Here is a 265,665-nt window from a genome sequence, read left to right as displayed (position 1 = left end):
AGTGCTGAGGTTCTTGGAGAGGTTGAAAGAAGAAGAGTGCTGAATTTCCATGGGCACACAGAGTACCAGCATCTGGACAGAGTTATAACAAGCAGAAACTATATGTAGTGTTTATGGTTATAAAGAATCTCAATTTCTTGACCATATGAGGCATTCACAAATTCTATAAGAGAAAAAAAGGCTAAGCTTTTCATAAAAAGTGACTGATAGAAGAATAAAGAAAGAGCAACAGCTGGAAACATATAATCAATGTTAACATTAGCTCTGCTGGCTGGAGTGAAGCTTGCCACCTCAGGCATGTGCACACRTGTCAAGATCAGTGTATGCCATCTCAGATTTCATCTGCTCTAGAAATCGTAGAAAAACTGAATTGTTTTGGTGGCAGGACAGAAATAAATTCACAGAATCTAAAAGGATGAAGCTTGTGTGTGGATCTGTGGGTATTACCTTTCCTTTTCAGCTCAGTGTATAAGAAAATCCTGGAGGTTTGAGAGTCTAGGTAATTTTTCTTGTTGAGACCTCTGAAACTTCTCTTGCAAATCTGGATTTAAATTACAACTGGAGGTGCTATTACCAGCAGTTAATAAAAAAGGCATTTTTGTTTTCCAAAGCAAAGGCCCAGTTGCACCTAAGGAAAGCTATATGGCTAACCTTCACCRTCTCTCAGCACCTCTGCTAATGGGCAAGTCCCTGCTCTTCTTACCAACCTTGGTGTTGCTGCCCCCTTTCTGGCAGCTTTGAGCCCTATCAGATTGTCTGTGGTGAGAACCACTGTCATAAGTCAAGCAGCATTGCCTCATATGTGACTATGCGTGAGAGCACTTCTTGAAGGGGCTGCTGCAGGTCATTGACTTTCCAGCATATATTATGAATCTTTCTGAGCTGCAGGCTCTCAGGCTTGCTCAAAACTGGCTACTCAGATAAAGGCTTCATCATGGGGGTGAAAAGCAACCAGACCACCTGCAGAATGTTTTTGCTAGGCTGTCAAATTACAAAGATACGTTAGAGCCTGGTTGGACTCTGTCTTCCCAATGGCACTGTTGTTCTCAGTGTACCTCTTTGCTAAGTGGCTCCTGAGTGCCTRAGTTGGATGTAGGTCCAAGATATCTGTGTAGCTTTGGCTGGGGTGATCTCTGTGGGTACAGATACGTCTTGTACAGATATGTACAGTTATGTCTTGGCCAATCACCCCCYTGTTTTGCACTTCTGCATTACTTCAGAATGAGTCACACTGGCCCAGCTGGCAAAAAACTTGACCAGTTCAACCTCTGTTATTTTTAGCTTCTTCTTGCTGCATGCACTAGAAGCAAGATGCCGCTGGTGTTTTAGCAATGGTGTATTTTCTTTTTTATCTCATTTAAGGCATGATGTTCTGGTTTTACCTGCAGAAACAAGACTATCCTGTTCCTTTCACTCTTGGAAGTGGTCCACTTGCCTATTTTTTCAGRTTATCCTCTGATTTTTTTTGTCACGTTGCTTAGCTGAGTGGCTGAAATGTTGAATATTATCCTGTTTTCAGTAAATATAGATCTGTCTTCTACTCTAGAAACATCCAGATGGAACTTTACTTATTAAAAATGACCTCTTAGGAACTGAGCATGGACACCAAACAACAGTGTCTGTCCTAATCAGTTGCACGTTCCAGAGCACAGACACCACATCTAAAGCGAATATAGAAAGAAAGGCAAAAAAATCCCTGACAAGAAGACTACACGTCCATAAGCCAGAGGACTTCTTGTTTTAAAGAGTCTTGTTTTGTCCTCATTCCAGAGGACTGTKAACTGATGCCACWWWGTGGCATCAGTTCAGACAAAGAAATTTCAGACGAAGAAAAGAGGTGCTCATGTTGAGTGTACAGTCTGCAGAGTAAACTGGRGTGAGGCCCTGTGTACAGGATGCATGTTATCTCTATAAGTGTTTAAAAAAAGAAAAGGTTGTCACTTTTGATGGTGTCAGGCTGACAAATGGCCTCAACTTTAGCAGCATATGAAACCTAGGAGGGTCCTTGCTGCACTAGGGAGGTTTGGCTTGGCTCTCAGCCTGCCTGAGCAGCTCCTTTTCCAGCAGGACCAGGATGCTCTGATGGCCTGGCAGTTCCTCAGTGCTGGTGTCACCCMAGAATGAGCAGGGTGTCCCTGCTCTCTGGGATGCCCAGAGCATCACAAGCCAAATGGGAGGTAGCTGTCAGTGAGGTGGAGGCCATAGCCAGCTCTCTGCAGACTTGTGGAGAAATTGGATCTGAGCCTACTAATTTCAAGGTGTGTATTCTTAATAAAACATATTTAAAATCCTCTATAATAAATAGGAGAAGATGGAAAGCGTTACCCCATGTATTTTATGCAGTGAAAAGTGGGAACTTGAAGAGTATACAAAAAATCTTAAGTGTTTCCATTACTCATTCTTTTAGTTTTATGTAGTCATTTTTCTTGCCTAAATGGAGCAGTCTTTTACTTAACTTTGTATGATGAACCTAATTTCTTTCTGTGGCCTGCTGACTTTGGAAGCAAGATCACAGCCTGCTGATCTAGAAAGCCCTGATTTTTCTTTTCCCTGCCCCCGATCATACAAAATAATTCTCAAACATACCTACGTCATGACCTCAATTTAGATAATCAGTTTGATTAAAGAAATAGTTTTCGCAGAGGAAAACATGCAGCTACAGGGTGATTTTGCCCCTTTCAGCCCCATTTAGTGCAGTAACAGACCAAACCACAATGTGCAAAGCATTGCAGGCAATCAGAAGTGTGGCGTGAAGCCATCTAAAACAAGCAGCTGATCAAATGCAAAAAATCTAATCATGGAATAATTGCACAATATAAGTAAAAATGTTCATTAGTAGAAAATACCTTGCTCTGGAAAGCAGCAGAAGGATCGGCTACCTGTCAAGGGGGTTCTGAAATTGAAACAAGTTGTTTTGTTGTATGGAGRTGGTCTCTGAACTCCTGCATTCAATATTCAAATATTGTGGGTCTAATTCTGTTTTCATTTTGTACAAAAAAGCTTGTTAAAAGAATAGAGACCAAACAGTTATGTGTAGGAGGCCAAAGCATTGCTTTGTGTAAATCTGCAGGGCTCAACTGAAATCAACAGTTTTATGTCAATACATCTGTGGCAAAATGTTTTCTATGTTTCTTTGCCTCATTAACATATATTTCTTACGTRTTATGCTGCTCTCTTGTTTAGTTTATCCTGCTATAAGGGCCACTTTAAATAGCATTAGGACTGAAAATGTTATTAAGGATTTATATTTCAAAGCTCATAGCAGCCCTTATCCAGCTTACTTAAAAGAGCAATGAGGTCTTGCTGAAGAGTTGCCTTGTGGCAATTCTCATGAGGGTGTTGTTGTGCACAGTCACATGAGACYGGAATATTTCCTGTTGCTGTATCAGTAAAGGCTGCAGTCCAGCCTCTCTCCTCTGATTTAGTGAGTGGAGTGTAGAAAAAGACCCAGTCCAAGTCCCCCCATCACTCTTCCAGGTCTTCCTCTTCCCCTGTTGAATTGGGATGCTCTGCCACTTGGTCTTTTGTGTTGAGTAGTGCTTTTCTCTGCTGAGTTGGCTCTTCTGCCTTCCCTGAGGACTTTGTGCTGTTTGTGCCGATGATGATGTCAGCATCCATCCCAGGCTTTGCTACTGCCTTGGAGAGGACTGTGTACCTGAGAAATCCTACTTCTGCCTCTTTGCTAAACTTTGGATACGATGTGAGGTCTGAAATTTGGCATTTCTTGCTCGAGCAGCTAGTGAAGACTTCTTCCAACTGTGGAGCTGGCTCTGACCATGAAGTCCTAGCCTTGGCCCCTTTGGAGACTGCTGATATGAGTTTACCCTGGGAAGATCATCTCAAAACTTTCTTTGGGGCATTCATCTTTGGAGGGTGTTGTAAAGCTAGTATTTCCAGGACTCGCTGTGGAATCTCATCCAGCTGTTTGGGCTATTCTTTTCATGCAAAGAGGTCCTCTTTGGTGCTTGTCTGTTTGTTCAAACCTAAAGCAAAGTGCTGGAAGGTGGCACTTTCTGTTTTGGTTAGCACTGAGTTGCTATGTGATAACTTGGGGTATGATGGAGCCAGCTCCACCACCATCTTCCAGCACCATCTCAGCACTGAAGAGCTCTCTCAGTTTACACTGGCAGGTTAGAGTGGGATGTTTGCCTTCTCCTGTCTCTGCTACTGGCTACAAAGAAGCTGCTCAGTGGGACAATGAAAGCTGGAAATGAAGTGTGTTACTACCTCTGCATTTTTTCTCTCCTTTTTGGTGCTTGACATTGGTGAAGATTCCAGAGGCTCCAGATTTCTCATTCCAGAGGCTGCCCACCTATATCAGTTCTCACAGATGTGGTTTTCTTGTACTGGCCAAGGAGACACAAATATCTGCTTACTACAAAAGGAGCATCTTCCATGTCTCTCTTCGGATCCAGAGGGGATGAAATCCTCTTCTCTTTAAGTCAGGACAGGTTGCATACACTTAACATCTCCTGTAATGCCACAGAGTGATCTGCTCTTATCCTTCCTCTCCTTTGTTTGACTCTATGGCTGTTTCATGGAGATCTTTTGGCTCTCTTTCATGGCAGCAGTACTGTGGGTCAATTGCAAATTTGTATCTTCCCTGGTGACACTGGGGTGCAGCTCGTGCAGTGGCTCTGGAAGGAGAGACTGTTTTGTGTTCCTGAGTCTGCAGGATCTGCTTCCATGCAGCCCCCTGACATGCTCATCAKTGTCATCACTGACTGTTGACCATCTAAGTGTTTGTGTTCCTGCCTGGGTTGCCTGTGGGCTCATGGGTATCCTGGAGATCATAGCAATAGGTTATATCTTCAGTATAAAATGATCTTGCTGCTTCCTTACTTTTATGACTGGTGAATGGCAGGAGCATATAATACTGAGGGGTTATGAGCATCTGGGCAATGGTCGCTGTCTCTAATGATCTTGGCTTCTTATCAGAGCTGAGGGGCTATCTTCTGCTCCTGCGAATTTGGCAGAGATCATGTGAGCAAACATTGATTCCTGAAAAAGGATGGCTCTCGCTCTCAGAAAAGCTTTGTAGAAACAAATTTTTCAGAGGTGCAAAAATCCTGCAGTTCGTATTAGAGCTTACTTGATGTAAAAGGAACACAGTGAGAAATTTCCAGGGCAAGTTCCCTGAAACCTGTAGCAGTTACGTGAAAACATCATGCGAATATAAATGCATCCATTCTCATGAGACATGGAAATGAGAAAGAAATATAAAATATACAGTCACAATTTTCATGGGTATARGTTGACATGGAAATCTTGTTAAGTGACTGACTTAATAGTTTCTTATTCCCATAAGGCTTCTATACAAGCTTTGGGAGATGTATTGCTGACATGAAGGGAGGCTTTCTATTTAGTCTCAAGGAGGCTAAAATCAGTTTATGCCCTTTCTTTTACCCAATCAGTTTGTTCTTCAGCAAATTTTATTCTTTCTTTGACAGTAAAATTCACCTTGCATGTTGCATCCTTGAAAAACTTTGAGTGAGTAGGCTGAAGAATAAGACACTTCTTTCTTCTGAAAATTTCTTCAAAGATAGAAATCAMTTTATTTACACTCCTTTGCAATTCTCCTAGAAACTTTCCTCAGGAGGTAAGAGGACATGCAGTTTGGGTCAATAAACTRATTTTTTGATGCTTTCAGAAGGTATATTGTGATGAGGACTTTCTGCTGCAACTTCTATCCATGGAGATCTGGACGGAAACCCACAATCCAGCCCACATGAAAGATGGCTTGGGACAGAGTTTATTCAGTTTTGAGACAGGCATCAGGGCAGACTTTTACAGCTCCACATTGTTCTTCTCCCCCAGTAACGTGTGCCAGTGCTTTCCAGGGATAGCAATGGTATGGCCCCTAGAGGGGACAGCCACTGCAAAAAACACTGTCTTTCCTTCTCTCTAAGACAAATGCAAAGATCTGGTGAAAGACTGTTGTGGTTGAACAAACACTGTGCTATGCATTTGACTGTTTTTCTTTTTGTGTTTTTTTGTCTTTTCTTTTTCCTTTTTCTTTTGTTTTTTAGGCCAGCAATGTAAACTATCTCCAGGAGCTACATGGGGACAAGTTTAGCACCCAGCATCATCAGGTGGGCAGGAGCATCCACCCATCCATTCACACAGGCAGGATGTGTGGTTATTTAGTGCTCATAGACAGTGGTCCAGGAATTTCTGGGGTGTTGGATCACGAAAATATGGAGAGGCTTTTCTTTTCTTTTCTTTTCTTTTCTTTTCTTTTCTTTTCTTTTCTTTTCTTTTCTTTTCTTTTCTTTTTTCTTTTTAAACAGAATAACAGTACTGGAAGCAGCAGAAGGCAAGAGAAGTAACAAGTAGCGGGAGATGTAAGACCAGTAAATGCACACTGATTCACCTTTAGACATCTTGGAAACACCTTCCTTTGTAACCTTCAAACCCTTTGTAGCCTGATGATGTCTCAAAAAAGTAGTAAAATATAAAAGCCCTTTGGATCTTGTTTACACAATGTCTCTTCATGCTAGCTGTGAAATGTCTGAAACAGGTCAAACCTTAGAGCCTGTAAATGACAAATAGAAGGCTTTTAAAAATTATTTTAAAATATGAATTAAATTACATTTTAAAATTAAAAAGTTGTTTATTTATTAATTTTGTAAATTTTAGGCAGTATTAGTCTGTACTGCCTGTATGAATTTTCTATACTTTGAGTTTTTATATATATATATATATAACTTTGCTCTCCTCTCTCTAAATTATTGTATAGTGATGTTTGCTACAGGAAGCTGTGCTTATAATTGAATGAAAATTCACTTATCACCAACATAAGCATCAGAGCGTTATTTGGAATAAGTAATCAAAGCATCCTGGGGAGGTCCTATCCACAGGCTGAAGAACGATCAGATCCTGCTGCAGCTCTGGACCCTTCTTCTGTAATGTGGAAAGGTCACTCTGAAGCCAGTTGGAGCAGATAGTCAAGCTCTGCCTTGTAAATGTTAGTTGTAACAAGTCATGTTAATGTTGTGAGCTTACGATCCCATAAGTGTAGTCAAACCTCAACCTGAACATATCAAAACAGTTGGGCACTCTGAAGACCAYGGCTTAGAGAAGTGACGGTTGGGCCTGAAAATTGGACCATGGCTTTGACTGATTTTCCAAAGGCTCTGCTTTAATTTTTTTCCCAGCCATCACCTGTCATAGTGAGACACACCCATTTCCAGATGCCTSCCTGCCTCCATCCTGGCATCGACCTACCAGTGCAGTCCCGGTGCCAAATTCCTAGGGAAACCGGTGGTCTCCAGGCAGCAGGCTCCCATCACACTGCAGTGCAAGAGGGAAGTGCAGGATTTGGGTCCACCAAGTGTGCAGGCAGGCCCGAAGTCCCTGACTTGCAGTATTAAACCTGCAACTAGTCCTTGTCCAAGGTAACAGAGCCACACAAACCATCCTCAATTATGGCAACAGTAGAAGGAGGTGATAGAAAGAAATGTTTAGCAGCTTCTTGCCATTTGCCAGATTTTAACACAATCCATATGTTCATACATGAAAAAGCAACAATATCTTATGGAAACCAGCTGTCCTTCAATGGGGAACAGTCTTGGCACTTTTACATTATTATAYTTTTTTTAACTGGGGTGTAAGGTTAATTAAGAAATCCTTGTAACAGCTCTTTGAAGTACAAACAGCCAGCTGAATCCTTCCTTTTCCTCCAGCTGTACAAGCGCCTGAGGCAAGACAGGTGGGACTGGAGGCAGGATTTTATGACTGGGGAAAGAGGATGCCACAAAATGAATGGGAGCCCCACCAAGAGGAMCTGGGTTTCTTAAGCTGGAGCATGTGGCTGGCGACTGTCCTGATGGAGGAGTTAGCTGAGTCCTTGCTGAAAATGCTGGTGATGTCAGGAAGTCCTGGGACCTCAAACATTTTGAGTTGAGCTAGACTTGAATAGGTACTCCTGTGTTGCKTTTGCTTTTGCTTGGCTCTTTGCACAAAATGTCTTCCATTAAAGACAAAGCAGTGGCTAATAAATAAAAAAGTACCAGAATTTCGGTTTCCATTTGCTGAACTTCAGTATATTCCCACGCGTATTTTCAAAAAAGCACAATAATGGAACAGTTAAACCCATATACTCTACAACAAATGCTTTGCTGTCCAATATTGGATACTAGAATATATCCACTTCAGCCTTCTAGCTATAAAATACAGGCTTAATCTCCCTGGGTTGATATTGTCTGTTATTTTAGTCCTAGAGGGTTTATAGCTTTCTGAGGAATTGAGACCAAACTACTTCTGATATAAAATAGAAGGCATCCTACACCAGTACACCATTTGCATTTTAGCTCACTAACTAGGGTATAATCTGTCTTGCTGYCTCTGTGAAAAGGATAATGAAATTATTTCTTTATCATTGCAGATTTTAGGAGCACCAGGCTTGTTCCTTCATTCTTTAAGTAATGTTTGAAAGATGACTGGAGATGYTTGTCATGAAGGTGTCCTGTTCCTGATTTCCACTTCCAGGCTTGGAAAGACCACACTGTGTCCAGGGAACCAGGAGCCCTAGGGAGCCCCATGGGCTGATGTTATATTCGTGGTGTGGCACCAGCCTGGTTGCCACAAGTCATGTAACACCCTACTTGAAAGTTTCATCTCTATTTCCCTGTGGAGCTGATTAAAAGACTCCTCTGCCTCTTGCAAAATCAGGCACTTATAAATCTCTCTGCTGTTGGATCCATATTGAGGTAGTGGTRAGTAGTATCACCGGCAGTCCACAGCATTGCTTCAAGGAAACACAGTGGCTTTTTCTCCAAAGGAGCTGTGATTTCAGACTGTTAGAAGAGTTGCTGAGCAGGTGGATGTTCAGTCAAGGACCAGCCAGACTCCTAGTTTAGTACGTGGTTGTATCTGTTCACATACWCATCTATACATACATACTTTYCTATTCAAGGGGTAGTTCTGTATGTTAAGAAAAGCCTAAAATTGAATTAGATCAATGAAGTAACTTCATCACTGAGTACTGCAGCATCCTTGAGCCTTGACCTTCCAGGCCAAATAAACATTCTCTCTTGTGAGCGTGTGTTACCACCTGTTTGAACAGGAGGGTGACTGACCACTATACTGAGCAGCATCAGAGAGTGTGTGAAGGCAGGAAATGCAATGACAGTTGGAAACTTCACCTACCTGTTATGCATCTTGTGGATGTCGTGCTGGGAACTTGTGCAGAGACTTAATGTTTAGAGGTTACCAGCTGCTTCTTCCTGGAATAAGGAGCCAAAGGGAGGAGAAGTAATGCTTGCCCAAGTGACATACAGACTTCACAAAGTGTCAACATCAGCTAGAACAGGTAGCTCAGGGCTTTGCCTAGTTGAGCCCAGAAATCCCAGAACGGAGATTTCCCCACCTCCCTGGTGACCTGTCCCAGGGCAGCTCTCCCTCCTGGGGAAAAAGTGTTTCCTCATGTTTGACCTGAAACTGCTGGGCTGCAATCTGTGACCATGGCCCCTCATTATATTGCCTGTCACTGCAGAGAAGGGTTTGGTCCTGTCCATTGCCTCTGTACCTGCAGCTGGATGATGGTTTCAGATACTCCCAGTCTCCGTGTGTCCGGACCCAACAAGCCCAGTTCTCTCCCATCTCCTCAGGGGTTAGGTGACTGTGTGACCTGAAGGAACTTGGTGGTGACCTTACTGCAGAGCCAGATGGAGCCTGGCACATGTGGTGATGATTTTTTTTAACGTTTCCAGAGACCACTGGGAAGTTACCAGTCTGACAACCTGAAGCCTGCATCAGGGAAATGAGTGCAAACTGACACAAATGCAAAAATTAGAGGCAATAAATTGTACCTAAGAGAAAGGATAAGCCTGTCTCCTAAATTGTGGGGTTTTTGGACAGGCTCGGTGGGCATGCAGGTGAAAGTAAACTGGCTAATACAGTCTACCTGGGTTTCTAAAGAGATTTTGATATGATCCTTCACTGAAAACAGTAAAGGAAATTAAATGAGGAGTGTTGAAGGCCAGGGCATATGAGGAGAGGCTGCGGGAGTTGGGTGAGAAAGTGAATCGGGATCCAACTGCATCTTTCTCTGCCCAAAGGTGTTTCAGAGGTAATGGAACCAGACTTTGCTCAGAATGGCACAGTGAAAGCACCAGAGCACAAGCTGCAACAGGAGAAATGCAAGCCTCAGGAAACAAGCCTTTCCCATGTAAGCAGAGCCAACTGACACTGGTCCCCAAGCAATGAGGGATCTCCATCTTTGGGGACTGCTCAGACTTGCCTGGATGCAGCCCTGAGCAACCTGCTGTAGCTGTGATGTTGGCCCTGCTGTGAACTAGGTCAAACCAGAGACCTCCAGCTGGGGTTCCACCAGCCTGAGCCTGACTGTGATTGTATGGAGGGAAGTCTGGAATGGCTTCTGTAGGAAGAGTGACTGCATAGGGCAGGACTCTTTGGTTCTGTGTGATCTCTTCTGATACAAAAATTAGAGTGTATCAGGTGAAGCTAATATTACCTGAAGGCAAGTTCAGAACAGACAAGATGATGAGGTTCCTCACAGGACACGTAATTCACCGGCAGGGCTCCTTGATACACAGTGCTGGGCATTTGGCAAGTTTTCATGGGTTTAAGGGGTGACAGAACTTGTTCATGGCAGAGAAAATTTTCAAAGGTTGCTAAACACTTCCCAAACGACCTAACTCAGAAAATCCCTGACCAACAATTTACCAAAAGCCATTTCACTATTCAGGTGAAATTTCCCTGTGTATTTTTCTTAGGCCCTTCACTAGGTTTCTGGCCACAGTTCAAGATAGGATCCTGGGCTTAGATCATTTGAGCCAATACAGCCATTTTCAGGTTCTTCTGACACAGGAAATCAAAGAGACATTCCCTTGTGAAGACAGCTGTAATAAACAAGGCATTGTGCATGAGTGATTTCTGCTTTATATCCTGGTTCAAGTTAAGTATGTAATGACGAAGCCCAGAGTTTAGAAATTGATGGATGGAAAAAAAATATTTGTGTGAAGGTGTAAAAATGCATTCTGTTTCAGAAAACTTGTGTTATTGTCTCTGAGTTATTATCTAGAACTACTAGATATCTAAGGCGCAATCATTCATCACTGAACCAGTAAGCAATATTGACAAGATAAAAGCTGCTCGTATCAAAATGCTGAATAAGCAAAGAAATGCATTCAATTTACCATGTGTTTGCAGCTTATTTGCCAAAAGAAAAGGATCTTAGTTTTCTGAGTGATTCATTTACTGCAACTTGGCTCAACTTCAGGGTGAGGGTTTCATAATTACTCACAACCCCATACAAATGACTCGGAAGTCATATAACGCTATTGAAGTATGTTGCAGACTTGCCCCCTTTGAACCCACAGAGGCACTGTGCAGATGACTTAGAAATTAGACCTTGCCATTCTTTTTTTTCAAACTTGATTAAACTTTCATACAAGTTTTGTGCTAGTCCTTATTTTAGACACAGTGATTTGCTCATTGCTAGTACTAATAAAGTCTCAGGAAAACAATCTCTGAACTTCACTCTAAAGAGACAAATGGGCTTTAATTATTGATGATATAGTTCTATTTGTCATTATCTAGGCATCACAGAAAGCCACTAAAAATTTTCCATAATATTAAAGCTTCCCTTTTTAAATCCAGCTCATAAAAGGAGTGAGGAGGCTTTGGTGGGGAGTGTTTGGGGCCCAGGGTATAGGCTGGAGGAAAGGGGACACAGTAAGGAAGAAATGGAACAAAATTGTTTTCTCCAGAGCAATATTGCCCAAACTTCTAAAAAATATGACCCTCTTTTGACTTGTCTGTCTCTATGGATGCTTCTCATTCCCTGCTGCTAGTTTCTTCCCAAAGGAAGAGAGGTGGAAATTGAGGACATGAATTTATTGCTGGGAGGTGGGTGCTGAGCTGCTGCCAACAATCAAAGTAAATTTTCGGTTCTCTCAACAGCTACGACTAGAAACTTCAGCCACTTTTTATAACCTTGCTGCAGAGGAATTCAGTTGCTGGTGACTAACTCGGGTATAAATCTGAGAGTATTAGAAACATCTCTCTACAAGAGAGATGTTCAGCTCTGCATTTTGCCAGGGCTAGGAAATCTTGAATCAGAGCGCTGAGACCAGCTCTCTTATGCCTGAGGAGCCAAGTCACAGCACTGCAACCTCATGGATATGATATGGTTCCAGTGGGGCAAACTAGTGGAAAATTATTAAGTTTATATTGCTCTAACTACAAACACTTTCCCCACCCCCTTCAGTGTGTTTTTAGTTTGTCTTTTCTTTATGCACTCATCTAGCTATGACTTTTATGGTCTTGGGATACCTATAGCCATTCTAATTGAATATTAGCTTTCTGTGATATTGAACAATTTCAGTACAAGCTGAGCATTTACTGTTAGAGTTGCACTTGTGCATAAGCACAGTGCCTCTGCTAAAACTAGAATTTGCCATGGGAGAAAAAAAATAAAATAAAAAAATAAAACTTCTTCCTCTGTATATCTAAAACACTTGTAATAGGAAAGTTTGGAAGCTACACAAAATTGTTTGTTGTTATGCCAAATATGATTATTTTTACAGTCCTTAAATGCATTCTTCTTCCAAAGGATGTCTCTGATCTAGCCTCATTCTTGCAGGCCTGGGAGCTGTAGTGGAAGATACACAGGGGATTTAGTTCAATGCAGATGAGTTTGCAACGTGACTATGGCTATGGAGTCACTCGAGGCTTCCCTGACAAGCCAAATCCTACTTCTGGGAGGTGCAGGCTGAGCCCCAAGGTGTGTCACAGAAAAGCACTGGCCTGGTGCTTCTCTCCTGCAGCACTGGCCTGGTGCTTCTCTCCTGCAGCAGGGAGGTGGGATGGCAGCTCACGTAGGTATGTCCCTGTGAGCTTTCCTCCAATTGACTCAGGCATAAACAGAGATAAAAAGGCAACAAAAGGTTGAACATCTCCATGGCAGGCCCTAGCTGTGTCCGTGGGTTGTATCTTTCACTGCTCCTGCCACTCAACTTCGGCTCAGGCTGGAAAAGGTAGCTAGATCCCTAAAAACAGACTTCCTGACTGCAGCATTGCCTTACCCTCGGCTGGTTTGGAGGATGCTTCAGGGGAGAGAAGATTGTCCACTTCCCTGTCAGTGAAGCAGCCAGAGACTGCTCTTCAGTTGAAGACAGGGAGGAGCAACAGGATGCTGGACAGTGCTTCTTCCTGCACTCCAGTAGCTTTGGAAGTGGGGAGATATCCTGGCTTGCTTTCCTGCCATGTATCTTCCTGTTGTCTTCTCTGTGCTACTGTAGTGCCCCAGTTTCCAGGCCACAGTGTGGATGTTACAGCTGCTCTTCATATGGTCCTTATGGATGGAGCCTCCTAGTCATCTGGCCACAATTCTCCAAGCTGAACCAAGGTGGTGTGAGGCTTGTCTTCACTGGAGGTTGCTCTTTATTAACATTGGAGCTATCTCTTTGTGGGTGAGTGAGGCGGAAGAGAGGCTCTTCCAAGGAACTGTTGGTTTTTTCAAGGCCGCTGGCTGTGTCCCATATAGGACCACTGGGAGCTGCCTCTTCTGTCCATGTGCTCTCTACTAGGAGAGGCTCAGCGGTAATTTTTCTCTAGTTTTCAAGTATATGGTCTCTTTCATTTGCTCTGTGGAGCCTCCTTGGCCAAACAAATATTCTTATTAATACAAACAGATACTGAGTTTTATGTACAGTCTCAGTTCTGATTATTTGACCTTTAGTTTCTATCGACAACAGCAAAGTAAACAATTTCTGTAGCAACTCAATGCTAATTTCAGCCAGGAATAAACAAGAACATGATATCCACACAGCAAGCTATAAGCTATTAAACCGGAGGCCCAAAGCCATCAAAACTGGCAGCTGTAGTAAAAATATTGATACCAATAGAGCAATGATTCTCTCTTGCAAAATGCTAGTCTCTGCTCATTTGCAGTCAGAGAAGAGTTTGATTAGTGTGAATCTGCCCAGTGTTTATAGATCTGAGCTATTTAAAAAAATAGCTGAAGGAAACTTGAAACAGTCTTCTTAACTCCTGACCCTCTTTCAGGTCGGGTTTTCAGATCAGCAACTCCTTTTAGGAGCATAAATAGGTAGTGAAATTTCTGGGAAGAATGTAGGTACCTTGTGGGTCGTTACACAGCTGGGCATCCAGATCTGAGAACATGGACAGTCCCCAGCAGCTCTTAGTGGTTCTGAGGTTGTTGCCCACGAGTTCTTAAAGCAGTCTGGATTAAGGTAATACTGATAACTGCATACAATCAAATTGGTTATGGACCAGAGTTAGCACTGTGGGCATGCCAGGACAGACTTTGCCACCAGGGTTTCCCTGGTATGTCCTGAGATGCATTGGTGATGCAGGCCAAACCCTGAGAAGACATCCTAGGTAATGACCAGAGGGACTCTCTAACACTGCAAGACGGAAAGTGCAAAGCAATTTTCCAAAAACCTTCGTTTTGGAGAATACTAGTTGTTTTTTCAGTGCCTTTTATGCCATTTGAATTTCATCCAGGAGCAGCTTCTTGGCCTCCTGTCTGAATCTGCTGTATTTGGTGTGGATTTCTGCAACCTATCAAATTTCCTCATCAAGCCCGACTTGGAGTGTCTCCATTTTGGTCATATTAGTCAAATGACAGTTGTGATGCTGATCTGTGCAACAATATTGTCCGTATAAAAGGATTTCCTTGCCAGATCAAAGTGAATCTACGAAGACCAAATTAGATAGTATTCACTGTAATTGAAGGCTAACTCTTGACTCACCAAGTAAATATTTTAAATTTAAATCTTAAAAACAAAACAGAAAAGCCCAAGATCTGGATTCTGAAGGGATTTACCTGTCTTCTATATTTCAAAACTTACTTAAGCTGCATATGTAGGTAACTGCAAACTCACAGCCTGAATCATCATGGTATGTGAGTGACAAACATATCTACAAGACAAAGAAAGCACCTTCTGCAAAACCTGCAAACTCAGATTTCCTCTTACATGATAAATCTCCAGGCTTCTTGTCCTTCTCAAAAATTGACTTGGATTCTTACAGACTGATGAAAAGAGGTGATCATGAAAGAGAGGTCATTGGACTTAACTACTAAATACCTGAGGTTGAATGATGGTAACTTGCCTTTGAGAGGCCTAATACAAACTCTAATGGAAATTAGTACTGGGGACACGGATACGAAAAGCCATTATCTCATTGAGAAAAATGATCTGTGGTTGAGTTAAAACACAATGAGAAAAAGCATGAAAGCCTTTGTTATAGATACAATAAAGCAACTTGCAATTTATTTATGTTTCTACATCACCATTTTGAATGCTCTTCTTCAGGAACAGACGTTGTCTGTCCCTGATCTATCTTCGGAATTAGCTCTGCTTTGGGCAATAGGCCCTCCAGAGGACTTTTAGGATTAAGTGATCTGAGCTTTATGATTATTTGACAAGACTTTCGGGATGATGTATGTCTTTTGCGTACCGCATTGTGTTAGCCCACAGACCCAGCATCTGCTCTCCGCCACTCTGTGCAGTCACACATTAGAATCTAGGGAATTTGAGGCTCAAGCTATTGCCACTTTTGTAAGTGCTTTTTGTGAAGTGCCGCATGCCTGCTGGACAATTTATGAGAGAGAGAGCTGTCTCTGGAGGTTTTACTGAAGAAATCCTGGTGTTAAGCTCAGATCTTTCAGTAGATGAATGTAAAGTGCCTGTTAAAATACCAACCAAGCAACAATCATTGTGTAGGCTGCTTGTGGTCAACAGCTTCTTTTTGATCTAATGTGGCACTTCCCAATTGATAGTTTGATTCTGTGCGGTGGGACTTGTTTAACTTTCTACCATCCTAAGTCTGCAATGTTTGCAATACTTTACAGTTTTGCTATATTAAACAGATGCTTCTGGAATAAGAAGAAAGGCTTGCAGGAGGTGAAGTTGGGAAGCCCAGAGCTTATCTATCAGCATCACCCATGGAGAACTGGTTTGTGTGAACCCTTATTATTTAAACTAACTAGACCTAAGAGGCACTATGCTGGTCAGAGATTGAAGAAGGATGAACAAGAATTCAGTTAGTTCCATGCTCCAGACTCAGAATGAGCTCTCCATATCCAAATGGCATTACCCAGACAGACCTAGTAGGGAGATGTTTAGTGCACAATGGCACAAGCTTCTCCTGACGTTGTCCTCCTATGGGGTTCACCCCTTCCTTGACAGAAACAAATGGTTCTCTAACGTCTGCTACACCTGCTCGCTTAGGCCTTGAGACTCAATAACTATGCTCCAAACTGGGACAGAGAAATCCTGTGATCTTTGTGAGCTGTCTAAAAAAATATTCCCTCAGTTTAGTTGAGTCAAAGTGATGGATTTCCACTTAAGGCATCAGAATGAAAGACGCCCTCTGCTCATATTCTTTTCAGGATTAAATAATTAATATTGACTCTGAAAGAGGCACCATAAGACCTGAGCTAATTTGTTGTCCAACTGAACATGTACCACTTTCTGAGTTAATGTCCTGATTAATTTATTCCATATTTTTTCATCTTCCTTTTCAATTTGTGAGAGACTATTTCTGACAGGCAAGACAGCATACTGGTCCAATAAAAGCTTTAGTTTAAACTGAAAGTAGTCACCGAAGTGTCATTGGTAGTGAGAAAGAAAAACTCCAAACAACAAAGTGGAAGCATCCAACAAAAAAAAAAAAAAAAAAAAAAAAAAAAAAAAAAAGAAAGAAAGAAAAAGAAAAAGAAAGAAAAAAGAAAAAAAATGCACACTAAATCACATCCAGAGCTAGTTCACAGCATGGGGTGCAGATTACAGGACCAGGGTTGGATTCTCTGGCTTGCTTTTCTCACTTTGGGTCAAGCAGAGGCAGTGTTAGTATAGTTTGGTTTCAGGCTGTTATTTAGGGCTGATCAGGAATTTTCCAGTGGAAGCCTTTTCCATGAAAAAAAAATCAATTTTCTGAAATTGAAACAATTTCTGGAAAGGAGAAGGTGTCTACAGATCTTCTGTTGGAGTGGCAAGTGACTTCACAGCCAGCCTGGGAGGTAGGTTTCCAGCAGAATCCTCCTAAAATCTCTCACCACCCTTAGGAGTCCCAGCAGGAGAGAGGGACCCCAAAGGCTGTGGGTACCCCACTCAGCTGTGATCTATGGCAGGGTAGTGCTACGCCATCCAGATTTCACCCAGGGTCCTAATGGGAGGTGCTCTGGCAGCCTGTCTGGCTCAGTCATGCCAATGTGCCATGTGCACTGAAACCTGGGGGTTGAGGGGACCCCAGCTTCCCAGCATCAGAGGCAGGTGGTGGTGCACATGGCCCAACTTGCAAAGCTGAATGAATTGGTGGTCCAAAAGGCAGGGGAACCAGCTGGCATGGCATCTGGAAAATGAGGTCTCAGCTGCTCTATGGCGAGCAGCCTGGCAAGAGTCCCATCCTTTGCAGACAGCAGCTCTGAAGATCCTGCGTATTTCACACTGTGCCTCTGGATTTCAGAAAGGAAATATTGCAAGATATCTGCTTGAGGTAGGGGAGAACGGGAAAGCTGAAGAATTTTTTTTAAAAAGAGAAAGAAAATCAGCAGTTCTGACTTTTTGCTTGTTTCAGGACTGCTCCCTTTTCAGGAGAAAAAGTGTTTTCTCATGTTCAGCCTGAACCACATGGGCAGTGATCTGTGGCTGTTGTCCCTTGTTATCTTGCCCACTGCTATTGAGAAAGGTTTGGCCCTGTCCATCCCCTCTGTCCCCGCCTATCCTGCAGTCAAAGACTGCTTGTTTCCTCCCCATGACCAGACCCGACAAGCCCAGCTCCCTCCCGTCTCCTCATGGGTCAGGTACTCCAGTCTCTGTGGGACCTCACCAGGGTCTCCATGTCTCTCCTGAGCTAGAGGCTACATCTGGATGGAGTAGCTTCCCTAGTCATGAGTAGAGGGGAAACCACCCTCTCACTCTGCTGGCCATAATCCCTCTATTGCAGCCCAGGATGAAACTTTCCTTCCTCTTGATGACTTTGTTAACATATAGTATCATGGAGTTTGTGCAACCTGTATGATGTGCAAGCTCAGATACTGCTGCCATGTTAAAGGTGTCTGATAAGAAATATCCAAGTGTGATTTATGGACATCCAAGTCTTTCAAGATTGTTAAGATGTGAAGGCCAGTTTTTTATCATGGAAGCCTTAAAATCAGTTAGTATCTTCTCAGCTCTGTGTACTGATTTTTCTGGCTTTATGCATGCCAAAAGACTATATTTCTCTCAGGTTTTAGTCAACTTTGGGCTCAAGATTTTGTGTGCCAAATCAGAGCAAGAAGGTCCTGAATAACAGAACTGCTGTGGGTTGTGTGTGTAGTACTGTTGGTGGGTATTTAACAATGCCTGAACAGAATTAATTTCATTTTACTGATTTTGTTTGAACCACTTTTTTCCTCTGGACCCTGGACTCAAATCCAAGCTTGTTGCCCAAAAGTCAGCAGTCAGTGCCTTTCCAAGAAGGGCAACTGCTTCTGTGAACATCACTGCACCTGCCTCTCCAAGAGCCTGTGGTACAGTAACGTCAAGCACCTTTTAGTTAAGACCAAAGAACCATGGCCAGGCGAATCTGAACTTCAGTCCAGACCCTCATGTGAAGTTGGTAGCCAGTCCCATTTCCTTGTGAGCCCAAACCAAGAGGAGCAGTCCTTCTTGTGGTGGCTGACTCAAAACTAGGAAGGGCAGTGGCAAAGCTTGCTCAGTGATCTATAGTTCAGGTTTGCCTTGCATTTCAGGAAATTGCTTGGGTTGGTTTTATTTGGTTCTTAACTTATTTGGATAATGCTACATCTTTCTTTTGATTTCTTCCATGCAGCTTCTGTTCCCACTCCCATCTAATTTGTCTCATGCCTTTCCTTAAATACAGCTCGGTGATTACATGCAGAGCAGGGAAGTAAAACCCCATTGGTTTATAATCAAATAGGATAATGTTAATGATTTACAACTAATCCAAAAGAAACCTCAAACCCCAAAGAACTCATAACTAAAGCAAATGACTGTGAAGCCTGTACAAAAAGCCCTGGTTTTGGTATAATGATTGCTATTAGCAAAGAATATTATGTATGTCTCAGCTTAATGGTCTTATCTAAGCTGGAGATGACTGATCATCAAACAGTTCAATGCCCGATATAGTCCAAGAGTTACGGTAGCTGTCTGTGCTGATTGACCTTTCGGAAGTTGCAAACTAGCTGGCTCTCCCATCCCTCTCCCACAGGCTGGGACAACTGTAAACATCTCTGTAATAGTGAGACAATGACAATATTCTACTTATTTTCCATTAAGAATGATCCCAGTGCAGACTTAGGTGGCCTGAGGGGGCTGGACAAAGAAAGTCCAACTACTCTATTCTACCATGACCCTGTTACTGCTCACCCTTGCACAAATTAAACCACCAGATCCTACTGTATGTGGAAGAAATTGTCACAAACTAAAATTCACAGCTTGGTGGCATCCTGTGGGTCTCTGGTTCAACCCCAGTTCACAGCAGGGCCAAAATCACAGCTGCAGCAGGTTGTTTAGGGCTCTGTCCAAGCAAGTCTGCACAATCTCCGAGGATGGAGACTCCAGGTAGGCACTACATGTGCAAAGAAGGACTGTTTCCTTAGTTTCAAGTGGGATTTCCCATGTTCCAGCTTGTTCTGGGGCCTCTGATGCTTTCGCTGTGTCCCTCAGAGCAGAGACTGTCCCCATAGTCTGTGTAATCCCTTTAGCTAGAGGAAAATAACAATTATATTCCCTCTTAGCCTCTCACCAGCTCTTCCCATCCCTGATTTTTCCCCTGGGTGCAGGAGCGAATGGTAGGGAGGAGGACAGGAAGTCGCTGACGCGTGTGGCTAGATTTCAGTTTGAACGCAGCCCAACAAGAAGCACCAAATATTAGTAAACAGTTAAGGAAACATTTCCGTGTTTGGTGATAACTCCACTTCTCCATGGCAGCAAGCTTTAGTGGTTTTTCCACTAGAGAAAAAGACCCGCTAGGTCTCTTTGCTTCAACTAGAGCTTCTCAGGGAGGCTCAGCATCTCACCCCAGATGCCTGGGTTCTCCTGGTCTCCACAAGCTGACGTCAGCCTGGGATTCATGCCTGGGTTTCAATGCCTACACATGCGGTTTGACACTGCAGCTGGGCTAACCTCATCTAATCTGCTGCCAAAGGGATGGACCTACTCTTTTACAGATGATCCTACATGACCATTTGTTGTAGAGCTTGTTTTAGCTCCTGGGCTCAGATGGCACAAAGGCCATGCACAAGGATGCATGGCTGGGACTGAGGGAAAGGAGCAGGGCCAGGACTCTGGGCCAAAAACTCAAGATTAGCTTGACTGAACTCGAACATTAAGCAAGTGTCCATTCACAAGAGGAGCAAGTTAGTTTTGATTTTTAAAAGATGTGCACATTGGTCCTTCCCAGCTCCTAGCACAGTCTCCTCTTGCCTGCTTTTCCTAGTCTAGTGAAATACGTCATATTTTTTTGACTGCGAACGTGGAGCCAAATGGTGACATGCTACAACTCCCAGCATTTTTTGTGGAGCTGAGTCCTACAAAGAAGTGTGTGCATGCTTTTCTGCAAGCATAGTGGTTTACAGGACTCTGCTGTAGGTACAGCACCATTGTAATTATCCAGGATGAAAAGGAAAGATTCAAAATAGTTGGCCTATTTTGATCATCAAAAGAATATTATGAAATGATTTCATTACCATCTGTCAAAGAAGAAGTTGTTCTATGCCAATGGACTCTTCAAAGCAATAGAAAAGGATGTATCAAGTCACATTGGTTCAAGTTGAAGTCAGATAGCCGCACTAGAAAAAAGGCCCAGGGATTAATCAAATATTAAATAAGCAGCCAAATAATTTCATCATTTCTTGACATCCTCAGGTCAACCCTGAATGCCCTTTTGCTAGGAACACAAGCCACTTATCTTGCTGTAACTGGGGGAAATACAATGCTCAGTGATTTTGGAGGATCAAACTGATGATTCTCTCTAGCACAGTGAAATTATCATATATCTGCTTTCTTCATTGACCTTCATTCAGTGTGGTCAAATTTCAGTCCTTGGATGAGAACTGGAGCATCTTGCGCTCTTTCTGGCTTTTTCCTCAAAGAAAATCTCTTCCTTTTTTTGTGTACAACACTTCCCACAGCAGTTGATGGATGCTGATGTGACTGGAGGTGCTGCCAACATCAAGAAGAGCAATTGAAAGTGCAGTGGTCAAAATGCTCTGACTGAGGCTTATGAGGTGAAAATGATTTCTGGGACAATCCTGATACAGAACAAAACATAAAGATTGCCCTGTTTATCCCATGCAGTGACTCTAAACAGTGACTCTAAATGTGAAGAAGGAGGAGAAAGAACGAGAATTTGTCTATTTTCAACTTAAAGGTAGTGAGATGACATGAGAAACTCTATGATCGAAAGGTCTTGCTGGCCTTGAAAACTCTCATCTGTAGGCTAAACCCAGCTAACTCCATTTCAACACACTCCCAGACTAACTGGTTTGTATAGCACCTGATATAATGATAACAATTGGCTTTGATCAGAGAACTGCCATTCAAAACAAAATTCATGTTTAGGTAAACTCTGAGAGATGGACCAATGTTGGTATTCAAGCTGATGTGGCTACATCTTCTCTGTGTGCACATCAGATCATTATTAGGTAAATAAATGAAAAAAAGCAAAATATGTTGGTGAAAATGCATCAGAAAAGCTCAGGAACAACTTGAGATTTTTTTTTTTTTTACTTTGGTTTCCTCTACTTCCAGCTTTTTAACAGGTGGGAGAAGAGAATCTGACTTCAGAACGAGATCCTATTGGAGCACAAGGGGGAGAGGCTCTGTACAGTTGTTGCATCTCTGCGAGCATCATAGAATCATGTAAGGTTGGAAGGGACCTCTCAAGATCATCTAGTCCAACCTCCCTGCTCAGCACGGTCACCTAGAGCATGTTAGACGGAGTTGCATCCAGGTGGGCCTTGAATGTCTCCAGAGAAGGAGACTGCACAACCTCTCTGGGCAACCCGTTCCAGTGCTCCGTCAGTCTCACAGTGAAGAAATTGCCCCTCACATTCAGGCAGAAGTTCTGTGGATCAATTTCTGCCCATCGCCTCTTGTCCTGTCACATGGGTCAACTGAAAAGAGTTTGTCTCCGCCCCTTGACACCCTCACTTCAGATGCTAATACACATTGGTAAGATCCCCCTTCAGTCTTCTCTTCCCCAGGCTGAAGAGGCCCAGCTCTCGCAGATGTTCTTCATAGGACAGATGCTCCAGTCCTCTGATCATCTTTGTAGCCCTACACTGGACACTCTCTAGTAGCTCCATGTCTCTGTTGGACTAGGGAGCCCAGAACGGGACACAATACTTGAGATGAGGACTCACGAGGGCTGAGTAGAGGGGCAGGATCACCTCCCCCAACCTGCTGGCAACGCTCTTCCTAATGCAGCCCATGAGACCATTGCCCTTCTTGGCTACAAGGGCACATTGCTGCCTCATAGTCAACTTGTCATCCAGAAGCATTCCCAGGTCCTTCTCCACAGAGCTGCTCTCCAGAAGGTCAGCCCCCAGCTTGTACTGGTGCCTAGGGTTATTTTTCCCTAGSTGCAGGACTCTGCACTTGCCCTTGTTGAACCTCATGAGGTTCCTCTCCTCCGAGCTCTCCAGCCTGTCCAGGTCTCTCATCCTGCTCATTGTGTGGTTGCTCCCCATGCCTCATGACTGGCTCCTATAGCCTTCAGTCACTGAGCTCTGAATACTGGAGTCCATTCTGGAGCCCCCATGACTGTGCAGCCGATAACAGCATTTTCAGTTTCTAACGGATACGAGCTCCTACAGTATCCTTCTACTTTCTTAGTATCTTCTGCTTTCAAAGCTCTGCCTATACATGAATGAAGAAAATGAGAATGAAGGCAAAATAGCATGCACACTGGTGAAGCTGGGAGAGCTTATGTGGGTCTAGCACTCTTAGTCTTCTCCTAAAAGTACTATTTTGCATCAGGGTTAGGGTTAGGGCAAGCAATAGCTTCACAGTATCACAGATAGATTTAGTCTGGAAGGGATCTTTGGAGGTCTCTGCTCAAAGCAAAGCTAGCTTCAAAGTTAGATCAAGATGCTTGGTTTCCCTTCTTTTTTAAATATTTATTTTTGTTTTTCAAAGTGAATGTCTTACTTCCATCTGTGACCTTAAAAAGCAACAAGAGGTGATGTGCCCACTTTTCATTTCCTGTGGCTTTCCCAGTCTCATCAGGATTTCTGTCTACACCAGAGAAAAGCTGAGGAAAATGGAAAATGTTCAAATATTTCTGGGCTAAATGAGCAATGCAAGTCAGCAAGGACAAGGTGGTAAATAACACCATCTTTAAGGAATATGGTTTACTGAAATAAATACCTTAACTTGTCCAAAACACAAGCAAAAGCTGTGGACCTTTGAGTGACTGGAGGAGATGAATGGAACTTCTGAGCACTACTTGGCATCGAAGGAGATACTGGCTCTTCTTGAAGAACTACCCCAAGACAACTGAAGTTTATGGGAAGCTTCTTGTTATTTCAGAAACTGTTCTTACTCATGCAGGGAACATTGCACCAAGTCTTACGTGAAGATTTGACCTTCTTTTTGGTTATAAATGCACATAGCAGTGAAGCGATAGTGGAAAACCTGGAAGTTAAGCCCAAAAACAGATCCCACTGAGAAGCAACCGTGCTGCTTCATAGGAAGAACCTTTGCAATATGGGTAAACCTGGTTCTTAACATGGATTAGAGAACACTACTCACAGGAATATGGACCAGCAGCAGTCTTGTTCAGCAGGTTGGGGGAAGTTTCAGCCCTTCTTGTTTCTCCCTGGTGGGCTTAGACAAGAAAAGTTATTGAGGAGGGGTTCACCTCATCTCATGTGAACTTGCCTAGGAGGATGTTACGGGAGACAGTGTCAAAAGCCTTCCTGAAGTCAAGGTAGGCAACATCCCCTGCTCTCTCCTCATCTGCCCAGGCAGACGTTCCATCATAGAAGGCTACCGGGTTGGTTAAGCAGGATTGGTGAATCCATGTGGACTACTCTTGATCATCTTCTTTTCCATTATGTGCTTGGAAATGGCAACCAGGACAAGCTATTCCATCACCTTTCCAGGGATCAAGGTGAGAATGAGTGGTCTGTAGTTCCCCAGGTCATCCTTCTTGCCCTTTTTGAAGACTGGAGTGACATCAGCCTTCTTCCAGTCCTCAGGCACCTCTCCTGTTCTCCATATTCTTTCCAAGATAATTGAGAGTGGCCTAGCAATGACTTCTGCCATCTCCCTCAGCACTTGTGGGTGCATCCCATCAGGTCCATGAACTTGTGAATGTCAAGTTTTCCTAAATGATCTCTAACCCAATCATCCTCAACCAAGAGAAAGTCTTATTTTCTCTAGATTTTTTCCCAGACAAATATCACCTTTTTTCAGTGACTGTAAAGGGTGGACAAGTAAAGTTCCCTCTGAAAACCTGTCAGAGGACTTTTGGAGACTGTGGATCATCCATCTCTTGAGTCAACCACACTAGCTCACTGGCCATGATGCTATTATTAATAGTAATTACTCCACTGCTATTATTCCTAGTGATAATAGTAATAGTAATAATAGTGTGCTTTTAATAACAGCAGCTTTGTGGTTGTTGTACATATGTTCCATGACAGCCCTCTGGGCTGGAGAGCAGGGTTCAGTTTCAGCAACTTCAGTGATGGATAATAAAAAGAATTTAATGCACCACCTTCCAAAGGGAAAGACTCTGCTCTGCACATGCCAGCACCCAAAATATGTAGAAGTACTTTAGTCTGAGACTAATAGATTTGAAGGATTTCTTCTGTACAGTCTTCCCTCCATCCCTACATGCACTGTCAGTACCTATTGCCCTGTAGAAGCACACAAGTGGGATTTGTTTCTTCGAAGACAATTACTTTTCTCTCCATCTGGCATGTGCATTGGTGTGTTATTAGGCTGTCTTACCCCAAGATTGCTGGACAGGCTGGTATATACAGAGGTGAAAGGAGCTAATAAATAAAGGAGCTAAATAAAACAAGCCAAAAAGTGGTACGTGAAATGGGGTGAGGGTAAGGTGCACAAGCCATGCAGTCCATGCACTCTTACAGTGACACAGCATCTGTGATGTGGCACTTTCTGGCTTTGTCACCAAATATGTGCTTTTAGCTGATGATGTCATCAAAGTTGCCTAAAATAGCTATCAAACCACATGTCCATTTTGGAGCTAGGATCTCTCGTAAGATGCCATCACAAAAATCAGCTTTGGCTTTTGCATTTGAAATCCCCTTCCCATATCCCAGTCCTTTCTTTTGGAGCTTTACTGATTTATAAAATTCTGGAGATTGAACACAGAGAAACTGATAGAAATCCAACTTTACCCTCAAAAGAAAGCTCCTTTCTATGGCTTTGGAGTTTGGTTCCTATCCCAAAGGACTCCTTTACAAAGCACTGGACTGCCAAAATGCCTGTAGCCCGTCTATCACGCGCTGAGGTTAGACCAATGCATACAGTTGCCATTTGTGTCTTTTCTTGGGCGTTAATGTCTTTTGATTTTCTAACCACCAACAAAGGGAGGAAATGCAGCATCTGAAGTCTCAGCAGTGCCCAAGAGGTGAGACTGCTCCTGCAGTTTTATTTCAGCAGCTTGCACAGCCATCTGTCAATGTGACTGTTACTGAGGAGGGATTAGATGAACTGCTATAATAAAAGGAATAAAGGGGGAGAGGCCCCCTCCTCTTCCTCCTTCACCTCGGGGTCTGGGCTTGTGACCCAGTGTGTTGCTGTGGGTGCTCCAAGGTTGTCTGTGCTTCACCGGCTCCCTGGCCAGCACAGAGCAGGGCAGGACCCCTTCGCTGGATCAGGGTGCTGCTAAACAGCACCCATGCCAGCTGTGCAAACCACAGTGGAGTGCAGCAGATGCCTCCTAGAGTAGTGGATGTAAATACCAGTGCAGCACCTCAGCAGTTTGTATGGGTGGGTATGGTGCAAGCAGCATCGCTCCCATTCTGGAAATACTGGCTGGAGTCAGGCCAAGGTCCTCCAGCAACATGCTTGATTAACTCTACAAAAGGCCAGTCCTTCAATGACCTGGAGTTTCAAAGGGGTGAAACTGCATGCTAGGGTGAATTTATACTGTATTAAAACTGCAAAATCAGTTGTGAGCAAGAATAGACAGAATTTATTTCCGTGACAGTTATATCCTTATGGAGAGTGATGCGTGCATGGTGGGAGGTATTTTCCTTGCACTGGTCCCCCACAAAGGGTTTCTTCCTGTGATCCTGTGCCTAACAGCGAGATTAGGAAGAATTCACATGCGGAGCAGGATCAGACCCCAGATTTCCCTTCTGTGATGCTTTATGATGCAAAGAAATGACTACAGGCTCTCCTAGCCCTATGTGTGCTCTGATACAGATGCTCCTTGTTAGCTGCATTCAACTTCCAGTTGGTGTTTGGAGACATTGCTACTAGGAGCTAGGAAATGAAAATATCCCCTTACATCCTGGGCAGTGTTCATCCCCAGAAAGATGGGCTCTTGTAGCGTGCAAATCTGGTGTCCTGAGGGAAGTCTGCAGGATTGGTTTTATCACAAATCACTTATAAACAACTCAGAGCGTGTGTGACTCTGTAGGGAAGAGAAAAATGACCCTGGCAGCAAAACAGCACTATCCTAGTCTCCCGTCAGACTCACGAGCCACCGCTCTGCTCCAGCAAAGTTCAAGCAGGGATTCTGAAGGAAGCCAGAAAATGCAGTGCCCGTGAGGGAACAAGCCCAGAAAGGAAAACTTGTTCCCCAAAGACAGAGCACTAGCACTGATTTCTGGCAATTGGCTCCCAGCCCTTCTTGTGAATTTAGAGCTGAGGTAGAAACACAAACCAAAAGTAGCCTGAGGCAATTCCTTGTGCAGCTTCTCCACACATCTGCAGCCGCGACTGCAGTTAACGCACAGATTTAAGGGGCTTTGCTGATAATGGACTGCAGATTAGTCGAACATTCACTTTTTGCAGAGCTCATCTCCAGTGAAAGTAATAGGTTTCCTGGTGCTTTTTGATGATGTTTATAAATAGTTTCTATCCATCCATTCTGCCTGTCAGGCTAAAATATAGCTAATAAAAACATGCAAAGGCATGGATGAAGCCTGAATCTTCTGCTAGTAATGGTCAGCTGGGAATAAGAGTTACTTCTCTATAGCAGATGTGTAGCTCAAAGTTCACCATAAGTGCATTCRCATCAAGAGCACAGCGTGTATTGTTCTGCAAGAAGACTAAACTCAGCCTTCAAGAGACTATGGAACAACTAATTTCATTATTCAAGGAAAAAAGTAAGTGAGCAAGAGAGAGCTAAAATTAACCCTCTGATTGCTTTCCTAGCAGAGATTTTTTAAACACCCTTGAGTTTTAGATGTACATTTTGCTCATCTCTGCTTGCAGGCACAGGCAGAAAATCTGTGCGCACCACACAGTATTATGTCTTTGTTTTTCTCACTAGTGTATGATTTAAATATCATATTGCTTCAAAAATTACTAGTTGCTCCAGGGTGGAGTGGCCCAACATGATGCCCTCAGTGTTTGCATTGCATCATTGAATATGGCTTGGCATTTTCATCCATGGAAAATGACCTCCAGGGAAAATCAGCTGCAAAAAGAATAATTTTTTTTTAAATTAGCCATAAAGAAACTAATCATTGTCTTCTGACCAAGTTACATTCCTGTGGCTGTCAGTGAAATCTGCTTTAAATGGTGGCTATTTACCTGTACTATTTATTTGCTCAACCACAGAAACATTTCTGTAAGACCAAAATCAGATGAACACATTTGCATTTAAAAGCAGAACTCAACGACTCTTGAAAATGTTTTACTCACTTTTCCAGCAGTGTTGCACATCAGATAAACCTGTTGCCAAGCCATGTAACTCCTTGTCCTACCTTCCTGCAGCACACCAAACCTGTGTGAGCTGCTTGCTGAACCATGCCACAATGCCATATGAATGCAATCTCCTCTTTGCAACACTGATTTTAGTGGGGCCAGATTTTCAACCTTTTGACTTCTGTTCTCTCTCTTACACCTATCCATTGGCAAGTCTTTAAGGGAGGGTCTGAACAGTGTGCAGTAAGGATCTTAAAACTTTTAAAATAAAGAGTAAGCCTTGCCCCCACAATTAAATTGATGCTTTTAAGAGCCACTGCATGGGAAAGTTACATTGAAGGGTCCATGGACGTGAAAGAATAGTGATTTCCTTTCCTGAGGCCAATGCTTGGCTCAGCAGAGGATGTAGATCTTCATGTAAGTGATAATTGTCTGGGATTGGATCATGAGCAGTGGGGGTTCTCCATCCTCTGGAATTGCACAGACTCACACGGACACGGCCCTGACCAACCTGCTGCAGCTGCGATATTGGCCCCGCTGTGAGCTGGGGTTGGACCAAACACCTTCACCCAGGGTTCCTCCAGCCTGAGACTGACTGTGATTCCCTCTAATTCTGTATAACCAAATTCTGCCCAAGAAGTGAGTCTGGTCCACTGGGGCCTGTGTGCAATGAGCCCCAATAAGGAACCCTGCAGTTCTACTTTTCCCCCCACCGTGCTCCAGCAACCCACTGATGTCTGGGAGAGAGAAGTTCAACTCCTCTCCAGTATGGGCTCTGCAGGAAAAGGCCCGTCTGGTTTCCTGTTGCAGCCTACCCTTGTAGCCACGGCTGTTACAGCAATGCATTATCCACAACAACAAGGGCAAATTGTGTCCCCTTCTGTTCATGATTGCACATCTCAGTTACTTGGCTGGAGCACGGATTATTCCTGAAATCCTCCCTGCCTGATCAAACATCTTCATCTGGAACTCAGGTACTCACTCAGTGTGATTCCTACCTGTGAATTTAGCATCAATGGAAAATTTTGGGAGAAATTCACATCTAAAGAGACACTTACCCCAGCTCAGAATGTTAGAAATAAGAAGTTTGTCAAGACTGTCTGTAGTGTGCATTCCCTGGGTCCACAAGGGTGCATTTGCATGGAGGGGTCAAGTGGAAGTCTGCTGCTTAGTCTGAACTTCTCAGGGGTTAGGCCAGGGGATATGTCATCTGCTAGAGGTTTCAAAGTAGGAAATTTCAAAGTAGGATTCTCAGTAGGAAAATCTGGAAATTCTGAAAAATCTGGAAAAAGGAATAACTCCCAAGGAAACATCTTCCGCCTCTCAGCTGAAATCATCCTGAATGGCTAAGAAACTGTGATGAGCACAGTCCTGGARATGCACCACTGTCACAGGGAATGACTGTTTCCTTATGGCCGGTAAGGATTTCTCATACTGCAGTGTGTGCCAGGACTTCCAGTGCTTTCACTGTGCCTCTCTGTGAGCGGAGTCTGGCCCTGTGATTTCTGTAACCCCTTTGGGCAGTGGAAGATGTACCTGCCCTGACCTCTGGCCCAACCATTGCAGTGACCTTGGAAAGCTCCACTCTAGGTGGAAGAGGTCCTCTAAATTCATCTTATCCTAGATGCTTCCCCATGCTGAAATTATCTCAGACACAAAAAGGCCTTTTGCTTCTAAACTCTGTCCTTGCTAATTTGCCACAGGAGACATCAGTCCAGCTGCTTTTTCATGCTCACAGTTCATCAGAACATCTTCCAGCAGCTTCTATAGGTTGCTGGGATGCAAAATCCTTCTTGCAAGCAGAGACTGACTGGGAATACATGAGCCATTCCTGGTGACCAGATGGAAACCAACMCAGCCTTGCTTCCAGCAAGCCGGAGGTTAGTAGCCTTCATCTACTCAGCAGCACTAAGCAGACTGATTTCTATTTTCCTCATCAAAGAGGTCTGACAGCTTGTGACAAGGGCTCTTGTCTCCAGGAGAGTAGTTCAATGGTAGTATTGAGCTATAGCTCCACCTCTCTGCAGTCAGTACTGTGACTGCAGTGTAGTCATTCACAAATGCTGTGAGAACCAGAGCAGAGACCAGCTCATACTCCARTAGTTGTATCGCTTGTGCACCACTGCCAGGAGTAAAGAGTACCAAAGGGTTATTTGATTGCTGGAGTAAGCCAATATGTCCAAATGTACGCAAGGAGCAGCGTGGTGGAGGGAGGTGGTAATGCTTCTTCCATTGCCCCTTTCCAACGTAGAGCTCTACTCCATGGTGCTCTCTGACAATGCAACAGCACAGCCTGCTCTGGAGTGCATTTCTCCAGCTGCAGGTGGCTGATGTCATCTCTGCTCTCAGCCCCCTCCATTTTTACTATTCTTGTTGTTTTCATAATGTTTGCAAAGTTTTTCTGTTCCCCATTTTTCTTCACGAGCAGAGCAKGAAAGGTCCATGGATTTCTGGGCTCTTCGCAGTGCTTGTGACGGGCTTTATATGCAGTCTGTTTTTTTCTCTCTCTGCATTGGGTAGTGATGGGACCAAGCGCTTTTCTTCAAGGGCAGCAGGGGAAAACCCTTGCTCCAGAGAGAGCTGAATGGCCGCTTCATGAAAGAAAGACAACTGATGCATTCTGAGTCTGCCCAGTGCATCAAAGGCTCCTCCAGAGCACATTTGCACATGCTGATCACAGTCTACAGTGGGAAAATGATCCAACAGATCTGCAAATGTGTGATTAGACCTTATATCTGCTTGTTACTGGCTCTTTTCCCTGCTGAAGATCATTTATTTCATTAAATAAAACATGGTTATATCTATTGGATCTGTACATCCAAGGTAAACTAAGCAATATGCCTTTGACCCAGCAGAAATCTGCGCCCTGTGCGGAAGGACATGCTACAGGAGTGTAAACTAGGAGCAGTTCCCTTGTGTGCAGTGGGCTGTGAGAGGACACATCCAGCACATGGTTATGGTGACATCCCCACRTTGCTGTGGAGGGATGCCTCACTCAGCTGTGCTCCCCTTCACCCACCAGCCTTTGCTCAGGAGCAGCAGTCCTCCTTGGTTCCTTGCTATGTCTCCAGACCATGAGAAGGGACTCAGTAAGAGAGAGAAGGAACTGAGCGTGAGCTCATATGCTCCCAAGAAGGTGCTGGGGATGCCAGCAAAGACCTCAGATGCTGGCTGTGTCAGTTTGGCAGTGCCGAGGTGGTGTCAGGCTGGGTTTATTTCAGAATGGGACAGTGGACAGTTGGCACTCAAAAAGTGGGTCAATAAACGGCACACGTGCCTATTGATGTAGTAGGGAAATGCAAGGAGCAAAGTACAGGGTGAGAGTTGACCTATAATCAGCTGTACTCGCCTCACAAGCATCTGTCGCACACAAGGGGGTTAATTCCTCGTTATGAGTCTGCAGAGCTGTAAAGGAATAGGGACCAGATGGGTTGCTTTCATTTGCTGTTTCGTTTCCTACTTTCAGTGCACGGTCCTGGGAGTGCAAATGTAACAAGACATTTTATCTGGAAAACCAGCCAGAAACCATATTTAACCATGTGATGTTTGGGAAACTTGTTCRTCTTCCTAACTCTGGGTTAGTAGTAAAACTGGGTTAGCACACAGCAGAGGCTGCTTGTGTTCTGCAAATGCCAGGAGTTCAGCAAGCCTTTGTCACACCTGCAAGGGTCAGAACATTGGCTTAAATGCTGGGTTTTGATATACTAGAGGTGTTATTTTAAGTGCTCCAATTCTACTGTGTTTGCAGTTCACAAGCTATTCTCCACAACTGCCTTTTGAATAAATGAAAAGTAGGATTGCACAACCTGGGTGTGTAAAGAAAGAGAGCAAATCCAAAACAGAAAGAGGTGGTAGTCTATGTTTTGGACCAGAACTGCTCCACCATCTCCTTATAAAGTGTAGTAATTGTGCACAGCCAAGAAGTATTAATACAATACATTTGTGAGTAGCTGGAAACAAAAATCTACTGGAAGATATCAAGAGTGTTTCAGTGGCTCAGTTTAACTTGTGATGGGAAATGGCCACATGAACATTCACCATTCATTTGGTGGCTGATGCAAATATAGAAGCACCAATAAATGGGCCCCTGTGTTCTGCTTTGCTGCTCGCCTGCTGCATTTCACTAGGGTTTTGGGTGCTAAGCAGGAATCGGTATGCACTGTCTGGGGATGGTGAAGGACAGATGCTGAGCCTCGCCTCGCCTATTGGCTTGTTCCCCCTTCCTCTGCTCTGGGCAATAAAAGCAGCTGTCTGGGAAGAGGCTGTGACCTATATTCCCGTGCTGAGCAGTGCACTGCTGGTCAGCACTCTTTTTTTCCCCCCCTCAAGCTGGGCTGAAAAATGCAGCATATGGCYGGATCTGTGCATAGCTCTGTGTCCAGCATGAGCATGACTTCCATGCACTGAAACAAGAGCACAGGCACTTCACATGGTGGAGGCAGTCCTTCAGTGAAGGCTAACAGTGTGACACTGGAGAAGAAACATGAGCACAGCCAGCAAGTGGAGGGAAGGGATTACTCCCTTCTGCTTGGCGCTGGTGACGCCACATTTGGATACTGTAACCATTTGAGGCTCCCAGTACAAGACAGATATCCACAGACTGGAGCGAGTCCAGTGCAGGGCCACAGCAGTGGTGGGCCTGGAGGCCAGGGCATGACGAGAGGCTGGAGAAGCTGGGCTGGTTCACTCGGGAGACAAGAAGGCAAAGGASAATCCAGCTGCATCTTCCACTGCCCAAAGGGGTTACAGAGACAGAGGGGCCAGACTCTGCTCAGAAGGAAACACCTAAAGCACCAGAAATGCCAGCATGAGCTATAATGGGGTAAATCCTGTCTGGCCCTAAAGAAACACACCCCCTCTGCCGCACAAGTGGTGCTGCCTGGGATAGGTGCTGGAGGGGGGGGGGTCTCTATCTTCACGGATTGCTCCAGACTCAGCTGGACATGGCCCTGAGCAACCTGCTCTAGCTGTGATATTGGCCCTGCTGTGAGCTGGAGTCAGACCAGAGACACCCCGTGCAGAAGTGCCTCCAGCCTGAGCCTGGCTGTGATCGTGTGAATCTAACTGCTATGACAATTATTTTTTGGTTTGAAAGAGCCTTTGTGTTTGTATACTTTTAATTTTTTTAAAAAAATCAAACTCAAATTACATAGCTGATTTTTTTTTAACCCAAGGCTCTTCATACACCTTCTGTGTACCTCTGTTCCCACAGATCTGCACTGACTCAGGCCAGTGGGCCCATCATCTTGCAACACCTCAGTCCTTGCAGAAGGGTGTGTTTTGCTTTAAAGATTTTGAAGTGCGTGATCTCCACGGGGAGAGATCTGAGCAGGCGATAGTGCTGAGAAAGGAAGGATGTTTCAGCATGGGCACAGGTGAGGGAGGAGGTGCCATTCAGTTTGACAGGAACCGTGTGCTGAAAAGATAATTTCAAGCTGAGCTGTGGTTCACCGCAATGTTCTCGTGATCAGCTGAGCGGTCAGATGGCAGGGGTGACGGGGAATAGGCTCATTTTCCCACAGTAGAGGCGCGCACACACGCACACACATGCTCTGTGCCTGTACAAGAAGTTGCTTTTGCATTTCAKATCTTGGCTCGAACGAAGCTTCAGCTTTCTGCTCACCCTCGTGACTTCAGCTCTCAGAAGTGGGGCAGGAAAACGCTCGTGTGTTTAATTCCATGAGCAGAGACGCCTGGCCGCCCCCGGATTGCACTGGAAACATGCAAAACCCCATGTCCAGATTTTCAGAGCAATCAGACAGAAGGGCCGAAGCTACAGTGAAGCTCAGTGCAAAAAAAAGCTGGGGGTGCTTCCCATTCTGTGACAGTCCAGGTGAGACTGGATGTCTCAGATCTCCCAGCCCAGGTGGCACTGAAGTGTCTTTGATGCTGCATTTCTGTTGGCAAAGTCCCCAGCTGCCTGTATCCCTGACATGGGCAGAACATCCTGCTGGCTGGTACAGRATAGCTGGAGAGGGCCACATTGCCAGCCCCAGCAGGACTGCCATCAAGGCGTTTCCCTGGCTGCATCTCCCAAGCAGGGGGGCACCTGGGGAGCACAGCTCACCTGCACATGTGACAGACAGTGGGAGGAAACGGTGGCCTCTGCCTTCCGTCACAGGGCGGCAGTGAGAGCAGCAGATCTGCCTGTTTGCCCTAGCTGGAATCCAGCAGGGTGAGTCACCAGCATAAGCAGGGTTGAGACTCCTTCTGAGGCTGCTGGATGACCGTGAATGCATGTCTTCCTTGGAGCAGGAGATGGACTCCCAGCACTCCAGCATGATGCCTAAACCACCGGGTTATAACATTGCTTAACTGTGTTGTGCAGTGGGGCAGAACTGGAGGCTTTTTGAGGAACTTGAAGGGTTGCAGCACCACAATTTCTAAGACAGTAGCAACTGCTTTTACCAGCAATCTGTCCTGTACCCTCTTTTATGAATGCTAAATCTTCCCATTTCCAATCTATCAATAACTTCCTGGGGGTATTTCTCACTTCGTTCCATTTATTGGTTTCCAGATGAGAAATTTTGCTCAGATCATTCTGAAAATAAAGCTGAGATGGATAAACCAAACATTATCTCATCTTCAATTGCCCTCAGAGGTGCCTTATCTCTAGTCCTGCATGCTGTGCTCTCCTAGTCCATTTTCATAGAGGTCTCTCTCTTTCCTTTTTGGTATGGCCTGCTTCACTTGGTTGTAAAGCTGTTTCTCCCAGTGTGACTGCAAGCACTGGTCATATTTCAAAATACTACTGCTATATCATCACCAGCTGATCCTGAAGGTGCAACCTAAATGTGAGAATTAAGCAAAATCCCAACAAGGCTAATAGAGAGACTGTGCAGCAATACAGGCAGAACAGCAGCAGAAGGCTCTGGTATTTCAGGTTTCAGCTCTGCCACGCAAAGCAGCTTATGAACAGCACATCAGAGTCAGAGCCTGGATTAGAGACAAAACCGGCTCTCACCTCTCAGAAATCTCTGCACAGCAGCTCAAAGCGTTCACTCAACAGCTCAGAAAATGTCCTCGTCTCTCAGAGAGTGTTTGGACACTTAATCCCAGCTTCAGTCTCCTAATGGTCTACTACCAACTCCATGGCTCATTATTTGAGTTTAAAGCCATGTGAAGTTCATTACATTGAATTCTGGAACACAGAGCAATCAGGCAAACTCTCCATTTATTCATAGACTAAGAAATCTTGTGGATAGATGGAAGGTCTCTACTCTAACCACCCACTCAAGACAGGCTAACTCTGAGCTGAGGTTGTGAGCAGTGATCCAGACAAAACTGTATAATCTGGGCTGCATAAAGGCATGTTCTTCTTTGCACTTTTCAAACAGGAACTCGTCTGTCATTATTACATGTGGTTTTGGTGCCRCTGTTCAGTGATGTGTGTTTTCAATCAGGTACTGTACTGTACCAGTGCAATGTTTTTTCTTTGATCAAGAAGAAATCAATATCAAAAGGAAGACTAGGGTAGGGGAAATGTGGGCTTGCTGCTGAATGGGATAGGGCTTGGTGACAAAGGACACAGAAAAGGGTGAGGTACTGCATGCCTCTTTTGCCTCAGTCTTTAATGGTAAGACTGGCCCTTAGGAATCCCAGGACCCAGCGACTTGGGAAAAGTGTGGAGAAAGGAAGACTTTTCCTTGATGGAAGAGCGTCAGCGATGGGATGCACTCACAAGTGCTGAGGGAGATGACAGAAGTCATTGCTAGGCCACTCTCAATCATCTTGGAAAGAACATGGAGAACAGGAGAGGTGCCTGAGGACTGGAAGAAGGCTGATGTCACTCCAGTCTTCAAAAAGGGCAAGAAGGATGACCTGGGGAACTACAGGCCACTCAGTCTCACCTTGATCCCTGGAAAGGTGATGGAGTAGCTCATCCTAGATGCCATCTCTAAGCATGTGAAGGATAAGAAGATGATCAGGAGTAGTCAGCATGGATTCACCAAGGGGAAATCATGCTTAACCAACCCAGTAGCCTTCTACGATGGAATGTCTGCCTGGGCAGATGAGGGGAGAGCAGGGGACGTTGCCTACCTTGACTTCAGGAAGGCTTTTGACACTGTAAGTGCAGGATAGATGAGTGGACAGTGAGGTGGATTGAGAATTGGCTGACCGGCAGAGCTCAGAGGGTTGTGATGAGTGGTACAAAGTGTAGTCGGAGGCCCACAACCAGTGGTGTCCCCCAGGAGTCAACACTGGCTCCCAAACTGTTCAACYTGTTCATCAGTGCAGCCAGATGATGGGACAGAGTGCACCTGCAACAAGTATGCTGATGATGCAAAACKGGGAGGAATGACTGATACACCTGACGGCTGTGCTGCCATTCAGAGGGCCCTTGAGAGGCTGGAGAGATGGGMGGAGAGAAACCTTATGAAGTCCAACAAGGAGAATTTTRGTGTTGTGCACCTGGGGAGGAATAACACCATTCACCAAAGGAGGCTGAGGGCCTACCTTTTGGAAAGAACCCCTGCAGAGAAGGACCTGGGAGTCCTGGTGGACAACAAGTTGACCATGAGCCAGCGATGTGCCTTTGTGGCCAAGAAGGTCAATGATATTCAGGGCAGCATGAGGAAGAGCATTGCCAGCAGGTCAAGAGATGTGCTCCATCCCCTCTGCTCAGCCCTGGTGAGGCCACATCTGGAGTGCTCTCTCCAGTTCCAGGCTCCCAGTACAAGAGAGATGTTACTGGAGCAAGTCCAGTGGAGAACTACTAAGACGATTAAGGGAGTGGCATTTCTGTCATATGAGGAAAGGCTGAGAGAGAGTTGTTTAAAGAAGAGAAACTTAAAGAAGAGAAGGCTCAGAAAGATTTTATTGGTGTGTATAAATATCTGAGGGACAAGTGTAAAGAAATGGAGTTAAGCTCTTTTCAGTGGTGCCCAGCAACAGGATGAGCGGCAATGGGAACAAACTGAAACACAGGAAGCTCCCTCCTATTTGACTATAGAAGAAAAAAACTTATTTCCTGTGAGGGTGACTGTGCACCGGAACAGAGAGCTTGCGGAGTCTCCTTCCTTGGAGATACTGAAAGTTGTTAGTAGACACAGTCTTGGGCAGCCTGTTTTAGGTGACTACTTGAGCTGGGCGGTTGGAGTAGATGATCTCCAGAGGTCCCTTCCAACCTCAAACATTCTGTGGTTCAATGAAATGCATTCATGATGGAGAGTGGGAGTGAGGAGGAACTGGAAAGCTGAATTCATTTTAGAGTATATCTCATTCTGAGAAATAAAGAAGCTGATAGAGGCATTTCCTACACTTGTGTCTCCCTGTGATTAAACTACCATCATCTTGCAAGACAGGTCTTTGGGCCTGTCTATTCCCCTRTTCCTCTATTTCCCACGGAAGTGGTGCCCTGAGTGGTGGGGGATCTCTGTGCTTCRTGATTTTCTAGACTCACAGAATTGTAGAATGGTTGAGGTTGAAGGACTTCTGCAGATCATTCAGTCCCACTCCCCTGTTCATGTAGGGTCACCTAGAGCATGTTGCACCTGATTGTGTCCAGATGGCTTTTGAATGTCTCCAAGGAAGGAGATTCCACAACCTCTCTGGGCAACCTGTTCCTGTGCTCTGTTTCCCTCATCGGAAAGTTTTCCCTCATGTTCAGATGAAACTTTCCGGAGTTTCTGTTTGTGCCTGTTGCCTCTTGTCTTGGGCCCCATCCTCTTTATACCCTCCCTTTGGATATTTATGTGTGTTGATAAGATTCCCTCTCAGCCTTCTCTTCTCCAGGCTGAATAGTCCCAGCTCTCACAGCCTTTCCTCATATGACTCATCTGGACACAGCCATGAGCAACCTGCTCAGCCACGATGTTGGCCCTGCTGTAAGCTGGGATGGACTGGAGACCTCCAGAGTGCCTGCAGCCTGAGCCTGGCTTTGACTGTATACATACATCTAGATCTACATTATCTATATCTATCTATATCAGAATGTATAAACTGAGTTGCATCCAGCTGGCACCTGCGCACCACAGTCCGTACATGCCCTCCAGAAGATCCAAATGTCAAAATGGTGATGTTGGGATATCCCAAGAGCAGTAAATCGCGGTTTCTGTAAACCAGATCTTGTTCCTCTGGCTTTGGCTGCAGGAATGTTTTACAGCTCAGGGCTATGGAAATCTACTATCTGTTTTCAGGAGAGAAAGATCCTCCATCTTCAGTTACCCTTTAAAAATTAAATTCCACAAAACTCTGGTCCAGATCTTTACAGACATTATAGCCCTTGAATCAATGGAAGCTGAGAARCTGGGCACCAGTGGTCTCTTTGTAGCTCTTTTTAGAAGAGGGCTAAATTCCTAGGAATTGCATTAAACAGAGCATCATCTACAAGAGGCTTGCAGGTGAGTTATCCCAAGCAACAGCATGTCAACATGCTGAACATAACAAGATGTTCACTTTGCAGTTCAGCATAGGGGCAGATGCAGCCCTGGTGTGAAGGGTAGTTGGGAAGGGATTCCTCCCCATGGCAAATATGTCACTGGGACACGTTCACTGGACACAGTAGATAGTGAAGGAGCAGGAACAGGCCTTCAGCTGGGAAGAGGCATATAGGATTGGCCACAGTTTCTCACCATGTGCCATGACCTGGACTCTCGCTCTTCAAGGACCCTGCTAATGCACACAGATTGCAGCTTGGGGGTTCAGGCTGGATGTGAGCAAACACTCCTTCCCCTGGAGGGGGATCAGCTCTGTATCCAGGGAGGTGGGAGATCTCCATCCTGGGGAGTTTCAGGACTCAGCAGGGGCAAACCACAGCCACCCTGACCAGTGCTGATGATTCCTGCTATGAGCAGAAGTTGGAATAGGGACCACTTGAGGTCCTTCCAAGCAACACTGCTGTGACTGCATTATTTAAACATTCTTATGTTCTATTCCTTCAAATAAAGATGGGTTTGCATTAAAGCACACTAAAGTTTACATTTTCCTCTACCCCTCCCCATTCAGTCTTGAATGGAAGAGAGCCAAACCACTGAAAATACAAATAAAGACTAATTCAAAACTATGTGACAGGCAGAAAACAGAAAATAAGATATCTCTAGCTGCAGCTCTGCCTTATTCTTTTGACAACCTGATAAATAGGAGTGTTCCAAGCCAAAGAGTAATGATGCTTTCTTTAATTGTGGTAGAGATTTCTTTTATCAGAAGACTTGAATACCACAAATGATAGATAGTAAGTGGAGATGCCTCTGACCTATCCTTTCAGCAGTCTTACAGCTTTGGTTGTTTTTAGATCTCAAAATATCTGATAATGAAGAAATCACAGGTTCAGAGATTTTAAGGCCAGAATCCTGATCAAATTTGAATCACGATGACTCTCAAAGACTGATTTTTTCCCCACATTCCCAATTCCATGATAGTTCATCAGAATGTTCTTTCCTATAGTTTCTTTCCAGACTAAGGTGATTTAAACAAAATCTACTTGTTTTGTTAAGATAGAGTAGAAATACGGACAAAAATATTCATATTTCCTTTGTAGTGTTCGTTACTCATTGAGTAAGAGAATAATAATTACCTGCAGCTCACAAATGAAAAAAAATATTAACTAAAATTCAATAACTGAAAGTAACTGCAAATCTTGTCATAAGACTTTAGCAGGAGATTATGTTTTTGATTAGTTTTCAACGTCCTCCTTTTATCAGTTAAACTTACACTGATGGAAACCTGGCTGATGAAGATGTACTGGAAGGGGAGGACAGGTTGGGGTCATATCTTTACTAATCTTTACAAAGCCCCCTTTTCTCTGTTTCATCTCAGTATGGATCCCAGAGGACTTGAACTCTCCATATTTACGGACATGTGCCTCTTGGGGTGAACCCAGCAGGTTCCAGACACTGGGCAGTTTAGACTCTTTAGAGTGATACTGCATTTTCTAGATGAGAGCATGAGACAAAAATAYTGACTTCCCCACACAAGGTGGGAAACCAATGGTAATGTTTCAGAGGTCACTGTATCCAAAAAGCAGAAGAGACTTGTCCAGCTGATTTCCTGAGCTTTTGCCTGGATGGACATAATTTTTGATCAACTGGCAGACTGCTTACAACCTGTATCTCCTTGTTCTCAGACAGGGGTGATTGCTGTGTCTTATCTCCTATATGTTGTAAACTACAGCTAATGCCTAAAGACTTCAATTAAATTAGAACATTTCAGCTCTCAGGTAACTACTACTTAAGGAGATGGGGACAAACTCTTTTCAGTTGACCCATGTGACACGACAAGAGGCAAAGGACAGAAATTGAAGCACAGCAAGTTCTGCCTGAATGTGAGGGGGAATTTCTTCACTGTGAGAGTGATGGAGCACTGGAACAGGTTGCCCAGAGAGGTTGTGCAGTCTCCTTCTCTGGAGATCTTCAAGGCCTGCCTGGATGCAACCCTGCCTAACATGCTCGAGGTGACCGTGCTGAGCAGGGAGGTTGGACTAGATGATCTTGAGAGGTCCCTTCCAACCTTACTAATTCTATGATACAATATTGTCTTCCTTGTCACAAGCAAAGATCAGGCCATAAATGCTCAAAACCTTTCAATTCACAATTGTATTAACTTCTACTCATCAAATATCACTTTGTTTATTTCTGCAGGGCTGACACCTGGCATTCTGCTGTGTGTCTAGTGAAGTCACTGCTTTTTCATATTACGTTCAGTTACATTAAATGCATTTTGTTGATCTCTTATGGTTTAGCTCAGTTGGTTAGAGCATGGTGCTGCTAATGCCAAGGTCATGGGTTCAATCCCTGTACGGGGCTATGCTGAGGGTTGGATTAAATGATCTCCAGAGGTCCCTTCCAACCTTACCAGTCTATGATTCTTAACATTTAACTACCTTTAGACCTCTGTCTAGCAGCAATTCTTTCTTGTTAGTTACTGTTCCATTAAAGGCTTGCATCAGTGGTATATTCTACCAGGAAAGGTTTTACATGACTGGCCAAACAGCAGAATCATAGATGGGGGCAGGGGGGATGTCAGCTGTACCTTGACATCTCCTGCCAACAGAAACCTTTTGAGACCTGTGGTTAAGCCTGATGTGATTCGCCTAACATTTGCTCCATTAATACCATACAATGAAATTTTTGCATCACAAATGTCATATGGTCCTAAATCAAATGCATTTGAGAAAGCCAAGTTGCTGTACCATGCAGACTGCTGTTAGTTACATTTGCAGCCCATTCTTGCTTCTTTGAACTGCCATGTGCATCCACACACGGCTCTCCCAAGAAATAATCAACCACATGTGGTGCAGTGTCAGTGCCATTGCCTTCATGCCACCAGCACCAAGGCAGAGCCAACACAACCTTCTGACATCAGGGAGCCTCGGTGGTGCAAGTATTCTTGGTCAGAGCCACGGTCACTCTCAGATCGCTCTGGAAATGCTGTTTGGTGCTGAACAGCTGAGGAGATCTGTAAGTCTCTGACAGGGCCCTGTAGGCGAGGAACCAACCATGCCTGTTTTCTACCCATTTCCAGCATCTTGCCCCGATTGCAGATTACTGGGATGGTGTAAAAGTGCTGTGAAATGAATAAAGGATCATAGGCAGCATAGCCCTCAGGTGTATCAGCCACTCCTCCAGCTTGGTGTCATCAGCAAACTTCCCGGACCCTTAGTCCAGGTCACTGATGAATAAATTGAACAGCATGAGACCCAGTACTGAGCTCTGGCGAACTCCACTAGCCACAGGCCTCCAACTAGACTCCACGTCACTGATGACAACCCTAGGTTGCACAGAGATATGAACATCTCCACTGGAAGCCATCTACAGATGTCAGCCCCAAAGGCATAAAAAGCAGGGGAAGGGAAGGAAGCTTCCTCTAATGSCATTGTCATGTATACATCTCGTACAAGTATTTGCATGCCTGTGATTATACAGCAGGAGATAGGTCAGAGGCTTCCAGTCAACAAATTATTTCAATGTGGTGTCACTTTCATATATTTTGTAGATTACTGCAAATTCAAAAGCCACTGGATGTACACAGGAGGGTCTAAGGATAACACACTAGAATACGTTGCCCAGAGAGGTTGTGGAGTCTCCTTCTCTGGAGATATTCAAAACTCGCCCTAACACAATCCTGTCTAACATGCTCTAGGTGACCCTGCTAGAGCAGGGGGAGTTGGACTAGATGATCTCCAGAGGTTCCTTCCAATCTCAACCATTCTGTGATTCTGTGAAATATCACTAAACTGGTGGCTGTTGTGCTCTGCAGTAAAGTCCAGCTTTTAGGAAAGGCTACTGGTCTCATGTTTTTAAAAAGATATATTGAAGTTTATCAACTTCTCTTGCTAAAATACTCCTTCTCCCCAAGTATCTTATTAAGCCCTATTCTTTGAAATCAAAATGTGATGTTACAGCTATCTTCACCAAGGCATTGGGCTCTATATAACCTGCTGGCTATCTGCAGTTACAGGATTTTTTTCCTGAGCCTGTTGCTGTGATACTGCCAACCAGTCCTTAGGCACTGCCATCTTGGGATATTTTTGCTGCAAAGTCGCCTGGCTGCTGTTTAATTKCCAGGACAGCTTAATGTAGCAGCAACTGTCCTCTGTGTAAAATGTGAGCTCTCTTCCCTGATAAACTGCAGCACAGAGGCAGAGCAGCCTGGGGAAAAGAAGCTGTAGAGGTGAAGAGCAGCCAGTCTGGAGAAAATCCCCTAAAATCACAGCCTGCTTGTGCAGGGAAAGGACTGACTTCTTTCCCTTATCCTTCATCGTGCACCGAGAAAAACTCCAGGCAGAGTTTGGATGAAGGGAGATGGTTGGGATGGGTCCCCAGAAACCATCACCATGGGTCACGCAGATAACAGTAGCAGTGGCCAGTAAGCAGCAATGGCTGATCTGATTGTTATGGCAGCACCTTCTAGAGAAACTGATCATCCAGCAGGAAAYCCAGCCATGATACCCTTGCAGTACAACTCTCCCAGCTGGGCCCCTGACCATGGAAGCCTGTGGGACTTTATCGAGTGTTCACTGATCCAAGGAAATCCTCTTGTGTASCTCAGCATTACAGCAGAACTGTTACTTCTTTGAGAACCAGTTCCTCCAGGCTGTCTAGGCCATAGCAGTAGCTGAGGAGCAAATATAACAAAACGTGGCTTGGTTGCTTCTGTTTGCTATCTGCAGGAGGATAAGCCAGAAGGCAGTTCATTGATTAAGCTTTTCCAACACTGCAACATAGAACAGTATTGGCAAGCTTGGACTCTGCTTACTTTTGAGCTCACACTAAACCAAGCCAGTACTAAATTCCTCACCAGATTAGACTTATTCCCTAACCATGTGGCTTTTCTTGGTTACCTTGATCCTTGGAAGATACGTGCTCAGTTGTCTTTGTAAAAGATGTGTGCACATACATGCCCACCAATCTTTCCTGTTCCTAAACACCATGAAGTGAAGGAAACCATAGGATTTGGAGTGGATTATTATGGACAAATTGGTAACATTYAGTTTTAAACATGAATAATTTGAGGGAAAGAACAAAAAGTTAGTAAAAACAGATGGTAGCATGAAATATCTTTCAAAGACTGTTTTAAATCTTATTTAAGTTTTAAAGTTTTTAGTGTCACTTAAAATACTGTATAAGAAATGGTCATAAAAAGCAGTAAACTACACCATTCAGTTGCTGTGAATATTGGATGTCAGATTTTTGTGAAATCCAGGGGCTTAAGAGACTGAATTATACCTGTTTAATGGATACATAGATAAAATTTTGTCTGTTGAGAATAGTATTTTGTTATTTCCAGTGCTGTGGTACAGAGAGGTATCTAACTTGCTATACTTGCTACGAGTAATTAAAGAGGAAGGGCAAATTAAAGTCAAATTTAGAATCAATAAATGGTTTCTTGGTTAATTTCTAACCAATTTCAAAATGGACTTCACAGTTCAGAAGCTTATAAATACTCAAAGCTCTGACTAGTAGTATTTTAAAGACAATTACACTTGTTTCTTATTTTTTTTTAGGACTTCAAATCAAATTAGTTCACACACATGTGTATTTATATACTTCCCTGGACATATCACTGTACCTCTACAGCTGTACTGCCAAAATCAAGTATATAGTTATCTAGAAGTATATAGCTGTCTAGAACTCACCTCACGTTCAAAGCAACTGTTAACATTAAATGAGTTTCTAAGTCTGAAATTTCAGCACAGCTTTCTTATTAATACACTGCCATGTACTATGATAAGACATAGAAAAATTATTTTCTATACTTTTTCTTTGCATTTGCCAATCATTAAAGCACCTAAGTCATCTTCCGCATTTGCTGCTGCTATCCTGATTCTTCAGTCACCAGGATGCTTCTTGGTCAGGGGACCCTGGATCAAGAGAGACATGATGCACTAGAGACTTTCCTTTCCTGGCAAATACTGAGCTATTTTAAGGGCATTTATTTTCTTGGTCAACACACTTTACTATGTCAAACTCATGTTACAGCCCAGATGCAAAAGTCTATTCTAGAGACCACCTGAGGAGAGCAGCCCTATTGTTAAGAGAGTTCTAGAAACATGTACATGTTCTTCTTCAACTTTTTTCAATTCTTTCATGAGTGCAGCTGGGCTAATGTTGCTTGGACTGCACCCAAGACAGGTACCATGTTTCACTGCTACATCATTTTAACTTCTATCATGACGCTCTTGACATGAGCTCTTGGAGCATATTTTGCACTCAAAGCCTGTCTTACTTGATTAGCAGGAAATGTAGCATGGAAGAAATAAAGAGAAGGAAAAATTACCTACAGCACATTACAGAGCACTTTCATCATGCAAACAGCTGGACACCATCAGCAATCTGCAACCAACGTTCCAGGAAACTATAGGCTAAAATAGCTGGGTGGCAGAGAACTGCTAACCCTCACCTAAATGTTGCCCATGCATGGAGGCACAGCTAGACCTTAAGCAGGCCGTTTAACTTCAGAAACATAGAAAGGTGTGTCCCATGACTGATTCATCATAGTCACAACAATAAACATGACCACTTCTGATCTGCATTGGAAGAAATTACCATGTATATCTATGACAGCGCTGGGATCAATTACGTATGCTTCTTCCGTCACTTCCAGGATTTCAAATAATCAGTGAAAGATTAGCTTTCTATAGCTTCAAGGGCTTTTGTGCTGCCTCAAGTCAAGCTGTTCTCCTTGACATCATTTTCATAGTCTGTAAAAGCACTGGCAGATCCAGCAAGACTGCTGGAGCTCAGTGGTTCAGACAATTAAGGCACAGATGCAAGCGCCAAATGCTGGACCTAACCATTAGTATTTCTCATGCAGACTTAGACTTCCTTGCTGAAACTACTAGAATCAGAACTCCTGCTGATGTTAGTAAGAGCTTTGAGCAAAGACCAAGGACTGAACATTTACTGGTTCAAATGCAAACATTTGAAGAGGCAGCAAGGAAGCAAATGGTGTTTTTTTAAGAAGCATACAATATCCCTCAGAGCTTGTAACACTTGCTGAAGTTAGAGAGTGCCATGGGTAAGAAGAAAGCTTACAAAAAAGGTTCCTTTCTAACAAAGTAACCACTCAAATGACAAATCATGGAAAATTCAGTTCAATTCCATCCCAGTAATTGTTGCAACACTTCAACAGATCTTCCTTTATTTATTTTTGCAAAATAGATGCCAGTGATGTTAACACTGAACTAGAATGCAATCTAACATAGTAAAATTCATCATAAATCTAGACTATTTATAGCAATTTCAAAGTCATCTGCTATACATGAGACTTTATAGCCTCCACAAGGCTCACAGCAGAATCTATACAGCCATCAAAATTGGAATGAGTAAATCCATCACCCCCACAAATTAGGAGAGGTTGAGTATGAAGAATCATCTGTCCTGGACAATTGGGTACAGCCTTTGTAACCTGAAAAAGAAAAACATACAGGAAAAAGAAAAAAGTAAGTATTTATTGAATTCCATGCCAGAAAAAGCTGTATCACTGACAAACATGCCTTCATATGAAGCACCCTCTAACCCAAATCTTAGGTTCTAGCATTAATGATCAAAGTACCACAATCAATTACTTATCCTCCAAGTTTAAGTAACTAGAATGAAGCTTTTCTGTATCTGGAAACTTAAAAACTTTGTAGGCCACCCAGGTCTTACTCCCTGTCAGTTTCTGTAGAAATGAACATAGTCCATGGAAAGGTGAGGCTTACAGAACTCTAGGCCAGAGGTTTGAAGATACATGATCTCTGACTGACAAAGGTGGGCTTGCATAAACTTCAGATATTTAACTGTTCAATGAGATGCAGCATTGCATCAAGAGGGCAACGAAGAAAAAAGCCTCTAATGCAGTCAACACTTCAGGCTTCCAAAGATATTTGCAACAGCAGAAACACTGACTTGTGTTGCCCAGAAATACTGGGCAATATCACAGAAACTTTGCGCGCCCTGCAGATAGGTGCTCAGTTTCCATTACCTATAGTCTACAGTGAATAGCCTCGCCTCTCGAGTACCATGTCCTAAGTACACAAATGCTTTTTCTCTCACTCTTCCAGGTCTGAGGTCCTCCCCGGCAGGTGCAGTTCATATTTGCTGATGCAACTCAAGAGACATTGAATGAAAATGATTTCTTTGGTTTCACATTCCCCTCTCCATGAAATGTGCCAAAAAATTAGGAATTTCAAGTGATGAACTCCGTGAAATGGGACATGAAAATATATTAAATATCAACAAAGCTATTGCAGCAAAGGAATAATAGCACCTCTTTCAGTCTTCAATGGTTACCTCAGACTTACTAAGCCATTCATTCCACTCTTGATCAAGATCTTGACCCACAAACCTCATGACCTGAATTGTTGGTAGCACACACACGATCAATACTCTAAGTAAACAGAAATTCTGAGGCATTCAGCTACCCTATTTTCATAGGTGTTGGCTTTATCCGCTTTCTCTCAAGCTGAACTAAGTAAGGCCTTGTACATCTTCATCATCTGAGACTACAGCTGTGGGAAACTGTGTAAACATTTATAAAACACTTCAATAAATGATAGAACTGTAGAAGAAAGAAAAAGGTACTTAATCCAAACAAACCAAGTCTTCTGTCTCCGAACTCAAAAAAGTGGGCAGAGGAACCCTGCACCAGCACTACTGTGCTGGAAATCAGGCCAAGGGATGGATCATAAGCAGCTGGGCTAATTCTTGTGGTTCTATAAGAGTCACCACTGCAACAGAGAAAAGTCATTGGATTTTCAATTTAATCCTGGGTGCTCTCTTTTATTTATTTATGATCACTGTGACRCCATGACTTCTGTGTATGCTGACATTAGGGTCAGCAGGTCAGCACTACTGAATCCTAGAGGACCCAACAGAGCCTTGTATGTTCTGGCTCTGTATCCCTTTTTCTCCCGTACTCACCCTCTGTTGGCTTTTCTTAGAGCTAATGGATAGGATGGCACCAACAGAAGAAGGAAAGAGAAACTGTCATTTCCGATAGAGCCTGCAACATGATCAGTTTGATCAGGTGAATGGGGAAGTGAGGCAGACTTCAAGGGAATAACTGTCATGATGACTTGCCCATGCTCCTCACTGCTGTGCAATGCACACTCTTGATACAATCCATCCTGTCTCCAGCTCTACCACTCTGGCCTCCTTTTCTATTTGAATAGCAGAATAGTCTTTTAGACACTGCTAGAGATACAATCGACACTTTCTTTCTGTAAATAGCATGCGGACAAGGTCTGATTAAGGTTCCTTTGATAAATATTTGATTTCAATCTCAAAATATGCATGGTATTCATTTTAAAAATATTTTTCTTGGCTGCTGCCATGCCATTACTTGGCATTTTCAAGTACAGATCAGCTGCAAAACATCTACATTTATGTTACTGGCTATATTTTATGTTACCAGAATGTTAGCTTCTTCTTTAAAAGAGGCAATCATCTGAAATAAATCTGTAGCAAGTTGTAATACATTCTCTGTCATTTACTGAATGGAACAGCCTAGTGATTTACTGTAAAACCTGCCAGAGATCTTGTTTCTCTGACTCATTTTAGGTCAGCAGTTAATTTCTTCCTAAATTTTTCTAATAGATCAAGGTCACTAGGCATAAAAAATGAAGAAAGGTTAAGCAGAATAAGGCAACAATGTCCTTCATTCTTGAGTACCTTATGCTTATTCTATGTTCTCTTTACAAGAGTTTCTGATTTGTCATACTGATCACAATAGCAATACATTCACATCTGAGCCTACATTGCTCTACCTGCGTGGCGCTACTGTGTGTATAATATAGTAAAGGTCTTCACTCTACATACGGTGACTGGTAAAAGGCATTATCCTGTTCCTCCTACCTGTTCTTTTAAAGCTGTGATCCAAAATACAGTCCAAATTACCTTCAGCCATATGGCACAGCCTGTTGGATCTCCATCCCTGGAAGATTTCAGGACTCAGCTAGACAAAGGCATCACTTGAGCTCATCTAGTGTTGGCAATAGCTCTGCTTTGAGCAAGCAGTTGGTCTAGAGAGCTGAAGAAGTCCCTTTCCATCAATATTTCTATGATTCTGTGTTTTCCCAATCTCTCTTCCCCATATATAAATTGACTGTCAGACATGATAGGTTGGGAAGCTGCTACCTCTGAATGCTAATAGTGTCTTATCATAATTAAAGCAGAGGATACAGAACTGCAGCTGTGCTGCTAAGTAGTGTCAGTAGAAGTTTGGAAGTCCTAATCCCTCATCCGCCATGGATAATTGTAATGTCTGCATTTTAATCCCAGGATTGTGTTTGGCCATATGAAGGACATTGCAGCCGGATTTAATTAACAAGCAGGATAAATCCTGTCTAAAGGAGTCAGGGGAAAGATGCATCCATCTTATCAGTTCCCTTTGCTTCTGTGGCAACAGCTTATTGTAATTGAAAGTAAAGATGGCTTTAAGGGAAAGAGGGAGCTCTGTCCCAGATAATAATTTAGCTAGTGATTATTTTATAGGATGCCCACCTGGCAAAAGAGATTGCTTTATCGAGATAACTGATCTGACCTACACCAGTTTACTTGCAGCCTAAGACGTATCCACATTCATTCACTGAGTTAAAGACTGGTGATAATTTTGCCTGGGACACAGCCATAAAACACAAGCAGCTGCTGAAATCAGTTATTTTATTTAGCAGCAGCATGGTAGACAGCAGGCAACACAGAGAAGGGCTGTCCACTGAATGACAGGCGAAGGAAGTGGTAAGAGCTGTAAATTGTACAGTGGTTTTGTGTTCGAGAAAATAACAGAGTAGTAGTATTATGCATGAATGTAATTTTTCAATAGGGGAAAGAGGATAGATCTATAATGATCTAGAGAGATTACAAATTTTAAACAGTTATAGAAAATAAAATTCATTCCTATAGTCCCTGTTCCAACTATCTTTAAAAGATATAGACTATTGTAAGTCTACAATAAATCTTTTCTGGCCATCAAGAAAAATTGATTTTGCTAGAATTAAAAAAACGTAACTGTTTGGTAGACTGCAGTTGAGACTTTTTTATTCAGTAGTAAAAAATTAACTTCCTTTCTTGTCTTTTCCTTTATCCACGTTTTCATGGTGAAATAAACCAGAATAGGCCATGCTTACATGTCACTTTTATCACTATGCTAAAATTAAGATATTTCAGGGAAAGGACATATTAATGCTAGTAGCAATAAACAAAATAGCCGAATTTTATGACAGAGCTATGTAGTAGCAGCAGCATCAAGGGTGCATTAATTTTGTTAAAAAATATTTCTCACTTTGTTTTGGGAGCTGGTTAACCAAGTGTCTTCCTTTTGGGGACTGATCAAATTCTTCTGCTCTGTACAGCTTGCACCTCTCATGACCACTTGCAGTTTGAAGCAGAAAGGTAACAGACAATACAGAATAGAAGTCAGTATCATAAAAGGAAGAATTAATAGTGACAATTCTATACAGAGATATTATTACTGACAAAAAACACCAGAACTGATAGAGAGGAACATATAAAACATACCACCATTTTATTTTTGAGGTATCTAAAACATACGTCAAGATCATTTTTATATGACAACCAATTACAAATACTATGCACTGGAAAGTGATTTTCAAGCTACCAATATCTAATTCATGCTAAAATAAACTTTGTGCTAACAAGGCCAAGTTCTTAAATTGGATGCAGATCAGCAGTATGAGCAAACTTTACAACTAGCCATCCACAATAACTTTTCCAGACTTCAGAAAAGGAAAAATTTTAAGGGGACTGCTTTAAGTAAATATTTTGCATCAGCTTCCACATTCAATTTCACCAATGTAATTCAGCTTAAGAGGCTTTGGGTAAATATGTAGCTATACTCCAGTACTTTAGGAAATTGCCAACAATTTCCTTAGATTTTTAGGAGAAGTCTGTAAAATATACACATTTTGCTATTATTACCCTTAGGTAGTTTACTTTAAAATATTTTTCACGTAACATACTGTTAAATTGAACTTGGCCAAATCAAATAATAACAATTAGTACATCTGAACACAAGCACTCTGCTACTCTGTGGTAGGGTGGGAATTTTGCTAATAATATCACATACTTTCGGATGCAGAAGAGACAGATTGAGTCATATTTTTAAATACCAAAAAACATCCCACTGAAGTATGTGGGATTTACTTCCTTCCTGTACACTGCTGCTGTTCCTACTTATAAGGGCACTGCATAAYTTACCACTGAGCAAGGACCACTATATAAAAAGATTACTAGAAATGACCTTGCTGCAGCTGGCCAGGTTTGGATGCTGCTCATGGCTACATGGAGGAATATGTTACAGATACTGAACAACTATCTCCTTCCCTCTTTTTCTCTGAGGATGAAACCACTGGGTTGTCCTGTTTCTTGTTAGAGACTAAATCTGTAGCCTGGCATTATCCAGGCAGCATCTCTCAGCTGACTGATCCTATTATGGATTACCTGAGAGTATCTCCATTTCTGACATTTGATGCTGGTTGGTTTAGGCAGAGATGGCACAATGCTTTCCAGGTGATTGAGAATTAACTGCTGTACCTCGTCAGGCTCTGATTCCAGGTGATCATGTCCAAATGTCACACTTGTGTGAACTACAACTGATGGTCCAATTTCAGGAGACTCTAAAATAAAAAAAGAAATGTCTTCAAATGATTGTTAATTAATATTTGCCTTCCCTGGATGCTGACGTTTGTGCCTCTTTAGACTATAAGTCAGTAAGAAGAAAAGTGTAGATATCTGTAGCACTGCTGTTCTTCCAGGTGGAAATGACACAAATAACAACAACACAAGCTGTTTAGGAGAAGCACAGTGGAGAAATACAGGCTTTTTGCAAATTTTGTGATGGATTTCCTATTGCAATAACCCTATATTCACGTGTCTCCTACAGAACCCTCAAGGCCTTCTCATATCCCATAACTTGCAGCTGACAAAAACAGCAGTATAGGTTGTGAATATACTGATTGACTGCCTGTACGTGCAGACTAGTCAGCAGGCAATAAAGAGCATATGCATGTTGAGCTCACCCCATACTCTTCCTGTCAGACCCAGTTTCCACAAAATTAGTAGCAATCACATCAATCACAGCAAACTCCTTTCCTCAACAGGGTACACATAGGTAAGAAGGTTTAAAAGGCAGAGTGGCAATGAAGAGACAGAGGGACAGGAGGACAGACAGATGTCCTGACAGGGAGTATGACTGCCAACCCTTAGGAACACAATGACCGGCATATGCGGCAAGTTCTGCTCGTTCACAATGCTGGTAAGAGCTGAGCAGTGAAAAGCCATTTGGTTTTGTGGGGGATTTTGTTATTTCATACTCAGGGTTGCTCTGAGTTGGAAAATCCCCCTTTTCCCCTCAGATATTTGCACAGTCTCTACAAGAAGGAGGACAGGTCTGGGTTCCAAAGAGCCTATCCCAGAAACCCCAGATCACTGCCTCTAACGCAGCTCAACCAGGCGGCTGCCAGGGATTTGGGAGAACGAGCTCACAGGGAAGCTGGCCGATCCCTAGCACAAACCTGCTTGGCAAATGAAGTGCTACTGGACTCCTGCCCACATTCCACCCAAATGTCACTGTAACTCCACCATCTCTGCACAACATTGGGATTTTGGCAAACTGGCAAAACAGAACAACAGAAACAAATAAAATTGTTTTGTAGTCTTTTCTTTTTCTGGCCAGGTCTACATATAAAAATAATTAGTGCCCCTATAATCACAGGGAAGTCAGAGAGGCACAGACATAGTTGCCAAACCACAAGATCTTGCCTGGATTGCACTTGTGGATTTAAGGCTTTCCAAAGGCTACGAATGCATTCAGGAGACTTGTTATCTCTGGGAACAGTAAATGAGAACCTTTTTGTGAGTTGGGCTGAAACTCACCCAGCCATGAATTAAGTTTAAGGTATTGAATGAGGCATATTTTCTTTATTTCCTTATTTTTAAACCTGGTTTAAAATTACTGGAAAAGCAGCACTGTTCTGTTCTAAAAACACAATGGCGTGGCACAGCATCTTAGCACACAGATGAGAAAATGTGTGTGGTGTTAGCAGATCCTCCAAATGCTGCTGCTTCAGTGCCCTCTTTTTTGCTTCCCTTCCCATGAGCCAGCAGCAGTCACACAACTCATTTTTCACTGGGAGACTTCAAATTTGCCTACGATTAAGCGCTGCTATGGAGCCAACGTATAAACAATTCAAAATCAGTTGGTACAGTCCTGTTTCTTGTGTGTGACCCCACTAATGTTCACGAGGGCAGATCCTGACAAAATGCAAAGACAGCAGATTTACGGTTGCTTGTGGGGATTGATCACAAAGGGCTATGAGCTCTTGTTACAGTTATAGACATTTGAAGTCCTTCTGAACACAGCAGCAAATGCCAAATATAAAATAAACAAATAGCATTCACAGAGACCACAAGTCTGACACGCACAAGCTATCACAMCAATGATGACAAAACTCTGAAAGCGTGAGTAAACCACCGCCTCTTTCTGAACTGCAGGAGTGCAGGTATCATGGCTGTGCAAACTCAGCTGACCTGCTGCTGGGGTTTAGGGGAACTACAGCATTGCAGCTGATTTGCTTAACTACCTATTTAAGAATACAATTTATATTTATCCTCCCCTGTTCATTTAAAACACATGTTGAAAGCCTTACAGCTGTGATTTCCTCCCCACCTCTTTCACTTTCTTACAACATACCACTCTCATTCCTAGATACAGTGCTCCCTCCTTATGCTCTGTTGTTATGTGCTCTCCTCCGGCTCCATTTCTTCCTTCTGCCTTTCCTTCCCAGGCTCAGTCTGCAGCAGCCCACGGGAGTGGGGATCAGGGGACAACTGCAGTTAGCAAGTGAGGACAGTGATGTTGAAAGGTCATTAGGAAATGAGAGAAAGGGAAATGACTGGCTGTAGCTAGATGCTCTGGCTGCACAAAGGAACGTTGCTGTGGGACTGATTAGCACCCAGAGACCAAGATGTTACACTGGGTGCAAATAGCACCACCATGAGCTGCATGTGCTGCAGTGCCCAGCGGGAAGCATGGAACTCTTCTGCCACGCAACACAATCAAGGTGTTCACAGAAAGTTTCTCATACATATTCATCATAGATGTTTGTAGATTTAGGGACATGGAAGAAACAATCTTTCATGAACAACAGTGAAGCAAATGAAATACAGAGTCGTCGCGTTATCTCAGGCACCCTTAGCGGAACAATTTCTGTAATGCAGAAATATGAGAGACCTGAACATGAGATGACCATAAGATAAAAATTATCATTGCAGTAAAGGACAAAAAAAAGAAGAGTGTTACTTTACCGTGACAATCATGTGCTCACACCATAATTTTGATTGGCCACATATTTGCCACCCAACAGCATTTACATGCTTGAAATGCTAGAATAAAACCAATACTTCACTTTTATGGAGAGAAGGGAAGCAGAAGCAAAGGTAGGTTAGCTTGATAATTCAGTACTTCTTCTTGCACTGTGTAAGCAGGTTCAACTTTAGTTTTCCAGCTCTAGCAGCTTGCAGGAAATGAATGTATGTTTGTCTACAAACAAGTTTTGGGGAATATTAACCTTTTATGTAAATTGTGTCATGGGGCAAAATACATGCAAGTGAACACAAGTCAGAACAGAATTTGCCCCTTAAAAATAAATTAAGTTGCAGTACAAGAAGATGAACTGAAGGCATTTCACATATTGTAACCCCAGCTGACTTGGAAACAGTTCAGCTTCATGTTGGTTGTCACCCTTCAGCCTTTGTCTTTCTTACTACGGTCCCTTTATCTTCCCTTTCTGTGTATCTCCTTTACAAGTCCCAATAGCATACAGACAATCTCCAGCACTGTGGACAGAGGAGGAATGTGACAGTAGCCACGGCTACAGCTGGATGGAGCAGTGTGGCTTCCCTCAGTACAAGAAACTCTTTAACATTTAAAAAAACTGTGTGGATGAAGCCAGACTCTTCTCAGAGTGAAGGATAAGAGGCAATGGGCACAAGCTGCAACCCAGGAAATCCCTTCCCCATGCAAGTAGTGCATCCCTGGGACAGAGCACAAGCAATGAGAGATCTCCATCCTTGAGGATTGCCCAGACTTGCATAGACACAACCCTGAGGAACCTGCTGTAGCTRTGATGTTGACCCTGCTCTGAGCTGGGGTCGGACTGGAGACTCCGAGGGTGCCTCCAGCCTGAATTATTCTACAATTGTATAGTTATAGTCTCTATTGGAACAAAATTAAGATCTTTTAAATCTCTCCAGCAATAAAATAAAACAAAAATAAAACAAAGGCATGAGGACCAGGACAGCCAACAACCAGGGGTCACAAAATTTGCCTAGAATTTGGGATTTTCAGGTTCAATAATTTCCCTGTGCCAAGTCACTATGAGGATCCAGCACACGCTTGTGTGGGTCTTTCCTGTTGTGGATGTTCAACTTTGAAAGAGCAGGATGCATTTGCTGGAGCAAGGACATGACCTGGGTTCTGCTGTATTTCAGCTGAGTGCCAGGCCAGTAGTTGAATTAAATGATTCCCTTTTGTTCCATTAACTATAAATTCCCTCCTTTGGAAATGGAAAACCTTTTCTGACAAAACCATTGTTTGAACTAGCACATTCCTAGAAAAATATTTTAGTTCCAACAAATGAACTTTTTCTGACCAAAAAATCAAAAAACCCCAAAGAACTAGCTGAATCTTTTCTGAACAGTTCTGGCCATTACGTTACAAGCTTGATAGAAATCTTTCCCTCTATTGCATTGGTGAAGAAGTACAGGACTCCTCCAGTTGGACAACTCCATGAGAAGATGAATTTCAAATTCCAAAAGGCAATTAAATTTTTTTTCTCTGATAAGTTTTCTGTCCTAGACTGATCACTTCAGAGGCTCAACAGGAACAAATCTTCGCACTTGCAACAGGGATGAAAGTGATGGCTTTAATTTCAGTTGCAAGGATTCTTTCACTCCAGTCTCTTTCCTTGTTGGGCCAGTTCAGCCAACTCTTACTGTCAGGAACTGGGAAAATGTGGCAAAAAGGGTGGGGACATATTTCCTGACTGTGATCAGGAATGCATCGATAGTCAATGGCTGTCATGGTGCTGCCTTTTTTGAAAGTTCTTGTCTTCCCTCTGAGGCATTTCTAAGAGTAAAAGATCACTTACTTAGCTCCCTCAGAGGGGCTGGCAAGCTCTGTTTTCTAGCGGTATTAAGAGCTCTTTCCCTGGGGTATTTCCTAACGGGTCCAGAAGCTTTGAATTTCTTCCTACTACTGTTTGAAGTGCTGATGTTGCTCTCTGATGCCACCTGTATCTTGGGCCTGAAAGTAAGCCTCACCAGGGATGACAGGTCCAAGGTGTCCACCTGACATGTATTCGAGATGGGAGCAAGGACTACCCTTGTTTAGAAGCAGGGATTCAGCCAAAGAAGGCACCTTCTTCCCTGAGCTCTGATGAACAGGACACCTTGGATTGGGTCTGGGTCTCAAACAGACAGGGTTAGATTCACCATGTTAGGATTCCTCTCTACTAACCCCAAGCCTGATTTCATATGCTAGACATACTTGTTTTCAGTGCTAGAAAAACACTAGGAACACTATTCAGTCTCTGGTTCCCATTTCAGTGGGGAAAAAACGGTATTTCAAGTCTGACTTCTCTACGTAGAGATGGTCATGGATAGAAGGCTGAGTAGCGAAGCCCCTTAGGTACCTTGGGATTTACTATAGTGTACATGGCTTTTTGGCAATTTCTTGCACGTTTACTTGGTAAAAAGGCTCATTAAAAGATGTCTAAGCACTTTAATAAAATAAATATTCATTGCTTGCTGTGACTTGTTATAGCCAATGATTCTTGGACAGGGTCTGCTTCTTTCAAACCTCTCATCTCTTCCATAGCATGTACAAAACAAGTTTCAGGAAAACAGGCAGTTCGTTGAGTTTTTAATTCCTCCTTCAAACTACTCATAGCTTGGAGAGTTTCCAGAGGCCACTGAGTCACAGTCTTCCAGTACTGAAAAATGYGGACTGCAAGGATCAAGTTTAGCCTCAAGCCCTTTTCTTTCTTCTACAAAAATACTGACTAACAGAAGAGTTTAAAATAGTTTTTCCCCTGAAAGCAAAGGGGGAATCTCAGCCTTGATACCTTACAGCTTTTGCACTGGGTATGAATGACTGTTCTGTTGTCACAGGAGTAAAACTGGCTTTTTCTTTCCAATGCGTTTGTATCAGGCAGCAACAGGTCATTTAAAAAACAGGGCTACTGGCAGGGTTTCTTGTGAGATTTTAATTTTCTTTATTTGTGGCAAGTCTAAGGCTGTGCTAACAGATAACAATGTAGCAGGCCAGGGAACTCTCTGCAATCTGAGGGGTAATGATGTGAAGGCAAATGGAAGCAACATAAAAACTTTCATCTGCTCCCAGTTCTCCTCCTCCCTCTCATCCCAGCTGCATGGCAATTAATCTGATCAGTTGATGTGGTGGAAGGCATAGGATGCTGGGTAGATCAGAGCCAGAATGAGACTGCAGAGTTGGTTGTAGCTTATACCTACTTAATTAGTGAGCAGCCACTCTGCCAATGCTGGCAGAGTTCTTAGCATCTGCAGTTGCTGAGGGATCCTAAGAGCACCAAGCTTGTGCCTGGCTGTCTTTTATCCTTCCAGTGCATGCTATGCCACCACAGCAGCAAAGTCAGCTGAATGGAATGTGTGCCTACCCCTCATCTGCTCCAGTCTGGCTCTGTTAACTAATACTAGGAGGAAAGTAGATTTTTGCAGAGATTCTAGTAAGACAGCCATCAGGAAGGGAAGTGTAGGACCTAACAGCTTGCTGGTAACATCTCATGTCGCTGTGCCTGTTTGGTGGGCTCAATTTGCACCATAAATCCAGAGTCTCCTGTCCCCTATCGGTTATGGAAGATGGAATACTAAAACTACCAGTTTCTTTTGCTTTAGTGCTAGTTTTCTTTGTTTTAGTGTTAACTTCTTTTGCTTTATTGTATTGCACAAGACTGACACAGACAAATAATGGATGTAAATGGAAGAACATGAAGTTAAATACATTCTGTCCAAGATTCATTTTACTTCCATGTAAACAGAAAAGAACTGTGTCATCTTTAGAATATTACCTCATCCAGCCAAATGTCCAGTCTCCAGCAGTAAAGCTGGAGAATGGCAAGCAGCAGTAATTGCTTACCCAGCCCAGCCCAGCAGTAGCTGCTGGGGTTGTACACAGCCTGCGGATTCCGGAGCTGCTGGTTGGTAGTCACGGGAAAGAGGGCAGTATCAAGCTCTGGTGTAGAACTCAGATTTAACAAGGTCACCATTCTGGCAATGTCTTGGCCACCACCAAGTCTTGGCTACCACTGGTATCAATCTGAAGTGGTTCTGAGTAGCTTGCAGGGATGAGGAGAGCAGTGGAGATGATGAACAATTCTTAGATTTTGGCTCGCGGTAAAAATATAAAGATCWATCAATCCCCTACAGTTAAGTCTTGTCCACAAATACCTTATGGGAGACCCTGAAGCGCTTGTAAAAAAAGTCCAGCTGCACTATCAGTCTGATTAGGAGTGTGTATCCCTCTGAGCAAGTCCGAAACCACATCCATGGAAAATGAAAAGGAAGAAATTGAAAATAAAAGAGATTAAAAAAAAGTAAGAGGAGAATTGAAAAGTGAGGATTTAACTCCATCTTCCACCTACTAAAGAGAGAGTTTTAAATAGCACAGACCCAGATTGTTCTTAGAAATGCACAGAAAAAAGGACAAGAGTCAATGTGCACAATAACAACAAGATAAATCTCAACTGGACATATGGAAACAATCCTTCCTCATGAGCATGGCACACCCCTGGGTCAGTGCCCAGAGTGGTGAAGGAAATTCCAGACTCAGGGATTGCCCAGGCTTGCCTGGACACAAACCTAAGCAACACGTTGCGACTGTGACATTCAGCCTGCTGCGAGTTGGGATCTCCAGGGGTGCCACCAACCTGAGCCTAGCTGTGATTGTATGAGTCACTGAAGAGACAAGGAAGACCTCAACACTTAGCAGTGTGAGTACAAATTATTACAGGCAGAGGACACATCAGACTTCTGGAAGGAGTATTAAGGAGAGAAAGTCTGAAAGAAATTGGAAGGTCACCATACAGAACATTTTAGCCAGTTACAACAATGAGTTAATTAAGGACTAGCAAAGTCTCCCCATACTGAAATCCCTGGGGGAACTGGAGGTTCTCTCACAATTGATGACGATCCCCCACAACAGGATGACAGCTGGATGAGGGGAGGTGTTTGATTTTTGAGCAGGAAGGGAAGGCTATCAGCTTCTGAACATTTAAAGACTGTCTTGACAGTCATCAATAATTCACAGCTGGAGAAATTATACATGGTACGTAGAGAAAAAGAAGGGAAGACTGCTGACAGAAAGAATTTATACAGGATTAAGCTTGCTAAGAGGCTCTTCCAGAAAAAGAATGAGACTAATAAAAGATGCTTCAGAGAAGAGCAAAGCAGAAGGATGAGTCCAGTATCACCCCTCATACATATACACACACAGCATTGTAAACTAATGGTTTGTAGCTCAAGAACATCTGAAGTCAGAAAGGTCTCTTCTGTATTTGAGTAACATATTTAATGCAGAATAATCTCAAAGATGGAATAACGTGGTATCTTGGCTGAAGCTTCTCAGCAAAGCTGCTCGTGTGAAAAGCTTAGTTGTTACTATTACAACAGTACAAAAAGACTTGCAGGACTATCTCCCCATTCACTGTGTTCTGCAGAATGGTGACAAAATGAACTGTCTGTGGTGCCAAGTCCACTCACAGAGACATTGTTTTCCCCTAGGAAACTCTTATATGATATTGAGGATGTAAAGTCATCTCCTGTGGTGGCCATGCCCTCCTTACCATCAGTCTCAGGGAAGGAAGGGCACAGACAGGTCAGAATTTTTCTGGGGGAAAAAAATAATAATCACCTCAGTAAAACGAAACCATAGAAACTTTCAGAGAAAGACTATCTATCCACACGTATTTTCTCTCTTGCAAAATGCAAAGGCTACTTCTCTCTGGTAATTTTGGGCCAGGTTGAGGGTGTAATATCCCTAAATTCAAAAGAAGAGATTTTAGAGATTTAAATGGGCAGCTAGCTGTGATCCCTGGCCTTCTCAGACGACTGAAACTGCATGTTTCTTTAGTAGAGAGAACAACATCAGAGCCTGTAAATTGTAGGATTCATTTGGCAAATGGTCAGTATCTGTATCTATTGTGTCCTATGAATATAACATATTAATAAATAACTGTAGAAGGGAAGGAATCAGTGGGTAGCACAGATTTCAAGGCTTCAAAAAGAGGATGGATAACAGTACTTCTGTGGCTATTTTAATGGTGGAAGGTAACATGAGAAAGACCCTTTTAACCCTTCTGCACTGCCACTGATGCCAGCAGTGGTGTCTTGGTAAAGAAGGGGAGAAGCAGCTGTAACTTCTAGCATCTCCAGAAGAAAGCAGAAGCCATTTGGATTCATCCAAACAATAATATTCTCAGATAGAAAATTATGTTTGAAGGCCATCTGGGAGCATATCGTGCAGTTCCTAAGCTAAAAAGCTTTGAACTGAAACGCCCTATACCACAACTGACATAATTGCTCTCACTATGCACAGAGGCGCCAAAGACAGAGTATTCMGAAAGGGCCATTAGCTTCATGCTTAGAAGTGGCTGGGCTGGTTTAGGATTGAAGCACATTTGTGGAGACGTGTGAGGGAGCATGTGCTGTATTCTACATTTCCTGGATGTGTCCTATGGCTTACAGGCTCTGCAAAGCCTGTACTCCCACTGACTTGCAGGAGAACAAGATCTACTTTGATAAAGACATAAAAATAAGAGCCAAGACCCACAGATCAGCATGTAGGCTCAGTAGTTGCTTCCACATAAAAACCCACAAAGAGGACTGAAAATTTTGACTGGTTCAGCTGAGCTGACCTTAAAATATTCTGAACAGTGAACACAGACAAAGCGTAAGAAAATGCCTATTTTAGCCATCGGGGCTTGGTTGGACCCACTTTCCAGTTAATTTATTAGTATGTTAACCACTAGAATATTAATAACTACCAGAACATTGTCTGCCTCAGAATCATAGGTTTTAGATAGGGAGGGACCTCTGAAGGCCTCAGGTCTGACCTCCTGCTCAAAGCAGGGCTAACTTAAAATTGAGATCATATTGCTACTGTTTCAGGGTTCAGTGCTGGAACTCCTCCAGTGTTGGAATGAGTAACATGTTTCTCCTTCCTAAGGCATCTACAGACCTCAAATTACAAACCTGTCTACAGATGAAATCTGTATATTCATGAAAGACACATCTTCCATAAGARCGTTCTCTTCCTTGAACTGTGTCAAATTTTTTCTCATGTTCTTGCCCAGTGACGCAAAACCTGGAGTAAGATACCAATAAAAGAACAAGGTTTAGTTGCTTCCTGACCCTGAGGATTTTTATTCTCAATGGGGAAATGTGTTTTGCAAATCCATTCTGAATCCAGGTAATATGAGGGAAAGGGAAAGGACTTTGTCATTGCCATGTCAAATAAACCATAAAAGCTAGACTGCAAATAAAGTGCACTGAAATATTGTTGGATTGATGCAGACAGCAGTAAAGAAGCTTGACTCTTCCAGACATGCTGTATCCCTGCTCCTTGAAAAGGCTCAGCAGACTGATTCTCCCTGCTGGAAAAGAAGTCAACACACAGACTTAATAAAACTGTATCTAGAATGAAAAAAGAACAGTGCCTTCCTCATGCCTAGAAATGAACAAGAGAGATGGAGATCTGCTTTCAAAACGTCACACTGCTATTTTACAAAAGGATTAGAGAGCTTCCCGAGTTAGACTTAAAAGTTCTTGTGGTTTGTAAGGTCTCTTACTCTCCCTGGAATAAAAAGTGCTGTAATTTATCAGTCACTGTTTGGTAGTGTCCATATATGGAATAGTACTAAATCTTTTATATTCAGAAATTCAGCATTTCTTCAGCCTTATAAACAGTTTCTGAATAGTTTCATACAATGCAAGAAGAGTAGATGGGAGATTATGAAGAAACTGGCCATATATTGAGATGAAGACTTAAATAACCTTGTAACTCTTACATCTTTCTAAAAATTCTTATTTTGGTACTGAGAAGATAAAGGAATCTTTGTTTTAAAAATAAAAGGGATACTTAGGAATTACACTGATCCTGAAATCCTGTAAAATGAATCTTTCTTTTAAATTATATAACCTCACAATGCTTAAACAAGAGAAGGCAACTGGTTCCATTTTTATGTCATCTATCTTTAGTTCTCCAGAATGCAAAGAGATGCAAAGACTGCAGTATTACAAAAATGAGGTTTGGAATAATTTATGCTGAAGAATTCCCACTGTCCCTCCAACCAGTTATAAATATTGATGGAGTGTTTAAGGCAGCCAATCACAAAAATATTTAATATTCATATATACCACACAGGGAATTCAACGTACACTTCTTGTAGGTTCTTCTGTTATGTAACAGTCAAGTGCATTACCTCTGCTGATGGAGACAAATTTTAAAAACAGCAGCTGAGATCCTCAGCTGATRGAAAAAATTTTGCTTCTCTGAGGCCTTGTAAGGGCTTATCATGCTCCAGATTACCTTGGTAATGGCAGTATCAGAGAAATGGCTTTATTGTTGATTTTTCTACATAAATTGTGAAGAAATCAGATGTCATCTGTAGTCATCAGTAAAGAACTAGTCTGTGTCATTCTGAAGCCAACTAATGGTAGCATTCAAAACTGCAGCAATTTCTGAAACACAGACACAGTCTTGCCCTGCAAAGGCTATCCTATGCAATTTGCGTTGCCCTGAAGTCCTGCTAGGGAAGGCATGAGAAGGAATTTTCTGGATGCCAGTGCCCCATCCCTTTCCTGACACACTCAGCCTTGCATCAATTAGGCTCACTATCTCCTGTCCACTACAGTGACGGCTATTCCATGACAGAAGACTATATTCTTCTGGTAGTATTACCAGAACCCAAACTCAGAAAAGTGCCTGTGGCCACTGGTTATATGAGAAATCCAGATTCAAGTTATTCAGAGTGTGTTTATTTCTGTGGATGAAGTCATGTCTCACATACTCGGATAGCCAGAAAGGTGGCTGGGTCACAAGGCTTGTTCTCCACTAGATATGTCCAGAGGATATGCTGATGAGCGTTATGTTGAATGCAGAGATTCTGACTTACTTAATGAACAACATTACATTGTAAATGTCATGGGACTGCTCTGCCCCTTTTCTTTGTGTCTTGAGTCCCCTAACACTAACAAAAGTCAACATAACGGATTCTGGAGTCAACATAAAGRGCAATTATCTTTCACAGAAAGGGAGTGAGCTAGTCTGAAGGCCCCCTTCCCAGCCGCTCTCCTGTTCAAATTCCCTGCCAGGACTTTGCAAAGGCAGAACTATTTGAAAAAACAGGAAATACTTGGGCAGACTACATAAAGGAATGAAGGAGAAAACCACATGATAGAGTAAACTGCCGTATCTCCTAGAAAAAAAGAGGCATTATTAGTTTGCAAGTGCCACGCAATAAGCATGGACTCAGAGGCCTCATCACAACACTGCAAGGTAAGAGCTGTCCTTAGGGAAGCATACTGTTCCGCAAGCAGGCAAAGGCTTGTATTTCTGGATAATTACTGACCTTCCTGTCTGCCCAGCCATTTGCAACTCACTAGCTCTGACAACAAACTGATCCTGTGGCTAGTGGCTAGTGGAGTTCCCCAGGGCTCAGTACTGAGTCTCACCCTGTTCCACTTCTTCATCAATGACCTGGACGAAGGGACAGAGTGACTCCTCAGCAAGTTTGCTGATGATACCAAGCTGGGAGGAGTGGCTGATACACCTGAGGGCTGTGCTGCCATTCAGAGAGACCTAGACAGGCTGGAGAGTTGGGAGGAGAGGAACCTCATGAGGTTCAACAAGGCAAGTGCAGAGTCCTGCAGCTAGGGAAAAATAACCCCATGAACCAGTACAGGCTGGGGGCTGAGCTGCTGGAAAGCAGCTCTGCAGAGAAGGACCTGGGAGTGCTGGTGGACAACAAGCAATGTGCCCTTGTGGCCACAAAGGCCAATGGTCTCATGGGGTGCATTAGGAAGAATGTTGCCAACAGGTCGAGGGAGGTGATCCTGCCCCTCTACTCAGCCCTCGTGAGGTCACATCTCGAGTACTGCGTCCAGTTCTGGGCTCCCCAGTCCAAGAGAGACATGGAGCTACGGGAGAGAGTCCAGTGTAGGGCTAGAAAGATGATCAGAGGGCTGGAGCATCCGCCCTATGAGGAATGGCTGCAAGAGCTGGGCGTCTTTATCCTTGAGAAGAGAAGACTGAGGGTGGATCTTATCAATGTCTATAAGTGCTTGAAGGGAGGGTGTCAAGAGGATGGGGCTAAACTCTTTTCTGTTGTCCCACACGAAAGGACTAGAGGCAATGGGCAAAAACTGAAGCACAGGAAGTTCCGCCTGAATATGAGGAGGAATGTCTTCACTGTGAGAGTGACAGAGCACTGGAACAGGCTGCCCAGGGAGGTTGTGCAGTCTCCTTCTCTGGAGATATTCAAGGCCTGCCTGGATGTAATCCTGTCTAACCTGCTCTATGTAACCTGCTTGAACAGGGAGTTTGGACTAGACGATCTCCAGAGACCTGGACTCTGGATGGGTAAGGTTCCCTTCCAGCCTTACCAATTCTGTGATTCTGTGGTTCTGTGATCCTGTTGTGATTATAACAATGAGTCTGTTTCAGGTATTTCACTGATAAAATGTGAAACTGGCACAAAAGAAGTTTTCCATCTCTACCTTACTAAATGAGTCAAAGGAGAGATTACCAAGTCTCATAGAAACAAATAAACAAAAAAGTTTGGACTTTCATAATGAAGGCTAGACTCTAACAGTTAAAAATACCTTTGCCTTTAAGTAGATGTTATATAGATGTAGCTATTTTTTGTTTAACAGTGTTTAACAAAGAGCCTGTTAGCAGAAGGTTGAAGTTATTTTCAATGGATTAGTACAGTTCAGTGCTCTTTACTAAATGGTTACCATCTGAGATGGGAACTAGGGTTGGATAAACCTGTATTTACTGTGGACACATCAAAGAAAGGTGCAGAAACACCAGAAAAATCATATTTTTGTTTGCCTCCAATTTCTTAGTTGCTTTTGCTTTGCCTACAGAACTGCAACCACCCTCCACTATGCATTCGTGAAAAGCACTACAGCTATAGCTGATGGGCAGTAAAGCAATTTTTCCTCTTAAGATTAATGTAATGGAGGGAGGGGTGTATGCAGGCACTTAAATGAATAGACAGGGACAGTGTGTATGGCATACAGAAGGGAAGCAGAACCAGTCAGGCACCAGCTGGAAAAGGTGTCAGCTTTTTAAGAAGGAAAAGAAAATTCTGAAAGATCTCAGCTGCTTCACACATGAGACTGAATGCCCAATACAGATCTTAGTCTGAGCGTTCCTGTGGCCTCTTTCTGACCACTTACATTCTCTTTGCCATCATCATCTTCCTCAGATGAATCAAGATCAATAAAGGATGAAGAATGGAAAAACAAGGCAACGATGTGAGTGAGTGGATCATGGTGTTACAGGATCAGCAACAGTGAATAAGGGACAGTGGGGTGCTGTGCTGTACTTCTCATTGAAATGTTCCAGAGGTCGGTAAGAAGCATGCAGAGAGAAAAAATGCAAAGTGTTTTTATATATGTTAAAACAAATGTAAAGGAACTTTATAATCCAATGTTTTGGCTGCTGTAGTCTGTATGTGAGTAAATTTCACAGTAAGTCCCCCTTGCCCATGTTGTTCAGTGTGTGTATGTGTGTGTGTCTGTGTGTGCATGTGTGGTTCTACCTATTATTAGAAGCAATGTGTTTGTGTTTGAAGAAAAGAATATCACTAGGTGAGTTTCTTGCTTCTTCTTTAGCTTTTTATATCATTGTATTTCAGTATATTGTTACAAAACAGGATACAGGCATGCTTTCCAATCCTCCTGTGCTCAGCAGGGACACTCAAAGCCAGAAGTATTTCTCCTTGTTAACATGTACTTCTCTCTCAGCCTAGCACTACTTTTCCTGGAACAAAGTTCAAGCCTGCAAAATGCAAGCTCACCAGGAAAGACAGCACAGTCAAGATGGCTGGTTGGCTGCTTGTATTTCATGAAGCGGGCTTATGTGCGACAAATCATCTTCATTTGATGGCCCCCAGCTTGTTCTACCCTCTGAAGGTATGCAATTTGTTTTTCAAGAAAAAAAATCACACATAAAGAGATCACTCCTGTGATACGAGGGAAATTTCAGTCAGAAAAATATATGTCAACACTGATGTTTTGATAATCTCTAGGTATTGGTTAACAATAGGCCCAAAATAATATGCTTCCCGTTTGGTTAAATTGCCTTTGAAGACAACAAAGACATTGTATTTAGCTATCCGACAATATGTGGTCTATATAGAACTCGGAGTTAAGATGAAAAAATATTCAAAAATACAATCATTCTTTTGATATATTGTAGGTTGGATTTCACCAAATAATCTCTGGCAAAGTGATTGAGAAACTGAATGGAAATCCATCTTCTGAAGCATCTGCCTGGAGATATTCATTTCCCACAGGAGGGAGTTATAACAAGACATTCTTCGGTGTCAGTGCTGATCATGCACATGACTAACTTCCCTGTTCTCCCTGATCAGTCAGTCACATTCACTGCTCTCAAAGCTGGCACTCTGAACCCATACAAGCAGTCAAGGAGAGGATAGGTGAATTTCCCCCTTGGACTACGTCCTCTGCTTCTGCACAGCTAGATATCAGGTGGCTGTGATGGACAATACCAGTAGGTGCTATTAATCACCAAGTACTATTAAACACAATGATGGTGAGGTCATCCTAGATTCAGGAAAATCTCCAGCTGCGCATTGTCAGTAGCAGGGAAACAATGCCAGAGAAAAAATCACTCTGTATTTGGCTGTCCTTACACTTTTTTTTATATACTCACTATTGGCCCCTGTTGGAGGAGACACATCAGAATAGATGCATCTTTGTTTTGGCCACTCCAGCCATTCTCTTCTTTTATCTTCCCTCTTTTCAGATCACCAGGTTAAATTCTTACGATAAATGACAAAACTGGGCTTTAACAGTGGAAAGTTTATTAAATCTCTGCAGCTTTTGCTCCAAGCATAAATTGGTATTTCCAGAGGCACCTGAAGCACCATTGATATCCAGGTGGCTTTGGTGCAAAGAAAGGCATATATAGAGCTGATTTGAATTGCACTGTTACACCTTGACAGAGACACAGTGTGATCACCAAAGCAGCTATGGACTATGTGAGCAAATAGGGTGGATTCCCAGCAATCCACCTGTTTGCTCAGTGAATGGAAAGAAATCAGCACTTCCAGGTGGAATGCATTACACCCTGAAGAGTATCTTTGAATTTGCTTAGATGAATCATGTCATAAAGTGCTAGTTTCTCCCTACTGATTGTAGAAGGTGTCTTGTGTGTTGAGCTTGGATTGAGATGTCTACACTGGAGACACCTAAAGTGATGTGGAACCTTCTGCATCCAGTTGGTTTCTCTATCTGCACCTGGGCCCTGAAATAACTAATGCCATCCCCAGCTGGTAATGAGTCTGTACCAATTCCTATAGGGTTCTTTCCATGCCAGTTCTATTGTCTGTAAACAGAAAGCCTAGTACAATCAGCTACTGCTAACCTGGGCTGGAAATGAAGGACAGGGTATTTAAGCATGTGGCAAACAGCACATCTGCCTGGCACTTATTCCTTGTTCAACAGGGAATTCAGGACAAATTCTCATATGACTCCCTATGGGCTGACTCAGGATGGTCATTTTGTGTGGCCCAGCATTTCTTAGGAACAGAGCAGATAAAATACTCTTGTGAAAATTGTGAGACCAGGGTGATTTCCTGTTATCATCTGACCTATGACTGCACTGTAATAGCTCGAAACAGTAGAACTCAGGCCCCAGAGCTGTTTGAATGAAATATAAGACATTAGCTTTTCAATGGTAGCCACACTGAAGAGGGGCTCATTTGGCTGGATGGCTGGGCTCAAAGGGGAGTGATCAATGGTTCTAAGTCCACCTGGCAGTCAGTAATGAGTTGAATACTCAATGGATTGATAGTGGGAAAAATACTGTTCATCAATGGCCTGGAAGATGATACACTGTATACTCTCAGAGAATTTGAGAATGACACTAAACTAGAGGGAGTGCCTAACAAAATACAGTAGTGTTTCAGCCCAGAGGGACCACAAAAACCTTGATGACTGGGTCAACAGGAATCTCATGAGTTTCAGCAAGAAGGAATGTAAACTCCTGCAACTGAGACAGGATAACTCCATGCATCAGTTGAACAGCTGAGCAACAGATCTGTCTGAAAAGATCATTATGGTCGATGCCACCTTGAATATCAGCTAGTAGTACAAAGGTGGCAATCCACATCCTGAGCTACATCATGAGGAGTATATCCAGGAGATCTCCATTACTTATTATCCCCCTCMCCCCCCCACAACACTTGGCACTCACAGGGCTGCAACTGCAGTGCTGTATCCAATTTTGCCACCTATTCTCCAAGTTCAAGAAAGATGTGGAGAACTGGAGACAAGCAAGCGAAGAGCTAGCAGGCTTGTCAGGATCTGGAGAACACAAATAAAAGGAGAGGTGAAGGTAGCTGGGCTTGTTGGATCAGGCCAAGGGGAGGCTGATGGAACAAGGGATCTAAGAGCAGCTTGCAACTAAATTTTAAGGGCAATTATGAAGATGATGAAGTCAATCACCATGAAGTTCAACAAAGGAAAATATAAGGTCCTACACCTGAGAAGGGACAGCCCCATGCAAAAGTGTATGCTGAGGTCAACAGGATAGCAAGCAGCTCTGCAGGCAAGGGTCTGGAGATTGTGGGGGATGAGAAGTACACCATAAATGAGCAGTGTGCCCTTGCGGCAGTGATGCAAACTGACTGCATACTGGGTGGCACTAGCCAAAGCATCACCAGTATGTCCAGGGAAGTGATAACCTCAGTACTCCCTGTTCAGTACCTGTGAGTCTACAACTAGATGCTATATTCAGTTTGAGACTATCCAGTACAACACAGACATTGACACACTGTACAGAGAGGCCACTGAGATGACGGGAGCTGGAGCACAGGGCACACAGGGAGAAGCTGCAGGAGCTGGGCTCGTTCAGCTGGGAGAAAAGAAGGTGAAGGCGGATCCAATTGCATCTTCCACTGCCAAAAACGTTGCAGAGATGGTGGGGCTACACTCTTCTTGAATGTATACAAATAAAAGATGAGAGGCAACAGACAGAGTTTAAACAAGGGAAATTTTGATTAACTATTATGAACCTTTTTTTTTACAATGAAGTTGGTCAAACACTGGAAAAGGGAATCAGATTGGTTCTGGAATCTCAATCTTTGGAGATATTCAAACCAGAATAGCATAGGGCCATAAGCAATGTGATCAAACTTCATAGCTGGATCTAACTTCACATCTATCTCTACCTTGAATGGGGGGTTGGATCAGATCATGTCCCGTGCTCCCTTCCAATATAAATTATTTTATGATTCTAAACAGTAGAGTCAGACAACATAAAAAGAGGCAATGTCCACAAGCYGTGCCTTGGGAAGTCCAAATTAGAGATGAGGAAATATTTCACCTGGATAGGGCTGCAGCCTTGAGAAAAGTCTCCAGAGAGTTAGGCAATCTCCATTCTAGTTTTTTTAAACACTCAGCTTAGACAAACAACCATGGCCCTGACTTAGCAACAGTCCTGCTTTGAGTGAGAGTTGGAGTAGACACCTCCAGAGGTCCCATCTACTAGTACTGCTGTGATTCCATGACACTCCTTCATGGCAGCTTATAATATTAAATTGTGTATTCATGGTGTAAGAGCAGAAAGGCACATCTGATCTTATGGCTATTTTCTAGCATGATAATGGTGGTTAGATGTTAAGAGTGATGGATAAGTTTTGGAATGCATTGCCCAACAGGTACTAACATAACTTACTATTATTAACAACAGACAGGAAACAATCAATCTTGACTGAACAAGGAAGATTAGAAATAGAAGTATCCTAAACATCTGAACATGCTTCAGCAAAGTGAATGTGGTAATAAATCTGATTATGAAAACACTTCCTTATGCTGTAACAGTGAGTCATTGCGCTTTTTAGGTTGTTGCAAAAATGGGTAGATTATTACCACCATTTCACAGATGATGTTAACTAGATCACGATCGCAATGTGTGCTGGTAACAGAATTAGGAAGCCTTTTTAGTTTCTAACTAACTTGATTAAACCCAAATGCTAGTAGCAATTCTTGAGATATTCTATGCAAACATTCTTTTTGTATATGAAATACGTTTAATAAATGAAACATACATTTGTTTTACTGCCACCTGCCAGAAACAGATGAGAAGTGTCTGCCTTGTGGGATGCTCTCCAAACTTTGCAAAGCAGCCATACTATGTGCAGTCATTTCAAGGATTTTCCATGATTATAAAAGCACACTAGCTAAGTCTGAATTAGACTGAACAGTCTTAGTTATATAACTCATTACTACTTCCAAGAATACTTAGAGGAAAGAACAGCAGTTTTAAAGAAATGGATGATGGGAGATAAATTGGCATGTGTATGAATTAAAGTTTAAACAAAGGAACTCAAGCTCTTCCTTGGAATAGCAACATTTTGATGTTTCTAATCCCCCAACACTGGTTTCATAAATGCAATAACATAAACCATGTGCTGGGTGGTAATTTTCTGAGGGCCTTCCTGCTTTCATTGCGTATTTTATTACAAGCTAAATGTGACATTAAATGCTATCCACTGTGGCTTGGAGTTAAATACGTACTCTGTTCAGAATAGCAACACTCAATTAAACAGCATTTTTCATGATCTACACCCTCTATTGTCACTGTGTTTAAGGGAAATAATGGGAGCACTGACCTATATTGCGTTTCTTATTATCGATGGAGATGAAGCGTATGCAGGGATTATCGGTGATGTACTGCGCAGCCCAGGGGACATCAATCCGTGTACCAGCTTCATAAAAAAGTCCCAGAGCATAGCGAGAGGAATAGCTCACAGATTCCAGCTGCTGCTTTTGACTTTCATTAATTACTGTGGAAGAAAAAGAAGAAAAGAGGCAATGCTTTTTCTCTCAGAAAACTAAACATGTGCAGCCTGTGGTTAAGCTGATTAATCTTTCCTGAAAATGACCAGATGATTGCTCAAATTTTAAGATTTTAATAATAAGCCTAGTGCTTTCTTCTTTTTTTTCTGGGACATCTCTTCATGAAGTTTTATGGTGCATTTATGAAGAGTATGTCCTTCACACTTGCCCCCTGCCTATCTGTTAGTGGTTTATCTCCTTAGTCTCTGCTAGTTGCCAGTGATTCAAAACTTCCATGACAAGTGACTTTTTCTCAAATTCTTTTCTATACTGTGCTCCATCGGCAAAGAAGATTTTCTTGGTGGGATTAAGAGGTTTGAGTTTGCCTCTAACATATAAGGTAAATGATTTTATGACCCAACAAACAAACAAACAAATGACTTAAGTTATCAATGGATTGACTATAGAAACTCTTGAATCTCTGGGAAAAATACTCATACAGGCCTTGCAATTTTTGTGTTGCAATTCAAATGGATGAGAACAGGAGATAAAAAAAAAAAAAAAAAAAAAACTTATGGACCTAGTACTTTTATATTGTACTCTATTCTTGAGTGACAACGAAATACCCAGACTATTAGCAGGCTTGTGATCAAGAACAAGAGGAGAATTTAGGCTAAAGGGCTAAAAGCCTTTTTTTTTTAACACAATAGCAAGGAGGACAACTAGAGAAACCCTCAGAAATGAGGAGATCATACAAAAGGTTTACAGTGAAGCTCAGTTACTTTCGCTGCAGGTAATTTCAGCTAGTTTAGAAACTTTTAGAGTAACCCTGAATCCATTTCTTTCTGAGATTAACTCTTCTACCTCTAATTACAGTAAGATTTCTTTTTCTCTACTTTATAATCTTCATAAAAAGCTACCGAAAGTATTTTTAGTCCCATTGTGCACTTAAATACTAATTTATTTCATGCAAAATAAAAACAAATCAGTCTGACAATTCGTGGAGTTAGTTACTACATCTCTCCTTGTACCACCAAAGAGAGTAGACTCTTCAGTCCAGTGAAGAGTCACTAAGATGGTCCACTAAAGGTGATCTCCATCCTCACAGATTGGCCAGACTCACCTGGACATGGCCCTGAGCAACTTGTTGTGAGGCTGTGAGCAACTGCTGGGGTTGAACCGGAGACTCCCACCCAGGGGTGCCTCCAGCCTGAGCCTGGCTGTGATTGTGTGATTCCCTGTATCTTGTCTACATCACAGCCTCCTCCCTCTGACTGCAATTAAAATGCATTAAAGAAAAATGCTGACGTAACTGACCTTGCTGTCATGAACAACACTGGTCTTCAAAACTGACAACCAGAAAGACTTCATCACACACTACATTATTACACAGTCTCTCTCTGAGAACTGATAATTCCTGCTGTGCCAAGGTAAAATTCTAGGAACCATGGCCATAAATCGAACCTTCTGAATCTGGTGCCATAATGCAAGGACTCCTGATTCATACAGTGCCTGTCAGGGGCAGCAATCCAACAATGCAGGCAGAGAATTTTCCAATCCAATTCACACTTAAAAGCACATTCATACCAGGAAGCCTTTGTAACAACTGCCACTGAATTTGAAAAGCCCATGTACCACTGCTCTGCATAAGGGTACATTCCCATTATTTCTACTGCTAAACTACTCTTGTCAAACAGCATCAAGGCTGCATGGTGAGAAGTCCATTCAGCATTGTAGAAGGCTTGATGGGGCTCTGGCTGCTGTTTTAACATGCTGTGTCYATTCAGGTAAACAAAACATACCTGAGACTGTTCTCCAGCACTGGAGCCAGTGGCCCATGAGCAAACTCAAAGATGGCTACAACCCAGCTGCAAGTTTGCTGGCATGGACACTGTTGAGTAGTCCTGCACACCAGCTTGACCCACACAGAATACTCCCTGCTTCTTAACCTRGCAGAACTGTCATACTCAAGAGGCTCCACATGACTGGGATGGGATATCTTCTTYGGGGACTTGGTGGTGCAGAGGAGCAGGGGGCTTTACCCTCCACGAATGGCTCTGTGCATAGAAAAGCTTAGGCAGGACCACAAAAACATCAAAAAGCTACGAAGTTCTACACACAATGGACATTAAGTGGGTGACAGCACCTTCCTGAGCCCATCCTGATAGAGAGGAGGGCTGGTATAAGCCCTCTGCTAGCCTGTAGTTGACCATTTCAGACGGCCAAGCCTACAGGTGCTGAGGTCAAACTCCTCATCATGACTGGTCCGAGTTGGCAACAGTTCCATGTGGCCTCCCTAAATGTGCTGGGACACAATTTATGTCCCTGTTTGGTGTCATCTACAATGCTTAACAAATTATCCACAAGGCCTACCATATCTTGCAAGTTTTGGCAAACCACCAGAGAAGGTTCATCAAGGACATTGAGGCCACTCTTCATAGACAGACGGCTTTTAATGGGAGGATGTAGGGTACACAGTCACAATCTCTCACCTAAAAGCACACMGGGCTACTCATAGGCATCTGCCTCATCCCCCATTTTCAAAATGTGTTTTTTTCTGTCTTCCTCTGCWGTTCACACAGATGAGCAATTTCCCTTCTCCAGTCTATGTCCTAACTGAGAAGGTGTAAGGGAGCCCAGCTCTCACTGTTTGCCTCTGGACCGAGACTCTTCCAAGGAGGATCCATTCTTCCTTATGGATCTCCAGAACTGCTCTAAGTATCGAGCCAATGATCCCTTGCCTTCTGTTGTCACCTCCTCTTGGTAAAGATGCCTCCAGGGAAGTTATAGTATAGTATGGTTCCTGTTTTCATACTGCTAGTCTGTGATCAAGACCTAGGATATGGAGGTTGCTGTTGGTRTGCTACTGCCTAGTATGGATGCTGCACTAAGTATTCATACTCTCTGTGGAAAGATGATGACATACAACATGCTCCAGGGAAAAAAATTATAGTGGTTATTGCAAGAGCCRCTCACATCTTTCCACCTGACCCTGAGCATGTCCTATCTGAGGAACCAAGCAAGTCCATCTCACTTCAGAACGTCAGATGTGTTGTGGACTTCCCATCTGTGTGTGCTGTCCAACGTCTCCAAGACAATATCTAGCACTTGAGCATTCCCATGTCCTTTCCATTCCTCTTCCCTTCTTGCTCACCTCTGTAGAAACCAAATGCTGACTTGCCAGAGATGGGCTTATTCTTTTGAGGCAGATGGTAAGGATTGAAAGCCATAGTGTGGAGAAAGGCCCTTCCCAGGCATACTTTGCTCCTTCCTCCAGGGCTAAACTGCCTCCTTAAGACCTGGGAGCATGGTGTGTGGTGCAGAGGAGAGCATCTAGGTCCCTCATGGGTGAGTAGGGGCTCTGTGCTACTCCCTCACCACTTTGGTAAACCTCCAGCGCAGCCTGGCAGGGCAACCAGGCAGGGCTGTACCTGAGTGCTGACTTTGATCACAGCTTTTCAYGTTATGTAAAGATATTACATTTACCCTGGCTCTGGCAGGCTGTGTGCCTGCAACCCTTTCTGRCTGGGTGCTAGAATCCCCCAGCTTTGTGACAGTCTTCTACAGGCTGTGATCTCCTTCCTGCTCCATATTTCCCTGCTTCTACATTGCTCTTTCCAGCTTCTGCAGCCTCCAGGCATGGAATTTTTGCAGTGTAGTACCACTGTTTGGTACAGCCTGTGACAAGGAGGAGAAGGGAGGAGACTGGGCATGGCTATGGGCCTTGCTRGAGGACTGTCCTAGAGCAAAGAATACTGACATGAAAGGGCCTTGTATATCCTGCCCTACTGTGAATGTTCCCTGGCCTGTGCTAACTCCCCAGTCAAACTGCRAATTTAACAGTATAGCGACTTGTGTGCCAGCACCCGGGAACTATCTGGGCAGTGCTCTTCAGTGCCAAGTCCAGTGATCTTAGCAATTTCAGAAGCTGTTGTCCCAATTCCTCCTGGTGGATCACAAGGGCACTAGCAGGAACACAGCAGTTGCTAAACACATACCACAMAACAGAGGGGACAGATCTAGTACAGAAACCTCACCGATCTCACACTTCCCTCTCCCCACCAATACTGCATGATCTTCAGAAAACAAGCTGCCTGGAGCACCACCAATTTAGGGGAGGGATCATATGATACAGTGGCTGCAAGGGCAGGACTGAACTTGATGGCCTGACAGAGCCCTTCTTGTTTTTAGGCACAAAGCAGCTACAAAAGCAATTTAAACAAGAGAAGGGCCAGCAGCGATATCATCAAACTTTTCTATGGTTTTGAATGCATGCTTTCTTTTCAGTGTCTCTTTCAGCCTTTTACTGCTGGTCCCAACACACCTCAGCCTCACTGCATCTTCCCCTCTTCTCTACATCTTTCTTCCCTTCCTTTTTTYATTTGCTCTTTTCTCTTTCCTATTCTTTATCCTTCTCATTACTTAATACCCTCTCACAGGGAATAACTCACACAAATCTTGCTCCCCTGCTGGCTTAGCATTCAACCTTTCTGTTTGTCCAAGATGTACTTAGATGTCACCTCTTTCAGGTAAAAGCTCTATACAGCTGGGTTTTGAAAAGTCCATTGCCAACAGGTCCCTCTCATAAAGCTATGATAAATAATCACAATGYATTATGCATTCTTGCTGTGCTCTTACAGAATATAAAAGTACTATAAACAAGCTAATAAATATCAAGCTGCAATATCCCATCTAAAGCACTATTATTTGTCCAGGTTAGTTTGGCAACTTATTTCCCTCTGGGGGAAAAACAAATAAACAAAGCCTCTTTCATCCTGAGAAGCAAATTCCCCTGGCAAAGTTCAGTACATAGAAATCTTYACACTGCAGAGACACATTTAAGATAGAAATCAACTCCCTGTCTTGAGGACTGCACAGCCCTGTGGAAAATTGAACTGTATTTTGCATTCTGCCTCTGGTCTGCAGCACACGTTAGCTGCTGCAGTTGAACTGAACTGTGGGTATAAACTTGCCTAGGTGTGGTTTATTACTGGGAGCACTTCAGTAGATACAACCTTCACASTGTAAGCGTTGCCAAAGCTGAGCCATCCACTTGGCTCTAAGTACCTCGTTTAAGATTTGACATCACTTTATGGACCTGTCTTCACAAGCTATAAAGTTTCAAGAGGGGTTAGGGTTGTTGGGGATGCTGAACAGTGAACTGTAATCAAAGATAAGTAGCAATTCTATTGACTTCAAGTACATAAGTATATGCTGAGCTCAACAGGGAGATGCTGGAGAAAGAAGATGAAGGAAGGTAATCAAGCTAGCTGAGTAACCTCCCAGCAGAGAGGACATGAGAAAGGGCAGACATTTTCAAGAGTGTGGGCACCAACTTGAAGTCACAGAACTCTTGAGTTAACAGATTAAAGGGCTGCATACAGCTAGGGTGGCATGTTCACAGCAAAGAGCGAAGGACAGCTTTCAGAAGAACTCCCTTTTCATTGCGTTTGGGAGATGGAACAATTTACAGACTAAGGACAATAGATTATACTGCCAAGAATCTGCAGGTATTTTGGTCAGAGCGGTGTGTTGCTCACTAGTCCCAGAAAAAAGCGAAACACARGCACTGAGCAATTTCTCCAGACTCATTCCTGCTCTGTACTTGGGATTTCAGGATTGAACATGACAAGCAGTCTGACAYTGAACCAGGGAGCTTACTCCCAAATATAAACCATAGCTTGAAGAGAGTCTGTTCCAAGACAGGAGAGGGAMTCAAAGGGGGTAACCGCGTGATACTAACCATTCTCTTTCTACCCCACACATTAGAAATTGATACACCTTCTCAAGCAGGTGACATCTCACACTTCCACAAGTGAATTTCCCATTTCCATTCACAGGCATGCCCAGTATTATTTTGTATCCTATACATTCCGTGGAATTGTGTCTAAATGTGGATTAGAATTACCAGCCAGGCTCAGGCTGGAGGCACTCCAGATGGGGATCTCTGGTCCAAATCCAGCTTACAGCAGGGCCAACAGAGCAGCTACAGCAGGTTGCTCAGACATATGTAGGCAGTAGCTGACAATGGAGATCCTTCAGTGCTTGGGGACCTATCCCAGGGCAGTACTACTTGCATGGAGAAGGATGGTTTGCTTAGCGCCAGCCAAGGTTTTCTGTGTTGCAGTTTGTGATGGTGCCTCTGGTGCTTTCACTCGTCTCTGTAACCTCTTCGGGCAGTGGAGGATTCAGTTGGATTCCTCTTCACCTTCTCATCTCCAGGCTGAACCAGCCCAGCTCCTCCAGCCTCTTTTCAAATGCCCTGGTCTTCAGCCCCACCATTGCTGTGGCCCTGAACCAGACTTGATCCAGTTTGTCAACGTTTCTCTTACAGTGGGAATCCCAAATTGTACACAGGATGCAGACGTGGCCTCATCTGYGCTAAGCAGAGGGCATAACCCTTTCTCTAGGCTTGCTGGCTGTGCTCAGGCTACCCAGCCCCACAGGGTCTGGCCCTCCTTGCTACAAGGATGCATTGCTGACTCCTGGCCAACGTATAAATAGCATGAGGACCCCCCAGCACTTATCTGCAGAGCTGCTCCTCGTCAGTCCCAGCCTGTCCTGTACAGGAGGCTGCTCTGTCCCAGGGCAGAGCTTTGTCTCTGCTGAATGTTGTGAGGCTTTGTGCCCTCTTCTCCAGCATGCTGGAGTAACTCTGAATGTCAGCCCTGCCGGACCATGTATCAGCTGTCCTCCAAATGTGTGTAATTATTGTGAAAAAGGTTTTCATTGATTGTTTTACTTCCATTTCTTTATGACTTTTATCCCAAATGTTCAGGTTTATATCTCAAAAGTAAACAGCATATTAATTCAGGTACCAACACGTTTGCTACGCAATTTGCTTAATTATTGCTTAGGATTTTTAAAATAATGTCTGTGGTCCAATGGACTCTAAAATTGCTGTATATTTACAAGACATAGGAAGTCCTTATGTCTTCAGAAGATAGGCAATAAAGTTATGTCAGGTTTAGAAATCCAACAACAAAAACCTGAACCGTATGCAAAAACAATGCTATGGGTTCTAAGAGTGATCTTTTCCCCTTGTTCCATGTCTTACACATTTTTAGTGGGGAAAGAAGTTGATCTAAGGACAGGAACAGTGCCTTCATTTTGAATCTCCATACTTTTATCGGTTTAAATGAAAACCAGACTGTTGTTTTAATGTTGTGTACAAAACCACAAAATAACTATTAATTTTTCCTATTCCAATAAAAATGGTTAAGATGATTTTAATAACATTTTGGAAAAAATCAGCTTGCAGACCATGGAATTGTCCAGCATACAAGAAACAGCCATAGCATTTTAAAGCAATGCATAAACCCATGAAAATCTTATATATTTTCCATTGAAAAACTGAGCTGCAGCTGCACTGTGAACACCACTAATGTAAATGACCTCTGGAGATTTCATCACATCAAAGCATGCAGTATGTATACTTTATTTGCTGTTTCTCTAGACATTGACAGCAGAGTGGATTACTTATCTGTAACACTCAATAAATATAGTAAGAGCCTTTTATCTGTTCCAGTGATTTAATGTCACCTCACTGCCTCACTCATATGTTGTGGGAAGGAGAGGACCTAGAGATCCCATCAGGGCCAACATGAAAGAGGAGAGCCAAGGTTTCAGTTGGCAGGCTGGGAGCATGGGCACCAGGCCATCCCATCCAGGATGGAGCCCAGCCTACCATCTTAGAAGCCAGGGAAGCGAAAAATAAATCTAGCTGCTATGATGGCCAAGAGCTGACTAGGAAAACCAAGGTATAATTCTGGAAATTTAGTCATTTAAACAGCAGATATGGCTGGTGTCCTTATCTGCAGAAATGAATTGCAGAAGCTAGGTAACAACCGAATCAACCATTACCAGCTCACAGTAGAGCTCAGAGGCTCTGTCGGGGATTAGAGTTTGTAACTGCAATTTTGAGCAAGCAGAGACAGAGAAGAGAAACCATAGGTAGGTTAAGGATTCAGATCATTCCAGTAAGTGAAGCAGAGGTTACTCGTAACTTCACATAAATGTTCATGAGCACCACCAAAGGTCACAGCTGCTGGGTACGGGGAGAAACCATGTTCAGAACTGTAGGGAAAAAAAGGCTGCCAAAATGTGAGATACACTAAAGAAATTACTCTTTGGAAAGTTTTGCAAGTCTTAATTCTGTACTTCTAAAAGCCTGTGGATTCTTATCTCCCAATCAAGTCATCATATGATTGCAGAGTTCAGCTGGGATGCTTGTATCCAGTTCTTGCATGCACATAAGGATATGTGGGTAAACCTGGGTAAACAAATTGAGATCCTGCTTTGAAAGTCTTCCAGGGATGAGAGGGAAAATCACTCTATTTTTTTGACTGTCCAGTTTTGTTTGGTGACACAGAAGACGTTGCATCCTGACAACTATCAGCCTCAAAGAAGACAACAAACAGCCAGACATAATTTGTGTCACTGCAAGCAGCTATCACTAGATAGGTCCAAAACTGCTTCCTAGGTATTTTAAATCTAGACACATCTAGACATTGCCAACTACTGATACAGTAAGAAAAAAAAAACATACAGTACTGCTTTAAGGAATGATAGTGCTTTTAAAGTAGCAAAATAGGAGGATGCTGAGCTTTTAGTTCTTTTTAAGAAAAAATCACTGTTTCAAGTTACCACTTCTTTTACTGGAAACTCTATTTTTTTCAACAAGCCGACAGCTTTAGCTTTCATGGGAATACTATTAGACCCTAGCTTCAACCTCGTCAGAGTATTCTCCCAGTCCAGTGGAATTCCTGATTCATGTAGACCTGTTCTTAGCACTTTTAAAAGACATTCCTAGCAAGCAGCTCTGACACAGATGTGTTTGATGAAACTATTAATTTCTGCTCAGCATAGCAGTCCTGCTGGGGCTGTAGCAAATCAGTAAAAATGAAAATATCCCAAAGGACACTGTGATATGTATGAAGGGATGAAACTGCCCCTAATAATCATCCACAAGAATTACAGGAGGGAAAAGGTGTTTCTACAGCTATGTTTTATTCCACCCTGCTGGAGTTTTAGCAAGCATACCTCTCAGCTGAAGTTTTGCCAGCAACTGTGGCTTATGAAATGTCTTAGTGCTAATTCCCACTTCAAAGTATTTGCAGAGAAAATGTCACCCTCATCCCTTGGAAGGCTTGGTGGGAAACTGATCAGGAATGGATAGAAAGATGTATTTATGCCCTGGGAGGAACCTGGCTATCTTTTGTCACAGACTAGCCATCCCCCAATTTTGGGGACCTCAGCTTCCTCTTTTGGAAACAGAGTCAGCCCTGCCCAACTTGCAGTCCATACCCGCTGCAGGATGGCACAGAGAAAAATAAAATGTCCTGCCACTGTTAGCTGTTATTCTCTCTCTCTCTCCTTCTGGAAAATTTTGTCAGACATATGGATTTAGGAAAAGCTGCCCAATTTATACAGGCTCTTGGTAAGTGTCCCAAATTTTCCAGTAGATGGGTTAGCTAGGAAGAAAAACAAACCTTTAATGTGAACAAGGCCCTCTGGCATCCCCTAATACTCAATTTGGCCTTTGAATAGGTAGGTCTTTCCACCTTCTTCATATTTTCAATACTTTATTTCCACGACCATGTTCTATTCTTACAGCAATGCTCTCAATAACCCTACAACTAATGCTCTCCACTGAAAAGTTTTGTTATTTTCTCATGTTGCTTTGTTTAAGATTTTATTTGCAATATCTTGTTTTCTGATATGCTAGGAGCAAATCTAAACATGTCAATCAGATGCCACCAGCAACACAGTATTTTTATGCATCTAGCGATCATCACTATTTTAAAAGTTAAAAAGGAAACTCTGTGGTTAAACGGTAACAGAGATATTTTTATCCTAGGTATCACATTAACAGATTTTAATTAGATGCTTGCCCAGCAGAATATGTAGCTCAGCTAAGTACCTGGAGATACGGTTTATTGTCATGGCTGACAAAATSCTACTGTAGCTCTGTTTGGGACATGAATTATTCAGAATGGCACATTATTACACAGTGACTCCTACTTGGATGGCAAGTACTTCTTCCTCAGCAGGCTTGCGGAGACCTTTTTTATTCCTCTCTAAAACAAGAAGCTGCTACTCTGAGATCTCTAGTTCGGTGGTCACAAAGCACAGACTTTTCAGGCAATCCCCCACTGTACAGTCATTAGAGCTGACACCGCACCATGACACTGGCCCTCTGCCACTGTGCTGACCATTTCAAGATGCAGACTGTTCCTGCTTCGGCGTTTGCGTAGGAGGGAGCAGAGGTTATGAGAAAGACTTYGTTTTTAAGTTCAGCTTCCTTATCAAACAACTTTGGATTTTAAAAAAAGCAGTGGAGTAGTTAAATGCAGCTGTGCCTACATTTGTGCTGAAATAATCACTAAGTACAGTTCACRTAGCTGCAATATAGTTTTCATTTTCTTAATACACTCCCCTACTATTTGGATAATCTTGTTTGGACTACAGCACAACGCTTATTCCTGCACGCATGCAATGTCCAGACTCAGGATAACAATTTAATATTATTAGAAATCACTTTGGTCCAGACTGACTTACTAGAAAGSTTTTTTATCTAAAGTATGTGACACATAAAAGAAACACAGAGGGCATACTTAGGAATCCAAATATGATTAAGCAGAAAAAAAAATGCTGAAAAAAAATGACAGTGCCAGTAAGTTTTTGATCAAGTTTGGAATGATTTTGAGAAGAACTAAGATTGAATATATGTCCATCAATTCCTATTGACAAGATGAAGAGCAGTCCACAAAATTTTAAACTAAAATCTCCACTGATTTTCATAAGAAACATTGTATTAATTTCCTACATTACCATGTATTGAGTTGGAATCAACTTTTGCAATAACCAGTGAAACAAAATCTCCAGYTTTAGAACTCGAGACAAAGTGTGGTTGATGACCATCATCTCCTAGAAGACAGACAAGTACCAACAAAGGAGGAATGAGGAGAGGGCCTGTCAGGTTGGCACACTGGAAATCCTCTCGAGACTCCATGGGATCTTTGCCAAACACTGAACTGTGCTTCAAGTCCTCTCCTAAGATTCAYTTAGCAGTAACAGAAGGGCTCTGTCTCACGGAGCTGATCCCTCCCTGCCCCCTGACACCACYCCAAAGGCCAAGGCGAGCGTCCATACCCTCCTCCAGACCAAACTGGAGTAGATCCTAGATCTTGCTTTTTTGTTGTAGGTGACTAGRTACAGAAGCATACTTTAAAATTACCTTTGTTTCCTCTCCCTTTAAACTAATTCCTACTATATGTATGTTTAGGTCATACTTTTTCCAAAAAATTCCCAATTCAAAGCAATAYTCTTTTTTGTTATTTTTTAATATATATTTTGAATTTTGTATTTAACAAACTTCTATCCTCCTTTCCCCATTCAGTAGCTTATTCTTAACTTGTACACTGCATTATGCACACTTAAGAAGCTCCATACTGCTCTCTTCAGCCCATATGCAGAGTATCTAATTTGTGGGTGGATTTAATGTGTACATTGTCATTAGATTCACAATTTTTGCACTCTGGTTAATGAAGTCTTTTATTATTTTTTTAAACTCATTATTTGGATGACTGGGTTGAGAGTGAAAAAGGTGAAGCATAAGAAGCTGATTCTTAACCAATAATCTAGTCATTTCCATGGTGATGCTGTTGGAAGCAATGCAAAAACTTAAGTTGTGTACTAGGACTGCATATGCATATGCCAGTATAGTGAACCTATAGTTTGTGTTATGTCAATGCACAGCACACCAGTTTGTCCATCTTTGAATGAAAATGTCACTGTAGTTTAGTGTATCTGTGGGTTTTGATTCTTTATGAAAGCATAGTATTTTTCAAAATTAATGACAGCTTAATTTTAAAAATATGGACCTCTAGCTAAGCTTCCACACCGAGAAGAACAGGATATGACATTTATAAATAAGTAWAACTAAAGGAAGAGGCAATAACTGATTTTTCAGACTCCAAACTTCTGGTTTACATCACCACCCACCTGGGGGAGGAAAACCAGTCTTGTAATGGTTCAAAATGCCTGTGTTTTAGCTGGGGAATTTCTTCCAGATTTTTTGGGGAGGGACAACAGATAAACCCCTCAAGAGTGAGACTCACTCCTTCTAATAATGAACCAGGATCCACCGGGTTTTCTGGGAGATTTTGAACATAGTTATATGCTATAGACATTTACAAATAGTCCCAAGCAATTAACCAATAAAGGTCAAATAAAATTAGATACACACATATATTATATGAACATACATTACACACATGCACTCCAGCTTCCCCTTTGTAGCTATTTATAGGTAACGACACAGAATAAGTAAGACATGCTACCACATAATACTCACTGGCTTACCTGCAAAAACAATTTTCATGCTACAGGCAGAGGAATACTTAGTATATGATGTCYGGACCAAGTCCCCTAGTTTCTATGGTTGATATCAAAATTATCAGAAGCTAAAGACATCTTTGAGAAAATTTGTCTGACCCTATTGAGACCTACATATGGATTTAAGATCTTATCATTGGGCAAAGAGATTTGAGAAAGTTTAATAAAAAGGTAAATAAAGGTCATTTTCTTTCACAATCCCTCTGGATTAATTTACAAATTAATACAGATTCATCTTCATTGTGTTCCATGGCCTAACAGAGGACTTAGAAGAGCTCTCTTTCTACATTAAGTAACAAAGTACTGCACAGAGTTGTTCCACAGTTTGGTGCCAAAATGTAAAAACTCATTACTTGCATAATCTTAATCAAAAACATTTAGCAAATAATTTATGCACCTACTGTACACTCCGTTGAGTTGAATAACAAAGTGAGAGGATTTACTTTCTTGAAGTATGACACTAGTTGCTGAAATGGCATTAACAGCTTTTCAAGGCAACAGAGAAAGATGTTGTCTTACAGCTCTGTTTTGACTCGAACAGAAYAAACGCATAAATAAATTGAATTAGATCTGCCTGATGTTTTTGGTTTCTGGGCTGCAGCTCCCCACTGAATACAATGGAAGACCCCAACGGCATGCAAAGCTGAAGCACGGCAACTGGAGGCTCATCCACAAGATCTCAGTTCAGAGTGAGTCCTTTCAAAGCTTTCCTATTACTAAACTCAACTCAATACCTGAAACACATACCAAACAGTGGTAATGCAGGCTCACAGAATCAAAATGCAGCTTTACAATAATGGATAATATAGATATTTCCATTTAAATAAGTACTAGAGAAAATACTTTCATGCATTAATTATTGAGGAAGGAGTCAGCTAGCACTGAAAATCTCCATTTGAGACAAGAAAAAATAACTTTTTTTTTGTCTTTTTGAAGTAGGCATGCATGTCTAGTTTATTACCAGGAGGAAAAAAAGGAAAAGAATATAGAGTAGAGACGTAAACATCAAAAAGATGCAAGAATTGTGTTCAACTTTTAACAAGAATTTCCCTCTAATGGGGGATTTTTAAGGGATTTTTCCTCTATTCAGACCAGACTTGTTAGCAAGTTCCAGTACTACCTCTATTTGGAGCTCCCTTTCTTCTCATTTTCTGATTCAGTATGAACAATAGCTTTATTGGCTTAAGTTCTTGTATTGGAAGAGAGTTTTATGCTTTCAAAAACTGCTAATACTCTGTCACTGCTGTCTTTTCTAGGTTGATGAATCCCAGGCTATTTAGTCAACCTTTGCAGAGAAGCTGCTACACATCCCTGGTCATCCATCCTTGTTTGCATCTCTGAACATTTTTGACTGGCGAAAACACAACTGCACACAACATTCAAGTTGTAGGCACACCAAGAATATGTATGGTGGCATCATGATATCCCCCTCTTCTATTCTTAAACTATTTCTTAATTCATGTTTAATATCTGGTTTTCTTTCACAATTCTAGGAAGAAACGAGTTTACATTTTCATAGGATGTCCCAGAGCTCACTCAGGTCTGGTCATAGTCAGATCAGGTCTCTTCATTTGATGTAAGAAGTTAGGACTGATTTCTCTCATCACTTTACACATTTACAGCTCTGATCATCAAAATGAAAGGAGGAAAGAACAAAACACTGCCCTTTTTGAAAAGATATAGAACACATTGTAGGGAATAGCATTGAAACCGGTCATCTAAACCAGTATCTGAATGGAGCTGGTGCACTGCAGTAACAGATGGCATGTTAGAAGCATCTTGCTTACAAGAATTTCAGAAATGAGTGAGAATACATACAGAAGACTTCCCAATCAACTTGCATCATGCTTTTCTAGGCCTACTATGCAACTATGTCATTAAAATGGCAATTCTAGAGTAAGGGCATCTTCCCCTCCCCACCCCATCCCCTTCTTCTGTGATAATTCAGCTAGAGTTTCCAAGTGTATTTTACTGGTCAGGAAACAATGCGTTAAATGTTGGAGGATCTGTCTCCTGCTTTAATAATTTAAGAAAAAATGGCAACTGAGTAAGTAAATGACACTTCTGGAGGGTATTTCTGGACATCTATTCTACCGTTAGTTCTCAATATTAAGTTTTGTTTTCTCAATTCATCATAAACCACTTCCCTCCTTTAATATTATAATCATAAATTTCTATTTGCCACATAATTTAGCTTAAATGTTTCTGAGCTATTTCTCCTCAGTTTATTAGTCTGGCCTGAAGTTGCATATACATTTCATCACCCTCAGATAGGTCATCTAACAGTTCTGCTAGTTACTATTCTCTACTACTTCAATAAACCTGGATCTGTTTATGAGGATCACAGTGCGTGCTGGTACATCTCCTGGAAAGGAGAGCTTTATTGGACCCAGCAAAGAAAGGTGCTCTCCTAAAATTACTCTCTAGATGAATGGCTAGCCACACCTGAAATCACACTGCTTGTGCGAACTGCTTCACTAAAGAAACATAAACAATACAGTAGTTATTGATTTTGCAATACCCTGAAGTAGGTAGGAAACCTGATTTCTCTAAGAGATGTAAGCCATGATGGTACAGTCAGTCCAACGTGTACATGGACATGCATATGATTCAGTATGTTTTTTTTATCTGCAAATAATGATTTCCTCATGGAGCAGATAGGAACCAGTTCCCTATTTTGCTTATACTACAACAAAGCTGGGACTAAGATGAAAGCAAACAAGCCAGCAAAATTGCAGTTGATAACAAACCCCGAAGAGAAGGGGAGTTCTGAAGGGACCTTTAGTATGATTAGTCCTGTCAAACCAGCACAAACCATTCAAGAGAGGTGGAGCTGCTGCAACGAGATGGCTTTCCCCATTTGACAAAACTTTGTCCTCTCAGGTGTCTGGTAAGCTGAAAACTCACAGAATAGCAGTTCCTGCTGTTCATTTCAATACATGTGAAGGAACATGTCTAATAATGAAAAGACAATTCTGATAATCAGAAAACTACTGATGAAAAAGGAAGGAAAGGCACTGGCACAGACACTCTGATACCAAGGTGCTAGAAAATTCAYGGCAAATCACACACAAATATTTGCAGAAAAAAGGACTGACTAAATGATATTCAGAGGAAGTCTGTGATTTTCTACTGTTGGGAGAAATCTTCTCATCACGAGCTTAAACACTGAATACATTTAAATGTAATTTAAACTCCCAGTGAGGCTTTCAAGTCAGTGTTTTCAAAGGCATACAAATTATTGTAGGGGACTGTGCTCATATTCCACTAAGAACAAACTAAGAGAACTGTGCTTGAATTGTCAATATACACACAATGCAAATAGTGGAAAGATGCAACAGGTTTCAGGAAGAACACAGGAAGAGCTAAGGTAGAAAGGATGAATGATATTCAGAAAGATGACAGAACACACAAGGCAAGGACATTAGTTTTTCACCTATCTACCAGAAAAATAAAAGACAAATATAATCCAACATGAATCAGTATGTGTAAACACAGTGCCCGTACTACTTAGCACAATTATCAGCATTTGCTGATTATCAGCATTTTGCCTAATCATGTCTAAAACTTCCCAGGCTCCGAGGATTTTAATGAAGCCTTTAATTCACTCCAAATACTTTTTAAAAGCAGACAGTAAAGGTACAGTTCACCTGTCTGGTTTATTAGTGCTTTAAGGGGTTGTGGGGAAGGAAATGAAACCATAAAGTTTATCCATTCAAGAAGAGAATAAAAYGTTTGTGAAGAGCCAGTTTTATTATTTTACGACATACTATCTGATGGGAACATTTATTTTTAGAAGCTGTCTACACTATAATAATTTGTCCAAGAGAGTTCAGGACATGTAGTTTCAGGAATCCATCTCCTAACATAAAGCTACCTAATACCGGAGCATCGCAGGGATGATGCTTTTCGTAACCATACTACATACATTTACAGATCAAAAATTGGATATAATTTAAAGCTTAGTATCCATAACATTATGTAAAAAATGTAACCCCCCCTGCCCCAGTTCACCTATTTTCACTCCAGAAATCTCCAAGCAGACTTGAGATATCATGCAAATCCCCTTGCGGGCGAAGAAGAATCTCTTGGACAATGGGAAACATCAAGACTTCACAACTACCTCTCCGCAYAAGCATTTCCTGTAGGAAGAAGTTTCTCATCCTTCAAAACTCGCATTAGTCATATCTTCTCTAGAACTTCTCCAGATAAACCACTTTCTTTTAGTATCACACCAAGTTACGTTAACTTTAACATCATTTGCTAGAACTGTGAAATACACAGTGATCTCTTAATGTAAGTAAAAAAATCCAGGGTATAAAATGCCATTTAGAACTACACAGGCTACACTTATACTGTGCATGGGTAAAGCACACATGAGATTTGTATTTTTTTAATCAAATAAGTTGTGGCTGTATTCCTCTATGAGTTTTCTAYTTTTTCCTTCCCTGCAACTGAATTAGTTAGAGACTTCATGGCACTTTCCCCACAGGCATTCTAATAAAGCAAAGACTCAAAAGCGGAAACAAACATTTTATCCTTTTACTATTTTTAGAAACGTTTGAATTCTTATGTACATATCTCAGTAACTGAAAGGGTAGGGGAGAGGGGAAAACATCCCTTCCAATGAATTCTAGCATTGCAGACATAAGACTGGGGTTACAGGGATGAAAGGGGGTAAGAAGGAGAGAGAAGGGAAGAGAACAAGAAATGCACAGGAGAGAAGTAGAAAGACAAATGAGAATCGAAGTACAAGGCAGTATGTACAGAAGGAGGACAATCGGAAATACAAGGCAATAGGACAGGAGGAAAAGACCATGGAAAACATAGCAGCAGTAACAGTTCAGTAAAGTAAAAAGTTTAAAGAAAAATCAMTTTTCAAGGAGAAAGAGAAGGACAAACCAAGAGGAAAACACAGAACTGAAGTCAGACAGAGGTACATGGGAATGCAGGCTCACAACTATGATCAACAGGTACTTTTCTGCACTTCCATAGCAGACGGCCTGTCTCCCTACATTTAAAAGAGACAAGAGGATGATGAATCCTTCTACTGAGTTGACAGGATACTTTATTTTCAATGATGTGGTTTAAGAATTGAAGTTACCCTGGCTGATGCTTCATGTCTGAAAGCCTCAGCCATATTCTGGTATCTTCACTGTGGGTGCTGTGGTTTTTGCAGATACTGCTTATGGTAAAATTATTTTTTATTTTCTCCTTCCTCTTTCCAATGTTTTGTCTCAGAAGACAATTTGAGGGTCTGCTYGCTTTCTTCAGGTCTAGACTTTAGCCACATAAATAGGCAGGCTATTTAGTTTCTGGTGTTTTCACATGAAAATTTAAACAAATACTTGATGATAAAATACACAAAAGATGTGCCGGTGCAATAACTCTAGTTTGCTGGCTACTGTTCAGATTGTTACCGACAAGATTAGTTACTAGATATGGAAGCCATCAGAATGTAGACTTTTAAGTGAGGTTCTCAGATATTACTGCCTTCGTAAGAAAAAAGGGAGATGATTCTAATTTGTTTCTACAATTAACTAGGCTCAATATTTAATGCATAGTTGCCCAGAATTGCAGAAAACCAGACATCAACCTCAGCGGACCATGCTGCTACTGCTAACACAAGTGTATCCGGCGAACGTTGCTCTGCTTCCCAAGGTACGTTCCACAAGCAGCTCTTGCTTACATTGCWCCATGTCAGCTACATACTCAGAGCGCAAACAGGAAATAGGTTTATAGGGTTTATACTGGATCTCTATCACATCAAGCAGAGGGTTAGTAGACTAGCTGTCATCTTTATGGTTCAGGGTTACAACTGTTAATTGCCTTAACTTTGGTAAAGTGTTGATATCCACTGATTTCCAGTTTCCTATAAAGTTTATATTAGTGAGCAGAGATACTTTGTTAAGATTTTTATGAATTACTCTCTATATCCTAATATTTCTGAATATATAAAATAAAAATCAAACAGAGAAACATCCCCCATCCCCCAAACCAGATGAAACTCAGACTCTAGGAAACACTGGCAGAACTTAAAAAACTCCTTAATGATTTCCACTGGAACTGATGACAAGACTAATCTAGGGAATTACTTTTCTTCTCCTAATTCAAATGCTATATAAGTTGTGATTTCCTTTTCAGAGCTGCAGAATCATGCCAGAGGAGATCTTTCTATTATAAAGTACATTTAAAAAATTATTATGCTGCTTAAAYGAACAGGCAGTTCAAGAAGTTTTGAGTTCACTCTACCTTTGCACAAACCAAACCAAAAGGCTAATAAAATAAGAGTTAACCTGAATTCAGACCCACAAGCAGATGCAATGGTAAAATACACTAAAAATACAAGGAAGGCAAAATGTTCATTTGTATTACTGTCCAAATGGAGAACAAAAGAATGAGTGTTTGTATTATGTAAGGATGGATGACAAAGTATCTTGGAGTACATTACTGAGAAAGTGCTTACTATTTGTAAGGTTTGACTACGAGCACGTAGGGATAGTTTCCACTCAAAAGTGTTATAACAGCTGGCTCAGGCAATGTCCCTGTGGTCTGTTTCATGTAGATTTTTAATATATCTTAGTATATTGGACAAATCACAGAGATGTGGAAGAGCTTGAATATTGTGCCAATAAGACAAAGAAATGTCATTCAGGTAGGGGAAGAAAGGAARATTGGCCTGGCATTGGTCCTAAGCGTAGTGATACAAAAGCTGATACGGAGCACACTTAGTAAAGAAGACAGAGTTAATGACAATATGAGTCCAAAATAGGTCTTCTTGAACAAATCTCACTTCCTTTCAGAGATACTGTTGATCTGGTTAATAAAAGTAAGTACATGTAGGCAATATACAAATCTTTGCACAGTATATAACAGCCCTACATGATATAACACTTAGGAGAGAATATCACAAAATACTGATAGAGCACATATTAAATGGAACAGGAACTGGTTGGCTGACAGGTCTTGATAAGCAACCATGAGTGCATATTTCTATACATACAATTTAATTCCTGAAAACTTAATGGCAGTGAAATTTGCTGATGACACAAAGTCCATCTGAGTGGGTAATCATGTATGATCTGTATCACTATGCAGCAACCTAGAGTAGCAAGTAGGAGGAGAGATTAAAAAGATYTGGAAGAAAAAGATACCTGAAAGGTGAGATAAAGCTCAGCCCCCTCTCTAGACACAGAATTCCCATTACCAGGAGGATCTGCAGCTTTCCCCAGAAAGAGCTCCAACAACTAAAAAGAAAAGTTTTCAAAAACATAGACGGTTAGCTAATAGATGCTYCACCTTTGATGGTTTCTGCAAACTCGGAATGAATTTCTCTATTAGAGTGTTTCAGTGAAACATAAGTATGCTTTGGTGCTGTCCAGGTTACTAGTCTCAGKACAGAATATCACAGAACCACAGAATCGCAGAATGGCTGAGGTTGGAAGGGACTTCTGGAGATCATCTAGTTCAACCTCCCTGCTCAGGTAGGGTCACCTAAAGCCTGTTAGACAGGATTGCATCCAGTATATCTGGATGAAGGTGACCTGTGACATGGCAAGGATGAGACACTTGATCTACTTGATCCTTTGAAATTTTAAGCAATTTATGGGAGCTGTCGAACTCCAGCCTACTGATATCAATCCACAAATTTCAACCAGTTCTAAACCATTTAATGCTCACTCACCTAGCTATACCCTGCTGCTCATCTAAGGAGGAAATGAATTATGGAAGGGTAAGCATTCAAACTGTGGCATTCCTGCCAAAGGCTTGGTTGATTCATGCACTGGTAGCATATGGACTGTGTTCTTGTAAGCAAAAGCAGTTCAGGGCCAGAGGAACRCAGTGGAATTTGCTGCACTAGCTTTTAAAACTGCACCTTCAGACAAGAGCTCTGAGGACACGGATGATACTTCCTCTCTTCCTTACCTTACTCGATTAGTCATATGAGTTATGTAAGTCAAGATAAAAATATGACTTCCTCACATATAAGAAGTTATCTTGTATCTAAAGGTAACATACAGACAGAGCTAGTAGAATGATGCTGTATTGTATTCCAGTGATTCTGGGTGTTCATACAGCATGCAATTTGGCAGGTGAAATACAGTATTGAATTAATGATTAGATGCAAGGCCATACAAATGAAATATGTTATTATTTAACATAATAGCTGCTTATAACAGCTATCAAACAGCCTCCCACTTAAAGAGAGTAACTGTTTAGTTTTAGTGAATAATTCTTCTTAAGGAATGGGCAGGCCAAGGAAACTTCACATTTTGACAGTGGAGTCTTAATTAAAAAGAAATCTTAAGTTTTATACAAACTTCATAAGAAGGTGAAGAAAAAGAGGGGAGAAAATATTTTTAATTTTTAATTTCAGAAGAAAACATTCAAGGGTATGCCAAGCTGCCTAGCTGTTAGGAAAATGTGTCAGCAACAAGCTTTAGGCTGTGAAGAGGGAAGATGAACAGCAATTGGTCTCAACCTGTTGTGATTCTCTCAGTTACTTAAATATGACTCTCTGGAATTACTGCAACCATGTACCACAAGAAGCACATTTCCTTGCTCCTGAGAAGTGCTTCACACAACCCCTTTGCTGAATCGCTTTCAACTTGGACGACAGGCTAAAGGGAGTATGTGAGCCCACAAGCAATCATGCGTTTGCGTTCAAAAATCTGGATGTCCAGATCTGTTTGTACATCAGYGTAAAGACATACGGAAAGCACTGGTAGCACTGCCATCTGCTGCAAGAGAGATGAATATCTGCAGAACACATCGCCGAAGCACAAAGCAGTAGAAAGTACCTCAGATTTCTAGCATGAGCGATCAGACAGAAAGATATAAAGGCAACAGCCTTTGCTGCGTAAAGTTACCTCATGTTGGTAACAGCATCACTAAACTTAACCATCCCGAATTCTTGGGTCAGGCTTCGAAAACAAGTGTAGTGTTTGCTTTCTGAATTCCTGAGCCTCAGAGTTCATACGTTAAAATTTATCTCGCTAGTCATATGCAGTATAAAATGAATTTTCCAGACATCATCAAAGAAGCCAGGAATCTCRGGTGACTCTGTAACTTTGCATAAAAAAAAGAAACCCTAGTATACTTTGCAGAATAAAACTGATACCACTGTAACCACATGAAAAATACTATCATGGTCATGCAAAAACAGTATTTCTACCTGACATAATCAAAGCTCTTTGACAAAAATTGCCAAGGAAAACTCAAACAGAAAAATTCATGACAGGGAAAAAAAACATAAATAATAATGCTAGAATTACGTYAGCAAATTGAAATCTTCTGCAGGGTAGAATTACTATTTTTTWAAAAAAGGTCCAAGTTCTTGATCAAGCACTCCAAAACTGGGAGCAAATATCTTTGATTCACACAAAAATCCCATAAATGACCATGGGAAGTCTGTACCACACAACTGTTCAGTGGGAAAACTAAGTTGCAAAGTAACTGTTGCAAGAAGCATCACTTCATTGGAAAAGATGCTACTCTTAATTTCTTGGGTAACATTTATTATGTGTCCTATATTGTTAATTCATATCTAATAAGGCAAACAAATTTCAGGTTTTCAATTAATACACACTAAGCTGAACAAAACAGCCACTATATCCTAAAGTTACTGATTCGAAGATTCACTCTGAATCATTAGGATGGGAAGTGACTTATTTCAGTCAAACCCTTTCATTCTGCCGAATCCGGATTTGTCACAAAGGCAACCGAAACACTTTAAGTTAGTAGTCCAGGTTTTTCAGAGTATTATTTCTCTTCTCTGGATCAACTCATGTATGTTTAAATAAAATTCAGAATAAGCAGCTAAATGTTATGACATTAACAGTAAACAACAGTAATGCTTTTCAATTTAAATTGATAACTCAAAATAGCAAACTTCTTTTGGAAGAATAAAACCCAAAGAAAATCTGGTTATATTTTAGACTGTAGGAAAACCTACTCACACAGTTGTTCAAAACCTTCAAACAATTAATTGCTAAAAGGGAACTCGATTACAGCTCAGTCCCTTATACAGAAGTTAGGGTAAGTCCCAGGTAACTTTCAACTTCTACATCACATGCAGAATCACATGCAGTTCCTAAAACTAAATATTGCACAAATATACTCTACAGGTCAGATGTTCTCATACACTGAAGAGAATCCAATTTTCAGCAAAAACTGACTGAACAGAAGATATTCTCTCTTGAAGGTGGCTTTAAATAGTCTTCTTGACACTCCACTAGCAGTACATTTTCTCACCTGACAAACCAGAAGCCAGGAAAAAAAATCAAAACAAAATACAGAAAAGCTAGCCAGTTATCTGGGAGGAATTCTTTCCAAAAATTATGTTCTGGACCTTAACAGATGGTCTGCTCTGTTAGTTCATACATMATGCACCTGCCTCATTAAAACATGTTATTCTAAATTTCCTACTTAGGCCTTTGGCTAAAAACAAAATAGAGCAAGTGCATTGCAGCCATGTGTAGCAGAGCTCCAGTTTGCTGCCATACTCATCTGTTTGGCATAATACATGCCCACTCCTACCCTTGTTCTGTTGTGATTTATGGGAAAGGAATTAAAGGGCATGATTTTGCTTTTCTACAGTTGAAAACTGCCTAGCATACAATCATCATACAAACATTAATAAAGATATTTCAGTATTCAAATTATATGATGAGCATAATGGCTACTTCATAGTTAAAAAAAATATCCTAAGTAACAGGGTCAAGACTGGCTGGTTAAATCTGCTTGTTTATAAGACTGAAAAATTTTATTTTTATAAACAAAACTTTTAGCCCCATGAATCAAGAAAGGTTTCTTTGTAGCCATACAAAAAAATACATATATGAGCTTTTTAAGTTAAGAAAACACTTTCAGGTTGAAGCTTTCTTTGTCCAAATCTCAGCCTGCAGCAAATTTTGCAGTTGAGTAATAAACTGTTTAAAAATATGGTTTATTATGGAAATACTGTCAGAGACTTAATTAAAGTAGGCGCCACTACAGTAGAGCTGCTTACACAACAAATGGATTCTGCAGAGAACATCAGGCACTCACTGACCTCTGCATTAAGTGCTTTTATTTCAATCCACCATTTCAAATGGCATTGTCGATAAAGCCATTTGAATGAGATCACTTGTATACCCTGCTGCATAGCACATGGAGTGCTCAACAGAAATGAGAGAGATTAAACAGTAGCTAATGTCACCAGCAGTGGTTTGAAACCACAAATGCGCACGTATCGCCTACAACAGACCAAGGAATCATTGTTGTCTGTAAAACGAAAAAGGACCTTTAAACTAGACTTTCAGGTCTGAGATTTAATTCAAATTTGGCTCAAGTCTGCCATGTAGACAACAAAGAATTATGCTCCTATGTCAACAATATTTATGTCTTACTGAACTTTAATAAAGGGTGAAATCCTGGCCTCACTGAAGTCATAGGAAATTTTGCCAATGGCTTCAGTCGAGCCCCAATTTTGTCCAAAGTGAAATATAGAATCACCTGTTCTTYAGAATAACCACAGCTGCTGAAGCGATGCTTTATGGCAGGAATTTGTGATATGCTGATGAAATGAAACAAGATGGATAGAGGCTGATAAATATAAAAATAATCTCAATGTTTTTCTATCACAGAAATTCAGTGTGTGCGCATAAAATGCAGTTAGTCCAACCAGGATTGTGGGCTGAGTGCTTCAGCTTGCCTTCCCCAAGCAGGCATGTTCCCAGAGTACCTCCCATCTTACTATGGTCGTCTTCATTTCAGCATATGCACCATGTGTCTAGGTTTAATCCCACAGTTCCTTATCCGGAGGCAAACAGGATTCTTTCCCAGTCAATTATGCTAATTGCAAAAGAACTTGTCTGTCCCTAGGGAAACTGTGGGAAGATCATTGCATCACCACACCAGCGATTCTGGCCACATCCTCAACGCCACTGCTGAACTGCAAGGGGACACAGAGAAAAAAGGGGGCTTTTGCCTCCAGGTTTAACTCATGCTGTCAGCTGTGCAAGCAAACTGCTTTAAGGAGGAAAGAAGCAGGATGCTGAAAGTTATGGGAATGAATAGTGTCTCTGGACACAAACAATTCTGCAGTTTTTTTCTTCTTTTTTTTAAGGCTACAGTTTAGGCACAATTGCCCCTCAGTTCTTGTAATTGCTATTTGGGCATCTGCAAATATCCTGCTGCTATCTTCCTGCTGCATTTGGTTTTCTCACCACAAATGTTAAGAGTGTGCTGCACATCAGGTATTTTGTGAGGAGAAAAACAGTCACAAAAAGAATGCCTCGATGTTCTAGTTTATTCAGTGAAAAAAACACGTGCAGAGTTGGTTCATGCAATGAGCCCTACTTAGGACTATATGAGGACATAGGATTGAAAAACATGTCTCCTAATGAAAATCTCAAGGGCCGTGGTCTAGCCAGACCATCAAAAAGAAGGCCGAGGGATAATTTAATCCCATTATGATTCCATAAATATGGGGAACAAACATTTGATAGAGAGCTTTTCACTTTGGCAGACACAAGTCTAACAAGATCTAATTGCTAGCTAAATCTATACTCATTTAAAAGCATGGTATTTACAATAGTGACAGAAATAAATCATTTCTGTCATAAAGGAAAGGAAAGGAATACTTCTTGCTCCTCCCAAAAACTGAAAATCAAAAACCAGAACAAACCCCACTAACACACCTAGCAGCGTTTGGACCATTCATCACTGAAAATGTTTATGCCTAGATTGGATATTTCTTGCTAGATCTGTCCCAGTTAAGACAGTCTTCTGGCCTACAGGTGACAGTTTTATCTGGTCATAGTGGTCCCTTTGGGCTTTGTAATCTGCAATCTAATTTTCAATCACTAAACTGCATTGGTATGTAGTCTTCTTGGCTCTACGCTTGGAAGTATCATGTGGTGAAGGATGTGGTAAACAAAAACACATAGCACTTATTTTTAAGGCTGGCAGGGATGAAATAGGGAGGAAAGAGTATTTGTGGGTGGTTTAAATGTATGTACTATATTTGATTCCTGGCATTCATCAGATTAAACAGTAAGACACACATAACAAGGATCAAAAATTAAGATTTACTCAGAAAATGTAGCAAATCTGCTTGCTGAGTAAGTAAAGATGGCCTATCTCCTCATCTAGCCACTATATTTTTCCTTTTCCGTTAATCAGCTTCCTCTCAAAGGCTAGAAGTGAAATATGTATCTATTGTGTCGCGTTTAGTGATATCTTATTTAAGAACATACATAATTGAAAACAGAAGAAAAACAGAGTAAAATGGGAACAGAACTTAATAATAATGATGTCTAAGCATGGTCTCCACACTCAGCATTTAATTGAACCCCGTTTGCTTCTGATCGCTTTTAATTCTTTGTGCAGTTGCCAGAGTGGAGGTAGCCAAGTGGCTCTTCTAGCTGCCTGATATTGCTGTGTTGGTTGTGATTTCAATAACTTTCACAGTTGGCAGAACTGGCTGCATCTTCCAAAACATTTGGTAGATTTTTATAAAATGTGATAATAATAAATCTGATAGAAGAATGCATTTTTTTTTCAATAATGCCCTATTGGATAACACAGTCTTTCTCAGATCCTCTAGAAGATTAACAGACAAAAGATTCTTTCATATTTCTTTGAAAAGAATGCCTGCAATAAGAAAAAAATTTAAGTGATGATAAAAAAATTAGCTCAGTGGTAAACTGTAGATAAGGTGAAATAATCAAATTCCTTCATAAAAATAGATTTAAACTGATTATTTGTTCATGTTTTTCCATAGTGACTCTGGAAAAACAAAAAGTAAAAGAACATTTGAATACTACATTTAACAGTCTCAATAAAAACAGTATGGAAAAATTTAATTCCAAATCTTTGACACCTCATTTGTAAAGAGGTTCTCACTTTTCATTCTCTGTGCAGAAATGAAAATGCTCAGTACTGCTGTAAAATCAGCAGTATCCTGCTTTTTGTAAGATAAGCAGATCTCTGTTTATTAAATATCAAGCAGCCAATTTTCATTCCACGAGAGTTGTATGTATAATTACTTTAAGATTTTCTGGAAGGCAGCACTGCAGYGTTCTGGACAGACAGTCACTCTTTTAATCCGTTGATGTCTGTACTTTATGAGCTTATGAGTGGGAGCTCCTTTAAAATTAACATGAAAGAACTATACACACATAAAGAGCATATTCACAGCCAGCCAAACAATAAATAGCTCAATGAGGTCAGATTGTGATATTGCAGCAAAGACTTGTCTAGCCTTTGTGCATGTTATTTAAAAGTTCAAAAAGTCACATATATTTTTAACAAACCAAAAACACACATTATGTCTTTATTTCTCTTGAGTTTTTTAGAGCAACAGCTTAGCAGACTGGAATAATAAGTTGAAGTTTATGCTATCTAATGTCCTTTCCCATATGAAGGATTTAAATCTCATACAGCTCTGAAACCAGGCAACAATTCCATCTGGGATTCCTGTAACCTATAAAATTCCTTCACTATAACTAAGAAAAATCCCCCCCACCCCCCAAAAAGCAAATCACTCCCCAAAACATCAGTCTGTCTGTAAAATAATGAAAATAATTTATCCACTATAGTTTAAATTGTACATGATTATTTTCTCTCACTTCAGTTAGCACAACCGAAACAGAAAATACCTGACTGTTTCGTGGTTAAGTTGCAATGCATTTAGCAGTTTTCCAAGGTTCTTCCAAAAGAGTTAAAGCTCATGAGCTCTCTTTACATTAAATCACAAATTCCACCATTTCAAAGAGATTAATAACTCCTCAAAACAGAGAAGTGCAATTGTAGTAGTTTAACCACCTGAAAATCCTGTTTAAAATAAATTCAGTACGTTAAGTAAGGAAAGGAAGCAAAAATGTCAGCATCACCCATACCACATTTCCTCCACAATATTGTATGTGGGGAGCATGCCAACATGAAAATGAAGCAGCGCTGTCAGCCCACAGGGAGAACTGGTGCTATCTGTACCCCAGGGACTCAAGTCCCAGCTCAGCCAGTGACGGCCTCTCCCTATGCACAAGTGCAGGCTGTCCCCAATTTCTTGGAACCCTAATTTGAAAGGGAGTTTTTGTTGCTAGGTTCTAGCATTTGGGAAAGGCCCTAGAGGGGAACTCCACAGTAAGGACAAACAATGCTAAAATGGTGCACAATTTCCCAGGGGAAACTTGGCTGGTCGCTGGGTGGGAGCTCATTTTCTCTATTTCAAAGAATTTTTTATTTCAAGGATATTTAAGAAAAACCTCCACAACAAAACCCTTTTGTTATTCTCATCCCCCCTTGCACAGCTCTATCCCTTGTGTATCCTGGCTGATGCTGTAAAACCCTTTCCATAAGCAGAAGTTTGAGTTTTTCAGTGGGTGGAAGCTTAACGGGACTCTTTCCCCTTACATTCGCGAATGAAAAGACTATCAAAACACAGGACTGCAGGGCGTCACTGAAGAAGGAAGCAAGGCAAAGGGGAAGCTAATTTTGTTTTTTTCCAGTGCATGTCTTCATGCTGTCTCTGGGAGCACGCTCACAAGAGCTCTATGACTTGGGCACATATTCTGCTCAACTAGTAAGCGTCTTCCCTGGATGATTAGAAGTACTGGGATGGATGAAGTCTTTTAACAGTTGGTACCAACTTCAGAACATGGGGAACATACTCCTAACTGAACGAAGCCTATCTAATGAACAAGGCTACAAACACTGCTCACAAACCCCCAAAGTAAAGAAAAATAACAGCTAAATAAAATTATTCACAGACATATCCAACGTTATTTCTTTACAAGACACAAAATTACCTGCGGCAGCAGAGGAACCTCTAAAAAACTCTTTTGTTGAATCCTTCATTTTACTGGTTGAAATTACATGGATTATCGTTTCCAAGCGACAGTCCCCACTTACCATAATCTGTCAATAAACTTAAATGTTACTTCTCTTGTTGCTTACTATTTAACTTTTAGCTGGTGACTTCTCTTGGAGCAGTGCAGAACTAGCTATAAAGTTACCGTGTCTACCTAATCTGTTCTGGGGTTGTCCCTGCCCATACTAGCCTTTCACCACAGATGCTCGAGGATCTCTCCGTTCTCCACAACAGCCGTTTTAGTCTGATAGGCCTGCAAAGGTTTGTCAGAACAAGCCCCGGCCTTTAGCAAGCCCCAGGATGTTTGCCAGACACAGAAGTTGCCTATCAAGTCAAACCGCCATCTTGAGGCAACAACTTCACTGCTCGCTTCAAATATTGTGCATGTTTGCATTTTCTGTTTAATCGGTTTTAACATTTCTGCCAGTCAAGTACTTTCCCATGCCCCCTTATTTTCACTCAATGAGAACACCAACTTAGATCCCTTTTTTAGTTCGACAACTCTACAAACTGAAGATCTTTTATTTCTGTGTTGCTGTGAAACACAAAAGTTTTTGGGCACATTCAAAAGGCTGTTATTTACAGTAAAAATCTGGGGCTTTTTTATTAAAACTTGCACAGGGCTTAAATTTGAGAAAAAGTGTCAGTCTGCACTGACTGACTTTTTAAGCTGTCCTTTCACATAGAGGATATCAGGGACAAATCTCAAATATGTCATGCATTCATATTAGTTAGTAACACAAAGATGAATACTTACGAAAAATCCTCTTATTTTAATGAGGATGAATTTAAGATGCAGATTTCAAACTGACTGTGAGCAAGACTTCCAAAGCACAGAATCTGACCACAACTAGGAATGTAATTCAGGCTACTTGAAACACCATGGGTTTCCCCAAAAATCTTTTGCATGCAACTGACAGTATTACCATCAGCTGAAAATTAAGTTTGAGGCCTGCATTCACAGATACCATTGCTGCATCTCAACATTGGCACCATCAAACCAAGAGTGAAGCTGGGAATGTTTTATCTGGAAGATCATGCACATCACGAACAATTTTCAAGTTAATATGATGTTGCGTACATGATGGAGGGAACAATAAGGCAGTCCAAAGTTCTCATTACTTGTCCAAACAGGCCTGTATTTCAAGGCCGCATGAATAAATCTGATGCTGACCTATGTACCGTAGTTTGCTTCCTCTAAAAGGAAATCTGCATCCTGATGTGATCTGAGCATTATACTGTTTATCCAGTCATACTGGATTCATTCAAAAATTTCAGGCAGTCTGTTCAAAATTACCTAAGTTGAAGCTTGTTGTAATCACATTTGGTTTACACTGCAGCTGTGTTTTACCAACTTGTATAAAAGAATGAAAACACAGCTCCAATGCAAACTAAAGTCACTGGTAGATCTCACCTTCAAAATATTGTGCCAGATTCCCCTCATCTACTGCAGTGCTACCCAGCTAAAGTCACTTAGTGTTGCTTATTGTAAAAAGGGCAGATCTTATGGTGCGAGTTCATTTAAAATGGTCTGCAAGTGATAAGCAATAGTCAGTTAGTAGCTATTTAATCTGTTTCACAGAAAAACTCATTGTAACCAAAACAGATCATCTTATTTGAAGACAAAAGACAGACAAAGTCCTAGCTGAAAAAGTAAGTATTTTCAGATCCCATAGTAAGTTAGGAAAAATCACTTCTGGCATGCTCTGTTTTTGGCAATAGATAGAACCTAATTTATCAAAGAGCATACAGGATTTCCTTTTGCCATTCCCCATTAACTGAGAAAAACCTCTGTACAGATTAAATTAAAAAACAAAAACAAAAACAAAATAAAACCCTTTGTGTAAGAGATTTTGGTTCACTGGACAATCACTGAGTCCCTATTTACTTTAATTTGGCTGCCAAAGACCTCAAACTCTCCTTGTCATTTTCTACCTTATATCCTGCAAACATGTCCCACTGACATCTAAACAGAGTTCAATTACTTTTCATCTCCTTGGAATCAATGTAAAGAACACACTGAGATAAATAAGACATACTGGTTATGAGAAAAGAAAAAAGGGAGAAATGATGCTGCCTTAACATGATTAGTGAGGGACCTTCCAGAAACAATCGTCCTATGAGAAATGATTGACATTCCAAATGTTTCAGCCAAAATTGTAAGATTGTGTGGTAAAAAGGAATTTCTAAATATTACATGCACACTTAACCAGCACTAGGAAATTCACTGGGAAATGAACAGGTCAGTCTAACGCTTTGAAAGGATATCTTGCATACAAACACACACATATGCACGTGCCTATATGTATATACATACATACGTTCAATATATATATTCTTTTAAAGCTGTGCAAACCCAGAGCATCCCTGAAGCTACTGCAAATCCACCAGGCTTAACTGCTTTCTTCAGGTCTTTCCACAGTCGTCAGGACTCAGGCGCCAACAGAGTAACAGTTTACAGAAGGAGTCTGCTTAGCTGCATCAGATCACTTCATACAAAAGGCAGACTGGTAAGTGAAACACGGCTTTTCTCTGAAGCAGCCAGTGTGCTCCATTTTGCAAGAGTCATTCCTAGTGCTCTGCTAATGTGGTTTCCAACAGCCTAAACAGCAAACCTCACTGGTCAGCTTTCCATCTAGATTGGGGAAATGCAAAATTCTTACCAAGGTTCAAGGAATGTCTGAAGAGGTTGAGAGAGACCAGGGATGTCTGCATCCATGCTCACAAATAAAGAATGCTAGAGCATTACTCTGTTCCTGCACTATAAATGAACTGTCATATCAGCGATCTCTTCTGGACATTAAACCTCAATCTACTACTGCCTGGACACAAGTACATGTAGGTAAATGATCTATAAAACAAGAGTAAGTCAGAAAAAATTAACTTGAAATTTGTTTTTGCTCTAGTTTCCAAAATACGTAATCTCCTCTGCGGCCCGTGCATATGAAGAACATGCAACGTGTTCTTCATCATTCTGCAAATATTTAGAGGAAGTTGAAAATCATCAAGTGAACATCTTCAAATCTTGTGTAAGGTTTGTAATCCTAATAAAACTGATGACTCATGATTTGTAGCCTCAGTAAGTGAAACTGCTGACATCAAAATCATTGCCAGCGGTGAGCTGGCGTGATAATTATGTCCATTTATTGTTAGCTAGCCAACTGGTTCCCAAGAATAGAACCAGAGATACAAGTTCTAATTAGAAGGGTCTGAATTACCAGGGTTCCTATACTTAAAAAAAAGTTATTAATGAGAACTCTAATCTAATTCTAATAAAATAAGTAATTTTGTTATATGCAAAGAATTAAAACTCTAATCTAGTAATTGGCCCTATGTAAAACTTACATCAGTTTTGTTCTCTGTTCAGAATAGATGTACAGCTCATTCTTTAGCTTTCATGAAGAGGTGTTTCTAATTGCCACACAGCGAAAGCACATCTCACAAATAAGCACAACCATCGCACATTTATAGAGAAATAAATGCTATAAACTGTGTTCACAGTTTTTCAAGTACAATCCAGTGCAAACCTCAACAGGTAATGAACAATCAATTAGTGTGCATCTGTAAAAGCATTGAAATTTATAGCTAGTTAGATTACACAAAACCATTTATTATGAAAACATGTTTACCACACCTGTGCAATACTGTTTTATTTCTTATTTTGTTAGAAAGCATCCTGAGAAAGTATATACTTTTGTGTGAAATCAGATTCTACATCTGGATATACCTTGAAGATCAACACAATTCCAAACTAATTCCTTCAGCAAAGGTCTGTGTTCCTCTCTCTTCCAGACTGTTGCAAAGGAGTAGTGGGTTCCCTTATCACAAATCTGCACTGCTTGATTTTAAGAAGTATCTATGCTTTGCASCCTTCAGCATCAAAGATTCAGAATTTAATCTCTCTGACATTTTTTTTTACCTTCCCAGAGCTCCTATTTCCAAGAGTCTATCCCCCTTCTGTCATTGCCTTTCTGACTCTGGCAACAATTAACATCGACTCGCCACACCTGGCTGCAAGCTGTCCCCTTCTTTGTTTTTTGTAACTTCTTGTGTCTCTCTTCCTGTGCCTGGTCCCACTTTGTTAACTGTACTCTGCAAATGAAAGTAGTTTTCAGGATGCAGCCTGCAGAGTGAGAACACAGGAACAGCATAGGGCCTATGATGAATTCAAAAGGGATATTTGTCACAAGGAGAACAGACCAGCTTGGATGAGTGATGTTGCAACAGGATGAGTCAGAGGTTAGGACTTATCATCAAGGAGACTAGGTTTAACTTTGTCCTCTAGATGAGATACCCCATCACATCAGGACAAAGGCCATCTAACCTACCTTATTCAAAGTTTTGGATCCTCTTTTCCTGGACTGCCTTGGGTTCTCCGTGTCCTACCTCCACAATCTCACACTGCTCATGCTACCATGCTCCATATCTCATATTGCCATGAGGCCCAGTTCTCTAAACTTCTTCCACCTCCCTGCCAATTCTCTCATTGTATTTCCCATGAAGCAGAACTAACACTTAGGGAAAGGACTTTCAGACAGCTCCAGAAGCAATAAAAGCATTGCAGATCACAGATCGACAAGAAAGTTTGGAGAGTGCTTGGGCTGCAGAGCACAGACTAGCTTTGTATAGGCGAGTCAATGCACCCCTCTCACGTATCGGCACCATTTGTTTCTCTGCCACTCAAACATGTCGGACAACAAACCACCAATAGAGTAGCAACCTGGCAATCTTAAAACATACATCTTGAGAGTCTGTTAGTGTAGTAGGATCCAAACCATGCTCCGGAGTTGTTCTGAGGTGTTCCCCAGCCTTTTAGAAGTGAAACAACAGCCAAGTTGGATAAGAGTTAAAATGTAGGGTGCATTCTTCGAGCTGTATTTCTTTGTGACAGTTGGATGTACTACGAAACTCACATTCTCAAAGAGCCATTTGCTATTAATGATGATGTGTTACTAGCACATGGCAGTACATCCCCAGTAGTCTCCCAGGACTAACAGCACAGCTAAACTGTTTGTGTTGTGGGGATGGGGTTTCCGTTAACAKGAGCATAGGATTCTTTCTAATCATTACATTTCTCCTATGAAGGCTGATGAATTCGTTGGCCTAGATTACTATTGGCTTTTTTTACTGGAGTTTCCCTCCCATGCTTTTAAGTGCAAAAGGTGATGAGATTGTAATACTGTAATCACACTGGATAACATTTTGAAGTGAGAAAGGATCTCAGATTCAACTGGACAGTAATACTACAGTCATACCTTTTAATTTTACTGCAGAGTTGATGACACTGATGTAATACACAGAAAGACAAAATATAAACAGTGTTTCCTGCACCTGCCTGTATTTTCTTCTTCTAAATTTTGATAATGTTGATGCCTAGTGATCCATCACTGAATCATGTGATACTTAGATTTTGTTTTACCTATTGAGGGAAACAGAATCTTTTTGTATCAAAGATACAAAGGGTCTAAGGAAGTGGTCTGCAGGCTACGCAGTTATTTTCCCTGACACAATATAAAAATCATGAAGCTGAGAGCAGTAAGAGCTGTTAATTAGCATGACAGCCTTTGAGAGCACTGCTCCTTTCAGAAATACAGTTCCTAGCTAAGCAGGAACATCTGTTAAACCATCCAGGACTCATYCTGCAGACACCTGTACACACAGATTCATTTCATATACAGATAGTAGACAGAGTAAGGGAAGAGCAAAACCTTTCATTTCCTAAAGGTACTCGTTACAGTAGCCACTGCAAAACTTAGCCATGTTTTTCACACACTAACCCTCAGTGAGCCATTTGATTTACTACCCCCCTAAAGATCACTTTTTTCTGCAGTGTAAAATAATACCTTTGGAAGCTTTATATTATGATGCAACTTAGTCAAGCCATAGAAAGCAGTATTTCCATCAGCCTGAAATGAACATTTTTGCATATCAAAAGTAAGGGTTTTTGAATGCAACTGTTCCCATATAAAGGGAACACTCACTCTGATTTCCCCAAACAGAAAAAAAGCAAGGAACAACATTTTTAGATCATACAAAAAATACAAAGAACCAATACAATCAACAAGGAAGTGTGGCTTGTGTGTAATACTAAGAATCTAGCCTAACTGAACAATGTAGTGTTTTATTTTAGTCTTTCATCTTCCCTTTCTGTTTGCTGTTGAGGACAGATAAGTATTACAGACAGTATCTTGACCAAGGCATTTCACTCATCAGTAGATACTGTAATAGTAAAATCTTAGTCGCCCAACTTTGGAAGAATTTGGCTTAAGACTGATCTAACGAAAAATGCTCGATTACAGACTAATGTTTGAAAAATGACTATTTACAGAACAATAACAAAGGTTTTCTCCATAGAAAGTATCGATCTGGCCAAATGGCATATTTTAAATTTTTGACTAAATCCCGTTAGCTTCTGCTGAACATGTACCATGAGGGCAAATAATAACTGAGACAAAGAATATTGCTTCTGGAACCCACAGAGTGTTTTAAAATTAGAAATATGGCCGGTTAAATTAGGCACAAGAGGAATCAGACACAGACTCAAAAGCATGATGGCAAAGTTAAAATGGTGCTGGAGACTGCCTAATAACTAGAAATGGAAAGTAATTTTGATATAAGCTAGAATTGAGGAGAAACATATTCTGCACAGAGAGACATATGAACTACCACTTTTACACTGACCAACAATAGCAAAATTTAGCAAATTAGTAGCAAGTTAGTAGCAAAAGTTAATTAAAATTTATTTTCATGGAATTATTATTTTTCTTTTTCTCAGTGGTGGCGTAGAAGTTATCACAGGACACTAACGGAAATTTTTACCGAAAATAAGGCCATAGTTAATGACTTTCCGTGAGGCTGACCAAACTCTGAAAAAAGAAACAACCTGTGAAACACCTTGTGATTGCCAAGTTCAGGATCTCAGCAATACAAACTGATTCGATTTTTCTAAATAAAGTTTTACTAAGTGTTACAATAGATTGAACAGTTGTACAGGCCAATGCAAAATGTATTTAACTTCTGTATTTATGGAAATAATGTCTGCACTTCAACTTCAGTTCTCAGATTTGTATATTCAAAAAGGTAGGGATGAAAGGGCTAAAGTCCGTGCTTTGATTTTGCACTTTATTGGTACAAGATGCACAATTTAAGTCCAACAAAGATCTCCTTTGGGGTAATGCTACAAACTGCCAAGCAAGATTCAATCCCAAATGTCTTAAACATGCCTTGTTGCACAGAACTTGCACACCTGCATGGAGTGGTTGGTTTGAGTGTTATGGCTCAAGCGAGGAGCTCAGCTCTCTTCTTTCTGTGTAGGTTGGAGATGCAGCTGCCACTATGGGCAATTTTTTTCTGGGGACCAATTGGCTGGCGAGCAGTTCTCCGGGAAAGTCCCAGAGGGTCTTGGTGGCCATCAAGTTGAACAGGAGCCAGCACTGTGCACAGGCAGCAAAGAAGGCCAGCAGCATCCTGGGTTGTATTAACAGAAACACAGACAGAAGATTGAAGGAAGAGATTATTCTCCTCTAAGCAGTGTGACCTACTTGTGTGACCTACCGCAAATACTACATGCAATTTTGGCACCCTCAATACAGGAAAGACATCGGCTAACCACAGCAAATGGAGGACACTAAGATGGTCAGCAGGCCAGAGTAGCACCTGTCCTAGGAGGGGACACTGAGGGTGCTGGGCTTGTTCAGTCAGCCTAAGGAGAAAAAAAAAGCTTCAAGGACATCCCTTAGCAGCTTTCCACTATCTATGAGGAGGTCACCAGAAGACCAAGCACCCTTAACACTGATGTGCTAGAAGAGATATGATGCTGCTGCAGCAGACTCACTGTGATTCAGAGAGAGTGTCAGTAAAGACACTAGAAGACAGGATAGAACACGCAAGTCCAAATTACTCTGCTTTGCAGGAGACACTTCAGAGTGCATGGGAACGCCATCTGTTGTTGCCAACGTGATGGTGTCAGAGATGAAGAACAGCAGAACTAACAGCATGCCATGGTGGCAAGACCTGTCAGTGCTACTGTTCCAGCACTGGTAGGAGTGGAGGTAGAAAGTAGATGAAAGCCCCAGAGCAGCCTACAGCTGTAAAGTCAGCATGGCTCATCATTTACATCATTAAAACAACACTGGAAAGTACAGTGCATTGACAACAAAAGCCACTCTGAGGCAGACTCATCCTGAAGAAGATGTAGATGGCTCAACCTTGCAGGATTCTACTTTAGACTTGACCATATGGAGTAATACCTAAGAAAGCCCGACTGACTTCTGGATGAGTCTCCAGAGAAGCTAGGCCCCAAAGGTGGCTAACTATAGCACTCCAAAAAAGGAAAGAGGAAGATGGACATCTTGCAGGACATGTTTTAGTTGGTCTTCCTTGGAGCAAGGCTGCATGGGAGATCTTAGGAAAGACTAATGATGGAGACAAATGACCTGAATTGGCTGAGTATCACAGAAACTGCAGCTACAGGGCCTGAGGAAACCTTCAAATACTGAAAGAAACCTCAAAGTTTGAGCTATTGCTCACACCTCATTCAAAGCATGAAGAAGAGGACTGTGGTCTCTAACATGTGGCTATGTCCAAGAGAGGACAAATATCTGCTAATCAAAAGATGTGATAAAACCTTCATAGCTAGTAAAAGCTTTCCGAGAAAGCACTGGATGCCGATTAGGCATGGAAAAGGGACTATGCAGCAAGAAAAAGTGAATAGCAGAGCACCCTGAATCAACAGGTTGGTTAAAAAAAATGAAATGGCAATGGATGCACTCCCACATCATGCACTGAGCAGAAGATGGGAAAGGACTACAGCATACACTTCATAAACACTGTACAGAGAAATGTGAGAAGGTACCTGTGGACTGACAGAAACAACAAAACAACTGTTTTAGCAAAAACATCAGACAGCTCTGACTGCTCTTTAATCCAGAATTCTCTCAGCAGGCTGTCCTGTGACAGCCAACTGTGTCACTTTGCCATGAATCTRCATGACTTTTCAGAGTTTGCTTATATCCTGCTAACTTGAACATAGGGAGATGCACTGTGATTAGTAAGTAAATGGGAAGTTCCTCCTTCATCAATTTTTTTTTTTTTAAAAAAAATCTAACCTCCATCATCTCACACTTCAGGAATTTTCAAATAGAATCACATAGAGATGACTTTCTTGTCCTGGTAAATATTGAGCACCAGAGAAGGTACTGTCAGGCTCGCTAACCTTGCCTGCTTTATTCAAGTCTGAAATGGAAGCCATAATTGGCAAACTAAAAACTGATTGAGAGCACTTGCTCTGTCTGTAATTTGATTATGTTGATCAAGTAACATTTTGGGGAAAAAAAAAAAAGATGATGGTTGGTGGTAATTGTCTTTCTCTTGCRGAAGATCAGTGCATTTAGCATCTTCCTCTTTGCTAACACCCTTATACTGTACATGCATCAATTACCTTTTCTTTCAAATGGTTTGGCAGATACAGTCATGTATCTGTAAGCAGGAGGTTATGAAGATAACATTCAGGTATGTTTGTAATTTTACTCATGTGTTTTTTTTTTAACAAACACAACCAAATTCTTCAAGGCAGTCTGGGGATATCAAACATACTTTTCCATACTGGGCGGTGTATGAATCCTGTAAATTGCACTGGGAGCCTCAATCACATCTGCATGTAAGGACACAGCCTCTAGACTCTATGTTAGCAACTCTTTTCCTAGGAATATATACATTTTTTTCCTTCCCCATCTTCAGCTGGATTTACCCTTCTCATTCTCAAAAGCTTTGCAAAACTCATTTCCTTCAGAAAATACAGGTCTTCATGTTTGGCTTTCAAGTTGTCTTAGAAAAAGAAGAGGTAATTGTATCCTTCCACACTAAATATATTTGAAGAATGAAACTGAAGCAAAATTTAGCTGTGATAAAATAATCAATGGGAATTCAACTTCGAGCAGAAAAAGATCCAACATCCTCTTTCTTTTCTGGTGGTGAATGTTTGGCAGTACTATTTTAACAGTGAATTTAGGTTTGCTTTATAAATCTCCTTCAGGATCTTCTTATACCTTCTTTACAATGGTGCTGAGAAGGCACATATTACTGGATATTTGTGTAAACATTCAGCATTTACTTGTAAATCCCTCTGTTCTTTTCTCAGATGCTCAACATTTTCTGTTAATTTTAATAGCCAGAATTTCTTCTGCTGACCACCTCTCATTTCTTCCTTCTATTCAGAGATTCCATACGCATTTTCTCATTTTAATTTTCATTTTTTTTGGATAGTTCCTGAATTTTGTCTTTTTCTCAAGTAACAAATTTTCTCCCAAATAACTACCTAAACTCAGAAATTCATAGTTAGTCAATCAGTGCTTTCTCCCATCAACTTGATCTCAAGTATCCCATGCACAAGTAAGGCAACCTGGTTTAAAATTAATTTTGAGTGAAAAAAAAAAACATATACCAAAGCTAAATATGTTCCAAACCTTGCCGTGCACTTTTTCAATGAAGGATATGCTATAAAGTGTGCAGAAGCAATAAAAAAAATAAGGAAGAGGCTTACAATACCTTTTCCCAGGAACACGTACCTTACGGCATTCCAAAAGATCCTGTATCTTTTCGATTCAAAGCATTTCAAATATCTGAACCAATTYATACCATGGAGACTCAGCTCTAGTTCTTATTAAAAATTGCTAATAATAGTAATGGAGATAAAAATGTCAAGTGTAGATTTTTCTTAGAACTAAATATACAATATTAAAAAATCTGCAAGCAGTGATTGTAACAAAAGCTGTCAGAAGTTTCAAAAGGAAATCGATAAAGCCTTCAATACCCCCTTAAAATTTTCCATGGGAATAATTTACTATTTGCTGTACTTGCAATTTACCAAGTCATTAGATTGAGCATTTGAATGAAAAACTTAATCTGATGTTTTATTTCACTGTGGGCTTCCTTCCTCTCCCTCTCACCTTTCCAATGCTATTCAGCAGGTGCACTACCAGCAGCCGAAGTCTGGGCTCTGTAACTTTTAAAAAGTTGAACAGATTTCTTTGAAGAGCTTGAACAGGTCATCCTATCCCAGTGTTAGTTGCTGCAAGAGCAAGATGACCCCCCCAGTGTCCTTTCTTTTCCCTTTCTTTCACTTCCCTCACTTTTCATGACACCACAATTAAACACTTTTCTAAATCTACTGTAATTTTCATTGGCTTTACTGCTAGGCAGTATCACATTTTATTTTTATCATCATTGCAGAAGATTCAAATGGTATTGGCCCATGAAGGTTCCAGGCATATTATAACATACATGTTACACAGTCTTCTTCATAGATCATACCCTGTTATTACATTAATAGGCCACTGGCTGCAAGCCAGCATCTCTCAAATATGTTTTAACGAGTTGTCAGATGTATTTCAAAGCAATCAGAGAATTATGTACCTCAAAAATAACAATTTATTATTACTCATCACCTTAGCAGATAATATACTTTGGACTCACAAAAGCTATCACTGTTTTCCACTTCCCTCTTTCCAAAAACCAGTTTTATGTGAAGCAGGCAAAACTTGCAAACTGCTGACAGTCAGTAGTATTGCTGCAACCAAAAGGGAGAACTAGGATAACACAGCTCAGAGAAAATGCGTGCAGGGGTACGCATCCTAAATCATATTGCAACTCCAGCTTAAAGGAAAAAAGTTTTGACTTCAAAGTCAAAACTGGAACTGGGAACACAGTGTACAAACTTTGCTGTAGCTGTCTACTGCTCTGGAGTGTGACTCAGCAGAACAAAGACTTTTGTCTTCATTTAGAAATGGAGTTCATATTGCACAGGAAATGGCAAAATCTGCTGTCTGGAATGCGACCATCGTTCCATGTGTTTTCATAGGGACGTAACACAGGAAGTCCTCAGCTTTATATGGATGGCAAATCATGACCTTGTTCCACACAAGCTGATGAGGCCAGGATGAGATTCTAGTTTTCTTTTAAGCAGAGAGCTGCAGTCATTAGAAAAACAGAAACTTGTAGGGAAAACAATAAATAAATAAAAGGCATGAGCTGGTTACAGCTGAGAGCATTTGCTTTTCACTTGTATTTAATGACTCCATAAACATCTGTATTTATAGATTAAAATATAAAGAACACTCTGAGAAATACATAGGTACATTACTAAGTCTGTGCTACTCTCACAGATCTGCTGCGTAACAGTCACCATAAAAACTGCCAGCAAGTTTAGCACTAACATCAATACTTGAAATGTTTGTACTTCCCTTTTTAGACCATATCTACCACAGATGAAAATGTTAAAGAAATCTGAAAGGGGAACACAAACATCAAATAATTTTTTAAATAACTGATTAAAAAATAGATCTGTTTCAATAGTTCCAATAGATATTAATCACTTGGATACAATTAGGCCAAGAAACTGTAGTTTATTAACGTTTTTAAGCTAAATATCACACAGTAGAGAAGCTACTACTATAGAAAAAGCTACTATATTCCTTTATGGACAGATACTCTTTTTCATTCATGCACTGCAAGTATCTGTCTTTGGACTAGTTTCTATCACTCTCATCTTTGTCTCCAAGTATTCCATGTTGTCATTGAATTTTCTGATGGAAATATGGCATTATTCTACATATAAAAATCTCTTAGAAATTATCTGCTATTGTGTAAAGAAGCATACTTCCAGTTAAGTGTATTTTTTTTTTACTATCTAAAAAATAGTTTCCATTACTGTAGTGAACTAATGTTTATTCTCAATGTGATGAAGCAAAACTCCACCTTCTTCCATGTCTTTTTTTCTTAAAAATGTGAGTGCACACATTGAAGTTTTGCTTGCTTGCAGAGTGGGAGTGTATTACATAAGTGAGGCCTGTCTATGAATGTCACAGTTGTGAAATATGTTATAAATAAAACCATATGCTGTTAGAAGAAATTCTCCTCTCTTCCCTTTTGCTGTATGTTGAAGGAAGTGTTGGGGTAGACTTCAATGCAGAAATGAGTCTGCAAACACAAGGGCATTAAGTTTTGCAGAGAAACTGGTAAATAACAGAATGATGTTTCTAGTTGTACAGAGTGAGTGCACAGGACATCTCATGTTAACAAGAATTATATAATCTGATCTTCTCTTACATTTTCTCACTGAAATAGTTGGAGTTAGCTGGTTCCCTACAACATATCTATCTGATATTTTAGTGTCTGCAGTTTTCATATCACATATCTCATGATCATGAGGGAGAACCATCAATCCAATGTGCTAATAAAAACTGAATTAATAGCAAATTTAATCGAAGATGAATAACAAGAGTTCTGTAGTTTTACCTGTGAATTAGAATTTAACAGATAAAGTACAGCACTTGTTGGAAAAGCTATGAAACTGAACAGAATAGTTTTGTTAATACACCATAACGTTTTGCAAAATATGGCTCCAGCATGCAGCAGTAATCCTTGCTTTTACTGAAACCATGTTCTTCTTTTTTCTTCCTTATTCTCTTTAAAAATATACGCTTTGGTGACAAAGGAAGATTAAAACAAAGCATGGTGAAGAAAGATAAACTACCTAATTTCTCTCTTATATCATGACTTTTTTTAGTGATCTAAAACATACCAAAGGGGAAGTGCCAAAATTCTTCTCAGTGTTATAGGACTCTACATGATTTTCAGCTCTGAGTTACGCAATGATCTCTCCTGTGAACAGTTTTCCTTCCTTGATAGTGTGCTTAGATACAAAGCTGACTATGTGTTACCATTGAGTTATTTTTCTCTTACTCTTTTTATGTTTTGCATGCTATTACTATTGCCTTTGGCAAAAGAATTCTTTTTGTTTTGTGAAGAAAGCAACATACCCTAAACCATGCAGTTCTGCAATGATGGAAAAATTAATATTAGGAAAGCAAGTCAGCAGGCCCAAGAAATTAGAAAATTACTCAAATGTGTGGGAAGAACAGCAGAAAACACCACAGAGAGCCTTATAAATCCACAACATTATATAAGGGGAAGTGTTCCTGTAGATTTAATATTTTTAATAAGCTTTGTACATTTTACTAAATGTTATGCTATGCCTCAGTGCTTCTTAACTATCTAGAACTTGCTGGTTTGTGGAGCTAGAGTGAAAAAGTACCAGACAGACTTTCTTGCCTCAAAATCAAGTCCTAATCGAACCTTCCCATCTTAGCCTCCTTCTTTATCTGTGTGGTAACTATTAACCTCCATTTGTATAGTTTGAGACACTGATAAAAAGAAGTTAAGCTTTCCTCAAAGCTGAAAACAGTATTGGCATACAAACCACCTTCACACTAAGGAAGCTCTCAGGTCCATGTTCTGTCAAGTTAAGTTGCTTTTTCACTAACCATATTTTTAAGCAAACAAATTCTTTGCTTGATATTCAGATATATCTAAAATATGATCACTAACAGAAAACAGCCTGAAGGCTGAAAAAAATAAAGCTATGTAGACATACAATGCTTCACTCACCATCAGCGAGCTGTTTCATGTGGCTTCCACTCTATCCCATTTTAGACGTCTTACCTGTTTTAATTCTTTTGTTTTATCACATGTTCTTTCATTTTTTATATTGTCATTTCAGACCTTCCAAAGCATTTAGGCATGTACCAAATATGCATAGCACGTGTTGTGGAAGTATAGATAAATTAAGTAAATTGTATCTGATTGCAAATGGCCTCTCTGCCATAAGTTAACCAATTTTCATACATTACAGTGTGCATACCATGCACAAAATTTTAGACATACCATCAACTATAAAACTTTAAAATCTGCTATCCTGGTCTCCTTTTCTACTTATAAGAAAGTAAGACACTGCTGTAGAATATTAGTGCTGAAAATGTAACACAGAATGAAAAATAGAAAATTGGTTCCTTGAAAGCTATTGGCAGATCAGCAGCAACATACTACATGATGAAAATGTAGCAGATGGAATAGAAAAAAACAATTTATTGCTGTTAGTACATCATACCAAATGTACTCAAAAGCTAACCTCTCCCCTCCCTCTGCTACAAAAAGCTATTCCTTGTTAATTTGTATATGCATATTTCTACCATTGATGGTAACTGTTCACTATAGCAGTTAAATTTGACAAAGACAAAAATAGCAGAAATACCAATCTCATGAAATGGTGCTCAGAGACTGGTTTATCTGCTTTTCAAGTTCCATAAAGAAAACTGAAAATGCAGGTACTCACTGAAAATTTAATCTCAGAYCCCACAAACTCAGTTATAATACCTAGCATTTTGACACAATCACCTTACAATAAAAAGTAAGTACTGCCAAACTGACATTCAAAAAAGGTAGGAAAGTAACATTTATGAGTAAAGGAAACATGGCAGAAAGGAGAAAAAAATGAATTTAAAAGAAATCAGGTTAGTATGTCTCTCATCACCTGTAAGCACATGCATATCAGGAGCACATTTTCACTGTCAGAAGATTCCTGAGGGTGTAAAAAATACATACTTAAAATGGTATGGATATGGCCTTCAATTCAGGCTAGCAGGTCACCCTAAAATTGTCCCTAGAGTGTTTTTATAATCCCACACTGTAGCAACATTTTTGGGCACATACAAGATGTGAAAGCTAATCACAATCCCTAAAAAAACCTGGAACTGAAGCTGTTCAAAGGGAACTGTCAGACATTTTCCTATGGCATTACTACACCTCCTACACGTTAAAAAAAGAACTGATAGGCTGATGCTATGAACTGACACTAGTTTTCTCTTACAAAGACCTGATGCTGTTTCTACTTCTTCCATTGCATGAGAAGAGAAAGCTTGTCATTGTGTGGATGTGTTATCATCAGAGAGGAGAGAGCTAGAAAAAACACACACCATGTCTGAAGAATGAAGAGGCAAAATCTTTGAGCATTCAATATGCTGAACTTTAAAAAAATGCTGTGTCCTTTGCTTGCCAAAACTATGACCTTTCACAGTATTTTAAGCTATACACATATTAAGAGGAGAATGCCTTCTGGGAAGCACTTTGACAGCCCCAGAGGTATGTAATTCATTAGTCTACCTTTTCCCAATCTTACAGATGCGAGCCTTGCCAGGGTATTGTACAACATGATGCAAACAGACTTAACACTGACATCAATAAGTATCAGATATGGGATGTCTTGAGAAGTATTTGGGAAGAGCCAGGAACCTATAAAATGCTAACAATACTGCAGATGAAAAAATGTCAAACTATTCAATTTTTACAGATATACCAACAATTTCCCTTGTCTCTCAGCCTTGAGATTCTTTTAAAAGATTTATTTTAAGATTTCATGTCATACTATGAAGAGATGATAACCTACTGTAAATGCAAAGGAATATAACATACAAAATATTGTAAGTTATAGGATTTTTTTTTTAATTTGAACAAGTATTTACTCTGTAAATTATGTTAGCTCAAATGCAAACATGGGAAGGGACACTGAGACCCTAAGAATTTCCGTTGAGTCAGTATTTCATTTTTCCAATGATTCTTTGTAGATAAATTAAAGACAATCATTCAAAACTCATATTTGATGCAATTTTCCTTGTTTCAGGAAGATTACATGACATTTTCTTCAGAGTAGAAAATTAAGCTCTTGCTTAGGCAACTGTCTTATGGAAATGCCCAATCTTTTCAGTTCAGTCAGTCATAAATTCTAATAGTAGTTCAGCTGTTTAGAAACAATCAACCATTTTAAAGTCATTTTTTTCTTCCTGCTTTTAAGTTGTATTGCAGCGCAACATACCTTATAAAATGGAAATGTTGATTTCAAGCTTACATTTGTTACAACTATTCCTTAATTCAACACAGATGAAAAGGTTTTGATCACTTTTCCAAAACATGCTACCTTCTGTGCTTATGACAAAAGGATACAGCCAGAAAGTTCATTTTTTTATGCTTTACAAAAGTGTATGCAGCTTTCTTGTTCTGCAGTGCTATGCCAAGACACTCAAATCAGTTGTTGTCTGCGTATTTTTCATCTTAGAAAATTTGCTTTCCTACATTGCCATGGGTAGTTATTTTGTTCAGCCTCTAGCTCATGCACTGTATTCACAGCCATTTCCTCCTAAACACTATTTTTTGCAGTTACTTTCACAATACAGAAACAGAGACTTCATTGCCATATGTAAATTTACAAATACAATGTTCAGCTACAATTCAGTATTTGCTTATTCTGTACAAGGCAGGCACTGAATTTGAAACATACCCATTTTATGACTACAGTTATTGGAGTCATACAGTTAAACTAGTATCAGATGTTGAAGTCCACAAACATGTTTCATTTTGGGTCACTACTCAAAACGCCCCAAACCTCKCAAAATTAAATTTTTATGGGTTTTCTATCTTTCTCTAAAACAAAACAGTACCATCTCCTTAAAGTAAAACAAGTAATAAAAAGATCAGCCGATCCTTCTGTATGTACAGGTATACACTTATGTTTTTGCATCTGTCCTAAGGTAGAGAACCTATCAGTCACACTTCAGTCCAGCTGTATTTTTAAAGCATTATTTCTCAGAATAGACTCAGAGGCTACTGGTGCTTCAGGACTGACTCTGGAAACCCTCATTTGCATATCTCTTGTTCTTTTGAATAAATGAAGTGAAAGGATAGCTTTAATCCTATTAAATAAGGCAATGCACTCTTTACATTTTTAATAATTTATAGAAGCTGAGTCCATTGTTTCAACATAAGGTGTAACATCAATAAAGGTAACCAATCATATCTTTCTTTCTCAGCTAACATACTTCTTTTCTGTCTGCACTGTAAATTAAATAAACTCTGGGATTGTGAGACTGCTTGCTTCCCTGCTGGGCAGCATCAGGCTGGTAAAACAACTGTGTAAATGGTGCTTCCTGACCTACTCTTAAAATGCAACCACATTTAGGCTCCCCTGATAACCCCAATAGCAAATGTCAATTTGCTCTCTCTCTATCGATCCTAGTCAGCAAGATCCAAATGCTTACAGTTACCCACCTGACTGCTGCCGATATGCTAACAAGTGTTTTAAGTCTTCCTTCCATCAAGTTTTACATACACAAAGGCTTCTTATCTGGAGTGAGAAAATTCATAATATTAAAGATTGAAATTTCAGTAGATCTGTCAATAAAATCAGGTGCAAAAGCAAAACTCCAAAACCCCACGAGATGTTGGAAATTTACTGAATTGCTAGTATTCACTGGCTAGTTCCAGACATTACAAATGATATTTTTTTTAAAAAAAGAAGAGTGAAGTAATACTTAAAATTGTTCTGCAAATCACATATGAAATAAAGTTTTAAAACCCTCAAAATATCATTAGATAAAGAAGTATGGCAGATTCTAAAATAGCCACTAAGGAAAACAGAAACTATGATTAATGAACACAAGACCTGTAGAGGTTTGGGAAGTCTCACAACTGACTTTTATTATAAAGCTCAAACAATATTTATGCTTTTAAAACAAACTATTAAGGTACATGACAAATGCAAGACTTAACCTCTAGGCAAGCTATTTTACAAAGCCCCCTCATTTGCACAAACTTCAATGCCTGCTCCCTGTCATCTGACCTATGAAAAAGTCAGGTGACAACCGATGGTCATCTGCTTCTTTGGGGAAACCTCATGTGGGTCAGAACAGAAGATACGATCTTATGACTGAAAGTCCTGGATAAGAGTTCATTCTGACCACAAACACTGCCCAACTTTTAAAGACAACTCATGATGTAACAAAGTACTGGAAATACCAATAAACCTGAAGAATGTAGTATTACCAACAACTTCTGAAATACTGGATAGGCAATTAGATTCTGTCTTGAAATGAGGTAAGAACTACATCAGTCTGTGAACAAAATTTATCAGGGCTTCCTTTTTTTTTTTTTTTTTTTTTTTTTTTTTTTTTTTCTGGTAGAGAACAGATTCACAGGAGACCACACAGTAGTACTCTGAGTGTCTCTGGAAAAGTTTATTTGGCAGGAATTTCCCTTACTGGTTCTGAGAATTTAAATCCTGGAGAAGTAGAAGGCAGTCAACAGTAAATGCAGGCTTGTAAAGCAATGCAGGGAAACCTCACACAACACAGCTGAAATACTAATAGGATATTATAATATTCTGCATTGAAATTACAGAAGAAAAAAGCCATTTTTCTCTGTTCCTGTGCCAGCATAATCCACTGTCAGTGCTGTCTGGCCTTCTCCACTACTATACCCATSTATCCCTATTTCAGGTGGGTTGACACAGCTCTTTGTTGGTCATGCATTGAAGAGGATCAAGGAACATAAACTGGTAATGAACAGAGCACAGGCAGAAAGAAAACAGGGCAACAGAAAAATGTTTGTATCTTGTATCTTGAAGTTTCACAGTCAGCTTAAACTGATCTGATGGCATATTTCTAAATATAGAAGAGGATTCCAACCTTCCCTTTCAAGTTTGCTCAGCTCTAGAGCCTACACAGCTACGGAGTAAGTCAGATCAGCTTGCCAATCCAAATGCAGGTCTTTGCTGTAGGATTTTTCCTCTACTGTTAGTTTTCAGTCACATCAGTGAGTTGATCCAATTCATGCATTTAAGATTGACAATACACAGTGCAATACTTCTGCAAAATAGTAAATATCTCTACCTTTTATCCCATCTGATGGCACAGGAAAGAGGAAAGAATTTAGTTTCTGTAAAGAGTGTCTGAGTGCAAGTTATTCCTGAAGTTTAATAAAAAGCATACCATACATTCTCAGAAATTATGATGCTAAATGTGAAAAGCTGACTGCAATCCCAATGCAAATTTTACATTTGACTCAATGGAGTCAGAATATCATTAAGTTTATAATGAATATTATTCCTTTCTCTGCTCTAAACCTGTTATGGCCTTCAAATGAACTTAAAATTTGCAGATGTGTCATTATGAGGTAAAGATAATTTTTAAAAGGAATGGTCTCAATTACTGTGGTATGAGTGGCCAGCAACTATTAAAAAACACCTAGAAATCCATAAAAACCTACCCAGTCTAGAGGTATTGGCCAAGTTATAAGAACAAGCTAAAACATAGCATTAAAAAAAATAAGTATTTCAGGGAAGACGTCTGTCTGCTTATTTTTGATTGCAGCAGTAATTAAAAAGTAGTCCTAAAGTAAGCAATTAAATGTCAGGACTATATGGAAATCTCCACCAGTTTTAAAAGTTTTCAATTCTATAAAAGCAATAGTTCAAATTGTAGATTTCATATTTAAAGTAAGTCAATTAATTAAGTCCTCAAAATCAGTCAATGGTCATCTGTATGTATTTCAGTTGTCAGGATGCTGAGCAGGTGTGGCAATAGGAAAGGAGAGAGTACTTTTCCAAATATATTTCCACTGTGTTTTAACTCCCTCCCCCGCTCCCCTCTAACATAAAAACAAAATTAAACTTCAAGTCAAGTAGAGATTTTTATCAAAGGGAGAGGTGAGGTGTAAATTATCTCTGTTTCCCCAAATCTACCATTAAAAAATTTTACCTTCAGGGTCTAAAAATTCAAGTTTAATATAAATACCTAAACTAGGCTTACTGAACAATAAAGTTCTCAGTAGCACATCCAGGCCATCTTACAACACAGAAACCATCAGCTCATTAAATGCATGTCCCAAGAGAGAGAAATAAAGAAGTTTCAGGATTGTTCAGTTTGTTCACAGTTTTTGGCAGGGGACTTTTTTTTTTTTTTTCCCCCGTTTTCTTTTAAGCTAATGGCAAAGAGCAGCCTTGGAAAAGACTTCTCTATCTAAACATAATTACTGAACTGTACCAAAGACTGTCTGCTGTTAGAAAAAACTGAAAGGTATCTGTGTTTATTGTTCAGATAAACAAATTTTAGAGCATTTATTTGTTCTGTTCCAAGTATGAGCCATATTCAAATACCATCACCTTTATTATTTAGAAAAAAACTAATGTGCAAATATACACATGTACTCAAGTTTAGCTGATCTGATATCCTCGGGTTTTGAAATATATTGCTGGAATGGCATAAAGAAGCCAAATGAGCATTAAAAAAAAGTTCACAAGCTTACTTGTTTGAAAGTCCACTGGTGCAGAAGCACTCTGCCAACCAGCCCTTCACTTTTCAGCATACGCMGTAGGGAGAAAAGAGAAGCAGATCCAGGCTTCCATAATTAGAGATAGCCAGATCAGCCAAAATTACGTATGTCAACACACGAAGGCTTTAAACATCAAAAGTAATTTTTTAAAAAACCAGTTTAGTTAAATTGGTGCAATTTGTTGCCAGTTTGAGGTGCACGTGCTTTGAATCTCATCTGGGACTACACAGGAAACCTAAGCTAATTCAAACCATAGAATCATGAGCACTTCTTTGCTCATGAGGGTCAATCGCTTGCACAGATAGTGTGCTGCTCTCCTCCCCTTTTTGGAACTGCAGACTGTGCCAGTACAACTGTCTGTGGGCCACATGGAGACTGAAGATCATACAACTGATCCTGCTAAAAATAACTCCCCTACTTTACTTTTTATTTTTTTTTTGGGGGGGGGGGCAGTGGGGGAGGGTATTTTTAACCTGTGTGGTCCCACAGACAGTTGTACTGGTACAACTGACTTTCTGGAAGTAAGGTAGACGCCTAGAAGAAATGTTTCTATAATGTCAGCAGGCACTGAAAAGAAATGTTCTGAGATAGTGCAGCCCTCCTGCAGGATTTCTGTTAAGAGCTGTCATGCTGGTCAGGCCGAAGGAACTAGTGGGAAGTAGCTGCCCTTCTCCCTCCAAGTCTGAAATCCTATCACCACCAGATAGACAAAAGGCAGAATATTTTTCTCTTACAGCACCATATCTTGGTTTCTTCTGTTTTATTCTGATATCTGTCAAATCAAAGTTTAATATTTTTACCAGACAAGAGCAGRCGGTGTTAACTGACGAGAAAATCCCAAAGCAGCCTGGTATCTAGCATCTATCCTATTTTGTTCTCTCCTTTTCAGACCTCCTATGCTAACACAGATTTGGCTTGATCATTACACTTCTCAAATGAGGAAGGTCACTGGAATTGGTGTGGTAATTTATTTTTAATAGCTTTTCACTATGTTTGTTAACTATAGAAAAAACTCTGTAATAAGTACTCTAGATAAAGAAATACCTAAAAGTCAAACAGTCTTCAGGCCATACACAGCCTACTCTGATCTTCACTGATGTTCCTCCTTAGTCCCTCCTCTGCTCTGGTACATGTAGTCTCATTCTTTCTTTTCTGCCTGCTTTCTAGTGCTCATCACACCCTTCCATGAACTAACTTAACTCCTTGATCTAGCAAAACCTACCTACCTACATATATATATATGTGTATATATATATGTATAGATCTATATATTTGTGTGTGTGTGTGTGTATGTATAAATAATATAAGTTTGAGGGCAGATTGGTGAATCGGAACAACTCAGTGAAGGGTTCAAGAAGCTGTAGTGGAAGGTAAGCAGAGGCTGGCAGTGGGAGATTGGGACAAGATGCCATTCACTGAATGACAGGTGAATTTCACGGTCAAGAAACCAAATGGAGAACATCTAACCAAAAGGTGGGCTAACAAGAGCTCTATTACCTCCTGTTACATGGTGTAAACAGCTCTCTCATGGGCAAGGGTAGTGGGTTGCACTAAGGAGAGATATGTTCTGCATTCCTGCCAGAGTACTGATCATCTAAACAACGGTTGCCTCACACTTCTGTCAGCATATCACATAACTTTACCAACACTGATCCTACCACTTTCACAACCTAAGTCACTAGTAGGATGCTTCTATTTCAAATAAGTGACATGTTTTTTAAAACACCACATTAATATCAACAGCTACACTCACTCAAAACTAGTAACTACTTGTATTACCAGAATGGACAAATATTTGTACTGCTTGACCTCAACTCCTAGGGTCTGATAAGTCATTAACAATCTGGTGTACATGTTTACAATAGACATTTTAGATATTTTAGGTAATAAGAGTAGATTTTAAGTCCGGATAAGCCCTATTAAGTTTGTTTGGAAACAGACCTACAAAATTCAGAATTTATCATTCTATCAAAAAATAAATACATATACAGAAAGTGCTCAGCAGGAACTTGGGACTGGTGAAAACTCCAGGTTTCACTTTCCTTATTCACAGTTTAAAGCTGCCTTAAGGAAATATATTTCTCTTCTACTTGCATCTTCTAATCCGTCTGTATTATTTATAAAGCATGTGGGACATTTACACAGATGAAAAAAAAAATTAGATCAAGCCTGAAACAAAAGCCAAGGCATTCATTTTTATTAGCAGATTATTATACAAAACCGTAAATTTTAGTTCCAAGTAAAGCAACTTAATGAAAACATTCTGAACACACAGATAAAAAATACTAAAAATTGTTGCAACCTTTAATGGCTACATTACTGTCTTAACAAAACCAGAACTGATAAGTATATTTGCCAATCTCATTTGAAAATACAGAAAAAAGGATTACTTAGTGATCATATGCAAACCAGCATATACTTCTAGGATTATTCTAACAATGGCAGATAATATAGCAGCATCATGTCTGAAATATTCATTAGATGATAAATATTTGTAAAATCTAGTCCTTTAATTTTCAAAGACTCTGCTTTTCAGGCACTTTATCCCTTTTTGACAAGTTTACGTTACCAAACTCATATGCATGTTTATTCATTTTCTTTCTACCTTCCGCATAACCACAGTAATCACTACCAAAATATACACAGCCCAAATACAAACCAATGCACTAATTTTAATATAGTCCTTCAAATTTAGATATCTTAAAGATTATTTGATTGCTGCCATCTATTGTTGTTCTAAACACGTTGCAAGTAGCTAAACATTTTCCCCTTCTGCCTCAACACAATACTAGTACTAAACTTTAACTACCTAAAATACTTAAATGGTTACTAACTCTTCATATACTATGTGTTATATAAACAAGAGAATGTGAGGAAAAATAAATACATTGCAAAAATATTTTTTTGATAAATTTTTGATAAATTTTGATAAATGTTTGGTAATTCCACTGTAACTTCAAGTAAACACAGTACACATAAGTTTATTACCAGACATCAACCAAAAAGAAAAGTCAGTAAAGGGTAACTTCATCAGATACTAGTATCAAAGAGCCATACGAATGCCTATTTCACAGACTACCAATTCAACAAAAATTCCAGTTTAACAGATTTTGAACCTTATGACTTCCATCAGCATTACTATTTCATGTCTACTACTGCTGAATATCCAACTGGTAAGTCCATTTGGGCTTAACAGTTGCAGAAAAAATGAATATAACAGTTTCTGAAAAGATTGGCTATAGATAACTCACTGCCTTCCCTATCCTCTTTCAGGTAAAAGTCGATAAATACCGGCTCATTCCAAAGAATACAAATAAATAGAACGAAAGAATACAAGCAAAGTCTCATCTAAAACGTTAAAAACACAAAAAGTCTGAAACTAATAAATCAACCTGATAAACAGTTCAGTTTGCATACCTTCAAGTGTTAAGACAGAAAATTTGCCACCAAATAGAAAATTTAGGATGTACGGGAGGATATATCTCCCTCATTATTTCATAATTTTAATTCTCTGAGCATTCAAATAAATGAAAAAAAGAACTTGGGAGGGGAAAGGAGATCTCCCTCAAGTAGTCTGTGACCCCACCTTTTCCTAGTCTTCACTCTCAAAGCCAAAACAAAAACCCAAGAACTAGTAAGTCTGAAGGTAAAATTCTGGACAGTTTCAAATTCATAAATCAGATCTCAGGACATTTAACTTTAAATATCTCTAAATAAAGACAGAGGTAAACATGTACAAGTATCAGACCATAGGACACCTAAATTGTTGGCCAAGTCCTAGCCACTCACATAATCTAGTGCAGTCGCACACACCAGGTTTTGCAATGATGAGGAACTTGCAACGTGCACATGTGTAGGATGCTTCTGTTGAAGCACCTAACTACAAATTTAGGAGCCTAATTTTCAGGACACGTTTCTGAAAACATCGGCATAGGTGTCCAAGGCAGTCTGGTATTAAATAAGCATGCAGCATGTTTAGCAGCTTATGGTGATGATTTATGGGACCACTGCTTAAAAATACGCTATTTAGGCAGTTAAATACTCTCAAGCACAGGAGACGTACACACATGACAGAATAACCTCCAGACTAAGGCAACAAAAGGGTGAATCTTGAAAGGGGAGATTTGTTTATCACTTCTGATAAGTCATTTGAACACTCAACTCCAACCCAGGTCATTTCACACATTTATATCAAAGCCTAATTCTGATGCTTACTAACTGATCAAAGCCTCATCTACTCCACACAGCTGCTCCTATGCTGCATCACTTATTTTGCAGTCTTTATTTATACATTAACACTAACAATCCTCCATCAAAATCCATTTAAAATTTCATTTGGCTTTGAACTGATAGATTCAATTATACCTAGTGGCTAAAATGGGATCTGGCACAGGTCCTTTGTTCAGTCGTCTCCAGTGTGAAAAAAAAAAAAGAAGTGAAAAGACACCTATTTGAGAGTAACCTCACACAGGAAAAGAGCAGCAAAGGATATGGAAGGTCTTTAAACAGGCTGCTTCTAGTTAAGAAGTTGTCAAAATAGGGATGGTATACTGAGGCACAGAAGGGTGTATAGTGAAAGCTGTTTGCAGTCAAAAAGAAGGGCTTACAGCAGGGCTCACTGTTGGGGAAAGGGCCAATGCTCTTTGTGTTGACACAGCTCACCACTATTTCAGTAGTCATTAAGATAATATTATCACAAGGCCACACCTCTCATTTGGCTTCAGTGTTTTGTCTTCTATATAATAAAGGCCTTCAAGATCAACAATTAAGGTAGCTGCACTTCTAAATCCTCTCTTCACTTTAAGCCCCTTGCCTGCAGTCTCAGGACAGAGTTACACCTGATATTTGAGCTGACTTCACAGCATGCTGTTCCTAGGAGAACGTCCTCCCCTTCCTTTTATGCCATCGTTCACTTCAGCTGTAGTGTGAGCACAGCAGCACAGTAAAGTGATTTCTCCAATCCTGAGTGACAGCAAGGGGGAAGTATGCAACCAAGAGCAAGGATCTCCCTTTTTAGCACAGCAGCTGGAATTACCAATTTGTACATTAGAAATGTACAAATGTGTTTTCCAGTAGAAATCATCAAATTTTATCTCCTTGGTACATCAGAGCATACAGATAACTGACACGCTTTCAGCGCAAAAAAGCAGCCTTAGCAGACCTGGGGGCTAGCAATACCAGCCACTGGGTAGGCACTCAGCAAGTCAGATCAACTTGCAGAACCAAGGGAAAACCAACACATTCATTTACACTATCAGAGTCAGTTTTGAGTCAGCACAGGGAACTGATCTGAATCACAGTGTGGCTACCCACTTTACTAGTGCTGACAGAGGGGCAACAACAGGACATTGTCAGTGTAGAGGGGAAAAGGCTATCACTTTCAGGAGCTATCCACATTTAAACAGGCTTAACCTCATCATGATGCAGTATCTTAAATCTCAGAAGAGGCAGATCCAAGAAGTGCCCATTCTGTGTCATCAAAATTCAGTTCTTCAATATACAGCCAATACAAGGCTCAGAGAATTAGAGATACAGCGAGGTATCCAGGTAATTTATACGTCTAAAAGAATCTGAAATCTCTTCATTTAAGCTTTGAAAAATCTCCCTTACATTCTCTCCTTTCACCTCTTGGCCTAAAGAAACAGCAACATGGAAGAGAAGAGCTCCACTGCTAGGGAACTTCATGGTACAAGGAGTCAACCCTGTTGCTTGAGATGAAGAATAAGCAATGGTTTGACATTTGTATTAGGCAAACAAAACTAGTTTCCCACAGAATTAAGAAAGAGAGAAGGAAAGAGATGGGAGGAAGAAGATTCCCTCAGACAGAAATTAATCCTGCAGTTATAAAGAAGATTAAGAAAAAGATGGTGAGGAATGCATCCAATAGTTCCAGCACTTTAGGAGCAAGTGAAACAAACTGTTCAGTTTTAGCGTATCTTCTGAAAGGGACCTGCCCACATTTGTTCACGAAAGGGTTTAATTGTCACAAGAAAAACAATTTGTCATTATAACCCGTTTAAGAGGAGGCAGAAATGTGCAGCTGGCACACAATTAGAGGTCTTCTGCTTCCAAGGGTTTCTGGCATGTTTAGCGAAGTTTTTTTAAATTTATTTTTATTATATATACATCACTCCCCTCTTACTTTCTGAAGCTTGTGAAGTCATGCTTCAGTTAGCAACCAGTCAATTTTTTTAACATTGATTTATTGTATCTTTATACTGCAGAATAATGCACACGTGGCCACTGAAACCCAAATATTAGAGAAATATATAATTATAAAAATGATGTCTATACATTTACCCTGCTCACATGATTCACAGTATGAAGCAAAAGAGCATACTCATATACCCAAGAAAATTCAGTGGGGATACCATTACTTATTATGGTAGAAGAAAGGATAAATGATGGAGTATACAAAACAATAAATAGCAGAGAAGTCCTGTTCTTATGGGATAATTGTCACTTTAGACAATAATGCTTAAAATAAGAGACTGTAATGAAAATACTCTTCTTCCCTATCATGATCAGACATAAATTTTCCCTTTGCTACCCTAAGATGCTGTCCTGTAGCTCAAAGACCTGTTGCCATCTAGCTCTCTCCTTTTTTTCCTACTTTCTTCTCTTCTTTTCTCTCATACAGCTTCTGTTTACTGTGAAGCACTTTCAGATAGGCCCTGGAAACTTACTCTAACCACCCTCTCCTATTGCTCTCATGTCTTTTAACAGACAGACAGTACCCAAAGCAGACTCATATATTTAAATACATTAAAATCCAAGATATAGTAGAGATCAATAAGCCAAGTATTCCAGCCAGCTCTTCATCTTTAGAGTACTGATAGAGCTGCTTTAGCCCAGAGAGTGCAAAAAAAACACAAATATATTAAAGTGTCTACTTCAGGAGCTGCAGCGACTAGGTAATAAGCCCTGTCAGATCAAAACTGTTTCAAATAGAGCCATGTGGGTGCCCTTGCACTGCTGCCAGCATGATGAATTCAAAGAAAGATTACTAGCCAGATGTAGCATGTCCTTGTACAATGCTGTACCAGAGGTGATAAATCCAGAGTCCAGCATACCTCATACCTTTCTGCCAGAGTCAGCGCTGCCAGGTCTGGCTGGTTCTGCTGCCTTCTCCTCAGCATCAGCACCCAGAGTCCACCTCCTAAAGACCCGCATCAAGATAGCTGCCTTGTAAATCCTCACAGTCTCCCTTCTGCAAGGCTTCCTTAATTTAGATCAAGTCTCATGGCAAACATCAAATCTGCTCACAAGCATGGCTATATGTCAGCTAACAAGTTCTCACAACAACCACAATGCTAGGAGCACACTGCAGACAGACTGACTTTGCGTAGAGCTTACTTGAATGAGATCAGCTTCACATAACATGCAAATGTTCAGAGAAAAGCTGGCCATGGACGCAAAACCCAAGACGCTGTACCTAAGTCAGTAAACTTGTCCAGCCCTGAACTTGAGCTTCTTTTCTCAGCACAGAACTGCTCCTTCTAAGACTCCACAACACTGTTAACGCATTCACCCAGACAAATCACCAAAGGATAACTGAGATCTAATTGTGTTTGGGGAATATAATCTCTGTGGGGCAACCAGAAACAGTAAACAAGCTACTGCTTGCTGCAAAGCTGGAGGGTCTGAGCAGCTTTCATCTTATAAACTTCAGACCTAAAACTTCTGCTCTGGCTCTTTTCCTCCCCTCTGCTTCATATGATTTTAGTCTCACTGAAATGCTCTAGTTATTTTTTCCACACTAGAGATGTCATTCAAGTCTTACCTCCAGGTTATTCCTTTTGCAAATAAATTGAGGGTAACAACGAAAATCAGTAAGAGATCTCGAGAAAGGGATAGCAACAAGAAAACCACCACTTGGCAACTAGCTGAGGATCTCGATGGACTTAATAATGACCAAATTAACATAGTCATTTTCAAGTTACAGTAAAACTAGTTCCGTTCCTGAGGTACACAAAAAAGAACAGATGTAAAACTGTCTCATAGAGAAAAAACTCTTTAGAGATTTTTGCTATCAAGGTATTACTGCTCATGCACAACACATACAATCTTGAAAATGCCTGTCTCCTATTGTTTTCAATTTCTTTCTATTCTGAGGGAAAGTAACTGACAGCTCAGACTGTTGAGTGATTTTTTGCCATATTAGATGCTAAATTGCCAGCTTAGGTTAAATACCTGCAGTTTTGAGGTATGAACTTACTGTTTACAATGTCACCTTGTAGCTGAAGAATTTGCGGAACAGGCATTGTGAGAATAACAATATCAAACTGTTCCGGCGATCCCATTTTCCTGAAGACTTCCCATTTCCCGTCTCGAAGAGAGATTTGAGTTACATGATGTTCATAGAAGACATCCGCACCTGCTTCAAAAAAGGAAAAGTTAAACACGTAACAGTAAATTTGACAGAAAAAAACACACAGTATTTCCCTTAATAATTTGGAGACTGCACAAATGTAATGTTTCACAATTCAGTTGAATTCATTTAACAGCCAGCCTATGACATTAAAAGAACAGATCCTCATCAGCTGAAAAATTCTCATCCCTTCCTTATGCTAGGGCTAGTATTCATCTGACTCCTTGCTGACATGATTCAGCTCAATAAACTAGCAGAAGACTATGAACTACCTTCTTCGTCAGGTTAGTTATCTGCAAATTTAGCAAGCTGAACCAATGCAGAATGAAATCAGATGAGCACAGGAGTGGCAAAGGGTGAGTGATCAGAGCAGATATCCAAGAGTTAAAAAACGTTGTTAGAGAAGTTGTCCATGTTAGCATATCTCACACATCAGAAGAACACATATTATTTTTTGTATTAGGGTCTAAAAAATAACTAATCAAAAGAAAAAGGTTCAAAGCTTGACTGTCCATAAAGCTAACAACATCATTTTTCAAATCAGTGTTGAACTAGTTATTAAACACTAAAAACACCATGTTACAACAAACACAGAAATTACACAGTTTAAACTAGCATATGGTCTTCTTCTTAGTCTCCTCTAAAGAACTTCTAAAAAATTTCCAACACGGCAGGTTTAAATCCTCTATAAGCATTCATTTCTACTGAACACAGGATGTAGCTCATCAGTGATGTTCCCAGCTACTCAGTTAAACAGCAGTTAAATTAACTATATAGTTATGAGACAAATCAAAACACTCACTTTACTGAAGTTTTATGCAACTCAAATTTCTTTTTAACCCTCTAGGCAAAGACAGCATAGTCCCATTCCTGCTGAATTATGATTGTCCTAGTTGTGTTAGATCTGACTTTCGTACACTAATGCAAACAGTGTAAATACAAGCTTAGTCCTTGATCCTACAGACCTTAGACTTGTACCTACATTTTTACATGCCAGTAGTGCAGCTGAAGTCAGTGAAGTGTTTGCAGGACTTGGAAATTTACAGAGCTTACAGACATGTTACCTGTTTAGGTATGCTGCTTCAAGGCATACATAAGCAAAGAACCTGAACATCCTAATTGGAAATTTAAATTTGAAGAACAGTTCAAGAATACCATCAAAACCACAATTACAAACATGCATTTCATACAAGTGCATCTAAAAATTACCTGACTGTTTTAAGTAATACTTGACAACTGAGGAGATGCCCTGCGGTGCCATGTAATTGTGACAGCCTTCTTTCACTACCATCCCTTTAATGGGTGCAGTCAGTGGTTCCAAGATGCCATGAGACAAAAGTTCCTCATAGAAGCTTAAAAGGAGGAAACAACACAAATAAGAAAATACACTGCATAAAAACACACAGCAGCTGTCATCATTTTTTGTAACTGAAGCTAAAACTGGTGTAACGAAGAACAGCTTTTACTTGCCTCATACAACCTGTGTTCCAACTCAAACTATGCAAAAACACTAACCATTTTTAGGTTAAATACCTGCAGTTTTGAGGTAGGAACTGCTGTTTCGTGGGGGCTGCCTTTTCATAAGAAATCAACCTACCTACATCTCCTGCAATACAAATTTGTWAGAAAGCAGTTTGACTGAAAAGTTTCCCTTCAGCCAGAAATTTGAAAGAGTTAACTGTGGAAGGAGCATGAAGAAAGTTTCGAGTATTTGTACAAACTCACTTCCTGCTCCTTTACTGTGGAAGTACAGGAAAGTTCCTGGAGCTGGATGCGGCTGTCTGCAACACAACTTTCACGCAACCTGGTACTAGTACGAACGACCCTGCATCATCTACAACTTACCATCCCCTTCTTAAGTCTACTGTATATAGTCCCATGCAATGAACAAGTTCAAACAAGCCTCTGATCAGAACAAACATGATTTTCCTCCACCTCTGCAGTGAAGGGACAGCTCTTCTAAAGGTAGAGATTTCATAKTCCCACAAAGCAAGAAACTAAATTAAAAGAATTCTTGCTTTTTCTTTCATACCTAGCTTTCCTCTGTCATCTACAGCCTTTAACACAATGTTTAAGTGTCTTCAAGTTACATTGGTTCTTGAAAAGAAACATCTTCATTGATTCAAAAAGATGGGCATTTGGCTGCATCCCTCTGCATTTCTTACAGTGGATGGATTTGTCAAAGAGGATGTTCTCTAATATGCACGAAACGAATCAAATCGACAGCCAGATATTTTTGGGAAGATCATTTCACAACTGAACCTGTCTGACCAAAAATGATCTTGCCTACTGTCACCTGCTTTGTCCTTGACTTTCTCAACTGTGTTCCCGGCTGCCAAGGTCAGGGACAGAAAAAAGATTATGTTCAGCCAGAAGCTTGATGCGCAAACACAAAGGAATCTCAAAACCAAGAGCATGAACAGTGAACAAAAGCAAACTTGAGGGACAGCTCGGGGCAAAACTCACCCCATAATCAATCTGTGGCAGTCAGCCCCAGTAGGACAACAAGACTTTCCGCAGCACTTCACCCAGGCTGCGGATTCTGCACTGCTGCAGGCATCCCKCCCAGACCACACTAGGTTAAATAAGCGGAGTTCTCCACAGCCAGACACACATCTGGGAGAACAGGATAAAGCGAGTGACAAAAGCAGGGTGCACGCACTCACAGGCCAAGCGTCACCGTGGCAATGAACCTCTGGGCGCCTGCAGGCAAACACCCTCCAGGTTTCCCCAGACATGCACTCGCGCCAGACGGACAAGCTGCTAACTCCTGAGACCCGAAGGGTGGTTTTGTTTTACTCAAGAGCACGGTGTGGAATCTTTCGGGACGGCACTACTGCGATACGCCGGGGGTGACTGGCCTCGGCGACGGCGCAGCCGCGCCTCAGGGACGCCCCCGCAGCGGCGCGGCGCCCCGGCCACCCGCCACCCGCGCGCGCTCACCTGCGGCGCGGGCCCGCGCGCCCCGTCTCCAGTGTGAGGTACTGCGCGCCCAGGTCGGCAGTGCAGGCGCCGTCCGGCGCGCTCCGGCTCGTGCTCATGCGGCCCCCTGCGCGACAGCCAGTCAGACGGCGCCCCGTGACGTAACGTGACGTGACGGGAGGCGCCGCCAAGCAGCCGGCGCCCGCCCGCTCACCCGCGCGCTCCCCCCTCCCGCCCCCCCCGGTCCCTCCGGTGCCCGACGCGGCCCCACCTGCGCCGCGGGCCTTGTCCCACACCTCGAGGCGGCCCGGCGCCGCAGCCCGCAGCAGCGCCGCGCAGGCACTGCCCGTCAGCCCCGCGCCCACCACCAGCACCCGCGCCATGGCCCGACCGCCACACCCGGGGGCGGGCACCCCGGCGGGCCTGCCCGCCTCGGGACACCTCCCCCTCGACCCGCACCCGCCCTCCGCACACCCACACACGCTGTCTCCAGCTGTCAGGTTTGCTTGAAAGGTTTCCCGAGTGGGAGGAGAGCTCTTCAAGAGTGACGTGCAAATAAACAGCACTGAGGGCCCCTGTCAGGTTCAGCTTCTTCCTTTCAGAGTTTCCCAAAAGCAAGCCGTGACTATGTCTTCAGTCTGTGTGAGGAAACTTGTCTGGCTGGTGACCTGTAGGTTCAGAATGTGACTCTCTGGAAGCCAGTTCATCATGCAGCTGCCAGGAGTATAATTCTGCCGTTAATATAGCTCATTTCAGATGGAAGTCCTCCACAAGGTGGGGCCAGCAGATTGCAGACTCCACCAGTCCTGCTGCACAGAAGAGGAGGAAACCTGTGAGAACTGCCAAATGCCAGGCTGGCCTTCTTCAAAGGTACATAAAGTAGGTAACAGGTGAGGTAGTGCCATACATCTACACTTCGTCATGCCTCTCCAGTGGTAACCTGGCTTTATGATTGATTCCCAAATAGTTTATTTCAAGAAAGGTTCGGATGCTTGTGTGTTAAAAAGCAGATCATTCAATCAACAGAATATATGCAGAGACTTGATAGGTTTCTAATGATGTGGTGGGTTTTCTTGGTTAAAAACAAGTATTTAAAAGTGCCTAGGATAGTTCTGTAGTATAGGTATGGGTCCAGAAATAAATTTTTTAAATAATAAAAACTGAGTATAAAAGACACAGATAAAGTAATAGATGTAATACCTAATTATTGGACTGACAGATGCTGTGATGCCTAGAGAAAGACTTGAGGTAGAGAATACTTAACCAGAATCACAAAATCACAGCCAAGCTCAGGCTTGACAGCACTCTGGAGGTCTCCAGACCAGCTGCTACTCGCAGCAAGGCCAACTTTGCAGCCATARCAGGTTGCTCAGGGCCATGTCCAGGTGAGTGTGGGCAATCTCTGAGGATGGAAATCACCCAGCACTCATGTGGGGAAGGACTGTTCCCTTAGTGCCAGGCAGTATTTCCCTTCCTGCAAATTGTCCTCATGCCTCTAGTGCTTTCACTGAGCAGAATCTGGTTTCTTTGTCTTAGTAACACACCCTTCTGATAGTGAAAGTTGCAGATCCTTCCTACACTTCACCTTCTCCAGCCTAAACAGGCCTAGCTCTCTCAGCCTTGTACAACCTAGGCTCCAGCCCTCTGACTGTCTTATTGACCCTTTGTCGGGTTCTCTTCAGCCAGTCATGACTTCTGTCCTACTGGGATGGCCCAAGATTAGATCAAGTAGTTTAGATACAAATGCCAAGGAGAATAATCACTTTTCTTGAGTTTTTGGAAGTGATTAATTCTCTTAAAGTCTATACTTACATATGATTGAATTGATGATACAAAACTGAGAGGAGTAATACACCAGAAAGTTGTGCTGCCGTTCAGAGAGATCTTGACAGGCTGCACAGCAAGGTGCAGAAGAACCTCATGAAGATCAACAAAGGCAAATGCAGGGTCCTGCACCTAGGGAGAAATAATCCTATGTACCTGTACAGCCTAGAGGCTGACCTGCTGGAAAGCAGCTCTGTGGAGAAGGACCTGGGAGAGCTGGTGGACAGCAAGTTGACCATGAGCTAGCAATGTGCCCCTGTAGCCAAGAAGGCCAATGGTCTCCTGGGGTGCATTAGGAAGAATGTTGCCAGCAGATTGAGGGAGGCTCTACTCAGCCCTGGCTACACTTGGAGTTTTGTGTCCAGTTCTGGGCTCCCCAGTACAAGAGAGACATGGCACTGCTGGAGAGATTCCAGTGTAGGGCTACAAAGATGATCAGAGGGCTGGAGCATCTGCCCTATGAGGAACGGCTGCAAGAGCTGGTCCTATTTAGCCTGAGGAAGAGAAGACTGGGGGGGGGATCTTATCAATGTCTATAAATATCTGAAGGGTGAGTGTAAAGAAGACGGAGCCAGGTTCTTCTCAGTGGTGCCCAGTGACAGGACAAGAGGCAATGGGCACAAACTGAAACACACTCTGTTCCATCCTGTCTGACTATGTAGAGAAAAACTTTTTTCCTGTGAGAGTGACAGAGCACTGGAACAGGTTGCCCAGAGAAGTTGTGGAGTCTCCTTCCATGGAGATATTGAAAGCTGTCATCAGACGCAGTCCTGTGTAGGTGATCCTGCTTGAGGAGAGGGGGTTGAACTAGATGATCTCTAAAGGTTCCTTCCAACTACACTACTCTGTGATTCTGTATGAACAGGTCTATTAAAGTCACATCCAGCTGCTGCTTCTGACTTTACGATATGATGGCCTGCTGGATGGAGGTTCCAATACCTATTGACCTCTTCTTTTCAAGGATGTTTAGATTCCAAAGCTAAAGCTGGCAGAGATAAAGAAGTCTGTAAAAGGCCATGCTTCACCTGTCTGAGAAAAAAGGCAAAGTAGTCAAACAAGGAATTGCTGGGAGTTAAAAGGGCTGTTGAGGTGAGAGACAAGGCATTGTTAATTGTGAAAACTCAACCAATAATCCACAAGGATAATCAGCTATATAACAGGCAGTGGAACGCATGTACTTGAAGAACCAATGTCTTGCCAAAAGACCTCTACCCCAGTATGTCTCAATTGTTTTGTATCTGCCTGACAAGGCCAGAGATTTGAGTAACATAGGCATACATAGTGTTATCCAAAGATCAAGAGATATACTAGACTCAGAGCATGTAGTTTTTTACCTGCTGGAATCCTCTAACTTTCTGTGGGAACTGACTGCTCACTTATTTTGTTGTATGGCTATGGCTGTACTATAGATGCTATAACTGTTTAACGGTCATCTTTCAACTAATCATATGCCTCAGTAAACCTATATCCCTATCCTTTCTTGGAGTTTTGAGGCTTTGTGGCATTTTATCAAGTATGATATTTGAGCTAGGGAAGATAGCACACTGTGATTAGGAGTATACATGGAATGTGGTTGCTAGAACTCATCCACAGACCTTGACCTGCCAGGCCTTGAGTATCATGGGAAACTCCCAGAGTATTTAATGCAAAAAGTGGATCATGATGCTGAACAAGACTGTGAGAGCACAAAGTGTGAGATACATGATAAGTCATCACTGCTATTCGATGACTCATTCTCAGTGCCACTCAACCAGGAATGCTTTAGAACTGAGTCTGATCAACTCTGCTGATGGTCAGCTTCCAGCATAATTGAATGCAGCCCACTTAGCTGTGCTACCCAGCAAGAATTACTTGAGGATGTGACAGATAGCTTCCAGAAAGTGCCGATGGGCTAATTCTAGTGCCAAAAGGTTTTCCATAAGCATTCTAGGAACTAGCTTATATTTTACGAGAAGGAATGTCTTGATGTTCCTCTCCAGCATGCTTTCTCTTCATGCACTGTGATAGCCAGGCAGTAATTTAGAGCTGTGTATCCTTTGGGGGAATTAGTTGCTTAGGACATAGATGTGGCTAAGCTGAAGTCCTTTCTGTTCCTAGGGCTCAGAGCATTGCCAGACTTGGTATTTGCTCAAGGCCCCCAAAGATCCTGAATGGAGTTCCATTGAAAGTGTTATCTCCTAGAAGACCTGCTGAATTGCACAGCTGTACATTTGCCAGTGGGCTAGGCAAAGTTTTCTTGCTAGAAGTTACCTGTTTATTCATGAAAATGAGATTTTTCAAACCTCGTAAATATTTTTTATGATCTATATGTTATATTTGCTTGAAAATGGTGTATTTTACTGAAAGATTGGCTGTTTTCTCACTGCCAGTTTAATTTGTCTAAAAGTTCAGTAGAGTTTCTGTTAATAGTGCATTTCCTTTGGTAAAATTGCTACCCAGTAAAAGCAAATAAGAAGGTATTCCTAGGAGAAGAGTATTACAATAGTCCAAGAGCCGAGGCGAAAAGATAAAGATCAAGAATTGGGAGTGAGTCTTCATCAGTGATTTTATAAAAGATATGAGTATTAAACATAATGTGATGGGAAGATAAATCTGCTAAAGAAGAACACTACAGTGGAATGGAAAATAGTCTGTGTGCATGTGGTGAGCTTGCGATATAGACTGTTTGCAAGGAAAATAAGAATGCTACAAAAAAGAACTGCATGAGTTGCATCGAAACTCTTGGATGTACAACATATTTCTACGGCGGGGCTGAACAACCAGCTAAAGTATGTGCCAGTGGCAGGAAGCTCTGAATGAGGGCAGGGAATGATAGTGCACTGATTACRAACTGTGGAATAGCAGCCTTACTGAAAAGGACTTGGGAGTGAGAGTGGATGGCAAACTGAATGTGAGCCAACAATGTGCTCTCTTTGAAAAAAGGAGAATCCAGATTCTGGGCTACGAAAGTAGGAGCATGACCAGCTGTTTTTAATTAGCTATCACCCCCTTTATGCAGTGTGAGAGTAGATAGTGAACTGGACCTGGATAGAGGGTCCAGTATGGTCTCTGCAATGTAAGAGGAATGTGGAGACACTGGCGAGGCCCCATGGAGGCTGCCAACCAGCGATGTCTCTACAACAAGAAGCAGAGGGAGCTGAGCTTATTGGGTCTGGCCATGGGGAGGTGGAGAGGGATCTGACAGCAGCCTATGACTTCTCAGAGGACAAAAGGTGATTCAGCCAAACACTTCTCTTTGGTGGCAGCTGATACGACAAGGGACAACAATATTTCACCTTTGCATGTTCTTGCTGGACATGAGGAAATGCCTTTCACCAAAGAGATGTGGGATCTGTAGCTTGAGTGGTTAACTACTCAAAGGCAGAGACAAGCTAATCCAGTGCTGGSAAAAATCTTACTTCTAGTGGGACACTGAAGTAGAGAATGCTAGAGGTCATTTCCACTGACATATGGGAAATGTTGATCTTGTTTGATCCTCAGATTATGTAATGAAGCTCAAGGACCTCATCTTGACCCAATCAGCCATGATGCTGTAGCAAAAACTGCATATGACCTTTGAGAGAAATTACCAGATGAGTATGACCAAAGACCCTTGACCTTTCCTGGGATTACAGGCTTCAATTGTCCATTTCCTTAGAAACTGAAAGACAGTACAGGTTTTACCCATTAAAGTCTGGCTTCTGTGCCTTAAAAGCAAGGTGCTTTTTACTCCCAAGTCCCTAAAAAAAGAATCAAAGTTCTACTATGGATATGTGCAACCAGGAGCACTTCCCAACTGCCAGATCTAGATGTGGGCCTTGAAAACATTTCAGGTCCCCTTAAGGTTGACAGCTGGAACATATCTTGCACCATCATCTGTGCACTGAGATTTCCAGAGCAGTATAATCCAGGAACACAGAGCAGAAGACAGCCAAAGCCCTGCTGTTGATGGAAGGAAGGATAAGCCAGCAGCATGTGTGTGGGCTATGGTGCTTAATACTTTCTTGTGAGGATGTGAAGAACAAGGATGTTTTCACACCGTTGCCTGGGATTTAATCTTGAGTTCACATTTAACAGTTCTGTCCCTAGCATTGTAGAACAAACGGTTATAGGGCTCTGTCTGGTGCACTGTCATTTCTAAAACATAAGATCTGCCATTAGACTTCCTTTTTAATAAATTAATCATTTATTTTGTAATAATTACATCTTATGTAATTCCAGGGCAGTATTCCCAGGAACACAGGGCAGAAGACAGCCATAGCCCTTATAATAATTACATCTTATGTAATTATTACAAAAGAAATGATTAATTTATTAATCAAAATGTGCAAAATGCAAAATGTGAGGCTGGAAACTTTCTTCAAGGTTATCAGTTAAAAACACTTTATTGATAGAAATCAGCTTTAAACATCTGTGATTACTTCATACTGCTTAAACAGAATTTGATAGACTTGATAATCAAATTCTGGGCAGCAGAAGAGCTTTCTAAAATATATTATTGTCTAATGATCTTTTTGTTTAATATCTCAGTGTGTTTTCATTTAGTCTTCGTTCTTGCTATTGCATCCTTGCTTGCTTGCTTGCCACTCCAGTGGGCCCCAGGCACTGTGCCTGTAGGGAGAGCAGGGGAGCAACCCCTGTACTTGGCAGCCTGGTTGATGCTCTGGGGAGTGGCGGCCCTAGGAGGGAAGGAGTGAGGTGTGGGAGTGCCTCTGCTAAGCAGAGRTGCATCTTGTGGCCCTGATCTGCAGCAGTGAAAGGGCAAGAAATAGACACCACATGCAGCTTCTCTCCTTGCTTTCCATTTTCCACGAGATGGCCATGTATGACCTCCCGGCAATGGTAGACTTCATTCTGCAGAAGACCAGGCAGCAGAAACTGTGCTTGGATTCACAGGGCAGTTACTTGTAGGATTTCTGTCATCTCTTGTCATTTTTTTCGGGTTTCACAGCATTTTCGGCCGTGCCACAGCTGGCTGAGAAAATTAAAATGTTCTTTGTTGTGGGTCCTGGCTACACTTTCCATTCTGCTAAAGGTCTGATATTAAGTCTTTTCTATCTTCCTGATGCAATATTGAATGTATGTGTTGTGTTATGGTTTTCTCATCCTATTTAATTACACACTTAATAATTGATAGCATAAATCAGGAAATGCAGTTGCTTATGCTGCTACAGCAAAATTAGCCTGGAGCTTCTACTGCACAGCATTAGATCAGCATTGTAGGAATGTATGAGAAAAGGATGAGGTGTAAAATAACTTTTTCTTCCCCAGGATATGCCACTAGCTGTGCTCCATTCCCCCATTCTCACTTCTTAGAGACTGTGAAGGGGCACAGATGGACCATTGGAAGGAAGCTGAGGACCAGGGGAGATACAATATCAGAAAAAAAGAAAAAKAAAATCTCCTATCTCCATGCAGAGGGAGAATCACAGCATCGCGTGGTGGCTGAAGTTGAAAGGGACCTCTGGAGATCATYTAGTTCAACCCCCCTGGCTCAAGAAGGCTCACCTACAGCAAGTTGCAAAAGCTTTTGAATATCTCCAAGGAAGGAGACTCCACAACCTCAGTCCAGTTCCAGTGCTCAGTAACCCTCACGGGAAAGAAGTTTGTCCCTATGTTTAGGTGGAATTTCCTTTGTTTCAGTTTGTGCCTATTGCCYCTCAACCTATTGCTGGGCACACTTAAAAGAGTCTGGCCCCATCCTCTCTACACCCTCCCTTCAGATACACACTAATAAGATCCCCCCTCAGACTTCTCTGCTCTAGGCTGACCAGGCCCAGCTCACGCAGCYTTTCCTCATGACAGACATGTCAGTTCCTTAATCATCTTAGTAGCCAGCCACTGGACTCTCTTAAGTGGCTCCATGTCTCTCTCGTACTGAGGAGCCCAGAGCTGGACACAGCACTCCAGATGTCGCCTCATCAAGGTTCAGCAGAGGGGACGGATCACCTCCCTCATCCTGCTGGCAATGCTCTTCCTCATGCCACCCTGGATGCCATTGGCCTTCYTGGCCACAGGCACACATTGCTGGCTCATGGTCAACTTGCTATCCACCAGGACTCCCAGGTCCTTCTCTGCAGGGCAGCTTTCCAGAAGKCGGGCCCCCAGCCTGCACTGGTGCACAACGTTATTCCTCCTGAAGTGTAGGACCATGCATTTGACCATGTTGTTGCACTTCATGAGATTCCTCTCTGCCCATCTCTCCMGCCTCTCGAGGGCCCTCTGAATGACAGCACTCTGGTGTATGTCACTCCTCGCAGTTTTGTATCATCAGCACACTTGTTGAGGGTGCATGCACTCTGTCCTTTCATCCAGCTGCACTGCTGAATAGGTTGAACAATATGGGACCCAGTGTTCACCCCTGGGGTATACCACTGCTTGGTGACCTCCAAATAGACTTTGAGCCTCTCATAATAACACTCTGAGCTCTGCCATTCAGCCAGTTCTCAATCAACATCACTGTCCACTCATCCAGCCTGCATTTCCTGAGCTTGCATAGGAGGATGATAGGAGAGACAGTATTGAGAGCCTTCCTGAAGTCAAGGTAGACCACATCCCCTGTTCTTCCCTCATCTGCCCAGTTATCCCATCATAGAAGGCTGACAGGTTGGTTAAGCATGATTTCCCCTTAGTGAATCTATGCTGACTACTCCTGATCACATTCTTATCCTTCACATGCTTAGAAATGGCATCCAGGATGAGTGTTCCATCACCTTTCCAGTGAACCTTTCCACCTTCCTTTGAAAGGAAGAAAAGGACAGAGAACAATGAATATTTCAGGAAGACAACCTATGCTGTCTCAGGAACCCTAATCAGAAGGTCTTTTGGAAGAAAAGAAGAAGAGAAGGATGTAAACAAAAAAGTTGTGGGAGGAGTGTGCTTCTTGCCTTGCTCGTTTTCCAGACACTGGTCCAGGGAGGACCGCATGCCTTGATGTTGAGCTTTTCCTTCCCTGAACCTTTGGAAAAGCATAGCTCCTTCAGAGGACAGAGGGAAAAACACTGACCCCTCCAAAATGACTTTTCTCTCAGCACTGTAGTCTGCCATGGACAGGTGTCCTCTCTGGGCTGTATTGGTGCTGGCCCTATTGTGGGCAGGGACTGACTTGCAATGTCTGCGCCTTGTTGCAGGTGATATATGGTACAAAAGAGGGAGGTCTGCTGTGAAGAAAGCAGAGAGCTGTGCTCGCCAAGGCTTGCAGCTGTCAGCTACTCAACAAACTCTGTGCRGATGGACTTTTTCTCATTGGTGGATTTAACAAGAAGAACTTGAATGCGGTAGGCACATTACCCTTTGATTTGGGCTGACAAARTAATACATGTCATAATATGGGATAAATGTCCTAAGTGTCTGAGTTACTTAGCAATAATACTGTCATGGGGCAGAGGCACTGAGGATGAAAATGATGAGGAAGGAGATARAAAATGGTGTTTTCAGATCCCTATTATTTGTATTGACAGTTCAAACAAATTATAAGAGAAAATGTCTTAYCTGAAATGTTGTACAAACTAATTATGAAGAGTTAGTTTGCTCTCAAGTCATAATATTGAAAATCAAAGAACCATTCTCAAGGCTGTTTACTGCAATGCGTTACTTTAGCTTTGAAGAGCTACCTGGATGTATAACATAGGTCCRAGAGGCTTTTATGACAAACATTCACAGGGCTATCCATATGCTGCTAACTGAAAGATCAGCTCTCATCGGTGAAGCTCACACGCTTGTGAGAAGGAAACTAATTATCTCTATAAGTATGTGAGAGCGGTTTATTCATTTACATTTGCCTGAAGTGGGCATCAGTGGAAGACAATGATACTTAGATACCAGCAACAAAGGTCTGATGTGTCAAGATCGTTGTATTGCTATTGATGTCATCTTGACCTAAAAACAAAGGGGGAATTTTTACTTCCAATTACCCCAAGGTGCCCTAATGTATAAGCATCTGCAACTGAGAGGCCACAAGGCAATTGGGCAGCACAAAGCRTAGGGAGAATATTTATCTTGTTTTCTGGTGCTTTCCCCAAGGTAAAGTTCACATTTGGGGAGCCTAGAAAAAGCCAACAAATAACAGACTGAGTGATAATCGAGTGCTTTGGACTGTGGGAGTAAACAAGTGTTAATTCCTGCCTGAGTAAGATTTTTTTTTTCCTGGCACAGATGTGTATATATCACATTTCCCAGACTATACATCCACCAAAAATATGCTCCACTGGGGCCAGGTAGGAACTCTCCTTTTTGTCATACCTGATAACCCAGTGATAACTCTCACCTGTATTGACACTTGTGTATTTCCACCAACCCTATCAGTGCTCTGAGGAAGGAGATGGGAAGATTTCAGTGGCCCCTGCAAAAGGCTGAGGTATAAATAAGTGTGTGATCACCACTGCAAGAGCAAGTGCCAATCATGAAGTGAACTAGAGTGATGGAAAAARCCAATACTTTCAGAAGCATTTATCCAATGTCCATCTGCTTCCTCCTCCAAGACAAAGACACTTCAGTATAACCTGTTAGGGAAAGAACATGCCAGTGAGACCCTAGTTTGGAAATGAAGGTTACTGATAAGGAGGTAAGCCAGGAGGATGGTGCTAGACTGACAGAAGTAGATCAGGTCCACATCCTCCCTTCCTTCAGAAAGGATCATCCCTTCCTTCAGAAAATAAGATCATCAAATAATTATTATTCTAGTGTAGAATAAGAAGGGTCTGAATAGTCATTGTGACAGTCTTGAGAGTGGCAGAGTGGATGCACTTTGCATTTCCTGCTGATCAGAAAGAGCTCAACAAAGCTTCATCATATCTGCAGCCAGCAGGTCAACCTTTCCCAGACATGGTCATATGATGAACTGTGCAGAACTGGCCATTCAGAAAAGACCTAATGGGACTAATTTCCCAGTTAATGTTCAAGAGAAACTCCCCACTGCATCATCCAACCACATGTTTTTCATTCTGTCAGGCCATGCTAAACTGTTGAGGTTCTCCACAGCAATCCACAGGATAGGGCAGAAGTTTTTCTCCTTCCTGCCAAGGTAGAAATTAGAGGTGAGAAAGACATCCTGAGTGAGTACAGATGTCTCTGATCCACCTCTTGAATGCCCATGCTTAGCCATGCCATGGACTGAACACCCTCCCTCTCTTTTCCCAAACTCCCCAACTGGGCCAGCTGATTTGCTGCCCCACTGACCCACAGGGAGGCCCAGAGGATGGGCCCAGGGCTTGCAGAACTGGCAACAGCAGACAACAGCCCAAGACACCTAGGCCCTGTGGTTAGTCCTTTCTTTATGGTGGGGCTGATCMAGGCCATTACCCTTACAGCATTAATTCTTTGCCTCTGCCTTTCAGACTACCAAAACAGGGAAGTTCAAGCAGTTTGACTATGGGGAGAAGAACCAGGAGAAATACAACGAGGTGGGCTGGGGACTTGTGGTGGTGAATTAGGCAGCAAAAAGGGGAGAAGAGGGTGAAGCTGACTGAGACTGGGATGAAGGCACCCATTGCRTTATATACTGATGCAACTAGTACACTTGTTTGCCTCAGTGGCTGGGTCCTCCATCAGAGCACAGCTATTCTGCTCTCCTTTTTGGCCTGCTTGTCCAAACTGAATCTTTTGGGATTTTGTCTGCCCCTCTGGGAAGAGYCTGAAGGGGATCTTGCAGAACTCTTTTGTCTCATGTTGCTTTTTTTCAGGTTTCCTAAAGATATGTTCCAGGACTTGAATACTCTGGTGGCTTCCCCAGCTACTCTGAAAGAGACAGATTCTCAGCAACTCTGATGACTAATCCAGCTGATAACTTATTATTTTTACTGACCTTGAATAATTTRATCTTTTTTTCCCCAGTCCTCACCTTCCTTTTACAGGATAGAAGACATGACTGTGCCAACTGCCCTGTGGAGCGATGGACAAGACTGGGTTATCCCTACTTCAGAGACCAAACGCTTGCTCCCTTGCATTACTAACCTCATTCACCATGAGCACTTTCCTGACTGGACCCACTGGGATCACATCTGGGGTCTAGATGCCCCTCAGCGCATGTACAGGAAGATTGTTGATCTAATGGAGAAAAATYCATGAAACCTCCCTTTTTTGTCTCCTGTGATGGAGGAGCCACTCATTCCTATCCACTGGGGGCAACTGGCTTATGAGAGAGCTATCTCTCTGCTTTTTTCTTCCTGGAAACATTTATCAGTCAATTTACGCTAAGTTAGTGTGTTAAACACAGTCATTTAATTTTTGCCTGCTTCTGCTGTCTTATCTAYCCTTCTTCTTTCTGGTGTGCAGTGATATTTCTTTGCCATGGTTTTCTGGAATATTTAAATAATAAACTTCTACATTAAAGCCAAAGTCTAACTCTTWCCTTTGTGGATATCACTATGGTTGYACTTGCACCCCATTACTGCAGGCCMGGTGTTTAAARGCTTCTCCCAGCTTTTGATACTACAAGCACCTTTCCATATACTTATCTCATATCCAACCCTTTGAAACATTGGAGGTGGCAGACAAGGCACTTCCAAACTGCACTGAGCCTTTGTGCTGGCGCATGCAACTTTGCTCTTTCCTTTCCCAGTGCTATACCCTGCCCTAGAAACCCTGTCCATTCAGAGTCATGGCCACACTTGATGATGCCCTGCAGAGTGCCCTATCCAAGGCCAATGACTCACCAGCCAGTTGTGGCCATGTGCAGTCTTGTTTCCCTGCCAGTAAATCCATCACTATTGGCAGGGAAAGAATAGACAGAATGTGGACAGAGTATAATGCTCTTGAAATGAATCTGTACTTTCAGGGATAGCAGGCCACGAAAGCAACATCCCATAGGATACATGGACAGCTCAGCTACATGGACASCTCAACTCACATATCCTGACAATTTTGCTTTTGATCCTCCACCCTGGCCTGGATAATCAAGTGAAGACCAGTTAGACCACATGGGAAGTTACTTCAGGGAAAACATTTCTTCCCTAGGAAATAACTTGAATTGTGGCTATGGGATTTTTTACTTCCTTTTTTTTTTTCAATTTTTACACATGCTGTTTTCATCAGTCCATAGTATGTCTGCTCTTTAAACCCGTAATAAAGTTACTCTGAGTTTAGAGCAATGCTCTATAGGAGATGAGGTTAAGAAKAGCCCTGGGATGCCCTCACCATAACTAACTTGGGTCCTGTGGCCTTATTTTGGGAGGCTCAGGCAGAGGCTCCAAACTGCCAGACCATTGCACTGAGCCTGCACAGTTGTCCCTACCACTGCATGCCCTTCTCTCCTTGGGCTGGAGGCACAGYGTTCTGCTCACAGGGCTAAAGGATCCCAAGGAGATGTGACAGCGGAGCAGGGGGCCAGGGAAGGGCTGGCAACACACCTTGTATYCAGCCCCTGCAAAAACTGGTGTCCACTGTGGTGTTTGCTGCATCGTCAAAGCTGCTTTGTCCCCATGCTTAGGAAGGAAAGGGTGTGCACAGGTAGGTTCTGGATTATTTACCTACCACATGAGTTCAGTCCATGTCCTCACATCTCAGAAGGGTTCAGTGGCCCACATGCAACCTGAGCTTGCCTTGAAGTGATGCTCCTGGCCACAGCAGGATTCACACACACACASCTCCATGTGAGTCAGCCAGCCATAAAGCCTCCTGGTCATATCAGAACCCTTCCTAGCAGGCAAAGCGCGCTTTGCAGCTGCCCCTGGGCTGCAAGAAGGGAGTRGTAAAAGCAAGCAGCACATCATCAGAGCAGCAGGCTCTCTTCAATAACCRGACAGGGCCAGGAGATCACAGCTCAGGTCACATATCGTACCTGAAGGATGGCAGTCTGCAATTACAACAAATGCCACCCACCCTGTGGGAGTGTGTATGAGGAACAAGGCTGTAAGAACACTTCTAAGAGGCCTAAAAGCTGGTGCCATGCAGGATCTGGCAAGGAGAGGAAGGAAYGTTTTCTGGCCCATGACTGAGCAGCTTTCCTGTAGCTCATGTCCTGTCAAGACAAATCATCAGGTGAGGACTCAAAGGCATCCAAGGACCCCAGGGTTCAGATGGAAGGGACTGAGGGCTTCAGCATGCAACCAGAGGGGAACCAGAAGCCCCAAGATGCACATAGAGRGAGAGCTTGCCCCCTGTTCCTCATGGCCACATGGTGTACATTCTTGTGGAGGACAGACAGGAACATCTGCAACAGTCTCTGGGAGTTAGGTCAGGGATGGGGATCCCCTTGCATGTTATGATGTTTCCATATACTGCCCTGTCAAATCTTCAGGGACCCAAAACTGCCAGTTTGGAAATGTCTCATTGAAATCACCAGCCCTTTTGGATATCCCTTGCCCTGAACCCTGTGAAATGGAAAGTCCTTGCTTCTTAATTCATTTCCTCATGGCTCCACAGCAAAAGTTGAGGCAGCAGCAGTGCTCAGTAAGTGTAACATCAGCTAAAATCTCTGGGGAAACTGTGATGCCCAATTCCTCCCTGTGTAAAAAGAAATTCTCTCTTCAACCCCTGCCTATTCTTCCCACACAGCTTAAGCTTAGGTAGACCTCACAACTGAGTATTACACATTTTTTGGAGGCTGAGAGAGAAAGATTTTCAAACACACATGCTCAGTACAGAGCGTTATTCTTAGGTAAAGTTGTTGGCAGTTTTAATTTAACTTCTTTGAAAGTTTTGTTTTAAGATATACCCCAGGAGGAGATCAGGAACACAGTTCTGAGTCACTTATATTCCAAGAAAAACCTATCCAAACGCAGATGCTCCAAAGCTGCACTTTCACAACCTCTTAGACAAGTGGCATACACCTACCTTTCTGGTTTCCTTCCACTCAGATGAACTATTTCTCTTTTGAAGTCAATACTTATGCCTTCCAGTCATTCCAGGGCTWTAGACAAAGTTGCTTTCCACTCTTCCTTCAACTGAACTCACACCCCAAAGCGTATGCTAAATTTCTGGACTAAAATTTCAGTCCCAAATGTCTTCTTATCAAATCATGGTAACAACAATGGATTACAGCTGAAGAGAGACCGTAACTTTACAGTTGAAGATGCTTCCCAATTAGAAGAAGTGCTTATGAAGGAATCCAGAAAAGGAAGATGTTTCTGAGGGTAAAAAAGAGGAAAAAAGAGGTAACAAAATAAATAAATAAATAAAAGAGGTGAAAAATCAATGCAGATGTGTTCTTCACTTTTTTTTCTTGAAGCACAGTCATCAGGAGGGAGACATGCACTGTCATGGGAAGAGTTGTGCAGGAGTTGGCAGGAAGGCTCAGGGCAGTGGAAGAGCCCAGCCTGTAGTTTCCACTACATGAGAGGTTCAGAAACAAGATGGTCATTGTAATGCCCTGAGCTAGGAATAGGAAAAATTAACCACCCTCAGCCTAGGACTCTGGCACACCTCACCTCTTGCAATGGGTTACAAGTACAAGCATGGTGTCTACCAAGTGAAGAGTCAGAGTTAGGCTGTGATGCAGACGTTTATTGCAAACTATAGTCACAGAGAGTAGGTAGAAATTACATAATTACATTTAAGTATGGAACAGACTGATAAGAGATGTTTCAAGAAAGGAAAAAGCAGAGTGACAGTCCTCACAAAAAGCTAGTCTCCCCAAAGGTATGGGAACGAGTGGACCTTCCATATGGCAGGATGTGGAGATTTCACRGATTTTTCTCCATCAGACTGACAATCTTCCTGTACATCCGCTGAAGGGCATCCTGGCCCCAGTGGTGGTCAAAGTGATTCCAGTCRGGGAAATGCTCATGGTGAATGAGGTTAGTAATGCGAGGGAGCAAGCGTTCTGTCTCTGGAGGGGGATTCACCCAGTCCTGTCTGCCACTCCACAGGGCAGTTGGCACAGTCATGTTTTCTATCCTGTAAAAGGGAGGGGTGGACTGGAAAGGAAAAACATTGGGTTATTCAAGGGYTATAATACTAATAATTCCAGTGAACTGAAGGCGCTGTCTTTCAGTGGCCAGGAGGAAAGGTCAGCCACAGAGGGCTCCAGAAGCTCACTCTTGCGGAGGAGGCTTCGCTGTGCCTGCAGTAGTGGATTAGGATGAACAGAATGGCTGTCCTCTGATGGAGGACCCAGCCACTGAGGCAATAACAAGCGTACTAGGCCATGGGAGGGCCTTCATCCCAGTCTCAGTCAGCCTTACCTCTTCTCCCATTTTTGCTATCTATCTTGCCTCACAAGTCCCCAGCCCACCTCSTTGTATTTCTCCTGGTTCTTCTCCCCATAGTCAAACTGCTTGAACTTCCCTGTTTTGSYAGTCTGAAAGGCAGAGGCAAAGAATTAATGCTGTAAGGGTAATGGCCTTGATCAGCCCCACCATAAAGAAAGGACCAGCTGCAAGGCTGAGGCGAGCAGTCTCTGCCCCAGCACAGCCCTGATGTTGGGGCTGCTGCTTGCTGTTGCCAGTCCTGCAAGCCCTGAGCCTTTCCTTTGGGCTGCAATGTAGGTCCCCGGGGCAGGTTGGCAATGACTCCAGTCRGGAGGTCTGGGAAACAAGAGGAAGGATGCTTGGGCTGCAAAGTGGGTGAGGATGGACACTCAGGACACCAGAAAAGGTGGTGATCCACAGCTAGGACTGAAAATCTGGAGCTCTTGGGGTTCAAAGGCCTGGGAGACATGTGGCAGAGGATCAAGCCAAGAACTGGCTGGAGTTGAGAAAGAGTCCTGSAAACATCTGCCTGGGATCCTTACATGTGACAGAAGCAGGCATTTTGGTGGCTTTACCTTCATCAACCAGAGATAGCTGTGGCTTTTGAGACACCTTGTTGTAACATTTTTAGAATTACTTTTATTGGCCTTAGCTGCTTTTACTTTCTTATCTGTCTCCAGTGTGAATGATGCAGCATGATAAAATATGTTCACAGATTAAAAGAGAAAGTATTGGTTTCCAGGTAGTTATAAAATCAGAGTCTATACCTGTCCCCAGTGGAGAAGAGTTTTTACTGAAGTATCGTCKGGAAAATGTGCTAGGTATACATCCAGTCGGTTCTGCAGTAAAAAGAAAGTATTTTCTGAGTAATTTGAGAATGATGAAATTCTGTCTAGATAAAAAATCATTCTGTCTTTTAATTGCAACACAAATTTTTTAAATGCTCTAGCAATGTTTTTCCTGTTCAGAACTATGAGTAGATTTTAAAGTTGAACCAGCTAATCATCACTTTAGAATGGAAATACACCTGGTCCAGTCAAATTTTTTTCTCCATATATTTGTCACATAAAATGAGGCAGGAGCTCACATTCCTTTGCAGACACAACCAAAAGTGATTCTTTTCTGCTTAAGCATCCTTTAGCTATAACACTTGCGAGTAATTCAAACTCCAACATAGTGAACCTCACTGAAAGAAATCTCTGAACAATCACTGCCTTGAACAATGTCTTTATGGTTTATTTATTTGCTTTTTATTCTAATAAAAAGTCAAGGTACACAATGCCCACTGCTCTCCCCTCATCTGCCCAGCCAGTCATTCCATCAGAGAAGGCTATCAGATTGGTTAAGCAGGATTTCTCCTTGGTGAATTCGTGCTGACTACTCCTGATCACCAGTACAGAGTAAATGTAGCCCTGACTGTGGCAGCAATTTTTCTTCACACTAGAAAGTCACCCCAACATTAGCCTAGCACAAGCATGGCTGCCTTGCTTCTGCAGAGCTCTGCAAGAGGAAAGCGATCTCCTCTGAACTCCAATGTGCAGATACTAGTGCCTACACCTGGCTACCTACCTCTGGTTGGCAGATACATCTGCACAGCGCTATGCTTCAGATACAGCTGGAGCATCAGCAGTTCCTGACATCTTCATCTCAGATCTAGTATGTTTTGGACCCTCCAATTCAGCTATGTGTCCTCACAGCATTTGCATCCAGTACCCAGCCAAAGTACGTACCAGAGCACACCAATGAACTGAGAAGTGTCCAAGATTATATCAGTGGCTTTCTCAGATGAGACATGATAACACTTCTCAATATCTAGACCCTGAATTGCTATATGCAGCAGCAAACAGTTGCTCAGCTACAAGTCCCTGGGCACATGCAAGCAGGACAGAGGACAGCAAAGACAGTCACTGCCCCTCTCAGAGATGATTTTCTCCAAGCATTGGCTCTAGGCAATCCAACCAGGACAAAGCTATAGGTGTGAGGATGCCCTTGTCCCCTCCACATGGCCAAAGTAGAAGGAAGATCAGCAGAACCCTAGAGATGTCAAACCAAAGCCATTTGTAGCATCCCCTAACCTCACTGGGAAGCAGCAAAGCTCACTCACAAACACCAAAGAGTGCAGGTGCAGAACTGCAAGGCAGAATCTTCAGAGAAAATTTTAACTGTGATGGAGAACAAAATGCCTAAATTCACCATGCTTTTCTCTAGAAGCACCAAGTGAATGATCAGGACACTATTAAAGCCTCTTAAAACAGTCAGTAATCTCTCCTTCAGCAACAGACTGAGTTAGAAGGACRGTACGCATTACAAACCAGACCTGACGTTGCTCCAGGCCCATCCATGCAGTCAAGAAGGACAGCAAGAGTGAGTGAATGAGTCTTCTTGGCTTATAAAGAGAGGCCACAAAAAGGCTGAGACTTGTCCATCAAACATCTGACAGCCCAGTCTCTCTCCAGTCACGCTGTCTGCTCTTCCTGATCAGCCCTATAATTCAGATGTGGTGTCCTGAACCTCAGGGAGCAGAGCAGCAAATCACCACCATTTGTCTTTAAGCTAGATGGTATGCTATTGGGCAATGTTCCTGTCATCAGAAACATCCAGTCCTTGTGGCATATGTGGTACTGGGAGAGGTACAACATACCTCAGCACAGTGACTGGAGCCTCCCTCTTCTTTTGTAATACAAAGTGCAAGGTGCTCTGAGGCAGCCAAGCATGCTCAGACTGCTCACATTTGGCTTTTTTTGTTGTAGGTACCCACTGGCAACGCATGCCAGCAGACACAGGGTTGACCACATTTTTGTAAACCTTAATAGATAGAGAGGGTGACACAATTGTGTCTGAGTTAAAAGGGGAGAGGTAGAACTCACCCAGGAAATTAGGCAGAAACACTAGTTTCATAAAACACTGACAGTGTGACTTTTATTGGTGTGGAAATTCAATGAGTGCAATGCAAATCTCACGGGCAGATACGACAACCAGCCCTCAGCAATGGCTCTGCATCCACTGACCAACCAGCCCTCAGCAATGGCTCTTCACCCAGCCAGTCTTCCAGGAAAGAGTCACAGCCCTGCCAGCACTCCTTGAAGAGCAATGGTGGTGGGAAGGGACCTCCAGAGTCTGCAGTTCTGCCTCTAGTTTACAATAGGACTGTCACCAGTGTCAGGCCATGGCCACAATGGCTCTGAGACAGACCTTTCTGACTGCAGAGCTGCATCCAAGCAGAAAGCAGGAAAAAGAAAACAAGTTTAACCAATCTGGTATGGAAAAATCACCCCTGGGCCAGCAATGAATGCATTCTAATCTACACTGTTTTATAGTTCCCTTAGAGTATTCACTAGGAACAAAAATCTTAGGTCTCACTTGCGATATTTCTGCTAGGGCTATAGATGAGATATATGATCTGTTCCCTTTCTGCCAGCTTGAGAAGGAAGGACAAGAAATGTGGGAGCTGCACAGAGTCACAGTTTAGATCCTGCCTTCCTTGTACTGACTCCTGGATCTTTAAGAGCTTGCTGCATAGGCCTCTTGGAGCTCCTACTCTTGTATTAGGTGCTCTTGTTGACCCACAGCACCTGCTGCCGAACCAGTCTACAGTCTTGGGATAACAAGGGCCAAAGTTCATAGGCCCCAGTATATTGTCCTTAACCTTGATCCCTTCATGTATCCTTGTCTACTCCGCCTCCTCTTCCACCTTGGGGCAAGCTCCTTTCCTGGGATGGTCACCAGCCTTGTGCCCCCATCCTGTTGTGAGAGTGAGGGAGGTGTACTGCAGTGGGAACTGTGATTCCCTCTGCCCCTTGCTCTAGAGATGTATGTGCAGAGCAGGTCTGGGCATCCAAACATCCTATTCATACATCAATGCAGTTGCAGTGGGAAAGCTCTATCCACCCAAGTCCGCAGATGCCTGAATCAGGTTTCACAGCCCTGTGTGTCTGCTCAGGGCCTGAGACCTACTGGAAGCCGAGTGCCTTGTGTGACTTCTCCATAGATGGACAATCAGCTCAGCTTTCACTCCAAACTCCTACTCCTTGAAACATCCCAGTATGGAAATATACTCCTTGAAACATGATGTAGAAAGAGCTGCCCAGCAGGAATGTTTGTGCTCTCTGAGCTGGGCCTGGGGCTGCACTCTATTTGCTTGGTCAATTTCTATCACTTTGCTTTTAAACAAAACAGAGAGGACCCCAAGAACTGGACCAGCATATCTTCCAGTGGCAACTGCTTAGGCCAAAGCTAGTATATGACATGCCCATTTGGGCTAGCACAGTTCAGTCACTCACATTTCACAAACCACAGAATCACAAAATGGTTGAGGTTGGAAGGGACCTCTGGAGATCCTCTAACCCCCCTCCTCGAGAAAGTTCACCTAGAGTATGTTGCACACGGTTGTGTCCAGATGGCTTTTGAATATCTCCAAGGAAGGAGACTCCACAGCTACTCCACAAGTAGCATCCAGGAAAAAAACTGATCGCAGTGACTTGACATCTACAAAGGATCAGTTCATTCTCCAGTTAAGCCCTTGGAAGAAATGCTGGCAAGGCATAGCTGGTAACTCCACCTAAAGGGAGCAAGTAACTGTTGGCAATTTGGCCGTCATGACAAGAACAACCTCGGATGACCCTGGAGTTTTCCTGTAGAATAGAAGTTATGTTATCAAAAAACAGGTTAAATGTCACAAAATCACAAAGTCACAGTACAGAAGTTTTTCCTCATATTCAAGTGGAACTTCCCCTGTTTCAGTATGTGACCGTTGCTTCTTGTCCTGTCGCTTGGCACCACTGAAAAGTCTGGCCCCATCCCCTTGACACCCTCCCTTAAGGTGTTTATAGATACTGATAAGATCTCCTCTCAGTCTTCTCTTCTTCAGGCTAAACAGGCCCAGCTCTTGCAGCCTTTCCTTGTAAGAGAGAACCTCCAGTCCTTTGATCATCTTCACAGCCCTACACTGGACTCTTTCCAGTAGCTCCATGTCTGTCTTGTACTAGAGAGCCATGACCCAGCTTACTTCAGCTATCCCACAGCTCTTTGTCAATGGGTGTGCATGGCAAACCTCTGGTGCCCCTTCCTTTGCCCTAGGTCCACTGGAGGGGGTAAATACTTCTCAAAGGACAGCGCAGACTACTGTCAGTCTCCTTGGAGGCTTTTCTGGTCTTGTTTGCTGGGCACACTGTCAGGCCTGGAACAGTGCATCATTAGTGACTGCATTGCTCCCAGCAATGTCTTAACGCTTCAGGTCCTGCTTCATGTCCATCATCAGGGACAGCCACCACACAGCAGAAGTGACATCAGAATCTTCTCCCTCAGCTTTCCTCCACCACAGCTGATACTATATTAGTCTGATACTATATTAGTCTGATACTAATCCAACTATACCTCAAAGCCTTATGACCTCTTTAGGCTGCTCCCCAAAGCCTACTTCTCCCTAGCCCAGCCCTGCTTACATCTCTCAAGCTGCAGGCCTCTACAGACCATCCTCAGAGTTATCTGCTATCACTAGAACTGACTTAGAAAGAMGAGACTCTTAAAACCCTCTTGAAAGTGCCCTGAGATGCACAGAGCCTTAAGGCAGAGCTACAAAGAGGTCCTTACAAAGACCTTTCTGGAAAGCCTCCAGTTTTAGCAGAACTAACTTCCACCAAGGGGATTTGGAAGAGACAGTCCACCCCAAAAGCTGCAGATAAGAAAGAGTTAGACCCATTCCTGCTCATACTCAGTGATTCCTCACAGGCGAATTCTTGCTTCCAGGCTCACCTTCCGCTAACTCAGTGACATTGTGAGTTGTGGCAAARCCCACCTAGTCTTCCTTCGTTCTTTAGAAGTGTTTCCTTTTATGCCCTCTTCAGAAATACCTGCTCCTCTCAGTGTCTCTCTGTAAAAACTATGAGCCTGCASCTCTCCCTACACCTACCCCCCTGTTTCTCCAGTCTCTCTCCCACCTCCTTAACCTCTCTCCCTGGACAGGCTCAGTTGCTCCAGTGGAAGGATGATTCCTCACCTAGCCCTCCCATTCCCTTAAAATGAAAGGAAAGGCACACTGTGAGCAGACACTACACTCACAGAGAGCCCACAGCAAGGTTTACTCAGGGGTCCAGCAAGACAGAGAATGACAGTTGCTTCTTTAAGGTATTTTAACAGCACACAGCCTGACAGCCAAGGACAATTTGATTCATCTCTTCCATGCCACAGATGGTGGATCTGCAAAGGATACTGGGCAAGCTGGCCAGACCACATCCAGCAAGCCCTGGGAAGGGATTATTCCCTCTGCTAGACACTGGCAAGGCCAAAAGAGGACACTGTCCAGTTTTGGATTCCCTCATACAAGACAGACATCCACAAATGGGAATGAGTCCATCACTGGGCCACAGCAATGGTGAGGCTGGAGGTCAGGATATACGCGGAGAGGCTGCAGGAGCTGGACTTGCTCATCTGGGAGATGGAGAGGGATCCAACTGTATCCTCCACTGGCCAAAGGGGTTACAGAAGCAGTGGGACCAGACTTTGCTCAGAGGGGCACAGTGAAAGCATGAGCCTATGGCACAAACTGCAACATGGGAAATCCCAGCTGGCCTAAGGAATCAGCCCTTCTCCATGTGCATGATGCTGCCCTGGGGCAGAACCCCGAGGAGTGGGGGCTCTCTGTTTTTGAGGATTGTCTAGACTTGCCTGGATATGGCCTTGAGCAACCTGATGTAGCTGCAATGTTGGAGCTGCAATGTTGGAGCAGCGGTCAGACCAGAGGTTCCAGGCAAGGTGTGCACTTTCTCTTACCAAGTAGGAGTTGAGGGATATGGTGGGACCCAAGGTTGGAGTGTGGGAACATGAAGCACCAGAGCTGCACCTGCCCCTTGGCCAGTGCAGCACATCCATATGCCATACATCCTCCCATCTAAGCAGTAGCCTGATAAGAGAGTATTCTGCAGCTCGGTATTCAGCAGGCTATTAGCTGTCCTTGCACCTGTGAAGGACACTGTACTTCTGACATGCCATGGTTTGTAAATCTGCCTCAGAGGAATGGAAGGGTGTTAGTCATATCACTGATAAAATGATAACGCAACAATGGAGCTCAGTGCACATAGCACAAAACCTTGCTTCTGCCCTAGTGACAAAGGGTGAAAGCAAAGCAGAGACAGAGGCGTGCTCCATGGGTTGTCAGTAGTACTCATGCCCAGGACAAAACAGAAAAATCTGAGCTCAAGAATTTTATTAAATTAAACATAGCAGTGCAGACACACATGCAGGAAGAAACATCTCACTTGATCTACATGAAAAAGAAGAGCAATAAATTTCATAACCAGCTAGAAAACATAGAAGTACTTATTTTTCCCTCTTCAACCTCACCACAACCCCATGGCAAAGAAATGCAGTCAGCCATAGCATTACAGGATGGTGAAGACTGAAATTGAGGGCCATCTTCCAGCTCAAGCAGGGTCACCTAGAGCAGGCTGCCCAGGACCGTGTCTGATGACAGCTTTTGAATATCTCCAAAGATGGAGACTCCACAGTCTCCCTGAGCAACCCGTTCCACGGCTCAGTCACCCTCACAGTAAGGAAGATTTTTTCTTACATGGTTAGACAGGACAGAACTTCCTGTGTTTCAGTTTGTGCCCTTTGCCTCTCATCTTGTCACTGAGCACCACTGAAAAGATTCTGGCTGCATCTTCCTTACCACCTCTCTTCAGATATTTATATGCATTGATAAAATCTCTGCGAGTCTTCTCTTCTCCAGGCTAAACAATCCCAGCTTTCTTAGCCTTTTCTCACATGAGATGCTCCAGTCCCTTAATCACCTTTGTGGCCCTTCATTGGACTTGCTCCAGGAGGTCCATGTCTTTCCTGTACTGTGGAGCCCAGAATTTGACCCAGCACTACAGATCTGGCCTCACCAGTTCTGAGTAGAGAAGAAGTGTTGGTTGGCAGCAACTTCTGGAGGTCTCTTGTCTGTCCCCCTGCTCACTTACACATCAACTTCACAGCTACTGCAGGTTGCTAAAGACCCAGAGCATAAATGAAGACTTCATTGAGCTTACCAGCACACAATGCTTATATTTTGTGCTTCTGTAAGTGAAACAGAACTACTTATTTCTCTGCAGATGAAGACACTTCAAACTCATTTTTCCCCTTAGAACTAGAAGGTCTCTTGCAACAGAAGATCTTTTGGAACAGAAATCCTAGAACAAATTAAAGCTATTCTGGAGACTCCTTATCCCTGGAAATAAAAATCTTCTTTCTCACATCGGAAATATCTGCTGCACCTCTGCTGAGCTTAGCTTGCAAATGATACCTGAGCCCACTACATGGAGCCTGGAGAATGAGCCTGAACACTCATTCACATCCAGTGCTGGTTAATGGTGTTAAAATAATAGAATACTTTATCAGTGCAGTGAATACAAAGAAAACATATTTAGCCCAGAAGCTAAAAAAGCAGCTTAAGCAGCTTAAGCATGGTTGATGGAGTTACAGTTAATAATATGGATGGTGAAAAGGTTGAACCCAAGCAGAGCTGGCATCTCCCCATGCTTCCAGCAGAGAGGGCTCCATCACTGCAGTTCTTCTGCTCTGGGGTTCACCTCCCCTGCATAGGTAGGTGCAGTCAACCTCCCCAAAACATTCCCTTCCACTTCTCCTCTGGGTATCAGAAGGTTGGAGAGTGGGCTGTGGTCCTGTGGATTCCATGGATCATACCTAGCTCACAACCATTGTGCATATTGTGCTAGTGCCCCCCTGCCCTGGCATTTCAATCACAGCTGTGAATGGCAGACATGAGGGCACAAACTCCACTGGTGGTTTCTCATTCGGGTGAACATGTTCCTGGGCACTCTCCAAACATGGGCTGAGCTCCCTAGGACACCACAAAGACCAGGATGAGCCACAACCAAGAGTATCTAGTCTCCTCAGGAGTCTGAGCTGGTCTCCAAAGGTGCTACCTTGAGAGTTCAGGAGATTATTTTCCTCACAAATGCTTTCACAGCACCCTCTGCTGCCCAGACTTTCTCTTTTTCTTGCAAGGAAGTGCTGTTCCCCACACAACATTCCATCTCAGATGTCCATGGTTATATAATAAGAGAGTGGCTAGCTAAAGATCTAGTAACATAGAGCAATTTAGGAAAGAGTATCTGTAGTTAAAATCTGAGTCTGTTCCCTGCATTACCATAGTTGCTAGCCTTCTGGTTGTAGCTATGCCACAAGAAAATGGAAAGGGAAATTAGTTCGTGCCTCCCCATCAAATATCTTGTGCTCTCAGAAAACCTCCCAAGCAGACATGGAGTTGTAACTTCTTTTCATAGTATACCAGGATTTATGTTCTCACAGATGAACACTGTTCATGTCACAGACTCTTAGTGTCCTGCTGTCAACCCAGACTTTCTTCTTCATTTATCAAATGCTTGGGCTGATACTCTCATGTGAGGGTGAGACGCCTCTTCGCACAGCAGGGGAGATAATAGGAGACAAAGAGCCTATGGTGTTCCCCCACTGCAGCATGGAGGTGAGATGGCCCAGGTAAAACAGGTGGGGAGGAAGGAGTGCCTGGGATGCAAGTGCAGGGCACACCATCTCCCTTGCTCCTCTTGCGATCTACACCCACCTATATATGAAGGGAGCATCTTGTCAAGGGCCAGAGGAGTTCAGAGTGGATCCCCACTCTCATGTCCATCTTGGAGAAGCTGTAAATAGTGAGAAAGATGAGACAAACATTAAGGGAAACACTCTTGGCTTTTGACAGGCATCCTCTGAGGCAGACCCTCGGGTCCCTGTATGGTGCTATTGCTGCCTGAGGAGACCTGCAGAAAAGTGTGGGCAGGTGTTACTGGGTGCACAGCTGCTACAGTGCTATGTGCCACAGGAGCATGGTCCAAGGACATGCACCTACCCAAGGATGTTCCCAAAAGCATATCTTGAAAGCACAATGGGTGTGTTATAACTTGCAAGCTGGGTCTTACAAATTCATTTGCAGTGAGATTGCTTGGTTGCCTTCACTTGCCAAACTCCTGTGACTCCTACTGCTTTATGTTGTTGATGCTTTTGCAGGAAGCCCTATTGAGAGCAGAGGGCTTTGTTAAAGTTGCTCTTGTATTGATTATTTCTATAATGACAAGTACGACCAGAACAAAAAATAAGGTAAGATATTTTAGGAGAATGAAGAGAAAGGAAAAAAAACAAAATGTCAACAAGTGGGTAAAGTGAAGATTGTGAGAAGGATGTCTGGGTGAGTCCCTTCTTCCTAATACCAGTGCAGGGAACATTTTAGGATATACTCTCTCAGTCATAGCTCTTCTTGAAAGAGAAGGTTCACCCCAGAAGCATCTTTTTACTGAATCTTGCTTGTGTGAGAACAACAGTGGGACTGAATTTCAATGCTGCAATTTGAATCATTTTAATTTTGCTTCTGCATGGGGGGTAGGTTTTATGCAAGGCCAGGTCCTCTCCCCTGCTTCTCCTGGTCTGTGCAGATTGTCACCTACAACATTGTCACAAAGAGTGCAATATTCATTGACCATTCAAGATAGCAGAGTCTCAGCAACTCAGTTTGCCAGAGACATTGCCATACTGACAACACACACATTGTGAGGAAGGCTGGGCTCAACTGGCAGCCTAAAGTCTCTGCATGTTGCCTGTCAGTGGTCTTGGTAGATGGAGAGATTGCAAATCTGAGCTATAATCTGACAGCGATAATCATTCATCTGACATTAGAGAGCCAAGTCCTCTTGAAAAAGCAGCTGACCTTGTGCTGCTGCGTCAGGAGGCATCAGACAGTTAACACTACAGAAATGTCAATTTTCACCGTGGTGCTTCCCCGTTAACACCTGGAGTAGAGCAAAGGTCGTCATCGAAGATGCATAAATGTCTCTTCATAAAGCAAGTTAAAAATCATAGGACGTATTCTTCCCTGACAAAAATAGATCTTAAATGACTCATTCATTTCTGTCTGCTGGAAACTAAAGATCTTCATTTTTAAGTCTGGAAAGGTAGATTCTGTGCTATGGTACTGAGCCCAGCAATGCCTCTACACCAACTCCCTTGTTAGGTGATGTCTGATATGTGCTGAATGCCACAAATCCCCATTCACTGTCAGATGCTGGCCAAAGCTAGCAGTCCCCCAGTATAAAACTCTTCTACAACTCTCTGAGTGACTAGGGATACAAATGTAGCCCAGATATTCCATGAACTACAGGCTGCAGCATGTACAGGTCTCATTTCAGCTGATGGCAGATAAGCCTCCAAGACAGAAATGTTGATGCTTCAAGAGATCTGACTATGGTTGTTTATACTGGCTCATTCATGGCTTATTATTCTGTGCAATAGTTCACTGCGAATTGAGGTCATTCTGACGGCCTCCCAGTTTGATTTTATCAGTGCTTCAGGAGGGGCAGGGAATATCCAATATCCATGAGGCTGAAGTACTGGCAATGCAAACTGATCTGCTGCAGAGATAGGTTGAGAGGACAGTGGGAAATCGCTTAATCCTCATGGTTTGTGAAACCTCTGCAGATGTGTTGGAGTCTTTCTGTAAATTCTCCTTCTTTCAGCAAAAGCCCTCTCCAAGATGCACATGGAGGGTTGAAAGTCACTGGAGAAGAGCATACCTAATGCTCAGCTCCCACTCTGCACCTTTTTGTCAAGCTCAGCTCAGGGGAAGTACTATGTCCCCAGACTTGATCTAAAGAGACAAGGAGTGGTCACAGTTAGATGAGAAAGTAGCCAGTCTCTCTAAAAGGAAGACAAGTTATATTGGTGTCTGTATGTGCTGGCAAAAGGGGGCAGTGGTTTCTTGTCTTGCCATATTCAATCCTGTTTTTCCACCTTTCTTCTTCTGCCTCCAGGGGAAAAGTCAGACTCGGGTCTGAGTCACTGCTCATGAGAGGGTGAGCCAGGCTTGAGTCAGGACTTCAAATTGCCTCAACCTATTCTTTAGTAAAGGTTAATTCTTATAGTTTTGAATCAAGGAAGTCTTATTTCCAAAGAACACACTTTCAGAGACAGGACCTGGCTTTGCACATTTTAACTAACATTATTTGGCCAAATCTGGCAGGTATTGACATCTGGAAAGAAGATAGGAATCAGACCAAGGCATAAACTGTGCTGCTTCAGCAAAGGAAGCACTAGGTTGCTGGAACTTGCAATTGCGTAGGCATGTTGCAAAAAGCTGAGAGGAGGCTTGGAAGGTGACATTGCAGAAATACACCTACAGTCTGCACTTGCTGTTTGCCCATCTCTCAGCAGAGAGCTCCATAGTCACCGGAGAGCAGGTGGCAAGTGCTTCTTCAGAAACATTACTGACTGGAAAGTGATGAAGTCCAGGGGAGAACTATGGGACACGCTAAAATTGACTAATGAGGGCTGTGGCAACCACATACAGATATCTGGAGATAACTGACAAGATGGAGGTAATTGAAAGTTGATTGTGTACCTAGCAGAAAAGGTAACACGTGCTGTGGTCTAAATAGCCGTCCTTAGAGAACAGCCTCCCGCTGAAATGTCACCCTATGGCTCGTGAGAGTGAAACACAATTTTGTCCCCAGTTTCTTACATCCCCTGAGCATGGATTTATTATTTTTTCTTTTAAATAATTTTAAAGAAGGCTCCAACAGTCATTTTGGGGACTGCTAAAGGAGAGGTTTCCCTTCTTCAGACCACTGCTGGTTGCGCACCGGGAAGCCACAAGAAGAGCGGGAGAGAGACAGGTGGATTTCCCACACTAGCCTGTTGAAGTGAATCAGGCAGTCTATGTGACTACAACCCCACTCAGCACAGTGCCCCAGTGCACCAATGCCAGCTCCAAGACAGGCAGAGAGCAGTCCAGATGCAGCACATCCTTCAGTCTATGAAAGTTGTTTGTAATGTCAGCTCACACTTGGCTGCATCAGATAGAAATAAACATTTTTTTCTGACTTTCGTTTGTTCTGTAGCACCACAAAAATATTCACAAGTGAACCTAGGTAGGACAGGTGTCTCCTTTCAGAGCAGATTCCAGCCCTCAGGTAAATTATATGTTAGCAGGATAATGGATTAGAGGGAGCGGCAATCTGTGACGCTCCCAAATGCGTGGAGCAGAAGGAATAATAGCCTAATGCGTGGTAGGAGCGAGCGGCATGCTCTGGCAGTAGGGATTGCACTCTGCTCTCTCCTGCTTCACGGACGTTGGGGAGGAAGGCATCTGCATCCCTTCTGTTGCTGCAGCAGGACTGCAACTGGAAATTTCTTCTGCCTTTTTGTGTCAACACAGCATGTGAGTTGCCTTTGCACGGGCTGCCTGGAGATAGGCCATCCCCAGGGATACTAGGAGAAAGCTGTAAATGATTCGAAGAGTCCCACAGACAAGATGGTGAGACTTCTTCGGGGAATCTTCTGTCTGAAGGAAAGTTATTGCTGCTCTCGGGAGGGCTGGGAATGCTCAGGAATCAGGGAATGTGCTGTTATTTCAAGAAGTTTTAACCTGTTGCAATGCTCAAAAGATCGTTAGGAGCTTTAAATAAGCCAGTTTGCTGAGCTGAGTATCCTTTGCCTGGGACCTCACAAAAGGATTATTTTTCCAGGCTGGCTGTTGTGAGGAAAGAGTCATCTCAAGCAAAGATTGTCCCTTGATTTTGTGTATTATTCTCATGACATTACACCTCAAAAATGCTTTTTATCTCTTTCATCCTGCTTTGCTAAGACTCAAAGCCTAAGAAGAAGTGAGATCAAAGTCTTCTGGGACCCAGCAACTGCAGGTATGCTGCTCAGAAGAGCTGACTACCACATACAGCTGCTGTCCTGTTTTTTCTCCCATCTCTTCCAGAGTCCCTGAGACACTTATGTGCTCCTTAGGAGTATCACAAGAATGACCCTTCATCTATCTTTCTGTGGGAAAGGAGAACCACACTGTACTGCAAGGATCCTTTCTAGGTAGCGACAGATGATATAACAAGCAGAAATGGCCACAGACTGCTGTCCTGAGGGGTCAGGTTGAACGTAAGGAAACATTTTTCTCTCCCAAAGAGGTGAAGCTGTGGGACAGRTCACCAGGAAACTGGAGGGTCTCCATCCTGGAGGAGATTGAGACTTGACTGGGCCAAACCACGGCCACTCTGACCCCAGAGCTTGCGTCTCCTACTGTAATTGGGAGGTTGAGTAGGGACTCCCTGAGATATCTTTCACCAGTGCTGTGGTGACTGTATGACCCTGCATGCATTCATTCCAGGAACAGCAGAGGGAGTAGGTGGCCTTCTCCCTGGCTACAAAACCACCTCCTACAGCAAGAAAAGCTGATTTCTTAAGCAGAAGAGAGAGAGAGGAAAATTAGTTAGCTAGGAAACCACAGAAGCACACTTACTTACAGTCTCTCATTCACCAGGAATATAGTTTGCAAAGAGATAGTTGCAAGCCGCTGGCATCTGACTGTGGTCACTGCTTGACATGCACACCAACACAGACACATGGATCCAGCTGGAATTTGGCTCATGGTTGTGAGCCCTGTGCCTTCCCAGTTTGACTATGGCGTGGTCTAAGTTCCTTTCCAACTCTAGTCACACAGAAGTTAGGTTTATGTTGTAAAAGACACCCAAACCCAGGAGCATTGGGACCCCCATGCAGTCACCCTTGAAGGGCCTGGCTCAAGGCTCAATCCGCCTTCTTTGTCTTCTTTATTCCACTCACCTGATAAACTGGATAACAAGAAGTGTACTGTGTTTGTGGAGAATGGTTGTAGTTAAGCATGTCACATAAATGCTCTGACCATATGTTACAAATTTTTATTTCCAGAGTTATCTCTAACAACTAGAACGATAATAATGGGGGCTGTGGTAGGACCATGATAAAACAAATCCTTCTCAGGATGAGAGCAGGTCTTCCAGGACAGAATTTTACTTTGGTTTGCAAAAATAGCTCAGATGCATTCTGATGTCACTACTCTTCCTTTCAACTATAACGACAGCCCAAACAAAATGCATTATTTGATCTCATATTAAGAACAAAAACTCAAACATTCAGGTGATGAAATTGGGATAATCTACTTCTGACTCATATTTTTTAACCAAATAATCTATTTTTCTGACTATTCTACCTATCACTTTAAATAAATAGTCTGTAAGTGCCTCCTTGGAGATCAAATGTGCACAGGTTGGTATGGAGTAGGTGTATTGGTGTATGTATTGGTATGGATGTATATGTACACGTGCACATAAATTCTTTTTTGAATATGAGGATCTGATGCAGAATATGTTGTTAAAATGTAATGGAGTCTGGCATTTTACAAAATTAGCAATATGAACAAGTTAAAAAAAAGACTGTAGGATTTCAATTTTGAAATTATTTCACTGGTCATGTGATCAGGCTAACATTAATAAAAGCATGGTGCATGTCAAACGAAATACACGTAATCCCCAGCTTCTGTCCCAGTATAATGCTCATGCATGTTAACATGTTTTGCAGAGAACCATGATGTGGCTGCTTGTTACCATTGCTTATTTAATGTGCAGCACTGAAAAGTCAAAAGGACTGATTGGAATGACAGATGCAAGCCCTGAGACATTCATGGATGTTGTAAGTTGTGTTTTCTATTCATTCTTTTCATGTTATGTGATCTTCTCATCCACCCTAAAAAGCTCAAAGTTTGGGCATACAAGTTATTTATGCTGCTGTAATATATATCAGCATATCAACACCAGCTTTCTAGTCTGACCAAAACCCACAGTCTCCATACATATACGTTTACTAGGGTTTCGCTGAGGATTTATTGGAGCTTGTTTCTCCCTGTGCTTATGTATGGAGCAGAGAATTATGGCATAGTTCATCCAGGGACTGTTACGGCAAAATAGCTGTCTCAGGCTTGGAGGTTGCTGCCCAACTCTTTAGAAACCTTGGTCACAGAATACAAATCTATTATGTGCTTTTCTTTATGAATTATGCTAAGGGAATGAAGGAAATGATCTGCCAAGAATTTTAGCTAAGGTCACAACACCACAGCAGCACCGGTGAAAGTGATCTCAGGAGGCCCCCTACTCCATCTGCTGCTCCCAGCAGGAATCACCAGCACCTAATCAGGATGGCTACGGCTTGGTCCAGCTGAAAACTGGAAGGCCCTGGGATAGAGATCCCCCATCTGCCCCGTGACTTGTCCTAATCTTTCTTTTCCTTCCTACAGGGTGAAATTGTTCGCTACCATGGGTACCCCTATGAGGAACACGAAGTCGTGACGGATGATGGCTATTACCTCATCATGCAGAGAATTCCTCATGGCAAGGACAACCTGGGAAGTACAGGTTCCTCCCATGAGGCAGAGTCACAAGGCTCCAGCATGTTCTGCTCCAGTAAGTACCAGAAGAAAGTCTGCTTGGTCCCAGAGCTCTGAAAGCTTTGCTTGTCTAGAGTAGGCCACTGGCAGGGCTGCCTTGTCATGGGATTCAAAGATCCAAGTGAGGCTGGGTACTCAAGGAGGCATCCTTCTCTATTGGATTAGCCTCAGGAGAAAAGGAGAAAGATAAGGAGAACGTGAAATCTTGCCCCAAATTTTATACCCATTCAAAGACAACCAAATCCATGATCTATGGTCATGGGCCTATGCATATGTAAGGAATTCCTTGTCGAGAAGCTAAGAGCCATTTGACAGTAAAAATAAATCACCTCTTAAATCTAATGCCATCTTGCCATTTCTGCTGCTTATGCCTCTTGAATTGAACTACTATTTCAAAGTAGAGAGGGTGATGCATACTTGGCAGGACCTCACTCTCCCATGAAATAGGAGAGCTGGCCTTTAGACATGATAAATAAGTAATAATCCAGATGTCTCTTTAGGAAACTTCTTTGTCTTCAGCTCTCCATGGTGGAGAAGGAAGTCTTAAGCTGAGGGTCTAAGAAACAACAAAATAGAGAGAACAAAGGAAAAGTATAAAAAAAGGACTTTTAATCCAACCTTTTTATGCTGCAGCCTGGTTGCAGCTCCAATATGAATTTCAGATATCCCTAGGATGACCCTACTGTAACTGGGAATCTATATCTACTTTGAGTATGAGATTGGACTACAGACCTCTAGGGGTTCTTTCCAACCTAAATCTTGCTCCACTCTCACTTCCTGTCTACTAATCACTAAATTGCTTCCACTCTCCTCCTATGGCACATCAGGCTTTTTGGTCTTTAATTTTGTTCTGAGGTGCTAGAATCGGCCCATATGTCTTGAAGTGGGCAGAAGTGGGTGGAAGAGATGTTCTTGACTCCTCCAGGATCTRTATCTCTTTCAGTGGAGCAGGATGGTGTTTGTTGTGCCACGACAGAAAAACAAATGAAGGAGGCAAGCCTAGATTGTGCTGGCTTTTCAATATCTCTTGATCAGACCCAAGAGTAACCAGGTCAGAGAAGAGGCATTGTGAGGAAAGTGTATGCTATAGAGAAGGCACATTTGATGTCCAGACAGATATGGGGCACAATTGTTTTCCTACAAGCATGATTCACCATGCTCCATTCAGTGTGAAGCCCAACTTTATTTTTCAGCTCCAGCATATCATTTTTCTTTGTCATGGGATTACCAGTCTACTCACTCACTAAAAAGAAAACGTCTTCTCAAAAAAAGCTGAGTATATAGTGTAGGTGAACCCAAGTGGAGTGCTGCCAAGGTGATACTGGGAGTGTGAATGGTCAATTACATTAGTGGGGAGAGAAAATGATCCATTTCTTCTTTCTTCAGCTCCAAAGCCTGCGGTGCTCCTCCAGCATGGCCTAGTGTTGGAAGGAAGCAACTGGGTTACTAACCTGCCCAATAGCAGCCTTGGCTTCATCCTCGCAGATGCTGGCTATGATGTCTGGATAGGAAACAGCAGAGGGAACAGCTGGTCAAGAAAACACAAAGAATTTGCATTTTACCAGGAGGAATATTCAGCTTACAGGTATTTTCAAGGAAGCCAAAGAAATGCTGGTAGATCTGCCTGTTTTGTTTTATAAGGTAGTACATTCATAGATTAGAGCTCCACTGACAGAGCTGTGGGATCTACCAGCAGGCCTACACTTACATCACCATGACACGGTGTGGGTGCCCACATGTGCTAGAGCCCTAGCCAACTCCGTAAATATTCTTTCCCTAACGCAGCTATGAACTGCATAGACAAGAATTTTACCTTTTCCTGCAAACAGAATACAGATTCATGTACAAATAGTATTCATCGAGCCTCCAGATTTCCTCCAGGTGATAGGAGTAAATGGCACTTTCCCATGTAAACATGTAAATCTTCTAAGGGAAATTGATTGATTTTGCAATCCAGAGGGATGAAGCACAGATCACAGAAGCACAATATTCATGCTGGTGCGAATGCTCAGCAACACTATTTGTCATATAATGCCTGGTGCTCTCAGCATCCAAGGCCAGCAACAATAGTATTTTTTATGTGCTCATCTTCATTGCAGTTTTCATGAAATGGCCATGTATGACCTTCCAGCAACAATCAACTACATTCTGCAGAAAACTGGACAGGAGCAATTATACTATGTGGCTTACTCTCAAGGCACCACCACAGGTATTTATGAGGAAATCAGAGCACTGGTAGAATTATGTAGTTTGTGCTCCTCATGAATGGCACCATTTTCCCTGAGAATATAGAGGGGGAAGATAAACTAAAGCACATCATAACAATGAGAGGATAAGAGTAGGTAAAAATCCTGGTTTATATTAACAGAGTAGTTTTGACAGAGATAATTTAAAAATAATTATAGCAAAGGTTTCTGATATAACCCACTGCTGTCCTATACCTGTTTTCTGTCAGCTAAGAGGGCCTGTGGGAGCTGCAGCTGGAGTGAACTATCAAGCTGGAAGCTGAAATGAGCTGGCAAGGTCTGAATCCTTTCCACTCTTGCAGGTTTCATTGCATTTTCTTCCATTCCTGAGCTGGATCGCAAAATCAAGATGTTCTTTGCGTTGGCTCCTATTACTACAAGCTCAAATATGAGGTCTCCCTTGGTAAAGCTGTTTGATCTTCCTGAGGCACTGGTTAAGGTATGTCCTCCTCACACATTCACTGGCTCTGCTGCTCCTTTGGGCCTATAGTACAAGGTCAGACAGGAAACATCTGAGAGATCATCAGTGAAGGAGAAAAAAGAATAGCATTGGTCTTTATTGCCAGCAATCTCTTTTGGGCAGATGAAGGCAGAAGGGTCTGAAAGCTTGGACTAGTGGTCAGTTCTTGAGATAGCACTTCAGAAAGGTCTCAGCAAAAAAAAAGGGGGGGTTTGCAGAAACTGATGAAACAAATGGACTAAAGTGGGAATGTGAAGGTCTCAGCACCCGAGGTGTGCAGTATTCATATGCCACTTCCATTTATTTGCCCTCTGTATTCCCTCTGTTTTGAGTTCATTTGTTCTGAAAAGGTTAAATTTCCACCTATACTCTTGAGACTATGATGCTTTAAACCATGTGAAATCTCTTGCTGGCCAGCCCTAGCCAAAGAACTATTTCTAGACATTAACTACGGATCCTTCCTCCTAGGAGAAATCATCCTTTTCCAGTGCGATGATCATTTTTGAAAAGTCAGAAAAGACAGAATTATGAGGCATGACAAACCTATGGGAAGGCAGACAGCAGCTTTCAGGGATGAATAGAGAGCCAGGAAACACCTGGAAGATATGTAAGAGCATGAGTCCATTCCAAGGGTGGAGATGGGCCTGCCAATATTACCTCCAGGCCAACTTTCATGCTCATACAGAAGGTGTGGAAGTGTATGTACTGGGAAGTGCTCATGGCTGTCTCTGTTCTACACCTTGATGGCACAGTATATTATGCAGACCCCAATCAAAGGTAAATGCAGGGCAAGTTTAGTTGCTTTGAGATGTCCCTGTAGACAGAGCTGCAGCCACAGCTTTCCTGATCCACAAGGCTCGGAGTAAGTTCCAAAACACCCTGTGTCAGGGTCGGCCACATGGCACCAGGGCCTAGGTTCCTGTCTTGGGAAGAAGTCTCCAGAGGTTTGTCTTCTCTTTGTGAGCCCTCCTTTGAGTGCCATGAAAGAATTATAAGAACCACACTGATAATGCTTTTGAATTTCACAGCTCATTTTAGGACGCACAGTGGTCTTTGATAACGGTGAGCTATTGCAGCAAGTGACTTCCCGACTGTGCAGCTATTCGATCTTTAAAAGTCTTTGCTCCTTGGTACTTTACTTGCCTGGTGGGTTTACCAACAGCTTGAATGTGGTATGTACACTCTTGATTCCTTCTTAATCTTCTTAAGTGACCTAGTTTTGCATTGTTTGAGCCTAATGTGGACATGCAATTAACTTCAGAAAAAGAGTAGGTATCCTGTTAGCATTCACTTTTGAAAGTGGGAATGACTTCTGGGCTGGTCATACCACCAACTTTGTACTGCAGGCATCCCAGAAGAGAGAAGAGATGGGACGCTCTAGACCTAGCGGTTTGCGAGTCATGCGAAAGAATCAAAGACTTGAACCATGTAGTGCACCAAATGTAGCTAAAACAGTGCTGTAAATTAGCTGCGTTCTCCTGGCCTTGTATATCTTTCATTCTGACAAAAAATCTGGCCTCTGACATCTGTCCAGAAGACTGGATGCTTTTGCATTGACACCATAGTGGTGTGAAGAGAGAAGCCTGGAGCATTCATAATGTCATGGGTTCACCAAACTTACTGTCCTGCTGAAGTGGATGATGCAGGGGGGAAGGAAGCAGGAATTAATTCAGTATTCCTGGGATTTCTATGTTTTTTGGGTTTTTTTTTCCACTGAGAATGCTGTTAGTTCACAGATGTTTTAATAACAAAGTGGGTTATTATGAAATGAACACCTCTACAATCAACTGCTGAGAGAGAGGTAGGCCCTCACTTCAGACTACAATCCTTTAAAACATATTTAACCACAAATATAACCATTTCCTATGCTCCACTGCACTGAACACAGAGTCACAGAATAATTCAGGCTGGAGGTACTCCTGAGTGGAGGGCTCTGGTCCAACCTCAGCTCTAGTAGAGCCAACATCATAACTAGAGTAGGTTGCTCAAGGCTGTGTCCAAGTAAGTCTGGGCAATTCCTGAGGACAGAGATCCCCTTCCTCCCCTGTTTGGGGCCTGTCCTCGATGGCACCAGTTGCATGGGAAAGGACTGTTTCTTTAGGTCCARCCAGAATATCAAGTGCTAGATCCTCTCAGAGACTGCTTCTGTAAGTAAAACTGGTGACAGATCCATTGAGAGTACCAAACAATAACAACTTAGCCCAGGCTGGGCCCAGGCAGAGCTGAAGRACCTTTCTGAAGGAATACCATTATTTAGTTTTCTATGAATGGAATGTGTTAGAAACAATGTGTAAGCTGTTGTCATATTGTCTTTGCAAAAGGACCCTGAGCTCAAAACACAGAGTTCTGCTTTTGTTTGAAAAACACATCAATCCTATCACAACCCAGTATCTCATGAAAATTGCTGGGCTTACTGAAGGGAGCTCTATGGCACCCTTCATGCTGCTATCTGCAGTGTGTGTTTACATGGAGCGTGCCTTCACAGAGGTAGGGTAAAGCAGTTTGTGTGAATAAAAGATCTGGCTAGCTTGTATCTGTGAAAGATCCATTTTGTGGCTACTGAGCTGGATCAAATTCAGTTCAAATGGAATTCTACTCCATGCAGAGAATAAATCTCTCCAATGCATTCTTGCAGAGCCGCATAGATGTCTATCTGGCCCGCTACCCAGATTCAACATCCCTGAAAAACATGCTACATTGGCGCCAGGTAATATTTCCTGCTGCAGAGTAAGATAACGTGCAATCAGAGCTCATGTTTTCCTCTCTCAGCTACCAAGGTCTTTCTTTCAATTCTTAAGTATAATTCCTACATTGCTTTTCCTGTAGAATATATTAGACAGAAAAAGGAAATCTGGCATGGAATGGTGGTACAGATGCAGCTCTTCTGACCATGACTTTCAGTAAAACATGAGCTAGAATTTTTGGAGCTGGTAGGAGCTGGAGCTGGAAGGAAAAGGCTGAAAATAAACCAACACAAGAGATGTTAGAGTAAAGGCTAAGAGCTAAGGGTCAATAGAGTCATTATGAACAGCTACTAAGCATTGAAAATGTACATTGATTCATATTCTTCTGTTGTAGACATTGACCATGACAGTTAAAGGAAATTTGCCCAAAGGACTGAATTGCATTTTCTTTGAAGCTAAGTCTTGTTTGTACTCTAGATACCACCTCAGATGGTGGACAAACCTCAGCCTCCAGATATTTACACTCTGAGGCTCTCCAGTCACTCTGGAAAGGAGGAGGGTTGGAAGCAATAGGTTGCTGTAGGCAGGCTGTGTGCACACCGGGGAGATGTGACCCATGCCAGGCAAATTTGGAGGCCATGTTGAGGTCTTTCTGGGGGTCAAGCTGTCCTCCTGAACGGTGATATTATATGCGTGACAATTAGTGTCACCAAGGCATCTTGGCAGAATTGTTCCACAGGAGCAGCATGGTTCCCTGGCCATCTCCAACCATGAAGCTCCTACCTCAGACAGCTGGCAGCAAGCTCCTTGCTGGCCCTAGGTTCCAAGCTTCAGCTGCTCAGCCTCCACTGGACCATGAGGAGGAAAGGAGTTTTTTACACCACAGATACTAGGTCTCCTCTTACTACACCACAGTGTAGAGACCCACAAAGGACAAAAAGGACAAGCTGGTTGCTTGTAGTAGTGCAGTCTACCCAACGCTAGATGGAAATTTCATTCCTGTAGATATCATAAGTGAGTGTTGTTCTGATCAATTAAGTGAAAACAAATCATTATTTGATAGTGACATCATTTTTATGGACAAAATCCCTCCTCCTCAATACCAGAGGAATATGAAACTTGATCCTCTACATTTGAAATGATGCATCTGATGTTTCAAAAAAAATCCTAAAACATTTCTATCCAATTTATCTGTCAATTTATTACAACTTTTCAGAGAAATGCATGATTTCTAAGGTATCAGTTAGCACTCTAAATTTGTCCAGATTTTTTGCTTTTAATAAAATAAATTAAATAATCAGAAATTGTTTTTCATTCTGATCTTTCAAAATATGCAAGGGTAAACAAGTTGTTCACTSTTTCTCATCGGCTTTTATCATTCTTCATATATCATTATCATTCTTCTCTTCTCCTGTGATATACAGAAAATAAGCACATCTCTCCTGCTTTTCCAGCTCTATCTAACAGGGGAATTCAAATATTATGATTATGGTCAAGACAACATGCTCCATTACAACCAGGTAAGAGAAAACTGTTCTTACTTAACAGTTTTAAAAGAAAAAAGAAAAAATGACAGTGAAAATATTCCTGTGACTTGGACTGTGATAGGCTGGGATTTATGGAAACTACCTTGCATATTTATGCTTTTCTTACAAAGAAGAGTTCTATGATGTTTTTCAGTGTTGACTTTCTGACTCTCTGATGAAAACTGTGGGAGTCCAAGGCATAGTCAGGATCTCCAGTGATATTCTCTGTGTTACCTCTCTGGAGAGACAAGAAATTCCAAGTAGCAATCCAGTGATGCAAGAATTCATTGTGTTTTAGACTTGCACATGACTTTCTAGCCTTTTCCTTTTCAAGCTATCTTATTTGTCTTCCAGACCGTGCCTCCCTTCTATGAGCTGGAAAATATGAAAGCGCCCCTTGCTGCGTGGTATGGTGGCAAGGACTGGATTTCAGTCCCTGAAGATGTTAATATAACATTATCTCATATAACCAATGTGGCATACAAAAAGTATATTCCTGAATTCGTCCACTTTGATTTCCTTTGGGGTGTGAAAGCATACAAAGAAGTATACAGAGAAATTCTTGAACTGATGGAGAAGAAACTGTAGGGTTAGAACAGTGGCAATAATTGTTGAGTTCTCATTTACCTTCTGGGGCGTCTTTTTTTTTTTTTTTTTTTTTTTTTTTTTTTGAAGTGAGGGAAAAAAAGGAGGGGAAAAAGGTTCATTAAACTGCTACAATTGATTTGCATTTATATTACTTTGGCAACTGAGGTAAACAGGCCAATCCACTGGTAGGGAAATCACATAGGATTTTTATTAAATAGGTTGGGGTCCCTGTGGGAGTTTGGCATGGCTCTTTGACCCTGAATTTCCCAGGAACCTAACACACATGGATGTCCAGGGAGATGTGGTTTCAGTGGAGTTTGGCACCTGTCACTGTTGTGGGGCTCTGATCTCCTCATGCTTCAGTTACCAGCTGCAGCACCAGGATAGCAGCTAAGCTCTGTCCTAGACGCTGTGGTTTTATGACAGTAGGTATGCTCAGACAAGGTCACATGGTGCGTCAAATGATGAATCCTGCCAGTGTAGCTTTATCCATTATCTGGTGACTCTTCTCTGTCAAGTAACCCAAGAATCTGAAGTTGATTACTTTCATTTGTGGTTTGAAGTAGCTAGAAACTTTCTGTGCAGTGACAACGAAAAGAGCAGATGTTCTTCAATGAGAACTGTCCATTTTGCTAAGGCAGAGAACATCTTTCTCAAAATGCATGTAGTACTTGCTCATGCACAACAGGTTTTTCAGTCAGTTCTACTAAGAAACATAATTTTGCACCATTCTAAGGAATATTTCCAAGGCACAAACCCAACAGAAAAGGTCACCTTTCACTAACTTTCAGGAAGAGCTTCTGTTTTCCATGTATATGAGAGAGGAGAAGAGTCTAGTGGAGGTCAGTAAGAAGTATAACTCTATTTTCAGCTTTTGGATTATGCTTCATGGTAATATATTGACCAGGGGAGGAATTATGAATTTGCCTGTTTACATAACTTTATTTTTAAAATATGTCTAGGAGTAGGGCAAAGGATAAGGTCCTCTTTCCACAAAAATGTACGAATAATAATAATAAAGTAAAATAAGATCCACTGAGCTGTGTGTGCCTGTACTGCTTTAAACCTCTTGAGGAATACAGTGATTTTCAGCACAGATCTTTTGCTGTGTGCACTCGAGAGGAAGTTGCTTGTCTGACACTCTCCATGCTCAGGGACAGATTTCAGTGGGTTGTAATGCTGGCAAGTGCCCACCAAAATGGTTCTGCTGCTTCTAAGAGCAAGGCTGGGGGAAATGCACTGTACTGAAGTATATTAAATAACACTCTTGTGGTGGTTGCCTGGGAAAACTTCAAGCTTTGGAGTTGCGACCTGAAATTCATCCCAGTGACCTTTGTGGCAGAAATGTTGATTTTGTTGTCCTCTCAATCCCAGCTTCGTTCAGGATCTCAAGACTCCTGCAGCCCCCAGTGTAGTAGCTACTGTACTCCCCATCCCATGAGGTGACCAACAGCCTTCATCTCAGGCTTCTGGAGGGCAGGCTGGAGGGTGAGAAGGGAGATTGAGCTTAGCATGGCTGTTCTGCAAAGCCAGGCTGAGGGTCTCAGTGACAGACTGTGTCACCAGGTGCCTGGAGATGCAGGAGGGAGTTAGGTAATTGATGGGGATACAAATTAGGCTATAGGTTAGATATGATCTATCTGGAAATAGGATGATTAGGTACCTCACCTGGCATCTTTGTAATGACATATTTTTCCAAGTCATTAACTACTTACTGCAGGGCTCTGCATTACAGCAGCATTCCTCTGGCACTGTATTGCATTCCTGCTATGAATGTCAATGCAAATGCAAGAAGACTCTTATGTCTTTGCAAATAAACATCTGAAGGTTTGCAAGACTTTACCCAACAGGCTTCTAAAAGCCTGTAAGAATKTATTTTTTTAGTGAAAAATACCAACATTTTAACTTCTGAAGGATTATAAGAAACAAAGTGTTTACATTCTTTTCTTCCTTTTCAGTTTATAATATTTTTTGGCATTTCTGTGTTTCTCTGGTGTAGTTTTTGTATCACATTATTTTGATACATTGGCTGTCTCCTATGACTGATAGTTTTAGTGAAGTTCTTCCCAAATCAGCTTTTGGGAGTACTGTATCTTTCTGGAAGAGATTCCTTAGACACTCCTATTTTCCATCTCATATTAGAGGATCAGTGATGTTCGAACTGGCTCATTTTGAAAGGAAATAGCATGGTAACTAATCTAGGTGCTTGTAGTATCAATATTGTGATGTTCATTGGCTATCATCTCAGATAGCCTCAATAAGTAAACTGAATGAGTTATACGGGGAGGAATTTTCTAAACTTTAGATATTAATTAACCATCACTGGTCAATAGTGGTGCTTTGTATGTGACATTAAGTCACAAAGTTAGTTGCTGTGTAGTTGCATAGTACCAAGCGCATGACTCATGCAAGGCTAAGACCCGTGAACAACTTAGGATCTTAACTAAGTAAGATTTAAGAGTACTTAAGTGGACTAAGCCTAAAACTAAGACATGAACCTTTGCATGCAGCTGTTGACAACCCTGGGATTGATGTAACTTTCATGAGGCACCTCTCTGTTGGAGGTAGAAGCTCAAGTTTATCCTTCTGCACCTTCTGGAAGAGACAAAAGTGAATATACTGGTACTGCTCTGYTTTCCCGACTCTTGGATCAAGAAGCAAGGTGCTGCTGGTCCCCTAAAGGTCTAGGCTCACAGATACTTTCAAAGCTGTGTTGATCTTGCAAGGACTGGAGTCCTTCATTGTCTGAAGTCTGTTGCTTTGGGACCTGAACTTTATCTTGGTAGAACAAGGATGTTAGGGTGCTGCAGGGGCCAATAGTTCCCTGGGGTAAGCAAGAGAAGTAACCTCAATCATATTCCCACATGTGTGCAGGGTATTGCTCATTCAGCTACTTACTTAACCATCTCTAGATGTGTGCATGCAAAGCAGCTCTTGATCTGCATGCATATAGGGCATAAGGCAAGAAGGGCTTAAAAGTGTCACATCTCTTTCAAAATATAGTAATTGCACCATGTTTGCTGGCCTATAATTTTCTATCGTCAGAGTCAACACAAAAACATAGCACACACATGAACAACCTTTTTAATGAAATGTGCACTCAGCTTACAGGGCTATCTCTGCACGGCAGAGGTGGTGAGCACTTCTGCAGTCTTTACTGCATGGGGACTATGCAAAGGCACACGTATAAAATAAAATTGTATTTTTGTAAGTAACCCTGAGGTTGCTTTGGTGTCTACTTTAAGCAATTTACTGACCTACATTGTTATTTAGAATCTGGGTTTAGCTCAGTTGGTTAGAGCATGGTGCTGCTGATGCCAAGGTTGAGGGTTCAATCCCTGTATGGGCTCTGCTGAAGGTTGGTCTAGATGATCTCCAGAGGTCCCTTCCAGCCTTACCATTCTATGATCTGATTTGTATCAGCATTAATCTAAGATAAGGTTTCACTGAGTTATGTCAGATGATATACTGCCTTTTCATGTTTTTTGATCCTTAACAGTAAGCATGATAAAAGTTTCCAACAGTCTGGCATTGCTGAGTAGATCCAGAGTTTTATTGAATTCACGACCTGTAGTTCCCTTATTTTAGTAACTATGGACAATTTCTGTGCTAGTTCCTATGTTATTTCCAAATCCTCTTTTGAGAATGTTAGATGAAAATTTGAAAGAAAGATTAAGTAAATGGACCTTGAGACTTGTATTTTCATCTGTTGATACTTTAGGCAGATGGGAATAACATAAGGCCATGGAAAATTGTGGTTAGCCAAAATCATTAGGTATGACTACCTCTAGCACTTTCTACAGGTCTGTATTGGTCTCCATTCTTGACAGCTGGAACTCTCCTAGATGAGCCAAGAACTATGTCATATGAAACACAGTACAGCTCTATAAGGATCTCTGACAGCCGTGACCGTGACGTGAGCTGAGCCAAATCAGTCTTTCCCTAACACATTGAGAAAGGGCCCAAGAAAAAAATATTACAATAAAATTGATTAATATTAGTGTTTACTTACAGAGAAAGCTTGCTGGATTTGGCCCACATCTGTTCACAAACAGAACAAACTGTTTTAGTTTTTAAAAATATTTAAAAAACAATTGTGTAAACTCCTTTTTTGACACAGGACTGAGGACAAGTATAAGAAGCTCAGGGTTGTTATGGGGTCATCTCAATGAAGACCCAGGTGAAGGAATAGCTGAGACAAACCACTGGTCACCACATCTCACTTACTTTACAGTCAATATATTAGGAAATATTTATATCTTACTTGATTCAGTTTTACTACTGTGTGTAAAATGATTACATGAATATTTCTAGCAAGGTATTGTAAAAATAATTAACTGTTTCATCAAGCTTGACTATGCAACTCTACCATGAGTAAATCCCTACTAACTGTGCAATCAGAGATGCTGGAGATATCCCAGCCCAGCTAGGGGGCTTTAAACTAGGAGAGGTGCAACTAGTTCAGCACAACTTTCTTTATCAGGTTTACTTGAACAAGACTCTCTAAGATTACTGCAAAAAAATCATATTTGTATTGATATTCTCAAAGATAGTTGATATTCTCTTATTACTAAAATCAGAATGATATTCTCTTTCCCAGGTCAGAATGCAAAGACGAGAGGACAGCTAGTTAAGCATCACTCTACCTCTGACTTTATTAGCCTTTTGCTTGGGTAGAAGATAGAAGGTAACTACTGTAACCCTGCTCATATGGTATAGAGATCTGTATATGTGTGAAAACACCAGAAAAAACACCAGAACAAGAGTTATAAGAATGATAGGCATTGATAACCAAGGGTTTGATTAACAGCAATCAAACTAGTAAGGACTGAGGAACGTGTTACTTGTACCATGATGCACCGTAGATCCCATGACTCATCAACAGAGGCCTGAACCTAATAAAAAGAGGACAGCAATGGAAATACAATAAATTTTACAGGTGTTTCTCTTGCTGCAATCCCAACAGCAAAATGGGTTAGAGTCTTATGATTTCCCAAACACAAAACTGAAAGACACCTGGCAGCAATGTTGCCTAAAGTTTATGAGGAGTGAAGTAAACAAGATGCGGAAGTAAATGATGACACTACAATAACTTCTGACTCCTCAAGAGTATTAGAGACATGTCAAAGAAAGAGTTTGTCATTGCAATCAAGAGGAATTCAGAAGGCATACTGAAGACTCAATAGCTAGCTTCCCTTGTCTTGCATGTAACCCTGGCCAGACCACTTGGATACGTGCATTTTGGTGCTTCTGACAAAGTGTGCATGCAAGTGTTGATGGATACTGCCTATTTGCTTAGAAAGTTAAATAAATGATCTAAATGATCTTGGTTTTTTTATATGAGTTCCCCCAACAGTACTGAAGATTCGTGCTATAAGTGTGGTTATATAGTTTAATTTTTCAGATTCCTATGATATTCTCCCTGATATTTAGCTATGTTCCCTATTATGTATTATGTAATCCTGACCCTATAGGTTAATACAATTATTTTCGATTCTGTCCTATTCACAGAAGTATCACAATAGTATTACAATACTATTACTCTTTCCCCCTAAGCTTGCACCTGTGTGTTAAAATGCCCAGCTCTGGTATTTTCAAAGGTCACTAGGAGTTAAGAAATGACCCTTTAAAAAGAAAATATGTTGATGGCTTTGACTACAGTTATGAACTTAAGATGCAGCTCCACAGCTGAAATTCTTGACTGCAGCACCACTCTGGCTGCTTTCAGAAATACAATCCTGAGTATGCAAGTATCCTTGCAAGTATGGAAGTCATGACCACAAGGTGAAGCAGAGGAAGTTACCAAAGATATGACCAGTGTACATATCGTTTAATTGGAGGACTCATGACGTGGTCCAGCCACCAACGTAGTAGGGCTCTGACACAACATGCTCTTTTTAATGCTGGTGTTGATAGAGCCACTGTCATTCATACTGCCAGCCAGATCAGATACGACTGTGGGCTCTACCTGGTAATGTATTTTCTTCCTTCTCATCTAGATTTGCATTAGGGTTATCCTTCTGTGGGTAAAAAAGCATTGATTGCTCTTTTCTCAGCAAATTGTTTCTCATTAACACTGTAGAGGGAGTTCCTATGAACATTGGAGTTATTCGCTTGAAGGGAAGGTGCATCTCATGGCATGGGAGAGCAAATAGAAACAGGAAGAAGGAAGGTACCTGGTTGGCTGGTGAAAAAWTTGCAACCAATGTAACTGAGTAGAATTTAGGCTCTAATTTTTAAGAACCTGACTAAGCATTATAAATCGCACATAATAATATATTAATTGTACACTAAGAATAGCTCTCTGCTCAGGACAGGAAGGTCTGAGGTGCTCAAAAGCTTTCTGATGTTTTTTCGCTACATTTATTTAATAGCCTTTCTAGAAGTCTCTATTAGTTTCAATACATAGGATGCTTGTGTGAATTGTGGTTTTTGAGTGCAGAAGTTAAGTAATAAAAAATCCAGCAAAAGTATATAAAGTCATAACTGAGTCAACCTAAATGTGTTCCTTGCATAGCTTAAATACTTACATATTATTTTTATGTATTCTTACATATCATTCTTATGTGTTGTTCTTACGTATATGATATTTAACCTACTGACATTTTGCATCATTTTCGTTCTGATATTATAAAGTTGTTTGTCTTCTTTTTACCATTAAAAATATAAAAATGTGTCTTGCATAGTACCAGATCCAGTGTGTATGGAGCATTAAAAAAGAGCCTTGCCTGGACTGCAGTAGAAACTGGATTTGGGAGCTCCTCCTCATCTCCGGCTTATGATTTGTATTGTTTAGATATAAAAGGAACGTACACCAGCATGACCAAGAAGAGACAGGCTTTCATTACAACATTATTAACAAACATACTGTTTTACTCAGATCCAAGATGTGGATGTTTATCGCAATCCTGCTTTTGATACAAGCATCTGCAAACTCAGAGGATATCATCAGGAAGAAGAAGGATACAAATCCAGAGACATTCATGAATGTTGTAAGTCAGAAGTTTGATTTTTCACTAAGTTTAAAAATTTGCAGATGTGTAGCTGGGGGAGAAAGGGTTGCAAAGGGCATGGAGGGTATGTGGCTTGGGCTTCCATGGTCATCACCATGTGTGCTGGTTTTATTGAGCTGTACAATGTTACGTCGTCTCCGTACCTTCATTAACAAGTCCTGCTTCCTGAATGAGTCTTCTTCCYCTCAGCAATATTAAGCGTAATTATAAGTAGGTCAGTTAGAGAAGGGAGTAATCCCATGTGTGTATTTGATCAGACATCTTCCTTGAGGGTAGAAAATTTTGTATGCTCCTGTTCTCCTTATTAAAATAATTTGGCATTCTTTTGAGCCCCCTAGTAAGGCAGGATCTCAACCAGGAATTACAAACCCAACAAATTATCCTAAAAAAAAACAAAACAAAACAAAACAAAACAAAACAAAAAAAAAGTAGTGCTTTACAAGGCATGAATGTACAATCACAATCACAGCTAGGCTCAGGTTGAAGGTACCCTGGGTCGGGGTCTCTAGATCAACCCCAGCTAACAGCAGGGCTAACATCGCAGCTACAGTAGGTTGCTTAGGGCTGTGTCAGGTGTCTTGGAAGGTCTTGAAAGTCTCTGAATATATATTTAGATAAACTGAAGAGTTTGGCATAAAACTGCCAACATTATCTCTCCTGCCAACCATGTGAAAAAATAAGCAAAGCTATATGTAGGTGGGATCACAATTTGATTTCACCAGACTGGAATTTCCCCATCTGTTGAATTTTAAACATTAATAAAGTTTAAGTAGAACAGCAGGAGTCCTGCTAAATCCTAAACAGCCTTTCTTATTGCCATGAGAGGCTCTTCCAGTCAGTCCAGCTCTGCGAGTTGCATAATCTTGTGATCTTATCTGCTCTGTAAATTGGCTCTGAGCAAGACATAACATGTTTTGCTACTAATGTCAGGTGTCAGTAATCCTTCTGTTTTCAATCTTTGTTTTTGAAAATGTGTTTTCCAGAATGCATATTCATGTGCCATGTGTCACGTGTCCTGCTGAGTCCTGCTTAATGGTCCCATGCCCAGTTCAGTCCTTTTTAAGTAACTGTTCACTGGCATGAGTTCAAACGTGAATATCTCCTTTTTCCTTGTAGTTCACATTCTTTAATCTTTTTCTACAGAAGAGATGCTTAATTATTGTGAATTTTTGAAAGCACACTTTGTATGAAATACTTCTTTCCTAACTGGAGGTTCTTGAGTGTTCAGTTCCTTCTGCCAGAGTAGAGGAAGAGTGCAGAAAGCAATATTTGGCGTGGAGACATTTCTATGCCTCTCCACAGATGATTCTGCTCTTTCAGCTCTCTTTGTTTGGAGCTGGGTGGGGAATTTGGATGAAGCACGCTCTATCTAGCAAGATTTCCAATAGATTTCAAATTTCATCAGCTGGGTCAGGCAAACCAGACAAAGCAGAAGGCCCAGCTCCTGCAGTACTTCTGTTTCATACAAACAGTTTAAAAAGACATCCCAGATGATGAGGAATGTGCTCCAAAACAAATAAACATCTCAGCTATGAAAAGCTTTCCCACTTTGTTTTTCTTCTCATAGAGTCAAATGATCTGCTACAGAGGGTACCCCAGTGAGGAATATGAAGTTCTGACTCGCGATGGTTATTATGTAAGACTGAACAGAATTCCTCATGGGAGAGAAAATCCTAGAAACAGAGGTATGGCTCTATTTGACAAGCAAGCCAGCAAAAAACCCACAGTATATCAAGCAACCACCTAAGATCTGAGGGAAAAGATGAACCTTATCAGACCAGGGGAATATTTATTGTTAAAGCAAAAATCCCAAACCCATGGCACTTCTCTGATTTATAATTAAGGCTTTATCAGCCAGCATAGAAAAATGTGCCAGCAACACAGAAATCACCTTTGAGAACAAGCAGTAACTTGGTTTTGAGGCTCAGAGGGTGCAGAAGTATCTTAAGAGAGATCCTCATTTAATTTTTTCCCCCATAAATTTGTGCTGTTGCATTTTAACTGTCTTAGGGACAAGGCTGTGTTTTTGAGCTTCCACGTGGTTCCCATGACCACCTGGGGGCCTTGGTGCTGAGCTCATGGGAATGAACATATGGGTTCTGAAATGTCAGCAGCTCACCAGCCTGAGACAATTAGAGACAACCACAAGACAACTACAGCAAAGATTTCTTGACATCTCTGTTTTGATCCACTGATACTAAGGATATTGTATGTTTTCCCGTTGTAAGATAGAGGTTTTATTAACCTGAGTTTGGCATGAGTACAATAGAGAAATTCTAGTTTAAYGAAATATACTATTTCTTTCAAATCCAGCCCGCAAACCAGCTGTGTTTCTTCAGCATGGGTTACTTGGAGAAGGCAGCAACTGGGTTGAAAATATGGCAAACAACAGCCTTGGCTTCATACTAGCAGATTCTGGCTATGATGTCTGGCTAGGAAACAGTCGTGGGACCACGTCATCCCGAAGACACAAGTACCTTTCAGCTGACCAGGAAGWATTCTGGGATTTCAGGTAGGCTGGAGAGGATTACGAAAGCTAGCAAACTTTTATGCTGGTCACTAACCTTCAGGCAGAAGTGGGTGCCTCCAAGCAGGAAAGTCAGCATATCTAATTCCCTAGCTGTGGCCTCCTCCAAATCTCCCAGTGATGCACCCACAGAGGTTGGAGGTAACTGTGCAGACCTGCCTTGTGACAAGGTGCCAGAATCTCTCTGCAAGTGCCCAGCCCTGTCAAGAGTGCAGAACACTCCTACCTGTGTGCAGAGACGCATCCAGCAGAGACATCTGCTCCTCTCTCCAAGACTCTGCAAGGATCTCCCAGGCCAAAGCTTCCAGTAAGGTGCCCACAGGCAAAGATGTAAGATCCCCATCTCCTAGATCTTGCCTAGGCCAGCCATGCGCCGCAGAAACCATGTCCCCCAAAATGGGCAGAGTCGGGTATACAGTGAATGGAGCATACCTAGCCCCAGTCCACCCACACCACCAGAAGCTCTCTGGTGGTCTGGTTCCTTCCTATTCAGGCTCCATGCATCATCTCTCAAACCTCTCTTTAGAGATGCACTGTGACTACATCTAGGAAATRACTTTTCTTTCTGCTTAGAAATACAGTTCAAGGAGACAAGGGGAGTAATTTTAAACTGCCACTGCCTATCCAGAGCTGATCATAAGAACAATCCTCAATTTCCCAGGCTAATAAATATGCCTGAAGTAGAAAAGTTAGTAAAATAGGTACATTGTGAAATGGAGAGATGACTAGAAATGTGGATGAGCAGCTATGGCATGTAGTCAGTTTGGCCTGTTTTATTACAGGGCTGTGGCTCACCATATCATGCTAAAAGGTACATGGGCAGGAACTGGCACTTCAATCCTTTCTGAGAAAGAGCATCTTCTAAGAGCAGAGCTGATTTTGGCACCCTGATGGAAGTCAACTCTGAGTCTTCAAAGTTGTGTATTGCAACTGAAATGGTGTATTGCACTGCTGGTCATGGTCAGCACAATTTCCCTGAAGCTAACAATTGTGAAGGGGAGAACTAAGGCTTTTCAAGGAGGCATGAGGCCATTGTAGGCCCTTGCACAGAGTTCCCCTTGGTAATGAGAATTTTATTTTGGAAAATTGGCTTCAAACATTAAGCTCCTAAGTATACAAGCAAAGCAAATYGGTCAAAATTCACAGATTTTGGTCTTATGGTGTTACCATGTAACTAATGCACAATTACTGTGTTTCAGTTTTCATGAAATGGCTATGTATGATCTCCCAGCAATGATCGACTTTGTTCTGCAGAAGACTGGACAGAAGCAAATATATTACGTCGGCTATTCACARGGCTCCACTATTGGTGTGTTAAGAAGGGTTGTGTCTTACCTATCTGTCCACAGCACAGGAGATTTTGAATTTTTCAAGGTCCTTTTTCAAGGACAACCTTGAAAACTTGCATTTTGGAATTTGTAAGCAGAAGATGTAGAACATCCCCATCTTTGTGGGTCATTGAACCTGCACTCTAAGACCCAGAATGTTTCTTTCAATGAGAAATCCCACTGTAGCCATGGTTTCCATATTAAATCTGGGTGACCCATAYGTTCCTAGGACAACAGAAAAGCTCTTGGTGACTTTTGAACAGCTCCACTTCTAGTAAGCTCCTAGGTGCTATTGCAACTAAAACATTTTGCTATACTTTAGCCTAAAAGACTTAATTGCCAGTGCTTGACACCAAAAGAGAAGGAATTTTGCATTGAAGGTCACAGCTTCTACTTTCAGATGAAGCACAGGCTGCTTCTTTTCACTAGCCAGGCCAGTGTAGGTATAAGACAACCTTCATGTTCATGGTGGCCATTAGCAGCAAGTACTGGAAGATGGCAATACTGTCCTCTTCATCTCGTTAACATGGCAGGGGTTAGTGATGGTCATTAAAGTGTTTTATCAGTCACATCTAACTGTAGAAGTAAAGAGATTGTCTCTTTTTGAAAATCTCTTACACTGACATTAAGCAGAAAAGAGGGAAGAGTAACACATCCCAGATTTCTAATTCAAAGTTCCAGATGAACCCTTGGACATCTGAACACAGATTAACAAGTCACAGTTTGTTTTTCTGTTAAATTTACTCTTCTGCTTTCTCAGCATTCATAGCATTTTCATCCATGCCAGAACTGGCACAGAAAATCAAAATATTTTTTGCCCTGGCTCCTGTAACGACGATTAAGTATGCCAAAAGTCCTATCATGAGAATGTCATTGCTTCTTGACAGACAGTGCAAGACATTTAAGGTATGAGATTATTCTATATTTTACTCCACTGAATACATGAATGATAGAAAAGATATTGCGCCCAGCCAAAATCCCTAAGCTGTTTGATGCAGCAGAAAGCATTTAATTCCCACTGATATATTAGACACAATTTCAGRTGCAGGCATGTTTCTGCATGGTCACCTTGTTAAATGTGTGTGTTCCTGCTATCTGTGGTCTCTTCAGGTGTTGAAGTTAGTCCTTCTTTGGGAGCACTTTATGAACTCTTGGCCAGGTCACCTTGTAATGATCAGCTTTACTTTGTATGAAATTGTTGATTCCAATGAYAGTGAAAAACAAATCCAAAGCTTGAGAAGGAGAAAGAAGAGATGCCTGAATATTCTTTTTCCTAGTGTGCATTCAATAAGCATATCAATGCAGCATGAGCAGTGCATCTCTGAGTGAGTTGTGTACATCTCACCAGGGGCGGGAGGGTAAATGGGAAGTGGTTTCACCACCATGGGTCTCCTAGGAAGCACATCTATTCACTGTCCAGCTCATTGGGGCACAAGCACATCTCCGGCCAACTACAGGTGAAGGAAGGCTAGTTGAGAGGCTGAAGGAAGGGAAATAAAAGAAGTTAATTTTGTCCTTTGTTTTTTACAGCTTCTGTTTGGCAAAACAGATATCTCCTTGCGAATAAGAAAGATGTGGAAATTTCTTCCTGAACTGTGTAGATACACATTCTTTCACAAGTCCTGTGCTAACATGTTTTTCCTTCTGGGTGGCTACAATGAAAAGAATCTCAATATGGTGTGTTTATGCACATTTTCCTCCACTATCTTCAAGTTTGGGCTAGGAGGAAGCCATACTTCAGRGGTTCAGCAACCAAAAGTGCCCCAAACCAATATCTGCCCCTGCAGTTCTGCTTGCGTATTGGCTGTCTCTTCCTTACAAAATAGCTTACCCAGCCTAGTATGGCTGTCTGCCTCAAGTGATCAAGGACAAACATGTGAAGCAAAAACAAAATGTATCTCTCTGCCAGATCTCCCTCTCTCTGTTTCTCCTGCACAAATTTCTCCCCAGACAAGAAAGGACTCCAGACTCCAAATGAATTTCTATACTTGAGCTGCTTATCATCAAGAGACCAACTGCATCTCCCAGCAGCATTATAGAGCACCTGACATGCAGCCCCACCATCACGTGCCTATAGATTCTAAATCAGGGTTCTCAGTATCACCTAAGCAGAGTCTAGATGATAATGGATAGTCTTTAAGATCCTGAACACAGCCACTGTGCCAGGACATGGTTCCCACCAGCTCAGCTATGGTCACAGTCCCCAATACCTGTTACAGCACTGAGCATAGACTTTGCAGAAATAYATTTACAGAGTTAGCCAACATCTTTTCTTTTCTGAGAGGGGGAGACCAACTTCCAATCCCTTTTGATTTCAGGAAGGTTGTCTGCACTCAAAGATACGGAGTCAAACTCTGCAGACCTGCCAGTAGTCATCTCCCATCCTTGGAGGAAGGGAGGTTTTACAGAACTCTGGGAAATTGGATCAGTATCAAAGATGATAGAATTTGCTCATGGACCAGTTCTTTCTTTTTCTGGAGCTATGTCAGAGTAATTGATTTGTAATGGAATTTATGTTCCTGAAGCTGACCTAATCCTCTAGATAGTGTGATATAGCAGCTACTGGTTTGGAAAAGATACTGTCTGTGAACAGTCCTCCTGTTCCTTTTCCTTTCAAAACCAATGATATTTTGAATACATTTCCTTGCAGAGCCGATTGGATGTGTATACAGCCCACTATCCTGATGGGACATCTGTTAAAAATATGATGCACTGGGCCCAGGTAGGTTCCTTGAGATGCTTAAATGCATATATTTCTCCCCTTGGCTGATCTCTCCACTAATAGTCTTGTGTGTGCAGGCTAGATATGAAAGGTCAATACTCTTTGGTATTAGCAGTTTATGAGAAAGCCAGTTAATTAAGTCTACAAACTACCTATCAGATGCAGGAAAAGCCACCCTATTCCCTGTTATTTTCTCCTTTTGTATTGCACTATGTCATGCACACTGGGATGCATTGGCCAGAGCATATTCAGCAGAACAAGAGAAGGGATTACTCACCTCTGTTCAGCACTATGGAGGTCACATCTAGAAACTGTGTCCAGGTTTGGAGTCTCTGCTACAAGAAAAATGCTGACAAACTGGAGCAAGTCCCATGCAGGGCTATGGCAATGGTGGGACTGGAGGCCAGGGCATACAAAAAGAGGTTGCAGGAGCTGGGCTGGTTCAGGCTGGAGATGAGAAGGTGAAGAGGAATCCAACTGAATTCTCCACAGCCCAAAAGGTTTACAGAAATGACAGGGCCAGACTCTGCTCAGAGGAGCACAGGGAAAGTACCAGAGCCCATAGTAGAAGCTGTAACATGGGAAATCCCAGTTGCACATAGCAATCCTTCCCCCTGCAAGTGGTGCTTCCCCAAGACAGGCCCAAAGTGGTGGGGGATCTCCACCTGCAGGGATTGCCCAGACTCACACAGACACGACCCTGAGCAACCTGCTATAATGTTGGCCCCTTCTGTGAGCCAGGGTTGCATGAAAGCCCCCCACCCTAAGTGTGCCTCTTCATAAAGCCAAATTATAGGTAATGGGAAGATGGAAAAAAGTCTTCTTAATCAAAGCAACTATTATGTAGGTCTCTGAGTTTTCTCCCCTAGCACAGAAGGCAATTCTGCAAAGAAACAGGTTTGCTGACAGCATGCTACATCCAAAAATGCTGACAGTGAACAGATGTTCACTGGTGTGAGTTAGCACGGAAGCAAGTTAAAAATCATATGTAACTCCTTGGTTTGCAAATTAATAGTTAGGAATAGTCATGGAGCTGAAAATCAAATGGTTACTCTGTAAAAAAGGTAGAAAATCTGTCTTTGGCATGTATGTGGAGTGATATCTAGGCCTGAAGTATCATACGCAAATGTCCTCTCTGTGATACGGTCGCTTAAGGAGGCTTTGAAACACCAGACCTGTGGAGTGACGCTTACCAGCCCAGCTATGTGTCTAACTTGAGATCTATCTTCTCCTCATAGGCCATTAAATCGGGAGATTTCAAAGCTTTTGACTACGGCAGTGGAAACCAAGCCATGTACCACCAGGTAGGAGGCCACAGTAGCAGTGCTGCTTTCCAGAGGAGGGAGGTGGGAACACTGCAGACGTGGAGGGCCCAAGGGAAGCCCCATAACCTCTGCATTCAGTTTATGAACTGAAATCATGGCCAGGCTTACCCAGATTCCCATCATTCATGTTGAAGGGACCAGCTGCCTTGTAAGTGTTGATGGCAAAAGTGGTTTCTCAGGAATGACCATGTCTCTCCAGGAGACACCTCCTTCCTACAGGATTGAAGAGATGCCTGTGCCAACCGCGGTGTGGTCTGGGGGTGAGGATTGGGCAGCTGATTGGAGAGATGCCAGCCTGCTGCTGCCTCGCATCGCCAACATTGTTTACTACAGGAACATCACTGACTGGAACCACTGGGACTTCATATGGGGGATGGATGCCCCTGAACGCCTCTACAGCAAAATCATTGAGCTGATGGAGATGTCCCAGTAAAGAGCCAATTCACTAGGCTTAGTGGGGAACAGGCCACTGCTCAGAGAGGCTGGTGGCCTAGGCCCTTTCCCACAGCCCAGGGAGCCCTGCCAGGGCCTGCAGAAAGAGGCTGTGAGATGTCCCCCTTCCCCTTGTTTGTCCCTTTAGTGTCTTCGTCATACTGGCCTGAAACGCTTCTTGTCACACTGTTTCCTGCTTATCCTTCAACCATGAGGATCTGCCCCCTTTTTTCCTGAGAGCTTCTCAAAGACAACACCCAAGATAATGATTCCCTTAACTGGGGAAAGATGGGGCTGAGGGATATCAAGTGGATGAATGGTCTAGCTGGTACAGTACAGCTGGGGTAATAGTGGAATGAATCAATGCTCCAGAACACACAGGGCTTGAGCAGCCCTGCTGGAAAGGCCTCGATGTGACAGGTAAACCACATCCTAGGCTGTGTGAGAGGGACGCAGAGACCCCGGCAAGGCCTCACAGAGGCAACCAAACTGATCAGGCCTGGATTTCTCAACCCAGAAGGAGATGGGAGAGAGCTGGGCTCATAGGGTCTGGCCATTGGGAGGCTGGGGCAGGTTGCAAGCAACTCCCAACTGTGGGGCAGGCAAAGACAGAGTGGATGCACCTGGAGGAGGAGCAGCCCTGGGACGGGTCTCCAGGAAGGTGGGGGATCTCTGTCCTGGGGGGTTTCAGTGCTCAGCTGGGCCAAGCCACAGCCCCTAAGAGCTAGGCCTCATGACAGGAGATTGAACTAGAGTCCTCTTGACATGTCTTCCACCAAAACTGCAGTCATGCTGTGAATGTAGCTCTTCCATCTTAATCTAAAACAGTCCCTAAATCACTTTATTCCCTTTCGTTGTGGGATTACCAAAGACCCCAAGGATCAGAGCAAAGAGGAACTCCAGAGTAGAAAACTGCCTGGAGCCAGTGCTGGCCCCACTGAGGCAGCGATCACTGAGAAATGATAAATTTCACGGATCATGGCTCAGCAGGCACCAGGAAGACCCTCACTCATGTTGGTTTATCCTGGGGGACTTTTGGGGACAGGGGTCGGGGCATCAGTAGGGCTTAATCCTCTTCTCCTCATAGACAAGCGGAGCAAAACCTCCTACAGCTTCCAAATCCCCCAGGATGCCCCTGGACTATAGCCCTTCTCTTGGACTGTAGCACTTCTCTCGTCATCTCTTGCAGCAACACTGATATGGTATGGGTAACTGTCAGGGGAACTTGTGGCATGACCCGTGACAGCATTTTAGCTAGCCTTGCTTCAGTCCSAAGTGTTTGTCTGCACTGTTTAATCCTGGGGCTGAACTGGTAGGACAGATCCCTTGGGATAACTCCATGTGACTGTGTGGATACGCTGGGAATTCCCATCATTAAGTGCTTTCCAGAGGGAGCTGACAACCTCAGATGCCCCACAGTTGGAGTCACAGGGATGTTGTTGCCAGATGAAGTCAGTTATGCCTCAGGGCTGCCACAACACTGGTCTGTGGGTGGGCTTATTTTCCTGCTGTTACATGCAGTCTCTGTTCATGTTCCCATCCTGCTATTTACTGGAAAATGACAGAGACAGTAAAAAACTCTCACAAATGAGTGTTTGAAGGGGATTTTTCTTGCATGGGATGAACTCTTCTGTGGTTGAGGGGTGTGGGAACCTATGGGTTGGAAGGATAGGCCAGGGCACATGTTTGGGGCCATCACTGGGAAGAGGAAGGGTCTACTCAACACACAGATAGCGCTGGTCCCATAAAGCACCCAACACAGGAGTAAGCACCAATGTGGAGGTGGTGCTTATCATGGGAGAGGAGCAGAGACCTCGCTGGGTATGCGTCGCTCTCTCAGTCACAGCGAAGCAGGGACATCCCTGTTATATGGAGCCCATCTGGTGGGAAAAGTCTTTGCCAGATCTTCACATGGAGCCTGCTCAATTCACAGACTCCTTTGAGCCCCTTTTCCCTGTGTTACTTGTGTCCTTGAGCTCTGGTGGCCAAAGTACCTCCTTCTCCAGCTGCAGATGCACAGGATGGTCACAGCCGCCCTCCCACAGTCTTCCAGCTAAAGGCAAGGCACTTGCATAGCTGCAATTCTGTGGGCTTGCAGAAGCAGAGGATGGACTTCTTCCTGCACTCTTGTGGCCAGCTGGGCTGCTTGGGAACATAGTGCTAGCCCCAAGGGTCAGACTCCCTGCCAGCCTCAACATCCCAGACTGACCCAGAATCAGCTCTCACCTACTGCAAAAGGATAAGGCAGCTGTGGGAGGTGATGGGATGATCCTGACTGGAATTTCCTTCTGGTGGATTGTGCTGCTCCTTCAGCAAAGGCAGAGTCCTGTAATGCACCTGGCAGAACAAGCAAATGCTAGGAGAAACATCGCTTCTCCACAAGGACAGCACCACTGGGCAGGGAGGGGAGTGCAAAGGGCTGTATCCTCCTGTATCCCATTGGAAGCTGAACTCATTGCACAATAGCTTTTTCTTGTATATAAATATTTTCCAGTCAAGTGGGAGGCAAAGTTACTTTTTAAGGGATTAAACTGTAGGAGAAGAGTAATGACAGAATGATGGGGAGCCAAAATGCTGAGCTGTGCTGTGTGTGTCAAATGGGCCTGGAGGTGCCCACTTCTTTTTTTGATTTTCACTGATTACTTGAGTTAGTGGGTCTGGGTCAGGGGAATCCAGGACACCTCTGCTTTATGACCCTTGCTCACACCTGCCTGCACCTGGTGCTTTATAGGACAGCAAGGTGAGTCGCGTCTGGAGCAGCTAGCTGGAGGTATAGTTGTCAGAGGACACAAAAGCTCAGTAATCCACCCCACTGAAGGCCACGGTCTGCAGCACTGGGGTGACATAAAGGGCCCTGCTGTGGCGGAGGCAGCTTGAGAAAGGATTTGCTGGCAGCTAAGACATGCAGGGGAGCTTCACACAGCTTTCTCCTTCTCCCCTGACTTGCTCAACAGCCTGTGACAAGGAGGAGTTTGTGAGGCCCTCGTGCACCTCTCTTCCAGGCCAGCCTCGTTGGCCCTGCTTGCAAAAGTGTGCGAAGGTGGTGGGAGTCAGAGGTTTGTCCTCGGCCCAGTTGGGAGCTGAGGGCTTGCACATGGGCTTGGCTGAAACCCAGAATACTTCCTGCCCACCTGCATCCTTTGTTTACTCCAGGGCTCAAGGCCTGGCAGGGTGCCCTTGGCCTTAGATGGCCTGAAGGCAGGGAGAGGAAGCCCGAGAGGAGCAACAGGAGCTGCCTCCTGTTGTTTGCCTAAAGTCTTGCCCTGTGAGAACAGAAAAAGCCTGCTGTGGCCATGGGACATTCCTCTGAACATTTTTTCACCCAGAGCCACCTGCCAGCCCTCCCCATGGGCCCAGCATCTCAGAGCTCTTACAGCTCCATCCTGAACCAGATTAAACTAAAGAGATGGCATTGCAGATGTTTCTACCCCAGCTCAGTACCCACTCCCCACCACCTCTGGGTTGTGCTTGTCTCTGGAATGGAGGCTGGAGAAATCCCTAAACAGCACCAGGGACATGTGCCAAGGAAGCCCCAGCAAGCACAACCAGCCCTGACAGAAATGATCACTGACAAAGAGCCACTGGGGAGCCTCTGACCTGCAGAGCTTTATTTGTGTCCATCACAATTCATAAATCACAGGCAAGCATGAGTTCTGGGGCTGGCCAGGCCGACCTTTGATCACAGAGCCGAGCAGGGCTGCCCGCCTGTGTGGCCGCTGCCAGCGACAAGACCTCTCTCCAAGCACAGACGGGTCATCCAGCTTGGCGGCAGTACTGAATGGCCCAGGGACTGCCTGTAGGTCCAGCTCAGGGGCSAGCTGTGAGGGGCGAGACGTAGGACTTTTCATCTGTTGCTTGGGGTCTGACAGCCCGTAGAGCCATGCCAGTGGGTCAGCAGCACTGGGGAGCCCCAGGGAGCTCTGCTGTCCATTGAACTTAGCTGTGATGTCCTGCAGCGAGGTGGCAGAGTGCTGGCCTTTGTCACTGCTCCGGCTCAGGATCCCTCTGGCCCTGGCCCGGGAGGCTCGACAGGGGCACAGGGGCTCACTGCCTGCTGAGCAAGGCTGGGCCAGCTGGCTGATGGACCTCATATAGGCATCCAGCGGTTCCTCTCCCTTACCACTGTTGGTGGTCCCCGACAGTGGCACTCCTGTTGTCAGGCAACTCCTGATGAGGAGCAGCCCTGTTCGCATGCTGCAGAACAAAAGGAAGATGAGGACTGAGATTATGGCAATCTTGCGCAGAGGGCCCTCCTCTCCCAGATCCTGACCATTCTGACCCCTCAGATCCTTCTGACACTTCTGACCCCTCAGAAGACCAGTCTTACACCACCCACCTCTCTGTGTGCAAAGCTCCAAGGTGGCAAGACCTACCAGGCACTCAATTATTGTCAGGTAGCATCATCAGTTCTAACAATGTGTTTCTAATCCAATTAACTAATTCAATTGCCATGTCCCAGGAACCGATCCCACTACAGAGTGGGTCAGATTCCCCCATCCCTTTTCCCAGAGCTTTGTTAATTGCAGCTGACCCAACCATCATTTGACTTCCAAGATCTGTGATCTTTTGCCAGGTAGAGGAAAGAGCAAAGAGTGAAAACAAACTGTGGTGTTACTAGAGATAAGAAATTGGGCTTGGGCTCACCTTGCCGTCAGGAATGGCCTGGGTTTTTTTGCGGAGAAACCCTTGGAGAAATGCTCTGTTTCTGCTGCTTTTCAATGCGCTGAGCTCGCCCTCCGCAAGCCTGTCCTTGTCAATGCTGCAGCGCCACGGTCAGTAGGGCTTGAAGCACTCTGCGATGCGGAGGCCGGGTTTATTTCTGACCAGAGCTCCTCCCCAGTGCCTGAATTTATACCTTCCTGTTGCTGTAATTCACAGGCAGCTGCTTCCAAAAATAGCAAGGCGAGGGAACATGCACAGCTCAGGAAAGACAGAGAGCACTGACAGTTCTCAGTGGAAAAACCCCAGCCACCAAAAGGGAGGGCCCTGGGTGATTTTGGTGACCATTCAAGCAAATGTTTGTCTTCTGGAGCAAGTTCCCTGAGGGATTAGCACATTGTTGTGCCTTAGAAAATGCTTTGTGTCTGGTAATCAGCGTGGGAGTGCAGCAGAGCTACTCCACTCCTCATTGTACACAATTTCAAAGGGGTGTTGTTTTGGGGGGGGGGAGAGATTGTTGTTACAATTCCCGGGGCGGGGGTGGGGGGAAATCCACCTGAGCTTTGTTTGTCCCAAGATGCCTGGTAGGGCTGGGGAGCTTTACAGCCTGCTCTGAGAATCAGGCCTGCCCAAACTTCCCAGGGGTTTTGCACCTCCCTGGGCAAAACAGCCCCACTGTGGCCGTGTGCTGCACCATGATGCACCTTTGAGGTGGCCAGCCCTTTCAGTTTGCCTGAAAGGTATACTGACCCAGTGCCTGTCCCTCTCCTGCCAAGCACCAGGGACCCAAGGGTGTCTGCTCCATCCCAAGTCACCCCTTAGCAGGCCCTGAGGGTCCAGGCCCTGTCTGACATGGGTCAGCCAGGTCCTGATCTGCATGGAGCCACAGCACATCCAATTTTTTAAGCCCATGGGGCACCAGGACTTGCAGCATGCCAGTGCCGACATGGGCTGGATGTGTTTTGCTGGTGGGTCTAGTCCTGGGGACAAGACAGGAACTGGGCACTCTGGAGCAGCTCTTGTGTTCCCCCTTTCCAGTTCCGGCAGTGTTGGAGTCGCTTTCTCCCTTCACCCCCAGGCGCTTGGCTCAGAGGAGCGGGTGAGCTGCTCTCCAGGACTCTGCCCACACTGTGTCCTCCAGCACAGAGCAAGCTGTGCCAGCCCGGCCGCTCCCACTTCCCTCCTCCGGCCCTTCCCTGGGAAGCGGGTGAGCTGCTTACTGATGGGGCTGCTAAATTTACCCGCTGGTGTTTCCTGATAACGGGGAGCCCAAAATAACCTCGCTAGACAGGGCCAGCGCCTGAGGAAGCGCACGTACGAGCCCCAGTGCAGGTGTGGGGGGCTCCCAGGCYTCCACTGGCCCCTCCAGGCAGGAAGGCGCTCAGCCTTGGCAAGGGGACCAAGTGGCATGTGCAAGGGGAAGGTCACATCCACCCCGCCCCAGGGACAGGGACCAGCATCCAGAGGGCTGGAGAGTGTCCGTGCTGGAGCAGAAACGCTCAGCTCGCGGCTGGGAAAGGATGTTGTTTCCTGCCCGGCGCAGCGCGGCGCACAGGGCTGGGCCTCGCCGGCGCAGGCCCCGCGCCGCCGCAGTCACCGTCAGCGGGGGCGGGCCGGGCCACTGGGCTGGGCGCCATGGAGGGCAGCGGCGGCAGCGGCCCACGGGTGCTGGTGGTGGGCGCTGGGCTGGCGGCTCTGGGGGCAGCGCAGCGCCTCCGCGCCGCTGGCCACCTCCGCCTGCTGGAGGCCGGCAGCTGGGTCGGCGGCCGCATCTGCACCCGCCCCTTCGGTACGGCCGCTGTCACCGCCGCTGCAGCTTCCCCAGCACTGCCGGGATGGGGGAGCGCGGCTTCCTGGGGCAGCGAGCTCATCAGCCTGGGGAGGGGACAGCACTGGACGTACGGCTTCCCAGGGAGCKGAACCAGCTGGGCCAGGGAGGAGGTGTCTGCATGAGGGCTGCCCCTGGGACCAGATTCGGGGTGCACCTGGTCCCCCCTAGCTTCAGTTCTAGCCGGACCTGAGGGCATCAGACCTGGGGCTTTGGGGGTATCTGGTCCACTGCTTTGGTAGGGACCAAACTGGACCAGGCAGGAGGTAGCATCTGGTCACAGGGTAAGGGAGAGATGTGGTCTAAGTGGGTGAGATCAGGCCCCTCAGTCCCAGTTGCTTTGGAGGGGACAGGTCCAACCCAGGCCAGGCCATGGTTGTGCTCTTGCTGTTCCAGTAAGGGGTTGGTCTAGGCTGGACCAAAGTGGATGCTAAGGCAGGGGATGGGGCTGAACCAGACCAGGCTATGCCTGCGATCCCACCACCCATGTAGTTCTTGGAGTGACCCTGCCCCTCCCCCAGGTTCAGGGCTGGCAGAGATGGGGGCGCACTGGATCCACGGGCCATCAGAGAGGAACCCTGTCTTCCGCCTGGCCTCCCGCTATGGTCTGCTGGGCCCCGGTGCCGCTGAGGAGGAGAACCAGCAAGTAGAGGCTGGAGGGCACCCGCTCCTGCGCTCCATCACCTACGGCAGCTCAGGGAAGGTGCTGAGCCCCGAGCTGGTGAACAGCACCCACACCCTTTTCTCCGACCTGCTTGACTCCACCCGCATCTTCCTCCATGCTAACGGGCTCCCTGTGCCCAGTGTGGGCCAGTACCTCCGGGCAGAGATCGCCCGACTGGCCCCCACCTGGGAAGGGGATGAGGACACCAAGCGGCTCCGGCTGGCCATTCTCAATGCCTGCTTCAAGCTGGAGTGCTGCATCAGCGGGACCCACAGCATGGACCTGGTGGCCCTGGGGCCCTTTGGGGAGTACACCACACTGCCTGGCCTCGACTGCACGTTTCCACGGTGAGTGTGGAAGGAGAAAGTCCTCCTTCTCTCTCGTGACTTTGCATGGGTGGGCAAGCATGGCACTCAGGCATCCATCCCCTGTGAGAGCAAGAAGGATGCTCTRGGAACATCTCAGCAGGGCTGCAGCGGGTCTTGTAGGAAAACACCCAAAGTGAGGAGATCTGAGGGGATCAGGAACATCTCCTCCAGAGCCTTGTACTGAGCCAAGTACTGCATCTTCTCTTCCAGAGGCTATAGCAGCCTGCCTGATCACATGCTGTCAGCTCTGCCTGAGGGCACTGTCTTGCTCAACAAGCCAGTGAGGACTATCCAGTGGCAAGGGTCCTTCCATGAGGATGGGGACACAGAGAAGGAGTTCCCTGTACTGGTGGAGTGTGAGGATGGTGACTCATTCCTCGCTGATCACGTCATCGTCACCGTCCCACTAGGTGAGACCTCTGTTCACCTTCCCTGTTTCTCCCACCGTTGCCTGGTCTCTATCCCACTTACCTCTTGCTATGGCTGGCCTGGTTTGCCATGGCACAGGGCCATGAGGTTACAAGAGGACATTCCCATGCTGTTGGACAGCACCATGGGAGCGGTTTTCTTACAGCTTGGAGCAGGAGAAGACCAGCCCAAGTCGCTGCCCAGCCTCCCCTTTCCCATCAAGTGATCATGGGGAAGAGAAAGTGTCTTGGAATTGAGCAAAACCCAGTTTGGAGCTGTGGTCTCCTCCCAGACTGCTGCATCACCAGACTTCCAGTGACACAAAAATCCCCATTTCCACTGTCAGAGGCAGGACTAGGGATGCAAGGATTAGGGCAGTGATAAAGAAACCCCAGGAGTGGGGCTGGATATGCACACGTGGGAGGCAAGCTCTGAGCTTTTGTCCTCAGGCTGACAGATGCTTCATCTCACACTTCTCCATCACAGCCCTGTGCTCAGAACAGGCTTGGGAAACAGGCTGTGCGATGCCATGTCAGACGCTAGGTGTCACAGTGGAAAGAGCCACATGGTTTTCTGTCTGTAGGTTTCCTCAAAGAATGCCACCAGGACTTTTTTCAGCCTCCTCTGCCTGAACGGAAAGTAGAAGCCATTCGTTGCCTGGGTTTTGGCACCAACAACAAGATCTTCCTGGAGTTTGAACAGCCGTTCTGGGACCCGGATTATCAGTTCCTCGAAGTAGTGTGGGAGGACGAGTCACCTCTTGCAGAGCCTAGCATTGACCTGGAGGCCAACTGGTTCAAGAAGCTCATTGGCTTTGTGGTTATCCAGCCACCAGAACAGTACGTGGTCATTTGTTTCTGCTGGTTCTTCTTGATATGACAGCTGTATTTATCTGGAAGAAAGGCCTTCCTCCCAGCTTGCAGGGCCTGGTAGCCGCCATACTTGAGGGCGAGGGTTGACGGGGCTAGCAGCAGAGCAGTGCCTTGTGCTGTAAGATTTCTGCATCCCAAAGAACCTAGTTGCTAGTCCTCAAGGTCACCCAGTTACTTTCGGTGTTACTTACTGTGTTGTCTTCYGGAGTCTGCAGACAGCGAAGACATTGCAGCTTGGGTTTTTGGCATCTTCAGGGCGATGTGCTTAAGTATTGGGTACTGTCTGTAATGTAGAGCCAGTACTGTGTCRCTGTCACTCCTGGCCTGTGGCAGAGAGGGAAAAGTGGTGTTTCCAGAGGCTCTGTAAGGAAGGGAATCTGTTCCCTTTGGTTCTTGCCTGCAGCGTGCCAGATGCATGCTGACATGCAGAGTGGGAGGGCGGCAATGCCACTGGCCTCATTCTTTGCTTGGCAAGAGCCCTCTGGCCCTTTTCTGTAGGCAGACAGCTGCATCTCCCTCTAGTTTGATGAGAGCTCTTTTTTCCTTCCTAGGCATGGGCATGTCCTTTGCGGTTTCATTGCTGGGAACGAGTCAGAGTACATGGAGACCCTAAGTGATGCAGAAGTTCTCAGTACCTTGACACGTGTCCTTCGTACGCTGACAGGTACCTCCTGTCCCACCTACATGCCATCTGCTTTGGGGTTGGTTGCCAACAGGGTCAGGGAGGCTGCATATCTGCCCACTCCAAAGGGTTGGGGGCTTTCCAAAACCTCCATACAAGGCCTGCCCCAGCCTCTGAGGTAGAAGGGAAGTGGTCACAGGGGACATAATATGCATAGGTTTTTGTGGTGTCCATGTCCTGGGCAGACATCCTGCTGTGTCTCTCCTGCCATCCCGATGAAAATATGAGCTGGGATTTCTGAGGACAAGCTGAATCATAACCAAAATTACCAATTGCTTTTGAATATGAGATCCAGGATGTGTCAGGGCAGGGAGGAAGACTTCYTGGCCTGGCATTGGAGAGCTCTGAGGCCTGATGGCTAGGACCCCTGCTTGGTGGCTAGATCTCACCTGTGTATCCATGTGGCCCAGGGAACCCGCACCTGCCCGCTCCCAGGAGCATACTCAGATCCCGGTGGCACAGCGCTCCCTACACCCGGGGCTCATACAGCTACGTGGCCGTTGACAGCTCAGGGGAAGACATTGATGTGCTGGCTCAGCCCCTGCCCGAGGACGCATCTGACCCCAGGGTAATTCCTTTGAGCAAGCGCTTGACTCTGGGACACAGTGGCCGTGGCGCGAATGCATGGGGAGCAGGGTCCACTGGATCCCTGCCCCATCTCCACTCCTCCAGCTGGCAGGACGCACACAGGGCCAAACATGCATGGGTAGGAACAAGGTGCTCTAGGACTTGGGGGTCAGGACTTGAGAGCAAGGGAAACTGTCTCCCTCAGTTTGGAGGTCTCTGCTGCTCTTGTTGCCAGTGAACTCCATGCTCCTGCTTAGCTCTTCTCACTGAGCTCCATCCCACATGAAATTTAGGAGCCTCCAGCTCCCTCTAACTCACCAACCACTTTYTAGCATCCTCGAAGCATGGGATATTTCTCTTGAGACTTTAGCCCTGCCTACAGACTTGGGGGAGAAACCTTGTGTGCAGAGAGGATGCCTCCTCCTTGATCTCTCTTACAAGGGTATGGGTGCAGAGTGACTCATGCATCTGAGGGGCACAGAGAGGACATCTCATGCTAGACTGTAGGGACTATAAGGCCTATGGACCTCTTGGGCCCATTTTAGCATAAGTGGTATAACCTTATCTCTCCATTGCGTTCGAGAAGGTTGGCAGGCAGGTGGTTGCATATCCCAAAGCTCACCTCTTGCTCTGGTGCTCTCCATATCACCTTGTCGCAGCCCCTGCAGGTCCTCTTCGCCGGTGAGGCCACACATCGCACCTTCTACTCGACCACACACGGGGCCCTGCTATCAGGCTGGCGGGAGGCTGATCGCCTCAATGACCTCTACGGGGCCACCAAGCCACCCTACCCTGCTCCCCGGCTCTGATGTGGGACCTCAGGGGCTGACAGGTGGCATAAACACACTCAGAAGAATAAATTCTTATTTTAGAAATCTGTGTTTGCAGTTCTCCCTTTTATGCCTGACCTTGGGGACACAGGGGACCACTGGTCCATTCTTCCCACCTCATGGTGGAAGGATGGAGGTCCCTCTGCTCATGTGACCTCACTTGCACACATCCAGATGATGCAGGAGGTGCCAGAAAGACAATTCATGGCTGAATGGGGGAAGGCTCAGCCAGGCAGGGTTAAACCTGTCTTAGCATCTATGTGACACACTTGTGGCATCAACTTCATGCAGGTGCTTGTCCCTACCCATCTTTGTCGGTGTGGGCAGGCTGCAGCTTTCCCCGATAATCACTCTCTCCAGGCTGTGACCCTAACTCAAGGAGATGGGGACTCGGAGATTTCAGGAGGCACTGCACTGCTTAGCTCCTCCACACACGGGAGCAGCGCCCTAGAGCGCACGCTGTATGGCATGGTGCACACCAGCAGGTTTTGTGCCAATCATGAGATAACTAGCTCCAAGAAATCCCAGGAAAGCATGCTTTTATTGAAACAAAACAGCTCCATTATGGGGCTGTCTTGCAAAGGAGAATCTACCTCCATGGGCAATCAGAAGCAGAAGCTCACCGGGATCACACATCACTTTGTTTCCCCTGGGATGCCCGGCACTGGCACTCAAGCAAGGTCTCTCCAAAGGAGCTCTCCACAGCGTCTGCATGCCCAGAGCTCCCAGCTCCACCCGCTTCCCCTGTGGGGAAGGGGCTATGGCATGGGGCTGTGCAGCACCACTAGTACCAGTTGGTGCTGGCGATCATGAAGCGCACGTCATCCAGCGGAGCACTCACTGTGCCTGGGCCAGGGGCAGGATGGGTGTGAGGTTCTGTGGTGGGGTGTGTGCTGGACTCCACAGTGGGCWGTGTGCTGGGCCCTGTGGCGAGGCGGGTGCCAGGCCCAGTGGTGGGGTGGGCACTGGGCCCGGTGGTGGGGTGGGTGCTGGGTCCCGCAGGGGGCACAGTGGGGCTGGGTCCTGGCGGTGGGGCTCCAGCAGTGTCTGGGGCAGCAGACGTATGTCCTGTGGGCCCCACAGGCTGTGGGTCCGCCATGGCCCTAGGGAGGAGAAAGCGCTTAGGCCCAGTGGAGCCCTGCCACCCCCACTGCTGTGCTCTTGTGCAGCATGCCCCTCCCCTTCTGCCCTTCCGCCGCGGATTGGCCCCGCCCCTCAGATAGGCCAGGTGGGGGCGGGGCTTGAGGCCTAGCTCCGCCCTCTGCTGATTGCCCCACACGCAGGGTCAGCCCCGCCCCCCACCAGGCCTGGGGCCTACCCACGCCCCGCGCTGATTGGCTCCTCCCCAACGCCGCAGCCCCGCCCCGCAGTTGGACCCCGCTCCCCCTCCCGCTCCCCGCTCCCGACAGCCGGAGCCGCTCCTACCTCCCCGGCGCCCGCAGCCTCTCGGCCCGGCGCGGCTCCGCCCCCTGAGCGTGCGCGCCTGCGTCACAGCCTCCTCTCCCCCCACCAGCTGGTGTGCGGGCGTCACGTGGCTCGGCTTCGTGCGCCTGCGCGCGGCGCGTCAGGCGGCGCGTCAGGCGGCGCGGCGGTGACGCGGCGAGCGGCGGCGGAAGCGGCGGCACGATGCGGAGGTGGGCGGCGGCGCTGTGGGCGGCGGCGGGGCCTGGCGGCTGCCGCAGCCGCTTCGACTTCGGCGGCCGCGACGCGGCCTCCTGGTTCCCGAGGCACATGGCCAAAGGTGAGGGCGCCAGCCTGTCGCGGGCTGCCCCCCCCCGCCGCCGCCGCCGCCGCCGCGCTCACCCTGCGCTGTGTTGCAGGGCTGCGGCAGATGCGGGGCGCCCTGCGCCGCGCCGACTGCCTCATCGAAGTGCACGACGCCCGCATATCCTCCGGCACAGCTCCGCCGCGCACCCCTTTACCGCGGCGCGACCCCGCGGGCCTGCGGTGCCTCCCCTCCAGGCAACAAGACTGGACCCATAAGCTGGGCCCGAATAGCTCACCCCCTTTCACCCGCCTACAGTGATCCTGTATCCACCCCAGCCCTGCTCCCAGCCCCCCACCAGCCTTTATTGGTCCCCTATCCCCTGCACCCCCAGCTGGTCCCCTGTTCCTTCTAGCTCCTCTGTTGTTCCTTATGCCCATTCCTGCACCAGCATATGGTTGCTTTCCTTATTGGCACTTACATCCCGCTGTCGGGTCGTAACCCCATGCTGCAGGAGGCACTTGGCATCCGCCCGCACATCCTGGTGCTGAACAAAATGGACCTGGCTGACCCCCATCGGCAGCTGGTGAGCACAGGAGTCCTAGGTCAGTGCTGGCTGGCTGCAACCATGCGGGGCTGCTGCAAGAGCATGCCAGCAACACCTCTGCCTATCCCTTTAGAAAGTCTTGGAGCGGCTGAAGCAGGARGGATGCTCACATGTTGTCTTCACTGACTGCCAGCGGGATGACAACGTCAGGAAGGTAATGTGTTAGCAGCCACAGGCTCTGCTGTGCTTCTTACTGCCAGCACCCGAGGGCTGGAAGCCAGTCCCCAGGATGCATGTTCCACAGAGAAGTCCATGTGGTCCACTGCGGGGAAAGTGACATACAGCTTATGTTGCCAGCTGGTTCAGAGTATCCTTCATTTACAACTTGGTCCAGTTTTCTGTGTAGAATTCCCCTCTTTGTTTGCAGATTGTTCCCCTGGTTGCCAAGCTGGTCAGCAACAGCCCACGCTATCAGAGAGCTGAGGTGAGGAGCAGCAGTGAGATTGCAGACGTGTGTATCATGTTGCTCTGGGCCTGAAGTCTCAGAATGGCGTCCAAGGGGCGGAACTGGCATCTGACAAGCAAGTGATCAGGGACTCAGGGCTGGAGTTTGCAGGACATATTCTACTCCTTTTGGAGTTAAAAGGGAGAGGTCTGCTGCATTTATGCTGGAAACCCAGGCAAAAGCTTGGTGGTTTCTATTGGTTGCTGTTGTSACTGCTTATCAGTCCTAGCTCCTGGGGCAGATAATTGGTGATTGGCTGGTCCCTGCATGTGTCCTTCTTGCTTCTAGAACATGGAGTACTGCATCATGGTGATTGGTGTGCCGAACATGGGCAAGTCATCACTCATCAATTCCCTGCGAAGGCTGCACCTCAAAAAGGGTATTTTCCATGGGGATGGAAGCAGCTGGCATGGCTGCAAAGAGGCTCCAGGCWGCTTCTGAGTCATGGAGCAGGACGTGGGGGCAGAGCATCACTTAGTCCTCTGACTCTCTCTCGTTTCCCTACAGGGAAAGCTACTGCGGTTGGTGGTGAGCCAGGCATCACCAAAGCGGTGCTGACCAGAATCCAGGTATGATCCTTCGGGCCTGGTTGGCTGGGTCAGTGCTGGCCTTGGGAAAGAGCCTCTGTGTCCATGTTACCACCCATAGGAAGAATGGAACCATACCARTGGGGATGGGCAGGTCTCTGGCAGCTTTGGTCATGATACTCCGTTCCTGCAGAATCAGCACTAATCTCATCTGTCACAGGCTGGCAGTCTCCAGCAGTGATGTGTGGAAGGGCCTGGTAGGATAAGGYGTTCTCCTGGCTTCTGCTCTGCCAAGGATTGCTTTTGAAGGCAACTTCTTTTGGCTAAACACTGCCTCTTTCACAATAGCTCTAGAAAATCTCATGAGACACATAATCCAAGCTGGTCTGTTTAGTGTTACTCAAGTCACCTTTGCAACAAGATCTCAATAAAGGGCTCAACAGCTTGCTTGTTGGCAATGTCGCCACCTGGGCCTGAGTCCCATGGTGCAAATTATGCAACCGCAAATCCCTGCAGCTTCCTAATGATCCTGCCTTGTCCTAGGTCTGTGAGAAGCCCCTGATGTACCTGGTGGAYACACCTGGAGTGCTGCCTCCGAAGCTGGAGGATGTGGAGACAGGCATGAAGCTGGCGCTGTGTGGTGAGGTGGACTTTGTACCTGAGCTGGTTCTAGCTGTAGGGCCATGTGGAAGGAGCAGCCCTAGATGGTGCTCTGGAGCTTGTGAATGTGRCTTTGAACCCCCAGTTGGGTCTGGGTCTGGGGTGCAGTAGGCTGCCACTTGCAGGCCTTAATATCTTCTAGGCTAGTACGTGCTGCTGCTGCTGGTGCTCTGTTTACAGGCCTTGAGCTTTGCACATTGTTTGGTGTCTGTAGCTGCCCACAGAGGCCTCAGGGAGAGAAGTACMACAGATTGGCCAGTCTCAGAGCTTGGGTGCTTCAGAGTAAAGCCTAGCTGGAGTGGTATCAGCACGCCTGAGGCTGAGAGAGCTGGGATTTACCTTCCTTTTCCAGGAGCCGTCCATGACCACCTGGTGGGGGAGGACATCATGGCTGATTACCTGCTGTACACGCTGAACAAGCATCAGCAATTCCGGTGAGCATGGTGGAGGGACTGGAGACAATCCCTCCTGTGTTTTACTTCCCCTGGCACAAGGGAGCTTTTCCCAGCCTGCCTGTGTCCTTGAGGGGGCAGGAGATGCCAAAATGGTCCATCCTGGACCACTCACAGATGCAACATCCCAGCCCTGTTCTGTTCCTCCCCCAGCCCACACAAGTACAGAGGCTAGGACAGAGGAGAGCGGAGGAGCTACTTTTAGTGCCTGTTTCCGCAGGAAGAGCAGCTTTGAAGTGGGTGGTGGAGAAATGTCCTCCAGGAAAGGAGCGGTGGAAAAAAAAGTGATACTAGAACTGTTTTTGCCTGGTGCCATCAATGTCTGGCCATGTGCCAGGGCTGGGTGGAAGCCATGTCCTTCCTACAGGTATGTGCAGCGCTATGGGCTAGGCGAGGCCTGTGATGACATCGAACATGTGCTCAAGCGTGTGGCACTGWCGCTGGGCAAGACGCAGAAGGTGAAGGTGCTCACAGGCACAGGTGAGCGTGCGGAGGCTCTTGGGGCAGCTGCATATGCATGTTGGGAGAGAGGTACCTCAGTCCCAATGATGCAGAGTGGCATGGGGTGCACAGACCGTACTCCYGGACCTTTTTGGGTTGCTTGGCTCCAGGCTTGGTTGGCAGGGCAGAGAGCTAGCCAGAGCATCTGGCACCTTCCTTCACATCCACCACTGCCTCCCCTAGGGAACGTCAACGTGACRATGCTGGACTACTCAGCTGCTGCCTACGAGCTCATACGGGCTTTCCGGGCGGGACATTTGGGCAGGGTGACACTGGACTGAGCCCTGCTGCCTCGTGTGGGAGAGGGCCCGTGTGTGGGCTCCCAGAGGGAGACACTACACTGTGTGTCCCAGAAACAACGATGTACGAAGCTCCTGACAAATTCTGAAGGCGGCTGGGCATCCCTCTCTTCCTAAAGAGCTGCACTGCTGTGGGGACTGTCTGAACACTGAGCCCTATTCTCACGTGAGTAGGGCTGCTTTTGTGTGAGCCCTGTTGTCTCCTATGCAGCACTGAGGCCACATGGAGYTGGTGTCTCAGCCTGGAGCTTTTTGCTCCCAAGCTGCAGTGTTACATGATTAAAGTGGCTTCAGTTTCTGCCTCTGCAGTGGTTGGTGCCTGGCTGTGGCATGGGGCAAGGGAGAGCAGATGGTGTGTGGGAGCTTTGYGTTTCTGCCACCGTGCCGCAGGGAAGCACAGCCCATCACTTGAGGTGGAAGTCTCATTTCAACCCCAGACTGATGCAAGAGGATGAAGCACACATGATCACAGAGGGGGTAAGACTGTACTGTCATCAATGGGACCCCAGCTGCTTCTGTTGAGCACTACAGTGGCCATCCAGGAGGGCCTGAGCTTTGGTAAGAAAGGAAAGGAAGAGAGTGCTGTTTCCAGTCAGGTCAAAACCTCTTTGGAGACCATTTCCTCTCATTCCCCACCTAGGGGGGTGAGTTAATGCTCAGGTGCTGCAATTAGGAGACCCCAKGCCAACCTTGGGCCTCTAGGTAGAGACCTTCAGCCCTAAATGAAACCACTGTGACCCAAGTGCAGGGGTGTGGGGCTGCTAAAAAAGTGAGTGCCAGAGTCCTCTGAGGTCCTAGCTTCCTGCCTGTCCTTCCTCAGTCCACATCCAACTGCACATTCCTGCCCAGCTTTATTGCCATRTTGTCATCGTCAAAACATTTATAAACCCATGTACAAAGGAGTGGTACAGACAGAGTGCTTGAGGTGGCRGGGTTTGGCACGGCTGCAGACACACAGGGAGGCTGCAAAGGGGCACGAGGTGAGCCTGGGGCTTGCCATGGGGTCCTGCCCCAGGGCGGGGGCACCTCCCCCATTGTGGGGGATGGGCTGYGGGGGGAGAACAGCAAGTGCCAAGCTGGGACGTGGGCAATGCCGGCTCCACAGGTGGCCAGCGCCATGGTTTGAGCCACTCCTGGCCGGTGAACTGGCCCATCCCRCAGCCCTATGGGGCATCCTACCCTCACAATGTCCCAAAACAGAGACAGCYGGACCAGGCACGGTTAGGTCCCCCCAAACAGCTGTGAGGTTTTTGAGGGTTGGGGTCGAGCCGCCGGCTGTGCCAGGCAGGGTAAGGAGCAGGGCCCAGCATCAGAGGTGGAGGAAAGCAGCAAGTGGGCAGAGGCAGGACATGGCCCAGCCCGAAGAGTCCCAGGCCCGGGCAGCTGATGTCCACGAGCTGGCGGCGRCTGTCCAATTGGTGTCCCTGTACTCAGCACCGCTGTCTCCGTCGAGTTCCCCAGAGAGCCTTGCCCTGTGCAGGGTGGCTCCYGCTGCCACGCCAGCTGCGGCGCCTGCTGCGGCCGCCCCCATCACCCGCAGGGCCGCGCTGGCGGAGCCGTAGCGGGGGGCTGCCTTCACTCGCACACGGGAGGCCCCCCGGGCACTGCCGCGTGCTGCCCCCCGGGCGCCGCCGCGCCCGCCCTTTCCAGCCACCACGTCGCAGAAAGTAGCGGCCAGCAGCATCAGTGTCCAGCACGCCGCCGTCCTCCTCCTCATCCCGCCGTGGGGCTGGCCAGACCTGGGCACAAGGGAAACCCTAGGGTGCTCAGCTCATGTTGCAGGGCCTCCCCGCTGACTGCAGTCTGGGCACTCACTTCTGGACCGTGCGCCAGACACAGCCGACCAGTGCTGTACATACAACACCCTGTACACAGGTTGCAGGTGGCTCTATGCATTGGCTGTATGTATATGCACAAAGCCACCTGTGCTGGTTCAGTGTGCACACATGCACATGCCTGGGCTGCACTTGCACTCATCGCACTCTTTGCATATGTGCCTGTTCATGCATCACAGCAAGAGGTGCATGTGTAAACATGCTCGCATATACACACATATGCCCCATGCTGCATGTGTGCACATGTGTGCATGGGCCAGCATATAGATCGTGCATGTGTGCATGCACCTGTACATGAGTTGCATACATGTGCCAATGTATGGGGTGCAGGGAAAAAACTACATGCAACTGTGGGTGAACTGCACTCTTGCACACAGGCATGCTTGCACAAGCACGCACACCAGTATGTGCTGTGTGCAGGCACTCATGCACAAGTTGTAAGCACACCTACAGGCCTACATGTAACCATGCATGAGATGCAGGGACATACTCTTAAACATACCAACGTACAACATGCAGATGTGCGTACACATGTGCAAGGGTGGAGTATGCAGCCACCTCCTATATTCATGAGTGCACATGCAGACATACAGCCCTATATAAGGTTTGCATGTACCTATGCGTGAATTGTGTGCACACCAACAGATCTGCACTGCASATGCACACCTGCACAGGATTTGCACATGCAAAGAGAGTTTTCACAGGCTGTGGGCATTCCCCCAGCACAGGGATGCACACGTGCACAGTCACACACTCGTGTACTGCTGCACATCCATGCACAGGTGCATGCATGAGCATGCTTGCTTGGCTGCTTGTGTACTTGTGCATGCCTCGTGTGCCCACGTGCCTGTCTTTGGCTGCATGCACACCCCCCAACATTAGTGTGTGCACGTGTGTGTGCACCACACTAGTGCCCAGCTACCTGCATGCTCATGCGTGTGCCTGTGCATGCGCTGCACGCTCACATAGCCCCTGCGTGCCAAGGACATACACTCCCAACGGTAGGCAAGCTGCACGCTCGCGAACACACGTAGCGGGCGGTGCAGCCGCGCACCTGCGCATGGGCGCGCCCCGCGCAACGGTGCCCATCCGCCCGCGCTCGGTGGCGCACGGCCGCGCACGGCTGCACGCGGCGCGCGCCCCCTGCCCGGTGCACGCGCCCCCTTCCCCCCTCCGGTCCCGGCCGCACTGCTCACCGCGCCGGAGCCGCCGCTCCGCGCCGCTCCGCTCCCGGCCGCGGTCCCGCAGCCGCGCGCCGCCGCTCTGCGTGCGGCTGCGCGGGGGCACGTGACGGGGCGGGGGGCGCGCAGGGCGAGCTTCGGGGCTGCGCGCGTGTGCGTGTCCGTGGGCAGGGAGAGCTGCAGGGGTGTGGCTGTGTGCGTGTGTGCATGCAGCGTGAGCTGCAGAAGTGCAATGGGGCTGTGTGCATGGAGAGCTGCAGGTGTGCGTGTGTGTAGTGTGAGCTGCCGCRGTGCAACGGGGGTGCGTGTATGCAGGGTGAGCTGTAGGGATGCGATGGGTGCACATGTGCGTGCGTGCACACAGTGAGCTGCATAGGTATGATTGCGTGTGTGTGTGCGCATGTAGGGTGAGCTGCAAGGGAACCATTGGAGGGTGGGTGTGCACACATGTGCATGCAGGGGGTTTAGGGATGCATGACTGCATGCGCACAGTGGGCTGGATGTGTGGTCAGGAGTGCTTCAGACTTGTATGATTGTGTGTGCACCCATGCAAATGTGGGGGTGAGAGTGGGGTGGGCTGTGTGGGCGCATGAGTTGGGGGACACATAGGCATGTGAATACGTGCACACAGATGGGTCAGGGCCTCTGACTGCATTCACACCCCCCAAAAATGTGCATGCCTACCAGGAGATGTGTGTGCATGTGGGTTTGCACAGAGATGTACAGCCTATGGTGCCTGCACGTGTGCACGTGCGGGTGTGATGCAAGGACATGTGGCAACGTGCAGAGGCAGCTTCCTTGTGCAGGGGGGCCCCGGCCGCTGGGCAGGATGCGTGCCACCACGCACGGATATACATTATTTATAGGCTCCTGGAAGTGGGAAACGGAAAAACCCTTCCATCTCTCGGCACGTCTTCATCGGATCCCACCCTGTGTCGCAGCACTCATCCCTGTACAGCAGCTGCTCTGCTGTGCCAGGGATGCCGGGTGCAGCGTGGCTGCGCAAGCATTGACGTGAGCAGCTTTTAAACCCTTTAATCCCATTCTTAGCAGCAAAGGGGTTGTCATGTGCCCAGGACACCCTGGGGAGATTTGCCTTTTTACTACACTTAGGTCTAAGCCCCTGGGTGTGCGTGTTGGGCAGGCGCACCCAGGGCTGAGGGTGCCGCCTGCAGACAGTGTGGATGCATGTATCACATGCCTGCAGGTATGTGCACGCAGCAGCAGGGCTACGTTGCGTGTGTGTGTGTTTGCAAAATAGTGGTCACAGGGTCTGCTCCTGGAGCGCACCCCTAGAGCAGCTCCAGGCCCTGCGATCAAACCTAGCAGGCCTGAAGCATTTTGCTAGGTTATATTATGGGATGTCGCAACGGGCGTGTTGAGGACATTGTTGCCAGGCTGCATCTGGGATCTCAGCGGATGAGGATGTGAAGGGGAACCCTGCTGCAGCACCCCACAGAGCGACAGGGACAAGCCGCTGAYCCGCTGGCTCGGGAACGCGGGGCGGGGCGGGGAGGGGGCGGGGCCTCCTCGGCCAAGGGGCGCGGGGCGGGGCCGCTCCGCGTTCCGCCATGGCCGCCGCGCTGCGCGCGCTGCTCCGGCCCGCCGCCGCCGCGCGCTCCTGCCGCCGCGCGCTCCTGCTGCCGCCGCCGCCCCGCCGCTGCCCCGGGGCGCGGGCCTGCAGCGCCGGTGAGCGGGGGGCAGCGCGGCGGGCCCAGGGGGCGGGGTGGCGCCCTGTGCCGCTATCCCTGCAGCGGGCTCCCAGAACCACGCATAGGCCCCGTGCGCCGGAATTCCCGCGCGATGCACAGGCCCGGGCCCCGTGCACCACCGTGCCCGCACCATGCATTGGCCTGCACCGTGCACTGGGTTGGCGAGCACTATGCACGAGCCTGGCACTGTGCGCAGGGGTCCTAGCACCACGCTTGGAGGGCTGTGCATTGGCCTGGCACCATGTGTAAATATCCAAGCTCTGTGCACGGGCCTGGCACTGTGCACCAGGATCCGGCACCCAGCACGGGACGATCATCACGGCCAGGAACAGTCCCTGCAAGCAAAGGGTGTCAGACTGAAGCTGCTGGAGTTAAATCCTGCTCCCCGCTGATGACCTTTAGCAAAGTCCACTCTGAAGGTCGCCTTAAAATAGCGTGACGCAGCGCTGCAGCTTTAAATTTCAGACATGGAATCTTTGGGGAATCTTCAGTAGTCACCAAATTAACACTTGACTTTAGATCGACTGATACCTCACTTTATATTAGAAGATAACTTTATTAGGATAGTTTAATCTTAAATCAGTGTTGAATCTAATAATAACCTGATCTAGTTCATTATTGCCTGGTAAATCTGATGATCTTAAATGCTAGTATTTGATATTCAAATCAATAGTGGGAGGTTCACTTAGTTATCATGATAATCTGAAATTAGGAGAGATTAGAGCAGTTTATTGATCATATCCAGCCAGTGKCATAAGATGTGTTTATGCAGATCTTAAATCAGCCACTGATTTTACCTTTGGGTTCTCGCTGGCCACGGCAGGTGCCCCGTTCCAGTACATCGTGGTGCAGAAGAAGGGGGCAAAGCAGGACGTGGGCCTGATCCAGCTGAACCGGCCACAGGCCCTCAATGCCCTCTGCGATGGGCTCATGCGGGAGATGAGGCAGGCGCTGGATGCCTTYGAGGGCGACCCACAGGTGGGGGCCATCGTCATCACCGGCAGTGAGAAGGCCTTCGCAGGTAGCGTGACCRTGGGCTACTTCATCCTTGACACCCCGGCACCAGAGCGAAGCTTGGGGCAACCACTGAGGAGGGTTGGTTTTTCAGCCAACACGTTTCCTCACTTGTCCCGCTGCACCCAGCAGATCGTGCAGCGCCGTGGCCCCTGCTCTGGCAGCACAGAGGACATGCGATGCTCCATAGCATGTCCTCATCACCTCTCTGAGGTCCCATCTGAATTTTCTCTTAGGGATATGTATATATTTTTTGCATGCCTTCAGGGAATGCCCCATAGGGATTTTTCTTACTGCTGCAAACCACCGAGGGCRACTGATGGCATATCTCTTTGCAGCTGGTGCTGATATAAAGGAGATGCAGAACAAAACTTTCCAGCAGTGTTACAGTGGTGGCTTCCTCGCTGACTGGAACAGGGTAGCTACAGTTCGCAAACCAGTCATAGCAGCTGTGAATGGTTATGCGGTGAGTCTTACGGGGGCAGATCCCCAAAAAGGACCCCCATTGCATCCCCCCGTCCCAGTGGTGGGGTCAGCTCGGACACTTGTTGCAGCTGCTTTTGGCTTTGGCGTGCAGGGAATGTAGCATGTGTGGGCTCCTGGCTCCTAACCCCCGTCTCTCATCTCCCAAGCTTGGCGGTGGGTGCGAGCTGGCCATGATGTGTGATATCATTTACGCCGGGGAGAAGGCACARTTCGGACAGCCGGAAATCCTGCTGGGAACTATTCCAGGTAACCTCACGGAGGGCAAGCYGCTGCTGTGCGCTGCCCCATCTGCAAGGGGAAGAGGCACGCTGGGCCATGGATGAGCCATCCTGCTGATGAAAGTACAAATCAGCACCCGGCCACGTTGTCAAAACACTGTCAAACCTGGCTTGCATGGGCGACCTAGCCCAGGGTGGCTGATGGGTCTTCCCTGATTAACCACAGGAGCTGGTGGGACGCAAAGGCTGACCAGGGCTGTAGGGAAGTCACTCGCAATGGAAATGGTCCTCACCGGAGACAGGATCTCCGCACAGGAGGCGAAAGAAGCAGGTAAGAGCCCAGCCGTTCCCCCCTGAGTCCCTAGCCCAGAAGCTACTGGGTGTCCAGGAGATGCTGAGATGAGGGGAGCCATCTGCCCCAAAATTTCTCCCCTGTCCTTCCTAGGTCTTGTCAGCAAGATCTTCCCAGTGGAGAAGCTGCTAGAAGCAGCCATCAGCTGTGGGGAGAAGATTGCTGGCAATTCAAAGCTGGTGACAGCTATCGCGAAGGAGTCTGTCAATGCAGGTATGGGCTGGGCAGATTTGGGGATGCTGAGGGCTTTGAGTGCAATGACCGATGCGTGCTGTGGTGGATCCATGGAAAGTTTGGAAATACCCAACTTCCTAGGCTCATGAGCAGAGCCAGAGATGTTGGCATAAGTGCTGCAATGCACGCAAGCGTTGGATGGGTGGACTATCACCTACCATCCCAAAAGTGTATGGGAAGCACTGGTGTGCTTGAATGCGTCGGGGAGCTTCCCAGCCACAAGCCAAGGGCTTGAGCTTGTCCTGAGGCAGCTCTGGGCATGTCAGTGTTTGAAGTGTCACCCGTGACGGGCTCTTGCTTTGGGTCACTGAGACGTGATGCAGCCAGGAGGATGAAGGGGTTTGTGGTTGGGGCTTTTTCACCTGAGCTAGGTGTGCTCATTTTCCTCCTGACTTGTCTTCTGTTCCTCAGCCTTCGAGACCACGCTGGCAGAGGGGAACAGGACAGAGAAAAGACTCTTCTATGCCACATTTGCCACCGTGAGTATCTGGCTGGCCCCATGAGCAGGGTGTGGGTGGGAGCAGGACAGTCGCAGCACCTGAACTTCTCCTTCTCCTCACAGGACGACCGGAGGGAAGGAATGGCTGCATTTGTGGAGAAGCGGAAGGCAAACTTCACCAACAGCTGAGCTGTATGGGGCCCATGCGTACCTAAGGGCTCCGGGCCAGCACAGGACAGGGACAGATGTCCCTTTTATCCCCTCAGACACCAGCTGCCCAGCGGTCATAACAACACGCCTCTTTAACCAACCCACGTGCCTAATCAGGGGTGACTGCCACTTCCCAGAGCATCCCGGATGTGCCAGCCCTCTGAAAAGGAGCATAGCTCAGCGCTGTGCCACATGGAGGGGCTGTGGACCTGATTATGACTAATGCCTTCCCTTCAGTGAGATGATCTGAATCAGGGCTCAGCTTGTGATTGCTATTAAAAGGCTTTCCTGGCACTGCTGGGAGGTTGAGCTTCCTTGTGGGCAGATCGAATATGCCTGGCTCCCTTCAGTTGGGAGATCTGGAGGTTTGCCACTGACTGAACCCCTCACTGTACTGTTCTCCTATGGAGGCCAGGCAAGTACAGCCCCATCATGGTATAGACTCTTGAGTCCCTGCTGACGGGATATCCTCCAGCACCTTCCTGGCCCACTTGTGCCTGGCAGGAGTGCTCTTTATCTCTTGGCTGTTAGCAGGGTCTTCACAGCAACATACCCTTTGCTCATGGGATGAGTTTTTCCCAGGCACACTGGCCATTGCCCAGTCTGGTGTATGCCTCCTTGTTAAGTGCTAAGCCAAAGCCCAGTGTTGGTCTAACATCCATGCGATGAGTTTGCCTGCCTCAGCCCATCCTTCAGAGAGTTGGCAAGCAGGGGTGAGTGATCCCTCAACATAGGCTGAAGCGAGGCCAAGGTGATGGGCTGAGTGGCCACCAACCACTGCTGGGAGGAGAGCCCGTGGGCCCATCCCTTCCCCTCTGTGGTCCCTGCGGCAGGCTGGCACCCTTCCCACTCCATTGTCTGGGGGCTCACAGGTACAGCATGCTGCTCATGGCCGTGTGCAGGTGAGCCTGGGCAATCCCTGAGGATGGTGATCCCCCAAATTTTGGGACCGTCTTACAGAGGAATATCAATGCTGCTGGGATGAGGCATGGTGGTGCTGTGCCTAGACAGGTTTCTAGCAGAAATGAAGAGCCTGCTGAGATTGGGATCAGAGATGATGAGGTTTATTGAAGGGGTTTGGAGGCCAGGTGGGGAGATGAACTCTCCCTGAGGAAATCCAGGGCTGCAGTGAGAAATTGGGGCAGCTCAGACCCTCTTTTTATTTTCCAAGGTGGAGTCACATCTCCTCCTCTCGGCCATGGTAGATATGGTCCCAGTCTTCTTCTGGGCCATTCTGCACCTTGCGGGGCAGAGCTGGGCGCTGCACATGTTCCATATCTTCAATAGCATTGTCTTTGGGATGGTGGAGGTGATCACGGTCCTCCTCAGGTCCTTCTATGGCCTGGGCTCCAGGAGGACCTGGAGGAGAAAAAAGACCCATCATGGGTGTGGGGGGGAAGGGGTGCGCAGAGGGGGCCAGGCGCAGGGGCAGACACTCCATCACGCTTACCTCTCCAGGCTTGTGCATTACTGGAGAAGACCTTTATTCCTGGTTCAACATCTTCATTTATCTCACCCTCTTCTGGAGGCTCTACAGCTTTTATACCCAGGATGCTGGAATGAGGAAACAAAAATAGCCGACTGCTGTCGTCTCACTTCACTGATGGCTTGGTGCTCCTACCCTGGCCAGCTGCCGATGGAGCCAGCCCAGATCCGGCAAGCACCCAGCAATGAGTGCGCTGCAAACCTAACCCTCAGGTAGGGCACCAGAGAAAGCACATGAACTGATGCAGGTTAGCGGAAGGGGGGGTCCTTACCTGCAATGCTGTGTCCAGGTCTGACCCCAAGTCAGCAATTGCTAAGTGAGGCCCAGTGAGCTCATTGCAAGCTGTTACCAGTATCCATGCACCCCTTTTAACTGGTTTTGGCTGGCAAGGTAGGCTGTTAGGATTTAGACTAAGTTATCCAGCTGCCTAATTTTGCTGCTTATCCTCAGAACAGGCTGGATCTATACTAACTGATAAAACATCAGGGCTTGCTTTTCTTACGGACCTCACCATGGGAAAGACAGGTACAATGGCAGCAGCGTTTTTACAGTGTGCTGCAGGCACTGGACAAATAGCCATAACCTCAAGCTGAGAGAATTTGGGTGATTTATGGGGAAAACTTGAGCTGGGAGCCTCATATTTTCAGCAGACAAAGCAGTGAGAAAAATGTATTCCCCCTAAAATGCTTTGAGATTACATGCTGAGCTTGGTTTTTGTTTCTTGTTTTTTACAAACCACACCTTCCCCCAACTTCAAATTTGGGGTATCTTCCCCTTTAAAAGAGGTGGTGGTCCCCAATATGTCACCCAAAGGAGCAAGGAGAGGGGCTTGCCCGCCCTAGTTCCAACACCTCTTACATTTCCTTGATTGAATCCAGCCCGGTAGGCAGCTGCTTTCCCCTGGTGTTGCTCAGTGCCTGCAAGGAGAGAGGTGAGGAAAGGTGAGGTTGTGAGCCAGGGTCCTAGCCCTTATGCAGGGAAAGCTGTGCTTCCCTCTGTCAGCCAGACTCTGTCCAAAACTGTCTCCCCCTGAGGACAGCACAACACACGGTGCTGGTGGTGTGTTATACGCCAGACCTCCCCATGCTCCAATGCAGGGTCCTGGGGTTGGTGCCTAAGTCTGCCTTAGGAGAGACTTGTTTGGGATGAGATGTTTGGGAGAGCCTGGAGCCACTTATCACACCAGTTCCTTTAGAAGTCTTCGGGCTTCAAGCTCCAATGCCACCAGATGCAAGCAGGCCAGGTAGCTGACAGCCACAAGGCACTCGGACACAGGGCTGGGCAGCAGAAACGAGAGCAGCTTGGTGCAACCTTACCTGGGTGCCCCCAGGAACTTGCAGGAGGAGAGCTGCACCCACGAGGATGGTGAAGCTGTGGAGACGCAAGGGATTCGTTTTGGCAGAGGTCTGCAAAGCCACATCAGCAGTACCTGCACCCCCTGTCCCTGCTTGTACCCACTGTCCCTGAGGTGCCACGGCATGCCCATGGGCTATGCTTTCCCCCCAGGAGCCTACACTACACCACCAATGTTAGATCCCTCTTGGGCCTCCCTGTTCCCAGAGCCTGTGGCTGTGCGACGGGATGGGAGGTAGGGCCTAGAGGCCCCTGGTCCAGCCCTGGCCACCATATGGACATTGCGGCAATGACGCTCCGCTCCCTTGGACACGGCTGCCTCCAGGCTGCTGTGAGGTCCTGCTGGCACCTGCGTCCTGCTGAGCCGCCTGGGTGGCTGGGCCTGGTGCCCGGCAGGGGGGCCACGGGGACCTGTCTGAGCTCGCTCAGGGAAAGAGCCAAGGGCCTTACCGGTTCATGGCTGCACCGTCGGTGGACTCTGGCCCCATGTGGAGGCCGCCCGTGGGCAAAGGGCAGTGCCGGGGGGCAGGGCTGGCGGGGCAGCCACTGGTGGGACGTGGCTGCACTTCACCCACCGTGGGACGTCTCCAGGGCCATCAATCCTTCCTGTTGCTTTTCAAGAGGAAGATCAACGTTTATTGTAAATGATACTCCCCCAGCGAGCAGCCCATCTCTTTTACTTATGAGATGCCCCCATAAATATTTTATGAACTGCACTAACCGAAAAGGATAAATGCATTAACTTGAAAGCTTGAGGCCTTGATCAAAGCATGTGATATGCCTGTGACCACACTTCAAACACCACTCAAAACCCCAGGATACCTGCCCATAATATGTGTGGAGAAATCCCAGTTCCTGTTTACAGCCTGTTTTAATATTTATATTAAAAGCTTGCAGGCTTAATGGCTGTGATTTTGAGAAAATGATCTGACTTTCTGTTTGAGGGCGTTTTCTCTGTGAAAGGGAGCTGCCGACCAGGAATGCAATGCTTGGATGCACCCCTGCCCCCTGTAAAAGCCAAACAGTGGTTCAGATTTGGTGCAGGCACCTGGCTGCATTTTGCGCAGTRAAGAGCACTTCTTCCCGAGTTTAGAGCAATAGGTCAGTGATGCATTTTAATGCTGTTCCTGCAAACCTCTCATTAGTTCACAAACAAAATATGGGCTTCTTGCAGCTTATGCTTCTGCTTTTAATAGGCCCTAAAGAGGCATCACTTCTTGTGATGTCTTGTCCCACAGGTTTTTTTGGACGGTTAATTTGAGGCATTTCTTCTGGGGATATTTCACCACCTTGGGGGGGGCGCTTTCTGACAACCAGACGAATAACTTTGCCTCAGCGGGGCTGTTACAACGAGAAAACCCACCCACCACTGGCCATACCCGTCCCCGGTCCCATGTTTAAACCCTCGGCGGCGAAGCCAAGCGCGGCTCAGGGTTGTGCACGCGGCGCGTCACCGCGAACGCCGTTAACGGCCGCGGCGCGCGCGGACCCCCTCGGAGCGCGGCACGCGCGTTGGGCGGGGGGCGGGGCGCGCGTGCACCCGGCGCGTTACTGCGAATGCCGTAACGCCCGCGGCGCGCGCAGCCCCCTCAGAGCGCGGCGCGCGTGCGGCGTTGCCGGGCAACGAGGGCCGCGGCGCGGGGCGGGCGCAGCCCTGCAGGCAGCGCGGCGGCGGGTGAGTGCGGGCCGCTGCGCGCCCCGGGAGGGGGCTCGGCGGGAAGGGGACGCGGGGACGGCGGGGGGCTCTGACCCGCCGCCCGCCCAAGCTGTGCGAGACTCCTCACGGCGGCCGCTCCCCGCCCACTGCGGCACCGCCGGCCTCAGGGCGCCCTGGGCGCTGCGGAGCTGCCATCGGGGAGGGGCCCTTGGGGTCACAGCCGGGGAGGGGGGTGCATGGCCGCGATGGGCGAGAGAGGATCCAGCCAAAGGCCACTCACCCCGGGTGGGGAGAGAGGCTCTGAGGCTGCCTGCCAGGTAATTCAGCCCTCAAAGGACTCCAGCCTTCACTTTCTGCAGAAATAAAGCTCTCAACTCCAATCCTTGCTGGGGAAAGCAGGGTGTAGGCACCCTCTGCGCTGCCAGCAGACAGTGCTGCCATGGGGCTGGATGCTGTGGGGCTGGATAACGGTGAGTGGGCTGCGGGAAGGGACACTCCTGCGGGGCTGCAGGCCTACAGCGAAGCCCTGTGGGGCTGGAGAGCCCTCATCACCGTCAGGCAAACACATGTGCCAAAGCCCTTTCGGAGGAGGCACACTTACCCAGGTGGCTCCTCCTGGGGCTGGGTTCCTCTTTTTCACCTTCAAAATTGCATGGCGGGGTTATCTTGAACAGCACCTAGTTCAGTGTCAGCCAAAGCAAACCCACGTGAAAATGTCCTGGGCCGCTGGTGCAGCAATGCCAGCCTTTGCATCGCTTCATAAAAGCAGCCTTGGCAGGTTTGTTAGTAGGGTGGAAACTGAGACTGGCTTTCCACTTGTGACAGTCATGTGCCATTTGAAAGCTGTCCTGCAAAAGTAAGGGAACTAGAAAACACAGGGCACCTTAAACTCAGGTTTTAGGCAGGGGATCAAATATTATTGTCAGAGCTGAGATCTTCCACTCCAGTGCTAGATCCCAAACTGCCTGAAGTTCTCAATATTTTACCTAGTGTTGTGGAGCAATTTTAAGTTAAGTCACAGAAAAGTGCCTTTTAGCACTGAGCTTTGTTAAAATAAGGCATCCAGGATAAACTAAAGAGACCAGTTTTCTTTGCTTCTGGTCTGTCTTCCCCAATTTGAAGAGAGAGATCGTTGATCTCAGCATAAAGCAATCCTGGAGATTCCTGAGCAGGTCTATGTTTTTTGAGTGGTGCAGGGGATAGGAAGATGTACCCCAAAACGCTCACAGAGGAAAGGAGGTGGTGGTCTAGGTGCAAGGCTTGTCCCCACTATAAAAGCGCTGTACATGGTCTAAGTGGTCAGAACAATGCTGTAAGTGCTGTAACTGCAACAGTCAAAGATGGTAAGAAAGGCTGAGTTTGTAGAGGAAGGCAATGTCCAGTAGCTACTGATACAGGTAGAAGTATTAGATGAAGCTGAAGTGCACAAGTGTTTTCTCAGGAGCAGCAAAGCCAAAACTCCCGTCTCCCTTGGCTTTTCCACAGCTCTGCATGCTGCTGGTTTAAGCCCCAGTTTGACGAAGTATGGATGTATTCCTTTGTTTCGAAGTCTGCCGGTAGCTTTTCTGGTTGCAGAGCAAAACTTGAAAAATCATCAGATGCTGATGATCCCAGAGTGAGTCTGGCAGAGTAGGCTGGCCTGTGCTTTCCCACCATGGCTGTGTCAGGTGGGTGGTCTTTGCAGGAAGATATGCTGTACGTTCATTCCTGATCCTGTGCACCAAAAGCCCTGACAGGTTCCCATCTTCATTGGGGAGTCCCCAGAGGTTGTCCTGGCAGGCTTGCATCCCTCACAGCTCACTGCAGAGTCCTGATGTGTGCTGCATCCCTTGTCACCAGTCTCACAGCATGAATGTGGGCTGTGTGCCCACACTCAATTGCCTGGAGACGGAGCTGGTTTTCCCAGCATGTGTTTTTGTGGGAGTTGCTGAGGAGGAGATCCTGGTTTCAGTCATCTTCCTTCTCATTTGAGGAGACTCAGTAGGACATAGCATCTGTTGTGCTTATATTTACATGCTGTGATGATGGCTACTTGCTGTCTGCTGATGTCTAATGGTCTTAGCCTGCTCCACCTTGCTCTGCACCGTGCAGTTTAAGGGGATATTTTGCAGTCCTTGTAGACGGGCGTGAGATCCCTCACGGAGGTGAAAACATGTTGTGCAGAGTCAAGGAAGAGGAATAACCCCTAGCCTGGCATGGTCTCTGCTCCCTCTAACCCTTCTGGGTTACAGCATTGTCTGGGGAGCCAGATGGGGTTGCTGTGTGCCCATGCCAGCCTCGGAGAGCGATGAGAGAGATGAAATGGATGCTGCAGCCAAGCAAAGGTGAGGATATACTGCAAGCCAATGCAGTCGAGAATGCCTTCATCCTGGCTCTGCCCAGGTGGTGAACCTGTTGCGACTTCTCTACCCAGCAGCTTGGGGCTCTTAGCTCCCACCAGCAGGACTTGGGGAGCCCAGGCCATCTTTGGCCACACTAATAGCCAGATCCAAGCAGGGCACAGATGCTTTGGCCAGATATGCCTCCCACTCTGCAAGTTGGTTGTTTCCATTCTCTTATTCCAGTCTCATCCTTGAACAGTTTCCCATCATTACGTGGTCTCACATGGCTTTCCTGCAATAGAAACCTTCTATGCAGATGATAATGAATGAATCTAAAGCTTTCAGTCACCAAACCATATACTGATCTGTTTTATCACTAGGAGATAAGCTTTGAAAGTGTATTTTTTACAACACTAGGGCAGTCTAAATTCTTCTCCATTGTCTCCTGCACAAGACAAAGCTTCTTGTTTGGCTTGTGAATGATCTTTCATTACATAGGGAGAAATACCACAAAAGAAACCTCTGGTCCATGTGTCCAGGTAGGTTTTACTTGTCGTTTCCTCTGCCTTTACCATGGGAAGGTTATCGATGCACGGGCATGCATGCTGTTGGCATGCAGCTCCATGCCAATGAACACGTACACAAGCTGCAGCTTTTGAACCTGCAGTTTCTGTGAGGAAAAGCTGCTCCCTGAAAAGTCAGCGAAGAGGATTGTGGTTCTTTGCAGAGTAAGTCCCTTGTGAGATTTAATCCCAGCCTGGGAAAGGACTTTTTCATCTGGTAGAAGTGTTGAATCTTGGGACGAGGATTGTCCTCTGCTTTGACCCTCAGGTACAGCAGCTTGCCTTTGAATGAGGCAGAATATCTGAGAGGAGATGAGGGGACTTATAAAATTTATTTAAGAGGGGCTTATAAAACTGACTGTCTTTTTCTTTAGCTTGATAACTTATTCTTTTCTCTAACTGGATGTTTTTCCTCTTCTTTCCCCCCCCCCCATAAAATCTTTGCAGCAAGCCACAGCTCTGACTGTTCTAGGGAAAGATCTATAGGACTCTCAGGATTTAAACTTGTCTTCTCCCCATAGCAGTGCACCATTAGACAGCACCCTGTGGCCATGCAGTGATGGGAATGGGTACGTTAAGCACTGCCTTTTGTGGAGGAGACTACCTGCAGGACCGGATGGAGGCAAGGTCCCAACACCAGCTCCAGAGTGTGAAAGCTCAGGGACCTGACTGTTGTTTAGGGACGTCCAATAGGGACAGGCCAGGAGCATGACACTTAGATGTATGGAGAAGGAAGTTAGGTACTCCAAAACCCCCACAGAGGAAAGGAGGAGGAGGTCTAGGTGCAAGGCTTGCCCTCGCTATAGACTGTCCCCACTGCAGGCACCCTGCTGTAGTTTATCATTGAAGGTGAAGCTGGAGCATTTCAGTTCAGCCCAGGAACTATGTCTTTCTCTGGTCTAGTTCAGAGTGTGCAGGTCTGAACTCTGGGCAAGTAGCTGAGGGTTTGTGCAGTGTTTTTCCACCTGGCACCCCAGCATTAGTCGTGAAGGGCTGTCTTCTGAGCTGGGCCAAGCCACAAGCGCACCAGACCTCAGGAAGCCTGTTGGGTCTTGATGCAGTTGCAAGGATCAGAGCTGGTGAGCCATGTCGCTCTTTCTCTCACAGCGCCAGAACTGGACCATGGTGAAGCTGGGGGCCAGCATCTCTGAGAAGCCTGAAAAGGAACAGCACGGAGGTGGTGATGACTTTGATAATATTCCCTTGATAACCCCGCTGGATGCCAGCCAACTGCAGCAGCCCTTCCCAGACAAGGTAGACACAAGCTGTGCCCTGTGATGGCTAGTGTGCTTTATCAGTGTTAGCTTTGCTTGGTCACAGGGTGGTGAGGTGGCTTCTTCCTTCCAGCTCCTGCTAGACCATGCTGATACAGACATGCTTAGGTCATGTCTTGCACTGCTTTGCAGTCTTGTGCAGTACACAAGAATCTCTCCTGGGCTGACAGGAAAAAGAGAACTAGTTTTCATCTATTAAAGATCCCTATTCTCAAGGGAGTGTGAATATTGTTTTCTAGATTCGCTTGGAAATGAATGCATGTGTGTGCATGCACATTTGTATGTATGTGCATGCCGTGTATTTATGTGCTGCTCTATGTCTTCATGTGTATGCTTTTTGCTGCGTACATTTACATATACTGTGTGTGTGGTGTACCTATCTGATGCATATGTGTGCTTTACGTGTGTGCAGGCAGGTGTGGTACACATCTGCTATGCATGTGCGTGGCAAGTGTCATGCATGATTGTGTGCACGTATGTGCCACATAGAGGTGCAGGTCTTTACTGTGCACRTGTATTATGCCAGTGTGTGCATGCGTGTGCTGTACTCATCCTGTGCACACTTTAGTGCTGCATTTGTTGTACCTGTACATGTGCTTTGTGTTCGTTTGCAGGTGGATGCATGCCTGTGTATGTGTGTGCAGGGTGTGGCATTAGTGAGAGAGACTTCACCGATTCCCTAGGGTAAAGCCGGGTCTCTGAAGCAATTTGACCTATCTGCACCACTGAGGTCAGAATCACTCTGTAGCTCTCTCCACTTGCAGGTTTGCAGGCATATGGGGAAGTGCCAGGCAGTTTCCTTGATGCCCTCTCAGTGAGGGAGCAGAGTTGAGACTAGCGATTTCTTGCTGCTGCAGGCAGCACTGAGGTTTGGTCCTCCCTTCAGAGCAATTCCCTTCTGCTAAGCAGATGTGTTGCTGCTCAGTCTAAGTCAGTGTGTGCAAGACAAAGCAGTGCTTCTACCTGGACCATCTGCAGGCTGCTGACATGGGCTGGGAGCAATGACCTGATACTTGGGAGGACACACTGGTCAGGGGAACAGGGGATCCTATGCAGTCAGCATACCCAGACTAGATAGGTTTCATCTCTCTAGTGCCATAGCCTCTTCTGTCTAAAGTGAAGAGTCGGGACACACAGCCTGCTTTTCAGTTCCCTTTGCGCAAAGGCCATAGTCCGCATACTGCTGTTGTAACCACTGTCCAGATCTCCACAGGCACCTCTGTCTCCCCTATCACTCTAATAAATTTTCACAGGCAGTCCTACTTCCTGCAGGTTGCAATTTTGCAGCCTCTGCACTGTGCACTGTTACTGCAGCCCTGCCTGAAGCTGGGGTCAGACATACTCTGCAGTTTTGAGGGTGCAGTGTGGATTGCAGAGGACAGGATCAGTGCACATTAGAACAGTGCTGGAAATTTGTCACTTGGCCCCCAGGTTCATCCCCAGAGGATGTAAGGCTCGGCACATCTGACAAGTGCATGTCATTTTATGGGTCATTGCTGGATAACTCTACCTTTCCTGCCTGGCAGTCACTAGTTTTTCCTTTTTCAGATGATTGTCAAGACCCGGACAGAATATAAGCTTCAGCAGCAGCAGCGGAGGAAGTTATACATCCCAGGGATTAAAAAGCTGAATGTAAACCTCTATGATGAAGTATCAGAAAAAGTCAAGGTAATTCATATCCCTCTCTGCACCCACAAGTGCTTCCTCCACAGCACTGGCAGTTGTTCATGGGTGCTGGAAAATAAGCTACTGAGCTACAATGGGGAAAGCGTCTACACTACATGCCAGGAAAGAGATATTTCTGGGCACATGCATGTATCTTGACAGGCAGGTGGATATTTCAGCCCCAGGTTGGGCAGGGAGGGCAGCTGCAGCTGCAAGATGTCCTTTTGAAGAGGCAAGGAGGCTTACTGGCTCTGCAGGGAGGAGGACATCCTGGGAAGGGTGTGCGAGACCAGTCAGAGGCAGAGGGTGCAGGGGCAGAATGTGCTCCCACGATGCCAATCTGGGAGGATGGCAGTGCAGAGGGAGATCCTGGGCAGCACTGCACTCTGTGCAGCGGAGTCTACTCTGCTCTGTGCCCTTTTTGGCCGTTAGGCTCTTGGTGTAATTGATCCAGGGAGTGCAGTCAGGACTGCTGGCCAGACATTTGTGGAGTGAGATTTTTCTCTGCTTCCTAATATCTTCCAGATGAGCTGCTCTTTCTGTGCTGGCTCCCTCGGCAGCCTCTGCCCTCTTGATAGGGGAGGTGCAGGCGCCAGCATCCTGTCAGCCCTGATCAGTGCAGCCTGGGTAAATGATAGGACCGATTAGCCCGGAGTCCTCCCTTCTCTGCTCATTTTTTCATGTCTGATGCATCTTTACACCCTGATCCATTCAGAGCAAARCCCTTTCAGCTCTGCCTTGGCAGAACTGCCACCTCTTGAGTTTTTTCCACCTCTACTTTTTGCTTGCACACGTGGTTTGTTTTCCCTATTTTCAGCATCCCTGGGGCATGTGCCCTGTCCTATCCATTCACCCACCAAGCATGAGTTATGGACAAATCCCTTTTGCCAAGGTTGCTGCCTACTGTGAATTTACTCTCACAACCAGGCTCAGGGTAGTGGCACCTCTTGTTGGGGGTCTCTGGTCTGACCCCAGCTCACAGCAGAACCAACATCACAGCTACAACAGGTTGCTCAGGGCTTTATCCAGATGAGTCTGGGCAATCCTTGAAGTTGGAGATTCCCCCTCACCTGGGGCCATGTCCTAGAGGGCAACACTCACATGGGGAAGGATGGTTTCCTTATGGCCAGCCAAGACTGTGAACAGAGTCTGGCCCAGTTGTCTTTGTAACCCCTTTGGGCAGCAAAAGATGCAGTTGGATTCCCCTTTGCCTTCTTCCCTCCCCCCTGAACAAGCCCAGCTTCCACAGCCTGTCCTTGTATGCCCTGACTTCCAGCCCCATCGTCCCTGTGGCTCTGCACTGGACTCATTCCAGTTTTTAGATGTCTTTCTTGTAATGGGGACCCCAAACAGGACACAATATTTAGATGTGGCCTCAACTGAGCTGTGCTCCCTTAATCAGTCCCAGCCTGTCCCTCTGCACGGGGCTGCTCTATCCCAGGACAAGGCTTTGCATTTCTCCTTGCTAAACTTGATGAGGTTCCCACTGGTTAACTCCCCCACACACACACCCATGGCAGAGTCCCTCTGGAAGGCCTCCCTACACTTTGAGACCTCTTTGTGCCTGTGAACATGGCCTGGTGACTCTCCAGCCTTTCTAGCTGTTGGAGGAACAGTAATTGTGGCAAAACTGGAATGTTAGAGGAACAGCAGCTGTGGCAAAGTAGAAACAGTGAGGAAGACATATCTGGGCAGGGGGCTCCAGTGACTGGAGTCCCCATGTAGGCTCCTGGCTGACAGAGCCAGCAGTATTTACTGCTCTCCTGGGATTTTATTTGGGAAAGACTGACATTTCCTGTGCATGGTGCAAGCAGATCTGAATTGCCTGCAGCTGCCAGCAGCACCTGGGTAAAGCAGTGAAGCTTGACTGCAGGATTCAGGCAGGATCTTCCTTAGGTTGCTCAGGCCAGAGCCTAGGGGATTACAAAGCACCTCAGCAAGGAGTGATGCCAGGATGCCAGCAGTGGAGAGGCCTGGCTGGGACTTTGCCACCCAGCTCGGCAGAGTGGGACCATAGGCTTCCACTGCTCCAAGTTAGGCTGAGCCTGCACATTTTGTGGCACCAGAAATAGCTGCTGTACCACTTGCATTTCATAGCCCAAGTCATGATCAAAATGACAGCCTCAGCTTACAGAGACAGCCCAGGGAGGGCAGGCAAAGAGCTCTTTCCAAGGCTACTGTTCTCCTGATGTCCCCTGGATGCAGCCTGAGCCCAGCAACTTGCAAGTTGCTAGCCTCCCTGCATTGTTGGCAGTGAAGAGAGAAGCCAGGTCCAGGAAACACATTGCTGTATACTGAGGCAGTGTTACCTGTCCCTTTTATAAAGACCAGCATGGCAGCCTCCTGTTCCTGACCTGCTCCTCCGGAAAGGGAGGTAGCCTCAGAGGGCTCCCTCTGCTTTGAACTCCTCTTGTCAAGCCAACACTGAGCTGCTGACCAACATGTGACCAGGGATGCTCACATCACAGCCCTTTCAGCCACCTCAGTTTGTGTTAAGCCATATGCTGCTGCAATGATATGACCCTGTCCCCACCAAGGGCAAGATGACACTTGGGCATCTGGAGCCTCATTTTGCTTAGGGACCAGCCCATGGATTAACTCCACCTTGGGGTGCTCTACCTGCACCTGAAGTAATGCTGCCAAAGAATGCTCCAATCCCTCCTGGTCTTCACATCAGTTTGAGCAAGGGATGGGAAATGTTGTCCGTTTTCCTGCCCCAACCGTCAGGCCTGGAACATCCATATCAACACGATTCAGACAGCAGTGAGGATGGCTTAGCTTTGTGGAATAGAATATGCTCTCATGTCCCCTGTGTGTGCTGCCACTCACATAGGCAGAAGAGACTGAGCAAAAGGTAGATGAGCCTAGTAAGGTACATAGTGATCACCGCTGCCAAGAGATAAGAGTTCTGAGCCAGGTGTATTTTTGGATATGTGAGGTAAGAAATGACTTGAGCCAGACGGGGTAGCATGCAGAAGGGATAGGCCAGAGCTCACGTGCTGCGCTTGCAGCTGAATTGATTCCCCCCATCTCCTCCTGTCTTATGACTAACTGTACTCCTGGACTCCCTTCCTTTCTGTCCCCACAGCTGACGGGGCTCATTCTCGTCACAATGACATTCCTCGCCTGCCTTCTCATGCTCGTCATGTACAAGGCCTTGTGGTATGATCAACTGAGCTGCCCTGAGGGCTTCGTGTTCAAGGTAAGGTGGGCGTATGGTCCTGGGGGCTGATGAACTCTTTCCGACACATTCATCTTAATAATGCCATTCCAATCCCAGTCTCTTAGCTTGGAGGGCTTCAGACTGCTTCTTTCAGGGCTGCTGCAGCTTCTGCACAGGCAGCTCCAAACCCAGTCCTKTCTCCTGAATGACGTTGTCAAGGCTGTGACATAAGCATGACAGAGAGCTGGACCTAGCCTTACTAGGTCAAATGCCATGCCACCTTCCCCCTTCCTTGGGACATCTCTAACCATGGAGAATGAGTTGGAGGCCCCAGCAAATACCCCATCTGCACAGACCCCCTTGAGGAGGAGTGATGGGAGAATGATTGGCCTTACACTTCTTCCTGCAGGCACCACAAACTGCCCCAAGCCCATAGCTGAACTGGGGAGGGAGTACTTGGCCTGTCGAGGGTGGGCAGACACAGCCTGGAGAGGAATGTGGACCCTCAGTGGCCTTAAGATGCTGCTCACTCCTCCACTGGGACTAGAGGAGAGGTGGCTTTCTGAGGAAGACCTGGAGTCTCACCAAGGGTAGCCAGGTATTACCTGGCCTTGCTGAGTGTGCAGGGGCAGAGATGTCCTTGCTGTTGGGGATACTGCTGGCTTGGAGGTGGGAACCAGCCTGGTTGCTGCATGGATGTTCCCAGAGCCATCACAGGAGAACACGAAGGCTGAGCTGGGCCTCAAGGCACCCACAAAGTGCTCATGCCAGGGCCACTTGGGTGCAATGTGGCTGCAGATGTTTGGGCTCTTCCTAGCTGCCTCTTCCTGCTTTCATCTTCTGCTCCTCAGCACAAGCACTGCAGCCCAGCAGTCCTGGAGATGTACTACTCGGAGCAGGAGGCAGGACCTCAGGGCAGTCTCTACATGGCCATCAACCACTTTAGCCAAGGCAAGAAGAGCATCCCGGATCTGCCATCCCCATGGATGCCAGCGGTTGGTGCTCTGAAGGAGGCTGAGAATGTCAAAGAAGTGGCAGGAGGCCATCAGGAGTAGGACAGGGATCCGGTGCACATGCCAGCTGTTGCTCCAGGGGACATAACTCTGTCAACGCCAGTCCTATTTCCAAAACCAAGCAAGCAAAAGACAGTCCTGAGTTGGCATAGGGCTGGAACGAAGGGTTTATTGTGTCCTGCAGGATCTCTTTGTTCCCCACCCTTCTCCCATCAGTTGGAACAATGTTGTCCAAGCAATTACTGCCTACATTTTCCCTGTCTGTGTCTGTAGCTGCCAGAAGGCAGGATCACACCATAGAAACCCTCTGCTGCTCGTGGTTTTCAGCTTCTCCATGGACTATTTGAATGGGCTGAATTGTGACCCTCCCTTGCCAAGTGCCCAGGCTGGCTGTATCTGACAACCACTTCCAGCTGTGAGCACCAGGAGGGATGTTAATTCTTCAAAAACATTACTCCAATTTTGGTTCTTCTCTTTTGGGCATTGCAGCTACTGGTTGTCAATGGGGAGATGCAAATTCTAGGAAGGCCAGGGGAACAGCAACCCTTTACAGCTGAGCCTGTTGATGCTGCTATCTAGTGACAGCAGACATTAATGTGCCCTGTATTTTACTTCAAGAGCTTTAGAAATCTCATTTAGATTTATTTGAAAAAGCCATTGTGAATTGCAAGGCTAAAATTGATTCCATTTACTTCCAGTGCTTCTGGCTAGGGTCCTGTCTTTTTTTATTTGATACCTTAAAGTGTGTGTGCTATGGTTGGTATGCAGTCATGCTCCCTACTCCTGGCTACTCCTGGCTAGACCCTGTGTTTGCTCCTCTGCATTTCAGCTGCTGCGGTGATGCAATGGTGCTTTTCCCTAACCATGTATTTCTCTAGAAATTGTGATCCTTGCCTCAAGGTGAGCTCTGGTGGGTTTTTTGAAGAGCCAAAATGAATGTGATGATGGGCAGCTTTTCTGTAAGCAACAATAAATGTGTGCTCTTGTCCCAACTCATTTGTCTTTCTGCTAGGTGTATTCCCTTGACCTGTATTGCAGTTAGCACTACCAGCTTCTTCCAGCAGAGCATGTCTGCTCGCTGATCTCAGCCTCTGCAGGAGCACAGTGCAGCTGCTGATCCTGTCCACCTTCAGGACCAGGGCACTTTGGCTCTTGCTCGAGACCTTACTATATCTGCTGTGGTCCCACAACCGTGTGTTCCGTGGTGAGTTGTGGCAGCTTGGATGCACACAGATGTGCTCGGTTCCTGGCATCACCATGGTGGTATGCTTCAGGACCTTGCTCTGTTGAGGAGGGATTGTGCCTGCACAGCAAATGAGGAAGCAGAGACAGAGGAGATGACATGATCTCTTGGGAAAAGCCTCAGTGCCCTCTGTGAACTCTCACTATCCCCTTGGACCTGTGTGCTGGTACCTGGAGTGCCTTTTTGCCTTGCCCAAAGAAGACATGTGTTGCTGCATATGCACAGATTTGGGGTCCCTTTCCCAGGTATTTGCATGTTTACTGCCCATGGGAATGGGCCCGTGAAAAACTCTTTCAGAGCTGGGTCTGTGGGCTACAGGATGACCTCTCACCATGGCTTTGGAGAGGAGGGGGACAAAGGGACCATGCCGTCACACTAGCATAGCACAGAGCACTGTGCCCATACTGCACAGTAAGGGGCAGTGTCCTGTAGTGCTTGGCAAAGCTGCATGCCAACTCAGCTTTCCCAGAGCCACCAAGCCCTGCACATAGAGGAATTGCTTAGGGAAACCTCAAGGCACCTTGGAAAAAAAATTACTGAGTATTCAGAAATGGCTGCAATAAATTCAGAAAGGCATTTCAAAGGCTCAGTATCTTTTCTCCCAACAGCTCCCTGGCCTGGACTGCTGAAGTTTTCCAATTCCTCGGAAGCTGTTTCCCTGCACACCAGATAGTACATGAGCATCTCTTTCTGAGTGGTGAGGTCCCGCTCAACACTCCCTCACACTCTTACCTGTTACAGTGGCCTGTATGGATTTAGTAACACACAAAAAAACCAATCTTTTACTTTATCCTCTAGCTCGTCTGAAGATACCAGCATGCTACTGGCAGCATCTGTACAAACACTGCCTTTCAGCTTGCAGAGAGAAAGTCTCCTCGAAAGCAACAGGTTTCTGTGGCTTGTAAATATTTCTTGTGGCAGTGGAACTGCAGTTTTTTTGTCTGCCGGTGGAGGGGGCAGGGAGGGAGGTTAACGGTCATTGCTGTTCCTGGCTTTTGTTAATAGAAAGAGAAAAAAAAAGGTAGAAGAGCTCTATCAAGCTAATATTCATGGAGAGTAATGCAAATAAAAGATTTCAGACAAATGCTGTTCAGAAAATTCAGGGACAAGTTTAAGTGCAGCAATGGGGGAGCGATAAACTAAAGCTCCCTCTAGGATCCTCCATGCATGGGTAAGCAAAAGAAGCCTGGAGATTGCTTATAAAACTGTGTGAGTGGAGGGGAGTATGCAAACAAGAGTGTCTGCGTTGGCTACCAAAGGAACCCCATCCTTGATCACTTTGAAATTTCCCACCAGTGTAACAGGGCTTATGTCTTGCCATCCCAGGACACAGAAACTGGTGGCCCTGTGCCAGAGGCTGTGGTGAGCAATGGGCCATGGAACACATGGATGGCACATGGCTCTATTTCAAGTCCTTCTTTGCCCACCTGCAGTGATCCTAGGATAGCTGAAAGCCTGGGCTCTCGGTATGGGAAAAGGCATGCAGAAAAGGCTGCATCAAAACCTGTAGCTTATAGTGATCGTGTCAACCTACACTTACGATGCTAGATCGGCTCTGACGTGGAGTACTCTTGTCCTTTGCAAGGTGACAGGCCAAGTCTGCCATGATATGAGTGCAGCATCTGGAGCCCATCATATTTATGTTGTAAATTTTATTAATCTCTCCAAGAGATGCAAAATTCACAAGCCAACATAAATCTCCTGCTTCATCTTGGCTCACTGGGGAGCAGTGCTGGCCTGCCACAAAGCAGCATATATTTTGGATCCTGTGCCATCACTTGGTTGAAGAGGGATTAGAAATTCAGGAAACCCTGTGGCTAGAGGAGCCTGAAACCCAATCTCTGCAGCACCGTTTGGAACTGACTTTGTACTTTGTTGAGCCCTGATTCCCGTGACTTTAGAAGAGGAAGTCGATGAGGCCTTCTACAGACAGCTAGAAGTAGCCTAATGACCACAGGCGTTGGTTCTCATGGGAGACTTCAACCACTGTGATATCTGCTGGAAGGACAACACAGCAAGGCATGAACATCCAGGATGCTCCTGCAGTGCATTGATGATAACTTCTTGACACAGGAGGTGGAGTAGCCTACGAGGAAGGGTGTCCTGCTGGACTTTGTCCTAACCAACAGAAAGGGACTGGTTAGAGATGTGAAGGTTGGGGGCAGCCTTGGCTGCAGTGACTATGAGACGGTGGAGTTCAGGATCCTGCAGGAAAGAAGTAAGGCAGTAAGCAGGATTGCAACCCTGGACTTCAGGAGAGTGGACTTTGGCCTCTTCAGGGATGTACTTGAAGGAATCTCATGGGTTAAGGCCCTAGAAGGAAGGGGCGGTCGAGGAGAACTGGCAAGTATTCAAGCATCACTTCCTCCAAGCTCAAGAGCAGTGCATCCCAAGGAGAAAGAAGTGCAGCAAAGCGGGCAGGAGACCTGCACGGATGAACAAGTAGCTCCTGGCAAAACTCAGACAGAAGGAGAAAGTACACAGAATGTGGAAGAGGGGCCAGTCCACTTGGGAGAATTGTAGGAATGCAGTCAGAGTATGTAGAGATGCAATGAGGAAGGCTAAGGCCCATTTGGAACTGAGTCTGGTAAGGGATGTTAAGGACAACAGGAAGGGCTTCTTCAAGTACATCAGCATCAAGAGGAGGACTAGGGAAAATGTGGGCCTTCTACTGAATGGGGCAGGGGCCCTGGTGACAAGGGATACAGARAAGGCAGAATTACTGAATGCCTTCTTTGCAGCCTTCAAGAACCCCAGAGCCTGGAGACAAGGTATAAAGTCCAGAGAAAGGCAGATTTTCCTTTTGTTGAGGAGGATAGGATTAGAGACCTTCTGGGCAAGTGTGATGTTCACAAATGCATGGGCCCTGATGGGGTGCACCCACGGGTACTGAGGGAGCTGGTGGATGTTGTTGCCAAGCCTCTCTCCATCATGTTTGAAAGGTTCTGGAGAACTGGAGAGGTGCCTGAGGTCTGGAAGAAAGTCAGTGTCACTCCAGACTTCCAAAAGGGAAAGAAGGAGGACCCAGGCAACTATAGAGTGGTCAGCCTCACCTCCATCCCTGGAAAGGTGATGGAGCAGCTCGTTCTGGATGTCATCTCCAGACATATGGAGGAAAAGAAAGTGATCCGGAGTAGTCAGCATGGATTCACCACGGGGAAATCCTGCTTAACCAATCTGATAGCCTTCGCTGATGGAATGACTGGCTGGGTAGATGAGGGGGAGAGCAGTGGACATTGTGTACCTTGAGTTCAGCAAGGCCTTTGACACTGTCTCCCATAACATCCTCCTAGATAAGGTCAGGAAGCGTGGGTTAGATGAGTGGACAGTGATGTGGATTGAGAACTGKCTGAAAGGCAGAGCTCAGAGGGTTGTGCTCAGTGACGTGGAGCCTAGTTGGAGGCCTGTGGCTAGTGGAGTTCCCCAGAGCTCAGTACTGGGTCCCATCCTGTTCAATGACCTGAACAAAGGGACAGAATGCCTCCTCCTGTAATCACAGAATCAGTAAGGCTAGAAGGGACCTCTGAAGATCACCTAGTCCAACTACCTAAAGATTTACTTGTGCTGGTTTCACTGGGGCTTGAACCCAAGACCTTCAGCATGTAAAGCAGATGCGACAACCACTACGCTATCCCTCTCTCTTTAGCAAGTTTGCTGATGATACCAAGCTGGGAGGAGTGGCTGATACACCTGAGGATTGTTCTGCCATTCAGAGAGACCTGGACAGGCTGGAGAGCTGGGCGGAGAGGAACCTTCTGAAGTTCAACAAGAGCAGGAGCAGAGCCTGCACCTAGGGAAAAATAACCCTAGGCACCAGTACAAGCTGGGGGCTGACCTTCTGGAGAGCAGCTCTGTAGAGGAGGACCTGGGACTGCTGGTGGATGACAAATTGACCATGAGCCAGCAATGTGCCCTTGTGGCCAAGAAGGCCAATAGTCTCCTGGGGTGCATTAGGAAAAGCGCTGCCAGCAGGTCGAGGGAGGTGATCCTGCCCCTCTACTCGGCTCTGGACATGGGCACCGGCCTGTGCTGTGACACAGCTGGGCTGTGCCTCTTCAGATGCTGCGTGGTCAGCCCAGAGCCTCATTGCAATGTTTTTGCTTGTTTGTTTTTGCCATTTTTGATCTAACAGCTTTTTTGTTGTCTGCAAGTTGTGCCTGATTCCCAGTCACTCATTATTCCCAAACTTGAGGGCTGGTCCAAAACACCTGTGAGAACTGTGGTCTTCACCAGGGCATCCTTTGACCTGTCATTTCTCTTGCCTTTTTCTCCAACCCATGTCTCGAACCATGATGCCCCTTTGCATCACACCACAAAAAAACTGCTGTCCTCTAGAAGCCTGCTGGGAGGAATTCCTCCAAGGGTTTTCTGCCCTTTTATCTACATTTAGCCTCTTGTCGTGACACACAGCACAAGGTGCCAAACCTCGCTGGAGCTGTGTTTACCACGTCTGCTGACACCATGCTTTTGCATCTATCCACGATTTTGGCTAGATCACCCCACACCTCAGTCATGAGGCAGGTACCAAATTTATTCTTTTCTCAGTTCTTTCCAGCTAGTTCACAGAAACAGCAGCTGTCACAGTTACATGGATGCACCAAATGCCATCTTCTGCAGCATCCTCGCCATCCTCTGCTGGGTGCCCATGAAGTCACAAGTGGCTAAGAGCAGGCTGCAATCCTAGCCCAGTGTGGCTCTGGTGACACCTTGATGCTGCAGTGAGGGGAAGGAGGGCAGAACACCTGGCCATGGAAATCTCTTGCCCACATGCTCTTGTTGCAGCTGCACCCAAGACAGTAGAGTCAACTCAAACCAGATGCTGGCATTTATCATATAAAAGCTGATGGTTTAGGGGTGGTGGCTGTGAGCCTGGGTATGCAACTCACAGCTACATGGTCATGAAGACAACCCCAAAACAAAGACAGCCCTGATGTGTCGGCAGGATGGCTAAAAGTGCTTAGGGATCCTTGCTAAGATGTTTGAAGTCTGCGTGCTCCCCTCCTTATTAGACCTATTTTATTGGCCTCAGGAGTGATTGGTTCATATATCAAAGCTAGTAACTATGATTGTTGTGGCTTTTTTTTCTATGATGCTGTCCTGAGAATGAATGTCCTTTGAAGGACACTACACAAACACTCCTGAGTTGTTCAGAGAGTTTTTCAGAATTTCTTGTRGGCATGGTTCACCTGATGGCTCTCAGTGCCCCAGGAATTATGGAAATTTGGGAAACCCATAATTCAAGGCAGACCCAAACAGATTTCYCTATTTCCAGCAACTGAAGATAGAATATGTTCACTGGGACTTCAAAGAAAAGCTGTGGGTGACCATGGGAGAAACATTGGATCATTATATAATTTACAATAAAATTAAAATAAAAAACATGCCGTCACTGCAAACGCAAAAACTACAATGTTACTTCTTGAAAAAAAAAAGTTTGCAAAAAGTATCCTTTCCTTCCCCTCCTTCTTTTCCCTTTGCTCCACATAATGAGTTCTTCTGGTCCTTTATTGAATCCAGATTCAGTCTGGGGCTCAGACTGCATTTGAGGCAGAAGCAAAGTCTGATACAGGGTGTAGATCCTGAAACCTACACCTCCAATGTCCCAAGGGGAGAGTCAGTTCCAGGAAAGGTGGGATCTTAGACCAGAATAAGTGCTTCTAAATGAACACAGTTTCAAGTCAAGCTGTCAAAATTTTAGACAGATAAAGCTCAGAGCTGGTCAGGAAAAGACATTTTTTTTTGTCTGAGGAAATGTTGACTTTTCATCAGCTGCAATGTTTTGGTCAAAATCAAAGTGTTTCAACCCAGAACTGTTGGGCTGGTGTTTTGGAGAAGGCAGTTTCAAAGGCTGATAAAGTCATTGAAGGTATTGCACAATGTCTGGGGTTAGGCGTTACAGGGGAAGGGGTCTTTAGGAAAGGTCTGCCCCTGCCTACATAGCTTTCTGAGTTGCTTTGTCTCAGTTGAGGGCAAACTTTGTAAAGAAGATTATCTATCATCTTGGGGCAGATGTCTTGATTAGACAACCTATGAAAGACCCCTACTAGAGTGGACAGCTGAGATTCAATTGCCCGTGCAGGCATGTGATGGCTTGTTTCAGATGGCCCTTTGCTTGGCCTCTTGCTGCCACTTGAGGTGGTCACAGTTCTCCTGTGTGACTGCTGTCGGTCCTGATGATGCTTTGTATACTCTGGGGCATATCAAAAAGAACTAGACATCTGAATCTTGCCTCTCTAGCAGCAATAGGTTTGGGGACAAGACGGGCCCAGCTCAGTGCCAGCTGCCAGTTCAATTGTAACTAGCTGCCTTATGCTGCATATCACTCTATGGTGCACCAAAGGAGTCTGACTCTTTTGTAACACCTGTGTGAAGCATCCTCCTTTTAAGTGAGTAGRCCATGTTCCTCATTGTGTCTGTGTCCCTCACCTGCTCTGCTGAGAAGTTCTGGAATGCAGATTTGCACCTGTGCTGGGCAAGTCCTGAAAAGCCTGGGGGCTTTTGGGGGCTGCTAAGCAAAAGGCTGTGTGAATTCAGGAGAAAGGGGAGCTACCGTGCATTTCTGAAGCAGAGCCTACAAAAGCTCAAGTCTTTACTGACCTCTAGGCTCTCTGTTTGACCAATGGCAAGCTATTCTTTCCTCAGCTGAACAACAGTTCATTTGAAAGATATACTTGGGATTTCTCTGGAATTGTTCACAATATTTTGCTGCCTTTGGTGAGTGATTTGGCTGTAGAAAACACAATCAAAAACATTCCCCAGTCTCTCTCTCTCTCTCTCTCTCTCTCTCTCTGTCACTCACTCACACACACACACGCACGCACACACTTTTGAGATTTTTCAAAGATATTATTTGGAGATTTTCATTTCAGTGTGACCTTCCCTTTTGATTTTTGCCTCCAATGCCATAGAAGAGGGAGGTACGGGATTTAAACCAYCAGGGACAAAAGATTCTTCATGCTTTAATAAAACACTTTCACTGATACTGGTCTTTTTTGGAAAAGAAAAAAGACCTCTAAACAAACCTGAGACTGACATACACATTAGACAGATCCCATGCTTTTCAGTACTTATGTGGTCCGATTTGTAATACGGATCTGCAGGGCAGTTTTTTCAGACAAAATAGGAATCCAAGAAGTCCTCATGACATCATTGTACAATCAAACTGAGCTCTTACCACTCCTGCCTCACTCTTCTGTCAATGCAGCACATTAAACCACGCTCTGCTGGCTAGTCATGGGATCTGATCTGCTGCAGTATGAAGTTTGGCTGTTGTGAAAATCATCTCTTGCTAGTACTGACTGTTTCTGCTAGATAGAACCATCTTCTTCATGTCACTGGCACTAGTAAGCTGTGCTCTGAAACAAGTTGTGACACACTGGAAGACCCACAGCTATTACTCAGGTTTCTGGGAACTCAGCTAGCTCTAGGCCAACATCTGGGCAGCCAAACAGCTGCATGAGGAACTGAGGGCTGGAATTACTCCAATTATCCCAGCCAAATCTGCAAGGGAGTCCACAGTATTCATTCTGGTGACATATGAAATGGCCTAGCTGTGACTGTCATTAGGTCTAGCTGGAGAAAGGTCACTTTTCTGCAGTCCCTGGGGCAGGTGGGAAGTCAGGTCATGTCCCATGATCCACAGATTCCCCCTCTGATACCTAAAGACACACCTGATCCTACCAAAGTGGTAGGTGAAAATCCCATGTTGAAAATCTCCCACTGTTGCAAAGTTCCCCCAGGTGACTGCAGCAGAGATGAAAGCGTGGACCCACCTTGGCAGGATGTATTAGGAAGGACAGGAATGAGCTGTATCTGTGGGAATGGTCTGTGCTGCTGCAGTGGTGAGGGCAAAGGATGTGGCCTATGATCTTTTACCTCAGCAGCACCCAGCTCAGGCACTTGTAAGTGCCCTTGTTGAGCCTTGGCTTGGCCATGGCTGTACTGAAGTGGTTTGCCTGATTTGAGAGCTCCCACAGAATTACTGAAGGCACTGCCTTCCTTCAGTGGGCCCAGCTAGAGACTGGAGCTGTGCCTGAACCTTTGGCTTCATTCTGGCCTTCAGTAGCAAGCTACCATTGAGACAGAAGATGCTCATGCTGAAAGAAGTCTTCTTAGATGTAGCAGTTATTTCCATATATTCCCTTACCCAGGACTACTTTTTTTTTTTTTTTTCCTTCGAAGCATTACAAAACTTATTAAATTTGCGCTTCTTCTTTAGTATCTACTGAATTTTTAACTCAATGCAAAGCAGAGTTAAACTCCGAGAAGATTTCTTTAACATACAGTCCTATTGAGTAAGTATTGTAACCAAAAATGCTGTGAAAGTGCATTATATATCTGAGCACATAGAATTTAATTTCTTGATATTAATTTCTTTCTCTGGTAAATGGGGAAGGCCTGAAACCACAAAAATGCAACCTTTTATGAGTTGACTTATGCAAACTCTTTCAGGTTAACTGTAATGATAAGAGTTTTTAAGCTGTGGGTAGCTTTGAGAAATTTTCCTGTGGTTTTAGGTACACCTGCATTTGGAAACAGTAGGGAAAAAGTAGCCCTTGCAATAGATTTTATGCATCAGAGAAAATTTTAAGTGCAAAACTGTAGCAACATGCAAGTGGCAAATGTGTGGCCACATTTATGTGATCTGAGCCCCCTTTACAAATAAGGCTGCCTTCACCTAGTGCTGGCGACAGTCCTGCTGTGAGTAGGAGGTGGAGATGGAGACCTGAGTCTCCTCCACTGACACTGCCGTGATTGCAGGCTACATTTCCAGGAGCCAGAGACTGGCTGAACTGGCTAGTCAGGGAGGGCCTACAATAAGCTAATTGTGGCTGGAAGCTGTATTAGCATGAGAGGATACCTTGCCTTTCCACTAGACCCTGGTTATCCATTCACCATGCCCGACCTCACCTGGCCGTGCCAGAGGTAGGAGACATGCCTAGGCTGTGGTCTTCTGCRTCCAACCTCACCTCCCCTAGCTCACCCACCCCTCTCCCTGTTAAGCTGTCACTGAATACAAGAATTTGAGTTGGAGTGAAGTATTTCRGCCACCAGAGACTAAATTCTGTCCCGCAATGGAGAAGTGCAACATGCAGTTAGAAGCATTGTGATTGGTGGCTTGTAATGTGTAAGACTCTATGTGCACTCAGGGACCAGGGCAGGAGCTGGGGACCCCCATCCTACAGGCATCAGGCAGGGCCCAGGAGGCTAAGAGACTTGCCCAGCATCTGATGCATAACTTAGAAATAGTGCATTCATAGCCTTTTTTACCTGCATAAGCAGTCTGTTTCCTTCTCACCAAACTCTCTCTCTGCTCTTGGATATTGGCTTCTTGATACAGAAAAAGAGAAAGTATTGTTTGGGTAACCATGTTGGACATAATTTGTGAGACATCTGAAGGCCTGTAGTCCAGCCAGACTATTTTCAACATCTTATATCCTAGTATTGGTGGGGTTTTATTCCTGGATCCATCTACTGAAAGCTTGGGTTACAGAATGAAAGCCACGGCAGACAGGCACCCAAATCATTTTCTCTCCCTCCTAAAGGATATTTGAAACTCATCTGCCACCTTGCAGCTGACATCCCAAGCTGTACAGTAGAGTGGAACACTGCTGGCTCCAGCCTCCTACCTCCAGGCCCAAATTCAGCAGCTCTGACTATGTGTGGGGCCTTGATGTAGTGTTAGTGAGGAAAGGTTGTCAAGGGCAGTCATTCCAGAGATGGTATGTGGCTACCTTCATCTGGTAGTGCCAATATGCAAGGATTTAATGTATTGAAACTCAGTGTATTACCATATGTAATGGGCATGGAATTTTATTTTGCTTTATTTTTGATATAAGTTGGTTTTACCCACTGCCAGCCCGAGCCCCACATACTCACCAGACCATGGGGAAATTTGGGATCTGGCCAGCGTTACTTCTGTACAAAACATAGGATAAGGAGCACCAACTGTCAAGTTCTCACGGTATTTTCTGTGTTCCTGCTGACTGATCTTCATGAGTTGGGTTTTAGACTAGTCTTTCATCCCCYTTAGGAGTCAGTAATTATCGTGATGGAATCTCTTGCCTCAGCATCTTGCTTAATTCACCCTCTGTGAATCTCAGCAGATTTTCTGCTTGTCAATACTACCTCATTTCAGGTATCTTTTTGGCTCCTGTTTTCTTTCTACTGGGTTAACAGGAAAAGGAATAGCACACAATTGCTTCCATCCTCCTTTTACTGGAACACAAGCTTTCTGCTGCTGATGCACACAACACAGTTCCTCTGTACACACCAGTTTCATCGCCAGTCATTGTGTGTTTGGTTATCAATACAAGCCATTCATGCAACCCCTGTTGTCTCGTGTCTTCTGGTGTTCTCACACACATGTTTCTATCCCTATGCAATCCAGACCAATCTTAAGATTTCAATTACAAATTTTCACCAACAAATTCCTCATGTGCCCAGTTTCTTGGGAGTCTCTAGTTCTTCTGCTTGGACTTTCCCTGGGATGCTCTCTCTGCTTCCCAGGAAGAAGGAGCTTGTCTCCAAACTTCTCCCTGTACAGGACAGTTGCCTTCCTGTTTGCTCTAAAAGCTAACTGAGGAGTGGAGTTGGGGGTAGATTTTGCTCCAGGGTTTTGAATAGCATTAGCTGTTGAGATGCAACCTACACACATGGATAGTGAAGCCCTAAACTCAACTGGATGGTCCTGGGTGCCTCTGGAGAGAGTCAATGTTGATCCCTCACTTAGACTTCCTGTAGGATTTTTATAACATTGCAACAATGAACACCTTTGTTTTTTTTACTGATGTCTATATATTTTAGGTCCGACTCAGATTTCAACATCTCTCCATTGAGAACCAAAATGAACTTGGAGCAGTGCCATCCTCTTTCCTCCCACACAGGTCACCTCATCCCTGGTCTCTAAATGAGCCAGCTGCTTTGGCAAGGTCTCCTGCACTTGTCAGCCAGAGCACTCCAGCAGAGGAGAAACTCTGGTCCTTCACCATGTGGCCCTGGCAGGAGCACTCAACCAGGTCTTGGAAGCTGTGCAGCCTGCACACTGAGAACCACCCTCCAGCTCTCCAGCAAGGCCAGGGTGGCTGGTGATGATTTGGGTGCTGCTACATCCTTCCATCTTAGGTGCCAAGGTGATGTCCCCTGCAAGCTAGCAGCAGCCCCAAGCTGGGGTGAGACCTAGAAGCCTCTCTAGCTGTGCAGATACATGGAAAAGCCATAGGACAAAAACAAACACAAAGAGAGAACGATCAGAGGGCTGGAGCACCTGCCCTAGGAGGAAAGGCTGCAAGAGCTGGGCCTCTTCAGCCTGGGGAAGAGAAGCCTGAGGGGGGATCTTATCAAAATGTGTAAGTACCTGAAGGGAGGGTGTCAAGGGGACAGGGACAAACTCCTTTCAGTTGTCCCATGTGACAGGAGAAGAGGAAATGGGCAGAAATTGAACCACAGGAAGTTCCGCCTGAACATGAGGGGCAATTTCTTCACTGTGAGAGTGACGGAGCACTGGAAGAAGTTGCCCAGAGAAGTTGTAGAGTCTCCTTCTCTGGAGATATTCAAGGCCCACCTGGATGCAACCCTGTCTAACATGCTGTTGGTGACCCTGCTGAGTGGGGAGGTTGGGCTAGATGATCTCCAGAGGTCCCTTCCAACCTTACTGATTCTATGATTCTATGATTCTATGAGGTKTTAGGCTTCATTTTTTCCTCCCAGTGGTTTGTTTGGTTTTGTTTTTTGTTTTTTGTTTTTTTTCCCCTCCTCCTTCATAACTTTTGTTATCTGATTTTGGTATCTCAAAGAACAATGAAAATAGCTTCTCCTGCTGTACAAAGTTTCCTGTTATTAAAAATCACCTCAATGCCAAGATCTAGCATGTGAGATCAGGGCTCCTGAGAAAGATACCTGTACTGTAAGAAGCAGGTCCTAGCAGGATGCTTACTCAGGATAGTGTCTCAAAGAAAACAAAGCCATGGACATGAGGTTTTGAGTACCATGCAAAAAAAAAAAAAAAAAAAAAAAAAAAGGGACTTCTTCCATGAGCCCTGCTGAGAAATACTCCAGGACATGAGTCCAGCTGTAACTGAATATGCTAGGCCTCTGTTGTTTTGCTGTGGAAAAATGGAGACAATTTCACCTCATTTTATTACTGTAAAGAACACTTTGAAGCAATCTTTCACAAACAGCATTGGGGATCTTTGACAGGTTCTTCCTGGGGAAATGTTAGGGTCTACTCTAATGCAGAGACATCACTTAACCCTGAAGATGGTGCCAGACCCTGTTTCTCCTTCACATTTCCTATCTACTGGATAGGATAGTATTTGTGCTGGCAAGGACTGTGGCTCCCATCCTGCCTTCTCGGAAGATGCCCCGGGCTCAATAGGTCTGGACAAAAACCCAAATGTGTATTAAATACCCGTGTAAACCTCCCCCTCCCCCAAATTGCATATGCATTTCCTGCTTGCTTTATGTGACTACCCAGATCAGGGTTTGCCGGGTGGACTTGGGGTTAGGGGAACTCACTTCCACCTCCTATCTGCCATTGTATGCTGCCTYGCACTTCCCAGCTCTATTCACAACACCCCATATACCCTGGCCTTCCACAGCACGGGTCCCTGTAGCAGCAGGCACCCTTCCTGTGGCCAGGAACATTTCATGGTCAGTATTTTCTGGGGAGGGAAATGTCTCTGTGGGGCTGGTTGTATCCTTTTATGCTGCAAAGTGGGTTGGCAAAGACACTGAAGTGCCTTTTATGAGTACAGCATGGTCACAAGGAGCCGGATGAAAGAGCTCCCTCTACAAAAGTCAGCTTCTTGTTTCACTTTGATTTCTTGTTGAGCAGACTGTCTGTCTCCTGCCACAAACTGCCTTGCATTCCCCCATCAGCTGGGGATCTTCTTTCATATCCAGGAAAATAGAAGCTTTCCTGAGACCTGACAATGCTCACACGTGTCCAAAGCTCTACAGTCTTTTGTTCCCCTGTTTCTCACTCATGGGGCTTTCTGCAGCTGAGCAAATTCTTTCACATGAAACTGATTCCCAATAAATATTTGGAGAACCTGGGTATGTTTCCTTTCAGCAGTGGCGGGTATACTGAACTCCCAGCATTTTCCAGGGGGCTTGGAAAGCAGTGCTCTCTGCACAGATCCATCCTGATGAGGACAGTCAGTGCTTGAAGCAGGCACTGAGGCCTCATCTGGTTTCCAGACAGGATTACACAGCAAACAAGAGGCTTGGGGTGGAGCCTAGGCCCTACTGTGCTTTCTGTGAATGGGGCCTTCCCTGCATAAACCAACTTCAAGTAGCACTGCAACCCAAGTGTCACAGTTGACCCCATTTGATGTCCCAGGGACACTGAGGAAAGGAGACCACATCCACACTCTGCAGCAGGAGCTGGCAGAGCAGAGTTGAAACACCTTCTTGGCCCAGACAAGTGTCACCTCTCCTGAGTGTATCCTCCTTGTGCCATCTTACAAGCTAAAGAGCATGACCCTGAGATCCAGGCTGCAGAGGAGCCTACAGCTTACAGTGCTTTCAGTGTTGGCTTCCACCCCAAAAAGGGCTAAAAAGTTTCCTAAAGATACTTCAGATTAACGTATTAGGAGCAAAACCCAACTGCTTTAGGAAAGATACTGAAGTTGGAGGAAGAAGTAAGGAGATGACAGGTTTATGGTTTGATAGACTGGCTAGGGTCTGTCCCTTTATTACAGACTTATTCACCTCCCTGTTGTCTCTTGCTTCTGCTATGTCTCTGTAGCACAGTTTTCCTCTTTTCCTTTCTACAAACAAACCCAGTTTACCAAGAAGAGAAGTGGAGCAGGGCATGGGCCATGCAATGGATGCTTCATCCTCCAAGCTCACCCTCAGCAAGAAGATACTTGTTGGTTTCCACACACAAAATGCTGTTTCACTTGAATTTTCCTCTGGAAATGTCCATGACACCAAAAATTCTCTTGAAGGACACTGGATCCATCTGGTAATCTGCTTCCAAGGACCAGCTAGGGCGAAGGACTTCTCAGAAGTGACTTTTCTACAGTGCTGTACTGTTAAACTACCTCCCCCCATTAGGTTTATTTTATGGCGCTGAATCCATAGGAGGGATGGACTGAGGGAAAAAAAAAAACAAATTAGAAGAATCAGGAAGCTTGTGGTTGCAGGAGTCTCTGTGACAATCCAGTGTCTACCAATTGATACAATGTAGATCACAGAGAGAACCCCTGAGTGAAGCACTGYGGAGGATGAGGTGTAGAGAGAAGGCATTAAGGGCCAGGTTTGGATCATCTAAATATCACCTAGATACCATCACAGGTTGTCTTGAAGCATCTAATTGTCAGAAAGTGATTCAGACCATGGAGAGTGAACTGGTACCTATGGGAGWAAAACATCCACAGAATCTTACCCCTGCTCCCATCAGTACCAGGAACTGGGCTAAGCTGCACTTGCTCCAAGTTCAATGTAGGACCAGTGTCTTCTACACTTCCCCTCTTCCAAAATGCCTCCACTGTTCTGCTTATACTTGCCTTTTCCACTGGTCCCACTGGCTTATCATCAGCCCTTGAGCTGGGATCTATCTCATTGCCTCTGGACAAGTACTTGTTGGGTATGGGACCATATGTCCAAGTTTAGCTTGGTCATCTCAGCTTTGTTACACTGGAAGAGCTATTTCCAGAGAATAAGTTGTCCCAGGGACTTCAGCTACCAGTCTGAGCATGGGAGAACCATTGTCAGCAAATAAAGATTTGATTTGTACCTGTGTTTATATTGTATGATCTATTAATGGTATTTCTTGATAGTGATAATAAAAAACTATCAATTTTTATATATATTTTAGTCAGACATACAAACAAGCAAAACTCTAAATGCTGAAGCCAATGTTCTCTTGAGGAAATTTAAGTGCTGCAAGTGACTCAGAAGCAGATGGAGCTATTTCACAAAATGTGCAGTTCATCTGTGGAATCACTGGCATAGGGTATTCAGGGAGGACAGCCTACCCATTAAACCAAGCTGTCTTGCTCACATATTCCAAGGAGAATCCTCATTCCTACCCTACAGACATGGAGCAACATTGAGGTTGAGATTTGCAGTGAGATGCAGGCTCTCAGGGGAGGATGGAGCTCTCATAAGATGGTCTTTGCATGCTGTGAGAACTGTCCTACCCTGTGCTGGCTTCCCAGAGCTTAGGGCAGCTGTGTGATCACCAAAATCCAATTCAGGACCACACATAACTCACCAAATCCAGCATGTGTGACACCTCTGTGACCTGTTACCCTCAGGACCAGGCTGTCAGATGCCCCACAGCAAGCAGAAAAGCATGGTCTCTGTCCTTTCTCTATCCTGAAAAAGAAGTGATATTCTCTCTGAGTTATTTGAGGGACATCATCACCAGCTTTTCCCCTGATAATGGTCCCAATGGGCATAAATCCACAATTGGCAGAGGGGCTGCAGTGCACGTGGGTCCCTRGCACACTTGATCAGCCCAACCCAAACCTGGAATCAATGCGCAGCCTCACAACCTTGCAGGCCTGCTGTAAGAACATGGGGAACTGAGATCCACAAGCCCACCCTTCCTGCTAAGATGATTCAGTTGTTCCCTATCTCCTGCCTCTGAGACATGTAGGGCTCCATGTTCTCCCCTGATACTACAACTGTGGTCCTGATTCCCATGAGTGCAGTTAAGAGAACGCTGGGGCATGAGGGTGGCCACAGGAGTGTACAGGCATAGGAGGGTCCCAGCAAATGCTTCCTGGATTAATGATGATGCTACTGACGGCAAAGACCATAAGCTCTGGATCAGTTGTTCTCCTTTCCAGGGACAAATGACAAGGCAAGGCAAGTATCCTAGGGACAGAGGGACAACATAGTCCCCTGCTCCACCTCACTGAGGTGCCAGGGTCATACTCTAACCACCTTGGAAGTAACCTAGTGCCATGTGCTGGCTTCCTCCCCGTGGTATCATGTAGGCTTTCTGCAGTGTAGATATGGCACAGCAAAGAGTAGGGAGTGAGAGGTGCCTGTCTTTGCCCCAAAATCTATGGTCTGGTTCTCCACTGCACTTGCTTTCCTGAATTATAGTGTGGTCATAACCTGGCTCCTAAATCCTGTTATGATGGCGTTCCTGGCACTGGTATAGCCCAGAGGGGAGCAGTGAGCATTCCCACGACTCCTCTCCGAGTGTGGGTTGCCTAAAAGAATGTGAAGTGCTCAGTCCTCATCATTGCTGGGCAGGAGCTGTGACATGGTCACAGCTTGTGATTATTTAGGGAGTGGTGGGGAGCTCTGCGGCGTTGCAAATTTGAGCACAAGTGGAAACTGAACTGGAAGCGCATCCCAAAGGGCACTGTCCAGCACTGGCAGTTCTTACGCTGAAGAGTTTCCATGGTATCAAATGGGGATGCTTGCTAATGTACCACAAATACTGAATACTGAACAGGCAGCAACTTGCCTGAGCCACAAGCCAAAACTTTCTCTGAATCAGCTTGTTTGTTGGAAACTTACAAATAACAAATCAGGGCAGGAGCCAGGGCCGGGAGGGGAGAAGCACAGAAATAGGAGAGGGTAAAAGGGAATTTGCCAGGCAATCTATCTACAGGGATCTCTTTGCTCTGCCTCTGCTTAGGAGGAGATGAGAGTGCAAGACACCCCAAGAAGTTCTTTAGTGTGGCTCTTCACCAGGCTTCTCCCAGCACTGTAAGGATGGCCTAGCAGGTGCTCTGCTCATGGCTGCTCCCTGAAGCATGTCTCCATGTGGGTGGGAGCTTGTTCCAGGCAGGACCCTCACAGGTCATGAGATGACACCCTTTGTCCTCTCCACCCCAGAGCTGCATCTGGGAAGGCACAACCACCTTTGTGGTTGTGGGGAGAAAGTATTATAGATGAGAAAGCAGCTCAGTGCTACAGAGTCTGTCAAATCCATTCTCAGCTTAATAAAGACCTTTTAAGGCATGCAGGGAAACACTGGACCATGGTTCAACAGCAGCGCAGCTTAGAGCTGTGCTGACAGTCCCTTTCCTTCTTGTTCAGCTCTGTTCCCCTGTAGTCTGTATGGGCAATCGATCTATTTTAGCAAAAAAGAGCGTATCACTTTTTTTTTTCCCCAGATAGAGAAGCTCCTGTCCTCAAGGCAGTGCCACAGAGAAAGATGACCTGAGACACTGTCATGGGGGTGGGGATGAGAAAGATGGACTTGGGCTGCTTATTGATACTGGAAAATGTCAATGTATCCTTGTTAGCGACTCACTGAAAGCATCCAAAGACCCAACCGTCCTTTGGAGGTCCTGTGGTAGGACAAGGCAATGTATGATGATGGTCCACTTCTTCCTCCACAGATAAAAAATAGAGAGAGCAGTCAAAATAAATAAATGCATAGGTCTAAAGCAGGACACAGAAAACAAGCTAGGAGATGGAGATGGGACAATGAAAATAGCACAAAGAATCTGAAATATCTCAGGAGCAAAGCAGTGACCATAAAAACTCATAACAGTGGTAGTAGAATTGTTACTGATGATGAAAAAATGCTTAGTGAAATAAATGTATTTAATAGGCCATCCTGTGCTGCATGTGGGTGAAAGGAGATAATATTCTCAGACAACACAAAGTAGGAAACATATTTTCCAACCTCTTAGTAAACCTAGAGTCATGTGTTATCAATTAAGAGACCTCCCTATCAGCAGACCTGAGCTGGTAGAGCTCATTGACCCATTTGTTCTCATTAAAAAAAATGTTGGAGTCTGTTAGTGAATCCCCAAATTGGGAAGGGGCTAAGAGCCGAACCAATGATTAGAAAGGTATAGAAGAAAATTATGTGAAGCAGAGGCCCATGGGCTTAATGTTAAATATTAGCAGAAGAACAGATCCAGCTGAAGGCAGGGAAGACCCTGGAGTGAACTGTTTTTAGAATAATCTAGGGAAGATCTAGGAAATATGGGACCTGTCAAGGGAACCTGCTGAGGATGGCCACAACTTGGCCATAATGCAGTCTCTTTAAAGCTAATTATCTTGTTCAGCTCCAATGAAAAATCAGCACTGATAGAGCATGTGATGCATGGCCTATGAAGCTGCCCTGACCCAGCACTGGCCTTGGGGAGGCAGCAGGAGAGCTGGATTGAAAGGTGAGCTCCCCAGCTCGCCCTACACAGCTGGTATGGACACCTACAAGATGGGTTATTGGGTGAACCCTGGCCATCCAGACTGTTTGTTTGGATGGCCAGGACAGTTTGGATTTCCAGTACTTGGAAATGGTCCCCAGCTTGAGGGATGATGTGGGTGCTGGAGAAAAATGCAGTATAGCAAAAGAACATGGCTTTGTTCACATTTAACCAGCCAAAGAGAAGATGAGAGAGGGGAAGGGAATGGCATAGAAACTTTAACAGGACAGCACTGTCTCCAAAATTATTGATTATTCCAATGGAAGAAAGTACCAGTCGGTGCCAATGGCTGAAGGCCAAAACTTTTTTTTTTTTTCCCTATGCTCAGTGTAAAACCTGAGGTTTGCAGGAATATTTTAAGTGTTAGGATTGGTCCCTGATTACTGCACTCAATTTTCAGCTACTTTCGGCTGTTGGCACTCATCAGTCCCCTTGCTCAAGTGTCTTAGCTTTTGAGGTGCAAATGCAGAGCAGGCTCAGTCTGCAACTCCCCTACAAAGTGCAAATGATTTGCTGCAGAATGGCAATGATCTGCAGGAGGTAGAAAATATCAGTGTCCAAACTTGAATCCTCCTTTGTCAGGCGCAAGGAGATTTTCTCAGAGCAAGGCATAATAACAAGTCGCCAAGAGTTCTGTGGCTGCACCAGAGCCCCCAGGATCAGTCACTCACCAGTGCTGGCCCTGGTGGGTGCTGTAATTCGTACCCATTGTGCGGCACAGGATTGTGCCAGTCCATCTGTCGCTCCAAATTACCGCTGCAGCAGAACCCGTCTGGGTCACAGAGTCACCAGGCATCAGGGTAATAGCGGGTTTTGTGTGTAGCTGCGGCTGTGTGTTATTGAAAGGAACGAACTGAAATCCTTGCTGGGTGATGACAGCTGGGCCACTTGACCGTGATCTCTGTGGAGCTCAGTGTGAGAGCTGGGCTAGGTAATTAAGATGCTGGTGAAGACACAGGAGAGTTTTGCTGACAGATATCCAGGGAATGGAGCGCAGGCTGGGCTCTGCATCTACCTCTCTCCTTGATATGGCCTTTACAGCACCCCAGAATCAGGTGAAGTAGCTTGGGTCCATTTTAAAGCCAATTTTTCCACCTGCAAGACTCAGACTTCATTACCATCCATACACTGCATTATCTGCATCTTGGAGTGAACCGTACCTAGAGACAATGCAGAAGCCCATGCAGCACATATTGCTGCTATTTGGATCCAACACCACTGAGCAGTGCAAACACAAAAAGGACAGCCTGAAAAGAGTAAAACCTTGGTTTTGGAAAGGCAGGGAGGTAAAAAAGACCTGCAAATGTAGATGTGATAGTGCTAATGATGTAGAGTAATGTTAAACCAGAAGTGAATCTATGACTTTGTGACACTTTTAACTTCAGCAGGATTTAACAAATGACTGAAGTTAAGAATGTGTTTRTGTGTTTTGCTGAGTACAGCCTAAGTTGTCAAGTAATAAAACCAAAGCTAGGAACAGACTTTTTGGTTGTATTTATTTTCCTTTGGCTTCATAGCTTTCCTACAGCAGGACTTGTGATACATCCAAATGATTCCCTCCTGCACAAGAGTTCGAACAGGCAGAGGACCTTCTTAGCATTGTGGGTAACAGGTATGTCCCCTGGACATCGTGTCCAGTGCAGTGTATGCTGTGGCTCTGTGAGGTTGTGGCTCCTTACACTGGGCAGTGTGATGGGTAATCAGGTGTTTCTCGTGGTAGGAAAGCCTCAGTATGCTCCCTCATACATTCAACCAAACGTGGAGACAGATGTGATGTTTGTGGCATCACAGGGTTGAGACATGCTGCCTCATGTTTCCAGGATGAGAAGGGAGAAGGACAGGTTAAATGTGACTGCAGGGCATAGTCCAGAAACTAAGCAGCAGAGGTCATGATTAGAGTATGGATCTGACCAGTGGAGTCACTTTCTTCCCCCTCAAAGAGGAGCTCATCTTTGGCAGAAGTAAATGAACTGACAGATTCAGAGCTAGAGTCCTGAAGTCTTAGCATGAAATTTGATGCGCTTGGATGGTCAAATCAGATGATAATGGCCAGCATACCAGGTTAGCCACTCCTGACCCTGAAGATGAAGTGTGCAAATGTTCGCCAAAAATCTTTTGAATGCTACAAATCCGTATTAGTTTGCTTTTGTATATTTCCTTTGGATGCAGTCCATGGGTGTTWGCTGAATTGACTGATGGTCTCATTCATGTTTCCATTCTCCCTGTGTTCTGAACCAATAAACCACTGATGATAGTGGAGTTTGGTGAAGAGATCACAGGACAGGTGATCCTGAGTGATGGTCGTGTGCCAGATATGAACAGCAATGATGCAGACCAGCCATAGGACAAGGCCAGTGATAGAACATAAGACACCAAGCATCTCAGAAGACTTGGGCTCCAACACAGGGCTTTGGTAGAAACCTCCTGTTCATAGATGGTTGGACTACCACTGGTCTGCTCCAGAGCAGGAGCCCTGAGAATACAACAGGAGGGTGATTTGTCCCAGGGCTGTGCCTCCCTTCTCTGCTTTCCATACTCCTTGCAGAGACTCAAGCAATGCCCAGGYGGGTATTATCCCCTTCCAAGGCCTGTAGTGGCATAGGGATGGCCAAGGCCACACCCTAGGGCACTTGGCAGGGGTTGCTCTAGAAGGCTGCAGTCAGTCATCACCTGGCACGTGGAGGACAGCCCATGTGCACATATCTGGTGAGAAACGCAGAGAGAGCCTGTACAACAGGAACAGAATTGTTCCAGTACGTCCAGCAAATTTGTAAAACACTGCAGATATAAAATGCATCTTGTGCCCATTTTCATCTGTAAGTGTGATTCCAACCAATAAAGTTCTAGATAGCGTCATGACTGAGAATTTCAAGTCACGAATTAATCAGTATTCGGTACAAGTGTCCTAGAAATAAATCAGAAAACCAAAACCATTAACTTTGTTGTTTAGGATATTTGAACCTCTTTTGTGTCTTCAAACTGCTGCATATTACTGTAAGAGTAGAAGTACGCCCTGTGTATCCACCATGGGTCTTGCAAGAATCCCTATTCTATCCTGCTTGGGTTACAATGACACTGTTTCCTCAGTTACCTCTTTTTCAATCATATTTTGGACCTAGTATCATTTTCATTCATCCATTTTATGATTCACTGTGTTTTAATTATACCACATAGTTTTTGTTCAGACATTCAGTCATGTAGTCAAGATTTTAAGTTCAGCTCCTCTGAGTCAAATTCGTTAAGCTCTCTTGATTCCTTTTCACAGAATAGTGTTCACTGTGTGGTCACTTCTAGCACCCTTGCAGGAGCAAGTAGCCATAGAAATCCATTGTGAGCTTGTTTATCCTTATTGTACATACAAAGGAGCATCCAAAGATTATTTAAAGATGCCTTGTTGGAGCTTCAAATTAAAAGTACACTAGCTATGAGAAGGTGTTTAAAAGCACTCTACAAGAAATCTGATATGGTAAAACAGCAAAAGGGAGGAGACTATCGGAACTAAAAAGGTCAGCTAGTGCAAGGTGTGTTCAAAAACACAACAGAAACAAAAAGATATATTAAAATAAGATGAAAAACAACTGCGTCATCAATAACAAAACCAAGATGCAGGGCTGGTAGAAGATGAGGTGTTAGCACCTCTGTAATTCTTTACCTTGATGCTTATTTGGGTGCATTCAAGGAGGTTTGTACACCAGAGACTTTCTTTATGGGTGATGAGTCAGAATAAGTATCTCAAGGAGTTTTTTGAATAAATGATCAAGTAAGTTAGAACGTTAAATTAACTCCTGCAACAAGGAAAAGTAGTAAAGGATAGTAGATACTTGATAATGTATCTAATGTAATGCTATCAATGTATTTAATATACTTTGATAAAATTTATACTTTGATACAATGTGTATTAGTATTGATACATTGATAGATACATTGATTCTGCAAGCAAAAGTCATTTCTCACAGATCTACAGTAATCTACGAAGGAGTTCATCACAGTAAGAAGTGTGTGTATGTTTGGTGACACACACAATCAAGTTGTGCACACCCGACACTGAACTCTAAATTTGTTCACAGCTGCTGTGAACAACTCCAGGAAAATGTCACCCCAGAACTCAGTAGGACTCCAAAAGAAAGGTGAACATTAAGAGTTAGTAGGAAAGGAATGATGAAGAAAATGGAAAAGCTCATAATCCTTTGTAAAAATCGTTCGTTATTCAACTTTCTCATGGTACACTGCAACTACAGATCTTGACGTCCTGCTTCCAAGCCTTCTGGATGAAGATAGCAGCGCTCTTGTAGTACAAGCATTTCCAGGGTACTAAGTCTGTGCTTGTCCTTTGGAGACAGGGCAGAGACATCTCCCTTGAGCAATCATAAAGATGATGGAACCAAACCCTTTTTGACAACAATATGTGATATATGAACTTCCATCGCAGCCCTCAGGGACACCCTGGCCAGCACATCCATAAGCTCCTCTCCCACATCTCCCACAGGTAACAGTCAGGCTGATCTGATGGTGACGGTCCTGCTCTGAAAAGGAGATCAGACTGCAGCCCTCCTGAGGCCCCTTCCCAACAACACCTCTAAGTCCATACCAAAATGCCTAAGTGAAGAAGTACACATCAAGCTGGCCACAGCAAAGACTGCATGAACTGGGCACAGTCTGGCATGAGCAGAAGACCTGCAGGAACTCCTGAGGTGGCAGGACTTTGAAGCCTGGGGAAATCCCAGCTCTTAAGATTTTTGCCTTATACAAAGGCCAAGAATTAGGTCAAACTACATGAAATGGAAGACTGAGGGATAGCTATTTTTTCATATTGATTCATCCAAGCACTTCTATTTGGATCAGACACTTCAGTTTCCAAAGACCCCTTATAGTGAAAAGCTGCTTGGCAGGAAATGCTTCCTGGGGTACTGTGGGAAGGCTACTCTCCTCTTTCTGCTCTGCTCCCCAGGCAGTCTTGCTCCAGTACAGCATTTCCCTCTTTGCTACTGCAACACACATGCCAAGGGCTTGAAATTTGCTACTGAGTTTGGCTATTCCACTGAATCCCACTACATTGTCTCTAAGTCCATAGGGAGAGTGCCTCACGTGGTCCCCATCAGGCACTCACTGCTGTCCAGAGACCAGCAACCTGATCCCCATTTTGGAGATCGTGTGCATTAATAGGAAGGAGAGTTGGCAATCCCTGAAAGAAATATATGTGTGTAATTCCTGTCCTGCTATATGTGTGCTGTGAAATCCTGCTGTGGGGAAAGTCAAAAAGTCTGARTTAAAAAAGCTGGCATCCATCCTGAAGAGAAGCATATTTTACCTACTGGAGATGACTGTTTGTTCAAGGCCCTGGTGATAACATAATCTACAGTGCATACTTCCTGGAGCACTACTCGAGCCTTCTTTGAGAAGAAGAGGCAGTCAGCAAGTGAAGGTTAAGTAAGGTCAGCTTTCAGATACACCAGCAATGCAAGTGTAACTCCAAAATGCATGCAAAACGTCACATCTGCCAACCAAATTGCAAGCCAAATATAGCATAATATGCCAGCTATTTTCACCTAAAATTGACCTGGCAAGTTTTCTCCTAGGAGCTGCATCACAGAAGTGCCTGTTGGAAAGGGTCTTGGGGGGACGGGTTCCTATCCCACCTCCTGCTCAGAGCAGGAGTCTCCAGCACTGGGTAAGGGTGGTCGTGGCTTGGCCCGGTCAAGCCCTGAAACCTCCCAGGATGGAGATCCCCCATCTCTCTACTCCAGTGCTGCACTACCCTCCTAGATAGGAATGGTTTTCTGATATCCAAGCTGAATCTTCCAAGCCACAATTTCTGGTCATTGCTTCTGTTATATGAGCTAGACCAGTCTGGAAAATAGTTCTCTGATTTTAGGGGCAAAGTTTAGGGCTGTGTTTGCCCTGGGGATTCAGACAGGATTTTAGACCCTTCCAGAACAGAAAGGCATGAAAATTCAGCCACCTGCTACTTTTATGGGTGGAGGGGAGACTGAACTATTCACTGTCTTAGAGACTAGTGAGACTTCAGGCAATCAACTCGACATCCTAAGTTATATATTGCCTAGTGGTATCTGGGTTGTTTTCTGTCACAATTAGTTTTCTCTTTTAAATAAGTCATATGGCTCCAACAAGAGTTATGCAAATAGACGCATACTTGGCCCATCTGGTGGCAGCATTAAACATTGCAATTTATAAATACACTTTTGAAGCTTTAAGTCATAACTTGCTTTCCAGTAATGACACCACAGTGAGTCTTCCCTAAGCAAAAGCTTAGCCCTCCTTTGAGCAAGAGGTTAGTCCTCCAGAGCTCCCTTCTAGCTTCAATATTACCATGAATCTGCTCTTTTCTCAGCAGAGTTATTCATGAGAGAAAATACCTCCATGTACTGCAAGGACTTGCTAGCTCACTAAGGACTTCAAGTATTTTGCTACACAAGGTAACCTTGTCATGAGATGTTAGACACCTTGCTCAAGTGAAGGGCATCACATCGCTTTATTTATGCCATATGCTCACCTAGAAGAATTGACTGCTTCTTCTCATTGAAACAGCCAGATAAGCTAGTGGGGCGATCCTATGGGGAGCAGTACGTGTGCTCCAGCCAGTAATCTGCATGGCAGAATGCCAAGGTTTGTTGGGGCAGCAAGCACTACACAAGCTGTAATTGGGAGACACATGCCCTGGGGATTAGAGGAGGGTAGCAAAGTGCCATCTAGCCTGCTGGCTCCCAGCAAGCACTGGCAATTCACACATTTCAGGATCTTTCCTGCTCCCTGTGACTCCAAAGGATATTTAACATCTCCAACCTGCAGAAGATCTGTGCTACTGTTACCAGGGCACAGTGGAAGTCTTTTCATTGCTCGTATCCCACTGTATTTGATTATGAAGCCAATATTTCCTCCTCTGCACACGTGCTGTTTAAAAAACAGCCATCTCTCCAAGTTGTGAGCTGTGTGGTCACAGCCCTGATACCACAGCTATAAGCAATGCTGAAGTAACAGTAACCCTGCCAGAGACTTGTCCTAGTCCTACTTAGACTGTCACCAGCCTACACCTTAACATCAGTTCATGCACAAACTTGTCCATCATTCTCCTGCACGCAGCATCAGTCCTGAAACTTTGTTCTGCGGATAGTTGCAGCTGTGGGACCCTTTTTCTGATTTTTATTAACTTATTGGAATGAAACTGGGAAACTTTCATGAAAAATAAGACAAAGCAACCTGAAACTAGACTGATTACTTTGTCTTTCTAARTGTACTTATCCTAACAAAGGCTATCATGGCCAAGTTAGCCATCGAGTTAGTGCACAGCAAGCATAGCACTAGCACTAACCATCTGTCAAGAGTCCATCTCTCCCACCGAAAGGGATAGCACTTTGTGAAGTGACTTGCTCAGTTTAGGTGAAAAAGCAAGTGGGTGAATTAATCACAGAGGCAAGCAGATAGCCAACTGCTTACAGCAGTTTAAGTTTACAGCTTATAAAGTTTCTCCTTGCTTGTGCACACTACATGCTCTTTGGCAGAGATTTCTGGTGGTCCATGCCACTGTTCTTGATCATCTAATTCTGGTTGTACCCAAAGTTTAGCTGAAAGCAAATCTAATACACTTCACAGTACCATTTGACCTGTTTGTCCCTACCTGGGGCAGAGATGCCCGTGATCCTTCCATGCACACAGAATCTGGAAAAGCTTGCGCTCTGCACCAGTCCAGTGCTCCTTGGCACTGCACAGAGGCTCATCACGTCAAAGAGAAGCTGTGCTTCTGTTTTAAAGAAGTTTTGAGGGAAGAAGGTCAATGGGGAGTTTTGGCAGGGCTACAGGCAGAACCATGCGTGAAGGACTCACATTCAGCTTCACTGTGATGTTCCTTCTTTCCCATGACTTCTCTTCTTACCTTTTTCTCTCTGTACAAACTGTTAGAGGTTTTTGTTTGTTTTGGTAGGGAAAGATGGTTCTTCCTCTATGTGAAATATCCTGTGGATTTTTCCCAGGAATGACACTTTTCTTCCACAAAAGGATGTCAAGGGGCTGGGGCTAAACTATTTTCAAATGTCCCATGCAAAAGGACAAGAGGCAATGGGCAGAAACTGAACCACAGGAAGTTCCACCTGAATATGAGGAGGAATTTCTTCACTGTGAGAGTGACAGAGCACTGGATGACAAACTGACTATGAGCCAGCAATGTGCCCTTGTGGCCAAGAAGGCCAATGGTCTCCTGGGGTATATTAGGAAGAGCGTTGCCAGCAGGTCAAGGGAGGTGATCCTGCCCTTCTACTCAGTCCTTGTGAGGTCACATCTCGAGTACTGTGTCCAGTTCTGGGCTCCCCAGTACGAGAGAGATGTGGAGCTACTAGAGAGAGTCCAGCATAAGGCTACGAAGATGATTAGAGGACAGGAGCATCCGCCCTATCAGGAACAGCTGCAGGAGCTGGGTCTGTTTAGCCTGCAGTAGAGAGAACTGAGGGGGTATCTTGTCAACATGTAAAAGTACCTGAAGGGAGGGTGTCAAGGAGACGGGACTAAACTCTTTTCAGTTGTCCCATGTGACAGGAAAAGAGGAAATGGGCAGAAATTGAACCACAGGAAGTTATGCCTGAACGTGAGGAAGAATTTCTTTCCTGTGAGAGTGACAGAGCACTGGAACAGGTTGCCCAGAGAGGTTGTGGAGTCTCTTTCTCTGGAGATCTTCAAAGCCCGCCTGGATGCAACCCTGTCTAACATGCTCTAGGTGACCCTTCTTGAGCAGGGAGGATGGACTATATGATCTCCAGAGGTCCCTTACCCATTCTGTGATTCTGTGAAAATACAGAAACTGCAATATAAAATATCCAATGTCATTTTTAACAACAATTTCCATTTTTCGTTGCAATTTTACATTTTTTTAAACAGAAAGAGGACAAAGCATGTGTGATTCATGGAATTTTGACCTAAAAAATAAAAGTAAAAAATAATTCATTGAAAACTTGTATAAATGTTTGCTATTGAAAAATTTAATTGTACTTCAGAGCTCTCAGTTGTACTACATACAACCACTTATCCCTCAGAGACTTGAGGGTTTTCTATATATACTTACAAGTCCCCTAAGAACTTGAGTTTCAACTGAATTATAATTTTTCAAACAAAGAAATGTGCATAAACTTGTCAAAAGGCTGGAAAACGGAAGAAAACTCCTTACAAAACCAATTAGYTCAATCAGTAATGAAAGGGCTACAACAAAGCTGATGGCTGGGAAGTTTTGATCAGTGTCTAATGTGAGCTGATTCCCTTCCCATGAACTGCTCTGTTAGGCACAGGCTAAGCTGCCTTTTATCAAACAGGTTATAGCCCTGCAATCACCTGATCTGAGACCAATGAACTGATTGGACTACCTCTCACGAAGTTCTCTGGTTGCTGGTTGAGCAGTTAGCTTCCACAGCCTTCTTAGGAAACTATTTCACTGCGGAATGAGTTTTTGACTGGGTTTTATTCATCATACTGGGAATTAATAGTATTTAGAAGAAAACATGTCAGTATTTCTTGGAAAGGCAATAGACGGCTTTTCTAACTTGATAGGCAGAAAAAAAGATCACTTTTTTCCCTGTAGAGATACAATGTAAAATTTCTTGGTTACTGTCTCATGTTGCTGAAGAACTAGATTTCTTACAGCATCAGAAAAAAATGGTGCCAAAATGTAATTTTCTCATTAGATTTCATAAAACAACAAAGTCAAGATCTCGGTGACACMTTAGCAAGAACATCCTCTTTTATGACCTCCTAAATTAGGAAAACTGGAAAAGATTGTAATAATGGAGCATCAGGTTTTGCTAGCACGAGTGTTTTGGAAAATAAGCCCTATATATAAGCTGTAAAGGGTCAAAAAGCCAAATAATGGAAAAAACACTCAACTGTTGTGTAAATAACTGAAAGACTCCTGGTAAGAGTATTTTCAAAGCTTATTTTATCATCTTTTAAACCTGAAAGAACACAGAAAAAAACAGATTTCATTTGAAGAAAAAAGTGTGAAAAATCTCTTTGACTAGCATTATAAGGACTTAAGGGACTTAAGTTTATAAATATTTTGATCTGGAGGTACTGTTATGTTCTTTGCTTTAAACAAAGCTTGTACTGTTGCTTCACTGTACAATTAAATGTATTTTTTCAGTATGGAAACAGTCCAAACAGGATAAGCAGTAGGATCTCCCTAAAACACCCCCGGGGCTCTCCATTTCTTCTGTGTGCAAAAGGGCTTTGGGCTAATACTCTTTGATGAGGGATTTGAGGGCCCTGGTAAGACAGCTCCTTTGAGACACATTGGGCACCACTCTCAGTTGTGCTGTCCCTGTGCAAGGTGTCCATGCTCAGCAAGATCAATCCCACGCCTTAGGTCAAAGGGCTCTGGACATCCCTCTGCACCCTATGCTTCCAATAGGAAGCGGATGCCACCCTCAAGAGGTGCTACTGGGAACTCTACAGTTTTGTCTGCTCACATCCAGGGGCCTGTGCATTTGCTTATCACAGATGTGGAGACAAGATTCAGGGCAGTAAGACTCTGTCAGAATCAAACTTCCCCTGGAAACATGATGCTCCAAATACCTTCTGACTATTAGAAGCATAAACATCCAGTAAAACCAATGCAGGAGGAATTAAATGATTTTCCCACTAGAAATTTTAATTTCTGTAATAAGGATTCCATTTATTTTCTGAAATAAAGTCAGCAAATGGAGTGCTGTCCCCTTGAGAGCATTTTCTGGGTACTGGGAACAGGTTCATTCTTATTTACTTGTGTTGCTGTCATACAAAGAGCACCTGTCACAGCTCACTGACTTCCCAACCTTATTTCTCCAATTCTATGCTGGTTTCTTTTCCTTTCTAAACCCCACAGCTCTGGTTCCTAAGTGATACTCTCCGCCAGGACCAATTTGGCTGAGTGCTGAATGTAGTTCATGCCAACACATCCATTTCAGTCATACCATCCTTTTCTCCCTCCAGCTAATTGATGAGACTGGAAATTGTGTCACCGAATATCACAGTGGGTCTCTTGATTTACCTGAATGCCGAAGGCTCACAAACACTTTTTCCTTTTGAAACTAAACTGTATGACGTTGCTGTTCTTCCTTTATACTGTTTCCATCCAAAAGCAGGATCGTATTTAAACRCCGTCCTTTAGAAGTATGGTGTTTTGGGTTTTGAACCTCTGTTCAAGTCCATCAAGATTTTCTGTATCTCTCACTACATGCCTTTCAACCTCTAGGCCTTCATCAACTTCTCTGTGTAAACAGAAGTTATGGTTTTTTTGGAAATCCAACAGTTCCTGAGCAAAGCCTATTTCTGATCTGAGTTGAGACTGATGTGGAAAGGCTGCTTCTAGCTTTGTACAAAGGAATGTCTGTTTATTGTGAATTATCAGAGGTCAAAGGAAGTATCTGTGAACGTGCTATTGAAAGAAGAGTGCTACTATTAGCTTTCCAGCAGGCTAGCTCAAAGCCTGAGTTACCCTACCTATGAACTGTGCTGCAATTTCTCCTCAAATCTAACCATCACCTTATTAGCAGCAGATTACAGCCAGAGACTTGCCTGCCACTAGAGTTATGAGGGCAGTCAGTTCTTCCCTGCTCCTTTCATTGTCAGCCTGGAGGCTTGTGAGCTCTACTCCTCCAGCAGCCAGGCTCAGCCAGGTAGCAGTGTGGAGCCAAGGCTCAGACTGGATGCATTTTAAGACCTCTTCACCTGGTTTGTGGTTCCTTCCAAGTTTTCTGTGTTTGCTGAACTACACTACACTAGGGACACCTGGGACACTTTTCAGCCTTTGTCCAAAAGCCTTATGAGGCAGCACTGGGCACATGTGGAGAGCAAGGAGAGGAAATTGGGTAGAAAGGGCCAGCTCTCTACAAAAACTGCCAGAGTTTCTTGGCCACAGCCTTCCCTGAGCATCTCTGGGAGATCTGCACTCAACCCTACAGCTGTGGATGACAGGGGAGGAGGTTAAACCATTAGCATTACACATCTCTTTGGGAATGGCCAGCATGCAGAGTTAAACATGTGGAAGTAATAGAGGAAATGAGTCTATAAATAATACGAGCAATAAGAACACTTAATGAAAGACCGTTCATCAAGACAGCATAAATCTGAAAGGTCTGGAGGAGATAAATACCTGCATAAAAAGGACATTTATAAAGTCTGAAGGGCTGTTGCAGACACGAAGGTAATGTGTATCACAGAACTGTAATGTCAATTCATGGCTCTACAGCCATCCCTGAGTGCTCAGCAGCAATGCCCACTACCACTGGAAATAGCACTCAGCTAGGCAATTGGGAACTTTCTTTAGATGCCTACATTTCTTCACTATAACCCTAAATTGCCTCTTTTGAGTCTCATCATGTCTCCCCCAGATTGTTTCACATTCAAGTGAAGTGTTAACCTCCCGCCACACAGGCAAATTGAAGGTAAATAGAACTTAGAGAGGGACAAGTTGAAATCAGTCTGTCAGTGGGCACCGCAGTCTCTCCATTCATTTGCTCTACCCTACTGCAACATGAAAAATAATGGAGAGGTGGGACAAATTCCTACAGCATCAAACACTAGCCAATAACTGATGTAATTGAAAAGCTAGGAAATTCTGCCACCCAGGAGCTCCCTCAGCCACAGCTGGCTGGAGAGAAGATGAGGAGGAACTGTGTCCAGCTCAGCTCACTCATAAACAGCTCCCTCCATATCTGTTCCTGGCCAGTCTCAGAGAATGGATGTGGGTCTGGGCAGTACCACTAGTGCCATGGCCAGTGTGTAGCACACTCCCTGTTCTGGCATAGGTCAGCTGAACCACCCTTTGGATGACCTCTTCTGATTGGCAGCTCTTACCGAGAGGGTAGGGAACCCAGACCAATCACCCATACCCTGACCTGAAATAGGTGCATTTGGAGACCTTTTAGATGATTAGTAAAGGGGGAGGGGGACAGTAATAGGACACCAATATACCACCTTCTGCATCATGCCCATTGCTCAAGGTACAGCTTGGTATCCCAGCAGAGCTCTCTCAGAGATGCCTGCAGCAATCTTAGCAAGTGTCCTCACCTACCCTGTGGAAACAACTCCATCCAGTGAGCCTGTCCTCTTGCAACAAGCCTTTGGACCAAGTCTCGTGAACCTCTTGTCTTTCCCCAAGCAGGTGCCTGAACCATTGTCCCATATTTATGTTTTCCACCACCACTGAAGCACACTCTAGCTTCATGGCATAGGGATCCTGTGGGCTCCAGCAGTGTGCCAGCTGCTCCCAAATGTCCACTAGGGTTTCCCAGCCTGTAGCTCAGGGGCTCAAAGAGATCTAGGGAACATAGAAGTCAGTCCACTGGGTATTTTCAAAGACACACACACTTTCCCCTCTTCAAGGAAAAGGGGAGATGGGAGCCATAAGCATCAACATGTGGAATTTTCCTGGCTTTTTAAACGATAAAGTAGGATAATTTGCATCTTGTAGAGTAGGTCCAAGGTTTCAGTGGCAGCATATCAAGAGACCTCTCTGTCAATCTCTTCCAAATTTCTAATTCCCACCTCAGCCAAAATGTGATTTTACAGCAAAAGGAAAAATACAATTAAGCCAAATTGGAAAACATAACTCATTTTCGCTGCAGCTCTGTTTAAAATAAACACAATTAKCCTTTTCTCTTAGACTTCCTGTAACTTAGAAACCTGGAAGAAGTTTGAACCTTGGACATTTATACAGTACTTACTATTAATGAATCCAGAATCTTCCTAAAATGTTTTGGAACTGGGCTGAAGTTACCTTGCACATGCAGAAATTCTGGGTAGTGGCCAAGTCTGGGAAATATAAGCCCCTAAAAGTAGTGGAGGGAATTTGGACAGATGCAATGAAAATTATTTCATAGCATCAGATAAAGGTCAGTGTCTGCTGTTCCTTTTAAGGGTATGCTGACATACAGAAAAATATAGAAAATCAGTGTTCTGATTCCTGYAGAGATAATATAGGGGTTAGACAAGATTTCTGTTTCAACACAGTCACTAATCCAAACTCATCTGTCATCAGAGAGCTTCTATTAACTGATTCTGTTTCTCAACAGTGCAGTCATGCTCTCTTGCTTAATATGTCATCAATCAAGGCCATAATTACAATTTATCTTACTCATGAAGACGGGGATGGTTTTACAGGTACATCCTTATTGTCACTGATTGATACAACAGTATGGCTTTGTCATCTCTAATAGGCCAGACCAGACTAATTACAGAGCCGAGATCTGAAAATGAACCAAACCTCTTTGTACAGTAGAGTGGAAACCTTTCAGTGCCGAAGAGTCAAAAGAAAAATAATACTGCAGGAGCATTTAAGAATTCACAAAAGGGTAGAGTGTATAAAGAAGAAATAAGAGCAGTAGATTGAGAAAAGTAAGTACAGCAGCACATTTATTTTAATTGATCCTTTAATGAATAAGAACAAAAAATATTTCTCCTGCTACCCCTTGGAGCTAGCCATTAGTAGAAGCCCTCAATATACACAAGTAAACAGACTATTGAGAATCTATCTCAGTTTCAGGAGGCACTACGAGATAATTGACTCCTGCAGCACCATAGTTCAGTATCTCAGGTGAAAGCTAGGCATTTTCAGCTATGAAAATTACAGCTACCTGAATTCAAGAAGCTAACTCCTGTTCAAGACCTCTCCCAACTAACAGCAGTCATCTGGATTTTAATTTCACATTTGTACTCTTTCATTTATTCATTTTCTTTTACTATGAGAGAGATTTATTTTCTTCAAGAATTGAATATCCTAGGCGTTGACATGCAGCAATAAAATCAGGATTTGGGGTCTTGCCCCACACCTCTAGCAGACATGGCAGTAGAATTGCACTATTGCTCCTGACTGGAAAAGGCAAAGCTTCCCTTGTTTTGAAGAAACAGAAATGGCGTCTCGCTCTTCCCACCATTAGATCTCAGAGCACTTTTATTGCTCTCATCAGCCCTATATTCCCACTGGGAAAACCAAGCCAGAGGAGCTTCTCTCATGATTTATGCAGGGAGCAGCACCAGCAGTTCAGACCAGACATCCCCTATTGCAAGCTGATACTGCAGCCCTAGGGCAATGTTATGTGGTGCTCCACAATGCCACAAAGATCCAAAGATCCATATTATGATCCCCTATACAGAATATAGCCTCTGAGGACAATAGTCAGGATGAGCACAGCATGGCCTGGGCTGGGCCAGAGCTGAGTCTGGGACAATTCTGGCAAGCACAGGAGCAGGCAGGAGGGGAAGAGTGATGTCTCACAGCCTGTGCCCATACCACAGTTGTAGCGGGAGCAAAGAGGGCATGCAGGCAGAGCCAACACTTGTGGCTTGTTCTCTTCCCCATCAGAACTCATTTTCTCATCCAAACTGATTTGCTTTTCTGACTAGCCTCACCGTTCATGACCTGTTAGATCTGGAGACGATCCTGGAAAGCCCTCTTTTCCCTCCAAACACCTCTCTACCCTCCACCAAACACACTGCAAAGTTTTCCTCTCTCTCTGAGGCTCTGCTTATCATGTTCAGCTGACTCTCCAGCAGTGCAAGGGCTGCCGTTTTCTTGTATCCTCCCAGAGCCCTCATACTCTCCCAGGACAGCCCAGCTCTGAGGGATGTCCTGGGAGACCTGATCCAGGTGGTCTCTCTGAGGGTGCAGATTCATTGTCTGCAGTGGAGGGTCTATAGCTGGGGCTAGGAACTAGAATAGGAATCTTATGGCTGCAGCCTGCATTTAGAGTTAAAACAAGACCTTGCCACAGTGAATGAGCAAACGAGACTGAGATCCTGCCCTCTTCCTCATTTGATCAGAGAAAGCATTCAATGAGCAACTAATTCCCATTTCACCAATGGTCAGTGAGCAAAGTCAGGAAAGAAGTTAAGGCCTGCAGTGTGGAAGTGGGGAAGTACTACCAGGAAAGGCAGAGAAGCCTTACTCAGAAGGCAAAAGAATCATAAAAATCATCCAGCTGAAGGCACCCCAAGTGTAGGTCTCTGGTTCAACCTCAGCTCACAGCAGGGCCAACGTCATAGCTATAGCAGGTTGCTCAGGATTGTGTCCAAGCGAATCTGGCCAATCTCTGAGGACAGAAATCACCCAGCACTTGGGGCCCTGCCCCAGGAATGCACCGCTTGCATAGGGAAGGGGTTTCCTGATTTATTTTTCTTTTCCTGGTTTGTTACTGCTTCTTTCCGCTGTAGGCAGTAAATGTCACCCTGGCACATCATACCCCAGAGAGGAAGGCTTAAGGTTTCCTAGAAGATATAGTTCTGCTCCAGTGCAAAAAGTGGATCCTACTGTTAGATCAGATCCCATATACTGTCTAAATCTTTTAAAGTTTCTAGTACTGTTCAGGAACAGCAACTGTTTAGTCTGTGCTTGCTGGAAAGTAGTAGAAAGCTTTGAGATGAGCAGAGGGGAGTTTGCCGCAGGTCAGAGACGCCTAAGGGCAGGGTCCACAGCTAGGGTACTGAAAGCCAAAGAGGGGGATTGCAGCTGTCTTGGGGATGTTCAGACAGTTGGGAGGAATTTGAACTTCATTAATATTATAATCCCGAATGATTCTAGCAATCTCTTAAGTTGTCTGCCACAGATTGACCCTCAATGTTCTGGTGCTACAAATTTTACCCAAAAAAGAGACAGAGGGAGACCCAGTTGAACATGATGGAAGCACACGTGGCCACACATCTGCAATGGCATGTCTCACTTGTCTACTGTGTCCTCATGATCCAAACCAGCCTGGGGAAGCTCCAGAGGCACAGCCCGGGGAAGCTCAGCTGAGAACCAGTTCTGAGCACTAGATCTTCCGTGACAAACTGCAGCGTGATTTTGTGCCAACCATATTGAGCACCACAGCTTGCTCTTATTAGCAGCCCTTATAGGAAAGCGCACAGGGTGCTCCCAAGACTATAAGAAAGGAACTGTAAACCAATGCTTTTCAATTCTTGTAAAGAAATGGATAGCTTCCATCAGTAGAGAGCTCTAGCGTACACTTGCTGTGTAAATCCACCTCCATTCCCCAGGCAGCATGATAACACATCCCAGCTGTTTGCTGTGCATCAATTTTTTTCTTCTGAATTGCTTCTAAAATAGTTCATAGGGACATTCTGCTCTATCATGCTTGTTTTGTATGTTCTTGTGCTTGATAAAGCACTGTAGGAAAGTGTGGTGGAGTTCCAACTGGAGAGCAACTCTGCTGAGTTTCTCTTCACGTGAGAGAGCAGCTGGAATGCCTCGAGCTCTGCTTAGGGGTGGAGGAGGAGCCTGTCGAGAGCTTATGGGTGAAGATCAAAGGATAGGCCAACATGGGGGACACTGTTGTGGGTGTCTGCTACAGGCCACCTGATCAGGAAGAAGAAGTTGATGAGGCCTTCTACAGACAGCTGGAAGGAGCCTCACGATCACAGACCCTGGTTCTCATGGGGGGCTTCAACCACCCTGACATCTGCTGGAAGGATTACACAGTAAGGCACAAACAGTCCAGGAGGCTCCTGCAGTGCATCAGTGATAACTTCTTGACACAGGAGGTGGAGGAACCAACAAGGAAGAGTGTCCTGCTGGACTTTGTCCTAACCAACAGAGAGGGACTGGTTAGAGATGTGAAGGTTGGGGGCAGCCTTGGCTGCATTGACCATGAGACAGTGGAGTTCAGGATCCTGCAGGAAAGAAGTAAGGCAACAAGCAGGATTGCAACCCTGGACTTCAGGAGAGTGGATTTTGGCCTCTTCAGGGATGTACTTGAAGGAATCTCATGGGTTAAGGCCCTAGAAGGAAGGGGGGTTGAGGGGAGCTTGCTAGTATGCAAGCATCACTTCCTCCAAGCTCAAGAGCRGTGCATCCCAAGGAGAAAGAAGTGCAGCAAAGTGGGCAGGAGACCTGCACGGATGAACAAGTAGCTCCTGGCAAAACTCAGACAGAAGGAGAAAGTACACAGAATGTGGAAGAGGGGCCAGTCCACTTGGGAGAATTGTAGGAATGCAGTCAGAGTATGTAGAGATGCARYGAGGAAGGCTAAGGCCCATTTGGAACTGAGTCTGGCAAGGGATGTCAAGGACAGCAGGAAGGGCTTCTTCAAATACATCAGCATCAAGAGGAGGACTAGGGAAAATGTGGGCCTGCTACTGAATGGGGCAGGGGCCCTGGTGACAAGGGATACAGAAAAGGCAGAATTACCGAATGCCTTCTTTGCTTCAGTCTTCACTGCTAAGGGGAGGCCTCAGGAACCCCAGAGCCTGGAGACAAGGGATAAAGTCTGGAGAAAGGAAGACTTTCCTTTGGTTGAGGAGGATAGGATTAGAGACCTTCTGGGCAAGTGTGATGTTCACAAATGCATGGGCCCTGATGGGGTGCACCCACGGGTACTGAGGGAGCTGGCGGATGTTGTTGCCAAGCCGTTCTCCATCATGTTTGAAAGGTCCGGGAGAACTGGAAAGATGCCTGAGGTCTGGAAGAAAGCCAGTGTCACTCCAGACTTCCAAAAGGGAAAGAAGGAGGACCCAGGCAGCTATAGAGTGGTCAGCCTCACCTCCATCCCTGGAAAGGTGACGGAACAGCTCGTTCTGGATGTCATYTCCAGACATATGGAGGAAAAGAAAGTGATCCGGAGTAGTCAGCATGGATTCACCACGGGGAAATCCTGCTTAACCAATCTGATAGCTTTCTCTGATGGAATGACTGGCTGGGTAGATGAGGGGAGAGCAGTGGACATTGTGTCCCTTGAGTTCAGCAAGGCCTTTGACACTGTCTCCCATAACATCCTCCTAGATAAGCTCTGGAAGTGTGGGTTAGACGAGTGGACAGTGATACAAACTGAGAACTGTCTGAAAGGCAGAGCTCAGAGGGTTGTCATCAGTAACGTGGAGTCTAGTTGGAAGCCTGTGGCTAGTGGAGTTCCCCAGGGCTCAGTACTGGGTTCCATCCTGTTCAACATACTCATCAATGACCTGGATGAGGGGACAGAGTGCCTCCTCAGCAAGTTTACCAATGATACCAAGCTGGGAGGAGTGGTTGATACACCTGAGGGCTGTGCTGCCATTCAGAGAGACCTGGACAGGCTGGAGAGCTGGGCAGAGAGGAACCTCCTGAGGTTCAACAAGGGCAAGTGCAGAGTTCTGCACCTAGGGAAAAATAACCCTAGGCACCAGTACAGGCTGGGGGCTGACCTTCTGGAGAGCAGCTCTACAGAGGAGGACCTGGGAGTGCTGACAGATGACAAATTGACCATGAGCCAGCAATGTGCCCTTGTGGCCAAGAAGGCCAATGGTCTCCTGGGGTGTTGCCAGCAGGTCAAGGGAGGTGATCCTGCCCCTCTACTCAGCYCTCGTGAGGCTACATCGCGAGTACTGTGTCCCGTTCTGGGCTCCCCAGTACAAGAGAGATGTGGAGCTACTAGAGAGAGTCCAGTGTAGGGCTACGAAGATGATCAGAGGACAGGAGCATCTGCTCTATCAGGAACAACTGTGAGGGCTGGGCCTGTTTAGCCTGGAGGAAAGAAAACTGAAGGGGGATCTTATCAATGTGTATAAATAGCTGAAGGGAGGGTGTCAAGGGGATGGGGCTGGACTTTATTCAGTAGTGCCAAGTGACAGGACATGAGGAAATGGGCACAAACTGAAACAGAGGAAGTTCTACCTGATTATGCGGAGGCATTTCTTTCCTGTGAGAGTGACAGAGCACTGGAAGAGGTTGCCCAGAGAGGTTGTGGAGTCTCTTTCTCTGGAGATCTTCAAAGCCCACCTGGATGCGATCCTGTCTAACATGCTGTAGGTGACCCTCCTTGAGCAGAGAGTTTGGAGTATATGATCTCAAGAGGTCCCTTCCAACCTTATTGATTTTGTGATTCTGTGATTCTGCTATTTCCTGCATTCTGAGCCCAACTGTAACTGTATGTGACAATCACAGAGGCTTTCAGAGATAGAGAAACAGGATAAATTTGCACGGGTATTTGGGGAGTGACATTCATAGAATATTCCTGCTCAATTCAGTTCTAGCAAAGATTTTTCTCAGGTAGATATTAATGAAATGTTTTTTCTGCCAAACCAGCACACTGTAACACTGGTGCTGGACTGGGATGTGAGTGTGTCATTGGAAAGGTTATGGATTACATGAATTGGAAAGGTAATTTTAGGACACCACAATTGGATGGTGCATCTTCTCGGAGTTGCGATGAAGGACTACTCTGAGTATCAGAAGATAGAGAATCTGCATTTCTAACCTTTTATGGCTCTGCAGCATGGATGTGGTGTCAGGACCATGCCAAAAAAGAGTCAGGTAGGAAATAACTACTTTGACACTGTTTCCATGTGCCAAAATATAGCAGGTATCTAGACAAGGTTCTTCTTGAGAGAAATTTCTTATCAGTGACAAATCACTCAACATCAATGTGGAAATTAAAGGTAGTCACTCCACAGCAAGGGTTGCCTGACAGAAACAACTACCTGCCCCAGCAGGAAAACACTTCCATCAGGATGTGGGAAAACAGGCCCTCAGTAATCCAGGACAAAACTGGAAAAATGCAACCAAAGGAACAAACTGGTAACACAATTGCTCAGTCTCCAATCTTGAGTGTTTTCCCTTGACTCTTAGGACAGCAGAGGTCTCTTCTGTCACATGCAGCTTCCTCCTAGTTCCCCTTTTCATCCTCCTGCCTGAAGACTTCTCTTCCCGAGTTCCAACTTCCTCTTCTTCCCTTTTCCCACAGGAGCAGAGTAAGCAATGGGACAGCAGTTGGAGAACTGGCATGGCAGTCTTCAAGCATTGCTGCATATGGATCCTGGTTTTCTGACCTGGAAACGGAGGGTCACTGAACTGAAACTTCTTGCACTCAGCTTTTGCAAATGGTTGGCTATAGAAACTCAAGAGTCTACTTGCTGATGACCTATTTGTGTTTGGAAGGTGGTTGTGCTATTATTTAGCACCATAAGGAAATCCTGCAGATGTTCCTCGACACTTCCTGCCTGATATATACTATATTCAAGCTGTCTTCACAATGAAGAATACAGGGAAGAGGGAGATTTGAACTTAGAAAATTGGAAGCAAACAAAAAATGTTTGTTTTTGGGGGGAAGATCCCCATATTTAGGTCAAAAATAGCTTGTGGCTTGGATAATGCAGTTAGAATCGTAGAACTGGTAAGGTTGGAAGGGACCTCTGGAGATCATCTAGTCCAACCCTCAAGTGAGTGGCCCGTACAGGGATTGAACCCGTGTCATTATTAGCACCATGCTGTGACCAGCTAAGCTAAACCTAACCCATCCTGGAATAGTAGAGTGTCATAGAAAAGTCAGGCCACACAGGCTAATAGTTGCAGATGCATATGTGAGGCCTGGGGACACACATGCCCTGTGTTGTGGGTTAACAAACCCACCCGAATAACAAAGAGATTGGGCAGCTATCTTTATATTTTACTAATGCACAAGAGCAGAGGCTACTTGAAGTCAAGCAGAGTTGTTGAAGCAACGTTTCTTTGAATAACATCCATACTTGCAGTTTGAAACACTTTGTAGATCTCAGACTCAGCATAGAGAGTACAGAGCTGCTCCTTATTACCTGCCTGAGGACTGACAGGTCTCCAAAGGCATTAAATGCTCCTGTTCAAAGCTACAGAAGAGAAGATAAAAGGTGTCTGGGGAAGCACTGTAAGCTTTTTTCACTTTTTCTTTTAATTATCACTACGAAACAATTGTTCAGATGCTCAGTGATGGGATATGTCAGCTCTGACTGATGTCACTTGTTTTGGATCAGGCTAATCAAGGCATCCTTTCACGCTAAAGAAATGGAGACCTTGAAGATCATGACAAAAATGGAGTCAATTCAGGAAAGAAATACAACGTTGGTTTCCTGATGCAAAGCAGAGCAACTCACCAACATACTCTCAAAGCATCATGTTGGAATGATTTACCTTCAGCCAGGGCCTTTAAATAGAAACCATCTCTTGCTAGGATCCTCAGAAGGGCAGAATGCACTCCTTTCTGTTGACACAGGGAGTACAAGCTCCTACTGTGGGAGAGATGCATGGCAGTTCCTTTCCAGGACATA

At 44.5% G+C, this 265,665-nt stretch overlaps 9 protein-coding genes, 1 long non-coding RNA gene and 1 pseudogene across 16 annotated transcripts; 7 read left to right on the top strand and 4 right to left on the bottom strand.

Moving 5' to 3' along the window:
* Nucleotides 1–45,423: 45,423 nt before the first annotated feature.
* RNLS (renalase, FAD dependent amine oxidase) lies at nucleotides 45,424–131,466 on the bottom strand. Of its 4 annotated transcripts, XR_014895979.1 has the most exons (8): nucleotides 131,243–131,374; nucleotides 130,993–131,098; nucleotides 129,259–129,401; nucleotides 127,897–128,055; nucleotides 70,264–70,437; nucleotides 50,741–50,916; nucleotides 49,563–49,651; nucleotides 45,618–45,707 (listed from the first exon to the last, which is right to left on the bottom strand). XR_014895979.1 is itself a non-coding variant. In XM_085306141.1 (7 exons), the coding sequence occupies exons 2-7, from the start codon at nucleotides 131,088–131,090 to the stop codon at nucleotides 45,555–45,557; spliced, it is 903 nt and encodes a 300-aa protein (XP_085162267.1). In that variant the 5' UTR covers nucleotides 131,091–131,098; nucleotides 131,454–131,466; the 3' UTR covers nucleotides 45,424–45,554. The 4 variants fall into 4 exon arrangements, 3 of the variants coding, with proteins under 3 accessions (XP_085162267.1, XP_085162266.1, XP_085162268.1); XM_085306141.1 differs by lacking the exons at nucleotides 49,563–49,651; nucleotides 131,243–131,374 and adding an exon at nucleotides 131,454–131,466 and having other exon boundaries at nucleotides 45,424–45,707; XM_085306140.1 differs by lacking the exon at nucleotides 49,563–49,651 and having other exon boundaries at nucleotides 45,424–45,707.
* A 6,087-nt stretch (nucleotides 131,467–137,553) lies between these two features.
* On the top strand, nucleotides 137,554–143,052 carry LOC146595219 (lipase member M-like; annotated as a pseudogene).
* A 17,148-nt stretch (nucleotides 143,053–160,200) lies between these two features.
* On the top strand, nucleotides 160,201–170,691 carry LOC146595218 (lipase member M-like). Its single transcript, XM_085306163.1, has 10 exons — nucleotides 160,201–160,221; nucleotides 162,306–162,416; nucleotides 163,018–163,183; nucleotides 164,554–164,752; nucleotides 165,267–165,376; nucleotides 165,716–165,852; nucleotides 166,902–167,045; nucleotides 168,509–168,580; nucleotides 170,012–170,077; nucleotides 170,438–170,691. The coding sequence occupies exons 1-10, from the start codon at nucleotides 160,219–160,221 to the stop codon at nucleotides 170,669–170,671; spliced, it is 1,242 nt and encodes a 413-aa protein (XP_085162289.1). The 5' UTR covers nucleotides 160,201–160,218; the 3' UTR covers nucleotides 170,672–170,691.
* A 6,867-nt stretch (nucleotides 170,692–177,558) lies between these two features.
* Nucleotides 177,559–186,019, top strand: LOC146595217 (lipase member M-like). Its single transcript, XM_085306162.1, has 9 exons — nucleotides 177,559–177,663; nucleotides 179,252–179,369; nucleotides 179,998–180,196; nucleotides 181,411–181,520; nucleotides 182,300–182,445; nucleotides 183,070–183,216; nucleotides 184,190–184,261; nucleotides 185,500–185,565; nucleotides 185,786–186,019. The coding sequence occupies exons 1-9, from the start codon at nucleotides 177,559–177,561 to the stop codon at nucleotides 186,017–186,019; spliced, it is 1,197 nt and encodes a 398-aa protein (XP_085162288.1).
* Nucleotides 186,020–189,638: 3,619 nt separating this feature from the next.
* DEPP1 (DEPP autophagy regulator 1) lies at nucleotides 189,639–190,211 on the bottom strand. The gene has a single exon (XM_085306172.1). It carries the CDS (start codon nucleotides 190,209–190,211, stop codon nucleotides 189,639–189,641), a length of 573 nt encoding a protein of 190 aa, XP_085162298.1.
* A 2,088-nt stretch (nucleotides 190,212–192,299) lies between these two features.
* On the top strand, nucleotides 192,300–196,941 carry PAOX (polyamine oxidase). Its single transcript, XM_085306138.1, has 7 exons — nucleotides 192,300–192,466; nucleotides 193,027–193,516; nucleotides 193,748–193,947; nucleotides 194,529–194,784; nucleotides 195,369–195,481; nucleotides 195,910–196,067; nucleotides 196,726–196,941. The coding sequence occupies exons 1-7, from the start codon at nucleotides 192,313–192,315 to the stop codon at nucleotides 196,873–196,875; spliced, it is 1,521 nt and encodes a 506-aa protein (XP_085162264.1). The 5' UTR covers nucleotides 192,300–192,312; the 3' UTR covers nucleotides 196,876–196,941.
* Nucleotides 196,942–197,418: 477 nt separating this feature from the next.
* On the bottom strand, nucleotides 197,419–198,435 carry LOC146595214 (uncharacterized). The gene is made up of 2 exons (XR_014895978.1): nucleotides 198,322–198,435; nucleotides 197,419–197,999 (listed from the first exon to the last, which is right to left on the bottom strand). It is a non-coding gene; the product is annotated as an uncharacterized LOC146595214 (long non-coding RNA).
* Nucleotides 198,436–198,476: 41 nt separating this feature from the next.
* MTG1 (mitochondrial ribosome associated GTPase 1) lies at nucleotides 198,477–202,165 on the top strand. Of its 2 annotated transcripts, XM_085306135.1 has the most exons (11): nucleotides 198,480–198,637; nucleotides 198,717–198,783; nucleotides 199,085–199,187; nucleotides 199,282–199,362; nucleotides 199,576–199,632; nucleotides 199,942–200,032; nucleotides 200,161–200,222; nucleotides 200,724–200,820; nucleotides 201,193–201,274; nucleotides 201,660–201,772; nucleotides 201,977–202,165. In XM_085306135.1, the coding sequence occupies exons 1-11, from the start codon at nucleotides 198,523–198,525 to the stop codon at nucleotides 202,072–202,074; spliced, it is 966 nt and encodes a 321-aa protein (XP_085162261.1). In that variant the 5' UTR covers nucleotides 198,480–198,522; the 3' UTR covers nucleotides 202,075–202,165. The 2 variants fall into 2 exon arrangements, with proteins under 2 accessions (XP_085162262.1, XP_085162261.1); XM_085306136.1 differs by lacking the exons at nucleotides 201,660–201,772; nucleotides 201,977–202,165 and adding an exon at nucleotides 201,446–201,652 and having other exon boundaries at nucleotides 198,477–198,637.
* Nucleotides 202,166–206,664: 4,499 nt separating this feature from the next.
* Nucleotides 206,665–210,067, top strand: ECHS1 (enoyl-CoA hydratase, short chain 1). 2 transcript variants are annotated; one of them, XM_085306132.1, is made up of 8 exons: nucleotides 206,665–206,797; nucleotides 207,644–207,841; nucleotides 208,173–208,300; nucleotides 208,467–208,566; nucleotides 208,765–208,869; nucleotides 208,984–209,103; nucleotides 209,536–209,603; nucleotides 209,687–210,067. In XM_085306132.1, the coding sequence occupies exons 1-8, from the start codon at nucleotides 206,680–206,682 to the stop codon at nucleotides 209,750–209,752; spliced, it is 903 nt and encodes a 300-aa protein (XP_085162258.1). In that variant the 5' UTR covers nucleotides 206,665–206,679; the 3' UTR covers nucleotides 209,753–210,067. The 2 variants fall into 2 exon arrangements, with proteins under 2 accessions (XP_085162258.1, XP_085162257.1); XM_085306131.1 differs by having other exon boundaries at nucleotides 207,641–207,841.
* Nucleotides 210,068–210,840: 773 nt separating this feature from the next.
* Nucleotides 210,841–213,100, bottom strand: PRAP1 (proline rich acidic protein 1). Its single transcript, XM_085306171.1, has 5 exons — nucleotides 213,063–213,100; nucleotides 212,576–212,630; nucleotides 212,118–212,176; nucleotides 211,224–211,327; nucleotides 210,841–211,132 (listed from the first exon to the last, which is right to left on the bottom strand). Exons 1-5 carry the CDS (start codon nucleotides 213,098–213,100, stop codon nucleotides 210,951–210,953), a joined length of 438 nt encoding a protein of 145 aa, XP_085162297.1. The 3' UTR covers nucleotides 210,841–210,950.
* CALY (calcyon neuron specific vesicular protein) lies at nucleotides 211,221–225,254 on the top strand. 2 transcript variants are annotated; one of them, XM_085306134.1, is made up of 5 exons: nucleotides 211,221–211,471; nucleotides 218,261–218,407; nucleotides 219,976–220,095; nucleotides 223,181–223,294; nucleotides 224,107–225,254. In XM_085306134.1, exons 2-5 carry the CDS (start codon nucleotides 218,276–218,278, stop codon nucleotides 224,308–224,310), a joined length of 570 nt encoding a protein of 189 aa, XP_085162260.1. In that variant the 5' UTR covers nucleotides 211,221–211,471; nucleotides 218,261–218,275; the 3' UTR covers nucleotides 224,311–225,254. The 2 variants fall into 2 exon arrangements, with proteins under 2 accessions (XP_085162260.1, XP_085162259.1); XM_085306133.1 differs by lacking the exon at nucleotides 211,221–211,471 and adding an exon at nucleotides 214,211–214,287.
* The last annotated feature ends 40,411 nt before the right edge of the window (nucleotides 225,255–265,665 follow it).

Source organism: Rhea americana, unplaced genomic scaffold, assembly GCF_003343005.1.
Source record: "Rhea americana isolate MKP2758 unplaced genomic scaffold, rheAme1 scaffold_233, whole genome shotgun sequence".
NCBI classification, from domain to species: domain Eukaryota; kingdom Metazoa; phylum Chordata; class Aves; order Rheiformes; family Rheidae; genus Rhea; species Rhea americana.
The sequence above is the reverse complement of the archived record's forward strand: the minus strand, read 5'-3'. Positions and strand labels throughout refer to the sequence as shown.

Excerpts from the sequence above, each read along its gene's own strand:
- RNLS (XM_085306140.1), bottom strand. The coding sequence starts at position 131,354 with ATGGCGCGGGTGCTGGTGGTGGGCGCGGGGCTGACGGGCAGTGCCTGC. Across the intron at positions 50,917-70,263 it reads TAATAAGAAACGCAATATAG|AGTCTCCTGAAATTGGACCA; the intron begins GTCAGTGCTCCC and ends TTTTTATTTTAG. Across the intron at positions 45,708-50,740 it reads AGAAATGGAGATACTCTCAG|GTTACAAAGGCTGTACCCAA; the intron begins GTAATCCATAAT and ends TTTCTTTTTCAG.
- LOC146595218 (XM_085306163.1), top strand. Across the intron at positions 165,853-166,901 it reads TTCCTGAGGCACTGGTTAAG|CTCATTTTAGGACGCACAGT; the intron begins GTATGTCCTCCT and ends TGAATTTCACAG. Across the intron at positions 167,046-168,508 it reads TTACCAACAGCTTGAATGTG|AGCCGCATAGATGTCTATCT; the intron begins GTATGTACACTC and ends GCATTCTTGCAG.
- PAOX (XM_085306138.1), top strand. The coding sequence starts at position 192,313 with ATGGAGGGCAGCGGCGGCAGCGGCCCACGGGTGCTGGTGGTGGGCGCT. Across the intron at positions 192,467-193,026 it reads CATCTGCACCCGCCCCTTCG|GTTCAGGGCTGGCAGAGATG; the intron begins GTACGGCCGCTG and ends CCCCTCCCCCAG. Across the intron at positions 194,785-195,368 it reads GTTATCCAGCCACCAGAACA|GCATGGGCATGTCCTTTGCG; the intron begins GTACGTGGTCAT and ends TTTCCTTCCTAG.
- PRAP1 (XM_085306171.1), bottom strand. The coding sequence starts at position 213,100 with ATGGGGCCAGAGTCCACCGACGGTGCAGCCATGAACCG. Across the intron at positions 212,177-212,575 it reads AAGTTCCTGGGGGCACCCAG|GCACTGAGCAACACCAGGGG; the intron begins GTAAGGTTGCAC and ends CTCTCCTTGCAG. Across the intron at positions 211,328-212,117 it reads CTGGATTCAATCAAGGAAAT|CATCCTGGGTATAAAAGCTG; the intron begins GTAAGAGGTGTT and ends TCCTCATTCCAG.
- CALY (XM_085306134.1), top strand. The coding sequence starts at position 218,276 with ATGGTGAAGCTGGGGGCCAGCATCTCTGAGAAGCCTGAAAAGGAACAG. Across the intron at positions 220,096-223,180 it reads AAGTATCAGAAAAAGTCAAG|CTGACGGGGCTCATTCTCGT; the intron begins GTAATTCATATC and ends CTGTCCCCACAG. Across the intron at positions 223,295-224,106 it reads CTGAGGGCTTCGTGTTCAAG|CACAAGCACTGCAGCCCAGC; the intron begins GTAAGGTGGGCG and ends TCTGCTCCTCAG.